Below are 232,785 nucleotides of genomic sequence, written 5' to 3'. Positions count from 1 at the left end.
ATTTTGATGTTGTACACATCTTTGTATTTCCATGGTTGAGCAGAATGCCTGACACCTAAGAGGTGAATGCATTATAATATTGAAAGTAACTTAGCTAGGGTATACAAGGAGCTTTCTAGAAACAAGTAAGAACATATGCAAAAGCCCGCCTCCCTGAAGTGGACAGCCTCTCACACCATCCCACTCTTACACCACTGGGATGATGTGCAAAGCAGACCATGGAGTGTGCTGTATATGCTGGAATTTTCGATTTCATGGTGTAGGCAAGGAGAGGGAGCTTTTGAAAGAAGTTACACAAATGAAACTGTGTTAACACAAAGACTGCTTGGGACTGTGGGGAGAATGAATGGGAGGAGACCGAGGTTTGAGATTGATGATTGCTCATGTGTGGTCTTTCCAAAATCTGACACTTTCCTGACCTCCCAAACCCTCCAGGGTTCTGAGTTCTGAGTAACCTAAAGTTGAACTTGCCATACCCTCGTCTACCTGCGTCTGTGCATTCTTTGGGACTCACCTCCAATTCAGTCAATCTCACCTTCTCAGAGCCTCTTAACACATCCTATTTTGGAAAACCCAGCTCAGGGCTCAACTCCAACCTTACTTCTTTATCCAAACACTTTCTGGCCACTTCAGCCTACTGCAGTCTCTCCAGAACTCCCTCTCTCCAGAATTCCTAACACTGCTGGGGGCTGTCAATCCTAAAATAAACTATGTAAAAGGGCTTAAGAATAAAGGTCATATAAATGTAAAAGTAGAGTATCACTTGAATTGCTATTTAAACATAAACATATCCCCTCATCCTCAGCTCTGTGGAAAATTCCTAAAGGGCCAAAATGCTTTTCAGGCTTCTCTGAATTCTAAAGAGCACAGTACTTACTAACACAGAGCACTTCATAATTCTCAACTGCACATAGCCTTCACATTCTTTCCAGCTTAGCTCAAGAGAGCTCTGCTGTGAAATCTAGGCCACTTTTATCTTTCTCCAAGGGTCTCCGGAGTCAACCCTCTTCTTTGGTCCTCCACTCTCTCACCTCACCCCATATCACACACCCTTCTCAGGGTTAGCTTTTTTTCTCCAAGTGCACCTCCTAAGGGGCCGTCCACTAACCCAAAACTTGAAAGTCCTTTCCCTGGTTCCTACACACAAAAAATGCAGGAGTTCTTTTTTTTCTTTTTAAGGGGTAAATTTTTTCTTTTGGCCACACCCTGGGGCATGTGGGATCTTCCCTGACCAGGGAACACACCCACGCCCCCTGCAGTGGAAACATGGAGTCTTAACCACTGGACCACCAGGGAAGTCCCTAAAGGGTAAATTTTTATATAACTCTAAAGACTACTAATAACCTACAGAAGTTATTAAAGGTAACGCATCTTTGCTATTCATAAACCAGCGTATTGACCCTTAACTCAAGCTTACACAGGAACTGATTCAGCATTGTACTGGGAAGTTGAGTTGTCAACAACTTTGCAAAGATCCCACAATGCAAACACCCAGATAGCTGGAATCCCTCTGTTTTCCAGCTAGAAGGCTTTGTTAAGTGTGTACTGTCAATGTTGACTCAGGTTCGTCTTTAGGTATTAGGTTGGCTTAGTCTTTCCTTTAAATGTCAATTATTGTTAGTTTAGCTTTATTATTGTCAATTTAGTGTTTTACTTTGTTCACTGTATGGTTTTTGTGATTCTCGTTTGCATCAGTAAGATTTTTGGACCATAATTTTCAAGGAACTAGACTTTAAGATGGGAATGGGTTGATATTCTAATAGAAGTCTTTTATACTCCTATTGCTAAATCAGATATTTTTATAATTCCCTAGAAATATCCTTGCACTGGCACTTCATTGGTTATGTGTTTCTCATGAATTTCTGCTATTTATATAGCTTATAACATGGAATCCAGGTTAAGTGTAATGAAACAATGGGTTATTTTTAAGTGTATAAGGCATTGTTTCATAAGATACTGTGGGCAAGCTCATATTCTTATGTTATCAAGTAAATACCAAGTGAGTTTATATTATGTATCCAGCAGTAAATCTATATCAATGTGTTTACGAGGAAAAACATATTAATGATATTCTTATTCTATATTGTGCTATCACATTGTGATATGATATCGACAACATATTTCTTGTTTTGTTTAAAATATATTACTATTTTAGACAAAAGTGCCAAGACCATTCAATGAGGAAAGAACAGTCTCTTCAAACAGTGGAGCTGGGAAAACTAGATATCCATAATATGCAAGAAAATGAAGGCAGACCCTTACCTTACACCACATAATAAAACTGACTCAAACAGATCAAAGACACAAAATAAGAGCTAAAACAATAAACCAGTTAGAAGAAATACAGAGAAAAGTTTTTACCATGTTGGATTTGGCAATAATTTCTTAGATATGACACCAAAGACATAGGCAACAAAAGAAAAAATAGATAAGGTTGGACTTCATCAAAATTGAAAACCTGGGCTTCCCTGGTGGCGCAGTGGTTGAAAATCCACCTGCCAATGCAGGGGACACGGGTTTGAGTCCTGGTCCGGGAAAATCCCACATGCTGCGAAGCAGCTAAGCCCATGTGCCACAACTACTGAGCCTGCGCTCTAGAGCCCGTGAACCACAACTACTGAGCCCACTGAAGACCACCCGCCTAGAGCCTGTGCTCCACAATAAGAGAAGCCACCGCAATGAGAAGCCTGTGCACCACAACAAAGAGTAGCCCCAGCTCGCCGCAACTAGAGAAAGCCCACATGCAGCAACAAAGACTCAACACAGCCAAAGGTAAAATTAATTAATTAACTTTAAAAAATTGAAAACCAGGGCTTCCCTGGTGGCGCAGTGGTTGAGAGTCCGCCTGCCGATGCAGGGGACACGGGTTCGTGCCCTGGTACGGGAAGATCCCACATGCCACGGAGCAGCTGGGCCCGTGAGCCATGGCCACTGAGCCTGCGCATCCGGAGCCTGTGCTCCGCAACGGGAGAGGCCACAACAGTGAGAGGCCCACATATCGCAAAAAAAAAAAAATTGAAAACCAGTGTGCATCAAAGGACACTATCAAAAGAGTGAAAAGGCAACCCAAGGAATGGGAGAAAATATTTGGAAATCATACATCTAATAAAAGATTGATACCTAGAATACATAAAGAATTCCTAAAACTCAACAACAAAAATACCAAACAACTGAATTAAAAACGGGCAAAGGACTTGAGTGGACATTTCCCCAAAGAAGATACATAAATGGTCAATAAGCACATAAAAAGATGCTCAATATCACTAATCATTAGGGAAATGCAAATCAAATCTACTGTGAGATACCTCCTCACACCCATTTAGTTTGACTACAATAAAAAAAAAAGAAAATAAAGATTGGCAAAGATGTGGAGAAACTGAACTGTTGTGCACTGTTGGTGGGAGTATAAAATGATGCAGCCACGGTGGAAAACTTAAACATAGAATTACCATATGACCCAGCTAGGGGAAGAAAATCTTTTCTTTTACCCTCCTAGGTTCTGTTATTTGGGCCTGTGAATTACACTGACAAAAGACAGATTAATAGGAGAAAAACATACAGATTTTTTTTTTTTTTTTGGTACGCGGGCCTCTCACTGTTGGTGGCCTCTCCCGTTGTGGAGCACAGGCTCCAGACGCGCAGGCCCAGCGGCCATGGCTCAGGGGCCCAGCCGCTCCGCGGCATGTGGGATCTTCCAAACCGGGGCACGAACCCGTGTCTCCTGCATCGGCAGGCAGACTCTCAACCACTGCGCCACCAGGGAAGCCCCATACAGATTTTTTTGATGTTAATATTTTTATGTGGCATTTGGAGCTTCATGGAAAAGAAGTGAAAAACCCAAAGAAGTGATTAGACTTGAGGGCTTATATACAATTTTAACAAAGGGCAAAAAAATGTGGAGAAATGACTAGGAAAAAAAGGAAAAGGGGTGGGGGACTTCCCTGGTGGTGCAGTGGTTAAGAATCCGCCTGCCAATGCAGGCGACACAGGTTTGACTGCTGGTCCAGGAATATCCCACATGCCAGGGGGCAACTAAGCCTGTGTGCCACGACTACTGAGTCTGCGCTCTAGAGAGTACAAGCCACAACTACTGAAGCCCGTATGCTTGAAGCCCATGCTCCACAACAAGAGAAGCCACCGCAATGAGAAGCCCGCGCACCTCAATGAAGAGTAGCCCCTGCTTGCTGCAAATAGAGAAAGCCCGCATGCAGCAACGAAGACAAAATGCAGCCAAAAATAAATAAATAAATTTATCACAAAAAAAACCAAAACAAAGGAAAGGGGGGTTGGGTTTTTAAGGGTAGTAAATTTTGGGAAAGTGGCTAGGAAATATACGGGGGGAAATAACAGAAGATAAGGATTACTTCAGTAAGGTTTGTTTGTGCAGACTCATCTTGGCATCAACTCCCCAGCTCCAGTAATAAAAATCTTCTCTCCTTCCTGGTACCAGGAGGACATCTTTCTCCTAGAAGTGAGAGTATTCCAAAGGATGTGTTCATTTAAAATTTTCACAGATATTGCCAAATTGCCCTCTATAGAGGATGCACCAATTTACACACCTACTGGTCATATATGTACATGACCGTTTCCTAAACTCTGGTCAACAGTGGGTTATCAAATCTTTGGCACTTTGATAGATGACCAAAAAATGGTATTTTGGTATAATTTTAATTTGCAATGAATGAGATGAGCAACTTTTCATATGTTTAAGAGCCATTTGTATTCCTTTCAGTGAACTGTCTTAATCCTGTGCCATTTTCTATTGGATTATTCATCTTTATCGATTTACAGGGACTTTTCATATATTAATGAAATTGGCCCTTTGCACTGTAAAATATTTTTTTTTTGCCAGTTCGTCGTCTTTTTGTTTGTTTTGGGGTGGGGGTGGTGGGGGACATGGGCATTGCTAAGAAGACATATGATGGAATACTGTACACTAAAATAAATTTCAGATGGATCACAGGATTATTCACCAATAATGAAATGATAAGCATCTATAAGAAACTATGGGAGATATTTTCAGTCTCAGAGTGGGGAAGGCCTTTCTAAGGATGACTTAAACCCTCACAAAAACTGATAAATTTGACCATATGAAAATTTAAAAAGGCTTCATGCAACTTATGAAATACTAACCCCCAGTACCTCAGAATGTGACCTTATTTGGCAATAGGGTCCTTGAAGATATAATTAGTTAAGTTAAAATGAAGTCTTACTGCAAAACTATAATCAGAAACATACATGCACCCTTGTGTTCTCAGCAGCACTATTTACAATAGCCAAGATATGGAAACAACATAAATGTCCATTGACAGAGGAATGGATAAAGAAGATGTGGCACATATATACAATGGAATATTACTCAGCCATAAAAAGAATGAAACAATGCCATTTAAAGCAACATGGATGGACCTAGAGATTACCATACTAATGAAGTAAGTCAGATAGAGAAAGACAAATATCATATAATATCACTCATATGTGGAATCGAAAATATGACACAAATGAACATCTCTGTGAAGCAGAAACAACTCACAGACATAGAGAACATCCGTGGTTGCCAAGGGGGAGGGGGGTGGGGGAGGGATGGAGTAGGAGGTTGGGATTAGCAGATGCAAACTATTACATAGAGACTGGATAAACAACAAGGTCCTACTGTATAGCACAGGGAACTATATTCAATATCCTGTGATAAACCATAATGAAAAAGAATATATATATGTATAAGTGACTTTGCTGTACAGGAGAAATTAACACAACATTGTAGACCAACTATACTTCAATAAAATTTAAAAAATATATATTTTTTAAATGAGGTCATACTGGAGAAGGATGGGCCCTTAATCCAACTTAACTGGTGTCCTTATAAGAAGAGGAAACAGAGAGACAGACTCAGGGCAAACGCCATGTAACAACGGAGGCAGAGATTGCAGCTGTAAGCTAAGGGCTGCCAAGGGTCACCGCAAGCCACCAGAAGCTAGGAGCGAGGAAGGAAAGGATTCTCCCCTGAGGTTTCAGAAGGAACATGGCCCTGCTGACAGCTTAATTTCAGACTTCTAGCCTCCAGAACCGTGAGACATACATTTCTGTTGTTTTAAGCCACCCAGTTTTGTGGTACTTTGTTACAGGAGCCCTAGGAAACAAAATATACCCAGCTTCCTCTCTTTGCTGTTCTAAAAACTAGTCTGACCCTCCTAAAGATTTTACTTTTTTACCACTCTGGGAAAATGGACAGAGGTATAAAATATAAAGTATATCTGTAGAGGTTACAGAGACTTAAAAAGTTGCCTTCCCAGGCTTCCCTGGTGGTGCAATGGTTAAGAATCCACCTGCCAACACAGGTGACACGGGTTCGAGCCCTGGTCCGGGAAGATCCCACATGTCACGAGGCAACTCAGCTCATGCGCCACAACGACTGAGCCTGCGCTCTAGAGCCCGCAAGCCACAACTACTGAGCCCATGAACCACCACTACTGAGCCCGCAAGCCACAACTACTGAGACCACGAGCCACAACTACTGAAGCCTGCGTGCCTAGAGCCCGCGCACCGCAACAAAGAGTAGCTCCCACTCACTGCAACTAGAAAAAGCCCGCGCGCAGCAACGAAGACCCGATGCAGCCAAAAAGAAAAAAAAAAGTTGCCTTCCCTGACCATCCAGAGCTAAGTAGCCATCCAGCTACTCTGACATAATTCCTGTTTTCTTATTTACTATTTGTCTCCTTCACTAGAATATAAACTGCATGACATCAGGGACCTATTCTCTTCTGTTCACCACTATATCCTGAGGACATGCCTGATACATGGTGAATGATCAATACTTTTTGGATGATGAAAGAATAAGATTCTTAGAGAATTCTAGCCGATTACCAAGTGTGACCTAGGGCATGTTAAGTAATGGTCCCAGCCCTCAGTGTTTTCATCTGTAAAGGGAGAAGTGTATGTGCCAAGAGTTAGGAGGGAAAAGTGACCAGTGCTATGGGGATCTGGTCTGGTTTTTTGGTTTGGTTTGGCTTAGCTGGGGAGCAATCAACCAGACTGTGAGCTCTACTGGGCTCTCCACTAGAGTTGTTTTACTCTTGTATCCCCAGTAGCTAGCAGAGCCTGACACACAGTAGATGGTCAATAAATTTGTTGAATAAATGAATGAAAGAAAAGGGTTTTGAGAGATATTTCTCATGTAAAACTTGGTAATGAATTGGATATTGGGGAGAGTAAGAACGTGCACAGGTTTCAGAGAGGAAAATGAATATTTCACACATGTGGGTGGGGCTCCTTTGGCCTGGCCTGCATACTTTAAAAGCTTTTCACTGGGAGGACAATTCTACAGTCTAGAGCAGGGACTTCCCTGGTGGTCCAGTGGGTAAGACTCCTTGCTCCCAATGCAGGGGACCCAGGTTTGATCCCTGGTCAGGGAACTAGATCCCACATGCATGCCGCAACAAAGATCCCGTATGCTGCAACAAAGATCCCGTGTGCCGCAACTAAGACCTGGAGCAGCCAAAACAAATAAATAAATATTAAAAAAAAAAAGTCTAGAGCAAGCTTCTAGAAGAAGAGCTTTAATTTAAGGGAGCAATTAGCTTCTCTGAGACTCTCCTCTTTCAGTATTCCTTTAGGATTAAGACCAAGTCATTTCCTGGTAAGGGGCATCTCAAGAGTGGGCAGGGAAGAGAGAAGGTGAAGTCAGTTACTGTAAGGCAGTCGAAAATAAAACAAAGACTTCATGAGGGAAGATAGAGGACGGTGGCGCGGTTGGTAGGTCATGTCCTTAGAAATTGAGAGTCACAAATCAGAGCCACAGATTCTTCACCTTCCTGCTCTCAGATTAAAAATGTTAATGAACTTAATCTAGGACTTCCAATGGATGTGGTCCCACTGCCAAAGCTACGAAGAGGAGTGACGCCACATCCTCTCCCCACCCTTGGGGACTGGTCTTGGGCGTCCACAGCTTTTAAACTTGTGAAGAAAAGGAAGTAACACCCCTCCGGGTCTTTTGAACTGGTGGGCCATACACTCCGATTTGCACCACGCCCCCCGTCCCTCAAAGAAAAGACAGACTTTCAAAGCTGGCAAAATAACAAAGTTTGGTTTTTTAAATGGAAACAAAAACAAACATTTACAACCCATTTTCCACTTCTCAGCCTCCTCCAGGCAAGGATTTAACATGAAAATATTTACCCTCTGTCCTCTCCCACTTTTTAACAAGAAAAAAACCCACACCACTTTTTTTCAATTAAATTGTGTTTAAATTAAATGTATACTTTATACATACACACAAATATATGATTTTTAAATACATGATATGATTTAGGTCCTTCTTTAAACAGATTAATAAAACCCAGAAATTTTATTTATTCATCCATATTATTTAAAGAGCTTTTTAACTGGCTTTGAGAACTTTAAAATAGTTTTCCTTCCTCTTGTTTGGAATATATGTTGAATAATTATAATGAAATAACAAGATAAAAATAGTTTTCCGTAAATTAGATACAACCAATTTTGTGTTGCTAATTTGAAAAGGTCAATTTTTGTTGGCATGGTGCTTCAATTATTTATAATATTCATGTAATTATCTCAAAACTTAAGTCCTTTTATCCTTTTGTCTTCAGTCTCAAGGCTTAAACTCAACTACAAACAAGGCAAAGGTTATAGCATGAAAGTAAATACCTAAATTGCCTCTTAAAATAACTCTTGTTGGCTGCCTCTTAAAATAACTTTAATTGCCATAAAATAGTGTTTCTGAAACCACTTATGGGGGTGAAAAGCATAATTAGGTGGTTTGTTGTGACTTTAAAATCTTGGTCCCAAACACTTACTTCTGAATAACTACTCTCATATTCTCTCATTCAACATTTCTATCTAAATGCCCATTCGCTCAATGTCTCTGAAACTGCTCCCCCTTAACGCACTCCTCATTTCATTCCTATGTCTCATACTATGTTCACCAAGTGTATACTCCATTTTCTTCAGAATCTTTTTTTTTTGCGGTACGCGGGCCTCTCACTGTTGTGGCCTCTCCCGTTGCGGAGCACAGGCTCCGGACGCGCAGGCTCAGCGGCCATGGCTCACGGGCCCAGCCGCTCCGCGGCATGTGGACCGGGGCACGAACACGTGTCCCTTGCATCGGCAGGCGGACTCTCAACCACTGCACCACCAGGGAAGCTCTCTTCAGAATCTTTTGACATAGAAGATCCCGAATGATTCACGGGAGCACTCCTTCCCCCACTACAAGCCAAAAACACCTCAGAAATGTGTCCCCTCCATCTCCCATCAGTTTATGGACACCCAGGCTGGAGTAGAAGGCTACAGCAGGCTCGGGTACCAAGGGACACAGCAAACACAGAACTGAAAGGAGTCTTGGCTTTTGTTGCGTGACATTCACTTTTTGGTGACCTATTGTCCTTAAGTAATCTGGCAAGCCCAGCCAACAGTCCAGAAGTAACGTTTGACCAATTTCTGTGTTGTTAAGTACCTTCCACCACCATTAAGCCCCATCAGATTATATTATTTTATATATTTTTGCTTCTAAAGATAAGCTAGGCTTCCCTGGTGGCACAGTGGTTAAGAATCCGCCTGCCAATGCAGGGGACACGGGTTTGATCCCTGGTCCAGGAAGATCTCACATGCCACAGAGCAACTAAGTCCATGAGCCACAACTACTGAGCCTGTGCTCTAGAGCCCACGAGCCACAACTACTGAAGCCCAGGCACCTAGAGCCCGTGCTCCGCAACAAGAGAAGCCACCGCAATGAGAAGCCTGTGCACCACAATGAAAAGTAGCCCCTGCTCACTGCAACTAGAGAAAGCCCGTGCACAGCAATGAAGACCCAACATAGCCAAAAAATAAATTAATTAAAAATTTAAATTAAATTAAATTAAAAATAATAAAAAATAAAGATAATCTAGTTGAGAATATTTTCTGGAGTCTATGTTTATAAGTCTTCTGAAGAACTGATGGATTTAGTCCAATTCAAAACTAAATCAAATCCAGAGTATATAAAGAACTCTTACAACTTAAGAACAACAAAAAACACCCAACTAAAACATGGTCAAAGGACTTGAACGGATATTTCTCTACAGAAGATACACACATCAAAAGATGATCAACATCACTAATCATTAGGAAAACAAATGAAAACCATAATGAGATATCACTTCACACCCATTCAGATGGCCATTCTAAAAAAAGAGAGAGAAAATAACAAGAGTTGGTGAGAAAGCGGAGAAATTGGAACCCTCGTGCATTGCTGGTAGGAATGTAAAATGGTGCAGTTGCTGTTGAAACTCGTTTACTGGTTCCTCAAGAAGTATAGAATTACCACATGATCCAGCAATTTCCATCCTAGGTATATATCCCAAACAACTGAAAGTGGGGATTCAAATAAACATCAATATTCATAGCAGCTTTATCCACAATCGCCAGAAGATGGAAACAACCCATGTCCATCAACAGATGAACAGATAAGAACAATGTAATATATACACACAGTAGACCATTATTCAGCCAGAAAAAAGGAATGACGTTCTGACACATGTTACAACATGGGTAAATCTTGAAACATTATGTTAAGTGAAATAAACCAGACACAAGAGGACAGATATTGTATGATTCCACTTATATTAGGTATCTAGAATAGGCAAATTCATATATTGGACACAGAGAGTAGAATAGAGGCTACCAGGGACTGTGGGGAGGCAGGAGTGAAGAGTTATAGTCTAACGGGCGCAGAGTTTCTGTTCTGGATGATGAAAAAATTCTGTAAATGGATAGTTGTGGCACTTGCACAACATCATGACTGTACTTAATGCCACTGAATTGCACACTTAAGAATTGTGCATTTTAAAATAAGAATCTAGGAGTAAAATCTCTGAGGGGGAAATGAAACAGGAGGGAAGGGGGCAGGGCACAACCTTTAAAAGAATGACATAGCCATAGGACATGACAAAAACTGGTTAGAACCAACTAGGTCCGAGATGGTGGAAGATTCGACTTCCAGTAGACCTTGAGCCTCATTATACGCTCATTGTAATACATCAGCATCTAAATGACACACCCACAGGTGCCATGACAGTTCTGAGGCTGACCATAAAAGGTCAAAAAGTGGGCAGTGGCCCAATTCCTGGAAATCTTCCCCCCCCTTCCCCAAAATAGTTGGAATAATTCTCCCACTCATTAGCCTATGAAATTACCCAGCCCATAAAAACTAACCACCCTACATTTCGGGGCCTCTTGCCTTCTGATGTGGCCTATACTCTGTGGAGTGTTTCTCCCAAGGCCATTCCCGCCTGTTGGGGTGGACCGCATTCTGTCTGTGGAATGTGTTTCTCTCTAAATAAATCCACTCTTTATCTTAAAAAAAAAAAAAAAAAAGGTTAAAATGGTAAATTTTATGTATATTTTACCACAATAAAAAAAGAACCATGGGGGCTTCCCTGGTGGGAAGTGGAAAAAATATATATATATAAGCAAAGTATAACTGTATATAGATCATACTATATCTATAACTATGTTTCCTTTTTTTTCACCCCAAATTACTTCAGGAGCATTTACCATTGACTTTTCTTCAAAAAACTTGATTTTTACTCACTGTATAATATTCTGCCATATAGATACACCATTTTCTATTGTCAGATGCTTTGGGTTGTTTCCAGTTGTGGAAATAAAGGAGGACCACCCAAATGAGAACGAGCAGGCTATTTATTCAGAGCTTGCTACAGCTAGGAAGTCAGCCACCATCGCATGCATTTGGCAGAGACTCAAAGGCAGGCAGGCAGAGGAGTTTACAGGCTTTATTGAAAGAAGTTGAGGGACTTCCCTTGTGGTCCAGTGGCTAAGAATCCACCTTCCAATACAGGGGATATGGGTTCGATCCCTGGTTGGGGAACTAAGATCCACATGCCGTGGGGCAACTAAGCCCACGCGCTACGGAGCCCACAGCCCACAACTAGAGTGCCCGTGTGCTGCAACTACTGAGCACGCATGCCCTGGAGCCCGCACACCACAACTAGAGAGAAACCCACACACCACAATGAAAGATCCCGCCTGCTGCAGCAAAAGATCCCGCCTGCTGCAACTAAGACCCGATGCAGAGAAAAATAAAGAAAGAGAGAGAAGAGAAGAGAGAAAGAGAGAAAGAAAGGGGACCTCCCTGGTAGCGCAGTGGTTAAGAATCTGCCTGCCAATGGAGGGGACGTGCGTTCAATCCCTGGTCCGGGAAGATCGCACATGCCATGGAGCAACTAAGCCCATGTGCCACAACTACTGAGCTTGTGCTCTAGAGTCCACGTGCCTAGAGCCCATGCTCCACAACAAGAGAAGCCACTGCAATGAGAAGCCCACGCACGGCAACGAATAGCCCCCGCTCGCTGCAACTAGAGAAAGCCTGCGCAAAGCAATGAAGACCCGATGCAGCCAAAAAATAAATTAATTAAAAAAAAATGTTTAAGAGAAAGAAAGAAAGGAAGAAAGAAAAAGAAAGTTGAAAGAAAAGAAAGGCTTCAGGCATGCCCTGATTGGACGTTGTTGCCAAGGGAAGCTAGAGGTGGGCTAGTGAGAAACAGGCATCATGTACTCGGTTAGGAGAGCATATTTGGCTTTTTCCGGTTGATCCCAAATTGGAAGGGGGGGAAGGGGGGCAAAAATTAGGGAAGTTGGCAATTATTGATCCAGTCCTTGCTGTTTGGTGCTGATTGATACAGAGGTTGTGGTTTATGTTCCTGGACTCCTTGCTGCCAGGTTGTGGGCCAGAGTTCTCTTTTTATATGTGGTTTGATCATTGCCTGTTATCAGTCTCTCACAATCTATGTGTGTTCGTATGTGTAGTTATACTCAACACCGAGATGAACGTATGTGTCCATAAATCTGCACGTATCTATGAATTTATCTTCGGGCTGAACTCCTAGAAGTGAGCTTGCCAAGTCAGAAGGTACAGCTGTTTTAAAGGATTGCATTATATTTGACATTTTGGCAATGGACATTGGATGGTTTAACAATTTCGACTCTCAGCAGCTGTGAATGAGGATGTTTGTTTCTCTCTCACCTTCAGGCTAAAATAGCTCATCTGCTATTTAACTAAAAATATTAGCCAACCAAACCAATCAAAATGAATTTGTTGAATATCAGCAATGCATTCGTTACACTCTGATAAGAGGGTGGAAGATAGAGATGATATAAAAGACTTGACTTCTGTCCTCCTGCAGCTTACAGTCTAGTCAGGGAATGGAAAATGAATACATGAACTGGATCTTGGGCTGCCAAATTATTGTATAAAATAAGAGAGTTGGGGACTTCCCTGGTGGTCCAGTGGTTAAGACTCCATGTTCCCAATGCAGGGGGCCCGGCTTTGATCCCTGGTCAGGGAACTAGATCCTGCATGCCTCAACTAAGCCCCTGTGCAGCCAGATAAATAAATACATATTAAATAAAGAAATGAGTTGGGGCTTCCCTGGTGGCGCACTGGTTGAGAGTCCGCCTGTCGATGCAGGGGACACGGGTTCGTGCCCCGGTCTGGGAAGACCCCACATGCCGCGGAGCGGCTGGGCCCGTGAGCCATGGCCACTGAGCCTGCGTGTCCGGAGCCTGTAGTCCGCAACGGGAAAGTCCGCAACAGTGAGAGGCCCGCGTACCGCAAAAAAAAAAAAAAAAAAAAAAAAAAAAGAACAGAAATGAGTTGGATGACACCTCCTTGAACTCCCTGATTCCAACAGTCTATATGTAAATGGAACCAGGACAGTAATGAATTGTGGCCTCTGCAGCTCTGACCACAAATGGTGCAGTAGAACAAAGGAGGATGAGAAAGGTGAGGCATTCAATAAGCTGGGTATTCAATGAGAGGTATCTAGGCCATATGAGCTTCAATACAAATCCTGTTAAGATTAATGCCTCGTAGGTAGAACCGAGCATTGCTTGTGTGGGCAACTTGAGTGTCTGCCTCTGGGCCCCAGTGACCTCAGTTGTAAAATAGTATAACGAGAGCATGCATATCATGGAGCTGACGATGGTTGGGATTTGGTGAGGTCACACGGATGCTGGATGTCTTCCTCCAGACCCACTTTCCACCCTTCTCCATGCTGACCCCAGGGGCTGACTGGGGTAGACATCATCAGACTCCTTGTCTCTGCCTTCTGGTTGGGTTATTGGGAGGTACCAGCAGGACATGGAAGGAGGAGGAGAAAAAGGTTGGAGTTTTTGTTCCCTGGGTCTCTTCCCTGGGTATCTCTCATAATACATAATAAACACAAATACATAACAAATACAAATCCTGGACCCCACTCCAAACAGGTCAGAAAATCCCAGGGAGGGAACTAGGAACCTAAACTAATAACAGCATCCCAGGTGATTCTGATAATCGGACCAACCACTTCAAGGGCCTAAGCAGAGGCATAAAAATGATGGAGTCATGGTCCCTACTCTCTGAGAGATGAAGTAACTTGCCCAAGGTTACACAGCTAATAAGTGGCATTGCCAGGATTTGGACCCAGGCAGTCTGGTCCCAGAGCCAGTACTCTTAACCACTCTACAGCTTCTAACATAGTTCATGGGCATATGGTACACCAATGACTTCTATGAAAGCAAAAACCATGGTTAAGTCTCATGAGAAGCACTATAAGCAAAGCATCTGCTCTGTATACGGGAGAAGCTCAATTCCTGTTCAACTAACATCACAAAACGGAGATGGGAAGAGCAGGTAGGTGGCTATTCCAGCCTCAATGTGAGCTGCTGAGGATCTGAATGTCACAAAGATAAAGAAGACTTTCTATAGTCCTATTGTTCGGTACCAATTTCTCATCACGAGAATAGGGGAAAATCAAGGAGCAGCCTGTAGGGAAACAGTGAAACTCTGAAAGTGACTCATGAAGTGACTCACTGACACATGGCATGCTGACATCAGACACCTACGATAACATTCTTGCAGTATGTCACCTCTCTATAGTCTCTGATTTCAAACGCTTAATCCTGAGGGTTTCTAAGAAAATCCTGGATATCACCGCTAATTATATGAAGAGCAACAGACCGTTTCCACCACCCTGTTGCGTCTGGGCAGCTGAATCACATGGCAGGCACCTCCAAATACTTGGATGGTAGTTGAGCATAACTTTGTCCCACGGTTTAACCTGAGTTTGCCCTTTGGCAACAACAATCCCCAGAGTACCCTTGAATATTAACAACGTTGGCAGCCTTCCTGATCACAAACAAGATTTAAATAGGGAAGGGCTGCTGTGTTTCACACGTTACTAACAAACAGTATTTTCCTCACCTGTCATATATCCGTCAGCCCCCTGCCCTATGAACAAAAAGAATCAAGAGCCCCGAATTCAACAGTGTGAGAATAAAAGCATTTAAACAGGTATAAATAATCTTCAGGGTCATTCATGTGTAGACCATCTGTTTTTGAACAGTTCATGGAGGAAAAGAGGAAGAAAATGGTTATAATCTGCCCTCTCTGATATGGGGGTCGGTTCCTAGTCACAAACACGTACAACTTTGGGTTTCAAATATAACTCACTGGATCAGCAGTTGTAAGACTGTTGCGCTGCTCCAGCTATAACTTTGCAGATGTTCTCCAAAGACCACCTGAACACTAGGCAGTCATCAATTTATGAAAGGATTGTGTTCCCAAATTCACACTGATTGTTTTAAATTGGGAATATACTTTTCTTCAAACATACATATGATTGTTAAAAATTGAGGCATTGAAATCTTACCTATCTATATACCCAGGTAACTAACCAGATCAAGGTATAGCACCCCAAAGGCTCCCACATGCCCCATCCCAGCCAATAACCACCTCTCAGAGGTAACCTCTCTTCTGAATTCTATCACCAGAGATTAGTTTATAATACAGTAGCTTTTTTATTGATATAGAACAGACATATGTTAAGTGTATACAATGAACCCAACAGCACAGTGAAATAAATATTTATATAGCCATGTAACTACCATCCAGAGCAATGTATGGAACATTTTCATACCCTAGAAGGCTCCCTCATACCCCTTCCCAGTTAATAACTGGCTTTCCGAAGTTAATCCCTATTCTTAGATCACCACTGTTTAATCTTGCCTGATTTGGGGCTTTGTACAGAATTGTGCAGTATGTGCTCTGGTCTGGCTTTTGTTCAACATTGTGTTGTGTTTTGCATGTAACAGCAATTCACTCTTCTTTAAAATTGCTCTGTAGTATTCTATGACTATACCACAATTTCTCATTTCTACCACTCTACTGTTGACAGACATCTGAGTTATTGCTAGCTTGGGGCTATTATGAATAAAGCTGCTATGAACATTCTTGTACACACCTTTTGGTAAACACCTGTACTCATTTCAATAAGAGGTACAAGTGTAGAAGAGCATATAGTAGGAGGATTTGACCTAATCTGAAAAGGCCAGGAAATTACTGCACTGCAATGCCTTCTGGGTGATGATGTTTTTCTGAATCTCAAACCTGGAGGCCAGGGATACATTCCTACATCTAGGACCTTAGTGGGGACCCTTCCTGTCTTTCTTCTCAGCTCTGGAAGCATTAAGGTTACAAGTGTTCTGGCACTGGCTGTCATGTGCATATCTGGCCTGTTCGTAAGTAAGATAAATCCCTGACTACACTCACAATTAGGACAACTACTAATCTGTAGGTGATATTTGTTTCCTCTTTGGCTGTCAGCATCCAAATCCCTTCATACTCTGGGGAATTCCCCAAGTGATGAATCTCAGTAGGAAGCCGGGTCTCCCTGCTGAAGCTCAAAAGGCCCTTCCCATCCCAGTCTCCTTCGCAATTAGAGCACGGCAAGGGACCTAGCTTCCACCAATCCATCCCTCAGTCTGAATCATCTGAGTCACGCTTCCAAGGATGGCAGGGCTGGTAGTGCATTTGGCACACAGAGGGCAGCAGGAGCAGGAGAGCTGTTTTCACCAGATTGGATTTTAGGTGTGATTTTGGGCATTTTTCCTGCTGCATAGCCTCCAACTCAGTTTTCCAGGTCTCCCAGCAATTCTGTAAGCTAGACAGTAGATAGTAATAAATCCCTCTTCTTAAATCAACCAGCTTTGGTTTTTGTGGCTTATGACTGAGAACACTGACTGCTAAATCCTCCTACTAAACTTCCCCCATAAATAATGATTACAAATATTGATTGTTTTAATTGGTAGCACAAAATGGTGTTTTGTGTAAAAAGAGCAACCTTGTACACTGCTTACAATTCAAATGGTCTTGATAAACGCCTATTATGGGTCTAATATCTTGCAATAACTTTAGTTTCTCCAAAGCAGTTAAGTGGTAGGGTTATTCATTAAACAAATTACGAGGCAAACAGAATTGTCATGAAATACATACCTGGGGCTTCCCTGGTGGCACAGTGGTTGAGAGTCCGCCTGCCGATGCAGGGGACACAGGTTCGCGCCCTGGTCCGGGAAGATCCCACATGCCGCGGAGCGGTCAGGCCCGTGAGCCATGGCCGCTGGGCCTGCGCGTCCGGAGCCTGTGCTCCGCAACGGGAGAGGCCACAACAGTGAGAGGCCCGCGTACCGAAGGAAAAAAAAAAAAAAAAACATACCTGGAAGTGGGGTGCGTGATGAAGTTCTTATATCTGGGGGCCTTTTTTCTACTTTATAAAGAAGAAAGGAAGGGGCCAAATCTGTACTCCATTAATTGGAAAATTCCTCCCGTTCCCCAGTGGCCTGCTCTTTGCTCCTTTCACACTGGCACATGCTGTGGCTTCCAAGTCAATCAGCTGAAATGGAAATATTCTTTGTATGTATCAAGGCCATTCTGGCTGTACCAGAATATACAGACCTCCGAAGAAGCCCTGATTATATAGTAAATATGCTATTTTTATTATATTTTATAAATATGCTGTTTTTTATTATTATCAAGTTATTAATAATGAACTAAAGAAAATTTCTTATTGATAACATTATCAGAACAAAAATATAAATAAATGTAAGGATTTTTCAGAGATTTATGGTTTATGAAATTATTTCAGGTAATTTTTGTTTGTTTTGCTGTGCCACATGCCTGTGGGATCTTAGTTCCCCCACCAGGGACTGAAGCACTGGAAGCTCGGAGTCTTAACCACTGGAGGGCCAGGGAAGTTCCCACCTTAGGTACTTTTACCTCATCTAATCCCATTGCTCAAAGGAGTTAAGTGACTTAGGCGCCTGAGGCCACACAGCTTGAATCTAGACCTAACTCCCATTCCTTGCTTTTTCCGCCATACAACATGAACATCAGTAACTAAAACAATGATAATATAACTGCATTAAAATGAAATAAATAGAAAACATAAAAACTATAAACTCAGAAAAATTAGTCTAGTTTTATTGAAACACAAAACACAACGTACTATATAATACTCATTTTGTAAATACCAAAACTTTCTGTATATAATATGCTTATACAAATACATACCTGTGTAAGATGAGAATGGAAGGATATGATCTCAAATGTTAACAGCGACTATCTCCAAGGGCAGAATTATGGGCAATTTTATTTGTGAGCTAGGAAGAGTTCATTTTCTAAATTTTTCTGCAATAAATGCATTACCTACACACTTTCAAAAACAGCCCTTTATTATTATCAAAGTCATTTTGATATTCTACCTTTAAAACAGCCAATTCATTATCTAACTTAGTGAAAAGTACAGTTTGAATTGAATATCTAGCCACCACTAATCGAGCAAGCATCTTCCGGATATTTTACAAACATTATTCCACTTAATTTTGATAACAGTTTCATCAGGTAGTAATATTATCCCGTCACAGATAAGGAGGCTGATGCTTAGGTTCAAGATCACACAGGAAATAAAGGAGTCTTTGTTGTGGTGAGTTTGAAGTCCACCTTGCCCTTCTGCTGGGCTCCTCCTACCTTCCTTCTAAGCCTGGCTTGTCTAATGTAGGAGAGCCGCTCTACCACATGCTGGTGCAGCCTCCCAGATACTCTTCTTTGAAAACACTTATGGTATTAAAGTAGACCATTTAAAACTGATTACATGTATTATAAAAAGACTGGAAGGGACTTCCCTGGTGGCGCAGTGGTTAAGAATCCGCCTGCCAATGCAGGGGACACAGGTTCGAGCCCTGTTCCAGGAAGATCCTACATGTAGCTGAGCAACTAAGCCCGTGAGCCACAACTACTGAGCCCGCGTGCCTAGAGCCCGTGCTCCGCAACAAGAGAAGCCGCCGCAATGAGAAGCCCGCACACCGCAACGAAGAGTAGCTCCTGCTCGCCGCAACTAGAGAAAGCCCGTGTGCTGCAATGAAGACCCAACGCAGTCAAAAATAAACAAATACATAAAATAAAATAAAATAAAAATAAAAAAATAAAAAGTCTGGAAGTATATGCTCCGAACAGTATATATCACCAGGGTGGCAGGACTTCCATTTTCTATGCTTTTGTACCTATTCAGTATTTTTCTTCAAAAAATTTTTGTTTTTTTAAAAAAATTGAGTCAGAAAAAATTATAGATTTTTCCTATATTGTCTATCTTTTGAACATTGGTGCATCTCAGTATCAGGGTCTCTACACAAACCATTCATAGAAAAGCACATAAGAAAAATGCATACTTCATCACCAATCCTTTATCTTCTCATTCAGATCCTCCTGTTAGACAGTAACCTCAGGATCTCTACCTGTTTTACTGACTACCATATCTTCAGTGCTAGAACATCTGGCCAATGAAAGCATTTGGCACATAACTGACAAATGAATGAGTGAAGGATATATACTTTTCTCTTTTCAAGTTTTAGATATGCTGATATCTTCTCATATTAAGTTTCAAAATAGAATACATGTTAAAAGTCAGGTGAGAAAAAAAATGTACAGGGAACTATCTTTTTCTGAATCTCACAACTTGCTAAAGGTGGCTGTTATGGGTTGAACTGTGTCCTCTCCAAAGAAGATGGGTTGAAGTCCTAACCTCTGGGACCTCAGAATGTGACATTATTTGGACATAGGGTCTTTGCAGGTGTAATTAGTTAAGGTGAGGTCATACTAGAGAGGGTGGGTCCCTGATCCAATATGACTGGTGTCCTTATAAGAACATAGCCTTGTTAAGACAGAGGCACAGGGAGAAGGCCACATGAAGACAGAGGATTGGGGCGATATGTATACAAGCTAAGGAATGTCAAAGACTGCCAGCCCAAACCACCAGAAGCTGGGAAGGATTCTCCTACAGGCTTCAAGGGAGGCTGGCCCTGCTGACACCTTGATTTCAGACTTCAAGCCTGCAGAACTGTGAGACAATACATTTCTGTTGTTTTAAGCTTGTGGTACTTGGTTAAGGCAGGCAGCCCGAGGAAACCAACAGTGGCCTTAACTTTGAATTCTTGCAAATAATGGGGGAGGAGGAAATAGTCACCTGAGCATCATGATCTACAAGTTTTCAATGACTTTCCGGTTTATTTTCTGATAATGGAGAATATGCCCAGTCAACTCAGGAACGCTAGAAAAGTAAACAATAAAGGATACACACAAAACAACAGGTGACTGAAATTTTAATATGCCTAGGTATTCACATAAAAACTGTAAAAATCAGCATTACAACATTGGTCTTCAAAGATTAACATTTATAACTGTAGTAAAATAAAGTTTCACAAAGTCAAATTTCCTTAACACTTCATTTCAATATTAATCTCTTTACAGTTCATCAAGTTGGTATTATTTCATCTTTCTTTCTTTCTTTCTTTTTTTTTTTTTTTTGCGGTATGCGGGCCTCTCCTGTTGTGGAGCACAGGCTCCGGACGCACAGGCTCAGCGGCCATGGCTCACGGGCCCAGCCGCACCGCGGCATGTGGGATCTTCCCAGACCGGGGCACGAACCCGTGTCCCCTGCATCGGCAGGTGGACTCTCAACCACTGCGCCACCAGGGAAGCCCCTCATCTTTCTTTTTTTATTAAAGCATGGGTGCTCTTCTTATGCAAAATGTTAACATGGGGTCCCAATATGTAAAACAGAATGTGCAGCTGTTCTAGTTTGGGGGGCGGTCCAGAGGGAGCCTAGCCTCACACTTTCCACAGTATCACCTCTTAAGACTCTCAGCACCCTAAGCATAGTCTGAGAACCATGGATTGAAAATAGTAACAATATACACTAAATAAGATATCATTGACAAAGAAGAAGTAGGAAGTTTATTCAGTATCCAATACTTGGTCCGCCTTTGCTTTTCCACATTCTTTTCTTTGGTTTCATCACTTCGAAAATTCCTCCAGTATTAATTGTTTGAATGGCAACTATATGAAGCAGAAATTGTATTTCTACACCTGGGAAATTATCTACAAGATAGATGCTGCTGAATAGGGAACCAATAACAATGATTTTTTTAAACATTTTTAAAGCAGTCTCTTGTTCTCATTAATAAAAATAAAACATTTCTCATGAATAAAGCCTCAAAGCCAAGATAATTCTTGGGACAATGAAGCATTCCAATAAATCAAAGGGAGATTCTAAGCAGATGCAACATCATGGGGCCTTAGGATGGACATCTAAACAGGACAGAAATGGCAACAATATTCACACAATCCTTGTATTCGAGGTTTACAGGAAGGGCTGGGCTGTGGGGACGTTGAGAGATGTGCACAGTGATGCTATTAAAGATAAGAAGGCTGCACTGGACCCCAGTAGGCACAGGGCCACAGGGAAGCATCTGCTTAAGGCGACGTGTGTAAGATTTATTTACAGCACACAAAAAAGAAAGTCATAAGGCCATGGCCTTGCGTTAGCTGGCTGGACTTGCTCTTTAAGGTCCTTTCCTTGAGACTTATTCTATGTAGTTTATTCATTCCACAAACACGTCTATATAGTTCACAAACACTAATGCAGTGCTTACAAATGTGCCAGGCTCTAAGTGCTTTACGAATATTGACTCATTTAATCCTCATAACAACCCTAGGAGGTAGGTCCTATGATGAGCCCCATTTTACAGATGAGGAAATAGGCACAGGCAGATTAAACAACTCGCCCAAGATCATAAGGCTTCAAATGGTGAATTCAAACCCCTTTCAAGGGCAGAAATGACATCTTTGGCTAGGAAGAGAAATTTGTCCTAAAAGAATCCCAGGAACTGGCCTAAGTAAGAAAGGAAAAAGCAGCACCAGAATTGACACTCCACTTGATCATCAACCACAAGGACACAATGCTTAAATCAATTTTAACAAGATAAATATAAATTGTACACAGATGAATCCAGAATTTCTTCCACTCTTAGTAAAGGCCCTTAGTAAATTTGAATTTGTTTTGAAATGTCTGAAATGCAATCACATACTGTTTTAACTTGACATACCAGCTAAACCAACTACAAGCTGATTCAGGAGGCATTTGCTTCTCTATCACAGAGACGAGCATAAAAAAAGACAGTAAATAAATATGAAGCTTGATATAAAAAAGTGGTTTCAAATAAGTTTTAAGAATAACCCTGTACATCCCAATTCATTACTTTATCATATTCTTGAATCCTTTGCTTTATGTGAGAAAGTTTATTCTTCAGATAATCACAGCGTTCTTTTTTTTCCAGAAATGTAGGATCCTAGAAAAGAAACATAGCTATTATCTCAGCCTCTGGCTTCCTGAGCAAAAAACACAGAAACACACATTATCACCCAGAAAATGACCTTTCATAGCAGATTTTCCTGCGGCAGATTTCAAAATCTGCCTAACAAGAATAACAGGTAAGCTCTCTACATTTTTTTCAGTGGATTTTATTTTTTAGAAGCTTTTGGTTCACGCGAAATTGAGTCGAAGTAGAGAGCTGAGGCGCTCTTGAGTATTAAAATACATTAAAAAGTAATTAATGGATTAATAAAAGCTCCCTCCATCCTCTACTAATTTGTGCAATTAAGTTAAGGATGGAATTAGAAACCTGTAAAAGAACTTAATCTTTGTGAATGAAATGTGGGTGAAGAGCTCTATATGGGTGCTCATTTCCCTGGGTTCCTAAATCAGGACACAGCAGAATGTATTCAGGACAGAGACGAGAAGAAAAGGCACCCAGGGGCTTCCCTGGTGGCTCAGTGTTTAAGAATCTGCCTGTCAGTGCAGAGGACATGGGTTCGGCCCTGGTCCGGGAAGATCCCACATGCCGCAGAGCAACTAAGCCTGTGCGCCACAACTACTGAGCCCACACGCTGTAACTACTGAAACCTGTGTGCTCTAGGGCCCACGTGTCATAACTACTGAGCCCGTGTGCTGCAACTACTGAAGCCTGCACTCTGCAATAAGAAAAGCCACCACAATGAGAAGCCCGTGCACTGCAACGAAGAGTAGACCCCACTCGCTGCAACTAGAGGAAGCCTGCGCGCAGAGCAACGAACACCCAACGCAGCCAAAAGGTAAATTAAAAAAAAAAAAAGGCACCCAGGGCTTCCCTGGTGGCGCAGTGGTTGAGAGTCCACCTGCCGATGCAGGGGACACGGGCTCGTGCCCCGGTCCGGGAAGATCCCACGTGCCGCGGAGCGGCTGGGCCCGTGAGCCATGGCCGCTGAGCCTGCGCGTCCGGAGCCTGTGCTCCGCAACGGGAGAGGCCACAACAGTGAGAGGCCCGCGTACCGCAAAAAAAAAAAAAAAAAAAGGCACCCAGCAGCCACCCATGGTCCCTAACAAGTAGCATCTTAAGAAATACAAAAAAAGAACTACTTTAGCTGCAAGAATCTAAAGTCACCACTGTACCTGGATAAGAATACACTTTAAAGAAGAAAATGGTTTTACTCACATTCCTTTTTTTCTTAAACTCTTCATGGACTCTTGAAATTCTCTCATGTTCCTAAAAATAATATACTGTATATGTGAACGAAAATACTTGCAGTTACTCACATCATATCTCAAGAATGTCTCAAGAGTACAGTGGGCATAAGAACAGAAAACAATTTTTACCTAAGACTATAATGAAAATATTCATACACGAACAAATTCAACTCACTGGATAAATATTTGAGGGCTTACTCTTTGCCAGGCCCTGAGATCCAGGGATGAACAGTAGGGCGAGGCCCCTGCTCGTGTAAAACCTGGACCGAGTTCCAGTGCCACTGCTTGCCGGCGGTGTGACTTGGGCAAGCTCTTTACCGTAAGGCTTGGTTTCCTTATCAGTAAAATGGGAATAATAACCATAACTGTCTCATAGTGTTGTGAGAAGGTTCATTTATTTGAAATGATCCTTCTAAAGTGCTTGGCACATAATAACCACATTAGCTATAATTAGGTAGCATTTTCATCCCCTTTGGCAAGTTGACACTATTCAACTTTTGAAAATAGCTAATATGAGGCTCCTTCCAACTTTATTCTAAGTTTAATAATAAATATGAAATTTGTTAAAGGGTTGAATAGTCTATCCAAAGGAAATAGGTTACTAGAGCAATGCCCTCATTTATCCAGGTAAACCTATGCTTTGGAGATTGCGAAGCACTGTACACCTAATAAATACAAAATAAAATGTAATAATTATGTTCTAAAAGCTTCCCCTGAGAACATTGTCCATCACAAATCCACATCCTTTTCCCAATATATTTTAACTCTTCAATGTTTTTCACATACTAAGATCATGAGTATTGTTTGTGTTTTGACTGCTTGCCATCAGTGAGATGAACCTGGTTATTCAGCTGTCATCTACATTAACAGGTCCTGGCCTGGGACTGAACTAGCTGCCTGGGGGCAGGGGTGCTGTGCTGGAGACGCAAGCAGAGATGAGAGCTGTAAAAATCTATCCTAGAGTCAGTCAGAGACTGAATTAGGAGGGTGAGGACCGGAGAGATTATTTTGAGCAAAACTCCTATTGGATGGGCTTAGAAAAGTCATGTGATGGTTTAATTTTTCACGGGTGCATGAGCAGGTGTGTGTGAGAACCCATGCCCCCAGCAGGCCCGCTGGGCACAGAGACACTTCCCTGGGGATGCGTTAGGGGACGAGTGAGCCTTGCCGGCAGACTCTTGCCCACCGCAAAGCTCAGCCTGTGAAGAAGTTCATTTTTGTAATACACTTGATATCTCCACTTTAGATAAGGCCTGGAGGAGACACCGAGACTCACTACATTTGGCTGTCATTTGGCTACTTACTTGCCAAGCCATGCTGAAAACCAAAGGAAATGACTATTGTGAGATTGTGTGGGAGGACTGTGGGAGGACTCAATTTCTCAGCACCTGCTGTAAGCAGGACCCTCCCACCCCCAATCGCACACCACAGCCTGAGCCCTTGCCCACGCATACACAGCCTACACACCCGACGCCTCTGGGTCTGGGCTCAAAGGCCACACGTCACGCTCAGGTTTCTCAGCGTTATGTCTGTTAACCAGCTTGCTCTTCCCAACCTGCGGTGATCCCGACGCTTGGTGCCTGCTCCTTCTTTCCTGCACTCCTTTGAGGGCATCTAAACTTGGTCACCCTTCTTGGACCTGTGGACCTTGCTTGTTCTCCAAATGGTACTAACTGACCTTGAACCTGCAGTATGTGCTGGATTTCTCCTGCTTCCTGGTACTGGCATGTCTTAGCCAACACCCTTCCATCACTCCAAGACTGGGAAAATGTCACTACTCTAGACATTTGGCTTAGAGGACTTGGAATTACAACTCATTTAAATGTACACTTAAAGGTCTGGTCGAAACAAAGATGCCCAACTAATGCAGGCCTCAGGAGAAGAATCTATCTATCTATATAAAAAACGTGTGTATATATTATATATACATACATTTGACATTTACTAAAAAATGCTGTATGTTTTTAAAATTTCAATTACACAAATAGATTAGATGAATACATTCTCTTTAAAAAGGATAGGATATTACACACAAATGTTCATAGCAGCATTATTTATAATAGCCAAAAAGTGGAAACAAACAAAAAAAAAAGTGGAAACAACCCACTGTCCATCATCTGATAAATGGATAAAAAAATGTGGTATATTCATACAATGGAATATTATTATTTCACCACAAAAAATAATGAAATATTGATTCTTGACACATAGATGAACCTTGAAAACATGATGCTAAGCAAAAGAAGCCAGACATGAGGCCACATATTATATCACTGCATTTACCCATACAGAGAGAAAGTACGTTAGTAGTTGTCAGTGGTTGGAGAGAGGGGAAATGGGGAAAAAGTGCTAATGGGTATGGGTTATTTCTTGGGGGGTGATGAAAATGTTCTGGAATTACAGTGGTAACGGTTATACCCCTTTGTGAAAATACTAAAACCCACTGAATTGTACACTTAAAAGCAGTGAATTTTATGGTATGCGAATCATTTCTCAATGAAAAAATATATGTCAGGTAAAAAATGCCATTGATTATGAGGGCATCCTGATTTCCCAGATATTAAAATGTGAAGAAAAAAAAAGACAGAACATTAGAGAAAACACTTCAGTCCCCTATGACTGCCATCTCCACCCTCGTTTTCCTCTCTGCCATAATCACGGTTATTGGTCTGAAGCATGAGCCCTGTAGCTCATGTATGCAGCCTCAGATCCACTCTCCGTCCCTACCCACTGTGCTCTCTGGGCTTGGGGTGCTAACTGCTTGGCTGTGACTTACCCTGGAGAATGCATGGCCACTAGCAGCTCCTCTACACCCCCGTCCACCATTTGTGAATAAACCTTCCTCAAATTACCTCAAATTACCTTAGAGTGTGCTATCTGTCTCCTTTGGGAGCCTGATTGACCCGGTATGTATGTTAGGCAAATTTACACTTTACTTAAGTAAGAAAATAAAATACTGTTTAATAATTGAAGGCAAAAGGCATTAAATTATATATTTTGAACTGTCACCCTGCCAGTGAGCTTCCTAGACAGCAGATGCAGATGGTTATGCCTTCTCTCCACTTCAGACGAAGTCAGAGTTCATCCTTCCGCCATCAGAACTCCTCCCCGGCAGCTGCAGGCACTCACCTGCTGGTTTTCTGAACGATGCGGCAATCTGCTCATCACTGCATCCAGCTCATCAAACTTCTTCAAGACGGCTTGAACTTCTGCAGAGAGCTCTTTGTACTCTGAAAACTGGTCCTGGAACACAGCTTTATAGCGTTCTCGTTCATCATCCGTCTGAATCATAGGGTATTTCCTGAGGAAAAAAAATAAACCAAAGTTGAGGTGTGGCCAAGATGGCAGAGGAGGAAGACCCTGAGCCCACCTCCTCCCACGGGCACGCCCAAGTTACAACTATCTACAGAGCAACTACTGACGAGAAAGACTGGACGACTAGCAGAAGATATCTTCTACAATTAAAGATACAAAGTAGGCACCACCAGATGGATAGGAGGGTAGAGACATGGTATAGTCAAGACCCATACCCTTGGGTGGGTGACCCACAAATGGGAGGATAATTGCAAGTGCAGAGGGTCTCCCCAATGAGTGAGGTGTCTAAGCCCCACATTGGGCTCCCTAGCACTGGGAAGACAAGCCCTGAGAATGTTTGGTTTTGAAGGTCATCAGGGCTGACTTTCGGGACCCTGAGGGCTGTGGGAAATAGAGACTCCATCCTTACAGGGCGCACACAAAATCTCACATGCTCCAGGACCCAAAGCAGAAGCAGTGATCTGAAAGGAGCCTGGGTCAGACCCACCTGCTGATCCTGGAGAGCCTCCTGCAGAGGCAGGAGGCCACTGGAGCTCACCCTGGGGACACAGACACTGACAGTAGCTATGTTGGGGAGCTCATTCTACCACGAGGACACTGGTGCTGGCAGGCGCCATTTGGTAATCCTCCCTCTAGCTTGCTGGCAAAGGGACTGGGCCCTGCCCACCAGCCTGTCAGCACCAGTACTGGGATGCCTCAGGCCAAGCAGCTTGCCAGGTGGGGACACAGTGCCACCCACCAAGAGGCCAGCTGTCTTAAGATCCCCTGAACCCCCTGGTGGATGGGGCCAGGATCCCATCCACCAAAGGACCAACACCAGCTCTGGGACGCCTGGGCCCTGCAGCCAGAGACCCCAGGACCCAGCTCTGCCCACCAGTGGGCCAGCACTAGCTCCAGGACCCCAGGACCTGGCCCCATCAACCAGCGGGCTGGTACTAGCCCCAGGATCCCCTGGGTCCCAGCCCTGTCTACCAGCAGGCTGAAGTCATGGGACCCCCCAGACGCCAGCACACCCACCAGAAGGCCAACGTCAGCACTGAGACACTCTGGGCCCCTAAGCCAGCTGCCCTGGGATCTGACACCAGCTTTGAGACACCTGGACCCCACACAGCCAGCCATGTCAGGAACCGGTCTCACTCAAGCAGGCTGACGCTAGATATGGGATCCCCAGGCCTGCAACCACCAACCCTGGAAACCAGCTCTGCCCATCCATGGACCAGCACTAGCCCTGGGACCCCTCAGGACTCCATAGACAGCAACCTTACGACCCAGCTCCACCCACCAGTGGCTGGTAGCCTCCACACAAGGCAGGGCCTGGCAACCAACAGGACTGGGGGCTGGCCATGCCTATCAGACCACCCACAGTAGTCAGCCTGCCACAACAGAAGGACCCATGCAGCCCACATAGGGGACACCCTTAGAGCATATAGCCCTGGTGACCAGAAGGGAGTGTGCTGCTGGGACACACAGGACGTCTTCTACAAAAGGCCACTTCTCCAAGGTCGAGAAACAAAACCAACCTACCAAACACACAGAAATAAAACAGCAAATTAGGCAAAATTAGGCTACAGGCAATTATGTTCCAAGTGAAGCAACACGATAAAACTCCAGAAAAACCAAGTAAAGTGGAAATAGGCAAACTACCCAATAATACTTGTAAAGATGTTCAAAGAACTTGGGAGAAAGAATGGATGAACAGAGTGAGAAGTTAAAAGTTTTAAACAAAGAGTGAAAAAATAAAAAGACATATTAAGCAGAGCTGAAGAATACCGTAACTAAAATGAAAAATATACTAAAAGGAATCAACAGTAGATTCGATGATACAGAGCAGTGGATCAGCTAACTGGAAGACAGAGCAGTGGAAATGACTCAAGCGGAACAGAAAAAAGAAAAGAAAAAAAAAATGAGAACAGTTTAAGAGAACTCTGGGACAACATCATGCATACTAACATTCACATTATAGCGGTCCCAGAAGGCGAATAGAGAGAGAAAGGGGCAGAGAACATATTTGGAGACATAATAGCTGAAAACTTCCTTAACCTGGGCAGCAAGGGAAAAGCAACAATTTACTACAAGGGAACTGGCATAAGGCTATCACATGACTTTTCAGTAGAAACTCTGCATGCCAGAAAGAAGTGACATAATATATTTAAAGTGATGATAAGGAAACACCTACAACCAAGAATACTCTACCTCAGGGGTCCCCACCCTTTTTGGCTCTAGGGACCAGTTTCATGGAAGACAGTTTTTCCATGGACGGGGTGGGGGTGTGGGATGGGTCAGGTGGATTGTGAGTGATGGGGAGCGATGCGGAGCCGCAGATGAAGCTTCGCTCGCTTGCCTACCCCTCACCTACTGCTGTGCGGCCCGGTTCCTAACAGGGACTGGTACCGGTCCGCGGCCCTGGGGTTGGGGACCCCTGCTCTACCTGACAAGGTTTTTGTTCAGATTTGTTGGAGAGATCAAAAGTTTTACAGACAAGCAAAAGATAAAAGAGTCAGTACCACCAAACCAGCTTTACAAGAAATGTTAAAGGAACTTCTCTAAGTAGAAAAGAAAAGGCCACAGCTAGAAATCTGAAAATTACAAAAGGAAAAATCTTATTGGCAAAGGCAAATATACAGTAAAGGTAGTAAATCAGCCCTGCTATAAAGCTAGTAGGAAGGTTAAAAGACACAAGTCATAAAGTCATCTATATCCCCAATAAGTAGTTAAGGGAGACACAAAACAAAAAGATGTAAAATTTGATGTCAAAAACAGTAAACGCTGGGGATGGAGAGCAAAAATATAGGGTTGTTAAAATGTGTTCAAACTTAAGAGATCAGCAACTTAAAATAATCACAGATAGATACATATATATATACAGTTTGCTATGTATAAACCTCATGGTAACCCAAACCAAAAATCTGTAATAGATGGGACTTCCCTGGTGGTCCAGTGGCTAAGACTCCACACTCCCAATGCAGGAGGCCCAGGTTCAATCTCTGGTCATGGAACTAGATCCCACATGCATACCGCAACTAAGAGTTCATGTGGCAACTAAAGATCCCGCATGCCACAATGAAGATACCACATGCCGCAACTAAGACCCCGTGTGGCCAAATAAATAAATATTTTAAAAAAAATCTATAATAGATACACACACAAAAAAGAGCGAGAAATCCAAACATAACACTAATGATAGTCATCAAATCATAAGGGAAGAGAGCAAAAGAAGAAGAAAGGAACAAAAAAGAACCATAAAAACAACTCCCAAACAATTAACAAAATGGCAATATGTACACACCTATGAATAATTATTTTAAATGTAAATGGACTAAATGCTCCAATCAAAAGACACAGAATGTTTGAAAGGAGTATTACTGAGCCATAAAAAAGAATGAATGTTATGTGGCAGGCTGGATGGGAGGGGAGTTTGGGGGAGAATGGATACATGCATATGTATGGCTGAGTCCCTTTGCTGTGCACCTGAAACTATCGCAACATTGTTAATCGGCTATACTCCAACACAAAATAAAAAGTTAAAAAAAAAAAAAAGGAATGAAATCTTGCCATTTGCAACAACATGGATGGACCTAGAGGGTATCATGCTTGCTGAAATAAGTCAAACAGAGAAAGACAAATACTGTATGATTTCACTTACATGTGGAATCTAGAAAACAAAATAACTGAACAAACATAACCAAACAGAAACAGACTCATAGGTACAGAGAACAAACAGGTGGTTGCCAGAGGGGTGGGGAGTGGGGGAAGTGAAGCAATAGGTGAGAGAGATTAAGAGGTAAAAACTTTCAGATGCAAAATAAATGAGTCACAGGTACAACATGTACAGTATGGGGAATACAGTCAATAACTATGTAATATCTTTGTACAGTGACAGATAATAACCAGAGTTATCCTGGGGATGATTTTGAAATGTATAGAAATATACATTTCACTATGTTGTGCACCAGGAACTAACAGTGCTGTAGGTCAATTATACTTCAAAAACAAACAGACAAACTCATAGAAAAAGAGATCAGATGTGTGGTTACCAGAGGCGGGGGGAGGAAGTAGGGAGAGAGGGAATTGGATGAAGGTAGTCAAAACCTATAAACTTCCAGTTATAAGATAAATAAGTATTAGCGATGTAATGTACAACATGATAAATATAATTAACACTGCTGTATGTTACATATGAAAGTTAAGAGAGTAAATCCTAAGAGTTCTCATCACAAAGAAAAAATTTTTTTTCTATTTCTTTAATTTTTTATCTATATGAGATGATGGATGGTCACTAAACCTACTGTGATAATCATTTCAGGATGCATGTAAGTCAAATCATTATGCTGTACATTTCAAACTTATACACTGCTATAGGTCAATTATATCTCAATAAAACTGGAAGAAAAAAAATAAACTGAAGTGATAACTTTTTCACTAAAACAAGAGGAATAGGAAATTAGCTTATTAGCTTATTCCTCAACGACCATACTGTACCTTCAATTCGATATACTACCTCCCAGGAAACAAACAACTGTTCAAATATAATTGACTTTAAGCAGAGTATTAACTTGTAGACAAACAGAAAAGAGAAAACCCAAATGGAACCTCTCTATTTTTACCTTGAAGAAGGACTTAGGTAGATACTCACGCCACATAGTCTGGCATCACGATTGGTTTCGGGATGTGGCCAGCGGGGATATGTCCACTCAGTAGCTCAGGTTTCATTTTTGTTGCTCTCAGTTCTTTAAAATTAACTTCTTGGTCTCTCTGTCTGTCACAACCGGTGGCCATGTCACACTACAGTTAGAGAGAAAAAGAGGATTTATTTATAAATGAAGGCAGAAGAACAAACAAAAATCCCAACTTTATTCTTAGAAGAAACCTGGGGGGTGGGAGCAGGAGGAAGAAGAGTAGAGACAGCAATCAACAATTTCCCTTCAGAATTACGTGTTTTATAGTCACAGAGTTGTTCAGAACACTTCTGTAACAGTTAAGGAAACAGTGAGCTACGAGAGTATATAATAGATTAAACACACTCTAATCCCAGTTGTGGGATCATCAAAGGTGGATAATGAAATGGTAAATGTGTCTTAAGTACATTTAAGATGTATACCCCAACTAATTGTAAAAGAACAGAAAATGTAGTTCAAAATAAGAAATTCAGCGATAAAAATGGAACAAGTCGGGCTTCCCTGGTGGCGCAGTGGTTGAGAGTCTGCCTGCCGATGCAGGGGACACGGGTTTATGCCCCGGTCCGGGAAGATCCCACATGCGGCTGGGCCTGTGAGCCATGGCCGCTGAGCCTGCACGTCCGGAGCCTGTGCTCCGCAGCGGGAGAGGCCACAACAGTGAGAGGCCCGCATACCGCAAAAAAAAAAAAAAAAGGAACAAGTCAACTTAAATGGAAAGAGAAAAAAATGACACCAGCAACTTGAGATGAATCAATTACAAGTAGCCACTAAGTAGGTCAGAATGGGGGACGAGTCACATTGTTTCATCATCTGAAAAAGACAGCAAGCAAAACCAAGGGAAGGGCGGTGGATGGCTTTACTTTCCCAGGTGTTCTTAACCTGCGGTTCCTTGAAGAGGTCTACGGGAATGCTGGAGACAGTGGTTTAAGTCACCTGGCTTCTACACTGGAGAGCTCCTAGAGGTCTCTGTAGGAAAAGGATCCATTCAAAGAGGGGGAAAGAACATGAGACAGAAATGCCCAAGGAGGAAGCATGGGGACAGACCTTAAGAGCTAAAATAGGGCTTCCCTGGTGGTGCAGTGGTTAATAAGCATCCACCTGTCAATGCAGGGGACACAGGTTTGAGCCCTGGTCCGGGAAGACCCCACATGTGCGGAGCAACTGGGCCTGTGTGCCACAACAACTGAGCCTGCGCTCTAGAGCCCACGAGCCACAACTACTGAGCCTGCGTGCTGCAACTACTGAAGCCCACGCTCTAGAGCCCACGTGCCACAACTACTGAGCCCACGTGCCACAACTACTGAGCCCGCATGCCACAACTACTGAAGCCCGCATGTCTAGAGCCTGTGCTCCGCAGCAAGAGAAGCCACCGCAATGAGAAGACTGCGCACCACAAAGAAGAACAGCCCCCGCTCGCTGCAACTAGAGAAAGCTGGCACGCAGCAATGAAGACCCAATGCAGCCAAATAAATAAATAAATAATTTTTTTTTTTTTAAAAGAGCTAAAATAGCCAACAGGAGGGACGCGGAAGTGTAAGACCCAGGGGAGCCCACTCCAGAACGGGCAGGGCGAGGTGGATGTGCAGCTTTGGGGTTGGGAAAAGAGTGCTTGGGGGCCCCACTAGGCAGCACCCAGAACACCAACCAAATTGGTGAGGCTGGTGGATGCCAGGAGAGGGGTTTCCGTGTTACACATAAAGGAGCAAGGTTCAGAGAGGTTCAGTAAATTCTCCAAGGTCTCAAGGCTCTGAGTGGAAAAGCCACAATGAAAACCCAGCACTTTTCCAGGAATTCCCTGGCAGTCCAGCAGTTACAGCTGCTCGCTCTTACGGCCGAGGGCCTGGGTCCTATAAGCTGCGTGGCACGGCCAAAAAAAACCACCTAAAAACCAAAACCCAACCAATCAACCAAACAAGCCAGCACTTTTTTGGCTCGTTGATTCTTTAAATGAGCAACACGAGGAAACAGTTTACTTAAATGTATACCGCTCAATCCTAAAGCTAGAAATGAGTTTGTGATGGGGAGGGGGCGGGCAAAGCCATCCTGCTAGAGCATGTTGATCCCATGACACAGAAGAAAGCCCCCTCCACTCACCCCTTGGGGCTTCAGTCCATGCTCGCTGAATTAAACTCACTGAGCTAATAACTGAGCTGCTCGGGAGGGACCTGACTCCATTGAAAACAAAATATAAAACAAGATTTTAAAAAACCTTGCTCTCTACCTTGTCAGGCAGCTTTTAAAATCCTTTGTTTCCTGATTTCTCTACCTCTGAGGCTGCCTTTGAGTTCTGGTTTAACATTAGCTCATTCCAGAAACTACCAGCTGTTAACTCACCAAATAGCGCAGCCCACAGATCAGTGGATTAGTCGGATTAGACGTGGAGGCTGCTGACCTGCCATGGGGTAGGGCTACCAAGAGGGGAAGGTTGCACCCGAGGCGCTGGGTGAAAGGGGAACCAGGTCCCCTCGGCCAGAAAGGACGCCCAGCCATCGGCCCCAAACAGCAAGAACATGAGTGGGGAGCAGAAAACCCAGAGGAAAGGAGATCAAACAAGAGTATTTTAGGAAACATATTCTGAGGTCAGTATCTATCCCACTTTGTTCCTCGCTGGTCGGGATGCCATTTCTTCATCCTAATGAATTCTTTTATGTTTAATCTTGAAAATCCATCATGGTATTAAAATTAGGGGAAACTTTTTTGGCTTAAATAAGTGGATTTCCATTTCATGGCATCCCTTTTTAGCTTCTAAGTATTTAACCATCCGTTTCTCCCGCGGCTGCCTGAGGAGTGGCCAGGGAGCACACTGACTCCCTAGTCAGCAGCCCCAGGTGTCAGGCTCGGTTTTCCTGGTCAAAATCACGAATTCTACCCAGGTAGTCACGTTGTGGAGGAGAGTCCATATGAGTTTTCTCCCCCCTCAGGTAAAGTTTTTTGAAGCATAAACTATTCATTTTCCTTACTTGCCCATCTCTAATTCCAAGATTCACCTTTTAATATAAAAGGAGAGTTCTAAGAAGTCAGAATATTTCCACACAGACTATTTCACCTGCTTTACTTTTTTTTTTTTTTCTGTTATTATGCTCTTAAAATTTTCTTTCACTCTTTTTGGGTGAACCTCACTGACCACCAGTGCAGAAAACCCTACTGGGGAAAAAATATCCAGAACTAGATATGACTCAAAAAATTAAAATCTCTTCGGTCCTTCATGGGAAGGAGGTAGTTGGGCTCCAGCCCTGGGACACACCACTTTCAAACAGTACTCCTGATTACAAACAAACGGCCCCAGATTTCATGACCTTTCTTTCACCTAGCAAAAACCAGCCTTGTCAGCACATATAAGAAAAGCTTTACTATGAAGCAAGAGAAAGTAATTAAGCCATGGGGTAAGTACTGCTATGGATATAATTACTAAGTTTTCAAATTAAAAATGGGCTGAATGGGACTTCCCTGATGGTGCAGTGGTTAAGAATCCCCGTCAATGCAAGGCACACGGGTTCAAGCTCTGGTCCAGGAAGATCCCACATGCCGCACAGCAACTAAGCCCGTGCGCCACAACTACTGAGCCTGCGCCCTAGAGCCTGTGTGCCACAACTATTGAGCTCATGTGCTACAACTACTGAAGCCCGTGCACCTAGAGCCCGTGCTCTGCAACAAGAGAAGCCACTGCAATGAGAAGCCCACGCACTGCAAGGAAGAGTAGCCCCTCGCTGCAACTAGAGAAAGCCCATGCGCAGCAACAAAGACCCTACGCAGCCAAAAATAAAATTAATTAATTTTTACAAAATGGGCTGAATGAATACGCTGTCAAGTTAGAAACAGGGAGAGCCAGACATGTGTTTCAGGGTGCTTTTGTCCAATTTCTGATTCTCCTTCCCTTTGAGCGTATAGATGTAATGATGCATAGACCCCAATCCCAAACCCACACTATTACTTTTGATACCCAGATTAGATTTTGACTTTTCTAGTTTAGAAAAGCAATCTACTCAACATGTAGGGACTTATTAGAATTTGTTTCTTTCTCTGTTTGATCTTACTTTATATATATTATTTATTTTTTAAATGACCTTATTTGCTTTTTAAAAATTGTGTTTGTGAAAATACAAAACAAGAAGGGACAGCCTAGCTGATAGTTCCAGACAAGGGACAGGAAACTAAGTTCAGGGAGGGTAAGTAATTTCCCCTGAATCACAGAGTTAGTAGTACTCAAATTCAAATTTGCCTGATTCCAAAGTTTATCTTCTCTTCACCACACTACACTGCCCCTCCTGTGGTCATCTGCAAATTCTTCCCTACCAAGAACTGGGAAGGAAGCAGGGGAAAATCATACCCAATGAGAAGCTGGAGATTCAACCTTTCCTATAAGGTTCCCATTGGTAAGTCCAACAGAGGTTCCTCAATTAAGTCATGAGATTGCCTCTGTCTCTGAATACATTTAAATACGTTGATCCACAGTGACCCATCTCCCAGGAAAAGAGGCCTTTGAAAGGATGCTCTTTGCATTCTGCTCCCATATCTTGAACGAGCAGACGTTAACTGGACTGATACGATTCTCAAAGAGTCTTAGGAATGGGGATTCTAACTCCGCTAAGGTTATTCCCGATTATTCCAGGACCTCTCAGGATCTGAGATGCTGCAACACACCCTGGACATACTAGGCACCAGCCTTCCAGGGCAGCTGAAAAGACCTACCTAGAACTCTCCAGCAGATCTTCCTAATCCCGTACCACCTGCAGAAGCCGCAGCAGACTACCCCATCATTTGGGGCAACTTCCTCCAGCTCAGCCAAGCCCCTCAGGTTGACTCTACCCTGCACTTAATCCCCTTGGTAAGTCCCAGCACCTCAGGGACTGCTCAGAAGGCCCATAAGATCCATCCTGACCAAGAATGACCACCACTGCTGTGTCACTGCCACGCTGCAGCTTAGTGAGACAGCCCCACCCAGCCTGGTGCTGTGCAGTCAACATCCGCAAAAGGCATACCACCTTTAACCCCCACCAAGCAAAGAGATTCTTCTCTTGTGCCCCTGGAGATGTTCCGAAACATACTTCCTGATGTGAACATTCTGACTTCAGATTTTGATATCATCTGTTAACAAGAGTGTCAACTTTTAGAAAGTGAGTCTCCTTATATATTTTTTCTTATATGTTTTTAGGCCTCTTTTCCATTCTGAGCAATACTTCTAATCCAGATCCATTTTCTAAACCAAAGTCTGATTAAGTTTGATCTTTTCCCTGCAGTGAATTTTATTTTAGAACTCTTACTGGGCTGTGATGTAGCAAAGGTTATCGTTCCAGGTCAGGCTAAAATTTGTAAGTTTCCTAGTCAGTCCCTCTGAGGGAGTAGGATTTACCAGTGGGTTATAGCAACATGGCAATCTTGAATGAGAGTATTGGCAATGATCTGCCAAAGCCATTCTTTTTTTTTTTTTTTTTTTTTTTTACACGGGCCTCTCACTATTGTGGCCTCTCCCGTTGTGGAGCACAGGCTCCGGACGCACAGGCTCAGCGGCCATGGCTCACAGGCCCAGCCGCTCCGCGGCATGTGGGATCTTCCCGGACCGGGGCACGAACCCGTGTCCCCTGCATCGGCAGGCGGACTCCCAACCACTGCGCCACCAGGGAAGCCCTGCCAAAGCCATTCTTAACGATGACTCCGAGTTTAGAAGACTGCCCTCTCCATTTGGTCAAACTCACTTACGTCTCTGTACTAACACTGGAAGTCAGCCACAGGTTAGGGAATTTGCACTTAGATTTCAAACAAAGGGCAGTGTTATTAGTTATTTAAATATCAGCCTTATATTGCTTATCTCAATATTTGAAATGAGCATTTACTAACTTAACTTTTTTAAACTTAAAAAAATTTGAATAGGTAATGTATAGACATAACGTATAATTCAAAAGGTCCAAAAGGATACATAATGGAAAGTAAGTCTCCCTCTTTACCTGTCCCCTCACAGTTAGCCAGTTACCCTCCTAAAGGCAACTACTATTTATCAGTTTCAAGTATATCTGATTTGTTTGTTTGTTTATTTACTTATTTATGGCTGCCTTGGGTCTTCGTTGCTACACACAGGCTTTCTGTAGTTGCGGCGAGTGGGGGCTACTCTTCGTTGTGGTGCGCAGGCTTCTCATTGTGCTGGCTTCTCTTGTTGCGGAGCACGGGCTCTAGGTGCGCGGGCTTCAGTAGTTGTGGCACGTGGGCTCTGGAACACGGGCTCAGTAGTTGTGGTGCTCGGGCTTAGTTGCTCTGTAGCATGTGGGATCTTCCCGGACCAGGGCTCGAACCCATGTCCCCTGCATTGGCAGGCAGATTCTTAACCACTGTGCCACCAGGGAAGTCCCCTGATATGTATATTTCAGACAGCTTAAAACTGATGATCTATTTAGCTTACTGATTGTTAGTGTCACTGAGTCTAATTGAAATGTGTATCTTGAAGCAAAAAATGTTGAATAAATAAATGAACATTTAAAACAAATTAAACACAAGGGAATCAGGAAGTTAAAACAAAGTACAATAAAAAAATAAACAAGGGCTTCCTTGGCAGTCCAGTGGTTAAGACTCCGTGGTTCCACTGCAGGGGCTCGGATTTGACCCCTGGTCAGGGAAGCTCCATATGACACAAGGTGCAGCCAAAAAACCCCACAAACAAACAAAATGCCCCCCCCACACACACAAAGCAGCATTGCTCTAATGCTATGAACAGTGTGTAAATTGTAGAGGTTTGTAACATTAGGTCCACACTGCACTGTGAGAGAGAAACTCTTCAGTATTCTGTAGACCAGCTAATCCCAGCCTCACTCATCCCACGCCTGGTCAGTCAGAACTGGTCAGATATCTCTTGATTTCTAACGATTTATGGATATCCAAGAAAACCACAGTAGAGCTGAACTGTAATTCAGATGACTTTACATACGTGTCAGAAATCATTTAAGGACTTCCCCGGTGGCGCAGTGGTTAAGAATCTGCTTGCCAATGCAGGAGACACGGGTTTGAGCCCTGGTCCAGGAAAATCCCACATGCCATGGAACAACTAAGCCTGTGTGTCACAACTACTGGGTCTGCGCTCTAGAGCCAGTGAGCCACAATTACTGAGCCTGTGTGCCACAACTACTGAAGCCTGTGTGCCTAGAGCCCATGCTCCGCAACAAGAGAAGCCACTGCAATGAGAAGCCCGTGCACCGCTAAACCCCTGCTCGCCGCAAGTGGAGAAAGCCCAAGCACAGCAATGAAGACCCAACACAGCCAAAAAAGAAAAAAAAAAAGGGCTTCCCTGGTGGTGCAGTGGTTGGGAGTCCGCCTGCCGGTGCAGGCGACACGGGTTCGTGCCCCGGTCCGGGAAGATCCCACATGCCATGGAGCGGCTGGGCCCGTGAGCCATGGCCGCTGAGCCTGCGCGTCCAGAGCCTGTGCTCCGCAACGGGAGAGGCCACAACAGTGAGAGGCCCGTGTACCGCAAAATAAAAAAATAAAAAATAAAAACCACTGTTAAATTCAGCATTTAATAATGCTGAATTTGAGACATTATCATTCATAAATTGATCTCCTGAGATGTCATAGAAACACAAATCTCTAAGCAAGTTACTTTAATTTTGTACTTCCTGCTGGCTTCCTCTCTCTCATACTCTACTAATCTTTCATCTGTGTTTTTCTTTTTCACCAGATTTGTAAGCCCCTGGAAAATGGAGATAATGCCATTGTTGTATCCATATCACTGGCCCACAGCCTGTGACATGTTTGTTCAATGAATGAATGAATGATGACAGCAATGTATTAATTATGATCGCTTGGATAGGCTGCCGTTCATCCACTTAATAAATTCCATATTTCAGCATGAACAAAACATTTTCAAGTAATATTTGTATGTTACAACATAGAGAATAAAGTTAAAAAGAACCTCATCAAACGTATTTTCAAAACGAATGCACTTAACCCAAAAGAACTTATACAAATCAGCAACCCAATAAAAAAACCTGGACAGGATATGAACAGACAGTTAATAGGAAGAAAATGCAAACATATATATATGAAAAATGCTCAACCTCACTCCTGATAAGAGACATGCAAATTATAACTACATTAGTACCGTTTTTCACCTATCAGGTTGATAGATGCTAACAAATTTCCTGACACTGTGTTGGTCAGGGTGTGAGGAAGCCTGTAGTGCTGTTGGGGGTGGGAATTGGTAGAATTTCTATTGGGCAATCTAGCAGTCAAAACAAAAATGTACACCGCTTTTCATCCAGAAATTCACTTCTCAGCAAAAAATTAAAAAAATAAATAAATAAATAAATTAGGGACTTCCCTGGTGGCGCAGTGGTTAAGAATCTGCCTGCCAATTCAGGGGACACGGGTTTGAACCCTGGTCTGGGAAGATCCCACATGCTGCGGAGCAACTAAGCCCATGCACCACAACTACTGAGCCTGTGCTCTAGACCCACGTGCCACAACTACTGAAGCCCGCGTGCCTAGAGCCTGTGCTTTGCAACAAGAGAAGCCACCGCAATGAGAAGCCCGTGCACCACAATGAAGAGTAGACCTGGCTCGCCGCAACTAGAGAAAGCCCGTGTGCAGCAACGAAGACCCAACGCAGCCAAAAATAAATAAATAAATAATAAAATTTTTTTAAAAATTAAATTTAAATATGTAAGGAGAACCAACTAGGTTCACTGTAGAAGCTTCATTTAACACAATTAAAAGATGCTTCAAATAGCCTTGTCTGATTTGGTCCTCTTAGTATTAGAAAAAAGCTGAGGAACTTCCCTGGCGGTGCAGTGATTAAGAATCCACCTACCAATGCAGGGGACATGGGTTCGATCCCTGGGCTGGGAGGATCCCACATGCTGCGGAGCAACTAAGCCTGTGCGCCACAACTACTGAGCCTGCGCTCTAGAGCCCACGAACCAGAACTACTGAGCCCGCGCACCACAACTATTGAAGCCAGCGTGCCTAGAGCCCGTGCTGCACAACAAGAGAAGCCACCGCAATGAGAAGCCTGCATACCGCCATGAAGAGTAGCCCCCACTCGCCGCAACTAGAGAAAGCCCACGCAAGCAACGAAGACCCAACACAGCCAAAATGTAAATAAATAAAATTTTAAAAAGAATAAAAAAAAAAAAGAAAAGAAAGCTGAAAGTCGTATTATGAACTTAATGCAACAGATACACTTTTACAGACAGATGGTCTACTCTATAGATAAACAGGTAAGAGAGAAAATTATTTAACAAATCTAGAGATAAAATATAACGTGAGCTTTACTCTTACCATTTTCCTTTTCGATGGCAATGACTGCTCATTTATCTGGAACAAAAAGAGTTAAAATGACTTTTCAGAGGTGTGTGAAGCTACTTTGCAAATATTTTTGTCCATTTGCATCTATAGCCCAATCTCAACTTTACAGATGTTGATTCTCTACCGTACACATGATCCTCCTACTCTTTTGGCCACGTTTTCATGGGCCAGTGGAGAACCAGAGGAGGCGGGATAACTGTGATTCCCTGTCAATCAGGAGCAGAAAGCAGAGTTGGAAATATGGAGATAGTGGTGACTCTTATGTGAGTTGTTCTGAATCACCTAGATTTTATTTATTCTTGGTTCCTATTACCTTGCACAATTAAAGAGTTTGGGATGGTTAAATTATAAAATTAATAGAAAAAAGCTATATGCCATTGTGTATTTTAACATTTAGGAAGTTACAGCAACACACAAACAGGAATCATAGGTGACTCAAGTTTAATTAACCATTATGTGAAGTCTTATAAAAACAAATTTTTGTTGAGAAAAGGAAAAGAAATAAAAGTACTGTTTATAACAGTCATATTCATGTAGAATTTGAAATGATATTAAGAACTCCATTGTTATTAAACTTACATAAAATTATAAGGAAGTGTGTGCTTCACTATCTGGATTTCACACTGATTAGAATTTAAAGTTCCTTACTTTGTATACACAGATGTAAATTAAAAAAATAGGTGGTGCAATGGTTAAGAATCCGCCTGCCAATGCAGGGGACACAGCTTTGAGCCCTGGTCCGGGAAGATCCCACATGCCGTGGAGCAACTAAGCCCATGCACCACAACTACTGAGCCTGCGCTCTAGAGCCCACGAGCCACAACTACTGAGCCCACACGCCACAACAAGAGAAGCCACCGCAATGAGAAGCCCACGCACGTACCGCAACGAAGGGTAGCCCCCGCTCAACTCAACTAGAGAAAGCCTGCACGCAGCAATGAAGACCCAATGCAGCCAAAAATAAATTAATTAAATAAATAAATTTTAAAAAAATGCTTACAGTGCTGAGATAAATTTTTAGAAACAACTTGAATCTATGTCAAATTCTAGTAAGATAAATATATTTTATGACACTAGAGTATGGGGTTCTGTACAGAACACATAAGGTACCTATTATAAAGTTAGTCAAGTTTTTTGCTGTTATGAATATGATTAAAAAAATACATAGGTCAGTGAGTAAATACGTAGGTTATTGAGTATATAAGGAAGGATTTTATTTTTAGCTATAGTTTTGCCCAATATACACCATCCGCCATTGTACCTAGGAAGTCTTTGGAAAAGTGGGGAAAAAAATGCACGGTATAGTTGACTTAAAATTAAGAAAATATTTAAGGTAATACTGCCATTTTCAGAGGCACAGGAAATTCTACTACACACTCCTCCTCCTTAGAAGAAAGCAAAACATCAACTTATTTCAGGGAATAATGATGTTAGCAGAACATACTCTAACATTTTTGCTACCATTCCAAAAAAAATATTTTTAATAGGGCTTTTACATAATCTTATGCAGGTATTATCATCATTTCTTCTTTGTAGAAATTCAGTAGTTGTTTTCCCCTTAAGTATCAGACAGACAATACTGCAACCGACAAACTATATATTGTATTACACATCTGGGGTCTACCTGCAACATTCTACAAATGACACACCAGAGTGGGTTATCCTGGTCAGAACATGTCAGATGCTGAGTGGGGCCTTTTGAACTTCAGACCCTTAAAAACAACAGCTTTGTTTTGAGAACTATACATATTTAAGGAGTAAACAGAAAGAAAGAACAAAGATCACGAAATCCCTTACCTCCTGTTGCTCCATGAATTCCCTACGTCTTCGAGCCGCCTCGTGCCTCCATAACTTTAGGCAAACCAAAGCTCCAATGAGATAAACAATCATGGTGACAAAGAGGAAGATCATTGCTGCTATCTGTCCTCCTTCCACCCGGCACAACGCTGCATTCACTGGCGTGTTAAATAATGGATAGTAGCAGAGTCCACCTCGGTTGGTATCATTCACATAGACTATGGCTGCGGCCATGTACAAGATAAACAAGGAGATGTTAATTCCAAATTCAGTTAGGGGCCACCAATTTGAGTCCAAAAGAATGGTCCGATAATACATGGACATGCCAAGCACCAGAATAATAATGGTGGTGACCCAAGCCAATCCAGCAACCACAAGCACAAAAGCGGTTTTGGGGCCACTATAGTAATAGCCCCCATACATGCTGCCCAGGCCACCAACGCCTCCCATGCCATAGGGCTGTGTATATCCGAACAGGTTATACCACTCGCTGTCCTTGTGAATGTACGCCGTGACACAAGCGAAGACGCCGGCCCCCAGAAGCAGCTCCACCACGCCCAGAATCCGCAGCAGGCCTGCCCAGGACTTCATGTAGGAATACCTCAGGTGATACTCCTCCACCTTCTCGCTGTAGGTTCGGGCTGTGTGTGTGCGTCGGCCTAGGGATCCGTAGGGATCGTGGGGAAACATTGCCTCGGCCTCTTTCCGGGAACGACAGCTGCCTTCTGACCCGCCCTGAGGATCTTCGCAGGAGTTGGGGGGTGAACAGTGGTTTGGTCTTGCAGGAGAGGCTGGAGGTGAACACTCCACTCCATCGGAGATGTATCTGATGTCTGACACCCGCTTATCCCACTCTGGGTCCTTTTTCTTCCCTCTGAAGAAGTTCTTCCAGGACTCAGGGACAAAGCGCCTTACAGGCTTGAGATCTGGTGCTACGGCCGGTTCCTCTGTGTCACCTGAGTAGAATTCTGGGCCGAATGGTGGCTGTAATGGGAGAGGGGGTGGTGGCAACGGATCAGCGCTCACAGCCAGCTCACTGTCGTGAAGAGTCTGGAAGGTTCTTACGGTGCCATCTTGATAGTCTGAGTCCCTTGGGACCTCATCGTAGTGCCTGTCCCGATTCCTGGATCTTCCGTCATTTGACAACATTTGTGATGTTCACACCTGGGGCCGAGATTAAAGTTATCACTTATGCTTAGTTATTTATCCTTTCAATGATGCTGGTTTTATTCACTTAGTAGCAAATGATCACATTCAGGAAACCAACATGATCATATCTAATTATTATGATATATAAAAATGACAACATAAATTATGTACACTTTAAACATGGGTAACAATTATGTTAGCCAGGGATCTACTAATCATTCTATGAGATTTTAAGGGCAATCAAACTTTTAAACCTTCGCTCTTGATTAAAACATAAGTTGAATTTACCTATGAGCCCTATAACAACAAAATGCAAAAAACCAAAAATGAGACTAAATTTTAACAATACAGGACGCTAACACACTCCAAGGAAGAGTCCTGTCCTCAAATATCTAAATCAACATATTTAAGGGTCGACATACCAAAATGTGATGGGTCAGCAAATACTCTTCACTTTCATTAACTCAAGTCTGCTTTGGAATGGCCCAGGAGAAGCAGTCTGATAAACACAGGGAGTGGAGAGTCCCTTTCTTTTCTAACTCGGGAAGTCACGTTACGGGAGTTGCTTCTTCCACTCTAATAGTATAACACTTGATACTAGATATAAAAAAATTGAAATCTCAGAAAAAAAAAAATCACCAAAGGCTAAGTAAGATTCCCTGAAAGTACAGCACAGAGCCACAGCAATGGCCATGGACATCACTCTTTCCAGACCAATTATTTAAAGGTGACTTGCTGTTGCCATGGAAAGACTCAAAAAGTATCTTACAGGGTATTCAATCCACCTGAAAAATAAAGCATAGAAAAAGCACTTTTTATCAAACCTGTTGATTTCTTTCATGAAATCAATAACCTGGACATGTATGTAAAAAGGAAACTATTTGCTAATATAACTACTATGTTTAAGGCACAATGATTTTCTCCCTCAAACTGCTCATGAGTATTTACTGAAGACTCGCTGGACACATGGCATTGTACTTGGCACTATAAAGGTCTCAAAATTAAAGCTGGTAATCCCACCTTTACGGTGTTGAACAATTTAGAAATTCCTAAGGCTTTGTTTTGTTTTACTTTGTAAAATGGAGATCTATCACTCAACAAGTATTTACCGAGTGCCTGCCATGCACCAGGCTTGCTGAAGATGTATCAGTGAACAAAGCCAATGGAAATCCTTGCCTTCATGGAGCTTAAATTCCAGTGGGGGAGTGGGGGTGACAAATGATAGATAAAGCAAGTGAAATATATCAGATGCCAAGGAACAAAGTTAAGAAAGAGGATAAGAAGTACAGTATGGACAGGGTGTTATAATTTTAAACAGAGTGACGAGGGAAGTCTTCAGAGAGAACATGACATCTGAATATAGAAATGAAGGAAATGAGGGAGGAAGCCAGGCAGGTATAAGGGGTAAGTGTTCCACACAGATGGAACAGCTTGTGTAAAAGCCTTAAAGTGGGAGTGCCTGGCATGTTCGAGAACTGTTAAGGAATGGAGGCAGCAGCAGGGTGAGTGAGAGGTTAAGTAGTAGAATTGAGGCCATCTGAAACATTAGGGCTTAAAAATCATTAGAGGGACTTACCTGGTGGTGCAGTGGTTAAGAATCCACCTGCCAATGCAGAGGACACGGGTTTGAGCCCTGGTCCGGGAAGATACCACATGCGCGGAGCAACTAAGCCCCTGCGCCACAACTACTGAGCCTGTGCTCTAGAGCCCTTGAGCCACAACTCCTGAGCCTACGTGCCACAACTACTGAAGCCCACACACCTAGAGCCCGTGGTCCGCAACAAGGGAAGACACCACAATAAGAAGCCTGCGCACTGCAATGAAGAGTAGCTTCTGCTCGCCACACCTAGAGAAAGCCCGCATGCAGCAATGAAGACCCAATGCAGCCAAAGATAAACAAATAAATAAAATAAATTTTAAAAATAAATAAAAATCATTAGAAAGATTTAGCCTTCTACTGGGAGTGAGAAGCCACTGGAAAATTTTCAATAAAGGTCTGACATGATATGACGTATTTTAACCAGATCACTCTGGGTGCTCTGTTAAGAGTACCTTCCAGGAGAAAAGGGTGAAAAGAGGCAGACTGGCTAGGAGGCCACTGAAATTCAGTTGACGCTTGACCAACACAGGGGTTAGGGGCACCAACTCTCTTCGCAGTCAAAAACCCAAGTGTAACTTTATAGTTGGTAATATGTAGCTGTGGTCCCGAATCCACGGATTCAACCAATTGCAGACCACACAGCACCGCAGTACATATTTATTGGGAAAAAAACCCCAAAACGCATATAAGCGGACCCCTGCAGTTCAAACCTGTGTTGTCCAACTGTAATCCAATGGACCATGGTGGTAGCAACGAAGATAGCAAGAAGAGGTTACACTCTATGTTCAGGGAATTAAACATTTTTATTTTAGAAATTTCCAAACACAGTAAAAAGTGGAAAGAACAGTATTATGGGCCCTTATGTGCCCATCAACCACTTTCAATTATCAATTTATGACCAATCTTGTTTCGTCTATACCCTCTACCGTATTCCTTTTGTCAATAGATTACTTTAAAGCAAATCCCAGACACCAGATCATTTCATCTGCAACATTTCTCCAACCCTCCAGCTTAGTCCTGGGAGAAGCAGCCTGAAGAGAGTCTGAGATACCTGTTAGAAGTCCAGGTAAAGATATCAAGTAGGCAGTCTACCCACAGAAGTGTATATACTACCACAGACTAAATACAATCACCTGGGGGTGGAGATGGAGAAGAGGTCTAAATTCTAGGGTCTTCTAATGGGCCACTCCAATTTTAGAGAATTAACTGTGAGTCTCAGCATGGTGCCCAATGCAAAGCAGGAGAAAAAAATTTAGTACAGAAAAAAATTTCTATAATGATAGCAATTAAAAGTTACTTTTTCATCTTTCATCGCTTTATCTGTTGTCTAAAAACATTTAAATTCTAGGAATGCATAGTACTACTATAATTCTTGAAATATATTTTCCTAAAAATAGTAGAGGCAAAAGCACAACAAATAACTTTAGCAAGTTTTACATATCCTTCAATATCTTTGCTATACAGGCATTTAAAGGACACCGGTTGCTTAATTCAACTCACTGGCAAAAGTATGCTTCACTATAATGGATTTAATTCATGCTCACCTGTGAAATGTGGCTTATTTGAATTAGATCACCTTATCAGTGTTTATATAAAAAGCCAAAATTACAAATTTGAAGAATTGTGGAATAGCAAATTATGTGATTTTGGAAGGGAATAATGGTCAGTTGTATTTTACCACAGTTCAATGTCTGGATACCCCTAGCATCTCTCAGGGTGTCACTGAGAGTCCACTTAGAATCAGCACGCTGAGGCAGAGCTGGTCTTTGTTTTGTTCCAGCCCCCGGGGCCCGACTCCATTCTGTTGACACACAAATCTCCGAAAGTCAAAGCTGTGGGAGGAGAAATGGTTCTCCCCAGCGAAGTGTTACAGGAATCCAGTTGGTCACCTTTACACCAACAGAATCACCACTAATCTGGCTTTAAAGTTTTGCTGGCCCCGAGAAAGGGGACGATTTCAGACGTTTCTGGGTTTCCAGGGGGATGGGAAATCCCCTGCGCTCTGAACTGAACCCTCGAGCGAGTGCCCGGGAATAGAGCATCCTCGTCCGGGGTCCCTCCCCAGGCCGCGGCTCGGCGCTACGTCCCCGACCCACCAACTTCACTCAGTACTCAGCTCTGCCCACCCAGGTGCGCGTCTCCACGTCAGAGGGAAAATACACTCTTCGTCTCCCGAAATTGTCCCCAAAGTGGCCGGAACTAAATCGGGCCGGACGTGCCCAGCTCGGGATAACCCCGCGCCCGGAAGGACCGGGGCTTCGCGGCCGGGGGTGGGCGCGTCTCGCGCGGCACCTGTGTCCGCCGAATGAAACCTGGCCGGCCGAGGGGCCCTCCAGCCTCCCAGGCGCCCCGCTCTCCCCGGGGCCCCGCACCCCTTACCGCGTCGGCCTCCGGCCTCGGGCGCAGGTAGTGGCCGGCAGCGCAGCGAGCGCGCCGTTCCTAGGGGCCGAGGGACGCCGAGGGCTACCCCAGACGCCGCGCGCGTGCCCGGGGTCCGCCGGTCCCTCCCCGCCCACGCCCCGGTCACGTGGGCCCCACCCCTGGCGCCCAGCTCACCTGCGCAGCCGCCGGGAAGTGCGCGCCCGCCGCCCGCGGCTCTGAAACTGGGATTGGGCGCCGGGGGCGGGGCCGGGCCGAACTGAACTTCGCCCCGCCTGGCTTTGTCAGGCCCGGACTGTCGCCTGGGGCTCGGGCGGGTCGGTGCCCTCACCCCCACCGCACCTCAAGGCAACAGCTAGGAGAGCTCTGGAAAGGTTGTTAAAGGTGAGAGCAAACCCTCCGGAAAGTTGGGTTTGCAACCCTCGCAAGGTTGCAATCCCCCTCCTTTCTATTTTTGAAAAAGTTTGGCACTGGATGAAGGAGACTTGCGTACTATGACCAGTGACACATGGCAGACCGTGCGTGTTAAGAATCATTGAAGGACAGGAGAAACAAAACAGAACAAATTCAACATTTTAATTTTGATATAAATTATGTAAATAGTTTCCAGAAAGTAGCTAAAATATTCCACTGTACAACATATAAAAATGGTATCGGAAGAAGCTAGAGACCAGAGAGAAATTGTGAATAAGGCACAAAGTTTATTTACACTCTTAATTGCATCCTAAACTGTTTTATAATTCTTATTTACAACCCACAGAGTTTCTGTATTCTGAATTATTCCTTCACATTTTCTGATATTTGGCATAATGTTCAAACACATTTCATACACACTGACCTCTCCCAACACCACTCACAAGGCTAAATAAATACTAGAGAAAAAGATTAAGAGATTATTTGAAGGTTTGATCTTCTATTTACTTCAACATGACAGAAATCAGTTCTCTGTGCTGAAATACTACAAGAGTGAAGAATTAACAAACTAATTCACCTGAAAAGTCTATTATCTCTGTTCAAGTACCACTGAATAAAACGAATATGAATCTGTCAAGTAACAATCTCATGGGCAGGCTGCTTTCTATGTCTCATCACTCTCATAGTCTTCTATTATCATGTCTTCCTCTTCCATGTCTCTCTGGGCTGAAAAGGGCTGAGGCTGGCTGGCAGGCAGTTCACTCCCACTATCCTGACTCAAAGGAAGAGACCAGGTTTCAGGTTCAGCTGTCTGAGTGCGTTCACCCAGCGCTTCCTCTGCAGGTTGCCCTCCACCAAGCTGGGCTTCATCTCCACTGTCCAGGTCTGTCATTCCATGCTCCCTGTCAGTCAGGGCTTCCATTTTCAATCTGCCAGATGCATAACACAGGCATTAATAATAATCAAAGGAGGGGATTCCTTTAAATTACACCATGAGTGTGGTGATTATGAAGCCCTCTCCTGTAGTCTCTCATTTACCTTCCTTGTGCTGTTTAGCCAGGTGGACCGGTTTATTTAACAATATAAACAAAACTAAAAAGTAAATGACAAACTGAATAAATCATTACAACTTATAACACAACCAAGTTAATTAATATCTTTAGTAAAGATTTCTTACAAAAAGAAAGAATTAAATGGAATAGGAAAACAGACATAAAACATGTACAGATAGCTTACAGAAGAATGGTTACTAAATAAATTGCTCAACCTAATTTGTAATTTTAAAATGGAAATTAATATTGTCATCTTTCAAACTGGTAAAGACCTTTTAAAATAATAAAACCCAGTGGTGGTACGAGGAGAAAAGAACATGCTGAAACACTGTTAAGTGGGCATAAGATTGGCAAAATATTCTTGGAAGCAATCTGGCAATATAGAGCAAAGGTGTATATCCATTGATCCAGCAATTTTATTTCTAGGAATTCATCCTACATAAATAGTATTTGATATGCATGATGATTTAGCTTCAAGGAAGGCTGTGACAACAAAAGCTGGAAACAAGCTAAATGTACAAAACCAAGGTGTAGGAGGACTTCCCTTGTGGTCCAGTGGTTAAGAATCAGCCTTCCAATACAGGGGATGCGGGTTTGAACCCTGGTCGGGGAACTAAGATCCCACATGCCACGGGGCAACTAAGCCTGTGCGCCACAACTAGAGAGAAGCCTATGTGCCACAACTAGAGAGAAGCCCTCGCGCTGTAACGAAAGATCCTATGTGCCACAACTAAGACCCAACGCAGCCAAAAATAATAAATAAAACAAAACAAGGTATAGGTTCAATTATAGGAAATTATGCAGCTATTAAATAGCAATATTAAATGTTAAGTTTAAGTATTAATATTCAATATTATCAATATAAATCAAAGATAATGTTAAAATGGTCACTAATGTTAAAATGGTCACTATAAATGAAAGACAACAGTACTACTAGTCATTGTAATAAGTAGCACTGACAAATCCTGCCTCCCAATTCAGATCAAGTAGCTGAACCAGTAATAAAACACTGACTCCCATTCTTTTAATTACATCTTAGGAGGAAAAAGACAATAGAAGACAATGGTCTTCCCTTGATTTTGATGTCATAATCTTGTGGGGAAAGGAGCCAGTGAAAACAGCTGGTCCTTCTTTGATTCAGAGGGAAGTGAGGAGAAAAGGGAAGTTTATAAAAGGTTTGAGCCCTGATCACATCCCAGTGGGATGATGCTGTAAGATCCATCCATCACTGTATTTCTGTAAAAGGAAAGATGGGCTCCCAATAGCTAAGTCATTATAAGGAAGAAACCATTAACACTACAAAGGCCTTTACTGAATCTATGAAGGCAGAGGGAAAAAAAGCCCAGATAAGCTAGTTTTCCATTTGGGACCAGGAATAGGAGAACTAGTAGAAGGGGTAATAGATGCCATTTCTATCATTTACTTTTATCCTTGCAACCAGGAAGCAAGCACTTTTTAACCTTTTTTAGAATACCTGAGTGCATAATTTAACCTTACAAATAAGCCAAGTAGAAATGAACTACAAGCACTGTGTTAATCACTGATATTAGGCCAGAAGCCATTTTGCAATGGAATGAACAGTATAGATGTAGATTTATCTCTCTCTCTATTTTTTTACTTGTCTGAATTTTCTGTGATAAAGAAATAAAAAAGACAGTGCTCTTTTGAGGTAGTTCCTGATTATTGCAGTCTCCAAATATAGGCTAAGAACACCTCTTGGCATGAAAGCTGAAAAGGGGTTTTCAGCTATGCAAAATTTGTTGAACTCAAGGATTTTAAAGATTTCTCTGCCTCTGTGATTCAATGATTCTATTTAGCCTAATAGTCCATTCTGAGATGGTGAAAATAGCTGTTACATGTAATATATATAATAGATGGGTCTACAATGCAATCATATGGTCTCTGATCACTAGTACAACATGTATTTCTTGGCCTTTACAGATAACATTTATTGACTGTATAATGAATAAATACATAAGGTATTTGGTGGTTATTTCAGTAACAGCTCTTTGAAAATTAAAATGATCAGCTTACCTTCCAAAGTGTCGCTTCAGAGGAAGTCTTCCAATATCCTGGATAAAAGAAATCTGAGCTAAAAGAGATTTTTAAAAAGCTTTAAATAGACATTTCTCCAAAGAAGAATGGCCAAAAAGCACATGAAAAGACGCTTAAAGTCACAAATTGTTAGGAAAATGCAAACCAAAACCATGAGATACTATTTCACACCCCTTAGGATGGGTATTATCAAAACACCCCATAAAACAACAAGGTTTGACAAGGACGTGGAGAAAGCTGTAGAAATACAAAATGGTGTAGCTGCTGTGGAAAATGGTAAGGTAGTTCCTCAAAAAACTGAAAACAGAATTACTATATAATCAATTCCACTTCTGGGTATACACCCAAAAGAATTGAAAGCAAAATCTCGAAGAAACATCTGTATATCCATACTTATAACAACATTATTCATAACAGTCAAAACGTGGAAGCATATATATATATGTATAGCTGATTCACTTTGTTATACAGCAGAAACTAACACACCATTGTAAAGCAATTATACTCCAATAATGGTGTTAAAAAAAAAAAGTGGAAGAAACTTGTGTCCAAAAACAGATGAATGGATAAACAAAATGTGGTAAATATATACAATGTAATATTATCCAGCCTTAAAAAGGAAGGAAGTTCTGACACATGCTATAACATGGATAAACCCTGATGACATGCTGAATGAAATAAGCCAGTCACAAAAAGATAAATATTGTATGGTTGCACTTAAGTGGGTACCTAGGGTGGTCAAATTCATAGATAGAAAGTAAGTAGTGTTGGACTTCCCTGGTGGCACAGTGGTTAAGAATCCATCTGCCAATGCAGAGGACACAGGTTCGAGCCCTGGTCTGGGAAGATCCCACATGCCACGGAGCAACTAAGCCTGTGTGCCACAACTACTGAGCCTGTGCTCTAGAGCCCGTGAGCCACAACTACTGAGCCCATGTGCCACAACTACTGAAGTCCATGTGCCTAGAGCCTGTGCTCCACAACAAGAGAAGCCACCACAATGAGAAGCCCACGCATCACAACAAAGAGTAGCCCCTGCTCGCCGCAACTAGAGAAATCCCGTGTGCAGCAACGAAGACCAAACACAGTCAAAAATAAATAAATGAAATAAATACATTTTAAAAATAAAATAAAATAAAAAGAAGTAAAGGGAGCTATAATGACAATGACTCATCAAATAGGGAATATCAGTAAAGAGAAGGAAATTGCAAAAAAGAACCAAATGGAAATTCTGGACTTGAAAAGTACAATAACCAAAATGAAAAGTCCACTGCAGGGGCTCAATAGTAGATTTGAACTGGGAGAAGAAATAATCAGTAACCTGGAACATAGACTGATAGAGATTATGCAATCAAAGAGAAAACAGAATGAAACGTGAGATACCTGTAAGTATTCTAACAAACACTAATGGAGGACTAGAAAAGAGGACAGAGAGAAATGAGCAGAAGAAACATAAAATGTCTGAAATGACATAGTAAAGTGAAAGAAATGGGATAAAAATTGATGAATAAAAAGAAAAGCCAAGGGCTTTCCTGGTGGCACAGTGGTTGAGAGTCCGCCTGCCAATGCAGGGGACACAGGTTCGAGCCCTGGTCAGGGAAGATCCCACATGCCTCGGAGCAACCAAGCCCATGTGCCACAACTACTGAGCCTGCGCTCTAGAGCCCGTGAGCCACAACTACTGAGCCCGCATGCCACAACTACTGAAGCCCGCGCGCCTAGAGCCCGTGTTCCACAACAAGAGAAGCCACCGCAATGAGAAGCCCGCACACCGCAAGGAAGAGTAGCCACTGCTCACCACAACTAGAGAAAGCCTGTGTGCACCAAAGACCCAACACAGCCAAAAATAAATTAAAAAAAAAAAAAAGTCAGACCACAAGACAAAAAAAAAAAAGCCAGAACATCCTATTTTTGACTAAATTTTATAAACCTTCAAAAGTCTGCAAATCAAACACTACCTTACCTTTTTAAAAATCCACTACACAATATGACTAGGATTTTTAAAAAACAGCTTTTTGATATGGAAAACTTAAGGGTTGTGATCCTGGAATCTGAACTTTCTAGTGGATATAATGATTCTCTAGGTGATTCCAATGTGAGTAATCCAAACCAATACTTCTCAAACTCCTCAAACATCTCCTGCATAAGAATCACCTGGAGGGCTTCCCTGGTGGCACAGTGGTTGAGAGTCGCCTGCCAATGCGGGGGACACGGGTTCGTGCCCCAGTCTGGGAAGATCCCACATGCCGCAGAGCGGCTAGGTCCGTGAGCCACGGCTGCTGAGCCTGCGCATCTGGAGCCTGTGCTCCACAACGGGAGAGGCCACAACAGTGAGCGGCCCGCGTACCGCCAAAAAAAAAAAAAGAATCACCTGGAGAATCTTGCTAATTGATCTTGCAGATCAATTCAGTAAGTCTTGGTTGAGGCCTGAGATTCTGCATTTTTCTCAAGCTTCCAGGTGATGCTGATGATTCTGGTCCAAGGAGACTCTTACTAATCAAACCGATTCATTGTCGCACGGCTAGGAGTGGGACAAAGAATGTGAATGGCTGTGCCAATGTAAGTTGGTGGCAGTAGTGCTGGGACTGAAGGAGCAGCCTGCATTGTCAGGAGATAGGTTATAGACATAGGAATTAAGTAAACAAGTAAATATATTTAGCAAAGTGGGAGATGGGTCCATATCCACTAAAAGGAACCAGGACTCATTGAGATTTCTAAGTCCATGTAGGGAGAGTATGAAATAATCCGGGAACACTTTGTATCGGAAAGAAAGTACACTAAGAGTAAAGGCACAGAGTTACCTTAAAGCAGCTTGCACTGGCCAAATCTGGACAATTTAAGTCCAAAATAAATAATGATAGAAACAACAGCTGAAAAAGCTCCAGAGTCTATACAAATATAAACAAACAAACAAACAAATGGGGAAGAAGGCGAAGCAATACCTTACAGCAGAATTTATTAACACAAATACAGAAGGAATAATGCCATTAGAAAATCACTTGCCAACCATGACGGATTCAGGAAATAATTATCAAAAGATGCTATAACTATTGGGTGAAATTTTAATGAGAAATAGGATATTTACATAGTCTCAAAGTGTCTCCCCACAAAACACTTAATAACTTTACATTGAAGAACCTGAGAGATGTTATCTTACCAAATAATAAAAGTTAACTTCACCAGCATGGTTTAAATAGACATCATATTCCCCTGATGTGATGCACTGAGAAGAACACAGCATCACTTCTGTGGTGTTCCTGCACAAAATATATATCCTAAATCCACTCATGAGGAATCCTCAGATAAACCCAAATTGAGGGGCAGTCCATGTTATAACAATCTGCTTCAGAAATGTAATGGATGAAGAAAGACCACAGTACTATTCTAAATCAAAGAAGACTAAAGAGATAGCAAGTAAGTAACTAAATGTATCATGTGATCTTGCATTGGATTTCTAGACAAGAGAGAACAAGTTTTTGTTGTTATTTTACAAAGGGCATTATTAGGACAATTGGCAAAATTTGAATGGAGTCTATAAACTACAAATGGAGTCTAATAATTAAACTATAAATTAGCAGCAATATAGCAATGTTAATTTCCTGATTTTGATGTATATACTGTGGTTATGTAGGAGAATGTCCTTGTTTTCAGGAAGTACATGCTGAAGTGTTTAAGAATAATGGGCATAATGTCTGCACTTTACTCACACATGGTTCAGAAAAAAATACATATATTTGTGTACATGTGTGTATAAAGAAAAAGAATAAAAGGCAAATATGGTAAAAAATGAAACACTGAGGAATCTTGGTGAAGGATATACAAGAACTTCTTTGTACCATTCTTCTAATTTCTAAGTTTGAAATTACTTCAAAATAAAGTTTAAAAACTAGTATAACTTGGGATTTCCCTGGTGGGCCAGTGGTTAGGACTCCATACTTTCACTGCTGAGGGCCCGGGTTCAATCCCTGGTCGGGGAACTAAGATCCCACAAGCCATGCAGCACAGCCAAAACGATAAATAAATAAAAACTAGTATAATCTAAAAATAATAGTCAAGGATAGGGAACTCTCTGGATTCTGACTCACAGATTAATCATTCCCATTGCTCAAAAGTCATCTCACTTCTGCCTGTAAATACAGAATATTTTAAATCTTTAGGTATCAATATTCTTAAAAGATGAGACTCTCATTGTATGAAGGCAGACATTTACTCTATAATCCTCTCTTCTGATAATTCATAAGGCAAACCCTATCTTTAAAATTTGAGAAGTTTTGGACTTTCCTGGTGGCGCAGTGGTTAAGAATCCACCTGCCAGTGCAGGGGACATGGGTTTGAGCCCTGGTCTGGGAAGATCCCACATGCCGCAAAGCAACTAAGCCCATGAGCCACAACTACTGAGCCAGCATGCCACAACTACTGAAGCCCGCGCACCTAGAGCATGTGCTCCGCAACAAGAGAAGCCACCACAATGAGAAGCCTGCCCACAGCAACGAAGAGTAGCCTCCACTCACCGCAACTAGAGAAAGCCCGCGTGCAGCAACGAAGACCCAACACAGCCAAAAATAATTAAAAAAAAAAAAATTGAAAGTTCAAAAAACACTTGAGAAGTTTGATGAGTTATGTAGTAGATTAGTAATACTTTCAATATTACACAAATTCTCTGTTCTACCTTGAAGATCAGCACCACAGACATGTGACCTAGGACTGTTAATGAAATGTGGCCCTTATGACACACATTAAAAAAGAGAAACAACTGATGGAAAAATTGGTAAAGTTCAAAAAAAGGCAAACCTCAGTAGACATAAACTGGGCAAGTGTGTATTGCCAAAGACATACTAATTTTTTTTAGCATTATTTATAATTTCAAAACTTGGAAAGACAATGTAAATATACTATTAATAGATACTGCTTGTAATATTGAAATCAACCAAAATACCTATCAATAAGGTTGAATAAAATTATAAATTTTGAAAAAATATGAGTTAGATTTGAATATACTTTTGCATTGCTGCTGTTATAGACTAAATGCTTCTGTCACCCCAAATTCATATTTTGAAATCCTAACCCCTGAAGTGATGTTATTAGGAGATGGAGCCTTGGGAGGTGCTTAGGTCATGAGGGTAGAGCCCTCATGAATGGGATTAGTGCCTTTATATAAGAGAACCCAGAGAGAGCTCTCTTTTACTCTGCTCTTTACCATGTGAGAATACAATGAGAAGATGGCCATCTGCAAACTAGGAAGCAGGCCATCACCAGACACTGGATCTGCTGGCACCTTGATTTTGGACTTCCCAGCCTCTAGAGCTCCTTTGCCCTAATTATAAAATATGGAGCACTATGCATGATAAGTGACAAAAAAAATTAAAGTTTACATCTAACATTTGTATACGCACAGGAAAAAGTCTAGAAGAATTTACACCAATCTGTCAAAAGGAATTGCGTGTGGTTATAGGGGACTTTCAATTTTTACTTTAGGTACTTCTTTATTATTTAATTTCTTTCTTTTTTAATCAAAAAGCATGTATTAATTCTGATTCAAAAAATAAAGGGGAAAGAAACTTACTGTCACTGGTACATAGGAATAAGTTGATCCACAAAAATATAATGTTATAAAACACTACTTCTTGGGGATAAGGAAAACCCATATTATTACCTTGATTTCTCATTGGAATGGTTAGCAAAGCAAGGTATGGCAACAGCTGAGTTTGGAGGCATAAAGCTGGTAAGCAGAAGTCAGAAAAAAGTGCTTTTGCTGCCAGGCAATTTTCCCGATACTGCAGAGAAGGAAAAACATGGTGAAATGAAAAATAAAAATTTAAATATGGATATTTGTCCCTAGACTAAGTTTATTATATCACAAAGTATGTGGGTTTATATGCTACAAATATACTCTAAGAGTTTACCTGATCAGTCCCTTTTTTTTTTTGGCCACGCTGGGCAGCTTGACTAGTCCTAGCATTATCTAACAAAGCATTTTATCTTTATAACTGTCCTAGCATTATCTAACAAAGCATTTTATCTACACAACTATTTCTCACTTGATATAACAGCAATAAGAACAAGACTTAAGGTAGAAGAAAAACAAACTTAAAAATCAAAGGGCTTCTGTTTATGAGCATACACATATCACAAATTATGTGAGGATATTGTTTCTCAATGAAAGAAGGTATTTTCTTCAGTTAAGAGAAGGCACTATGTTACAGTGATGATAAGAGAAGTATGATCTCTGCCTTTCAGGTGCTCACAGTCTTAGAACATTTATATGTAACAAATGCGAAATTAATATACATGCTATAAAGCGCAAAGCAAGTCAATAAGGGACATAAATTGCTTAAAAGTAATGAAATTCTCCAAGAAATCCACTGAAAATTTTCTTAGGTAATGAATGATAGGTTCATATGTAGCCATATGAATTTAAAACTGGAAGACATCTTAGAGATGACCTAGTCCAGGGGTCACAAATTCAGATGCTATAGGAGTCAGGCAGTTAATAGAAATCAGTGCAGTGGAACAGCTTGGGGAGGTGGTACTGACCACTCCCATCACCAAGGGGCAGATTATACTTGGCTTGAGTAGACTACTGCCATGTAATATATGGACCAGTATTGCCTTACTTCCAATTTTTTTTTTCAGGAGATTGCAGAAATTCTGAAGCCAGAAATCCTTATCTGAGTTTTAACTATTATACTAGTTTTCAAAGATTGGCAATTCATTTAAAAAAATCTGTGTGTAGGTTGTATTCAACTTGTGAGCCACCTGTTTTTGACCTCTAAATAACTCAATCCTCCATATTTATAGCTGTGGAAAATAATGGCATATTAAGTGAAATAACTTGTGCAGATGGTTAGAGGTAAAGCCAGGATTTATTTTCTACTGAAACGAAAATATAATTACAACTATAGGCATACCTCAGGGATATTGTGGGTTCAAGTTCCAGACCACTGCAATAAAGTGAGTATCACAATAAAGCAAGTCACACAAATTTTGTGGCTTCCCAGTGCATATAAAAGTTATGCTTGGGACTTCCCTGGTGGTCCAGTGGTTAAGACTGCGCTCCCACTGCAGGGGGGCACAGGTTCAATCCCTGGTCAGGGAACTAAGATCCTGCATGCCATTCGGCGTGGCCAAAAAAAAAAAAGTTATGCTCACACTAGACTATAGTCTCCTAAGTGTGCAATAGCATTATGTCTAAAAAACAATGTACATACTTTAATTAAAAAATACTTCATTGCTAAAAAATGCTAACCATCACCTGAGCCGTCATCCAGTCATACTCTTTTGCTGGTAGAGGGTTTGAAATATTGCTAGAATTATCAAAATGTGACACAGAGACACGAGGTGAGCAAATGCTGTTGGAAAAACGGTGCTGATAGACTTGCTTGATGCAGGATTAACACAAACCTTCAATTTGTAAAAAACGCATTATCTGTGAAACGCTTTAATAAAGTAAAGTACTATAAAACGAGGTAGGCCTGTATACTTTGATTCCAATAAAATAGGTATATGCTTTCAATTTTTGAGCGCTTTTTCCTTAAAAAAATGACTAAGCATTTAAGACGACTGTCCTTTTTATGTTTTATCATAGCTCTAAGAAAACTGTGGGCCTTAGCAACTATTTCTCATTAAGAATGAAAGACCATTTTTCTTTTTCAATTAAAAGAAAAAACCAACTTTACTGAGATATAATTCACATACCATAAATAGTTCACTCTTTGAAAATGTACAATTCTTTTTTTTACCTTTTTATTTATTAGAAACCATTGGGGTTTATGCAAGGGTCGAAAACTTGATCCTCCTCCTTGGCAATGAGCAAATCCTCGGGCTTTGTTGGAATGTATCACACCTCTCGTAGCTATAGATGTACTATATTCCCTGAGTAAAGAGCGCGTCTAGAAAAGGAGACAAGATGTGAAATAAAGAAAATAAGAGATTTATAAAACAGTACTTATTGGTACTACTGACCCCAAAAAAAGGCTAATCATATTTAGTTACTGTATGTTCATGTTTTTCAACCTCACCACACCCTAAAAATAATAGTGCTACAAAATTTTGAAGAAAATTCAACTGCGACATAATAATCAAACGCTATGAGTGAATATTAACCGGATGTTGGATGGAGGTGGTGGAAATAACTTTAAATACATTTTTGAGATAACTGGGGAAACAGGAATAAGGACAGTATATTATGGAATTTATGTTTATTTTCTTAGGTATGATAATGCTATTGTGGTTGTAATAGAGCAATGTCCTTATGCATGCTTAAGTGTTAAATGTTGTGATGCTACAATTACTTTCCAATTATTTAGCCAAAACAAGTGTGTCAATACAGATTAAGCAAATGTGGAAAAATGTGAAAAACTGGTGAACAAAAGCTAAAGGTATTCAGGTATTCATTGTGTATTCTTTCTATTTGTCAACAGGTTGGAAAATTTCAAAATAAAAAAGAAGCAATATAAAAAAATTAAGCAAATGCAACTGCTGAATAATGAAACTCTAAATATATAACAGAAACTGTATCATAACTGTTTAAATGATGGAAATATGGCTAGTGTGACCAGGGAACTGAATTTTTTTTAATTTTTGTTTTGGCTGTGCTGCGTTTTAGCTGTGGCATGTGGGATCTTTAGTTGCAGCATGCAGGCTTCTTAGTTGCGGCATGCATGTGGGCTTCTTAGTTGCGGCATGCCTGTGGGATCTAGTTCCCCAACCAGGGATCGAACCTGGGGCCCCCTGTATTGGGAGCACAGAGTCTTACCCACTGGACCACCAGGGAAATCCCTGAATTTTTAATTTAATTTAAATAGCTCCAAGTGTCTAGTAACTACTATACCAGTCAGAGCAGAGTTAAACTGTTAAGAAAAAATACAAACTTTATAGTGAATAATTTCAAATGTGCAAATAAATAAATTTAAAAACCATCAGAAAGTATAGCAAGAAACACAGGGGACTTCCCTGGAGGTTCAGTAATTAAGATTCCATGCTTCCACTGGAAGGAGCATGGGTTTGATCCCTGGTCAGGGAACTAAGAGCACATGCCACGCAGCGTGGCCAAAAAAAAGAAGAAGAAGAAAAGATAGAGGTACAGTTCCTTTCCTTCTGTCTACTTTTCAATGGTTGTCAAGTTTTCCGACTATGTATTAGTTTTATAATCAGAAAATAACTTTAGAAAAAATTAGTGTATGTTATCATAGAAAAATCAGATTCACTGCTGAAGTTTCACTGGGTTGGATGAATTAATTTTGTCATAGTTATTAAGAAGTTACTTAAAATAATGTCAAATCGGGCTTCCCTGGTGGCGCAGTGGTTGAGAGTCCACCTGCCGATGCAGGGGACACGGGTTCGTGCCCCAGTCCTGGAAGATCCCACATGCCGTGGAGCGGCTGGGCCCATGAGCCATGGCCGCTGAGCCTGCGCGTCCGGAGCCTGTGCTCCGCCATGGGAGAGGCCACAACAGTGAGAGGCCCGCGTACCGCAAAAAAAAAAAAAAAAAAAAAAAAAAGTCATATCAGTATGAATAAAAGTAAACTTTCTTTCTCAATTCTGAGGAAATAGTCATAAACAAAAACATTTAAGTCAAATGGTCTTACATTCCAGTCACCACTGAGGATATCTGCAAAACTCAGAAATTCACTGGCTCTCACAAGATCATCCACTTCTGTGAAGAAATCTATGTAGTTCTGATGAAGATATAAATTAAATAATTCTCCTGGCATGTGTGACATTTCTACTACTTCCTATAAAAAGAAGTATATATAATTTTGGTAAAAATTCAGTGGTCATATTTATATGGACACATATTTAATATTAATAGTATACAGCCTGTAAATAGTACTAAGTGTTACCTCAGGTTGAACAAGCAATGTATCCCGCTCATACTCTGATAAATGAGAAGGCAATCGAGGTGAGCCTAATTCTGTTACAGATGCTCCTATTAAAAAAAATGTCTGGAGTTATTAAAAATAACACCACCTTTATATAATTATATAGCACCTCTCATTTGAAGATTTTTCAACAGTTGGTTTTAATGTTTAATCCCACTCATAATCCAAAAATACTCTATCTAAATACATTTTTCTGCTATGTCTTTCTTAGGCCCTGCCAAAGAGTATCTGACCTAGTCCTAGCTCTTTCTTGTAACTGAACCAAATATATGACATTTAAAAAAATGTATTTTATTTCAATTATAAGATAATAACAGATTTTTTTTAAATGTATAAGGTTTTCTTACGTTTACAATATAGTATTTTCCCCAAAGCTCTGAAGAGAAAAAGAGAAACATCTTTGCCACCAATAGCTTGGACCTCTTGATTTTCAAATATCCTATCAGGTTTTTGTCTTCCTTTTGATTTTGACAGCACAGCATCTGATTTTAATGAAGACGTTCGTTTTTTCCTTGGCCATAAATTGTTCTTTCCTAAATAATATACACCCAAGAAACAATATTTAAAATAAAATTAAAATATAAAAATTAAAACTGAGAACATTTCAGATATAGTTACACTAGGTATTTTAATTTAAATATTTTTCTAATAAATAATTATGACGTATACAGAGTCAGAGTCCTCTTTCAGTTACTAAACTATTAAAACGAACTAAAATGTCATCTAAAAGTACGTCATGACACAGATTTCAAATTTTCACATACACAATGACATACTCTAACATAGTCATATCACCTTGGTTTCTCATGGTGTTAATGGCAAGGTACTATTCTTGCTGCATGGTATGTACTAACTAATTTAGTCCTCATAACAACCCTATCAGAGGAGAACTATTATTATACAGAGTAAAGAAATGAGACGTAAAGAGGTTAAATAACTGGCTAAAGGTCAGCAGCTAGTAAGTGATTTGAATCCAGACAGTCGGGTTCTGCAATCCATGCTTAACAATGATGCTATATTACTTCTTTACTGATTTGGACAGTCTCCAATTTATGAATATGCCCGTGTTCAAATTTCACTTGGAAATCTACTTTTTAAAACTCAGGGACTCCCTGGTGGTGCAGTGATTAAGAATCTGCCTGCCAATGTAGGGGTTCGATCCCTGGTCTGGGAAGACCTCATATGCTGTGGAGGAACTGAGCCCGTGTGCCACAACTACTGAAGCCCGGGTGCCTAGAGCCCATGCTCCGCAACAAGAGAAGCCACCACAATGAGAAGCCTACGCACCGCAACGAAGAGTAGCCCCTGCTCGCAGCAACTAGAGAAAGCCCGTGCACAGCAACAAAGACCCAACGCAACCAGAAATAAATAAATAAATAAATAAATTTATAACAAAACAAAAACAACTCAGAATGCATGACTTCAGAAAACCAGCCTGGAGTATTAGAAAAACACAGGATCTAGGTTTGAATCCTACTATTGTCTATCTCATTAGGCTGGTCTGAGAATTAAATGAAAAAAATATAATTGCTAATACAGTTCCTGACCCACTATTATTTTCTTCCCTCTGAAATTTCTAAGCTCAGAGCAATAACGTTATAAATGGTAGTTAGGATCCCAAACTGACCCATCCCTAATTCTAGTAGTGAACCTAAGCACAATTTACATTTATGTTTCTACAGCAAGAAGCAGAATTCTGGTTTCAGTTGTGTTAAGATGTCTATTTCTGTAGAGTTATTTTGAAAAACAAAGATGTAACTAAATGAACAGGTTACACTTGTGGGTAGAAACTAGGATTTCACGTGGATTTTGAGAGCTCCAAAGAGCTTTTAATTTTTTAAGGTCAATTCCTCAATGTTAAGCATCATGTAGGTCACTTGTTAAATGTTTTCTGATGAAAACTGTATGCAGTAAACTATGATCATTAAGAGCAAAAATTAACTCATTGCTATTAGTGGGGCTCTTTACTATAACATGGCTAGGGACCCCTTTTATATATTAACAAGTGGAAATGCATTTGTTAAACATATCATATATGAACTATTATTAAATTCATTAACAGCTGGCCATTTGAGCACTGAATGTGTGTCAAGCACTGGAATAAACACTCTACAAGGATTACCTCACTCTTCACACATCTCAATCAGACAGGTTCTCATATAAAAGGTGAAAAAATAAAGGCATGGAAAGATTAAGTAACTTGCAAGATTCAGTCACTGAAAAGTGGCAGAGCCAGGATTTTCTCTCAGGAAGCCTCATTCCAAATTAACTTTGAAAGGTAAAGTGGCAAACCACGTAAATAAATCAGCTTTTGTCTCAGATATATAAATATATATGGTGACACAGTCATAGTGGTGTGTGTATGCATGTGTACATACATAATTTTATTACACTGTCTCAATAAAAAAATCGTAAGTGGAGATAGGTATATACCAATTTTAAGTTAAAATGTTTAGTTTAATTTCATTTCATGAATAATTAAGAAAAAGTTAGTCACCTATATAATACCATAAGAGTGTATCTTTTCCAGTTACCTGTTGAAGAAGAAAACTGGAGGCTGTTTATTGCACTTCTGATATCACCAGAACATCCTTGACAGAGCAACTCTAGAGAAGTTTTATCAGGGACAACAATCTTTCCTCCATCCTAAAATGAAAAAATTAAAATTAAAAAAGCTATTTTCTAAGCAAAAAACAAACAAAACCACCTATTTTCTAAACTTAATGGAAGTATAATAGAATCTTTCCAATTTGAATGCTGAAAAGCCTACATGTTAAACAACAGTCTGCTTATGAAGGTACAAGTGTCAATGACATCACAGTTTAAGGTAAAATTTCAGGGTTATAAAATATCGTTTTACTTTTTTACTTGGACTAGGTTATATTTTGAAGTTCTCTCTCTTTCATTATATACATACATATATACAAATATAGATAGATAAACACACACACACACATATGCATAAATACGTGACTACGATATATCACCTATCACACCCTTGGTAGATCAAGTATAAGACAAGAAAAACTTATCCTCTCTTCCCCCTCAGAAACTCCTAATAGTTTACTGACAACATAACTTAAGCTGAATTCATGTGATTGTTCATAGATGATCCCATTTCAGCTCTTGACAGAAAAACAGTACTGTGCTATGATCTTCAATATATTTTTAACTTTATTAACCAAAGCTGTTTCAGAAGTTCTTTATGAAAGTTATCCTTTTGCTCTACAGATCCCAACTTTGTAACATGTGTTAACAGTTTAGGAGGAGCCTTTCCAGACCACTTTTTGTGCACACGTATCTGTAAGTAAATATAGTATCTGTAAGTATATTCAGAGTTAATTTTTAAAATATAAGTGGGATCATATCATATGTATTATTCTATGAATTAATACCATTCTTTGTGATCTTTCTATGTTAGTACCTTTAAGTCTATATAATTTAAAAAAAATGTTATGGGTAGACAGTAATTTAACTAATATTTCCCCCAATGAAGGGACATTTACATTGTTCCCACTTTTTTACTATTCCAGACCTATATATATACTATATATACAGCTGACCCTTGAATAATGTGGGGTTAGGGACCCCAGCCCTCCTCACAGTCAAAAATCCAAGTGTAACTTATAGTTTTCCCTCTGTAGCCGTGGTTCTGCATCCTCGGATTCAACCAATCATGGATCAGGTAGTACTGCAGTATTCACTACTGAAAGAAATGCACATATATGTGGCCCATGCAGCTCAAACCCATATTGCTCAAGGGTCAACTGTATACCTTTGCCAACATGCATGAACATTTCTGTAGAAGCAGAGGGCCCTTCAAAGTGTCTGTAACATTTACCAGTTTTATTTTTCCTAGCAATGGTAGGTGAGAGTGTTCATTTTTCCATATCTTTGGCAACCCTGTATATAAATCTTAAATTTTTTGTGCTCTGATATGTGAAAAATGTTACCTGGTTTAAATATGAATTTCTTTGATTACTATGTAGGGCTGAACACCTCTCATGTTTACTATCCATTTGTATTTCTTTGTGTACTGGCTTCTGTTCTTAGCCTTTTTTTTTCTTGTAGGCATATTTTTGTGTATTCAGGTACCAGTGGGGCTTCCCTGGTGGCGCATTGGTTAAGAATCCGTCTGCCAGTGCAGGGACACAGGTGCGAGCCCTGGTCTGGGAAGATCCCACATGCCGCGGAACAGCTAAGCCCGTGCGCCGCAGCTACTGAGCCTGAGCTCTAGAGCCTGCAAGCCACAACTACTGAAGCCTGTGCTCTAGAGCCTGTGCTCCGCAACAAGAGAAGCCACCGCAATAAGTCCGCGCACCGCAATGAAGAGTAGCTCCCACTTGCCGCACACGGCAACGAAGACCCAACACAGCCAAAAGTAAAATGAATAAAAAATAAAAATATATATTCAGGTATTAGTGCTTTGCTGTTAAAAAACTGCAAATATTTTCTTTCATTCTCATGCTTGTCTTTTATCTTTACCGTGCCTTCTGTCATTTACTAAGTTTTCCATTTTTTTTGAAGTAAATCCATGGCTTTTAGGTTTTGTTTCTTGGTTAGAAGACTTTCCCCCAACCCAAAGTATTTTTTCCTAATACTCTTCTAATTTTTGTATTTAAATCTTTAATCAAGGTTTAAATTATTTTTGTGCATAGTATGAACTAAAGAGGCAACCTTATGTTTTCCTTATGAATATCCAATTGTTCCAACACCAGTTGTTAACCATAATAGTCTACTCTCCTTCCCCAGTGATGGAAAATGCCATTTCCATTATATAAAAAATTCCCATTTACACATACTGATCTATTTCTGTGCTGTCTTCTCATTTTATTCTTCCATTTGTCTATTACTGTGCTAATACCACACTGCTGTACTTCCTAGAGTTTCATCATATTATGTTCCAATACCTAGACAGCAAGTCTCTCTTCATCACTCTTTTACAAAATTTTCTTGCTCATGCCTTCTCTTCCAGATTAACTTTATTTTTATTGGGAATACGTTTACCTTAAAAATTGTTTTGAGAGGAGTACTTGTTTTTGAAAAATTCTAGATATGGATTACTTGCCAGTAAGGAAATATAATTTGAAATTATAATCCTTGGCAGCTGAAGAAAATACTAGGGATGTTAATTACTGTGAACGTGGCGAATATGGCTAAGATGTATGATCAGCAGTTCCTTCCACACTTTACATACCTAATGATATCAGAAAAGACTAAAGATCTTTCTTCCTATGAAAACAGAGAAACATTTAGACTTAAAGAAAAACACTTAAGATATTCAACACTCTTTCTTATTATAACTCATTCACTTAAGACATCAACACTCTTCCCTAATATAATTAACTAAGCTACAGAATACCAGAGATTAAACTCTCCTTTAAATCTTCTTATACTGTCATTATCATCCTTGGAGACTCCAGACAGTATCATAATATTTGATTTTCTTTTTGATTTATATTTACATGTAAATATTGTGCTTGTTGCTGCTCCTTTTATGTAACATATCAATGATGATATCAAAAGTATACTAGTTCTAAAATTCTTGCTGGTCAACTATTTAAGGTAACGCACATTAACCACATAACAAAGAAGTTATGGTATCTCCTTTTACTAACTTGCTAGAGTAAATGCCATTTGCAATTTAATGACTTAGTCTAAAAAGAAGTTGTGAGTAATGTGATACAGTAGTATGATGCTGACTATTTTTATTTCTTCAATGTTTAATAAATATTTAAATATAGTTTATAATTATCATGCTTATAGTAGAAAACAGAGATTTTTTTTCAAAAAGACAATAAAAAAATCACAAGTCATCCTACCATCCAGAATAACACTCAGCATTTTTATGTATTTCTTTTAGTATGTATAGGTTTATGTATATGTGTGCATTGTGTTGTCATTGACAACTGTATGTTTTGTTCTAGCACAGTGAATTGGAGTCAGAACAAAACTTAAACTCATCTGATACTTAATAGTCATGGAATATTATTCGAGTTATTTCCCTCCAAAGTTCAGCTTCCTTATCTATAAAATGGGGATAATTCTATATGGTTGTGGTGAGGGTTTAATAAGATCAGGTATGTAAAATTACTTTGCATAGGGCTTGACAGATATATCAAGGGCTGGAAACATCATTTCTATTGTTAGAATTATCATATAACTTCACATCTTGTTATTTTTAACTTGACATTAAATTGTATTTCCCCATGTCACTGAATATTTTCAAAACGCTAATTAATGACATAATAGTTCACCACAGTAACTGCTCCCTCTATTCCTGGACTCAGGGTGTTTCTAATATTTCACTATTAATACTTGTACTTATTCAGCTAGGTGCTCTACATGCATACATTATTCTGTTTAATCCTCAAAAATAACCTCTCCCTTGGAGACTTCCCTCAGTTCCTGTGATCCAGCATTCCAAATATATTATGATGTAAGATCCAGTTGATTTATAGCAGTAGGGCCCCCTAGAACCATGCTACTTGGAGTAGAAGTTTCATCAATTTATTTTAACATCATCTTGATTTGAAAGATAGAAAAAAATGATGCGTTAAAAGTAACAGCTATGGGACTTCCCTGTGGCGCAGTGGTTAAGAATCTGTCTGCCAATGCAGGGGACACGGGTTCAAGCCCTGGTCTGGGAAGATCCCACATGCCGCAGAACAACTAAGCCCATGCACCACAACTACTGAGCCCGTGCTCTAGAGCCCGCAAGCCACAACTACTGAGCCCGCGTGCCACAACTATTGAAGCCCGCGCGCCTAGAGCCCGTGCTCTGCAACAGGAGAGGCCACCGCAACGAGAGGTCCATGCACCGCAACGAAGAGTAGCCCCTGCTGGCCGCAATTAGAGAAAGCCTCCATGCAGCAACGAAGACCCAAAGCAGCCAAATAAATAAATAAATAAATAAAATTTATGGGGGGAAAAAGTAACAGCTATTTCAGGGACTTTGCTGATGGCGCAGTGGATAAGACTCTGTGCTCCCAATGCAGGGGGCCTGGGTTCGATCCTTGGTCAGGGAACTAGATTCCACATGCATGCTGCAACTAAGAGTTCGCATGCCACAACTAAGGAGCGCAACTAAGACCCGGCACAACCAAATAAAACAAAAAAGTAACAACTATTTCAGAACAATGTTAGTATACTTAACACTATTGAACTGGATGGTTAAAAATGGTGAAGATATTTCTAATACATAATACAGCTAATAATACTGTATTACATATTTGAAAGTTGCTAAGAGAAAAAAATCTTAAATGTTCTCACCACAAAAAAGAAATGGTAATTACATGACATGATGGAAGTGTTAGATAACACTATGGTGGTAATCATTTTTCATTACATAAGTTTATCAAATCAATGTGTCATACCCCTGAAACTTACATGATGTTATATGTCAGTTATATCTCAGTAAAGCTGAAAAAAATGGTTAAGATGGTAAATTTTATGATGTTTTTTATCAAAATAAAAAAAATATTAAATCTTTAAAAAGTGACAACAGGACAAAAGAGTTGGAATGTTGCTGACTAATGGACCTAGATACCAGAAAACAGTTTCTTGATAACAGATACAATTTAGAATACTAAGCCAAGCAAAGGGAAATTTTCCTCAGTGTGAAAAAGAAAATTAAGTTTAAAAGTAGAAAAAGGTTAAGGATTTTTAAAATCAGTATTTCCTACATTTTCTAAAACGACATGCTTTATGAGTGTAATTAAATTTTTTTTAATTTTAAAAACAAATAGTTTGTGTCTCTAACTTCTCAAGTTTATATAATACTACTTAAGGTTGGCTTTCTATAATTACAATGTAAGATTCAAATTAATCAGTTCTTAAAAGTCTTACCTTATTAGCTTCTTCTGTCACTATTCGATTAAGAAACTTCATCATAATTGTTGGTGCCACAGGGTTGAAACTGTCAAAGTTTTATAAAGGAAGATAGTGGTTATGTGATTAATTAAAAAATACAGTATGGGGGCTTCCCTGGTGGCGCAGTGGTTGAGAGTCCGCCTGCCGATGCAGGGGATATGGGTTCGTGCCCCAGTCTGGGAGGATCCCACATGCCGCGGAGCAGCTGGGCCTGTGAGCCATGGCTGCTGAGCCTGTGTGTCCGGAGCCTGTGCTCCGCTACGGGAGAGGCCACAGTAGTGAGAGGCCCGTGTACTGCAAAAAAAAAAAAAAAAAAACAGTATGTATATAAAATTTTAAGCAGAAATTTCATTCTATTTCTATTCTATGTGATATAACACTCTCTTCCTGAATTTCTTTGGGAAACAGTAACCTTTGATTATTATCTCCACTGAGACTGTCAGAGATTATAAATATTAGAGGACATCGACCAATCTGCACATACTTCCTAAAATAACAAAAGATAGCAAGCAAGGTTGAAATTTAAAACACCTGCCATTTAATTTGGAGTTTTAGAAAACTTCACTGAAACTCACCTCAGAACTTCATGTAAAGTATGAGAATCTTGATGAAACTGGTTAGGTAAATCCTACCAAAAACAAAGGAAAAACATTAGCTCAGTTTCATTCCCATGTAAATTTATTTTCAGATTTATATCTACCAAAACAGGAGAAATGTTATCTATTCAATGTATTGTAACCAGAACTTTTGTAGAAATTAAGGGAGACATCAAATAGCTGATATCCTAAATAGTAATAACGTATCAATGGGATTTTGAGAGCAAACTTCTTAGGGATCACTACAAGATTATAATATTTTTTACTAAGATGTCACTTTTCCAAATATTTTTTGCCTTTCTATACTTAGGCCATTAAATATTTAAAGTTCATTAACCCTATAGCTACTTTATCCAAGTTTACTGCAAGAAACTTTAGGTTTCTTCTATTATACAAAGCCTTTATGTTATATTTTACCAGTACTAACACTATGGAGAGAGTTAATGTCATTACCACATGAAATATATCTTACAATTGTTTACTCAATAGTTACAGCAGAATTTCAAAAGCTGTCCTTACTTCAACTAGACTTATCAGTTCTCAGATCATCTCCAAGCATTTGTAGTTTGTTATATTTTGTCGCTCTTAGTAGAAACTCTTTAAAAACTGCTATCTGAGACTGATAAGGAAATACATGGAAGCTTGATTCTGAAAGGAAACATATTTAACACTTTTATTTTCAACCAATTATATACACATCAATATTATACATATGTACGTAATATAGATATACATTAATGAATACATTTACATATACATGAATGAGCACACAATATTGTAGACTTTTTCAATTAGGCAAAACAGTTCAAATTTAAAATATTCATTTCAAAAGACAAGTCACTATGAACAACAGTAACTTTTCTGTACCAATGAATGTAATATGGAGTTAACTGATTTCAGAACACAGCTGTTAGTATAAAAGTCATACAATTGGTAAAAATATTTATGACTCTGCCTACACACTGAAGATTCTCCCAATTAGTGCATGACTATAAATGAGCTGTTTTCAATAATAGTAAGTTTTGGGCTTCCCTGGTGGCAGTGGTTAAGAATCCGCCTGCCAATGCAGGGGACACGGGTTCGAGCCCTGGTCCGGGAAGAGATCCCACATGCCGCAGAGCAACTGAGCCCGTGAGCCGCACCTACTGAAGTCTGAGCGCCTGGAGCCTGTGCTCTGCAAGAGAAGCCACTGCAACGAGAAGCCCATGCACCACAACGAAGAGTAGCCCCCACTCTCCACAACTAGAGAAAGCCCATGCGCAGCAACAAAGACCCAATGCAGCCAAAAATAAAAAATAAATAAAATAAATAAATCTATTTAAAAAATAATCAGTTTTAATGACAAAAAGAGAATGACTGATTAGTGAATTTGGGAATAAGGGAAGAAATATTTTATACAGAAGACTGTAAATAAAGACTTCCTAACAGGATAGAGAGCCCATAGATAAACCCACGCACATATGGTCACCTTATCTTTGATAAAGGAGGCAGGAATGTACAGTGGAGAAAGGACAGCCTCTTCAATAAGTGGTGCTGGGAAAACTGGACAGGTACATGTAAAAGTATGAGATTAGATCACTCCCTAACACCATACACAAAAATAAGCTCAAAATGGATTAAAGACCTAAATGTAAGGCCAGAAACTATCAAACTCTTAGAGGAAAACATAGGCAGAACACTCTATGACATAAGTCACAGCAAGATCCTTTTTGACCCACCTCCTAGAGAAATGGAAATAAAAACAAAAATAAACAAATGGGACCTAATGAAACTTCAAAGCTTTTGCACAGCAAAGGAAACCATAAACAAGACCAAAAGACAACCCTTAGAATGGGAGAAAATATTTGCAAATGAAGCAACTGACAAAGGATTAATCTCCAAAATTTACAAGCAGCTCATGCAGCTCAATAACAAAAAAACAAACAACCCAATCCAAAAATGGGCAGAAGACCTAAATAGACATTTCTCCAAAGAAGATATACAGACTGCCAACAAACACATGAAAGATTGCTCAACTTCATTAATCATTAGAGAAATGCAAATCAAAACTACAATGAGATATCATCTCACTCACACCAGTCAGAATGGCCATCATCAAAAAATCTAGAAACAATAAATGCTGGAGAGGGTGTGGAGAAAAGGGAACACTCTTGCACTGCTGGTGGGAATGTGACTTGGTACAGCCACTATGGAGAACAGTATGGAGGTTCCTTAAAAAACTACAAATAGAACTACCATATGACCCAGCAATCCCACTACTGGGCATATACCCTGAGAAAACCATAATTCAAAAAGAGTCATGTACCAAAATGTTCATTGCAGCTCTACTTACAATAGCCCAGAGATGGAAACAACCTAAGTGTCCATCATCGGATGAATGGATAAAGAAGATGTGGCACATACATACAATGGAATATTACTCAGCCATAAAAAGAAACGAAATTGAGCTATTTGTAATGAGGTGGATAGACCTAGAGTCTGTCATACAGAGTGAAGTAAGTCAGAAAGAGAAAGACAAATACCATATGCTAACACATATATATGGAATTTAAGGAAAAAAAAATGTCATGAAGAACCTAGGGGTAAGACAGGAATAAAGACACAGACCTACTAGAGAACAATTTGAGGATATGGGGAGGGGGAAGGGTAAAACAAAAACAAAAACAAAAACAAGACTTCCTAGGGACTTCTCTGGTGGTCCAGTGGTTAAGAATCTGCCTTCCAATGCAGCAGACATGGGTTCAATCCCTGGTCGGGGAACTAAGATCCCACATGCCGTGGGACAACTAAGCCTGCACGCTGCAACTACTGAGCCCACGTGCCACAACTAGAGAAACCTGTGCACTGCAATAAAGACCCAACGCAGCCAAAAAAAAAAAAACCCCAACTTCCAAGATTGTCAAAAGTAATGTTACTGTTAGAAAGCAGTAAAATTTCCAAGAGTATGGGATACTATGAGCATAAGGGTATTGTAAGGCCAGCAGGTCCGGGGAAGGGCCCAGGGAGCCAGACGGAACCCCCGCCAAAGTGGCTGATGCAACCAACACCTGACATTGTCACAGCACCCGAGAGATTACCAAAAAAGGGCTGCTTCACACAGCAAGCACCTCCCCTGCGTCCACTCCTATAAATTTTGTTTGCGCCCACACCCGGGTGCGACTACTCTGGCCCCTTTCTCTCGGACTAGTGAACCTCGCCCGGGAGCATTCCCAAATAAAGCTTGTTTAAGCTCTCCTCTATTTTTGGTGCCGTTCCTTACAGGTATGCATACTAAAGATACAGTATGCACAGAGAATATTAAAGAAGAGCCTGAAGAAAGAATTTTGAGGAATACTGCACATTAAAATATAATCATCCTTCTACAGTACCCCTTGCACTTCAAAATGGCCTAGAAGATTTGGATACCCCTAGCTTAGTTACCTAAAGCAGCAGTAAGACAGATATGAAAGTTAAAAATGATCGTGCTGGAGTTTATGAGCATATATGTGAAGTTATATCATACTATGTCTTTAAATTGATACTATCATTATTTTTGGATGTTTGTCTTAACGCCCCTTTTCGAATTCCAAAGACCATCTTTGCCTTATACTTTGATTTGATTCTAAGAGGTCTGATCTAAACTCTTGTTTGGAGGCAAGTTACTTTAATATATTTTAAGGCTTGATTTACACTTAAACAAAGAGTTCATTTATACAGCCAGAGCCTGGGAAAAAAGTACATAAATAATGCAAACTGATTAGCTTGTTATCTAACAAAACAGTTAAAACATTTAATCCTTAAAAACATCCCACTCTCCTTTGCTAGAGGGACCCTTCCTTCTCCTAAAATTACTTCTCTCTGAACCTAGGAAGTATGTGAGAAAATGCACACATATAGTTTCATCTGATTGCTACTCTGACTTTGTGAAGCAGTTGGTAGTGGGCAAATGCCAGTCTAGTGTAGAGGTGGCAATATATACCTTCCTCTCAAAAACATATACCCTGGGACTTCCCTGGTGGCACAGTGGTTAACAATCCACCTGCCAATGCAGGGGACATGGGTTTGAGCCCTGGTCCAGGAAGATCCCACATGCCACGGAGCACCTAAGCCCGTGTGCCACAACTACTGAAGCCCGCATGCCACAACTACTGAAGCCCGCATGCCTAGAGCGCGTGCTCTGCAACAAGATAAGCCACCGCAGTGAGAAGCCCATGCATGGCAACGAAGAGTAGCCCCTGCTTGCTGCAACTAGAGAAAGCCCGCGCACAGCAACGAAGACCCAATGCAGCCAAAAATAAATAAATAAATTTAAAAAACAAACAAACAAACAAAAGAACCCATATACCCAATAGGATCTTAGAAATCTTAAAGATATAGATGGGGGGCTTGTTACAAACCTCCTGTAAACCAGACTGTCCCCAGTATTTCCACTACCTTCAGAGTAAACCTTACCAGGGTTAAATATCTCCTTGAAATCATCTTTTTGGAATTGTGGTAAAACTGGATTAATCCACTCTTGTACTTGAATACCATGCTCCTTTGATAGTATTTTTATAGTTGTTGTTTTTCCACATCCAGGGGGTCCTGTTATTAATAAAATAGATCCACCCTAAAACCAAATATAAACATGAATAAAAAATCAAAATCATTGGAATGCTAGAATATTATGTATGAATATTCTTTTTAAATATTTATTACCTCTACAGATATTTACTGAATGTCAGGTATAAGCAGACTAAATTTCACGATGCTAGCTGGAATAAACCAGCTTTAGATAAGAGAATCTTATTTCCTGAACTTCTAAGCATAGTTTCTGATAATTCCTCAATTCTTGCATTATGTTCCTCCCAAGGACTACTCAGTAGCCAAATTAAAACAATTTCAGCTAGATTAAAGAGGTAATGTCTAAAACAAGTATTTTTAGGGGTTACCTGAACTCATAAAATACAATCTTAATACAGACCTCTCTTTGGATTATATACTTCAATATTATATAAGTATAATATTCTTATGGAAAAACCTCAGTTTAGATATCAGATTCTTTAAGAAATGTATATTAAGGGCTTCCCTGGTGGCATAGTGGTTGAGAGTCCTCCTGCCGATGCAGGGGACACGGGTTCATGCCCCGGTCCAGGAAGATCCCACATGCCGCGGAGCGGCTAGGCCCATGAGCCATGGCCGCTGGGCCTGCGCGTCCAGAGCCTGTGCTCCGCAACGGGAGAGGCCACAACAGTGAGAGGACCGCGTACCGCAAAAATTAAAAAAAAAAGAAAGAAATGTATATTAAGAAACATATTACCAGGAACAGGACTCTAAAGACAGACTAGAGGATGCAGCTCCCAGTAACATTCCCTCATTCAGTAAATCTGATAAAAAAAAGTTAAAACTGAAAAATTATCAGGGGAAGATGCCCTACGTATAATGGTGGGCTGCAATCCTTGCTCATTTGTTTACTTTTATTAACTACAGTAAATAAGGGCCTGTATACTTGGACCTAGAGAAGAGCCAGTTACACTTTAATTTTATTATTTATTTATTTATTTTTTGGTCATGCTGTGCAGCGAAGGTGAAGGCAACTGTTCTAGATTTTAAAAGCCCTAAGAGATAGAACAATCATATGTAATGGGTGGTCCTTGATTAGATACTGGTTGTAACAAACCAGATATAAAAGACAACTGGAAAAATGTGACTATGAACAGAGCATTAGATAACATTAGAGAATTAAATGCCAAACATTTATAATTTACATTAAAATACTCATGGGTGAAAATGATGAGTATTTTTACAGGTACATGAATATTCACTTACTATTCTATTTTTTCTTTATGTTTCAAGAATCTCAAAATTAAAAAAATTTAAAAAGAGAGAGAGAGAATATTCTAGCTTGGGAGCCAAGGGTAATTATGGAATTAGGAAGTGAAAGAAAAAACATAAGCGTAGGATGAATGACTATTTTAGGTTATATTTAATACAAAAACTAATATGTAATTTGCCTGCTTGCTTTAGTGTGAGATAATCTGATATGCTAAATATATTAGCCCCCTAATGGTTTACTATGCTTTATATATAAGAGGGAAAAAGAGGTACAAGTCAAGGGGAAAATGCAAAGTCTCTTGAGTCTTTTAATGACGAAGAAGTAGTAAGGTCAGACAGCTTTCTACTGCAGGTGATCTGGACTTATGAGAAAGTCAACATGAAAGTTTTTAACTTCTTATAACCAACCAGAGAAACATTTGAGGCCGAATATTTTTAAACACATTTCTTATTTAGTTACCTGTTTGCGCTGCCTTTCTAAGACTTCAGCTTTTAACCAGGTTTCAACTTCTTCAATTTTCTTTTTATGCACAGCAAGTTCATGCTAAAATTTTCAAGTTTAAAGTAAAACATTTTAACTCAAAATTTTTTGATACATCAGCACAGGTTTAATCTACATATTTTTAATGAAAAAAACTAGAAACAAGTAACATGATATAGTAATAAAAAGGTCCTTTTGATTATACTTAATTCAATTCTTTATACTGATATGGAAAAATTCTATTCTTAAACTGACCCCAATATATGAAAATTTGAGGCACATATGCAATTATAAAATATTTTAAAATCCTGTTATACATTTTGGGAAGGGAATAAATAGGGAGGGGTATTACATTTAGCAAAAAATTAAATGGATCAAGTCTATGTTGGGGGTTAAATTAAATCGAAGACAAATAACCAATGGTATACCTTCTGAATAACTGTTGGGAAAATTTGAGACTTGGAATATAAAAAACCTAGAAATTATTTTTTTTTTCCTAATTCATTTAGGCAGAAAGATTTTTATGAATATCTGAAAATGCACATCCCTCTCCTTCCTGAAAGTAAATTACGTAGACTTGTTTGTATGTCATTTATTACCTGCGTTTCTGGTTTGTATTTATCCACCCATGGTTCATTTTCTGACAGATATTCTTTTGAATTTTCTAGACCATAAATCTGCTTTGAGGAAGATAGGTTTCCTCTTTTTCTAGCTGGAAATTTGCTACTTTCTACTGTGGAAGGCACCTTTTTTCTTCTAAGGCTTGAGTTATTCACACCTAATGATGTGGCAGTAATAGTAGAGATGCTTGTAGTCTCTGAAAAATCATCAAATGATGAGTCTACCCAGTTTGTTATCTGAAAAAAAGAAACCATGTAAACACTATTACATTTTTTTGCATCTATTCCCTATATAACTAAACGACTCTATTAAAAAAATTCTTATACTTGTAACATTTAAAATAAAAATCTCACAAATTAGCTCTTTAAATAAAATTGACTCTGTATTAGTCATTTTTCTACTTTACAATAAGCATAAATGTATACTTATCTACTTGACCATGGTAATGATGGATGTCATATAAATGAATATAGAATACAAACTTAATTCTTTTTATTAATTATAATCTTCCCAGAATAAAGATTAGACTGATACTTTAAAAACTCATTTGTAGCACACAAATATTAAACACAAATATTAAAATTACCTACCAAAAAAAGAAGTAAAACAGAATAAAGAAAAAAAGGCATTATTTTAACCATGTAGAGCAGTAAGAAAAGTAACACTTCTGCCTTGACCAGGTTAATACATTCACAAACTAAGAACCATTTTATACATTCAAATAATCCCTATCGGCTTTGAGATATGTGAAGATAGGTCTAAGAATACTGACACTATGAATAGTTTGTAATTATGACTTGATTATATTTTTCTTCAGCTCATGAAGCAACTAATATGTTTATGAAAGGGAGGCAGGCTTTCCAGGGAGGGTTATTTGTCAGATTTGTTTAGGAAAACGAGTACTAGTTTAATAGAGCAGGAAAATCAGTGAGTTCTATTTCATGGTCTTCTAGTCTATAGAAACTATTAACCCCTCTACGTTTCCCTCCAACACTTCCTTTTCTTTAAAATCCTTTGTAAGAATACACACAGAGAAATGTTAAATTAAGCAATTTTAACCTAAAAATATTTGAGCATTAAAAAGCGTTCTTTTTTTAATAATTAGAATTTTAAAAGTGGACTTTTTCTTAACATTCCAACAGTATAAATCTAAAAAAATCTAGCTTAGTACCTGACTTTTGTAATTCCCTGCCTGGCTAACAAGATTATATTTTCCTTGAAGAATACTCAGCCATAGTTGTGAACCATTTATTTGACAATGCTCCTTTCTGGGAGACAAACAAAACAAAAAACAGAGGTTGGAGCTGAAAGTAGGCTCAGGAGAAGCAATACTTTCAAGTATTTTATGAATGTGAAATCAAACTTCATTCCTCTTATAAACAGAATCTAGAATTATGATCAGCAGTGGGTAAAGAAATGAAGACTTTTTGGAAAAAAAATTTTAGTCATAGTTACCCAATTTATTTCCTCCTCTTTAAAAAGACTATTACTAGTACTACAATTTTGGCCCCTTTCCTCTATTTCTAAGAGTACATAAAAATATTAGTAGTAGTAAAACTCTTGATAGCAATTCTGATCTAGCGATTCCAATCTCCATGTTACTTATACATTTTACAGTTTTCTTATGTAAATATGGATTTCCATTTACTTTTAAAAAAAAGAGGAAGAGGAAGAGAAACAGCAAAGTTAAATAATTCACTTAGAGTAAGAGAAAAATCAGATCCACCACTAGGAAAACAGCTAACTTTCAGTATACTGTCTGATACCCATCCTACCCACCCGCTAGCCTTGTTGAGAACTGGCACATTGAACCACCTAATTTCTAAGAAGCAGGGCTTGTTGTTAAGCTATAACACCAACTACAGCTCATGTATTTCCTTTTCTTCTATTGCTCTTTCATTCAAGAGTTTTCAGCCTTTTCTTTGTGACCAGGATTGTAAATAAACATTTTTTCAAAATTAAGGTTGTGTTTTCAGTGTACAGTTGTTTCACAATTTATTTTTGAACTTTTTAGATCACTAGTTACAACAAATACTGGGCACCATTACTCTCATAGCAGTAATAAGTCATTGGGAACACATATAAAAATTTATAACTCCTTTTGGGCAGTTATCACATGGCCATTTTAGCGTATCATACCTTTGTGGAAGATGCCTTTGGTCTAAGAAAAGTTTTTGACATTATAAACTTTAATAGTTCCCATCCGTAGTATACAACCTGTAGTACATTAAAGTATAATTCACCTAGCGGAAAAAAAGAAAAAAAATCTCAAATTAAGAAAAACTGTAAAACAGAAATAATTAATATATATTGATAAAAATCAACGACATGATAAAGTTAAGGCTCAAGAACTAGTGAAAGAGAACACAGCAAACATACATGCAGCAAGAAATCAAAATACTAAAATAAATTTTACTTTTAATGACTATAACTGTCAAATTATCTGTGGTGATGTAACGTTTTTCCTACAAACTCAATAATGTATTAGAGAAAACAGAAAAACTACACATTTGTGAACCTATCTTTTGTCATTAAGAAAAATTAAACAATTTTATTTGTGTAGTTTTCATACTGAAAATTAAAATTCCCCACATTTCAAATTATAAAATTTCAAAAAATTTTCCAAAATTTCAAAAATAATAACAAAAAAAGCACCATACAATGAATGCAGACTTATCACTTACTTTGGACAAAGACTTTATATCTTACAGTAAACTTTTTCTATAACTGTTGTTATCTGAATACGTTATTATGAAATTTTTTGGCAACACTGCTTTCTGACTTTCATAGTTCTTCAATGTTTGTACAAAGTAGTGAACTCACCAATTTTAAGTTAGCCAGAAGGAAAGTTTTTTAAGGTCTACAAACCTGTAAGCTGAGCTTTATAGTTTGGAGTCACACATAATTTATGTGTAAATACTTCCACACCCTAGAAAACAAATCATACACACACACACACACAAATTGTTCACGGCTAGAGAAGTTTTTGCTTTGCGGTTTCAAAGAGATACATAGGTGGAAAACACAGAGTTGGCAGCTCGAAATAAAAGACGCAGACTGTTGTTATAGTCAGGACTCTAGTCGCTCTTTGAAAGCAAGACTGACAGTTACCTCCTTGAAAAAGCAGGCAATTGTCCTTGATGGTACCAGGTTTCTGAAATGAGACGTCAGAGATAGAAGAGAACCTGAAGAGTATGTCTAGCAAACCCACCACCATCCTACACACTGCACTGGGGATACTAAGCTCACATATTCGTCCAACGTAATACTGCTAGTCAAGGTAAAGCCGAGATGAGCTCGCGTGCCCCGGCTCCAGGCCAGAGCTCTGCACCCCGACCCGTCTCATCCCCAGATGGGATGGGCAGGTCGGGAGGAGGAGCCATCAGAGTCTGGGAAGGCGAGAAGGCAGAGATGGACTCGCGTCTCTACGACATATATACACCGCAGCCCCAGCCGCGGCAGCCTTACCTTCCGGTAGCTGCATCCCCTCGTGGGCCGAGAGGAGCGGTGGAGCCCAGGCTCAGCTCCAGGTGCAAGGGAAGCCACCCAGCCCTAACCGGGCTCAGCGCGGAACCCTCTTGGAGGTCCCGCCTCCCGGGGACCTTCCAGGTCGGTCGGCGCTTCCGCGACACAGCCCGAAAGGCGGGGCCTCCTAAGGAGCTACTGTCTTAGGCATCCAGCGCATTGCCTAACCGGAAGCGCCGACCCGACGTGTGCTCGTACTTCGTACACTGCGATGGAAGCGTGTCATAGAAAGCCAGGTAACCAATGGTGGGTGACGAGGCGGCGGAGGTGGGTCGCGAGCGACACTCCAGGCCTCGAGTACCCCGGCGCCACTGGCGCTTGCCGTTACCCTCCCCTTCCGGCCCCTCCCTGTAGCGTGTAGGGCTCTTGTGCGGAGGCGTCGGGAGCCAGTGCGGCGAGGACCATGTTGCTTCCGAACATCCTGCTCACCGGTCAGGGGGCGCACTAGGGGTTGTGGTGGGCGGCGGGGCTGGCGCGGGGCGCGGAGTGCCCTGGGGCCTGGAAAGCCCGAAGTGGGGTCGCTTAGCGTTCTATTGCGAGGCTCGGCGAGGGTCGCGTGGAGTTGTAGTTGTCAGGGCCTGTACCCCCCGCCCTCGCGACGGTTTTGCACGAGGCTGGGGGAAGGGGACGACGGACGTTAATTCTTTTGCTCAGAGGTTGGCTACTCGGTGAGGCGGAGAGAGGTAGATAATATACAGTTCCCTTTTTTGGCAAGCTGACTAATCTTTCGTAATCAGGTTTTTGTCTGTAAAATGTCTGTTGCTTCTTTACTTTGGCGGGGTGTCTGCGTGGTTAGCGAGATAAGGTAAGGCAATATTTGGCCCTTAGTAGATCCGTTAATGGTGGATGTTTTAGTCCTTAGGCCTCTAGGGCCGTCTCTTATTTTCCCTTTGTATCTGAGAGATTTCGATGAAGGGGTTCGGATGTTTGCGGTGTGGGGTGATAAATTTGCTGTATACGCTTGCGGAGTTAGCATCAGGGGCTTTTTCTTTGTGTTTTAAGAAGTAAAGGTATCTACTGAGCATCTCTGGTCGTTTCTCGTAGAGATGCTGTAAAATTCCCGGGCTGATCGTGGGTTTTTTTCTGGGTCTTTGGATCCATACTCAGGGCGCTTGTTACCTGTGAGGGGTAGTAAAATGCCGCATAACGACTTTAAAAAATATTTCTGGTCGTTTAACTCTGAAAATGTTTACTAAATTGTAGTATTTAATAGCAACATAGGGCATTCCTGGAAAAATCTAATGGGTGTAGATGCTGTTGCAGCACAATAAAATTTGAGGCGCTGTTTGTGGATCAAAGCCAACTTTTATCCTTTAACAAAACGTAAGCATATTGGCAGCGCACAAGTCCTGTCTGTGTCTGAGAGTAGCAGATTAACCTCAACAGGTTACTGTTTAGCCTTTAAGCGTCCTTAAGGGGAAGATTTTACAATATCTGATTTGTTTGGGTCAGACAGTGTCTTGGTTTTTTACTATTAAGCCATATCGTCAAAAGTCTAAATGTGAGCGTTTTATTGAAAACATGGTGAGTTGAGGATTCAGACTTGGTGTATTATAGTGGACTGGAGGTAAAAATGTTATTGCCCTTATAGGTAGACTTGACTTATTCCTTCCTTTTTTTTTTTTTTTTGCGTACGCGGGCCTCACTGTTGTGGCCTCTCCCGTTACGGAGCACAGGCTCCGGACGCGCAGGCTCAGCGGCCATGGCTCACGGGCCCAGCCGACTCTCAACCACTGCGCCACCAGGGAAGCCCAATTCCTTTTATCTTTAATTATAATGATCAGGTGTTGTAATTTCAGTGGCGTTAGTTCAAGTTGAAAATTAAGTGTTTGATTATTTATCTTGAAACAAATATAAAAAAGGGAAGGTGAAGAACAATGTATAGTATGGCCATTTATGTAGAAGGAAATATATGGTGTGTGTATGTATGTATGCACGCAATGTGTGTATATGTACACGTGTAGTATGCTGCCATATATTTGTATATATATGGATGTATACACAAACATATGTATATGACTTCTTTGGAGAGATACATAAGAAAGTGGTTTACACTGGTTGTCTCTAGGGAAGAGTATAGTGGATATTCTTTCATACTGCTTAACTTTTTTCCATGAACAATTTAATTTTTTTAAACTAAAGCAAATAAATGATGACAGTTTATTTGAGGTAGCTAGTTTTATTCTGGGAATTTCCATGGTGGTGGCAGACAGTCTGTAATTGTCATCAGATTCTCCCAAGCCCCACTCCTGGTGAAATCAGATACACTGGGTGAAATTCTGATATTCAGCAGGCTTTGGGTAGTTTTGATTAGATTATGGTGTGTGTAATTTTATATAGGATTGCTAATTAGGAAACTTTTCAGTTGTTAAGAAGGCAGATTAGAGGCTAAAGTCTAATAAGTATTCATGAACAGTATTTTTCTGTGGCTTGTCTTGCAGGTACACCAGGGGTTGGAAAAACCACGCTAGGCAAAGAACTTGCATCAAGATCAGGACTGAAATACGTTAATGTGGGTGATTTAGCACGAGAAGGTAAGGGGCACTTTGGTGTTAGATTTGTTTAAAAAAATGAAAGGAATAATGGAGTATTAGTACTGTACTTGTGAGAAGGTACAAAAAGCAGAGAAAAATTGCCATGAAGGAATTAATGCTCTGTTGGGGACCCATAGAAATAGAACATATTGTCTCATGCTTTGTCCTAGTTATTTTGACCACTACATCCCCTCTGCAGTTGGCTAGCAGTTCTTGTGGACAGTAATAAGTGGGATAGCTTCCAGGAAGATTAGACTTAGGACAGTTTGAATATGAGGAAGAGGGAGAGTATTTTTGAGTTGGGCAAACACGTAAAGGTTAGGGTGGTGCTAAGCATATATATCTATGGAGACAGTGAGTATATGAGCTCACTGGAAGGACATGATTTTGAACTCAGGCAGTAGGACATGGCTGTCCTATGGTCTTTTCCTAGATTAGTTTGTAGGTGCATGCCTGTAAGCAACTGCACGGTTTTTTTTTTGTTTTTTTTTTTGCGGTACGCGGGCCTCTCACTGGTGTGGCCTCTCCCGTTGCGGAGCACAGTGTGTGCAGGCTCAGCAGCCATGGCTCACGGGCCCAGCTGCTCCGCGGCATGTGGGATCTTCCCGGACCGGGACACAAACTTGTGTCGCCTGCATGAGCAGGCGGACTCTCAACCACTGCGCCACCAGGGAAGCCCCAACTGCACATATTTTAAAATGTTGTATGTTTTTGGTTATTTTACCCTGTTTTTCCCCAATCTTTTATCACTCCCTTATTTGTGTCTTCATCTTTTTATATTCTCTAATGGGTAGAAAATAAATTTAAGTGAAGGGAACTTTAAATGTGCCTCATTAAAATTAAAAAGATTTAGTGTATTTTTTAATTTATATTTTTAAAAATTTAACATGTATTTTAAAATTTTAAAGTTCCTGACAGTTGCTACTAAAGTAACTATTTCAGGTTTGATCTAATGTACATATTTTTTTCAAATGATCTAAAGTCTGATCACCGGATATCATGGAGTCTGGCAAGATGGCTTCTCCCAAGAGCATGCCGAAAGATGCACAGATGATGGCACAAATCCTGAAGGATATGGGGATTACAGAATATGAACCAAGAGTTATAAATCAGATGTTGGAGTTTGCCTTCCGATATGTGACCACAATTCTAGATGATGCAAAAATTTATTCAAGTCATGCTAAGAAGGCTACTGTTGATGCAGATGATGTGCGATTGGCCATCCAGTGTCGTGCTGACCAGTCTTTTACCTCTCCTCCCCCAAGAGATTTTTTATTAGATATTGCAAGGCAAAGGAATCAAACCCCTTTGCCATTAATCAAGCCATATTCAGGTCCTAGATTGCCACCTGATAGATATTGCTTGACTGCTCCAAATTATAGACTTAAATCCTTACAAAAAAAGGCATCTACTTCTGCGGGAAGAATAACAGTTCCACGGTTAAGTGTTGGTTCAGTTACTAGCAGACCAAGTACTCCCACGCTTGGCACACCAACCCCACAAACCATGTCTGTTTCAACTAAAGTAGGGACTCCAGTGTCCCTCACAGGGCAAAGGTTCACAGTACAGATGCCCACTTCACAATCCCCAGCTGTAAAAGCCTCAATTCCTGCAACATCAGCAGTTCAGAATGTTCTAATTAATCCATCACTAATTGGGTCCAAAAATATTCTTATTACCACTAACATGGTGTCATCACAGAATACTGCCAGTGAAGCATCAAATGCATTGAAAAGAAAACGTGAAGATGATGATGATGATGATGACGATGATGATGATGACTATGATAATTTGTAATTTAGCCTTGATGCATGTAACATGTATACTTGGTTTTGAATCCATTGTACTGAGATTAAACATGCACGCTAGATGTTTCCATGTTGTGTTTTAGAAAAATAGTATTGAATGAGTAAATATGGTTACCATACTTTTCAATTGAGATATTGTGTTGGATTTTCTTTAATAGGATTAGTAATGGTTTTTCATCAGCCTTTAAGTGTAAAAAATAAAGTTGTAATTCATCCATTTGATTGTTGGTACTTTGGCGATAATGTTTTTACATTTTTAGATGCAATTTTCTGCCTCATTATCACCAACAGAAATAACAGTTGCAAAAGCTTGAAGTTGTTGCAGTCTGTTCCTTACCAATAGTCACTTCTAGTGTCTTCACATGTTTAGGTTATAGTATGATCTCTGGTGTGTAAGTCACTCTTACGGGCCATTCTTTCAGATTGCTGAAGTATACCATGTCTGTTTTTTAGAGAGACCACTTGGTCAGGATTTTTATTTATAGCGAATCCTCATCCATTTAGATTTATCTTTCTCAATTGCCAGACTTCTTCCTAGGTCCCATTTTTCTATCCCTTTGGATATATTTAAGGACCCTTGCTGTGGCTCCCAGTATCTTACCACTTAAAAATTTTTGAAGTTTTAGGGCTTCCCTGGTGGCACAGTGGTTGAGAGTCTGCCTGCTAATGCAGGGGACACAGGTTCAAGCCCCGGTCTGGGAAGATCCCACATGCCGCGGAACAACTGGGCCTGTGAGCCACAACTACTGAACCTGCGCGTCTGGAGCCTGTGCTCCGCAACAAGAGAGGCCGCCCCCACTTGCCACAACTAGAGAAAGCCCTCGCACAGAAACGAAGACCCAACACAGCAAAAATCAATTAATTAATAAACTCCTACCCCAACATCTTTAAAAAAAAATTTTTTTTTGAAGTTTTTTCCCATTATTCCTTTTTGCAGGTCAATTTTTGTGCATCTTTGCTTGTCATATTCTTGATACTATAAGCTAGTATCATGCTTATATTTTTAATCCAGGTTTGGCATTCAAATTATAGTTAATAAAACTTAGGTCTTTATTTGCTACTGTGCATAGCTTGACATTCTCCATTTTATACCTATATGAAATCTGGTTTTGTTCCTTTGCCTGTTGAACTTTACTGTTTTTGACAAGTGATTTCAGAGTTACATACGTCAGTCAATTTCAGTCATGTCTTCCAGTTCTCATCTCACCCACTCAATATTTCTAAACTTAATGAAATTACTATATAATCTGTCGTGAATAGCACTGAGAGCAACAGTAACACCAGACCAGGGATATTCCACTGTGAGACACTCCTTTTCCTCTTCACTGAGTCTCCTTGTACTCAAAAGATGTGTGTACACTTGATGGTGCATGGTCCTGACCATCCTCTTTGTATTTTATTGAGATTATTTCATGAGAATCTGCCTTAAAGGAAAAATGGAGCTTTTTTTCCCTCCCATTATGCCAGATAAAGGATTTCTGATCTGATTTGACATGTGTTAGATGAGGTGCTTTATAGTGATTTCAAAATGTACCAGATTTTTTCCCTCCTATGCCATCTGAGTGTATCTGAAAATCTTACTAGGAAATAGTCTGAGGCATTCAGCCTCCTCATTTTTTCCAAATGGTAATATGTTGTAAGGGAAACCATGCAATCTTCTGTAAAGCAGTGTGGTTCTCAACAGGGGGTGATTTTTGCCCTCCAGGGGACATTTGGCACCTGAGATATTTTGGTAGTCATAACTGGAGTGGGGGGGGGTTGCTACTGACCTCTAATGGGTAGAGTCTAGGGATTCTGCTGAACATCCTACAACTCACAGGACAGCCCTCCACCCCCATAACAGAATTATCAAGCTCAAAAGGTCAGTAGTATTTCAGGTTTAGAAACCCTGCTATAAGTAAGGAGACAAAAAACAAAATGGTTTTAAACAAATGTGTCTAAATGGAGTTTATTGCCATCCTAGTAGTCATGTTGAATGGCTGTATTATTTGTAAGAGACCTTCTTTATGACATTTAGAACTAAAGGAGGAAAAATTAGGTGGGGAATTAAGCTTAATAAAACTATGGAGAGTCCTGAATGTGGAGTGACTAAGACTGCTTTTCTTACCCCTGTTCTTCCAGTCTCGCATTCCTCACTTGATGTCCTTTCCCATATGCAATCATTTAATTAAACTTCTACCAGCATCCTTAATTTTCCTGCCACCAGTTTTATCAGTCTTCAGCCTCTATGCCTAACCCCAGGATGCTCATATGTCTAGACATTGGATGCATTTCAAATATCTGGCCCTCAACAGTTAAAATCTTGATGTGTTTCTAAGGCAGGGGTTGGCAAGCTGCAGCTGTTTTTGTAGGAGCCACTAGCTAGGTTAGGCTGCAAATCCTGAAGTATGTATTGTCTGGCCCTTTACAGAAGAAGTTTGCCATTCCCGCTCTAACCTATGTGTATCGCATTTTTTTCCCTCACCTGAATCAACTACCACTGGAAGCCTTTGAAACTAACTTCTCCGTTGTCCTCTCTCCAACACTGCTCTCCCAATCTTTTCATCTGATTCTCTCCTTCCCACCATATATACCTATTTCCCCTGTGAACTCATTGCAGCCATCTTGTAATCCTGCCCCTCCCTCTGGTAATTTCATTGACTCAGGACTAGTTAGTCCTTTTTACTTATAACTCTTAAATTTATTATTAAACCCTAGCCCAACATCTAGACATCTACAAGATTTAACCATCTGGATAGTTCCCACATATTTCCAAATTAATGTTTAAAAAGCACATGTTCTGAAGTCATCCGTGACTGCTTGCCCATTCCTGATTCCTGTCACCCACACACTAAAAACGCATTTACACACTACACAGATGCACTTGTCTCCTAATCTTGATAGTTTAAAAAATCCCTTTGATACCCCTGTCCCATTCCTAAGACCATTAACGCTGTGTCCCTTTGGTACCGCTATACCATTCTCAAGACCATTCATGCTGAATCTCTTCTTCAGTATCTCTTCCCTCCCTCTTCTGTACACCATCATTATGTCCTTTAAAAAGGGGGCGGGCAGGGAGAGGGGATGAAATTACTTGAACTTTTTAATGATAAAGGCCACTCACCTTAATGAAGTAATGAACTGGCCACAGTTTACCTTCAGCCCTTCCCTGCAGCCACTATGCCCTATGTCCCCTTAAGTCTACCCACAGTGCACTATTTTTTTTTTTTTTTTTTTTTTTTTTTTTTTTTTTTTTTTTTGCGGTATGTGGGCCTCTCACCGCTGTGGCCTCTCCCGTTGCGGAGCACAGGCTCCGGACGCGCAGGCTCAGCGGCCATGGCTCACGGGCCCAGCCGCTCCGCGGCCCGTGGGATCCTCCCGGACCGGGGCACGAACCCGCGTCCCCTGCATCGGCAGGCGGACTCTCAACCACTGAGCCACCAGGGAAGCCCCCCACAGTGCACTATTGTTCTTCACACGCATGGGGAGTCTTCCATCTCCATGTCCTTATACATGCTATTCCCTTTACCTGTACATGCCCTTCCTCATCTGTCTTATAAACAGTTCCTTAAAAGGCCCTACTCGAATGCCGCATCTTTTGGTGCTAACTTCTCTTGGCAGAATTCATTGCTCTCTTTGCATAAAAGGCCAGGTATCAAAGCTCCCAATCCTTCTAAACCAATTAACTTCTTATACTAATTGCATTAGTATAGATGCAAAATAGATGACTAGCATCTCTATGTGGTTAGCTTTAAAGAACGGCTTTCACGTGAGTGTATAAATGATAGGATGGCAGTTAAAGGAAAGGTCATGTTTTTATAGCTTGACTAATGACAGCTTGGAAGGTCTTTTTAAGGTAAGAAGGTCATTTTAAGCCTTTTAACCGGCTCCACAATCAATTTTTTTCTGCAAGTAATTTATCTAAGTAAATCATAAAACTTTGTTTAGGAAACTGATTTAAGTTTCGATAATTTGATGAAATCAAGCTTTTTTTTCCTCTTTGCCGTATGAAGATCCACTGTATAGACAATTATAAATGTGACTACCAGTTGAAGTTTCTAAAGTAGCACAAATTTTTCCTCATTTTGGAAATTTGAAACAAAGTTTAGAATTCATCTCTCTCCATTCCTTGGAGTATAGGTTATAATTACCACCTAAAATTCTGCAGTAGCTTTTATATGGTATCCATGCTTCTTCTGGACTTGCTTCCTTCCAACTCCACACAGAAATCAAAATGATTTTTAAAAATTTGAAATTAATCATGTCATTTCATGCTTAAAATGCTTTAATGATTTTCCTTTGCTTTGGGATAAAGTCTAAACAACTCAGTGCAGCCTTCAAGGTCTTTCTTTTTTTATTTAATTAATTATTTTTTTGGCTGTGTTGGGTCTTCATTGCTGCGTGCCAGCTTTCTTTGCCTGCGGTGAGCGGGGGCTACTCTTCATTGTGGTGCGTGGGCTTCTCACTGCTGAGCCTTGTCTTTGTTGTGGAGCACGGGCTGTAGGCTCGCGGGCTTCAGTAGTTCTGGCACTCCGGCTCAGTAGTTGTGGCTCGCGGGCTGAAGAGCGCAGGCTCAGTAATTGTGGCGTACGGGCTTAGTTGCTCCACGGCATGTGGATCTTCCCAGACCAGGGCTCAAACCCGTGTTCCCTGCATTGGCAGGCGGACTCTTATCCACTGCGCCACCAGGGAAGTCCCTCAAGGCCCTTTTTAATCTGGCCTTAATCCCCCTGACCCCTTATCACTTATTTTCTAACTATTCTGAAAGACTTTTCCTCCCTTGAAAGGCTTGCCCTCCTTAGTCTCTCTGCCTTTGAATATCTTGTTTTCTCTGTTAAGAATCGTCTTACCTACCTTTTTTTTCCTGAGCTAACTGCTTCAAGTTTCCACTTAGAAGTTACCTGCTTCAGGAAGCCTCCTCTAATATCCCAAGTTTATGTTCCTAACCTAAAAGGTCCCCATGTTATTGCTCCCAGAGCACCATGATCCACAGCATTAAATATTACAATTTCCAGGTTACTTGTCTGTCATCTCCCATTTTATTGTCAACTCTTCGCGGGAAGGACTGAGTTGGTCTTCTTGTTCAATTTGTTCACTATTATATCTTCCTTATCTCTGTAATTACTGGTACATGGTGTTTGATAAATGTTTTTTGAAATGAATGTTGGAAAGCTTGGATTACACTATTTTATTAATATGTATTCACATGACTTAAGAAATCCTGCATTTCAGCATTGCAGTATATAAAGACTTTAATTCTAAAAGTTAATACTGCTATAGTTGTCTGTGTTTTAGACAGCATATATTTTTAAAGATTTAACTAGTCTGGATTTAAAATATGAAGGAACATTTATCTACTCCAGATTCCCACATAGTACAAAATCAGCTGTAGGTATTCTTAGATTTTGTGGCATTGTAAAAAAAAAAAATATATATATATATATATATACACACACACATATATAGTATTGTAAAAATAACAGAAATTTAACAACCTGATATTTTACTTACTTAAGTTTAATTACATAATATTTTAGCAAGTTAGTAAACAAGATTTAACTAATTCGCTATTGTTGAACATTTTACAGCATCTTTTTAAATTTTTTTCTGGTTTGAAATTCAATGGTCAAAAGAAATCTCTGAACGGGTATAACGTTTTACTTTTAAAAATTATTCGTTTCCAGAGTCAGTTTACTAAATGCATGTATAACTACTATAACAGGTATAAAAAGCCTCATTTAAATTTTCATCTCTTTAGTAGCTGGGAAAGTACAGTATTTTTTCATGTATTGTTTACTAATTATCTTTTCCATCCTGTGTGAATTTTTTTCTTATTCTTTCTTAAGCTACTTATTGTTATTTTGAATTTAAGGTATTTATATAATCTACATTTCAGTCCTTTGTCCTAGTATTTCTCCCTGCCATTTTTCATTTTTTTTTAATTATATTATTTTTCATCGAACAGAGATTTAACATTTTATATGTTTCAATCAATTATTTTTTTTTTCACAAACTCAAATGTATCATACCTTTGTAGGTTTAATTTTCCATTAGTTATCTTTGGAATTAAGAAATTAGCTCTTGGGGCTTCCTTGGTGGCACAGTGGTTGGGGGTCCGCCTGCCGATGCAGGGGACGCAGGTTCGTGCCCCGGCCCGGAAGGATCCCGCATGCCGTGGAGTGGCTGGGCCCGTGAGCCATGGCCGCTGGGCCTGCGCGTCCGGAGCCTGTGCTCCTCAATGGGAGAGGCCACAACAGTGAGAGCCCTGCGTACCGCAAAAAAAAAAAAAAAAGAAAAAGAAATTTAAAAAAAGAAATTAGCTCTTTAATTCAGCTAGGGTTTGTGGTGTAAAGTAAGGGTTTAGATTAGTTTCTATATTGTTAACCAGTTTTCCCCATACCAAGACAGTTTAACTTTTTAGCTGGTAAGAGTTTCTGGTAACTGAACTGTAACCCAAGAAGTCAGAGGCCACACTAGGATGCTAGAGAAATGGTTCATGTGCCCAGAATCAGCCCACAGACCCTCCAGGAAGACAGTTAAAACTGCCTTTGTGCCTTCCACAAACCCTCAGGACCACCCCTTCGTCACTTCAGAACTCACGCTCCTTTGAAGCTCATCTCAACCTGTGCCAAACTATTAAGGGGAAAGAGGTGGGAAGACTATAGCATGCTCTTCGAGATGGCTAGAAGAATGATCTAAGCCTGCCTTAGAGTATATACCTCCTAGGGATTCAGGGTGAGAGTGGGATTGGTATGTCTCACCTCCTTAAGACACACTTCCTTTGAAAGGAAGCTTTAATTTGTTGAAAAATTCTTATGTTAGATTTAAATCTGCCTTCTTTATGCCTGCCCCATCATTCTTGTTTTACCTTCTGAAATAAGATATTCAACCCTTGGCTTTTGGGGATGCTGGAATTCTAGAAGTGAAGGAGCATCTGGGTACTGACTCTCCTTCCCCAAACCCCATGAAGATGTGACCTTAGTGACAAAGGGTTCATTTCTGGAATCAAGAACCTGCTGTTCCTTTTAATAAGTTTCATATCCTTGGCCTAATAAATTTGGAACTTAATCTCCTGTTAATGTGTGTACGAGTGTTTGTATCCATGTGTCCCCTCTTCGCACCAATCTGTAGCTCACTGAAACTAGTTCTCTTCTACTAATAGCCCCACAAATTCTGAAGTTGGCTATTATTCATTCTTTTTCAGGTATTTTGTTATCCAAGTTTCCTTCTAGACAAAATTCTAATTTATCAATACTGCTCTTTATATATGCTGTCCATATGACATCTATTGTATTAGTGCCCTCCCTTGTCTCTAAGAGTAATTGAAAATTACTGAAAGTTACTTAGAAAATACTACTTTAATATGCCAATGTAAATCTCTTTTAGGGCAGTTATATGATGGCTATGATGAAGAGTATGATTGTCCCATTTTAGATGAAGACAGAGTAAGTACAATCTTTTTTATACAGTATACATTTAAAATTTATAGGAAAGTTGACCTCAGTTTTTTTTAAAGAGTATTCATCTTTTTTTTTTCTCCCCTTTCTTACAGGTAGTTGATGAGTTAGAAAACCAAATGAGTGAAGGTGGAGTTATTGTTGATTACCATGGTTGTGATTTCTTCCCTGAACGCTGGTTTCATATAGTATTTGTGCTGAAAACAGATAACAGTGTTTTGTACAACAGACTTGAAACTAGGTAAGGAAGGAAGAACACTGAATCCTTAAAGTATTATGTAAACTTTTACTCAGATTCCTGAAGTTGGCCAACATGAACATCATAAAAGGTTCTATTTGAAAACGTGACTACTTTATTTTGGTCTTATTATAAACCAAGTCTGTACGGTACCAACATTCTGAAACTAACGGAAAAAGGTGCATTCATAAAACGCAAGCAGTAGTTTCTGAGTAAATGAATACCTCAACTGACAGTCTGATTCAGTAGAATGTACTATATATCAACCCTACTTAGTCATGCTTTTTCCTTAATGTAAAACTTTTATAGGAAAACAGCCAAACCAATAACATACTCTTTGCTATGGAATGAACATTACCCACTCAAATCATCCTCACAACAGAAATGGGAAAGCTTATGAAAAGCTGAAGATAAATGAACATTTTACAACCTTTAACAAGATAAATTAACATTTCACAATATATTTGAGTTCATCCCTTCAGGAGAGCATCAGACTTAATCCAGAATAACCAGAAAAGCAAAATTTTATGGAAGACATTTTCCCACTGTCTTTTGATTCAAACTGTGGAAAAGAGGAGATTTTACAGGAATTTAGAAAGCAGTCTCCAGAAGGAAAACTCCAGAAGTTTGCCTAACTTCAGGTTCAGAATTTGTGGTTCTCACTGACTATAGTCAGCTCTGACTAAGCACCATTGGATGGGATACTCGCAGATTCTTGCACAAAAAAGTACAGTGGCAAATACATAGGGAAAGTTAGGTTGGGGCTATACCTAAAACTTCCATCATCTTTCTTTAGTCAGGGAAAAGCCATTAAAAATATTTGAACAGAGCAGTAATAGAGAAAATACGGTACATATGTGTTTTCTAAAAGACCATTTAACATTTTTATTAAAAATTACTATTTTATGTAAATAACTAAAGACTAAAGTATGAAAAAACTATGAGAAAGTAGTCTTGTTTTAACCGTTGAAAAAACTTACAAAGTTAATCACCTTAAAAAAAGCTTCATTGAGATAAATTCACATACCATGTGAATTGTACACCCATTTGAAGTGTACAATTAAGTGGTTTTGAGTATATTCACAGAGTTCTATATCCATTACTATAACTAATTTTTAAAAATGTTCATCACCCCTCCCCCACCAAAAAACCCATACCCATTGGCAGTCACTCCCCATTTCCCCTCAGTCCCTAGTCCTAAGCAACCAGTAATTTACCTTCTATCTCTGTGGATTTGCCTGTTTTGGACTTCTTATATAAATGAAATCATACAAAATGTGATCTTTTGTGTCTGGCTTCTTTTACTTAGCATAACGTTTTCAAGGTTCATCTGTGTTATGGCATGTACCAGTACTTCATTTCTTTTTATTGCCAAATATTCCACTATATGGATATACCATATTTTATTTATCCAGTTATCAGATTATAGACATTTGGATTGTTTGCAATTTTTGGCAATTACGAATAATGCTGCCATGAACATTCATACACGTGTTTTTGTGTGAACATTACATGTTCATTCATTTATCTTGGGTATTGAATTTCTTTAGGACTAGGATTGCTAGGTCATATGTTAACTATGTAACCTTTTGGGGAACTGTCAGACCATTTTCCAGAGTGGCTGCACCACTTTACATTCCCAAGAGTAGTGTATGAAGCCGCCAGTATTTTCACATCCTTGTTATCTTTTTGATTGTAGCCATCCTAGTGGATGTGAAGTAGTATTGCATCGTGGTTTTCATTTGCATTTCCTTGATGGCTAATGATGTTGAGCATCTTTTTATGTGCTTATTGGCCATTTGTATATCTTTTTTGGAGAAATATCTATTTGGATCTTTTGCCCAATTTTTAATTTGGTTATTTGTCCTTTATTTATTAAGTTACAAGAGTTCTTTATGTATTTTAGACGTAAGTCCCTTATCAGATATAAGATTTGCAGAAATTTTCTCCCATTCTGTGGGTTTTTTCATAAAGTTAATCATCTTTTAAGTACTTCAATTTAATTTTGATTGTTACAAAGTTTAACTAATTTGAGTTTGAATTTTCCTTATCTTTTTTCACTAGCTAATGAGTTGGCTAATTTACATCCGCATAAAGATTATATAATTTTTTCAATGTCTTTGGAATTGGTAAAGTACAGATACATCTGTGTGATCAAGTACCCAATCAGTATATGCTATTCCTTATCATATGCATTTTATTTTATTATATGCCATCTATTTGTTTTATGTGTCTATATCTTAACTCCTTAACTCTTTTGAAATTTAGGACCATAGCTAGAGACTATTTATCTCATAGCTTGGCATCTGGCTTGAGGTAGGTAGATGTTTGCTAATTGAGTGGCTGACAGATTGTAGGGAAAAAAGTCTCAGACAAAGCTAAACTTTGGTCCTTAGTTTAACCCTCTCTCTTGTCAAAGAAGTCTCTCATAGTCACAGAAGCCAATCTGTTTTCTCTAGGTAAAGAGCCTACAAGAAGTATTTTTGCGTGATTTTTCATGTGTTCAAAAGTGTCCAGTTTCTAGTCTGTTCCTAAAACTCCAGTTAATGCCGTTCAGTTTGTTTATCTTCTCTTTGCCTTCTAGGGGTTATAATCAGAAGAAACTAAAAGACAATATTCAGTGTGAAATTTTTCAAGTTCTTTATGAAGAAGCCTTGGGATCCTACAAGGAAGAAATAGTGCATCAGTTGCCGAGCAATAAACCAGAAGATCTAGAGGATAATATCAATCAGATATTGAAATGGATAGAGCAGTGGGTCAAAGATCATAGCTCTTGACTTAACAAGAATGCCACTTTACAATCACTCTTGATACCTCTCTGCTGACATCATATAAATTGTTCAATTATCAGTATCAGTACAACTTTCTTATTGAAATTGTGCTGTTGGACTCATAGGTGGATAGTATAAAGGTTTATGTTTAGTTTTTTTTCTCCATGAGAAAGCTAAACAATCTCAAGTATAATGAATAGTAGTATTAAGGATTGAGAGTTAAAACTGTAATTATTTAATGCTTCAGTTGCTAAAGAATAAATCTGATCAAATGGTTGGATATCTTTTATTACAGAAGAAACTGAAGATGATCTCTTAAAATAAAACTTAGACTAAAGATAAAGCATCAGTCTTCCATTTTTATTTCTTTCTTTAAATTAAAAAAATGGAAGTGGTAATACTTGTACTTTGTATAAAACTCAAAAGGTACGAAAGCGTATACAGATGGCGCCCAATTTTCAGTGGTTCAACTTAGGATTTTTCGACTTTACTATGGTGCAAAAGTGATACGTGTTCACTAGAAACCGTACTTTGAATTTTGATCTTTTCCTGGGCTAGCAACGTGCAGCACAATACCTGTGACGCTGCGCAGCCGCAGGGAGCCGCAGCTCCCAGTCAGCCAGGTGGTCGTGAGAGTAAACAACTGATACACACAACCATTCTGTTTTTCACTTTCAGTACAGTAGTCAAATTACAAGAGATAGTTAATCCTTTATTATAAAATAGGCTTTATGTTAAGATGATTTTGCCCAGTTGTAAGTTAATGAAAGTATTCTGAGCATGTTTAAGGTAGGCTAGGCTGGGGACCTCCCTGGTGGTCCAGTCGTTAGGACTCCACGCTTCTACTGCAGGAGGTGCGGGTTCCATCCCTGGTCTCGGAACTAAGATCCCACATGCTGCGCGGCGCAGCCAAAAAAAAAATTTTTAAAGTAGGCTGGGCTAAGCTGTGATGTTTGGCAGGTCAGGTGTATTGAACGCATTTTTGACTTAGGATATTTTCAACTTACAATGCGTTTATCGGGAAGTAACCCCGTTGTAAGTCAAGGAAGATGTGTACCGGAAAGGTAGGTTTCCCTTCCAGGACACCCTGTTCTTCAGTCACCACTAGATTCCCTCCCTTTAGGAAATATTGTTACTCATTTCCTGTGTATCTTTTCAGAGATTTTATGCCTGCAAAGCATGTGTGTGTGTGTACTTTTTTTTTAAGCATATGGTAGCATACCATGCAAACTTCTGTAATTTCTTTTTCATTTAATATATTTTGGATATTATACCATCTTAGAACATACAGACCTTCCAATTCTTCATTCACTTTATTAAGGTAGAACTCACATATCATAAAATTCAGCATTTTAAAGTGTACAATCCATTTTTAAAATCGTATTCACAAGACTGTGCAACTATCCCATGCTGTAACACTTTCATCACCCCACCCAAAAGACATCCCATACCTATTAGCAGTCACTTCCCATTCTTCCCTTCTAGCCCCTTGCTATCACTAATCTACTTTGTTGCTATAGATTTGCATATTCTGGACATTTTATATAAATGGAATCATATGATATGTCATCTTTTGTGTCTGGCTTCTTTCAATTAGCATAGTGTTTTCAAGATCATCCATGTTGAAGCTTTACGAATACCTCGTTCCTTTATATGGCTGAATAATATTCCACTGTATGGCTATTCCACATTTTGTTTATCCATTCCATCAGTGGCAGAGTTGGGTTGCCTCCACTTTGGCTATTATGAATTATGAACATTTGTGTTCAAGTTTTTGTGTGGACGTATGTTTTCAACTCTTGGATATAGCTAAGAAGCAAACTGCTGGGTCATATTGCAACTGAGTTTAACATTTTGAGGAAATGCCAAACTTTTCCAGAGCGGTTGCACTACTTTATATTCTTACCATCCATGTATTAGGGATCTAATTTCTCCATATCCTTGACAACACTTGCTACTGTTCATCTAATAGCCATCCTGTAGATGTACAGTCATATTTCATTTTGGTTTTGATTTACATTTCTCTAATGATTAATGATGTTGAGCATCTTTGCATTGTTTGAGTCCCTTATTGATGGACATTTAGGTTGTTTCCAGCTTTTTACTATTGCAAATGGTGCAAGAATAATAAGAAAGAATAGCATAGGGAACTATATTCAATATCTTGTGATGAACCATAATGGAAAAGAATACAAAAAACCATCTATATATATGTATAACTGAATCACTTTGCTGTACAGCAAAAATTAACATTGTAAATCAATTATACTTCAATAAAAAAATACAAAAAAGAGAATAGCACATATATTACTATGTGGCAGGCACTGTTTTAAGCACATTTCAAAAAGTGAACTCTTAATTCACATGACTACTGTCTGAGGTGTAGGTATTATTATTGTCATTACAGGTGATGGAACCAAGGCACAGAAGGATTAAGTGACTTAAGATCACAGCAAAGTTATCAGTTTGGATTCCATCTTAGGCTCTTACCCACTGAGCTGTGCTGCCTAATGCGTATGCAACTTTGCACATGAGCAGGTTTATCAAGTAAATTCCTGGAAGATAAATTGTATGCAAGTATAACATTTAAAAGGTTCATTTTAATAAACAGATTACCTATAATGTAGACTCCATGCAAATCACTGTGGTGCAGAAGTCCTCCTAACATAAATTCTTGACCTCCAGATGATCTTTTTTTTTTTTTTTTTTTTTTTACCGGTACGCAGGCCTCTCACTGTTGTGGCCTCTCCCATTGCGGAGCACAGGCTCCGAACGCGCAGGCTCAGCGGCCATGGCTCACGGGCTCAGCCGCTCCGCGGCACGTGGGATCTTCCCAGACCAGGGCACGAACCCGTGTCCCCTGCATCGGCAGGCGGACTCTCAACCACTGCACCACCAGGGAAGCCCCAGATGATCTTAATCTAGTACACAAAGAAGATAAACACTCAAATGGGCACTTTAAACAAATAGTAGATTGTGATACGTGCCCTTCTGGAGGTTCTAGCATAATGAGAGAATAAAAGAAAAAAATTAAGGATACATGACGTAGGATGCAGGTCCTTGAAGGATGGGTATGGAGAAGAAAGCTTACCCAGACTAGTAGGATACTATCACAAAGGTTTTACCAGTACTACGTGCGATCAAATCAAATATAGAATGAGGACAACTACTACTTCAGAGGACTACTATAAGGACGAAACAAACAGTGCTTTACACATACTAAGCACGATATATGTGTTTGTTGTTATTTTTAGTAGTATTAGGCTGCTTTTTTTTTTTTTTTTTTTTGGCCACGTGGCTTGTGGGATCTTAGTTTCCTGGCAATGGATCAAACCCACGCACCCTGCAGTGGAAGCATGGAGTCCTAACCAATGGACCGCCAGGGAATTCCCACTAATGGCTGTTTTGAAAAGACAATATTCTTTTCACTACAGGGATTCACTAAATTCTCTTGCTTGTCAACTGATTGCTAATAATTATCCATCCTAACACTAACATGGGCTCATAATAATAAAGATTTTCCTTCAACAGAAAGGAAATAATGGAATCTAATACATTATGAGAATCTTAAAAATATTAATATACTTATTAATTTCAGCCCTAGGTTTTCATGTGAAACTAGTGACAATGCTTTAACATCTTATAGTTGCTTGAAAAAGGTCTTAAAAATAATCCTATTTACTGTTTGTCTCTGGTTTTATCCAAACCTACTTGTTAACTTTTTGTTTAAATAGGCTGATTTAAACCAAACTGAAGGAGATAAAAGTGTGGCAAATTTTGAATCATTTTATATTTCTTTAAATGAGACTTCTTAACGTGATTTATTCAGTTTCTCAAGAGTGTCTTAAGATAATAAGCTTTGATATGTGGATAACTAGTCATTTTTTCCCCTCATGCCCTTCTTGTTATATTTTTATTTTTGCGGGCTTTGAAATAAGGTATTGGCCTTACTTGAGCTGTATTTCTTCTGCATTCTAAGCATGTCCTACCACCAATCCCTACCAACATTTAAATTCGTGTTTATCTTTAACACAAAAGTGATAGGGGTCAAAACTGCAGAGAAATATTTATTCTTTCCTATCAACGGGGGAGAGGGCAAAGTAAAAACAAAAACAAAAAACACTATTCTTAATAACTTTGGTTGCTGCATATGTGAAAAACAAGATCATGAAAATTATACCTGTGCTTTTACTTAAAATTTATTCCTTAATCCTTTTGATGACATAAATCCCTTTGGCAGTCCGATGTAAGCTATGAACCCACTTCCTCCAAGGAAATACAGATATACGTACTAACATAAAATGTTGCTTATATTTTTCAAAGATTCACAGGCCCCTGAAATCCATCTAGAGGTTTATTTTTTAAGGGGTTTATTTTTATGGAAGGGGAGATTAGAAAAATATAATTTGTTAAGCAAGACTAGCAAATAAAAAGCAAATTGGTCGTCCTGGAAGTCCTGTCCAGTGCATTAAGCAAGAAAATAAAAGAGCTGAAAGGAATAAATAAGCTATTCTCAATTAACATGATTATTTATGCAGAAATTCCAAAGAGAAACCACACAAAAGCTACATGAATAACTGACCTTAGCAAGGTCACAGGATACAAGACCAATACACAAAAATCAACTGCATTTCCATATAGTAGTGACAAACAACTGGAAATTAAAACAACAATACCATTTACAACAGAACCAAAAAACATTACATACTTAGGTATAAATCTAACAAAATATGTGCAAGATCTGCATGCAGAAAATCAAATGAGAGAAATCAAAGATCCAAATGGATGGATATACCATGTTCATGAATTTCAAGACTCATAAATATTATTAACATGTCAGTTTTCTCCAAATTGATCTATAAATTCAATCCCAAGCAAAATCACAGCATACTTTTTTTAAAAACATCTTTATTGGAGTATAATTGCTCTACAATGGTGTGTTAGTTTCTGCTTTATAACAAAGTGAATCAGCTATACATATACATATATCCCCATATCTCCTCCCTCTTGAGTCTCCCTCCCACTCTCCCTATCCCACCCCTCTAGGTGGTCACAAAGTACCAAGCTGATCTCCCTGTGCTATGCGGCTGCTTCCCACTAGCTATTTTCCATTTGGTAGTATTTATAAGTCCATGCCACTCTCTCACTTCGTCCCAGCTTACCCTTCCCCGTCCCGGTGTCCTCAAGTCCATTCTCTACATCTGCGTCTTTATTCCTATCCTGCCCCTAGGTTCTTCAAAACCATTTTTTTTTTTTTTTAGATTCCATATATATATATGTTAGCATACGGTATTTGTTTTTCTCTTTCTGACTTACTTCACTCTGTATGACAGACTCTAGGTCCATCCACCTCGCTACAAATAACTCAATTTCATTTCTTTTTATGGCTGAGTAATATTCTATCGTATATATGTGCCACATCTTCTTTATCCATTCATCTATCGATGGACACTTAGGTTCCAGCATACTCTTTTTTGTTGTTTTGTTTTTTGTTTTTTTTGCGGTACGCGGGCCTCTCACTGCTGTGGCCTCTCCCGTTGCGGAGCACAGGCTCCGGACGCGCAGGCTCAGCGACCATGGCTCACGGGCCCAGCCGCTCCGCTGCACGTGGGATCTTCACGGACCAGGGCACGAACTCGTGTCCCCTGCATTGGCAGGCGGATTCTCAACCACTGCGCCACCAGGGAAGCCCTCCGGCATACTCTTTTAAAGTAAAAATTGATAAGCTGATTCTAAAATTTATATGGAAATATATAGGAACCAGAATAACCAATGATGAAAAAGAACAAAGTTAAAAGACTTACAGTAACTGATTTAAAGAGTTGCTATAAAGAGTAAAGTCAGTCAGTGTGGTATTGGTGGAAGGATGAACACATATCAGTGGAACAGAATAGAGTCCAGAAATAAACCCACGCATATAGGGGCAATTTTTGATGGAGGTGCAAAGACAAATCAATGGGGGAAATAATAATCTTTCAACAAATGAGGTACCTCCATACACAAAAAAATAAACCACAAACTCAACTGCATACCACATTACTTCAAAATGTTTCATAATAAATTTTATATGCATGCAATCAAAGTTCTGCATTCTGGAGAAGTTCTGACAAAGAAAACAGTTATTTAAGTTTTTTTTTTAGGGAAGAGACTTGAAAAATTTTAAAGACTGCTATTTTAAATAGTTAAGTCACAGTCTTAAGTGAAGAAAAATTATTTGGGGTTTGTAAAGCTACTGAACATGCTCATCACACTAAATAAGACAGCAGGCAAACTGGCTTTAACGTTATAAACATATTGATATTTTATGGTAATCTAAATCCCTGAGCTTCTAGTATGCTCATAATCAGGAGAAATTAAAGCCTCAGTTCTAAGTCTCGTTTTCTTCATATCTAGGTATCTTTACTTTGGGGAAATGGATGGTTATGGATTTGCAGAAGAGGAAGATTAAGAAGCTTGTTACTGCGAGAAAAGGGTTTACTAGTGATGAAATAAAATGTATACTTTAAGGCAGAACAAGAAAAATTAAACATAAAATTCTCTGTGTGTCCCTTTGGGCCTCCTCCCTCCCTAATGTGCACGTGCATCTGCATTAAACATTAACCAGAGCTCCTCAAAGATAGAAGCGCATGCTCCACCGTAGAGGTCAATTTTTTCCCTTTCTTCTGATGCTAGCCATGTAACTTCCTAAAAGAAGCGCAGCTCTGTAGGGGGTCACGGTGCCTTGTTGCTCGCTTTCCACGTGCTTACCTGGGCTATGTATCTTTGGTGAACCTTATGTAAAATATCAGTATGTCATTTCCACGTAAGATCCTCCGTCTTGAAAACGGATATAACTGTGTCTTAGACTTCTAACAGGTGGAACAGTTCTCAGGGCTTTCTGAGGGTCTGTCTTCTGGGTTATAATCCTCAGTTTGGCCCTAATAAAATTCCCTTTTTTTCTTCTTAATGTCATTGTTAACTGAATTTTCTATGGCATTAGTTTATTTCTAATCCAGAGTAATCATTAAATCTGGTCAAGTTTTTGACCACTACAAAATTCCTTCAGTTATTTCAAGGATGTTGGGTATTAGGGAATAATACCAAAATCATTGCACCAGGTGAAGCTAATGACCCAGCACGTTTTGGGAGGGGTTAAAGGGAGGTAGGGCCCTTCGCCGTATATTCACAGGAATGGGTGGCCCGTATAGCAGCTTTCCAGGCCCACCAGGCCCTGCCCTCTGGCTCCTTCCCACTGCCTGGCCTTTGCCCCAGCAGCTCCTCTGGCCTACAAGGCCCCTTCATTCCTTAGCTCTGAAAGCCTGCTTTTCAAGAGCCGCCGCTCCAGCTCAGCTCCATCTTTCTCTTACTCGATTCCTAGACGCTTAATATTTGAACCAGCTAATTTTACCTTCACTGACGCACGCACTGCCTCGCCCTGTTTTTCTAGGTCTCGAGCTATTATTTAAAACTCGGTTACGCACAGCTGGTCACGTTACCGGGGTCTAAGTCGGACAGAGCTACCTGCGTCGTCCCCTAACCGTGTGAACTCCGGCTCTGGCGCAGAGCCAGGGGGCGGTGTCGGGCCCCCGGCCGCCACGCCCGCTTTTCCGGTGGGGGCCGCGCAGCGCGGTCACGTGGCTGGAGGGACGGCGGCCAGCGCAGCGTGGAGTCTCGGCCTCAGGTGAGCGCGCTCAGGGGGCGGAGGGACGGGGGCGGCGCGAGGCGGCCGGGGTCCAGCTCACTTAGACCTGCTCTCGGTTCCTCACCCGCCAAGGACAGTGGAGAGGGTCCGGGGCCAGACCCCCGGGCGGGGCTGCGCAAATTCGAGAAGCTCCGCAGGTTATGTACAAGCTGGTAAACTGGCTCCTTCTAACGCTCTTGCTAGTTGAATGTCCTCATCTTATATTGTAGAAATAAGGAATAGATTTTGAAAGACTCTTTCTACCTCTCTCATCTCCTCCTTTATTATTATTTTTTCTATATTTTTCTGCTAATTATGAGCCTTAAAACTACAGCGCAGTAAATGCAATGTGGTATCCTGGATTGGATCCTAGAACAGAAAAAGGACATCAGTAGAGAAACTGGGGAAATCCTGATAAAGTATTTGGTAAGTGCGTGTATCAATATTAATTTCTGATTTTTGATAAATGTACTCTAATATTGCATTAGAGGAATTTGGGTAGAGAGCATACAGGAGCTCACTGTACTATCTTTGCAACTTACTGTAAATCTAAAATTATTTTAACATTAAAATTTAAACAAAATCCTACAGCGGTATGCTGCAGATCACTGTTTACAGAAAGGGCTGAAGTCAGTTCCTTTTTTGCCAAGCCTGACAGGAATTACGTGTCTGTTTGATCAACTTGTTTGCTAAGGAAGTAGTTGTCTGGCTAGTGGGTGTGGATGCTTCTAGTTCAAGTTTTCCGGGCAGGAATCTGTTTTCTTTTTCAATTCCATCCATTAAGTGTCTCTGGAACACCTGTTATGCGCAAGTAAATGAGAGACACTCATTCCCTACAGTAGTAGGGCTGTGTGTGATAAAAAAGCAAGTCAGGTAGGAAATACGGACTATTAGAAGGATACAACGCAGAGCTAGGAGGGCTCAGAGGTAGAAGAAAGCACATCTGGCCCAGGGGAGTCAGGAGGGCTACGGGAGGGAGTGGCTGTCATGAACTGAGGAGGGCCTGAGAGGAGAAAGCATTCTGGGTGGACAATGGCTCCGGCAGAGGCTTTAACGAGACCAGGCTGAGGGGGCCTGGGAGCAGGTACAATCCCTTTTCCACGGAAGCACAGAGCATGCCCAGGGAATACTGGCAGATGGCACAGGAAGTGAAAACTGGTTACGTTGTGGAAAACAAGGTGACACCTACTTTAATCATATATACCATGGGAGCTATGCAATGTTTTTGGGCAGGAGAGGGGCATCATTGGATCTGTGCTTGCAGATGACTGAGTTGGCAGCAATGGCTTGGAGTAGATCAGTTAGGGAAGTATTGGTTTAGCCCAGGAGAAGTAAAAGAAGTTCATCCGGGGCTGTGAAGTTGATATGCAAAGAAGGACATGGTTTGGGGAGATTTTGTGGACCTAGAGGACTTGGCAACTGAAGGCACTGAAAAGAAGAAAAAGGAAAAAACTCCAAATCCCAAAGTTTTGGCCCTGGATGTTTTGGAGCGTGATTGATGGGTTTGCAGAAACAGAGGGCTCAGCAGGAGACCTGGGGTGGCAGTGGGGAGGGTAATGCATTTGTTTTTGAACAAGCTGTGTTTGAAATCCTGGCAGGATATCGAGCTGGGGATGTGTATTTTAAGAGTTTTCAGGAGTGGAAGCCAAACATATACAGAAGGGACAGGAAGAGGCAAAGGAGTCTGAGTGGGCAGGTAGGAGCCAGTCAGGGATCCCTGTGGGGTTGAGGAATGAAGGTGGGCGGGGGGACTTGGACATGGTGAGTCAGTAGCATCACAGCTTCTGCAGAAGCGCAGGAGCCTGAGGAATGAGGCTAGATCTTAGATTTAGCAATTAGGAAGATACACGTCACTTTCAGAGTTGTTTTAATGGAAGAGTAGAAGATTGTGTGCTCACGGTCTGTAGTCTGTTCATTCAGTCGCCATTCCCAAGTGGGCCAGGAGCCAGGGATATGGATTCTAGTTCTGGCCCTGCCACTGCCTGTGTAATTTTGGGCAAGTCATGTATGCTTGGGCTGGCATAAGAAGACACCCATAATAAGACCAAAAGGACCTTTTTATTTCTAGCAACACCTAATAGTCCATAGAGCCAGGGTTCCTTGGGGCACACTTTGGAAAATGCTGCTATAGAGCCAGAATTTTAGAGGTCTAAAGAACAGAAGAATCTTATCCAGTCCCCTGACTTGACAAATGAAGAAACTAATACTCAAATTCATATTAATGAACATTGATTTCAAATATATTGATAGTGTCCAAAATACCCCTATAAAGTAGTTATGCTTAAAGCCATTTTGGAAATCCTAAAATAGGCTCTGAGAGATTAAATGACTTGTCCAGGATCACAGAGCAGCACGTGGTGGTGTGAGATTTGAACCCAGGCCTTCTGGGTCAGGGCCCTTCTCTGTCACACATCCTGCTGCCTCCTTGGTTGTCAGCCTTGAATGCATTTAAAGCTGGTTGAATGGGGCTTCCGTGGTGGCGCAGTGGTTGAGAGTCTGCCTGCCGATGCAGGGGGCACGGGTTCGCGCCCCGGTCCAGGAAGATCCCATATGCTGCGGAGCGGCTGGGCCTGTGAGCCATGGCCGCTGAGCCTGCGGGTCCGGAGCCTGTGCTCCGCAACAGGAGAGGCCACAACAGTGAGGGACCCGTGTACCGCAAAAAAACCCAAAACTGGTTGAATGGAATGTTAGTAACTTCAACTTTTTTCCCCTTTCTTAGAAGAAATGTGTTCCAAAAGTCACGTCTTAACCACTGGACCACCAGGGAAGTCCCGACTGCATTACATATTAATATTACTATATAATTAGTATATAACAGTGGGAGAGTACACAGCCAACAATTCCCAAAGTTACATTTTAAAAAACACTAGAGCATTAGACCATGTGAAAGCTCATTTTGTTCAACTCTGAACAGTAGGAAGGTGTACCTGTGACACCTGAATATATGTGGCACATTGAAAAATATTCTTAGCTGATCCTGTGATTGCTTACTCTTTCCTCTTATTGCTTTTTTCCTTTGCGTTGACCAATTCTGTTTTCTTCACTGTTGGCTACCAGACCCTGACCACGCCCTTCTTAACAGAGGCAGGAGGCTGCACTAGAGGTAAAATACAGCCTCTTAGGGATTAGTCTTTGATTCAGTAAGTAATATCCTATCTACCTTGACAAATAAAAATAGACAAACATTTTTTAAAAATTAATTAATTATTTATTTATTTATTTTGGCTGCGCCGGGTCTTAGTTGCAACATGTGGGATCTTCTTGTGGCATGAGGGCTTCTTAGTTGCGGCACGCAGACTTCTTAGTTGCAGCATGCGAACTCTTAGTTGCAGCATATGTGCGGGATCTAGTTCCCCGACCAGGGATCGAACCCAGGCCCCCTGTATTGCGAGCACAGAGTCCTACCCACTGGACCACCAGGGAAGTCCCTAGACAAACTTATTTAGGAAATAAACTTGTAGAGGAACCAAGATGATTTCATAAAAATTTTGGGAAAAAATGAGTCCAATATACTTTGTTGAGTGTTGCCAAACTAGCTATTTTAGACTTTTACTCTCAGTTTTACTTGATATCATAAATAATAGAAACTTGGTTTACTCTGATGTTAATCTCATTGAAGTTCTCTGAAAGATAGAAAGCAGTGGCTAAGAGTCTAACAGTATCTCTGACGTGAGGGGTCTAGATTCAGAATCTGGCTCTCTCTCTTTTTAGCTATGTTATTTAACCTCTCTGTACTTCAGTGTAATTGTCTAGACTTAAACAACAATAGTATTGTCTTGTAAAGTGTTTGTGAAGATTAAATAGAATAATCTAAGTAGAGCACTTAGAATAGTGCCTCGCACACAGAAAGCAAGCAACAAGTGCTAGCTGTTATTAGATCATGGCTTAAAGGTTGTTGCCAATTTTTTAAATTAATTAATTAATCTATTATTTATTTTTGGCCATGTTGGGTCTTCCTTATTGCACTTGGGCTTTCTCTAGTTGTGGTGAGCGGGGCTGCTCTTCGTTGCAGTGCACGGGCTTCTCATTGCGGTGGCTTCTCTTGTTGCGGAGCACGGGCTCCAGGCGTGTGGGCTCAGTAGTTGTGGCTCGCGGGCTCTAGAACACAGGCTCGGTAGTTGTGGCATATGGGCTTAGTTGCTCCGCATCACGTGGGATCTTCCCGGACCAGGACTTGAACCTGTGTCCCCTGCATTGGCAAGCGCATTCCCAACCACTGCGCCGCCAGGGAAGCCCAAGTTGTTGCCAATTTAAGGCATCCAGTTTAATCATTTTCTTTTCTAGGAGGACACAGCTGATTAACACACTTCTCGTCTTTTCGCCTAATCCAGTTAAAAGGTCTTATTTTTTTTCTGTTTTTAAAAATACATTTTAATATATTATTGAGGTATAATTTACATATAATAAAATGTACCATTGTAAGTATATGGTTTAATGAGTTTTGACAGACCATCATTCCAGTCAACATACAAGACTTTTTCATCACCCCAGAAAAGTTCCCTCATGCCCTTTGAAGCCAACCTTCCCACCCCAGGTAACCATTGATCTGTTGTTTTGCCTGGATTTCATACAATACATGGTTCTTCTGTTAGCATAATGTAAGATTCATCCACATTATTGCATATATCAGAAATGTATTATTTATTACTGAATATATTCTGTGTGTGGACTGCCACAATTTGTCCATTTTCTTGTTGATGGACATTTGGATTGTTTTCAGTTTTTTGGCTAATTTGAATAATACTCTGAACATTCATGCACACATCTTTGTATGAACACATGTTTTCATTTCTCATGGGTAAAGCTTAAGAATGCAGTTGTTGGGTCACTTGTTTGAAAGAAACTGTCAGACTTTTTCACAGTGTTTGTACCATCTTATACTCCTGCCATCCGTGTATTTGGGTGTCCACATCCTTGGCAACACCTGGAATTGACAGTGGTACGTGGTGGAATCTCATTGTAGTTTTTTGTAATTGTAATCTATAATTCCTTGATGAATGATATCGAGCCTCTTTCCATCTATGTATCTTCTTCTTCCTTTTTTTTTGGCTGCGCTTTATGGCTGGATCTCAGTTCCCCGACCAGGGATTGAACCCGGGCACCGGCAGTGAAAGTCTGGAATCCTAACCACTAGGCCACTGGGGAACTCTCCAAGTATCTTCTTTTATAATGTATCTCTCTAAAATTTTTAAGGGCCTTTGTTTGTTTTGTTTTGTTTTTTAATTTTTTTTTTTTTTTGGTATATATATATATTTTTTTTTACTGGTACGCGGGCCTCTCACTGCTGTGGCCTCTCCCATTGCGGAGCACAGGCTCCGGACGCGCAGGCTCAGTGGCCATGGCTCACGGGCCCAGCCGCTCTGCGGCATGTGGGATCCTCCCGGACCGGGGCACGAACGCGTGTCCCCTGCATCGGCAGGCGGACTCTCAACCACTGCGCCACCAGGGAAGCCCCTGTTTTTTAATTTTTTAAGGGCCTTTGTTTTTAAACATTGAAAGTGTATGGTACCTTGACCCTAAAAATAACAGAAACCCCTTCAAACATGATAGATTTATTTGGCATCTTTGTGTGGTTTTAAAAGTGGGAGACTAAGAGAGAGACTTAAGCAAAAATACAAGACTGAGATTTAATTATTTTTGAATGTCCTGGTAAGCAATTACTTAAACAGCAGGATATTTAGAAAGGATTTCAGATGTGTTTATTTTCCTTTTTTTTTTAAAAAAAAAATGAATCTTGAGAAAAGGATGAAATATTTCTAAATACCTTCAGCAAAGCAGCTGTTTTGAAATGGCTAGTGGTGAAAGTCCCTCTTCACTGCCCTTGTACCGGAGGGACAAGGCTGAGCATTTCCGGTGCTCTGCAGCCAACAGGTGGACACTGTCACCAGGTAGGTGCCCACAGTGGGCTCCACACGGGGTGGGGGGGTTGCTCAGTGATGGGCATTTCTCTGTAGGGCTTTTTTTTTTTTTTTTTTTGCGGTACGTGGGCCTCTCACTGTTGTGGCCTCTCCCGTTGCGGAGCACAGCCTCCAGACGCGCAGGCTCAGCGGCCATGGCTCACGGGTCCAGCCGCTCCGCGGCATGTGGGATCTTCCCGGACTGGGGCACGAACCTGTGTCCCCTGCATCGGCAGGGGGACTCTCAACCACTGCGCCACCAGGGAAGCCCTCTGTAGGGCATTTTTATCTGGAGTTAGCCCCAGGTTATCCGGTGTGGAGCCTTACAGAGGTGGCTGTTTTGTTTTTCACCCCAGGCAAGTATTTCAGTTTATTGGTTTTATTTATTTAATTAATTGATTTATCTACCTATCTATCTATTTATTTTGGCTGCACTTTGAGGCATGCAGGATCTTAGTTCCCCTACCAGGAATCAAACCTGCGCCCTTTGCAGTGGAAGCACAGTCTTAACCACTGGACCGCCAGGGAAGTCCCTCAGTTTGTTTGTTTATTCCTTTCTCCCTTTATCCACTTATTTAAAAGTACTGTTGCGCACTGATCACGTCTTAGATAACTGTGTAGGCACTGGGCATGCATTGTGATCCAAACAGACCAAAATCTCTACCCTGTGGAGCTTGCATTCCACATCGGGCCCTCGGGAGCGGGTTTGGGCTCTGGTAGAGGAAATGTCCAGGTCGCACTACCTTTTGAGAAGCGTAACAGGCAGGCCAGAGCCACCTTCTGCTTCCCTAGGCTCCCAAGTGTACTGCTTTCCCCCTTTAAATGGTGTGCTTTGAAAAATGAGTAAAATATAGAGGGGTATGTTAGAAGGTCATAAATGCCAAGAAAAAAAGTCAAGCAGAGAAGTGGGATAGTGAAGAGGAGTTGGCAGTTTTAGGTGGGGTGTCAGGAAAGGCCACGCTGAGAAGGTGACGCTGCAGGAAAGACCCGAGGAGGTGAGGAACCAGCTGTGCATCTGGCTGGGGGAAGAATGTTCCAGGCAGAGGGAACTCGAAGCTCTGGGGCAGGAATGCCTGGCTCGGTCAGTAATACCAGGGAGGCTGGGGAGGCCAGGGTGAGGGTACAGGGCAGAGGTGAGCTTGGGGCCCCTCGCCATTGGAAGGGCTTTGACTTTTACTCTGTGCTGAGAAACACTGGAGGATTTTGAACACAGGTGTGGCATGGTTAGAGAAAGAGAGGGACGATGGGGGGGACCTTCTTCCCTCCATCTGTCACTGTCCCGACAAAACCTCTCCTAATCGTATCTGCACAGAAATAGAAAATGAACCAAGTAGAGCCGTAGGAGAGAGCGTAAGGGCCCTGAGCACCTGAAGTAGAAAAAGCGTTGTGAGGAACAGAGGCAAGATGGTCTTAGTCATTGGAAGCTGGGTTTTCAGGGACTCTTCTGAATTTTATACAGCTCTTCGGCTTGTGAAAACTGATCCCTTTCCTTTGGAAGCTTGTTTGTCAGGGGCGTTCTTTTTCCTTGGCAAAGCCTGATCTGCTTTATCCTGATCAGTAGATTATTGGATTCAGTAAAAGTCTTTCCTATTTCCTTGGAAATAAGGAGTCAGATCTTTTCTTACCCGAAAAGTCCTGAAATGTCAAACCGCTTCAGTTGGATTGCAAGGGGCATCTGTGTGCTTGTGCATTGCTGGCTGTGCCTGCAAAATACAGGAAGGAACTTTTCTTCCCTGGCAAACCCAACCTGGATTATACTGACGGCTTTTTAACTCCTGCTTTCTCTTAACTGCAGATAACGTGTTTATCCCTACGGTAAAGGCGGCACGTGGCTGATGAGCATGGAGGCGAGGCCGCCGAGTGAGGCAGAGGGGCAGGCCTGGGAAGCAGAGGACGATGACATGGCAGAAGGCGATTTAGGGTATGGCCTCAGAAGAAGGCCCGGCGGCATTTATGAAGTGCAAGTTTCACATGTATTTACATCTAGAAAAAGATCAGATGGAAAGGCCTTCAGTCCTCCCCCGTTTTCAAGAAATGGGGAAGAAAGAAACAGTGCCGTTTTTCAGTATTCCAAGCATAAGAGCTTGCATGACACATACCCGGAAGGACCCCAGATTCCCTGTCACGGCCGACAAAGTAGCACTGGTAAGAATGCCCAGCATCCTCTTTCTCCTTCTCTTTTCTGCCCTGTGGATTTTACCAATGCTCTCCGCCTCCCAACACATGAAGATGGGTCACCATCGTGGATTTTAGAAATTTATCTTCATTCACCTCTAGAGGTTGATTGGTGATGGTAAAAGTGATGTTTCTGTCTGCACGTATTATACAAATTGTGAAGTACAGTAATTATTCTGCATCAATACATATATGTTAGTTATATCAATAAGTAATTACTTACCTTGCTTTTCTTGTGAAGTAGTGGTATACTTCATTTGTTCTTTTTTTGTCTTATTCAACAAACATTTATTGGGTACCTGTTAGGTGCCCAGCACAGTACCAAACTCTGGGAATAACATCAGTAAATAAAATAGTCAAAGGCCCTAATGTCATGGAGTTCACATTCTGGTAGAGCAGACAGAAAATAAACCTGCAAATCAACAGCTATGTAACATCAGGCAGTGGTACATGAAAAGACAGTGAGTGAGTGGAGGGTCTAGGGCGCTGCTGTTTGAGGCACAGGTCAAGAGAGGTGACATTGGGCTTCCCTGGTGGCGCGGTGGTTGAGAGTCCCCCTGCCGATGCAGGGGACGCGGATTCGTGCTCCGGTCCGGGAAGATTCCCACATGCCGCGGAGCGGCTGGGCCCGTGAGCCATGGCCGCTGAGCCTGCGCGCCTGGAGCCTGTGTTCCTCAATGGGAGAGGCCACAACAGTGAGAGGCCCGCATACCACAAAAAGAGAGGTCACATTGGAGCACTGCAAGCCTGATGCTCATCTGGGGAAGGAGTGTTACAGGCAGAACACACAGGCTTCAGGTTGTTTTAGGGATGTCATAAAATTCTCAAAACAAAATTAATTTATCATAAGTAAAAATAAATTGTGCTGTACACTAAGGAGAGAATAAAATTCAGAATCATATTGTGATAGAATGTTACAACTGCGAAGTGACCCGGAACTGGTGGATGAGTCCCAGCCTGCACTGAGGTACAGCTCTGGTGTGGCTGAATCTTTTGTAATCCACATTGTAAAACTTCCCCACCAAAGTGGAACAAACACAATTAGAACAACATGAAAATAATTTAAGAAACATTTCAGATTTACGAAAACATGGTGCAGCTGGGGATCCATCTCTGTCCTTCAAAATCCTTCTTGAAATTAGGATGGGATTATTTATATATTCTTCTTCCAAGTCCTTATCATGCATAGAGGATGGGTACTGTTTTGCAAGCAAGATGTTGAAAATTGAACATTATGCTAAGATGCCTTTACAAAAATGTGAGGAAACTACTGGGATATAAACAAGAAGTAATAGTAATGGTATGAGCTCCTATATTTTTTGAGTTATCAACTTTTGTCTTTTTATCAAAGTTGACTTGATCCTAGGTGAGAATATTGTGTTAGTTTCCTCTTGCAAATAGGCAGTTTCCGAATTACCAGAAATTTAATGGTTTAAAACAACATAAATTTTATTCTCTTACAGTTCTGTAGGTCAAAAATCCAAAACAGGTTTCACTGGACTAAAATCACGGTGTTGGCATGGCTGCCTCCCTTCTGGAGGCTCTAGGGGAGAACCCGCCCCCTTGTCTTTTCCACCTTCTAGAGGCTGCCTTCCCTGGCCGTGGTACCCTTCCTCCGTCTTCACAGCCACTTCTCCCGCTGCCTCATGCTGATACTGACTCCCCTGCCTCCTTCTTTCATTTATAAGGACCTGGGTAATCCAGAATAATCTTCTATCTCCAAGTATTTAATCACACCTGCAAAATCCTTTTTGCTAGGTATTCACAGGTTCTGGGATTAAGATGTGGACATCTTTGGGGGCCATTATTCTGCCTACCACAGGTGTTAATAGAATAGAACTTGTCATTGTCAACCCAGTGTTACTTTTTAAAAAATTTAATTTATTTTTTTATTTTTGGCCACACCATGCTGCATGCAGGATCTTAGTTCCCCAACCAGGGATTGAACCCATGCCCCCTGCACTGGACCGCCAGGGAAGTTCCACAATGTCACTTTTGTCCCTCATTGGAACCCTGAATTATCAGAGTAAAAACATGACTTAGGTTTTCCCTTGGTTACTGTCATGTTGATGAAAGTTCAGAATAGCAAAGAAAAGAATTGTTTTGAGAAATTTTTAATGTCCTTCAAAATATTCTTTCTAAATTTTTTTGCTTCTTTTTACTTCCTGTTCTCTTGCTATAATTTATCACTTCAATGTTTTTCTATTGCCAGTGAAACTGCAATGTAAATGAAGTTCCTGGGAAGCCCAGATTAATGTCTCAGTTGATCGATCCCATTAAGGAGAGAATAATTGAAGTTACTGGAGACTTCTAGTGATTCTCCTTGGAAAGAAATTAAATTCAGGTTATTTCTTAGATATTCATATCACGATATTGATCAGGCTTAAGCCAAACACCAAGATTTATTTACTTTACTCACCAACATTCATTAATACTGTGTTTGGATATAGTAAGTCACCAATTCATTAACAACAGTGTTATTTTAGAGTCCTTTTTTTTAAGAGTCTTTCGATTCAAAAGTATGTGTCTTCTCATTTGTGGAATGTTCTAAGCTGTCTGTTTTTATCGTCATTTGGTTTATTACAGTTATTTTCTCGTTTCAATTTAGGGAAAGGCTGTATTTGATATTTTGTAAACAAATGTCCCGTATTTAACTAGCTAAAGAAAATATTTAATTTTTTTTTCCCTCTAGTAGATTCTGATTCAGAGTTGTCAAATGTGGAATTAAGGCAACGTCTTCAGGAAACTTTAGAGGTAGGTCCTCTGGCTAACATACAAATTCTCATGTGAATAAAGTCCACTGATAGATATTTTGTGTAAGTATTACTAACATGGTATGGAAGTCAACTGTTGGCTTTCCAGAGATTCTCGGTCCACACTGTCAAGCTCATAGCTTCCAACTGGCCTCCGCATCTCAGTGGCTTCGTCGCCTCATCTCTCCGAAAGGCTGTTCGTATAAACATGCCCTCCTGTTCTCCTTTCCAACTTATTTCGCTAATCTCCTCCTGGAGAAAATAATCACTCCCTTCCATCTGTCTTCCCAGTATGTGTGACTTGAAATAACCTGACTTAATTGAACTTCTTTGAAGTCAGAGGACTAGAAAGTACCCCAGGGGGTCTGAGGAGACCATCCATCTTGCTGGGAGTTGGAGTTTCTGTGAGGGTGCTTGTCCTTTCAGGAACAGAAAGCCCGTCTTAGTGTCCATTTGGTTTTTTTGTTTGTTTTTTTGGGTTTTGTTTTGGCCGTAGCATGTGGGATGTTAGTTTCCCGACCAGAGGTCGAACCTCAGGCCCCCTGCAGTGGACACATGGGGTCATAACTGCTGGACCGCCAGGGAACTCCCTTACTGTGCCTTTGTATCTCTTCTGGTGACCGCTACTCTACTGGTTTCCTAGGGCTGCCCTGACAAACTGGTGTCTTAAAAGAGCAGATCGCGGCTTCCCTGGTGGCGCAGTGGTTGAGAGTCTGCCTGCCGATGCAGGGGACACGGGTTCATGCCCCGGTCTGGGAAGATCCCACATGCCGCGGAGCGGCTGGGCCTGTGAGCCATGGCCACTGAGCCTGCGCGACCGGAGCCTCTGCTCTGCAACGGGAGAGGCCACACCAGTGAGAGGCCCGCGTACTGCAAAAAAAAAAAAAAAGAGCAGATCGATTCTCTCTCAGCTATGGCGGCTAGAGGTCTGAAATCAAGATGTGGGCCACGTTCCCTCTGAAGGGTCTAGAGGAGAATCCTTTACCACCTCCTAGCTTCTGGCGGTTGCCGCCAACAACCTTTGGCTTGTGTCACACCAGTCATTGGATTGAGGCCTACTGTAATCTAGTATGACATTAATTACATCTGCAAAGACCCTATTTCCAAATAAGGTCGAATTTATGGTACCAGGGGTTAGGACTTGAGCATATCTTTTGGGATGGGGGGCACGGTTCTACCTATAATAGCTACTGTAGCCTGTGTAGCTGATCATGTTCTTATTTTATGTGGTCTAAAGCTTTTCCTCCAAATTATTAACTGTGTGTGTGGCCTAGATGGGTAAAAGCAAAAGATTTGGGCTTTTAGTCATAACTGGCACCTGACAGCAAGCATCTCAGTTTCAGCATGTCTGGTCCACTTATAAAGCCTGGAGGAATTTCCAAACTTATTTTGTAAGGTCAGAGCACTTTGAGTCAAAGTGAATGTTGAACTTAAATGTAGACTGTCTAAATTGATCATTTGGGGTTGCATATCTCACAGATAGGAAGACTAATTGTATTTTTCTCCTCAGGAGGTAGAAGTTTTGAAAACTGAACTTGAGGCATCTCAAAGACATCTTGAAGGTAAAGAGGAAGCATTGAGAATTCTTCAAAGCAATGTAAGAAGTTACTTTTACACTTTCATCAGGTACACATTCCAATGATAGGTAGTATGGTTTTATCTTTTATTTTTTAATTTAATTTTATTTTTATATTTTTGGCCATGCTGCACAGCTTGCCGGATCTCAGTTCCCCAACCAGGGATTGAACCCGGGCCATGGCAGTAAAAGTGCCGAATCCTGAACACTAGACCACCAGGGAACTCCCTGGTTATAGCTTTTAAAATAAAAGCATCAGTGTTTAATATAGTTTTTTTTTTTTGAGCTATAGATTTTTAAAACAGCTTTATTAAGATATAACTTAACGTCATGAATTTCACTTGTTTTAAGCAATTTATTTTTACTAAACTTAGAATTGTGTAACTATCATCACAACTTAATTTAGAACATTTCCATCACCCCAAAAAAGGAACCTCTTACCCATTAGCAGTTATTCCCATTCCCATCCCCAGCCACCACTAATCTACTTTCTGCTTTATAGCTTTGCCTTTTCTATTTCATAAATAGAACCATACAGTATATGTCTAGATTCTTTTGCCTCTTGATTCTTATAGTTAGCGCATTTTGAAGGTTCATGCATGTTGTAGCATGTGTCAGTGCTTTCTTCCTTTTTTATTGCCAGATAATATTCCATTATATAGATATGCCACATTTTGTTTATCCATTTACCAGTTGATAGGTATTTTGGGCTATTATGAATAATGCTGCTATGAATGTTCATGTACATGTCCTTGTGTGCGAAATCCATTCATTCATTCTCACGTTCATTGGGAAAGAACCAAACCAAGATCTTCTGACTTTTGAACTATCAAACTCTATACAAAAGGTCTCTGTGGGAATCTCATCTCAAGGTACTTTTCTACTGTCTTAAAATAAAAATGTGAACTTCACCTTGCATATAAGGGTGATTGGAAATTTAATTTATACTGTTACAATCTTTATTTTTCTTAGGCAATATTTGGCAAAGCCACAAGTCATACCCAGGCAGTGCTTCAAAAAACTGTGGAACAAAAGAGATCCTTGGAGAAGGTATTTGACCACATATAGCGTATAGTGTAGACTTGTTCAATTCAATAAGCTTTCAAATAGAATTCCCTTAAAAATCACCGTACCAGTGGATATGTCATTTGTGCATACCCTCTGCTAGGTGTACTTCAACTTCATACAGTCGCTTCCCTTTTGGAGCTTATAATCCAAAACAGATTGTCACATGGGCTAAGCCTGCCAAATCGACACTTCCTGTTTTTCTTCTTTTCCTATTTTTCTTCTCCTGCTTGCCCTGCAGAGCCTGCCTCTTTCTGATCATCTCATCTTCACTAAAAAGGTAGTTAAGAATCACCCTAGATGGTCATCTTCCTATTCCTGTTTTACTCTCCCTTGGTGGGAGTGTCCTGGGCTCAGACTTCCAGGAGTATATGTTGGGGTCTGCATGGGTTGGGGACAATGAGAAATCTAGGTTCAGGGCAACAAATTTGAAATGTTCCCTATAATAAGTAAGCTTCAGCAAAGCTTTTTGAGTGCTAAAGAGGCATGTCATATGTGTTTATAAACATCATAGACTCTTTTTGAGCAGTAATTAGTTTTTTGTCTTTAACCTATTTCTGTGAAGTGACTAAATGATTTATTTCAGATATTCAAAAGTCATGAAATGATTTATTTGTAGTAATTTCCTTGAAAGTGCTATTTTTTTCTATAGGAAATAAATGCCTTGCAGTGGGAAATAGAATTTGATCGCAATAGATTTAAAAATATAGAGGAATCTTGGATCCAAAGATATGACAGGTTTGTATATTATTATTCCATAATTTTTCTTTGGAAATTTTTAAACTGTGTATAATTCAAATGTAGCTTAGGCTTTCTTCTTTTTTGAGCACACTAAGTATAAAATTCAGGGAATTCCCTGGTTGTCCAGTGGTTAGGACTTGGTGCTTTCATTGCCATGGCCTGGGTTTAATCCCTGGTCGGGGAACTAAGATACTGCAAGCCACGTGGCACAGCCAAAAAAAAATAAAATAAAATAAGATTCATATTGCTTACCCACTTGCCAGTTCCATATTTTACTGTTACTGTTAATTTTCTTTCTTTAAAAACTAGTATAAACTGTATATTAAAATACAGTTTAAGAGCCATGTTTCCCAAGTTATTTTAGCCTTGCACTGTTTTTTCAGTCTTTTGAGCAACTCTTGTATTAGTGTGAATTTATTTAATAGCTTTGACCTTATGAATATGCTATAATTTAATCACTGAGAAATTGATTTGGTATCTGGGGTTATAGATGGCTTTAGTACCTAATTTTAAAATTTATTACTTCTTAACTCTTAATTTGAGATAATTGAAGACTTACAGAACAGTTGTAAGAATAGAACAACTCCTATATATCTTTCACCGAGATTCTCCAAATTTTAACTCTTTATCACGTTTACTTTATCATTCTTTTTTCCTTTCTTTCGCTCTCTTTGTAGTTAAATACATAAATATAGAGGTAATATTTTCTGAACCATTGTGCATATATAGGGTCCCGTTACTCTAAATACTTCAGTTTGTATTTTTTTTTAAAAGGGACGTTCTCGTTTATAACATAATATAGTTATAAAAATCAAGACCTTAACCCAATACTATTATTTAATGTGCCAGCTATATTACCAATTATCTTAATAATGTTATATTATTCTTTATATTACCAACTATCTTAATAATGTTCTTAGAGCAAAAGAGAAAAAACAATTTCCCCTGTTCAGGACCAGTCCAGAACCACATGTTGCATTTGGTTGTCATGTCTAAATTTTAGTCTCCTTTAATCTGAAACAGTTCTTCAGTGTTTATCTTTTATAACCTTTACATTATTTTGAGGCGGACAGGCCCATTATTTTATAGAATATCCTACAATGAGGGTATCTGATGCTTCTGGCTTGAATTGGGTTGTGCATTTTGGGCAGTATTACCACTGAAGCAATGTATTCTTAGTCCATCACATCAGGAGGCATGTGGTGCTGATTTGTCCTATTCCTAGGATGTGAATCTTGATCACTTGGTTAAGGTATGGTGTCTGCCCTCATTCTCCACTATTAAGTCACTGTTTTTCCCCTTGTAATTAATAAGCATCTTGTGGAGAGATACTTGAAAGTTATGTAACTATACTGTGACTCAGCAGACTTTTCACCCACTCATTTTTGTATCCACTGATATTCTACCTGAAGCAATTATTACTACAATGTTGCCAAATGGTAATTTTCTAATTCCCTTCTTCCTTCTACATTTGTATGTTGGCATTTTACTGCAAAAAAGAGTTTTTCCTTCTCGTTTGTTTATACCAATACGGATTCAAGGATTCTTGCATTATTCAGTGGGTTAAAAGCTATTACTACCATAATTTCTTTTGATGCTTAAAATTTTCCAACTTCGGTCAGTGGGAGCCCCATCAGGCACAGGTGTTCCTGTGACTTTTTGACGTTTATTTTTCTTTGAGCACTTTCTTGCTTCCTGGTACAAGATATTCTAGGCCAGTATGCCTACAATATTAGGTATCTCTTCAAGGAGCAGCAGTTCCTTTTAATGGGGAATGGTGTTTAGAAATCAAGATCTGAGTGTGCTAGGTGTGCTCATTACTACTGAGGATTCACTGCGTGAAGTTCCTCTCAGAGGACAGAGCTGGAAAATACACAGATGCAGACACACATATATATACATCTATCTATCTGTCTTTCTGTGTCATCGATTTATCATCTATCTACCTGTCTCTTTATCATTTATGTATGTATGTATCTGTCACATATCAATGAGATCATACTCATATCTCCAATTGCAGACCACCACCACAGGGTTCATCTTAGCCTTGCCCCTCTCTGCATTTGTAAGTCCCACAAGGAGACACCTGGCTCCAGTTACCCTGTATGTTTACTTATTTGTTCCATCATAGACTGTACAGAAAGTAACTTTAGAATTGCTAATACATACCATTGTAAAATCAAACCCATTAACTAGAGTTCCATATTTGTTTACAGTTTTGTTTTTAGCCTGAATTAAATTTAGCCTGAATTGTAATTAAAAACGGTCACCAGATCATCTGGTCTAATTTATAACTTTAAATAAAATACCTATCAAGACGTGATATTCCTAGGGAATATTACATGCTGTGCTTGGGACAGGCCTCGTATCATTAAAACGGTGGTCACGAAGTTAAAGTTTCTCAATTAAAAGTGAAATATGGTTCACATCATAAAAAAAAAATTCTGTATCCATGTATGTGACGCATGTTGACTGTATTGTGGTGAACATTTTGTGATATGTACAGGTGTTGAGTCATTGTGTTGTACACCTGAACTAATGTAATATGTCAGTTATATCTAAAAAACAAAAAATGTAAATCTAAGACATTCCCTTTCCATGAATTACCTACAAATTAATAAAACCTGAAATCAGTTTCTCAAGCAATGTCTATAGCCCTTGAGGAATAAAGCACCTTTTTTTTTCCCTTTATAAATTTATTTATTTACTTATTTTTGGCTGTGTTGGGTCTTCATTGCTGCGTGCAGGCCTTCTCTAGTTGCTGAGAGTGGGGACTATTCATTGTGGTGCATGGGCTTCTCACTGCAGTGGCTTTTCTTGTTGCGGAGCATGGGCTCTAGGTGTGTGGGCTTCAGTAGTTGTGGCACGTGGGCTCACTAGTTGTGGCACGTGGACTCAGCAGCTGTGGCTTGTGGGCTTAGTTGCTCTGCGGCATGTGAGATCTTCCCGGACCAGGGCTCGAACCCATGTCCCCTGCATTGGCAGGCGGATTCTTAACCACTGCACCACCAGGGAAGTCCCGATGGTGGGCAATTTAGGAACTCTTGTAAGTAATTCCAATTTTCATTCAATAGATAAAGCTCCCTATGTATCTTTTTCTTAAATTGAGGTATGATTGACATATAACAGTGTATTAGTTTCAGATGTACAATATAATGATTTGATATTTGTATATGTTGCAAAATGATCATCACAATAAATCTAGTTAATATTCATTGACGTACATCATTACAGTTTCTTCCTTATGTTGAGAACTTTTAAGGTCTACTCTCTTAGGAGCTTTCAAATACTGTACAATAATTGTTAGCTACAGGCTTCATGCTGTACATTGCATCCCCAGGACTTACTTATTTTACAACTGGAAGTTTGTACCTCCCTATGTATCTTTTTATGCAAATTTTGGAAGGTGACCTAAGCATGTAGTTGGTGTTCAAATGGTTATTAACTTGATTGAAACTTTAGTAAAGAGAATGAATGTTCAAAATAGATGACTTAGAGGTATTTCTGGTTCTCATACTTTCTCAGCTAAGTATACAGAAGGGTTAAGAGTAAGTTCAAAGTCTAACCACACTCCTTTAAATTTTTATTTTATTACATATATAAATTCTAGACTGTTTTGATGTAAGAAAAATTATATTAGAGTTTTCGTGTTCTAATTATGGGATTAAATATTCTCATTCACCTACAAAGTATTAATGTTTTAGTTACTTGGAGGGTACTTTTTTCCAGGCTAAATTGTGAAAATGCAGTCCTCAAAGAAACTTTGAAACTGAAAACAGAAGAAATTAAAATGCTCAAGTCTGAAAATACAAGTAAGTAGAGTGGTATTTTGATAATTCTTTAAAAATACTATGTTAAAAGATCAGTTTTATATAGAATGTCCTATGTTAAGAACAAAATATCAATAGACAAAGTGCTAATATTTTGAAGTAACATATTTTAAGGATAAAAGAGAAGAAATGCATCAGTTAGGTTTTTTTTTTAACATCTTTATTGGAGTATAATTGCTTTACAATGTTGTGTTCGTTTCTGCTGTATAACAAAGTGAATCAGCTATATGTATACATATATCCCCATATCCTCTCCCTCTTGCATCTCCCTCCCACCCTCCTTATCCCACCTCTCTAGGTGGTTGCAAAGCACCGAGCTGATCTCCCTGTGCTATGCAGCTGCTTCCCACTAGCTATCTGTTTTACATTTGGTAGTGTATATATGTCAGTGTTACTCTCTACTTCGTCCCAGCTTACCATTCCTACTCCCCGTGTCCTCTAGTCCCTTCTTTACGTCTGTGTCCTGTCCTGCCCCTAGGTTCATCAGAACTATTTTTTTTTTTTTTTTAGATTCCATATATATGTGTTAGCATACGGTATATGTTTTTCTCTTTCTGACTTACTTCACTCTGTATGACAGACCCTAGGTCCATCCACCTCACTACAAATAACTCAGTTTCATTTCTTTTTATGGCTGAGTAATATTCCATTGTATATATGTGCCATATCTTTATCCATTCAACTGTCGATGGACACTTAGGTTGCTTCCATGTCCTGGCTGTTGTAAATAGAGCTGCAATGTGGTACTGCAAAGTCATGTGGTACATGACTCTTTTTGAATTATGGTTTTCTCAGGGTATATGCCCAGTAGTGGGATTGCTGGGTCATCTGGTAGTTCTACTTTTAGTTTTTTAAGGAACCTCCATACTGTTCTCCATAGTGGCTGTATCAATTTACATTCTCACCAACAGTGCAAAACGGTTCCCTTTTCTCTACACCCTCTTCAGCATTTATTGTTTGTAGATTTTTTGATGATTCTGACTGGTGTGAGGTGATACCTCATTGTAGTTTTGACTTGCATTTCTCTAATGATTAGTGATGTTGAGCATCCTTTCATGTGTTTGTTGGCAATCTGTATATCTTCTTTGGAGAAACGTCTATCTAGGTCTTCTGCCCATTTTTGGATTCTTTTTTTTTTAATTTAATTAATTAATTTGGCTGCATTGCGTCTTCGTTGCAGTGCGCGGGCTTCTCACTTGCAGTGGCTTCTCCTGTTGCGGAGCACGGGCTCTAGGCGCCTGGGCTTCAGTAGTTGTGGCTCATGGGCTCTAGAGCACAGGCTCAGTAGTTGTGGTGCACGGGCTTAGTTGCTCCATGGCACGTGGGTCTTCCCGGCCCAGGGATCAAACCCGTGTCCTCTGCCTTGGCAGGCGGATTCTTAACCACTGTGTTACCAGGGAAGTCCAGGTTGTTTGTTTTTTTGATATTGAGCTGCATGAGCTGCTTGTATATTTTTTTGGAGATTAATCCTTTGTCAGTTGCTTTGTTTTTACATATTTTCTCCCATTCTGAGGGTTGCCTTTTTGTCTTCTTTGTGGTTTCCTTTGCTGTGCAAAAGCTTTTAAGTTTCATTAGGTCCCATTTGTTTATTTTGTTTTTGTTTTTGTGGTACGTGGGCCTCTCACTGTTGTGGCCTCTCCCGTTGCAGAGCACAGGCTCCGGACGCGCAGGCCCAGCGGCCATGGCTCACGGGCCCAGCCGCTCTGTGGCATGTGGGATCTTCCCGGACCGGGGCGCGAACCCGTGTCCCCTGCATCGGCAGGCAGACTCTCAACCACTGCACCACCAGGGAAGCCCCCATTTGTTTATTTTTATTTCCATTTCTCTAGGAGGTGGGTCAAAAAGGATCTTGCTGTGATTTATGTCAGAGCGTTCTGCCTGTTTTCCTCTAAGAGTTTTATAGTGTCTGGCCTTACATTTAGGTCTTTAATCCATTTTGAGTTTATTTTTGTGTATGGTTTTAGGAAGTGTTCTAATTTCATCCTTTTACATGTACTTGTCCAGTTTTCCCAGCACCACTTTGAAGAGGCTGTCTTTTCTCCATTGTATACTCTTGCCTCCTTATCAAAGATAAGGTGACCATAGGTGCATGGGTTTATCTCTGGGCTTTCTCTCTTGTTCCATTGATCTATATTTCTGTTTTTGTGCTAATACCATACTGTCTTGATTACTGTAGCTTTGTAGTATAGTCTGAAGTCAGGGAGCCTCATTCCCCCAGCTCTGTTTTTGTTTCTCAAGATTGCTTTGGCTATTTGGGGTCTTTTGTGTTTCCATACAAATTCTGCAATTTTTTGTTCTAGTTCTGTGAAAAATGCCATTGTTAGTTTGTTAGGGACTGCACTGAATCTGTAGAGTGCTTTGGGTAGTATAGTCATTTTCACAATGTTGATTCTTCCAATCCAAGAACATGGTATATCTCTGCATCTGTTTGTATCATCTTTAATTTCTTTCATCAGTGTCTTATAGTTTTCTGCATACACGTCTTTTGTCTCCTTAGGTAGGTTTATTCCTGGGTATTTTATTCTTTTTGTTGCAGTGGTAAATGGGAGTTATTCCTTAATTTCTCTTTCAGATTTTTCATCATTAGTGTATAGGAATGCAAGAGATTTCTGTGCATTAATTTTGTATCCTGCTACTTTACCAAATTCATTGATTAGCTCTAGTAGTTTTCTGGTAGCACCTTTAGGATTCTCTATGTATAGTATCATGTCATCTGCAAACAGTGACAGTTTTACTTTTCTGACTTGGATTCCTTTTATTTCTTTTTCTTCTCTGATTGCTGTGGCTAAAACTTCCAAAACTATGTTGAATGATAGTGGTGAGAGTGGTCAACCTTGTCTTGTTCCTGATCTTAGAGGAAATGGTGTCAGTTTTTCACCATTGAGAACGATGTTGGCTGTGGGTTTGATCAGTTAGGTTTTCGAATTAAAAAAAAATTTGAGGTGAAATTCACCTAACTTAAACCATTTAAAAGTGAACAATTCATAACGCTTATAAACATCTAGTTCTAAAACGTTTCCATGACTACAAAATAAAACCTTATACCCATTAAGCAATTTCTCCTGATTCTCCCTTTATCCGTTAGTTTTTATACTCAGTGTAAACAAAATGGTAGAGTACCTGATGTTTGAGGAACCTGAGTAGGTGTATGTTTATTGGGAATCTAGTAGGAAAAGTATAAAATTGTATAGTTATTCATAATTTTTTCTCATAAAAGTGTCTTCTGTGACTTTGTCACAAATACAAATATTTTTCAAAATATTATTTGACTCATTAAGGACTTGAAATTATATAGATGTATGTGTATATACACACACACACAGAGCATATCTTTTATATAATGAGTCACTATATGACAAAAGTTAATGAAAGAGTATTAATGTGGTACCAACTTTTTAGAAATCTTTTTTTTGGCCACACCATGTGGCATGTGGGATCTTAGTTCCCTGACCAGGAATCAAACCTGGGCCCCTGGCAGTGAGAGCCCGGAGCCCTAACCACTGGACCGCCAGGGAATTCCCAGCAGAAACTCTTTTGAAGTGGTGGCTTGAAAGGCATAAAGTGAGTGCTCAGTCAGGTCATGGGCCCGAGAGCGGCACTTTACATAGTGTAGTAAGTGAACTGTGGCAATCCCCTGGGTGAGAACTGCACACACAGATATGCTTCTCCACACCAGTGATTTGAGCAGATAGTGATTTCCCCCATGTTAGGTTGGTGCCAGGACAGAAGTTGCTCATAACCACTACTCCTGTCCCTTCCTCCCTATCCTTCCACCCTATAAGAAGAGAGGGAAAGTTACTGTTATTCTGCTTTCCAGTAAGTAACAGGACCCCTCTTGTTCTAAATATTTGCGTTGAGAGCCTCTTGTGAAAACTAACTAAAAGAAAAGTCTGATAGAGTTTGGAGAGCTGGTAGAGTTGACTTTAATACAATATATGAGATTTCATCATCTGATCGTCTCACAGTGTGGATAATTAGCCTTTGTATGTTCTCCTTTTGAAAATCCTACAAAGTTTCTTTGAGCAAATGAAGACCAGACTTCGGTTGCAAAATTATTTCCGCATTAAAAATAACATTTTATCTAGTTTTAACTCACTTGATACCCACTATTCTATCAAATTTTCTGGTTGGAGACAGATTTTGTGGGTAGTTGTATATCCCTTGCTTAGAAGAAGTATTCGGTGTTGGTTTAACTGGATTAGGTGAGGCTGGGGTTAGACCTCCTAACACTTTCTTACATGGCCCTTCCTAGTTTTGAATCAACAGTATTTGGAGGCCCTCGCCATGCTTGATATCAAACAGCAGAAGATGGCTCAGGAAAACACATGCCAGGACACGAGTGGCTTTACAGAGGTTTCAGGTCTTGAGGTAGGTAAGCAGGTATGAAAGTTTAGTAGGAGGGAAATTTTCCACTTCCATTTTCTTTCTGCTGTCGCCATCAGCTCCACTTCTAGGATAGAACCATACTTAGCAATTTGAGACCGAGGGTGAGAGAGGCCCAGGTCCACTCTTCAGCCGTGCTGGTACCATACCTTTCAGGCACAGCATTCTTGGACATTAGGGGATGTGCTAGCCACTTCCTGTGCCTTTTATTTCCTTTTTCTACAGCTTTAGCAGAAAGTATGTTAGTAGTATCTTCCCTGGGTAGACGCTTACAGCATCAGAGTACTTTGCCACACATTTTTTAATCTGATCTTCGTAATGGTCTTTTGAGGGCTGCAAAGCAGGTATTATCCCCATTTTACAAAGGAGGAAACTCAGGCTCAGTTTTGGTTACTTTCCCAAAGTGATGCAGTCACTCTGGGGTTGAACCAGGTCCAGGACAAAGATCTGCTGATGCATTGCTAATTGCTTGCTGAGGTGTGAAATGTCTTACAAATGTTCTGGGGACTCATGAGAAATAAGTGTACCAGTGGAGTGAGAAGGGGTAGCCATTCACTTATTATAGAATTTCAAATAAAGCAACTAGTACTAATAATAGCAAATATATAGTCCTTAGTAAGTGCCAGACACTAAGTGATTCACATAGATTAACACATTTAATTCTCACAACTACCAAATAAGGTGAGTACAATTAAATCCCTGTTTTACAAATGAGGTAATTTTGGCACAGAAGGTTAAAGTGATTTGCCCAAAGTCAGAAAGCTACTAAGTGGTGGAGCTGGGATTTACACCCAGGTAGAGTTTTGAGTCTGTGCTTTTGATCACCATGCTCTACTGCCTGGGTGGAAAACTAGTGTAATAGCAAAAAAAAGAAAAAGAAACTGAGCGGAGAGAAAGTTCAGAAAAAGTGTGCTTTATTATAATCTTGAGTAGGCTCTAAGTAACTTTATGGCAGGCAAGAACATGGGCCCTGAGCCAGTTGATGAAGGAGCACTGAGGTAAGGACATAGAATTAGGATGCAGAGGTCCTTGCAGAAACCTTGCATTTTTATATTGGCCCTACCAGGTCTTAAGTTGCTTTTGGCAACTTTCGCAGGGACAATTATCAGGAGCGGGAAGTTGAAAAGGGAAGATACCAATCTGCCACATAGCCGCCATTTGTACACTTGAGTCAACTGAAAGCTCACTGTGTACTTCACAGTTATCATTAATGCAAGAAGGAATTTTCTGAAATAGCCTTTACACTAAGAGAGACCGTGGAATCTTCCTCTCTAAACAGTCTCTAAAATAAGATTCTGTTTTAAGCCAGTCCATGTGAAATTTATAGCAGCAGGAAGCTTAGACAATAATTTTGTAGTATGTTCCACATGAAACTTTAAAAGATATGGCACAATATGTTACATAGACCGCCTCCATTAAATTGGAAGCTGTTGGAATATTTTGGGAAAGCAACTTGTGGTTAGTTGCCAAAATGGGTTTTTTAAAAAAAGTACAACAGGGCTTCCCTGGTGGCGCAGTGGTTGAGAGTCCGCCTGCCGATGCAGGGGACAGGGGTTCGTGCCCTGGTCCGGGAAAATCCCACATTGCCGCGGAGCGGCTGGGCCCGTGAGCCATGGCTGCTGAGCCTGCGCGTCCAGAGCGTGTTCTCCGCAACGGGAGAGGCCACGACAGTGAGAGGCCCGCGTACCGCAAAAAAAAAAAAAAAAAAAGTACAACAGTTCTTACTTTTCTTCTGGCTACAGTGATCAACCAGGAGTGACCCACATGGATTAGTTTCTTCATTGTGATCCAAAGACAGGTTTTGAAGGATGAGGGCCATATGCAATTCCAGAACAGTGGATGAGCCAAGAAATATATTAAGAATTTATTACATGATCATAGACCATTTTTTTAGGAGTGGCAGGATGATTGTTTTCCTTAGAATTCACTCATCATTTCTGAGCATGCATCTCTCCTGGCAGGACCTGACAGTAATGAATGCTGGATAGCAAGGCCAAACCCAGTCACAGGAAATCCATATTGTGGATGTTTAGATTTACTTCGTTAGGTCAAGTTCCTGCCAAGAACTCAGAAGTACAGGAAACTGGTACCAAGTGAAAGGTTTTGGAGCGTGAGCAGAAGGAATGCAGAATTCCTGTGTATTTTTGTTCCAAGTAATAACAGTCTCTCATTTGTAAATTTCCCCTTGGGTCCTGAAATCATGGTCTCAGCTTCCTATTTTTGTTTTCCTTTGCAGTTTCTTTGAATTAGGTGCTTGAATAAAATGTGCATGGGTTTGTGTGTGAGCCCCGTGTTTGTGTACGGCTGAGCAACGTGGCACTTAGTAACGGATAATTCTTTTGGATTTAAAGCTTGCAGTCCTGGGAGCCTGCCTTTGTCACGGTCCCAGAGGGAGCCCCTGTACCTGTGCCAGACTGGCAGCATCTACTCGGAAAATGCTCCTTCAGGTCAAACAGGAGGTATTGTGTTATCAAAACAGTAAAAGCAAAAAAAAAAAAAAAAAAAACAGTAAAAGCTTTGGTTTTGCTTCTCCATTAACACAAAGTAGAATAAATGGAAGTATATGTAATAATTAGCTTAATTTGATAGTCTTTGGCTGTGGAACTTATTCTTAGTTTTAAATGATAACATTAACATATAAACTGGATTTTATTTACATTACTTGGCACGATATTGCAGCCATGAAAAGTTGTTTGCCTGTGTTTTAGTTAATATTTCCTAAGTTCATATTTCTTTTGTCTATACATGGCCCTAAAATTACTAGATATTAGAGGAAAAGGCACACATGCTTAAAATCACCAGGATGTGCAACACCGATTAGCCGAGAGATAAACATGAAGCTTATTAGAAAAGCTGCAAGGTACAGTTGAAGGAACCTTTGTGCCAGCCAGACCTAGGTTTGAATCTCAGCTCCATCATTTTCCAGCTTTGTGGCTTTGGACACGTATGTTAAATGGAGGCATTTAATAACTAGTTTGGAGGGTTGTTGTCAGAAATAAACACGGTAGACATATAATGTTTAGCACCGGGCCATGCCTGGCATTTAATCAAATGATAGCTGCCATTATAATTAGGCTTTCACAACAAATACAGTATGGACCATAATTTTTAAAACGTTTTTATTGAAGGTTTGGAATTTAGTCTTCAGAGTATATATGAAAGCAAACAGCTAAACATTAGCAATTCATCAGGAAAAGCATAAGATTACAAAGATCAGAGTCAGCTGTGGGAGGTATCTGAAAGATGGTATTCATAATTGTTTTCAGTGGTATTTTCTGGCATGGCCCAAGGCAGAACTGAAATGCAGCCGTTGGCATCCTCCCTTCTTCCTCGTTGGGCAGGACATACACGAGGCCCGTCTAGAATAATGAGGTCTAAGAGTAGGATTACCAGGGAACTGATAGGCACAAGAGAAACTCCTGGTAATCTAGTTCAGAGTGGGCAGCTACTGCAGAAGAGAATGGCATGTAGTAATTAGATTAAGCGGATGCAATAGATCAAGGGCAGGCAGAAAACTCCTACTGCATTTGCTAATCTGACTCAGCATTCAGGAAAGAATTGTTCTGGTTTTGCCTCTAACACCTCTCAAACTTTCTTTCAAAACCAGTTGGAACTTCTGCAGAAGAGTAAAGAAGAAGCCTACATAATGGCAGATGCATTCAGAATTGCATTTGAGCAACAATTAATGAGGAAAAATGACCAGGCACTAAGATTGACACAAATGGATAAAATGTGTAAGAAAGCAACAAAAGGGACAAATTGGAAGCACCTTAAAGATGATGGTAAATATGAATTATAATGGTAATAATCAGGTATAAGGTAATTTCAGTTGTTTTTGGTTATAATCATAGTTGATTAAGCAGTTAATATGGTGAATATAATTGAAATTTCACATATAGTTATGATTTATCTAAAAATATAACAACCATGGGAAAAAAGGAGTCACTGGATGTTACTTACGCAGATGAAACCATAAAGTAACAGGAGAATCTCTTTCTTGGTAGAGATTTTTAGTGGAAAAAATTTATAAGAGCACTAGAACCCAACAGTGGAACCCAACATTAAATCTATCTATCTAATTAAACTTTATTGAAATGTGTGACTTTGGAAGGAGACATTGAGCAGTAGAGAAATAATCTTAAATTGGACAAATTAATAAAATATTCTTATAAAAAGTGAAACAGAAGTTAAGGTTTAGGTTTTGGTTCACAAGCCTATCAAAAGTTCATGGCCATTTTGGAGTCATTATGGTATTAGAGTAAACAAAATATACAAAAATGGCACGAGAGAATAAACTGCCACTGAAGTATGTAGACTGTCCAATATAAACAAAGTAGCTGTTATTTTTCAGAAATTTTAGTTTCTCTAAATGGTCGATCTCAATTTTCATTTGTAAGTATTATTCAGTAGGCTTCATATTGCTTCAATTTAAAATTCCAATTTGAAACCATTTATCAGTCAAGAAAGATTAAAGTGAAGTTTATTAAGAAGTGTAAATTTTTAGTATTCAAATTCTGACATGACTCTGTTTCTAAATCTTTTTTGACAAAATCCATACTCCTAGTTCCAGTATCTCTCATTTTCAGATGAATTTAGGACCAATAAGAATCTTATAGTATTAAAAATGAAACTTTTAATAGTAGATACCTAATTTTGTTTGAAATATCTCTTTTCAAACAGTGCATATTAGCATTAGTATAGGGGTCAAGTGTTGTGAATTTTAGCTTCATTAACTAAACTTTACCCACCTCTGCTGAAGTGTTAAGAAACAGCTTATAGGGATAATAAAAACAGAAGTAGTAAACAAGAACGGTGAAAGCAGATTATAAAAGCTATGTATTTAGTCAAGTGGAAGTCAGGGCAAAAGGGGGGAAATAATGTTCCTCCACTCTTGTTCGTTCTTAATCAGGCATTCCACATTGTACTGAAATTAACTTCTAAAGGTGTTTTCTGATATGAGACTGACAGAGGCCAGTGTGCAAATATAATGGCTAAGTCCTCAACAGTCACTTATAATAAAAAAATAAGTAGTATTTATATGGCTGTTTTCTATAATAATCCCTTGATAAAAGGTAAAGGTATAACCTTAATGTCAAGGTAAGTGATTTGCCAGGGAAATAAGCTAACATAGTCCAATGTACTTAGCCTTTGAGGAATTGGTGGAAAACATTAAGAATATCTAGTTCTACCGTGAACAACAAATGTGTGGGTGATCTTCCTCAAGTACCTCTTCTTTCAGTGAGGCCCTTGATAGGAGCTGGATCGCAAAATTTTCAAAGGTATACTCTCAGAGGGCAGCCTAGGTGTTTTTTGTGTTAACTGAAGTCAAATCCCTTTGAAAATCTGATTTTGTTTTGATGGAAGGTAGAGAGAAGAGTAGGGAGAAAGAATAGAAGCGGTAGATTCATATTCAGTTCAGCACTTGTACTCATTTTATATTCCAGAATTCCTGCCTTTCTTAGCTTTTTACAGAATTCAGGAACTTCTCCATAGAAAATACGATTTGAGAGGTACAGCTCCCAATCTTTGCTTTCTGTTAAGGTACTGCGAGAGACTGGAAGCAGAATTTAAAATAATTAGTTTATCTCTGAAAAGCCTTTACAAGTCCATAAAAGGTTTAGTAGCTCTCTGTTTCTTAGTGACAAGACTTTGATTCATTTTAATATACTTCAGTAATCTGGTACAAGATGACTGTTCCAGGTCATTTTCTTATTTGTGGTTAACACTGTGTTAACTTTTCTTCTTGATAAGGCTGCTTAGACAAGTTCTGAGAGATAGCTTATAAGCATGTTTCCTTTTTTTTAGATTGAAAATAGAGACAGATCCATCCACTCTCAGAACTGGTGAGCTGGTCAACTTGTCTGGCTTTTCCCCCTTGCCACAGCTGCTATTGAAAAAGGTCAGGTGTGAGGCCCAGTCACTGTGGTTCATCAGGATTGGGTGGAAAGGGAATTGTCCCTTTAGACTTTATCTGATCATTAGACCATTTGCACAGCATTCTAAAAACATTCTTGAAACTTTCTTTGTATAAATCTATAAATTTTGGGCTTCCCTGGTGGCGCAGTGGTTGAGAGTCCGCCTGCCAATGCAGGGGACACGAGTTCGTGCCCCGGTCCGGGAAGATCCTACATGCCGTGGAGCGGCTGGGCCCGTGAGCCATGGCCGCTGAGCCTGCGCGTCCGGATCCTGTGCTCCGCAGCGGGAGAGGCCACAACAGTGAGAGGCCCGCGTACCGCAAAAAAAAAAAAAAAAAAAAAAAAAAAATCTATAAATTTTGTATTTTCTGCTACAAATTGCATCCTTTCTATGGATGAAGAAGAATATCAGTGTACATATTCCAGGATGTGGACTTTTAAGCATTATGTCAGTAGCTGGGCTAGGTGCTTTCACAATTGTTTTTTTTTAATTGTGATAAAATATGCATAAAACTTACCGTTCTTTTTTAAGTAGGTACATTTTTTTTAACATCTTTATTGGGGTATAATTGCTTTACAATGGTGTGTTAGTTTCTGCTTTATAACAAAGTGAATCAGTTATACATATACATATGTCCCCATATCTCCTCCCTCTTGCGTCTCCCTCCCTCCCACCCTCCCTATCCCACCCCTCCAGGCGGTCACAAAGCACCAAGCTGATCTCCCTGTGCTATGCGGCTGCTTCCCACTAGCTATCTATTCTCCGTTTGGTAGTGTTATGTATGTCCATGCTTCTCTTTCACTTTGTCCCATCTTACCCTTCCCCCTCCCCATATCCTCAGGTCCCTTCTCTACATCTGCGTCTTTATTCCTGTCCTGCTCCTAGGTTCTTTAGAACCATTTTTTTTAAAACTTACCATTTTAACCATTTTTAAGTGACAAGAAGTCCATTCTCATTGTTGTATAATCATCACCACCATCCATCTCCAGAACTTTTTCATCTTCCCAAACAAACTCTGTATCCCCATTCAATACTAACTGCCCACTCCCTTCCCCCAGCCCGTGCTCTATTATTCAATGGCACAGCAACCCAACAATAGAGCATAGGTACTATTATTCTCATTCTGGAAGTGAGGATATGTAGCTCAGAGAACTTGTCCAACATGATACCATTAGGAAGTGGTTAAATGGGGATTCAAGTCCAGGTCTTTCTGGCTCTAAAGCAGAGTTTGCATGGTTCAGAGGCCACCTGTCTGCAGACATGTTTTGTTGGGAGTGAATAGTGTTCTCAAATATTGTGGGCAGGTGGCTAACCTTTACACTGGGAGATTTCACATGCAAATGTGCATTGCTGGCTCCTTTGGAAGACTGAGATTATCAGGTAACACAGGCTGCATTCTCCCATGGGCAGCTGCTGAGCAATGAGAATGGGAGGGCGCTGCTCTGGGTTCTCACACTGTGGCCTCTCACCTGCGTTTGCAATCCTGGCTCTAAAGTCTGCTTTTCCCACTGCACTGTGCTGCCTGACTCACTTGTGCTAGAGGTCACCTGAAGAGGACAAGGTCCTGGCTGATTTAGTAATGAATTAGCCTTGGTTCACGCTTACCTCTTTGTCTGGAAGTACTTCAGTGAGTGTCTTTTTGTGTCTCAGCTGGATTTTCATGTTCCATTTTAGGGTTACCATCACAAAGGAGTAAGAAGACCTTAGGGCAGAAACTGTTGGGTATGCTCCCTTTGGAAAACAGTTCTAAGAGTACTGGTGACCAGCATGATCCTCAGGAAGTCTTTAAGACGCTAACAGATTTGGTTAGTATCTTTGCTTTTTGTTAGAGGCTGTGGATGAGCTTATCTTTTTCCTTCCTATTAATTCAACTCTTTATCGCTCTATACTTGACTTTTATGCTCTGTTCCCATTTCAGGTACCATTTTCCAGAATTATGATCTTCATCTCCTTAAACACCCCACACATGCTTCCCACTTCTCCCATCCATGTTCTTCCTGTGCAGCTTTAAAGCTCCACCTCTGAAAAGAGGAGGCTCCCTGTAATTAAGTCCAGGCATCTCCATCATCTGCAGTTACATATACAGTTCATGACAAGACTTATATATTCAGGAATTTTTAGTGTTCAACGAACTTCCTCATGCATTATATCCTTTAATCATTACCACAACCCTGAAATCGGTCCTGTTATCCTCAATTTCATAGATGACTATACAAAGAAACTCATGTTATATGAACATACTTATCTATAGAAGAGTATTAAAGTTTATTTGCATATAAAAATATAAAAACAATTTTTATATAAATAACTTCAACATTCTTTCAGAGGTAAGTACATGTTGGTATTATATATACATATATACACATATACACACATACCATGTAAATATATACTTCTTTCTCCTTTCTCTTCAGATGACTTAAAAAATTTTTCGATAGAACGCTGTTTTCTATTTTTCCTTTTAAAAAAAAAAATCCTCAATACCATGTAGCATAATGCTTAGGAATCAGTGGATACCTAATTGATTTATTCATACTGACTGGCTTAGACTGGAGGTTGAACATTTTCATGAAATACTTCTGACTATAGCTCTGTACTCTGTGATATACTAACTGGTATGTTTTTAATTTCTGTGCATGCAGTTAAATGATAAAGAAGAAGCTTTGGCTCATCAAAGAAAAGTTAGTTACATGCTTGCTCGGGCTTTGGAAGACAGAGGCACCACCTCAAAAGAGAATAAAGAAAAAAATCCTATGAAAGACAATTCTCCATTAAAAAACCCCTGGCAGAAAACTTCAGAATTCCCTGTTTTACGTGATCCTGTACATTCAAGTGTTCAAATTTTTAATTCTGTGGGCTGCATTTGTTCAATTCAGCACTTTCAAACAGATCAATACTACACAAGAACTCTTAAAAGATCCTGTTCTTTGCCATCAAATATCATGTACTGAAGACAAACCAGTTGAAATTAGAACTGAGAGCTGTTTATATCGAGACTTTGAAAACGGACCATGTAAATGTTGCTACATCTTCAGAAGTTGTGTTTTCTGGGTATTCTAAATTTGGGGAAGCAGCTTTATAAATGTTCTCTACAAGACATTTATTAGTATTCTGTGTTGACATATTTATAAATTATATTACTATATTTTTGAAATTTTCAGTATTTGCCAACATCTTAAAAACAAAGAAGTAGTGATTTTTGAGAAGAAAATTAACTATTTAGATTGACTTATAGGGATCTTTGGCTCAAGCAACAAGAGTGACTGTTACTTTTTGGAATACATTTATCTGGTTTTGTGTTTTTCTGGATTTTTCATTTGCCATATTAAAGTTTAAAAATAATTTCCTTCACTTCAATAAAAAAGTTATTATGGTGGGACTTTGGCAGCAGTATATTCAAAGTCATTGCTAGTTACCTATTTCATAGCTTCCTTTTTGTCAGAGTGGTGACATTCTGTAGCCAGATCTATGCAGAATTCTGGCATTTAGGCCACTCTGAATTAACTTCTTGGTTTTGATGCTGAATTTTAGGCCATTTAAAATTATTTTCTCTTTCTAGAAATATTACATAGTAATAATCTTTAATATCTTTTGGGAATATTACTATATTAATAGCATCACAATGATATCAAAGGAAGTGCATTGTCAGCAGTTATAAAACTTATCTAATCTCTAGTGAAAAGAAAAGATATTACTACTTAATTAGACAGCTAACAGTAGGATAATAAGGTAACAATATAAACCATTTATAGTTGTGTTATAGGAACAGCACTGGTTGGCATTAATAATAATAAAAGTTGAAAAATTGGCAAATACATTTTGAAAAAAGGAATAATGAGGATCTACTGTTGCCAGATATTAAAATGTATTATCCTATCAACTATATTCCAATATAAAACAAAAATTAAATTTAAAAAAATGTATTGTCCTGATGGTAATACAAAGCTACGTTATTTAAAACAGTGTAACAGCAGGTCAATGAGAATCGGATAAAGACCATACACAGACCTAGTATATATAATAATTTAACATAAAAGGCAGGGAAAGGAAGGATCTGGGATTATTTAATAATACCAAAGTGGGAAGTGTAAAAAAAAAATCACATTACAAAAACTAGAAAGAAGTATGTGTGTATATAAAACAAACTCAAATAAATTGATAAAATTTATATTCCAATTGATAAATGGACAGAGAATCTGAATCAGTCTCCTCAAGTAAAGGAAACAAAAGCAAAAATAAACAAATGGGACCTAATTAAACTTAAAAGCTTTTGCACAGCAAAGGAAACCAACAAAATGAAAAGACAACCTACTGACCAGGAGAAAATATTTGCAAATGATACGATAAAGGATTAATGTCCAACATACATAAACAGCTCATACAACTCAACATCAAAAGAACAAACAACCCAATTAAAAAATGGGCAGAAGACTTGAAAAGATATTTTTCCAAAGAGGAAATGCAGATGGCCAACAGGCACATGTAAAGATGCTCAACATTGCTAATCATCAGGGAAATGCCAATCAAAACCACAATGAGACATCACCTCACACCTGTCAGAATGGTTGTCATCTTGGTGGGAATGTAAACTGGTGCAGCCAATGTGGAAAACAGTATGAAGGTTTCTCAGAAAACTAAAAATAGAACTACCACATGATCCAACAATTCCACTCCTGGGTATATATCCAAAAAAACCCCAAATCATTGATTCATAAAGATACATGCACCTCAATGTTCACAGCAGCATTATTCACAATTGCCAAGGTATGGAAGCAACCTAAGTGTCCATAAACAGATGATGGATAAAGAAGATGTTGTATCTATACATACAGTGGAATACTACTCAGTCATAAAAAAGAACGAAATTTTGCCATTTGCAGCAACATGGATGGACTCGGAGGGCATTATGCTAAGTGAAATAAATCACAGAGACAAATACTGCATGATATCACTTATATGTAGAACCTAAAAAAATACAACAAACTAGTGAATTTAACAACAAAGCAGCAGACTCACAAATACAGAGAACAAACTAGTGGTTGCAGGGGAGGGTTCATATAGGGGTGAGGAATGGGGGTACAAACTATAGGGTGTGAGACAGGCTCAAAGATGTATCCTACAACATGGAGAATACAGCTGATATGTTGTAATAGCTGAATGGAAAATACCTTTAAAAATTGTATTAAAAAAAAAAACTGAACCAACAGTTCACAGAGGAGGGATTAGCAACACAGTAGAAATCAAAGAAAAGTAAATTAGAATGAGGTATCAAATTAGCAAAGACCCCAAACAGTATGAATGCTAGAGATGATGAAGTGAAATAGATTCTTACATAAAGGTTAACGAATGCATTCATTTGGGATACCGCATTCAATTTTTTCGCGTATATACTCAGAAGTGAAGCTGCTGGATCATATGGTAATTCCATTTTAAATTTTTTGAGGAAACACCACAGTTTCCCACAGCTGCTGGCACTGTTTTTATACATTCCCACCAATAGTTTACAAGGGTCCCAATTTCTCCACATGCTCACTGACACTTGCTATTTTCTGGGTTTTTTTGGTAGTAGTCATCCTAATAGGTACAAGGTGATAATCTCACTGTGGTTTTGACTTGCATTTCCCTAATGATTAGTGATGTTGGGCATCTTTTCATGGGTTTTTTTGGCCATTACTATATCATCTTTGGTGAAATGTCTATTTCAAGTCCTTTGCCCATTTTTTATTTGGATTTTGTTGTTGAACTATAACAACAACATATATTCTTCACAGATTCTGGATATGAACCCCTTATCAGATACATGATTTGCAAATATCTTCTCTCATTCCATAGGTTGCCTTTCCATTCTATTGATTACGTTCCTTTGATGCACACAAGCTTTTAATTTTGGTATAGTCCAAATGGTCTATTTTTTACTTTTGCTGCCTGTGTTTTGGGGTCATATCCAGGAAGTCCCTGCCAAATCTGATGTCATGAAGCTTTCCCTCTATGATATTTTCTAAGAATTTTTATAGCTTTAGGCCTGGTGTTCAGGTCTTTGATATATTTTGAGTTAGTTTCTGTATACAGTGTAAGGTAAGGGGCTTCTTCAGTTTTAAGAACTACCGAACAGCTACTGGGGGTGTAAACTGATACAACTACTTTGGAGAAATGTGGCAATATCAACACTAATTGAAAATGCACACTATGACCTCACGATTACAATTCTAAGTATGTACATTAGAGAAACGCTTGCATGTGCATATAGACAATCCTTTTTAAATAACCTAAATGTCCATGTGACAGAATTCTCAAGACGGCCCTCTCATGATTCCTGTCCTGATTATTCAAGCACTAATCTAGTAACTGCTATGAAGGGATTTTTAAGATGTATAATTAAGCCCTTAGTGAGCTGACATCATTTATCAGGTGAGTCCTTTAAAAAAAAAAAAAAGGCAGAATTTTCTCTCTTGGCAGCGATGAGGAAGCCAGACAGATTTGACACTGTTGCCGGTTTGCAGATGGAGAGTGACATGCAACAAGGCAAGTGGACTGCCTTAAGAAGCTAAGAGAGGCCCCTGGCTGACAACCAGCAAGGATAAGGAGGCATGAGCATTAAAATGGCATGAACTGTATGAACTCAGAAGCAGATTCTTCCCTAGAGCTTCAGAGAAGAGCCCAGCGTCCAACTGACACCTTGATATTGGCCTATGCAAAAAAAACAGTTGAGCCATGAGAGGTAACTGACCTACAGAACTGGGAACTAAGTTTTAAAGTTTTGAGTAAGAATAAAAATGCTGTATGAGATGTACTGTCTACCACTCAAATTGTGAGACCCAAAACAGTACTGTATACTACTACATGCATTCTTATAGCAGTATAAAATCATGGAAGGACACACTCATTTCCTGAGAGTCATTCTCTTTTGGGGAGGGTAAAAAGGAAAAAATAAAATGGAATGATGTATTAAAGGGTTAAAGGAAGCTCAATTTTATCTGTAATGTTATTTTTTTTTCCTATTTAGTATATTAACATATGTTAAGTCAGGGTAGCAGGTATTTGGTATATTACTACTATCTTTCTATTTTAAAATAATACCCCCTTTACTACAAATCTGTAATGCTATATGGGCCAGATCATTAAAATAACTGATAGTTATTTTTATTAAGAATTCCTTAATGCATTTTCAACTCTACATTTCAGAGAATTAAACTTATCTTACTGTTGCACTCTAATCAGAAAAATCAGAATTAAGTTTGTTTTAAAATACATTTAATAAAATAACCCAGTTTTACATATTTTACATGAATAGAATATTTACAGATTTCTTTTAAAGCATTTAATTAATGTTTACTATTGTGCCTTTTTCACTATATCCTTCAGTAGTACAATATTGTCCAGTGTTCTCTGTAACTAAAAAATTAGCTTCTTGGGTAATCCGCCTGGGGGGAAAAATGAGGTTGTTTACATTTAATCTTATAGCAATTTTAACCAGTCATTGCATTCCAACTACCTCTATTTTTACTCGCTTTGATTTTCCAATAGCACTAGTTAAACATTAAGCATACAGTGTACCAGAAGGAATTTATGAAAAGAGCAGGATGCACATGGACAGTACTTGTAACTCTGAGGTATACTCAAAAGTGCCCATGTCCTTTTAAAAAGCATGATGTAAGTATTCTCAATGGAAGTAAACATAGCTAAAATACCACACTCAACTTTATCCAATTTAAATTTATACAAGTAAACAGGTCACAGTCTACATTTCTTAGCTGCCCTTCAGTCACTAGCTCTATATTAGCTATCTGGAGTTTTCTGAATTCATTTCATTTCTTGTGAAAATGAGCGTTTTACCTTGTTCCAAGGCCTCTGTTCTCTTCCGTTTTGTTGCCGCGGCTGGGTTGGACTGCTCCTTTAAAGCGTCCACTGGACAGTTTGGTCTTGGCAGCTGACATCCAGGCGTTGGCCCTGGCCGATTACTGAAATACTTAGTTTTCAATGCCTTTCAGAAGAAAAGATACCACAGAAAGTAAGGTTTTAAGTGAATATATGAACTGTGTTTAAGAAAAGCTAACTGCCAAAATTGTAAGGAGCATTAAATATACTATGTGAATACACCCCCTCCCCAAGCAAACTTAATTTCAAGTATTTCGACATGCAGATTACTACAGATAAACATCTAGCAGCCTAAGACTGATTGATAATTCCATTACTATAAGAAAAAGACACTACCTTCAAATTTTTCCACAATAGCCTATACTAAGTACAAAATATCCGTAGTAAGATATTGTAAAATTCATCTCCCTACACATTATAGGCTCTGTAGTTCAAAACACAGAGACAGACTTGTTTAAAAAGAACTTCCAAGTTTATTTGTCACATCTATATGTATTCAAATTCCAAATCACATAAATTCTTAAAAATAAAGCTTTTAAAAAGATGTGATAGGTTGGAAACAATGGATTAAAATCCAACAATCCACTACAGATTAATAGAAATTTTACTTGGAAGGACTTACCCAAGGTTACTTCTATTTACTACCAGTCCAATGTTCTATAATATGATATTTTTACTTAGTTCCAAAATTCCAATAAAAACAGTTTTATTCTAGATGACAAAAGTTCATACTTTATCTGCATCATAGTACTGTTCAATAGCCACAAAAATTTAAGGTATTTCCTTTTGGATAATTCTTTTATGAACAAAAAGAAGCCATATAAATTTGTCAAGCATACCTCCCCCTACTTGCCAACGTAATATCATATGCAGTAATAATTTAGAGATTTCTTACTTCAGAAGAGTTGCATTTATAAAATATTACTTGCAAATCATAGCAGTTCCATAAGTAAATTAAACTAATTTTGAGCTACATAGAGATCTAAGAAGAGTAACTCATTCCAACTTTTAGATATCTACAAGCCAAAACCCATTAAAAAAATTCATTCTATCAAAATACAACCCAAGTAAGTCATCACAACTAGTATTTTTCTATATATTTTGAGTTTTACTATTAATGAAAACAACTTTCTAGATAATCTGACCTGGTCTCAAGTTTCTTATGATGGAGATAATATGCATATATGCATGAGTGAAAGGGTAAAAATGAGTTACTTGTTTGAAATTAGAAGAGTAATTCCAATGGTAAAATATCTAGTATATATATATTAATGTGGCATGTACTGCTACAAAGAAAAGGCTTGTACAAGTAAATGCATTAAACAATGATTTGGTAGTCTGTAATAAACTTAAGTGAAAAAAAATCCACTTTGTATTCCTCATATATTGTACATTAATATGTTTTGTGAGATATGAAGATTTGTGACATTTCAATTGGTCTCTTCCTTTATGAAGGCAAATCATTGTACCGTGTTGCGTTTTTGCACTGCCTGTCCCTGCCCCAGTTTTCTGTGCTTGTTTTTAAAACAAAGAAAAAAACCTTTTCAAATCTATAGGTCTTATATTTTTGTATTGGATAACATTTCTCTCTTCTTTTATAAGAGCAGGTATTCTTGGTCTTCCACATTTTTCTTGAGTTTCATTCTTATTTCCTTTAAAAAACTCAGTTTCAGTGTTTTTCTGTTTAGAATACCTTTCAATTTCTTGTAAGTATACAGTTGTATCAGACTATACCATTTTCTCCCTATTATCACTTTCTGACTGTGACAATGACCAGAATGCATATTTGAACTGCATTTTATGGGGAAAAAACAAAGCACTTTTGGCACTGATTTTAGCACAAAATTTTACTTAATACATAAGAGTTTAATTGAAATATACCAATGCCTTAACAAATACAATAACCTTTTTTCCCTCTCTAGTGAACTATTTGAAAGCAAATTAATTATGAAATAGAAATGTATTTATATGTGTTTAAGCAAGAATAAACTCTCCTGTACTTGTGTGCATCATATACTTTAATACCAGTCTGAATAGTGCTTGTAGCTTAGGGAAAAAATAAAATTTGTTACTCCTTAAAACAAAATAGAAACACATCTTTTCGGTATTTAAAGAATGTTAGAAAATCTTAAGAAATTCTAAAGATATGCTAAAATACCTGTGTGGCTGTAATTCGAGTACACGGATTAAATAAGAATAAGCCTTGTATAAGATCTAGCAAGTCATCTCCTGCTGCAATGAAGATATGCTGTAACGGGATTCCAGGGAAACTCTTAAATGTCACGAAATCTGGAAGACTACACATGTCCTGTAAAAATATTTTTATAATTCAAACGTAAGTAAAGGATTGAAAGGCATGTAGATCTCGAATAAATAGAACTGTCATACGGATGATATGATGATCTATGTAGAAAACCTCAAGAAATCTATTAAAAAACTCCTACAACTAGTGAGCAGACAAGGTTACAGGAAGGTAAACATAAAAAAATCAACAGTAGTTCTCCATACTAGCAAAGAACATGTGGACACTGAAATGAAAAACAATACCATTTAGAATCACTCAAAAAGAATGATGGAATGCTCTGGTGAAAACCTAACAAAACATGTGTAGGACTCATATACTGAAAGCTATACAACACTGATGAAATAAATCAAAGCTCTAAATAAATGGTGAGACCTATCATGTTCGTGTATTGGAAGATTCAACACCATAAGGATGTCTATTCTCCTCAAATTGGTATACGGGTTTAATGCAATTCTTGCCAAAATTCTGGCAAAATTATTATAGATATAGACAGGTTATTCTAAAATTTATATGGAAAGGAAAAAGAACTAAAATAGCTAAAAACAACTTTGAAAAAGAATAGAAGTGGGAGGAATCAGTCTACCTGATATCAAGACTTAATATATAGCTACTTAATTAAGACTGTGGTATTGACAGAGGGAAAGGTATCATAAACAACACTGTCCCCTCCAAAGACATTTTTAATCTCATACCTCATATAAAAATTAACTCAAAAAGGATCACAGACTTAAATGTTAAATGTAAAACTATGAAACTTACAAGAAAAAGAAAATCATCAGGAATATCTTTTTGTTAGGACAAGAGTTCTTTGACTTGACATCAAAAGCATTATTCATAAAAAGAAAAATGATAAAAACAGACTTGATCAAAATTAAAAACTTTTACTCTGGAAAGACTGTGAAGAGGATGAAAAGACAAACTACAGTGTAAGAGAAAATTTGCAAACCACATATACAATCAAAGGATGAGTATCTCAAATATATAAAGTGCTCAATACTCAGCCAAAGTACAAACAATCCAATTAAAAAACAAGGAAAAGACAAGAAGAGACATTTCATTAAAGCTATACAAATGACAAATAAGTACATGAAAAGATATTCAACACTATTCATTAGTCATTAGGGAAGAGAAAATCCCTCAGAATGCTTAAAGTAAAAAAGTGACAACACCAAATGCTAGAGAGGATGCAGAGGAAATGGATTACTCATATATTGCTGGTGAGAATAAAAAATGGTACAGCCCCTTTGGAAAGCAGTTTGCAGTTTCTTAAGCTAAATATGCAACCCATGACTCAACAACTGCACTCCTGGTCATCTGTCCCATAGAAATAAATGCTTATGCTTACACAAAAGCCTGTATGTGAATTTTTTTGGCCGTGCAGCTTGTGGGATGTTAGTTCCCCGACCAGGGATGGAACCTGGGCCCTTGGCAGTGAGAGTGCAGAGTTCTAACCACTGGACCGTCAGGGAATTCCCTTGTACATGCATGTTTATAATAGTTTTATTTGTAATAGCCCCAAACTGGAAACAATGCAGATGTTCTTCAACGAGTGAACGGTTAAGACAAACTGTGGTACATTCATACCACTCATCAATAAAAAGGAACGAATTATTGATACACACAACAATCTGGATAAATCGCCAGAGAATTATGTTGAATGTGAAAAAAAATTCAAGCGGAGCGGCTGGGCCCGTGAGCCATGGCCGCTGAGCCTGCGCGTCCGGAGTCTGTACTCCACTATCCACTACGGAAGAGGCCCCAGCAGTGAGAGGCCCGCGTACCGCAAAAAAAAAAAAAAAAATCAATCCCTAAAGCTTACATATTATATGACTCCATTTATAACATTCTTGAAATGACAAAGTTATAAAAATGGAGAACATATTAGTGACTGCCAGAGGTTAAGGAAGGAGTAGGAGTGGAATGAAAGTGGGTATGACTGTAAAAGGGCTCTTTGTGGTGATGTCCTATATATTAACTGTATCAATGTCAGCATGCTGGTTGTGATTTTTATCCTAACTCTGCAAGATGTTACCACTGTGGGAAGCTGGGTAAAGGGTGCAAGGGGTATCTCTGTATTTCCTTCTGCATGTAAATCAAAATAAGAATTTTTAAAAATCCACGGAAAACATCAGTAAGCAACTACTATTTAGAAAATCATGTCAAATAGTACAGAATAAATATTATGAACATGGCTCTGGAGTCACTAAGACCCAGACTGCAGCCCTAGCTCTGACACTGGGTAGCTTCAGGCAAGTTACTTAACCTCACTAAACCTCAGTTGTCTCATCTGTAAAATGGGAACAACAGTACCTACCTTAATAGGATTGTTGGGAGAATTAAATATAATTTATGAAACCCTACCATTAATGGCATACAATAAGTGTTCAATAAATGAAAGCTGTAAGAGCGTATTTCACAATTAGAACATACAGCCAACTTTCAATTAGAAAGTTGAGGAAGTAACAGCACAAAAGAAACTCAATTTCAGTTTCAGATAATTTCATTATCGTTTTAACCAGAAGATAAAGAGACTGATCAAAATTTCTCTTTTCTAGTAATTATTTTTTCCCCAGAATATGAGGCTATAATAGAAAGGAAAATAAAAAGGTCTTCAATTATAATTTTTATTTTTTATTTATTTATTTATTTTTTTGCGTTACGCGGGCCTGTCACTGTTGTGGCCTCTCCCGTTGCAGAGCACAGGCTCCGGACGCGCAGGCTCAGCGGCCATGGCTCACGGGCCCAGCCACTGTGCGGCATGTGGGATCTTCCCAGACCGGGGCATGAACCCGTGTCCCCTGCATCGGCAGGCGGACTCTCACTACTGCGCCACCAGGGAAGCCCCTTCAATTATAATTTAAGAATGAACAAATGGGACTTCCCTGGTGGTGCAGTGGTTAAGAATCCGCCTGCCAATGCAGGGGACATGGGTTCAACCCCTGGTCCAGGAAGATCTCACATACCGCGGAGGAACTAAGCCTGCGAGCCACAACTACTGAGCCCGCATGCCTAGAGCCCGTGCTCCACAAGAGAAGCCACCGCAATGAGAAGCCCGCGCACCACAACGAAGAGTAGCCCCCACTCGCCACAACTAGAGAAAGCCCGCGCACAGCAATGAAGACCCAACGCAGCCATACATACATACATACATACATAAATAAGAAAGAAAGAAAAAAAAGAATGAACAAGTGAGAATTTCACTGAACTGTAATATATAAAATTTAGCAATTTATATTGTTTTAAATTTTATCACAGATTTAGTATTTCTTTTTTATAGACACGTAATGGTTTAAAAATAAATAACAGGGAGTTCCTAGTGGTGGTGGCCTAGTGGTTAGGATTCTGGGCTTTCACTGCTGTGGCCCAGGTTCAATCCCTGCTTGGGGAATTGAGATCCTGCAAGCCATGCAGCGTGGCCAACAACAACAAAAAAATTATAATACTAAAAAATCTTGATTGTGTTAGTGAAAATTCAATAAATACACCCAAATCCATCAAGATATTGATAAACTAACATGGAACATCCATAAAATTAAATATTATATGGCTTAAAAAGAAAAAGGTCAATAATATTAAGTGAAGAGCAAGTTAGTTGCAAAAAAAATGTGTATGGTGTGATCCCTATTTTGCTAAAGAACAAAAGAAAAAGCAACTCTATATGTCTATATGTGCATTTGTGTTTGTGTGTGCATCCTCATAGCAAGGCTTTACAACAAAATAAGAGTGATTAACCCTGGAATGGGAATTACTGGGATGGGGGAGGGCTATAAGTATATAGAAGGCTGGATGGTATATCATAATTTTAACTTTCACTTTGTATAACGTTTGCAATGAGTATATATTATTAATAAATTAAGACAATTAGTACATTTCTTTAAGTAATATTCACGTTATACACTATACAGAATTCTAACTAAATTTCAAAGAACATGTATGAAGGCTTACAGGCCACTGTTCTTCCGTTGGTGTGCCCAAAGTTTCAAATATTCTTGTTAGTTGATCAAGGTCTGAATCTCCTGGCAAAAAAGGAACCTGAAAGAAAGTGAGAGGCAGCCACTTCAAGATAGTTTTTGATAGCTGTTACATAAATAATACTATAAATTTAATTTAATAAGAAACACTAAACTATAACAAAAATTTAGTCTGAGGCATACTGGATACGGCATTAGATCCTGCCATTGCTATCCAAGTAAAGAGTACCATACTGTCCATTTTATTCACGCCTCTCATCTTTAATAAACACTTACCATGTAAGAGGCACTGTGCTAAGCCCTAGGCATTTAAACAAGGGAACAAGACAGTCCCTGCTCTCCCCTGGGGTGGACATGGTGAACAACGATGATACCAGTAAAGCAGTATTTACAAGATGATGTGTTCAGTGAGAGCACAGGATAGGATCCTAGCCCATATGGGAACAGCACCTAACCCACTCTGGACAGGTGAGGGAAGGCTTCCTACAGGAAGTGGCCATGAAAGTTGACAGATGAAGATGAGAGTTGCCGAAAGAAAAGTCTAAGATGGAAGAAGAAAACTATCCTAGCAAAAGGGCAGGTGCAAAGGCTGGGAGGCAAGAGAACACATCCCTATTCCAATATTATTTAAACAATCTCTTGGCAAATTCTCTCTTTGAAGAGGTATACTGGCCAACTTTAAGAGGATAAATAATTATAAGTTACATATATACAGTGGAATTTACTCAGCCATAAAAATAAACGAAATTGAGCTATTTGTAATGAGGTGGATAGACCTAGAGTCTGTCATACAGAGTGAAGTCAGAAAGAGAAAGACAAATACCGTGTGCTAACACATATATATGGAATTTAAGAAAAAAAAATGTCATGAAGAACCTAGGGGTAAGACAGGAATAAAGACACAGACCTACTAGAGAATGGACTTGAGGATATGGGGAGGGGGAAGGGTAAGCTGTGACAAAGCGAGAGAGAGGCATAGACATATATACACTACCAAATGTAAGGTAGATAGCTAGTGGGAAGCAGCCGCATAGCACAGGGTGATCAGCTCGGTGCTTTCAGTGCCTGGAGGCGTGGGATAGGGAGGGTGGGAGGGAGGGAGATGCAAGAGGGAAGAGATATGGGAACATATGTATATGTATAACTGATTCACTTTGTTATAAAGCAGAAACTAACACAGCATTATAAAGCAATTATACTCTAATAAAGATGTAAAAAAATAATTATAAGTTAAACGTCAGTAAGCTGGTAAGAAATGATCAAAATCTTTGCTACACAAAGACATTATTTTCCAATTCATTTCTCAGACATGTAAGTATACAGGAAAGAAAAAAAAGGAGTATTCTCTACTCTGTGAGTTAAGAGGCCTTTGGCACTGTTAAAGGCAATGAAAAAGTTTATAGAATCACTGGGAAGACATGAAATTAAGTACCAAGTTTCCAACATTTTTATTACTGTGGACCTCTACCAGCAACAAAACATAACAAAAACACCTCTGCCAGTTATCAATATACTCCAAATTCACCCTTTTTGACTCTCCATAAAAATGGATCTGGGCCCTTTAAATATTTTTCCTTTGCCAAGTGAAGCTTTGTCAGTAGAGAATGCTGGAGAGACATCACAGGAAGAAAAGTTTTGCTTCCTGGTTCCAGTCGGCTTGCCTGGCAGGCTCCTGCACCACTCTCAGCTTCTAGAATTGGTACCAGGTTCCTGCAGTGTGACCAGTTTCTCCAGTGTTCAGCTCCAACAGTGCATGGAGGCCAGCAGCTTCCCTCTAGAATGCCCTGCAGATGGTTTTGTAGCAGTGCCTCTAGAGAAATGCTTTCCTCAGCACCTGAAATACCCTGAACAGCTTTCCTCAGCATCTAAGAAGACAGATTTCAGCAAGTTCAGCACAGCTCTACAGCAGCTTCTCGGTCAACCAGTGAGCCACACTGTGTCCTCTTCAAGAGGTCTAGATCTCAGCCCTGGGTGTCCTCTCATTGGGTGCTCTGTCCTTAGTCCTAGCGTCACCCCTAGGTATAAGGGTGACTGCTCTTTATATCTGCTATTCCTACATTCTTTAGAGTTCTCTTTACTTTTTGTTAGTCAATCCCTCATTACTACAACCTCTTGTCATAGTTAATAATTCTTTATATTAAGCTTCCCTTTTCAAATTAATGTGTGGTTTCTATATTCTGATTGGACCCAGACTTAACATAACCCCTATTTAAAATATGTATTTATAATAGCGTGCTATCATGTATATTAAATGTGAATAAAATAGAAACTAGAAGGGATATTAAATAACATTTCATAAATCTTTTTTTTTAATATTTATTTATTTTTGGCTGTCGGGTCTTAGTTGCGGCCCATGGGCTCTGTAGTTGCGGCATGCGGGCTTAGTTGCCCCGCAGCATGTGGGATCTTAGTTCCTCTGACCAGGGATTGAACCCATGTCCCCTGCACTGGAAAGCAGATTCTTAACCACTGGACCACCAGGGAAGTCCCCATAAATCTTTTTAGACATGCTCACATTTTCTTCTTATACCTTCTTCTTCTACCTTCTTATACCTTCTTATACCTCTGCTACTTTGCAAACCACCAACGTAAATTGTATTACGAGATCTGAAGACAGGGACACTCATCATCATAGCCTTAGTTTTGTGAGCAAGCTTGCAATTTAACCAGATTTTAAGGATGGCTGTTTTTGTCTGATGTAAGAAATTTAAATGAGCTGCCTAATGCGTGGACTTTGGATCCCTCACAATGTGTTCTGTTGTCTTCAATGTTGCTTTTGAGAAGTCTGATGCCATCTTTTCCCTAATCCTTTACTTTGGTTTCTGTGTAAGCTTTTCATGTTTTTTCTCTCTGTGGAAATAAAGGCTTTTTCCTAAGAACCCCCGGTATTCTGAAATTTCACCATGTGTCTGGGCATGGGGGCTTCTTTCATTCATTGTGCAGAATCTTTATGGCACTTCCAACCTATTCACATCCATCAATGCTGGGCTATTTTCTTATGAATTTCCTACCCTCGATTTTCTTTCTTCTCCTTTGCTATATTCTAAGATCACTCCTGGATCAATCTCCTAATTTTCTTATCTTTTCCCTACTATAGTCCATCTCTTTTATCTTTTGGTTCTATTTAATGAAAGAGTTCTTTAGCTACTTTTCTACTATTTTTGTTTGCTTTTAGTTATCCTTTTTGAAAAATTTCAAGTATACTTTATTCTTTGATTGTTCCTTTAGTAAAAGAGCATCATATTCTTGTTTTATGTATGCAGTATATTCTCTCAGTTCTCTGAAGATTTGGTGCAGGTGGGGAGGTGAGGATGAATTTTCTTCTGCTACCTGATAGTTTCTATTTTTTCCAAGTTTCTTTTTTAGTTTGTTTCAGTCTGTCATTCATGTTGGACGCTTTCATCAAATACCTGATGATCCTTGCCAATTATCTGGTTATCCTTACATGTTGGAAGTAGTCATTAAATACCTGAAAATCCTTGATAACTATCTGGTGATCACTGGCTAACCATTCATATTTAAAGGTAAGGTACTAAAAAAGCTGATTCAAAGCATTCTATCTATGAAAAGAGCTTGTTAACTCATGGCCTTTATCTAGAAAGATTGGACAGGTAGCTTAATGCCAGTTACCTACGGGTCTATTCTCTGGGACCATTCAGTTCTTCCAGTGAAGGATCCTCTAATCTTTTACCTGAGTTAAAATGAGTTTTACACTGGCTGCCAGGGTTCTAGGAGCTGAACAGGGAAATAAGTTGGAGGTTTTACTGTTTAGTTTGCAGACTTCCATGTAATCTGCATGTTTTCACCCTGGCATCTCACTCCCATCCTTCACTGTGTCTAAGGATGCCCATGTCTAGAGATTCCTGCTTCAGTTTCTTTGGAGAATAAACCTTTCCCTGGTGGAGGAATAAGTCAGGGGGAAGTATATAGCTGGGGGAAGGAAAGTAACCTGGTCGTGTCGGGGACCTTGTTATTAAGTGGTCAATATACAGGTTTTTCAACCAACCCTTCTGTTTTCAGTCCTGCACCTCATTATTGCCATCAATGATAACTCTCATTGCTAAGCAACTCCAGGATTCTGTATGCCAAACAAATTTTGCGTTCAGTTGGTATCCGTTTCTGAAGACTTTTAGCCTTCTTCATTTCTGGCTTCATATCCTCTGGCATAGTGTTACAGGCACCTCCTAATTTCAAACATTTATGTTTGTTTCTTTTTAGAGATAATTTCTGAGGGGGGGAGATTTTTGCCTTGCCATCTTAAAAATCCTCAAGATATAATTATCACTTTATTTTAAAATGTCTTCATTGTATTAAGCATCAATGCAACGTTGACTAAAAAAATCCACTGTCTGGGACTTCCCTGGTGGTCCAGTGGTAAAGAATCTGCCTTACAATGCAGGGGACGCTGGTTCGATGCCTGGTCAGGGAACTAAGATCCCACATGCTGCAGGGAAACTAAGCCCATGTGCCGCAACTACTGAGCTTGCATGCCTCAAGTAAAGAGCCCGCATGCAGCAATACAGAGTCCATGTACTCTGGAACCCGTGTGCCACAACAACAGAGCCCACGCACCCTGAAGCCTGTGTGCTACAACTAGAGAAGAGAAAACCCTCATGCCACAACTAGAGAGAAGCCTGCACGCCACAATGAGAGATCCCACACGCCTCAACGAAGATCCTGCATGCTGCAACTAAGACCCAACACAGCCAAAAATAAATAAATAATAAATAAATCTTTTTTTTAATGATTTGGCCTCCCAAGTCCTAGTCAGTATTTTTATATTTATTTGTTTGTTTATTTATTTATTTTTGACTGCATTGGGTCTTTGTTGCTGCGCACAGGCTTTCTCTAGTTGCGGTGAGCAGGGGCTACTCTTCCTTGCGGTGTGCGGGCCGCTCATTGCAGCAGCTTCTCTTGCTGTGGAGCATGGGCTCTAGGCGCGCGGGCTCAGTAGTTGTGGTTCGCAGGCTCTAGAGCGCAGGCTCGGTAGTTGTGGTGCACTGGCTTAGCTGCTCTGCAGTACGTAGGATCTTCCCAGACCATGGCTCGAACCCGTGTCCCCTGCATTGGCAGGCGGATTCTCAACCACTGCGCCACCAAGGAAGCCCTTTATTGTTCTTTTATCCTGTTCTATAACAGCTTCTTAGAGGACACCAGAATTTAACCAATACAATTGTGACTAAGCATATGAATGAGAACTTTTCAGTTTTAGGAAAAAGAGTCCAATTAACCCTAAAAGGAAGAGAAGTACTGAGTTCAACAGTACAGGAACCCAAGAGGGACTTCCCTCTGGTTCTTTTCAGTATGACTCCACTCATGACTTCTCTTTTAAAACTGTGTTGAGATTCATCTTTTTAAGAACAATGACATTGTAGAAATTTATTTTTTCTTTCTCAGGTCTTTACAGAGAGGCAGGGATCACAAACCAAATACCAGAAAATCATCAAGTTTTTTTATGCAATAGGCATGAACAATAACGTTCTTGAACATCTGATATCCTATAGCCTCTAACACCCATGTGCATCCAGAAGCCTATGCAAAAACTGATGGAAGCTCTGTTCTGAGCTGATACAGCCAAACTGAAGTATTGGAATGTCAGAGGGCTGAAGATCAACCACAGGCCAAGCCATTAGCTCTGGATCCTCACCATCTGGATGAAGTAAGAGTATGGCAGGCAGCTGCTGGTTGATCAAATTTTTGTATCACCACATCATCTCTAGGAAATGCTCTAATGCAGGCCAGTAGGATGCCCAGTGACCTTCCTATAAAGCATAAAATGTCTCCCCCAAACTACTTCTTATTTACAAACTAAAATGGTTATCTTTGAAACTATCTAGACCAGATAGTGGCATTTGCTCAGTAGGTAATATCCAAGTTTAGATTTTCTATTAATCACTATGTCTCATAACATGATTAAGAAAAAAACATAAACAGATCATAAATTAAAAAGTAGATTTGTGTTATTTAGTGACATAATACTCCACTAGTATAAATATTTCTCAATTCCTTTTCAGAGGTCAGAATGCAGACCAATTTGCTTCTAAAATGTTTTAAACTATATAGACTACTTTGTTGGATATAGGCTTACTTATTATTGCTCCTGTTTTCTAGTTATTAAACCTTCTATAAAATTTACATAGAAAAAAAACACTTTAAAGAAGTTAAACGCTTATATTAGCAAATCTTCTGAATTATCCTGGCTTTCAACTATTATCTATTTGGACTGCAGAATCTCACCACAGATTTAGAACTGCGTGGACAGCATTTCCAAGGATATTTTCAAATGAGTACAGAGACAGTTTAAAATAGGAAACATTTTTCTTTAATTGTGCTGGAAAAATATATGGCAAAATGGTACAGTTCTTCACCAAATAGGGCTGCCTGTCAACTCCTTCATAACCTTAATAATAATTCCAACAACGATGCCAATGGTTAGCAAGACTCCAACTATGACTTCAACCAGGTCCACAATTTCTAACCCATTTATTCTCAACTGCTATCTCTCTCTCCTTACTTTCTACATGGAATGATCAGTCATAACACTAGGGGCTATGGAATTCCGTTTCTGTCTTGGTCATGAATGAACTGGGCTGTTGAGAGTTAACAGATTCTCAAATGTACCCTTCCAGTAAACTCTGTTTTTGTGAGTAGCATAGTTGTCACACCAGGTGATTCAGAGGACCCATTACTACAGGGATTACTTATGTCATCTTCAAGCCTAAATGTGAGGGTTTCTTCTACAAGCATTCAGAAGGGTGAGCATCTCAAAATGATGCATAGAACTCACACTAAATTAAAAAAGACATTTAAGAAGGTATCTTCTCTCTGGCGTACAGAAGCTATTTTCTCTGTTCAAGGAAATAAATAGCTGTATTTTTGTGTTTTGGGTTCACATTTCTTTAAATACACATGGCTTGAGGAGAGGGGGAGTAGAGGCTGGAATCTGGAATGTAAGAAGGAAAAACACTCAGCCTCAGTGTGATTTCCCAATATTCCTCTGCCTTCATCATTGAGAAGGGCTAAACTAAACTTCATAGCTAAAGAAAACTTACCAAGTTGGCATCTTTCTGTACAGTGAGGGAAGGGAGAGGATGTTTCATTGTAAGATGGTCTCGGTTTGAGAAATGCTATAGGACCACCATGTCTGCTCTGCTTGAACAGAACTAAAATGCTCCTCTCATACAATATTTAAAGTTATGCAGAGTTGCATCTGCAGTGGCTGGTATTACGTATCTCTTAAAGTGTACTTTTAAACAGCCCAAACAAAAAAGTACCAGAAGTACATAAGTTTATCCTAACACTTTTAGTTACTGTAGAGACAGTACCATATTACAACCCAATGAGTTTTATTATATATAGTTACATTTCAGAACACAGAATGATCTGTAATAAAACCTTTATTGTCCTAAGTGGGAGATCTCATCTCGCATTAGCATTAATAAAAAGGTTGTACTTGGCAGAGTTTTTTTTTTTATAAACCTGTTTGTTGGCTTTTTGTTTCAAGGATGGTACTCCTCTCTGGGAATTACCTCTGGGAAGATAATTATTACACAAATTATAAAAACAAATTCCTATAACAATACTGAAGTGTGTACATCAATTCCAGACTTACCCTTAGGAGCAACTCTGCTAATATACAGCCAACAGCCCACATGTCCACACCTACACCATACATTCTAGCTCCAAATAGTAGCTCAGGGGCCCGATACCACCTGAAGAACAAAAAGAAATACTGTCATTTTAGGATGGAATTAAAGTATTTCTTAGAGAAAATTCCTCAGCAAAACATCATCTACTGATGAAATGCACTTTTATGGATATATTAACTCAAGAAAAATTGGCTATAAAATCAACAAGTTCCATATTACTGCCAGGAAATTACATACACCCTTAGTCCATTCACTCTCCCACTTTGAGATGAGTAACACTTTCTTTCTCCAGGAACCCTCAACACCATCCTTCCTCTCAGCTCATGACCTTATTTCCTACTTCACTGAAATAATGCAAGTAATGAAAAAAAATTTCTACAGACTCACCTTCAGTCATTTGTATTCTCACAATCCGCCTTCCCATCCATAACTACAGATGAACTAGCCATGATTGTTTTTAAAGTCAATCCCTCAACTTGGGCACTGACACCCCACTCTCCTGCCTATTTTCAAGGATATTGCTCCTGCAATTCTCTCCTCTTTCTCCTACATCAACTTTTTGTTCTTACTAGATTTTTAACATCAATGTCAAACATACCATTATTTTTTCTAGCCTTAAAAAATAAACTAAAATATAAAGAAACAAAAAACAAAAACTTCTTTGGACCCCACTTCCCCTAACAGTTACCCCTCATTCTCTGGTTGTCTGTTCTTACTGTCTCCATTTCCTCTTCTCTCATCCTCTTAAACCCGTTGCAGTCAGGCTTTCATCCCACCACTCCACCAAAATTGCTCTTGTCGAGGTTATCTAAATTGTTAATTCTCAGTCCTCACGTTAATTTGACCTATTAGTAGCACTTGATTTGCAAGAAGAGAAAGTATGAGAAACGAGTAGATGAAAACCAGTGGCACACAATACTCATGTATGTGGGTCCCTGTTTTCCTGAGTCCCCAGTGTTCCTGAACGATGGGCTTAATCTTCCCAGAAATTACATGAACAACTACTTATATATCCCTTACTTTTTACTCAGGGCTCAGGTGACTGACACTCAGTGAGATCTGGAGAAAGGTGACAAAGTAATTTAAAAGGATAGAGAATCTGATGACTTCTCAGATCCTTACAAGAGTCAGAGAAATTAACAAATGTCATCCTGACAAGATAAAATCTACCATCCCTATCTATTTAATGTGATTTTTAGTTTTTATACATAAGAAGTATAAACAGAAAATGGAAGCAACTAATAATATGCAAAACCCAAATATAAATGCACTGCTTTGTTTAGAGAATTTTCATTCACACTGAATGATATAAAATGTGGAACCAAGACTGACCAATAAAATAAACACAGGCCCCCCAAATCACATGCTTATGTACAAGAATAGGCACTAGAGTTCCAACCTACCTAACTAAACTGTATAAGAAGTATAAATTAGTCCCCAAAATAACTTGGTAAATCTCTGAGGACTGAGTTAAATTCAACTCCGTTTGAAAGAAGGGCTGTATATTTTTTTTTCACTGTGGTAAGATATACACAATATAAAAAAGGGCTATATTTTTAATAAAGTACCAATAGTAATCCCTGAACTCTGCCAAAAGTTCAGAGAAGACAAATGATGCTCATCTGTGTAATCACAATCACTTGTGTATATCCTACACAATATAAGGTTTCAGTTAGTTAAGGAATCCTTACCTGGTTACAACCTGATGTGTATAAGCTCTATTGGGGCTCCCAAATGATTTGGCCAGGCCAAAATCTGCCAGTTTTAGAACTCCATTTTCATCTAGCAACAAGTTGTTTGGTTTTAGGTCCTATATAATAGAGGTTTTAAACAAACAAGTAAGCAGGGTGGAGAAGAATATCACAATGATACATTTAGTTGGCTTAAATTTAAACTTAGCAGAAATGGGGTAACACCCCAAATCTAAACAACCACCAATATTATTTTTATTGACATAAAATCCTACAAAGCAAAATAAGATTGGCCATATTACTTAGTGAGACACTGGGTCAAGGTACTTAATTTCACAAACCTATTTCACAGGTTTGCTGTGAGGATTAAATTTAATATTTCCTGTAAAAGCCCTAGTGTAGTGACTGGCTCATAGTAAGCACTCAATAAATAGCTGCTGCTATTTAATTTAGTAACAATATATATGGGGAATTCCCTGGCGGTTCAGAGGTTAGGGACTCTGCACTCTCACTGCTGAGGGCCCGAGTTCAATCCCTGGTCGGGGAACTAAGATCCCACAAGCCACGAGGCCAAAAACAAAACAAAAACAAACAAACAAAAAAACCCCCACTACGTATGAACTTCAGTAAATAAAAATATTAGGCACTTACAAGGATGAGGAATACAGTCTTCACAATCTATGCTAAAAATATATTAGCAATAACCTAAAAGGGATTCCAAGTGTTAAGTATGAGAATTACTAACTATAACTTACTTATTTTTAGCTATTTCATCTAAATAGGGTGCCTAAGAACATCTACCTATCTAAATTATCAGCCTTGTTCTAGTAGCTGAATGCTCCTAACAATGACTCAGTCATTTCAGAAATTTTATTTCATTATTTCCTAGAATTTTAGAGCTACTAGAAATATTTTTCCAAAGGTATTTTTGCATTGCATAATTTAATCCAGACTCCCACTGTTTTTGGTTTTGTTTATTTTTTTCCCATTACAACAGTATAGCACAAAGAACACTGGACTTCAAGCCAAAATGTCTAGGTTCTAATACTATTGTCAGTTTTCAGCTGCTGACCTTGAAAAAAAATACGTAACTTTGGTCAGCAACTTAGCTCTTCAACTATGAAAAACATGAAGGCCTAGGTCTCTTCCATTTCTAAGTTTCATATAGTAATTCAGAGTCCTCACAGCACCACGTAGTGGAACTGAAGGGAGCACACAGAGGAAGAAGGTTGGATAAAATGGCCCAGCTCTATTTTGTAACAATTTACATACTCAGACCTTTTGTGTAATAAATTGGCTACAACATGAAGTCTGACTACAACATGAAGAATCAATAATACTTGGTTAAAAACCTTACCCTATGTAGAATCCAATGTTGATGTAAATATTCTAATCCTTGAAGAGTCATCAACATGTAGGCTTTGATGTGTGATGGTGTCAGCACAAGACTGTTATCTTTTATTATAACCTGTAAAGCAGGCATACAATATACAGGTAAGCTTTATTATTCCAAATGGACTCTACTATATAAAATCATTTACAGACATAAAATGGATTTATTCATAGAGGAGAATCTCAAGAGAGCTTGCCTAACTCTCCTTAGGAAGTACTGTCAGAATCTCCAATTACATGGTTAGGGAAAGTATCTTTGGTTTGGAAAGAAAGCAGTGCTTTATGTCCTACTGCTTTGTTTTTAGGCATCCATGTAGCAAACATCTGTTGTTTTCACTTGTCCCCAGATACATAGCCCCTTCTGACAACAGCATTCAACACTCCATCTGTTCCCAGCTTAGTCCACGTGGTTAAAACAGGACTGTGCGCTACCTGTAGACTTCAGAGGTAGACACACGACCCAGGCATGGTCAGTCACCACACTGCAGCCTGCTTTCCAGACTAGCTCAGGGATGGATAAGTGAGCCAAGCCAAGGCAAATATTGGTGCTAGAATCAAAGGGAACAAAGCACTTTCTTTCCTCAGGGATTATTAAACTCTAAGGACAGAAGCCTGCAAGTGCCTGAGCCACTATATTAAGAAATTCTACCCATGAACAAGGCAACAGAGAGAAAACACTGAGTTAAAGTGAAAGACTGTGTTACATTAGCATTATTTGTGAACTATGCCTCAAGTCAGTCAGTTTTTTCCTAGACTTTTCGTTATATGAGATAAAAATTCACATTTTCTTTTTTTTTAAATAGGTAAAATATACCCTTTTAATCTCACAGTTCTATGAATTTCAACAAACACATCCAGTTGTGTAACCACTACCATAATCAAGACATAGTTTCATAATCCCCTAAACTCTCCCCAGGCCATTCTCTACTCAATCCTCCCCTCGATTCCCTACCCAGGCAACCACTGATCATTTTTGTTCCTTTAATTTTGCCTTTTCCAAAAAACCATACATGGAATCATATAATATCAATAGCTTTTTTTTTTTTCGTGGTACGCGGGCCTCTCACTGTTGGGGCCTCTCCCATTGCGGAGCACAGGCTCTGGACACACAGGCTCAGCGGCCATGGCTCACAGGCCCAGCCGCTCCACGGCATGTGGGATCTTCCCGGACCGGGGCACAAACCTGTGTCCCCTGCATCGGCAGGCGGACTCTCAACCACTGAGCCACCAGGGAAGCCCAATATCAATAGCTTTTTGAGCCTGGCTTCTTTTGTTTAGTATAATGTATTTGAGATTCACCTATACTGTTGCATATGTTAGTAGTTTGTTTCTTTTTATTCTCAAATAGTATTCCACTTTATGATTACACATTCACTTAATGAAAGCTATTTGGGTTGTTTCCAGTTTGGGTAGTGACAAATAAAGCTAAACATCTGTGTAGTCATATGTTTTTGTTTCTCTTGGATAAATAAATACGTAGAGGTAGTATTTACTAGATTGTACCTTAAGTGTATATTTAATTGTATAAGAAACTGCCTAACTGTTTTCCAAAGTGGCTGCATCACTTTGCATTCTCATCAGCAGTGTATGAGAATTCCACTTGTTCCACATCCTTGGAATGTCCATTACTGAGATTCAATTAATATTAATGAGAAGTATAAAATCTTATTTTTCTCAAAAAGAAACCTGGCTTTCAAAAGGATATTCTGTGATAATATCACAAAGAAGTTCCAAATCCTCCGAAGCCAAACACTCATTTTTCGAAAAAGGAATGTTAATAAGGTATTGGGAACTTGGTAGACACAATGCTATTGAAATCCAACTCTTGTATTTAACCCTGGGAATATGGCTAAATGATTCAGAAGATCTTTGACTTGAGAACACATCTAGATTTCAACAAAATTAAGCATTCTTTTGACTGCCAGTATCTTCAAAGGTAGAAAATAAACATTTAGATTCTCTTTGGATAAATAGAGAAAAAAAATTCCTCCAGGAATTTTAATCTTACCTCTAGGTCAGTTTCCATAAAATCAAAGACAAGGCTAATATTAGATTTATGTCCAAAAGCATCAAGGAGCTGCAAAGCAAAATTTTAAAAAAATCAACATGTGATTCTCTATTAAACACTTGACAGTATTAAAGTAATTTTTAAAAAGTTAAACAAATATTTGGATTGTTGATAATTCTCTGTAAAGTTTAAATAATTTTATTAAATTTAATATTTATCCTTTTTTTGGGCTAGGAATTAGTACTTTGAAGCACAGGATACTAAACCTTACTATTAAAAACAAACTCACTAAATACTTAACCTCTCCCTCCAAATTTTGGAGTTATAATAAAGATATGAATTAATGAAAACCTCATTTAAGTCTCCAATTTAGAAAAATTCCCAAACTTGGTACTTAAGAACATCCTACAAATAGCATCAGCAGCTATCATTCATTGAATGAGCGTGTTCTCTATGCCAGGCACTATCCCAGGTACTTTACGTGTATTCAGTCTCATAACAACGCTATGAGGTAGGGACTATGGCACAGAGTTCAAGGGAACTTGCTAAAGGTCTTACACATGCTAGAGCTCTCTAGGCTTCAAAATGATCTCTGACAAAATCAGCCTGTATGCCAATATTTAATTTATTTCATCAGTTGTATAGTTTTTAAGACACTGCCTACAAGAACAATTAGGATAGAAAATAAATTTCAGCCTTTTTGCAAGGCTCGTCTAGAACAACTTATCTTGCTGAGCCTTCAATCAACATCTACCACATTCAGGAAAGGCAGGGTCCCAAATCCCAGAAACAACTTAGATCATACTCACACCAATTATATTTGGATGACTTAGCTCCTGTAATAATTTTATCTCTCTTAAAGCTGTTCTATTTATACCTACATAAAAAGGCAAAGAAAAAAGTGAAAAATAATTCTGAAATCTCAAACCTTCTTGTAAACGTATTTTTTGGGAAAGGTCAGTCTGATGAAATAGCGATGACTATTCCTCAGGAAAAAAATAACAATTTTTATGACATATCTGTTTCCATTTTATATTGCTTTATTTTTAAAATAGCTTAGCACAGACTATGATAAATGGTGAAAAAAGTATTCACGTTATCTGTGAGATATCAGATCTGAAGACTGCTGGAACAACATGTACACAAGTGTGTAGCATATAGGTGAGAAGTTAATGGCTCCCTTCTCTTGCCTTATGAATATCAGTGGCAGATTCTTTAAGCTAACAGCAAACTAGTGATTAGATACCATCTTGCCCAATGTGAAGGATGGAACTCAACATTTAAAATAAAATCTGGTACTAGTTATTACAGAGATGATGGATCCTTTATATAGGAACTATTTCTTGATGACTAAATAGGACTTAGCACTCTAGCAAATAAGGCTTTGGAAGAAGGGGTAAAAAAAAATCTTTCCCCTCCATACATTTATTCTATAGTAAGCTTTGTATACTTCCATGAATCCGGAATTTTCAAAGTAATCAGAAGCTCAGAAGAAGAAGAAACAATGGCTTGTAACAACACCTAAAGCAGTAATGAAGACAGCAAGACAAGTCACTAATAACCTTGCTGTCTTCCATCTACTTAGGTGACTTGAATATTCTTCTGAACACCCAAATGGTGAAAATCACAAATATCCTATCTCTATCCTGAGTCTATCTTTACTCTTCTGGGACCCTGCAATAACTCTATCCAGAACCACTGTTAACTTTAATTAATACTTTGTTCTCTTCCTCACTGAGAATAAGAACCTTTCCTGTTCTGTCAGATTACATGAAATAAGTTACTCACCATCTTTAGCTTCTGATCTATGTCCAAGTTTGATCTGGCAGAGGAAAAAACAAACACATTAGAAATATGTTAAATTATTTAGACCAATACATATATATAAACACTTCAAGGACTTCACTGGTGGCACAGTGCTTAAGAATCCACCTGCCAATGCAGGGTACACGGGTTTGAGCCCTGTTTCAGGAAGATCCCACAGGCCGTGGAGCAACTAAGCCCGTGTGCCACAACTATTGAGCCTGCGCTCTAGAGCCTGCGAGCCACAACTACTGAGCCCGAGTGCCACAACTACTGAAGCTCGCACACCTAGAGCCCGTGCTCCGCGACAAGAGAAGCCACTGCAATGAGAAGCCCACGTACCACAACAAAGAGTAGCCCCCGCTTGCCACAACTAGAGAAAGCCCCCCGCGCAGCAACAAAGACCCAAAGCAGCCAAAAATAAATAAATTAATTAAAAATTTAAAAATTTCTTAAAAAAAAAACATAGCAAAAATATGTAGCAACTCATATGTAGCTAGTATTAGTCGGCAAGAAGGGAGTGGGAATCATGAATCAGAAAGGCAAAATTAACAATATAAGAAAGGATCAAGTACCTATCATTCCTTTCCCCTTAAGTTTTGAATTACACATCTTTGTTAGATTAAATGAGGAACAAATAATTAAACGCATAGAGGCTAATAAACAAAAGGAGCACTTCAAGTTAGACTACTTCGGAGGAAATGCATAACGCATAAAATAAGATGCTTAATGTGTCCAACAATATGCTCCCAGGGACCACATTTTCCAAAAAGAAAAATTACAAATTGCGACGGATATAGAAAATGGTTAAACTGTTGTTACTGTGAATAAGCACATCAAACTGCATTAACAGGTTCAGTCTTACACAAAACCAAGTACCAGGTTAAAGAACAAGAGCTAACTACTTTATACAATGACAATGTAACCAAGAATACAAAAATAAAAATCCTACTCCAGAAAATCAACTATTCTACTTTAAAAGATATCCCCCACCTATATACTAAAAATAGAACTTTTAATTTAAAGGTAGGCTATTTATTATAGCACCAAAAAATATAAGGCACTTAGGAATAAAGCCAACAAGAGATGTATGAAGCTTTCCATGAACACTATAAAGCACTCTTAAAATATGCTTAAGAAATGAGATCAAAATAAACATAGATAGCATGTTCATGGATAGGAAGACTCAATATCATAAATACATCAAATATGTCAATTCTCTTTAATGGAACTAAATGTAAAGTACAAGAGCATTTTTTCAAGGACATTGACAAATGGATTCTAAACTTTATATGGAAAAGTAAAGAGCTAAGAACAGATAATTTAAAACATTATTACATTTTCTAAACATAATAAAAAATAGACTAGTTTCATGAAGCCATCTACTTCATCACCCAGATGCAATAATTACCAATATTTTGCCATACTTACTTCATTCATTCATCCTCCCCTTTTTGCTGGCTACAATATATACTTTTTCAAGTCCCAGACTTCATGTTATTTCATCCCTATATACTTTAAGTAGGCACCTCTAAAATGTGGACATTTTCTTACATAACTATAATGCCATTCTCATACCTAACAAAATTAATAATAATGCCAGAGTAGCATATAATAACTAGTTCATATTCAAATTCTCCTGATCTGTTTCAAATTTCTCAACTGACCCATAGAGTAAGCCAAGATAATTTTGAAGAAAAGTAGCTATGTGGGACTTACCAGACTTCAAGACTTTATAAGGCAATAGTAATTATAGGCTTATTGTATTGGAGCAGGGATGGGGGAAAAAAAGTCAACCAGTGAAAAAGAATAGTGTGCCCAGAAACAGATCCAAGTAGAAACTGGAACTTGGCATTACAACTCACCAGGAAAGGGACATACTATCAATAGTGTTGAGAGAGCTGGGGAAAAAATACTGGATCCCCATACTACACAACAAAGAAAATTTAATTCCAAATGGAATGAAGACCTAAATGTGAAAAGCAATACTTTAAAATTTTTAGACGAAAATATAGTAGAATTCTTTATAACCTGGAGGTAGGGAAGCACACAAAAAAGGGAACCAATAAAGGAAAAACATGGACAAATTTAACCAGATTAAAATTTTAAATATCTGTGCCTCAAAACATATCATAAATCAACTAAAAGTCCAGCCAAAGACTGGGAGATGATGATGGAAAAAATTTTTACATACTGAAGTATGGAGAAGTCATTCTGGCTTATACATGATTTAACAAACTTTTTGCTAACTAGAACAGCCTGTTTTGTGGTCTATCAAACACACATTGTACATCTGCTTTTAACCATTGAAAAAAAAAGGGTGCATTGTCCCGGAAGTAAAGAATGTCCATTTTGAAGATAGGGATAAATGCCTCCCTTCCAGGGACTTCAGTAGTAGTACTCCTTTGATGATAAGGCTCCCTTCCCGGGAGCCATGGCCATACTGACTCACTGTGTACTCGGTGACCTGTCTTCGGCTGATCTTTTTTTTTTCTTTTTTTGAAACTTTGAAGGAATGTACCCCTGTCATGCTTGATGTTTTCTGTTCTGACAAGATATAAATTATGCTGAAAACCATACTTCTTCAGAACAGTTCCTCAGAGCTATCTGACAGACTGTCTTCTGGACTATAATCCTCAGTTTGGCTTGAATAAATACTCTTCTATTCTTATCACAGATCAGTAATTTATTGTTTACAGCAACGAGGGTATCTCCAGTGCAAATTTCTGATAAAGGATCGGTATCCAGAATATATAAGAAATTCCCCACCAAATCAACAGGAAAGAAAAAAATGTAAGCAACCTAACAGAAAAAGTCTAAAAAGCCAATAAATCTAGGAAAAGATGATCAACCTCACTGGTAATCAGAGAAGTATTAATTGAAAAAACAACCATATACCATTTTCGATCCACCTAATTGACAACTGTTGTAAAGTCTGACAATACAAAGATGGTGAGAACGTGGTGGGAGGTTAAACTGATCCCACCATTTTGGAGAGCAATTTGACAATATATGGTGACATTGCTGCGTAGTCTCTATGCAGCAACAATTCATAATTGGTTTCAACTAAAGATACATTCTCTAGAGAAACTCACATATGTATAAGAATGTCTGTAGAAGGACTGTATAAAAGTAAAACATTTTAAAAAAACCAGCTTAAATGTTTATCAACAAGAGTTTGAACAGACCAATTTTAGTGTAGCCACATAATAGAATCTAATCACTGATGAGCATGAATAAACCAGATCTACATGTATCCATCTGGAAGATTTCAGAAATAATACTGATTCAGAAAAACAAGTTGCAGAAGAATATTGCGTGCGCGCGTGCCTGTGTGTGTGTGTGTGTGTGTGTGTGTGTGTGTAGGGAGAGAAAGAGTTTAGAAGTATGCAACACTATATATTGTTGAGATACATAAAACAAATACTGAAAAATGAGAAAGGCTCCAAAAGGCTACCATAGGGGACTGGTTAAATAAATTGGGAAACATAAATTCAATACAATTGTTTAAAAAGGATAAGGTAGATTAATGATGTCTTAAAAGTCCAAAATACAATAGGCAAAAGAATACAGAATACATAGCTTATTATCCCTTTTTTTGTAAAATTAAACATGTCAGTAAATGAGTGGGAGTAGAAATTGAGTGTTGGGAGAGGAAGGTGCACAAGCACCACATCTCCAATGTTTACAGTAGGAAGTATAGAAAATGTCTAAAACTAGGGAAAGAGACCACTCAAGAAATAATGATAAGCATACTATCTAAAGAAATGGATGTAAATAGCAGAGAAAACAGTTTTGGAGTTGAAAGTGATTGCTCCAAGGAGTGAAAACCAGGGGTAGAGGAGACAGGCATGCTTGGCCTAGTAACTGACTTTTTTTAAAAAAATATTTTGAGAAATAACTGGTTTAGTAGAAGGAGAAATATTTCTGCTTTTTTTTTTTTTTGCTGTACGCGGGCCTCTCACTGCTGTGGCCTCTCCCGCTGCGGAGCACAGGCTCCGGACGCGCAGGCTCAGCGACCATGGCTCACGGGCCCAGCCGCTCCGCGGCATGTGGGATCTTCCCGGACCGGGGCACGAACCCGCATCCCCTGCATTGGCAGGCGGACTCTCAACCACTGCGCCACCAGGGAAGCCCTCTGCTTTTTTTTTGAGGTACAGTTTATGTATACTATTATATAAGTTTCATATGTATAACATAACGATTCACAATTTTTAAAGGTTATATATTCATTTATATAAAGGTTATATTCCATAAAACCACAAAGATGTACTATTTGAAATAAAAATTAAATGTAAAAGAATATTCCATTATGAGTCACTTTCAAGGGGTACAAGTCTATCACCGAGAAATAGGATGAATTCCAAATCCTAGTTTATGATAAAAGTAAGCAAACAAGAAAACCCACTAGGATTTTCAGAAAACCACAGAATTCAATGAGATTATACCAATTTGAAGAGACTATACCAGTCAAGTCAATACATTTTTAATGAGTGTCTGCAAATGTACCAGACCCAGTCCTAAATATAATTCAAGTGGTAGTAAACAGAAAATAAACTCATAGGTAAAAGACTTTAGATTTTGATAAACGCTATGAAATAATAATAGAGAAATATGCAAAGAACACCAGGTAAGAAGGGAGGCACACCTGTTTTAGCTAGAATGACCAGCAAAGGCATGTATATACAGGAGATATTTGACTGAGATCTAAATGATAAGGAATCAGTCATGATTCCTGATTACATGATTACTCAAGTTTTAGAGTAAAAATATACTAACCAGAAGGCAGAGCAGCAAATGCAATGATACCGGGACTGGGATGAATTTAATGTATTCAAGGGACAGAAAGGTCAGTATGGCTAGAATAAAGTGAACCAGGGGTAGAATCAGAAAAATAACTTTAGAAAGAATTAACAAAGTTAAGGGTTTCACAAGGGAGTAGCTATGGCATTGGTTTATAGAACACAAACTGGAAAAGGAGATGAGACACGTCAGAAAAGTAAAAAAGATAACAATGGCAGGAATGATTGTGGAAAGGAAGAGTGGGAAGCAGGTGTTAAGAGTATGAGAGGGATACGCTTCAAAGGAATTAGGGATTTTCAAGGAGAAAGATTCAAAGCAGCAACAGGAATAATAAGGAAGGTGGTCACCTAAGCCACCAACAGGCCTGAGGTGTGAAGAAACCAGCTTCTCTTGAGAAGGTTATTGATTTCCGTAGTATGGGAAAAGGCAATCAACCTGGGAGCACGACACCTGGATCTAAAACCTGGCTCTAGCAATTACTATCTGTGACATCTTGATGAGTCACCTAATCTCTCTTAGTTTCAGCCACCTCAAGTGTAAAATAGAGATACTTTACCTACTTCATGGGCTCTTATGAGGATTAAATGAAAAACCGAGGGTGAAAGTGCTTGGTATATAGAGAGTTAACTAAATATGACCGAAGTTTCTTGAATGAATGCGAGTAAAAAAGCTACTGAAACCATTAAAAAAAACCCCGCACCACAGCAATGTCATTAATGCTGGCGAAAGCCTTTCATGGTAAACCTGTACTCAGGAAATACAGATATACAAAGTGGATTCAGGTGAGGCAGAAATAGGGCCCTGGAAAGGTCAGGTGTTCTGAGGACCCAAGAGACGAGCAGTATTTGTCCCCTTTTCCAAGGTCTGCGTTTATAGAACAAACATAACGCACAGCTTCCTCTTCATTTCAATTTCAATGAATGCAACAAAACACAAGTTCAACCCGAGTTCCACGTTGGAACACAAGACACTAAGAAATTCTATTTTCTTTGAAAATCACCTAAGTAACTCCTCACTAGCAGAAAACGGTCAAGAGAAGTAAAACGGCCAGACACCGGCTCCCAGATACACACATCTTCAAGGAGACTCAAGGAAAAACAAATTGCAACTCACTTTCTTAATGGCGACAATTTGGTTGGTGTTCTTGTCTCTGGCCTTGTAAACCGTGGCAAACTAGAGAGAAGAAGAGGAATAAAGTTAAGTTGGTGAGAGTTTTTTTGGTTTGTGTTTGCCTTTTTACTTTATTAGATTCGGGGAAGCAAGGAACCCAGGGTTCTTGGAAAAAACTCGCGGCGGCTTGAAACGTGGTGGGGCCGTCCACGTCTCGTTCCAGTCTATTCTTCGGAGAAGGCCGCTCAAGGTCTCATGTCCAGGGTGGACAGAGGGGCCGCAGGAGGGGTCTGGGCAGCCTCCCGCAAGCAGAACGAGCAGCGTGGCCCGTCCGCTGGCTTCCACGAGAAAACCCGCGACGGTGTGAGGCGGCCCGGCGTTCCCCGCTCAGGGCCCTCCGAGCCCCACCCGAGAATCTCACCTGTCCCTCGCCGAGGAAGTCCAGTTTTTCATAACGCTTTGCTCGCGACTTCACGTCCACAGCCATCTGTCACGCGAAGCTCGACTCCAACTGAAACGGGAGAGCTCCCAAGACAGCGAGAATTTAAAGCACCTTAAAGCCTCCCACAGCCACTTCCGCCCACTGAGCGCCGATGCTTCATTAGCTCCGCCCCCACTTCCGGGGTGGGCGGGGATGCTGTTAAGTAGGTCCGGCCAGAGCCCGCCCTAAGGGAGCGGCAAGAGGCAGGGCTGGAGGGCTCTTCTGCGCCGCACCCCGTCCTACCACGTGACCGCAGATTGTACCGGAAGCGGGGTGCTCTCGGTGGTGGCTGTGTCACCCTGTTACCGTTTTAACTTAGATACTTTCTTCACTACCGAAGACGGATCAGCGCTCTGATACGATGCTCTGTGTTCAGGATTTAATAGGTGTGTATGAGTGCGGAAGGCTCGGCCTTGTCTCTGATCTCGCTCTCTAGTTTTTGCTCAAGGGTGTCCTGTCACCATGGTTACTGTGGACGCCTAAGCCGACAATTTCAGGTTACTCAAGCGAGTGCCCAGTTCTTAAGGGCTGATCAAGAGGAATTCTTAGTCCTTTATGAAGAAGCACGTCTAGGCAAAGAAGTTCCAAGTCAACTGAACAATTTTGTGCTGTGGAACAGACTTCCGGCCATCAGTTTTCTACCCTGTAAGGTGGAACTTGTAGACTACATCATAGGTGGTTGCGAGGATTAAATGAAACTTGCACAAAGTTTAGACGTAGCGCTCAATGGTTAACTGTGATCAGTACCCAACTTTGATTCTCATAAGTTTTCATACAAATCAATTAATTCATTTATTCAACGAATATATATTGAATGCTTACAATATGCCAGGCTCTGTTGCAGACTCTGAGAAATCAGCAGGGGAAAAACAAATATCAGTGCCTTCCAATGGGAGGAGATAATTAAAATACGCTATGATACATAGTGATAAGTGCTACAGAGATAATAAAGCTGGGAAAGGGGATAGATAGTAGGGTTTGTGATTTTAAATAGGGTGTTACCAGAAAGACATTACTGAAAAGCCACTGCAGAGTTTTGAGCAGACAAGTGATATCGGACTTAATGTTTTAAAACTCGCCCTTTGACTGTTGTGAGAGATTACACTGTAAACTTAGAGGGGCAAGGAAAACCAAGAAGGCCAGTTAAAGAATTATTGCAGGAATCCAGATGGTTGTATTGAGGGTACCAGTTTGGCTTCTAGCCAATACAACTTGCTGACAGACTGGACATGGGTTGTGGGGGAAGAAAAGGATAATTCTAAGGTTTTGAGCTGGAGCATTTGATGCTTCTAAGAGTGGAGAATCCTGATTTTCAGAGTTAGGTTGAAGAAGGCAGCAGAATACAAAAACTCATAACTTACTCAAGGTAATACAGTGTAAAGGCTGAGTCCTTACTCTGGATCTAGGCTACCTGCATATGAATACTGGCCCCACAACTATTCATTTACTAGGTTTATGATTTGGGCAAATTATTTAACCTTTCTGTTGCTAGTTTCTTCTGTTAATAGGACCTACTCACTGGGTTGCTGTAAGGCTTAAATGACTGCACACGTCAGAAACCCTTAGGATACTGACAGTGTGCAGTTTATGTTAGCCATCACATAACTATTAACTGGTCACGTTCCAGCTCTTTGTCACTACTTGGGTCTTTATTGAGCACTGATATATTCATTAAGCAAAATTCTCCTATGTTGCAGAAAACATACCATCTCTACCACTTATACCTCTTAATTGTGGCAAGTCATACCTAGTGATATATGATGTCACGTGACTTAGGTAATCGTTCCTTCTAAAAGACATCACTGTTAACAGTAATCTAACCTCACTTGTAGTAGAAATAAGCTAAATAGTGAGCTAAATTTGAGGCTTGAGGTTCCCAAGTGTGCCATGGCATATGAATTGATAATCACATTATATCATGCTGCTGACAAGTAAATTCCTATATTGGGACATTTTAAATAGGGTAACAAAGGCAATGTTTAAGTGATATTCTGGGTTCATTAGGGCACTGTATAAATATAAAATACCATTCAGCATCTGTATAGCATTTTACAGTTAAGAAAGCGCTTTCACACACCAGTAGGAGCCAGCTTCCAAGATGGCCCTAATGATTCTTGCCTTCTGGTATTAATGCACTTGTGTAGTTTACTCACACAATGAAACAGGCTGTTCTGTGTGACTAATAGAGTATTGCAGAAATGAATGTATATAATTTGAGTCTAGATCATAAAGAGGTATTGCTGCTTCTGCCTGTACACTTGGATCATTTGCTCTGGAGGAATTCAGCCATCATGTCATGAATTCATTCAGGCAGCCCTGTGGAGAAGCCTAGGTGGAGGGGAACTGAGGCCTCCTGCCAACAGCCAGCATCAACCTGCCAGCTATGTGAGTGAGCTATCTTCGAGATGGATGGTCCAGCCCCAGTGAAACCTTCAGATAACTGCAGCCCCAGGTGGCATTGATTGCAACCTCATGAAAAACACTGAGCAGACCTGCCCTGCCAAGCTGCCCCAGAATTCCTGACCCAGAGAAACCATGAGCTATTAAGTGAGTGTCGTTTTCAGCCACTAAATTTGGGGGTGATTTGTTACAACGTAGTAGACAATACACTAATTTGATCCTGCCTATCACATTGTATAGTACTGGAGAAAAAACTGCAAGTTGGACAAACTGAGCGATTTGCTAACGGTTACAGATACTTAACTGTTTAACTCCTAAATGAAAACACAAGCTATTTACTCTAAGTCAAGCCCAAATTCTTTCTATGACACCATCCTCCTTGGGAGCTCATCCTATGGCAGCAATTCCCACGAACATCCTTTTGCCATACCTCTAGTCATAAATTCTGTAAAAGTGATATATTTTTTCATTGGAACTTTCATGGCAGCAGCTGTAGTAAAGGTGGTCCTCAGACGGTACCAGTATTGGGGTTTCTAACTGCTGGCCCACGACATTACTCAAGCCACTCTTCATTTCCTGCACCTACCCTGAGAGCAAAAAAATTGCCTTGGGCTTCCTTTTACTGAAATGAGAAAGCTAAGGAGAAAAAAGAGAATAGTGCTAGTTTTTAAGAAATTTTTCCAAGTATATTTTTGAAATAATAAAAAAGAAATCATGAGTCATGTATTTCTCATGAGTTACCAGAATAGCTCATTGCTAGCACCAAACTCCTGTTTCACATTCAAGTTGGGCAACATTTATACTAAGCCACAATACAGAATTTACACGAAAAGCAGATCAACTCTGAAATAGTAAAAAAGAAAAAAAATATAAAGATTAATCCATACGCAACTGGGCAAATACAAAAACGTACTCAACAATTCTACTGTGTCTATTACTCATGAGTTACCCTTACTATTAGGGATGACTTCTTTAACGCATATTCTAGAAATCATTAAAGGTATAGAAGAGAATTTATTTCACTTTGTGAGGCTTTACTTTCACAATCATACATACCCTTGGCACAGGAAGAGCCTATTAAAATTCTGTAAATTGCCTTAATAAGGTGAATAGGTTGATTTTATGAGGCTTTTGGACAATGAAGTTTGAGAAAGTTTATGCTTGTCAGGATTTGTACACATGATCACAATCAAAACAGTAAAATAAACCAAAGAACAAGACTTTCTTAACACCCCTAAAAACATAGTAACTTAAAATTTCTGGTCAAATGTTATTCCTATGCTATATTCATTTTGATCTCTTATTCTCCATTTGATACTGACATTTTTTTCTGAACACAGGTTACATAATCTTTTGTGTTAACTCCCTAGTCTTAATACCACAAAGGCATCTGTTTTACCATGGCTGTATTTTTATTATTTAGAGTAAGATATGCTTATTGAGCCAGTTATTCTCCAGTAACGTTGTGAATGCAAAAACACTGAGAGAATTAAGAACAAATAATGGAGTCATTATTTCACTGATCCTTATCCAATTCCAGGAAAATTACTTCCAGAAAGCTGCAATTCTGCCGGATATATTCTTTCCATGTTTAAACAGAAACTGAAAGAGAAGTGAAATTATGGTAAACCTATGATTGTTCACTAGACATTGTGTACTTTTAATAGTTCAACACTGTAATGCTTGATAATTTGATTATCTGAGTAAATTAATAGGCTAACATTTAAAAATGTATACTTTAATAAGTATAAAGTATATAAACAATCAGGTAAGCTTGTGGAGAAGCTGACCAAGATACATAAATTAGGAGATACAAGTGTCCTAAATTTTCTATACTTTTTTTTTTTTACAGAAATTTTATTAAAGTTGTTTAATGTACAATTTCTCATTTGTCATTCTGGAAGTCCTTCATTGTAAAGACTCTTCTTTGTCTGATTAAACAAACAGCAGCCACATTGTCAGTGATTATTCTGGACCTCCACGCTGAAAAGGAAGTAATAAAGCAATAAGATTAGGTGTTTCATTTACAAAGAAATGTTTTCATGGCCACTATACAAATTTGAAACATTTTAATCAAATGATCTTTAGGTTTTAAAAACAATTTCAGATTTTTCATAGCTTTGGGGCACTCCTATCAATGTTATAAAGAACTTCAGATCTGAAGAGGACTCAAGGTTGACGTAGATCAATGGTCCTCAAATTTCTTGGTCCTTTACACTCTAAAAAATCAATGAGGGGGCTTCCCTGGAGGCGCAGTGGTTAAGAATCTGCCTGCCGATGCAGGGGACACAGGTTCGAGCCCTGGTCCGGGAAGATCACACATGCCGCAAAGCAACTAAGCCCATGCACCACGACTGCCCAGCCTGTGCTCTAGAGCCCGCAAGCCACAACTACAGAGTCCATGTGCCACAACTACTGAAGCCTGCGCGACTATAGCCCGTGCTCCGCAACAAGAGAAGCCACCACAATGAGAAGCCCATGCACCGCAACAAAGAGTAGCCCCCGCTTGCCGCAACTAGAGAAAGCCCACGCACAGCAACGAAGACCCAACGCAGAGAAAAGTAAATTAATTAAAAAAAAATTAATGAGGACCCTAAAGAGCTTTTTTCCATGGGGTATATATATTTTGCTATTTACCATACTATACTTCTACACATATATTCCTTCATGCACATTTACTGAGGGCTCGAACATCATTTATTTCTCATAGTCCAGGCCTACATGACCATCCCTGTCTTAGCTATGGACACACCTTGACAAGACAATGGGAAGAACATGGAAATCAGCAATATGAAACTCCAAAGCCAATAACGTTGAGGTGTTTTCCACAGTATTGGGATAAAGAGCAACAACGTACTTGGATAAATTCAATTTCTTCTTGAGATACAAGTTTCCTTCTGTACTTCTGAGGTAAAGTTTTTATTAACTCTGCAGTGTCTGGTGGACCCGGATGCATCAGCCAGTCTGGCGATTTACTTCCCTTAGAATGCTGTGAAATTGAAGAAGAGTGAGACGGTAGTCCTGCTGATCTCAGAACTTCTGACACTGAAATTAAAAAAAACAAAAAAATAGAGGAATTGTTCAGTGTCTTAAAATACTATTTTGAATTATCTATCATTAAATAATCAAGTTATTCTTTTTTTTTTTTGCGGTACGCGGGCCTCTCACTGTTGTGGTCTCTCCTGTTGCGGAGCACAGGCTCTGGATGCACAGGCCCAGCGGCCATGGCTCACGGGCCCAGCCGCTCCGCGGCACGTGGGATCTCCCCGGACCGGGGCAGGAACCCGTGTCCCCCCAATCCGCAGGCAGACCCCCAACCACTGCGCCACCAGGGAAGCCCTCAAGTTATTCTTAAAATGATAAGTATTACAATCCAAGAGATAAGTATTATAGAGTAACTTCGTTGGGTAGCTCTATATAGTTTCATAAAGTTCTTTTTAAAGCAAATGAGGTAGTTTTAAGTGAATGAATTACTAAATTGAAGAGTAAGTTCATAAAATAATGAAATTTCTAGGTAGTGGAGTTCAACCCGTATGGATAACTTACATTACTTAAATTTTGTCATATGGTAGAGATTACAGGTAATACCATACAATGGAGAATAAGAAAGTTGGTAAATGCAGATGAGATTTGTTTTCTCCATACTTGTTTGTCACCTATATCTTAATTTTTCAAGAGTTACAATAAGTTAAAAATATCCATACAAAATTTGTTAAAATTCTCCCTAAATTAAAGGTCAAGTATCTTATAATTAAAGACAGCTGACAGAGCAGTAAGAGAAAAACAGAACTTGTTCAGAATCTTCAGTTACTGTAATAGGCAATGATTGTTAAGTTCTAAGGCAATCCAAGAAATATTTACTGCCTCAATGAACAGATAAATCAGTGAATGAAAGAAAAGGTTAGCTGGGAGAGAAATATAGGAATGGTGGTTATTCATCATAATCTCTGCAAATATAAGCATGGGACATTCTTCTGAAGGACAGAAGGTGGAACAAAAATTCCCATATATAAACACAGTATCATTAAAAATTCAGAAATACCTATTGTCAAGTTACTACTTTTTTACAAGGAGGTAATAGAAAGTTAGTTAATGCAACCTAACATACCATTGTGATCTAAGCTACCATTGCCTACCGGATTCTAAAATGAGAAATATTGTGTATAATAGAATATTCATGTATAAATCTGCATGTACATATCCTTTTAGTATAAATAAACTACAGCTTACCATTGGGTTTAGGATTGTCTCTTCTGTCAGGGAACCTTATTAATGGAGTATGTGGCTTGACTACCTAAAGGAAAAATAAAATGCATGAAAAAGAAATGAAGCACTAAAATAACCTCATTTACTACATAAGAAATAATCTAATGAACCTCACAAGCAGATGCCTTTGTTAAAATAAAATAACTTAGTACCTGACAGCGACTTTAAATTTTACTATTTTCAATTTTACTCTTTCCCAACAAGGATAGCTAGTCTATGAACTATTATCTGATATTCATAAGAACTTTGTACTTTATACATCACAAGATATTTTACTGTACTGCCTACTGACCTCAAAACAACCCTATAAGGTGACAAGGATTTTATGTTGCATGACTTCTAAATCACCCTGCTGATTGGTAAGAATTGCAAGTTTCCTGACTTGTAGTGAGTGTTGTTTCTCTACTATGTTAATACCTAGTGGTTTAGATAGAATAGGATAAAAAGCATATTGAAAATTAGGTAATCAAAAGAATACTTTTTCTGACTATAAAAGTAACCCATGTTCTGTGTAAAAAATTTGGAAAAAACACAGAAAAGCACAAAGAAGAAAACACCATCTATAAGCCAAAACCCACATAAAATAGACTTAAACATTTGATAGCCCTTGACTTCAGCCTTTTTCCTATACCCATAGAAATACATGTATTTAGAACACTGTTTTTAATAAGATATTTGAAGAGTATTAATGTTTTATCCCTAAAATTCCAGTTAATGCTACAGAGGAGCTTAAGCAGAACTTTCAGTATGAAATCTTCTGAATATATATAAAATGCTGAGACTCTAATAAACAGAGTACTATTTTTTACTAACGTAATCTGTAAGTTGCTGTGTAACTAGTGAGACAGGTGTGTGTTTATCTGCAATATATTTGTATATATGTACTACACATTACACATTTTATATGAGTACAGAAACAAATAGGCTTGTAGGGATGGGTCTGAAAACTAACCACCATAATTCTGCTGCTGTGAGAAAATGCTGGAAGATAGTTGTCTCCCTAAGCATTAAAGCATGTTCACATCTTTCATGTTAAAAAACAAGCCTTCTCACTCCATGTAGTACCTGTTTCTTTTCATAGCCAGGCTTCTTGAAAGAGTGTTCTTTCCTTCCTATAGTCCTAAGCTTTTCAGGATAAACTTCAAACTCGCATTTGGCACACACAGGTCCATCATGATCAGGTCTCTCCCTACCTCTCTAGCCTCATTCCCCACCACTGTACCTTTCACTCCAGGTATTCTGAAGTACTTTTCACTTCCCTAACTCCTCATACCATTTCCATCCCCATTCAATCTACAGCTTGTGTGCTCTGCCACGAATCTCTCCCAGGTCCCACCCCGCTTCCATGCCTCCATTTTCATCTGACTGCTTATCTTTGAAAACAGCTCAACTGTCACTCCTCTCTAAGAAGATTCCCGATTCCTAAATCTGATTTAAAAACTCCTCCTGTGTTTCCACAGCAACCTGAACATCCTAAGAATATTGTGTAGAGGACAGTAAATGAGCCAATGATTACAGGAGAGCAAAGCTCCTGGAAAGGCAGAGATGGAAAATTAAGTACTTCTGCAGAAGTAGCCAGTACATAGTAAATGCTCAGCAAACATCTGACAAATGAGTGAATAGACCATTTGTAGGTAAGGGCTAACTGTATAGGTATGTAAGTATGTATACACACACTTAAACAAATGTACATACACCAGAGAGAAAGAATCCATTTCAACATTGCTTTTGTACACTTAAAAATATGGTTGGGCTTCCCTGGTGGCGCAGTGGTTGGGAGTCTGCCTGCCGATGCAGGGGACGCGGGTTCGTGCCCTAGTCCAGGAGGATCCCACATGCCGCGGAGCGGCTGGTCCTGTGGGCCATGGCCGCTGGGCCTGCGCGTCCGGAGCCTGTGCTCCGCAGCGGGAGGGGCCACAACAGTGAGAGGCCCGCGTGCCGGGGGAAAAAAAAAAAAAAAAAAAAAGGTAATATGCCCATATACATTAAATTCCCACAGCTTGGTATCCCCCCTTTTTAAGAGAAAATTTTAAAAATACATAAAAGTAGACAGAGTAGTATAATAAACCCTGATAAACACATCACACAATTTCAACAGTAATCAATCTTATTTCATCAACCCTTCCCCCATTAAACAAATCCCAGTCATCTCATCTCATCTGTTAATACCATCTACATGTATCACTAACAGAAAAGGATTTGGTTAAACCATAGTCCCAATACTTTTCCCACACTTAACAAAAATAATTCTTTAATATCATCTATTATTTAGCTATGCTCAAATTTTCCTGTCTCAAAATTGTCTTTTTTAAACTCTAAATGTAAATACAAAGAGAAACAAATAAGTCTGTCAATTAGTTGACCAGCTTATAACTAAGGAAAAAAAAGGAGCTAATCCAAATAACTCTCACAGTGCTTGGACTATATACCTTCAGTCTAAAGACAAAAAGAAATACAAAGAAATCTTGAACTTTTTACTTAGTAGGTTGGTTGTATAGATATAGCTATACATTTTGTATATATTGTAGGACTAAGCAAATGAGTATATACATATATTGATGTTTGTGGAAGGCAGGGATTTCCCTGTGAGAGAAAGAACATATAAATATGGGATGAGGGAAGGCAAGGAAGAATACTGTAGTGTTAAGACTGGAATCTGAGGGAATCAGCAGGAAGTCAGGATAAATGCCATGAGTTTATTCAACCAGCCCCCTGTTATTTTGGGTTGTTAATTTGAGTCATTTCCAATCTTCTTCCAGTTCTCCTATACCACTGGGCACAGCCCCACTCACCCCAGCCCCTAGCCTTCCTCACTGTGGACATCTCCCACCAGAGTATTCTATTTGTTACAAATGATGAAACTATATTAACACGTCATTATCACCCAAAGTTTTACATTAGAGTTCATTCTTGGTGTTGTATGTTCTATGGGTTTTGACAAATGTACAATGACATATTCACTATTATAGCATCTTCTGTGTTCTGCCTACTCACCCCTTCATTCCCCAATCTCTGGCAACCACTGTTTACTGTCTCCACAGTTTTGCCTTTTCCAGAATGTCATGCAGATGGAATCATACAGCATGTAGCCTTTTCAGATTGGCTTCTTTCATTTAGTAACATGCATGTATGTTTCTTCCATGATTTTTCCTGGCTTGGTAGCTTGTTTCTTTTTGAAATAACATTATAAATTATATTTGTATAATATACAAATATATAATTATATAATAATATAATATTACAATAATATAATTTGGGTTGAGTAATATTACATTATCTGGATGTACCACAGTTTATTTATCCATTCACCTACTGAAAGACATCTTGGTTGTTTCCAAGTTTTGGCAGTTATAAATGAAGCTGCTATAAACATCCATGTGCAGGTTTTTGTTCGGACGTAAGTTTTCAATTCATTTGGGTAAAAGTGCGATTGTTCAACCATATGGTAAAAGTATGTTCAGTTGTGTAAGAAACTGCCAAACTGCCTCCCGAAGTGGCTGTGGCACTTTGCATTCTCCACAGCAGTGAATGAGAGTTCCCATTGCTCCACCTCCTTGTCAGCATTTGGTGGTGTCAGTATTCTGGGTTTCAGCCATTCTAATAGGTATATAGAGGTGTCTTACTGTTGTTTTAATTTGCAATTAATTCCCTAATGACTATGATGTTGAACATCTTTTCATATCATTGTCATCTGTATATCTTCTTTGATGAGGTGTTTGTTCAGCTCTTTTGCCCATTTTTTAGTCAGGCTGTTTTCATTGTTGACTTTCTTTTTTTTTTCTTTTTTTTTTTTTTTTCTGGTACGCGGGCCTCTCACTATTGAGGCCTCTCCCATTGCAGAGCACAGGCTCTGGACGCACAGGCTCAGCAGCCGTGGCTCACGGGCCCAGCTGCTCCGTGGCATGTGGGATCTTCCCGGACCGGGGCACGAACCCATGTCCCCTGCATCAGCAGGCGGACTCTCAACCACTGCGCCACCAGGGAATCCCCATTTTTTTAAATATAAATTTATTTATTATTTTTGGCTGTGTTGGGCCTTCGTTGCTGTGCGCGGGCTTCCTCTAGTTGCAGGTGAGCGTGGACTCCTCATTGCGGTGGCTTCTCTTGTTGCGGAGCACGTGCTCTAGGGCGTATGAGCTTCAGTAGTTGTGGATCGTGGGCTCTAGGGCACAGGCTCAGTAGCTGTGGTGCATGGGCTTAGCTCCTCCATGGCATGTGGGATCTTCCCAGATCTGGGCTCGAACCTGTGTCCCCTGCATTGGCAGGCAGATTCTTAACCACTGTGCCACCAGGGAACTTTTAAGAGTTCTTTATATATCTTGAATAACATCCTTTATTAGATATTCTTTTTGCAAATATTTTCTCCCAATCTGTGGCTTGTCTTCTCATTCTCTTCACAGTGTCTTTTGCAGACCAGAAATTTTTAATTTTAATGACATCCAGTTTATCAATTATTTCTTTCATGGATTGTGCATTTGGTGTTGTATTTAAAAAGTCACTGCCAAATCCAAGATCATCTAAATTTTCTTCTCTGTTATCTTCTAGAAGTTTTATAGTTTTCCACTTTACATATAGGCCTATGATCCATTCTGAGTTAATTTTTGTGAAAGGTATAACGTCTGTGTCTAGATTCATGTTTTGCAAGTGGATGTCTAGTTGTTCCAGCAACATTTATTGAAAAGACTATCTTTTCTCTATTGCATTGCCTTTGCTTCTTTGTCAAAGATCAGTTGACTATCCTGTTATTTCTACCTTTCTAAGTCTCTTAGTTTTAGCTGTGCCTCATATATAGCATAGCATTGATTATTCATTTGTTGGCCAATATGAAAATACTTTTAAAAGGGCAGTTACACCATTTGAATTTATAGATATAACTCACAAGTTTGGTGTATTTTCTGTCATATCATTATATGATTATTTAAATATAAAGTCCTTTGTCATATGATCTTTTTCTTTGCTTTCATTTGTGGGGTTTGTTGTTTTGTTTTTTGGTATTTGGAAAGATTTGTACTTTTGTATGTTTATGTTATGTTGCTACCTTTAGATAATACTCTTAGTTGCCCGTTTCTGAGATACTATCTATTGGTTCACTATTATGAGAAAGAATGGTAGTTGATGGTAATCTCTTCTCTGCCTTCCCTCCCCATCTTTTACTACCATTTAATAACCAGAGGCAATTAGCAAGTTTATTCTACCTTCTGTATACTCTTCCCCTTATTCCCTCCATTTTAAAGTTTTATTAGATCTATACTGTCAAAAAAAATAATATTACCAACAAGTCTTTCTCCCTTATCTGCATTATTTAGTCTTAGTTCTATAGTTAAATACATTCAGTGCTTACATCCAGTTCCTATATTAAAACAGCCACAAGTACAAATAAGTATTTCTTAGTTGTCTGAAGCTCATTCTCTGTGAGAGCTGTAAGAAGAGCTTCAGGGAACAATATTCCCTGAGTTATTAAAGGTTAAGAAGAGTTTGTGGCCTTTACACTTGAAGGTCAGTGTAGCTAGATAAAGCTTTGGTTCACATTTTCTTTAACTACCTTAAATATGTTATCCACATGTTTTCCTTAATGAAGTATTATTGTTGAAAACTCTGATAACTTCCATTCTCTTTTAAGTGCTTGGTCTTGTCGCTTGGATCACCAAATAATTTTTTCTTTAAAATTTAATGATTTTACTAGAATATACTCATTAATCAAACATACTGGATCAAATCTACAAGGTATAACTTTAAGTTTTCTTTTGTATCAGGAAAGTTTTATTAAATTATAGGTTTTGAGACTTGGTCAACTCTATCTACTGTCACTTTTTCATAGACTACTTATTACACAAAAGTTGCATCGTCTCGTCTTTATCGTCTCTATGATTTTCTCTGAAACCCTTTCACCTTTTTTCATTATCAGTGATTTCTTTTGGAAACTATTATTCTATTAAGGAATCCACTTCTATGATTCACGAAGCCCAGGCAGAGTTAACAGTGACGAGTTCTGGAGGTAACACTCCACCCTGGACTTTCTGGTTATAACCACCATCTCCTCTCTCTACCTCAACTGAAAACCGAGCCTCATGAGGCCTCAATCCCTGCCCTCCTGTTCGTGGAAGATGCCAAAGCCAACTATGTAAGAGGCTTTTTTAGAGGAGAAGACAACTCTTGTCTTCTCAGAAGACAAACCCTCTACTTTGCTTTATAAGGCAGATAGCAACCCCAAACCACAGACAGGCTGGGACCTGCCTAGGCCTCAATCATTATCTGTGACTTTTAAAAAAAATCATTGTTCTCCTTTCCTCCACTATTTCCTTTAGCAAAACTTCCAAGTTGCCTATTGACCTTTATATTCTTTCCAGTTTAGCATCTATTCCTGAAAGGTTCTTTTCTTTTACTCTTAATTCTTTACTGAGTTCAGAACTGTACCATCCCTAAAATCTTAATCTAAAATCTAAACTCAACTACAACCTTTTAACTTACAACTCTCTTCTCTGTTATTTCCCACCATCAGTTCCAGCAAGCCCTTCATTTCCTTTATCGTTCCCTTTTCTCCCAGTCAATTGGTTCCATCCTGACTTTACTTCCTTTCTCATCTAGCCTAGAACCTACAGTCCATTCAAAAACCTCTTAGCACTCTCAACTGCCTTGCTGGAGGTTTATTTTCACCTCACCTGTAAAGCTCAAACCCTGAATTAATCCAACCACTTACCTTCTTCCCCTGTGTCTCATGCAGCCAAACGATTTCCTGAATGATGAACTATCTCCTTTCTACTATCGCATCATCCCAAACATATCAAATATATACTGCTTGGCATTTATTTTATTATTATTATTTTTAAATAAATGTATTTATGTATTTATTTTTGGCTGCATTGGGTCTTCGTTGTTGCACGCGGGCTTTCTCTAGTTGTGTTGAGTGGAGCTACTCTTCGTTGTGGTGCGTGGGCTCCTCATTGCGGTGGCTTCTCTTGTTGCGGAGCACGGGCTCTAGGCGCACGGGCTTCAGTCGTTGTGGCACACGGGCTCAGTAGTTGTGGCTCAGGGGCTGTAGAGAGCAGGCTCAGTAGTTGTGGCGCACAGGCTTAGCTTCTCCGCAGCATGTGGGATCTCCCTGGACCAGGGCTTGAACCTGTGTCCCCTGCACTGGCAGGCGGATTCTTAGCCACTGCACCGCCAGGGAAGCCCCTGCTTGGCATTTAGCAGGCATTTAATGAACACTTATAAATTACTCTTCTGAAATTACTTTTGAATACCCTGTGGTCCAGCCAAATCCCTCTACTTAATGGTGACATTATGCTTTGTGAAATCCTATCAGTTTGTGCCAGGCTGTTGAAATACTACTCTTTCTTAAAGACACCAATCAACAGCCAAGTTCTAAGCTCTGTGGAGGCACCATGTATTGTCTTGTTGGCACTGCAGTCTCAGCACTGAGTATAGGCCTGGCACAGAAGTACTCAATACATTTTGCTAATGTTAACATGTAATTATTACATAATGTCAGCACATACTGCTTTGTATTATGAACCTGAATACAAGTCTTTGCAGCTTTGTTAAAAGGAGACAGACCATTTCTTACTGTATACCTCACAGCATCTTTTTTATTGTTGTTGCATATATCAATAGTAAGTTCTTTATTATTGCTGTGTACTGTTCCATTTTAACAAATCTACCACACCTTATCTTGCTAATGGACATTTGGATAATTTCTGGTTTAGGGGTTATTATTAATAAAGCAACTATGAACATTTTTATATAGTTTTTTAAATAGGTATATGCACTCATTTCTCTGGGATATAAACCTATGAGAAAAACTGCTTGGACATAGGGTAGGTATGTTTAACTAGTATTAGAGGCCCACAAAAGTTTTTCAAAGTGACTGTACCATTTTATATTCCCACTAGCATTGTATGAGTTTCAGGTGCATCATGTTCTCATCACCACTTGGTATTGTCAGTCTTTTAAATAATTTTGGTGGGTGTGGTAGTACTTCCTGGTTTTAATTTGCATTTTCCTGGCAAATAATGATGTTGAGTATCTTTTCACTGGCTTAGTGCTCATTTGAATATCTTGCTTTGTGCAATATCAAGTTTTTCTTACCCATTTTAAAAACTGGGCTATATATTATGGATATATATAATTATCTATTATGGATACCAGTCCTTTGTCGGATGTTCTCCTGTCCTCACGGCACCTTTAACGCTCAATAACTACCCGCTGAATGAGTAAGTGAGGATCATTCGTTGCAATGGGAGCAAAGACTGGGATCTAGGATTCTCTTTCAGAGCGAAATAACTTTAAGAAAAGGTCTTTTAAGAGATGTGCAAAGGGAAATGCACTTCTCGTGTCAAAGTTAAAAGGTAATTGTACAATAATATACTTTAAGAGTTGAAAAAAACTCGTGTAAAGCAACCACAAAAGTGGAGATTGTCGCCCATTATATACCAATTTTACCTCTCCTATTTAAGCTAGAGGTCACAGCTGGAGAAGCAAAAACAAAAGCTGTCAGGAGTTAGTAACTGATGTGTGGATTAACAATAAAGTTCCTCTAGCGCCAATCTAAATTCAGGGGAAAAAAGCTTAGGAAACCAACACTAAGACATATATTACAGATAAACTTAAATATGTATTTTTTCCATTCTGCCCCATCCAGCCTGTAACCAGACGCTGGTTGGTGGGGGAGAACCCGCCTCCGGCGAAGACGCAGCCCGCGGGGCCAGTTCTCTGGCCATTCCCAAGACCTTGAAGGGACACCAGGTCAGAAGCAGGGTTCGCTTCCTTTCACTCACCGCTACCGCCTTCCTTCCGATTGGCTGATCCGCGACAACACAGACAATACTGGTCGCTGATTGGCCAGGATATTGCCAGGACAGCCAAACTGCAGACTCCTAACAGGCTAACGAGGTCCCGGTGGAGGGCAGTCCAGGGACTTCGGAACAGCTATGTGCCTACCTGCTGAGATGCACTCCCGCGGCCTGGCTCGAACCCTCAGCTGCGGTCCCCGGCTCACTGCCCGACCCAACGAGCTCAAGGTCCAATTCTCACATACACCCCGGGAAGCCGCTGCTGGCCCTATGCAGGGCCGTGGTCACCGCGCAGTCTCCACCACCGCCTTTCCTCCCCAGCGCCGGTGCTACAGTCAGCACCATCCCTACTGCCTACGGCGCGGAAAGGCAACCGAGTCTCCTTACCTGAACGACCCTGCTGGCAGACGCCATCTTGCTGCCCATCATGACCCCCGAGAGGGGCAGCTTCCGGGGCCCTGGCGAGCAGCGGCTATAACAGGAGTCCTGGGCGGCTGGGGGCGGGCTCTACCTGTGACGTCACGGAGGAGGAGCGGGCGCTCGGGAGAGACCCTCCTCCACTGCGGAGCTAGCCCCACCCACTTGTGCCTGACACCGCCCCTCCTCTCTTCCTGCCTGGGAACTGACCCAGGTGTTTCCCATTGCTTCGTTTTGCAGACGAAGGTTTGTGGTATTGTATTTATTTTGTTCACCGGCCTATGAGTGATCTGGGACCATTTCTTCTCCAGATAGGCAGTTTCCAGTTTCAGTGTAGTCCAAAATTTAATCTGAAACCAAATAAGTAATATAAATTCTTGTGGCTTCCTAAAACGAACAATCTCGTTAAAGTTTAGGAGTAAGAAGCAAGCTCAGAAAGAGTGGTCAGTTCCGGGTCTACACAAGGCCACCTCATACTCCGTTGCTTATTATTTTTTTTTTATTGTAGTTGTTTTACAATGTTGTATTAATTCCCGTTGCTTATTAACATTTCTCGATTTGGTATTCTGATTCCTTTCTCTACCATTAGTCCTGATATTAAACTACTGCCTACTTGGAGTCTGAGAAAACTCAGAAGTTCAAGTTTTTCTTTTTGAAACATGAGCCATCCATGTCATTCCACCACGTTATATTAAATTCTATGGTAAATATTAATGTTTACAATGTTAAAAATTTTTTAATACACAACATGTTGCAGCCATTTAACTTTGTAGGTAATGCAGCCTTACACTATTGTAAATATTTAGAGTGACAAATTTGTTTTGATGATCTAGGTCAATGGTTTCTAAATCTAGAGGGTTATTGAGCCTAAATATGGGCCCTTCTGATTCAGTATGTGTGTGGAGGACACCAGGAATCTTTTTTTTTTTAAAGCTTTCAAAGCTTGTTTTAGCAGCACATATTCTAAAATCAGATTGATAAAGTGGTTAAATGGGCAAAGCACATGAACCAGTAAATTACAGAAAAGAAACACAAATTGCCCTTAAAAACGTTAAAAGACATTCAACCTCCCTTATTCTAAGAAAAATTTAAACTACACTGAAATGCTATTTTCAATCCGTCAAATTGGCCAACAGACAGAATTTGGAGAATATGATTTGGGGAGGCTGTAGGGAAAGAGGCACTAATGTATATCGTTGGTAGTGATGAAATGAAACTTGTATTTTAAGACAGGACAAGAAAGATTAAACATAAAATTCTCTGTGTGTCCCTTTGGGCCTCCTCCCTCCCTAATGTGCACGTGCATCTGCATTACACGTTAACCAGAGCTCATCAAACATGGGAGCACTTGCTCAACTGCAAAGATCTTTTTGTTTTTTTCTTTCTTCTGACGCTAGCAATGTAACTTCTTAAAACAATAGCCTTCTTTCCCAGATCTGTAGGGGGTCACGGTGACTTGCTGCTCACATGGTTTATGTATGCTTGGTGAACTTTATGTAAAATATCGGTTTGTCATTTTGATGTACAATCCTTTGTCTCAAAAATATATGACTGTGCCTTAGACTTCTAACAGGTGGAAAAGTTCTCAGAGCTTTCTGAGAATCGGCTACCTGGATTATAATAGTGTTTGGCTTGAATAAAATTCCTCCTCCCCACTCTTATCTTGATAGTTAATTGAATATCAACTGAATAGTTAATTGAATTTTCATCGACAGTGGGAGTAAAAGATGGTACTCGAAAAAACTACATACTGAATGACTCCAAATATATGACACTCTGGAAAAGGCAAAACTATGGAGACACTTAAAATATCAGTGGTTGCCAGAGGCTGGGGAGAGGGAGGGACAAATAGGCAGAGCACAAGGGATTTTTAGGACGGTGAAACTATTCTGTACGATACTATAATGGTGGGTACATGTCATTATACATTTTTCAAAACTCATAAAATATACAACCCTTGGGTGATAATGACATGTTAATGTTAGGGTTCAGTTGTAACAAATGTACCGCTCTAGTCGGGGATGGTGACAGCGGGGTGAAGCTGTGCCTGTGTGCGGGAAGTAGGTATACGGGAACTCTGGATTTTCTGCACCATTTTGCTGTGAACCTAAAACTGCTTTAAAAAATAAAGTGGGTCTTCCCTGGTGGCGCAGTGGTTGAGAGTCCGCCTGCCGATGCAAGGGACACGGGTTTGTGCCCCGGTCCAGGAAGATCCCACATGCTGCGGAGCGGCTGGGCCCGTGAGCCATGGCCGCTGAGCCTGCGCGTCCGGAGCCTGTGCTCCGCAAAGGGAGAGGGACAACAGTGAGAGGCCCGCGTACCGCACACAAAATAAAAAAAATAATAATAAAAGTGTATTAAAAAAATTTTTTTAAAGTCACCATTGCCGAAACCAGATAAACTAATGTGTTCTTAAAGTTCAAAAACGGTGACTATACTTGATGACATTGTATTGTACAACTGAAATTTACTGAGAGTAGAACTTAAATGTTCTCACCAAAAAAAAGAAAAGAAAGAAAAAGTAAATTTGTGAGGTGATGGATGTGTTAACTGGATTGTGGGAATCCTTTCACAATGTATACATATATCAAATCAACACACTGAAAGCTTTAAATATTTCACAATTTTGTCAATGACCTCAATAAAGCTGGTGGGGAAAAGCTCAAAAGCAACAGCAGCTTAGATGCCTAGTACACAGACTTTTCATTTACATTCAGAGAAACAGCAAGTTTCTATGTGAAAATCTACAATATTAGATTCTCATTCTGGTCATTTAAGAGAGAATTTATTGGCTACTTTTCTAAATAAAATAAATATTTGTCATTTTCCTTTATGATTATACTTAAGAGATGAAGAAAATGGGCAAAGAATTCCCATGATTTTTTTTTTTTTTGCGGTACGTGGGCCTACTCACTGTTGTGGCCTCTCCCATTGCGGAGCACAGGCTCCGGACGCGCAGGCTCAGCGGCCATGGTTCACGGGCCCAGCCGCTCCGCGGCATGTGGGATCTTCCCAGACTGGGACATGAACCCGTGTCCCCTGCATCGGCAGGCGGACTCTCAACCACTGCGCCACCAGGGAAGCCCACAGGTGGATTCTTAACCACTGTGCCACCAGGGAAGCCTGAGATTTTTTTTTTTTAATTTTATTTTTTTATACAGCAGGTTCTTATTAGTTATCTATTTTATACATATTAGTGTATATATGTCTAGAGATTTTATTAAAAGATAAACTTCCCAAGTCCTGTAATACCAAGAAGTTTCCTGGGAATACCTGATGATAAATTCAGAAAATGTCAAATGCAATACAAATTACTGGTCATATTGGTATGAATTTTGTTTGGGAAGACTGCCAGGAAAATGCTCTGACTTTTCTCTACTTGTGGATTTATTTGTAAGTGTTGGCATTCATACTCCACAGAATTCTCATCCAGGCCCCTTCTTGATTAGTTCTTTCTAGGATGAAGATGATAAAAGTAGCTGAAGCTGAGGCAGCAAACCAAATCCTATCTTATCTTCCTGCTGCTCAGTTTCAATCACCCTCCTGTCATCACATCATTTGATTACTCATCCCATGCAAGTCTCGTGATTTTCGTCTTGTAAAACAAAGGATGTTGTCCACCCTCCAGTTCTACAAGGATCAAGTCATTAGCCACTGCAATACCTGACCTACAGTATACCCTGAAAGGAATTCAGAACAGAGGAGGCACTCTGTGCTTTAGGAGAACAGGCAAAACAGGCCCTTAGTTAGATATATTTCAGGAAATTCTGTGATTCTGGTTTCTTGCATCCTCCCATACTTAGAAAAGCACTAAAATCCTTAACTGGTGTATCTGTTCCTCTTGACTAGCAGTAACCTTCTACTGAGATGTATACTGGATTGCACATACTTATTAGCCAAAGTCACATATATAATTGGCCTGTCCCCCTACCTCTTCGGAGCAGTTCCTCAGAGCTCTCTGAGAGGCTGTCTCCTAGTCCTCAGTAGGACACAATAAAACTCAACTCACAGCTCTTACATTGTGCATTTTTCTTTCAGTCAACAGTCTATATCCTGAATGCTATTACTTGACTATTTTCATGGACCTGTGGAGCACACCATCTGATTCTACCTTATATTGTGTCTTAACGTCCCTATCTTATCTGGCCTTTGACTTTCTTGTTCCATGTACCTCGTTCCTGACATTTGCTGTACGTCTGTTAGGTAGAACTCATTGTGTATGACAACTTCCTGATGTGATGCAATACAAAGTACCCAGAACAACTTGTGAATTTTCTTGATAAAAAAAAATTGAAACTACTTTAATAAAGCACTTAGATCTGACTTCTGATTTACAGGAATAAAGAGGTGAAACAAGCTACCTACACTACTAGGAAGCAATCAGACTAATCAGAATAGAGAACTTTCTACAGGGCAACTGGTTCCTTCAAGTCAATGACTGTAAGAAGAGGTTGGGGGGTGCATATAATCTGTTGCAGCTACTCAATTCAGTTCAACTAGAGATCTTATGATGGGGTTACGTCCCAATAAACCTATCCTAAGTTGAAAAGATCCTAAGTCAAAATGAATTTAATACACCTAACCCTTTTTTAATGTATTTTTTTAAGTCTTTATTGAATTTGTTACAATATTGCTTCTGTTTTATGTTTTGGCTTTTTGGCTGCGAGGCATGTGGAATCTTAGTTCCCTGACCAGGGATTGAACCAGCACTCCCTTCATTGGAAGGTGAAGCCTTAACCACCAGACCGCCAGGGAAGTCCCAATACACCTAACCTTAAATGTGCTCAGGACACTTAACATTAACCTACAGTTGGGTAAAATCATCTAACACAGCCTATTTTATAATAAAGTGTTGAAAATGTCATGTAACTTATTGACTACTGTACTGAAAGTGAAAAACAGAATGGTTTAAGTATACTGGTTGTTTGCCTCTGTGACTGTGTGGCTGACAGATGTGGCTCGCTGCTGCGGCCCAGCATCATGAGAGTAGTGTTAGCCCAGGAAAAGATCAAAGTTCAAAATTCAAAGTATGGTCTCTACTAAATGCACATAGCTTTTGCACCATCAGAGTTGAAATATCCTAAGCTGAACCATCATAAGCAGGAGACCAGCGTATGCTATTGTAGAGGGAAAGCAGCCATAGATAATATGTAAACCTATGGGTGTGGCTTTGTTCCAATAAAACTTTATTTATAAAACCAGTCAGCTGGTAAATCATAGTTTGACATGACGAAACAACCAACCAAACAACCATCACCACCACCACCATTTTTAAGAAAAATGTATTAGCAAAAGCACCACTAGCCTGGATTTTAAAAGACTGTGACTGTTTGAGATGTAAAAAGATATTTGGGTCCCCAACTAAAAAAGCTGTTCAGATGGGCATAATCTCTAATGCCCTCTTCAGATATGGCCAAAGTTAGTAATGGATAGGGAGAACCTCCCAAAGGGTAGAATGAACCACAGATAAAGAACTGCTTCCAGAGAGCCAAATCCAAAGGTGTCCCCTGTCCCCTAGGAAAGGGCACCTCCTATCACTTGCCAAGCAATATTTCAGAATTGCTACAGTCCTCCTCCACTATTGTTTGCTGGCTGTATGAAGCAGTATAGCTTGTCTTTTCAGTTCATAGGTCTCCAGATCAGGAAGAGCTACATCTGAAATAATGTGAAGACTCTTCGAACTGGTATGACTAGATGACATTGTTAGCTTACCTTCTTTGGGGAGAGGTGCATCTTTTACATGCAAAAGGGAAGTTAATATTTAAGACCAAGGTAGCAGGCTGTGGTACACTATATTCTTTTCAGCAAATATCCATTTGGTTTCCCCAGCACTTCCCTGCTGTGAGAGTATACTTTCGTGCCCCAGTGATGTTGAGCTTGAGTGGAACCTGGGTGGAAATAATGTATACCTGTTCCAAGTAGAAACGAAATGTGCTTGTATAATTTGACTTGGCCTCATAAGCCATGAGCATGTGTTTCAGATAGTGGCTGCACGCTCAGCCTGGGTCCTAGAATGATCATCCAAACCATGGATCCAACAGAGAATATGTTTCTTATAAGCCACTGAGATTTGAGGTTTTTCAGCAGGATTTCCAAGAAAGCTAACTAGTACAATTTCTCCCTCAGAGCTGGGCTGTAAGAGGGAGCACACAACAGGACAATAAAATCTTAGGAAAATGCAGAAAGTTTTTCTGAGGATGGTGGTAACCCTTTGAGTTGGGATTCACTAATAAAGCGTGCATCTATGATTTATTTAATGCTGTATCTTTGGATCAGGAAGGTATTTTCCAGAATGTTTTTCTATGAGAAAAATATAACTTCTTTTATAATTCATGTGGACCATTTCCAAGAATACACTGTGGCAAAAAGAGTAACTACACATAAGATTTAAAAAACTAGGGCTTCCCTGGTGGCGCAGTGGTTTAGAGTCCACCTGCCGATGCAGGGGACACAGGTTCGTGCCCCGGTCCTGGAAGATCCCACATGCCGCGGAGCGGCTAGGCCCGTGAGCCATGGCCGCTGAGCCTGCGCGTCTGGAGCCTGTGCTCCGCAACGGGACAGGCCACAACGGTGAGAGGCCCGCGTACCACAAAAAAAAAGAAAAAAAAGAAAAAATTTAAGAAACTACACATAAATTATGATTTATCAAAACAAATGAAGCAAAACTATAAATATTCCAAAGAAAAGTTTCTAGAATTCAAATCTCTTTATTTTTGTTACAGATCTAAAGAACAGATTTCAAATGCTATTACCACTGCAGTGCATCTTTTCCAGTTTAAATTCCTTCTTTTTCTTTTTAAACGTCATTATGTCTTTTTCAACTAGAGCAATTTTTAAAAAATATTTATTTATTTATTTATTTGGTTGTGCCAGGTCTTAGTTGAGGCAGGTGGGCTCCTTAGTTGCAGCGCACCGGCTCCTTAGTTCTGGCTTGCCGGCTCCTTAGTTGCAGCATGCAAACTGTTAGTTGAGGCATGCATGTGGGATCTAGTTCCCTGAGCAGGGATCCCTTAAAGTCCATCTTAAAAGAATGTTGAAAACACTACATTGTCTATAAAAATTATCAACAGCTCCAAATTAATAAAGAGCTCAAATTAGTTTTCCAAAACTGGAATTGGATTCTATAAAAGGTGGCAAGTTCTATTTTTTAATAAGATAGAATAATATTTATTCTTTTTATTTTTTAACTTATAAAAGTAATGCACAATAAACATAAAAATACAAAAGAAAAAAGTCACAAATTTTCTATAATAACCACAACTGTTAACATTGTGAATATGTTTTTCTTTTTCTTTCTTTTTCATGATTGAGGTGCTTTATTTGGGTGTCTGTTTAAAAATGCATAAGGGGGAGTGAGAGAACTGGGGAAATGGTGGTCAAAGGGTACAAACTTGCAGTTAGAAGATGAATAAATTTTGGAGATCTAATGTACAGCACTGTGATTCTAGTTAACAATACTATATTACATACTTCAAAGTTACTAAGAGGGTAATCTTAAATGTTCTCACCATGATAAAGAAATGATAATTATGTAACATGATGGAGGTGTTAGCTAATGCCATGGTGGTCAAATCAACATGTTGTACATCTTAAACTTACACAATGTTATATATCAATTATATCGCAAATTTTTTTTAAAAAGGCAAAAGAAAATCTCTAGTGAGACAGAACTAAAATGAGATGTGAATAAAATACAATTGACAGTTGAAAAAAATAAAGATGTGGATATGCTTTTCTAAATTTCCAATATTTTGGTTGACAAACAAATACAGAGAAGTATTCCAAATGAGAGTTGGGACTTACAGGAATGTTGTAAAAAAAAAAGTCCACATTCAGTGGAAAGCTGGACTAGATATCTTTTGGGACACTTCCAAGGCTAACATTTTCAGATTCTTTTAGATTATGCCAGTCACTTTATCATATTTAAAGCAGTAAATTCCATGTACCACTGTTAAGCTAAAAAAAAATTGCAGTATTAGAACAGTTCCAAAAACACTGAAAAGCATTTCACTTGAAATTTGCAATTTAAATGACATTAAAGACAGAAACAAAAATACGTCAAAACAGAATTCTTATTGGATCATGGTGAGATTCTTCTCAAGCTGCAGAACAGTTTCCTTAAGGGCAGAATCCTCTGCCCAGTTGGCTTTACTCCCCAAAATGAGGTTCTGTAATTAAGAAAAAAAATTTTTAAATTAATGTTCTAAGTACTCTTAAAAATTTATCAAGATTTTTAAAAAATCCTCAGAACTTCCCTGGTGGCGCAGTGGTTAAGAATCCACCTGCCAATGCAGGGGACACGGGTTTGAGCCCTGGTCCGGGAAGATCCCACATGCCATGGAGCAACTAAGCCTGTGCACCTTAACTACTGAGCCTGCGCTCTAGAGCCCGCGAGCCACAACTACTGAGCCTGCAAGCCACAGCCACTGAGCCCGTGTGCTGCAACTACTGAGCCTGCGCGCCTAGAGCCCATGCTCCGCAACAAGAGAAACCCCTGCAATGAGAACCCTGCGCACCACAATGAAGAGCAGCCCCCGCGCACCACAACTAGAGAAAAGCCCGCGCACAGCAACGAAGACCCAATGTAGCCAAAAATAATAAATTAAATAAAGTAAAGAGGGACTTCCCTGGTGGTCCAGTGGCTAAGACTCCATGCTCCCAATACCGGGGGCCCGGGATTGATCCCTGGTCAGGGAACTAGATCCCACATGCCGCAACTGAGAGTTCGCATGCCACAACTAAAGATCCTGCACGCAGCAATGAAGATCCCAGTACAGCCAAATAAATAAATATTAAAAAAAAAAAAAAAAAGTAAAGAAAAACCTCCAGGCTAAATGAACACATAAAATTTAAAAACTGACATAATGGGGACTTCCCTGGTGGCGCAGTGGTTAAGAATCTGTCTGCCAATGCAGGGGACAAGGGTTCGATCCCTGGTCCGGGAAGATCCCACATGCCGTGGAGGAACTAAGCCCCTGCACACCAGCTACTGAGCCTGTGTGCCACAACTACTGAAGCTCCTGCGCCTAGAGCCCGTGCTCTGCAACAAGAGAAGACATTGCAATGAGAAGCCCAAGCACCACAACAAAGAGTAGCCCCTGCTCGCCAGAACTAGAGAAAGCCCGTGTGCAGCAAAGAAGACCCAACACAGCCAAAAAATAAATAAATAAACTTAAAAAATAAAAAAAACCCTGACATGACAATAACTACCAATATTCATTGAGAATTTGCTTCAAGCAGACACTATGCTAAACAGATTAACATGAATTATCACCTTTAGTTCTAATAACCACTCTTCCTACACAAGGAAACTAATGCTTAGAAAAGTTATATAATTTCCTCAAGGTCAGCAATTTTTTTTAAAAAATTTATTTATTTTCATTTATTTATTTGTGTGCAGGCTTTTTCTAGTTGCAGTGAGCGGGGGCCACTCTTTGTTGCGGTGCGTGGGCTTCTCATTGCGGTGGCTTCTCTTTTTGCAGAGCATGGGCTCTAGGCACGTGGGCTTCAGTAGTTGTGGCATGCAGGCTCAGTAGTTGTAGCGCAAGGGCTTATTTGCTCCATGGCATGTGGGATCTTCCCAGACTGGGGATCGAACCGTGTCCCCTGCATTGGCAGGCGGATTCTTAACCACTGTGCAACCAGGGAAGTCCCTCAGCAACTATTAAGTAGCTGGTAGGATCTTAACTCTAGATTCCCATCACCTGCATCCATGTTTTCCCCACTTCCCAACTTGAAGTCTAATGTTCTCCGTCGTTATACCATTCTGCCTCCACAGAGCTGCTGACATCATTTCCATTTATAAATGCCTAAGGTCTAACTATAACAAAAAACCAAAGCCTTAAATGCTAAACACATAAATTCAAGATATATGTAAACAGCTTGATATTCAGTACTGAATTATTTAGTAAGACCAAAAACTAAATGAAAAAAAAAAAGGAAAAGAAAACTAAATGAAAATAAGCCTGAAAGTAATAGAACCATTCACTTTTGAAAAGTTCTTTACCCCGCTTCCTATTTTATAAAAATATTACCTGGAACACATGTTGAATAACTGTAGTAATCTGTATCTCCATCTCCAGGTTTTGTTGTACGGTCTTTATCTTCCCCGAATTTTCCATACTACCCAAATCATCTTTCTGTTTGTTCTTTTCAGTCTGTATTTCGAAAAGCTTCCTTTCTGAAGCTTGTTTTAACTCTATTGGGTTAAAAATAAAACCATATACTATATATGATAACTCCTATAAACAAGAATCTTGAAAACTTATGAAGCAGAACAGTTACTGATTATTTCAGTCAAGAGAAAATTTTTAATAAGCAGCATTTTAGGCTGCAGTTCCATTTTGATCTGAAAATGATTTCTCTGGTGCAAAACACCAATATTTTAATTTCATACTTAGTATGTCCTCTGTGAGATGTTCAAGGTATGTATGTATGACAATGATACTGTCTACAAATGTTTGCTGTGGCATGTCAAAGAGGACTTACTCCGGGTTGCCAAAAAAATAGCAGGAGATATATGTAAGGAAATACTTTCCCCCCCTTTATTTACAAAAATTACAACATCAACAAGATGAATTTTCAAGGAAAGGTAAGATTCCCTTCTCCAGGGATAAATACCATCAACCATTTTTTTTTTGTTGTTCCTGAAATGTTCTGAGAACTAAACTAGAAATCTTCCTGGTAAACCCATCTTAAGTTGAAAATATTCTAAGTCAAAAATGCACTTAGTACACCTAATCTACCAAACATCACAGCTTAACTTAGCCTACCTTAAACATGCTCAGAACACTTACATTAGCCTGCAAATGGGCAAAATCATCTAACACAAAGCCTGTTTTATAACAATGTGTTAAATATCTCATGTAATTTATTGAATACTGTACTGAAGGTGAAAAACATAATAGTTGTAAGTGTATTGGTTGTTTACCCTTATGATCACGTGGCTGATAGGAGCTGGGGCTCGATGTTGCTGCCCAGCATCACAATGGAGTATGTTACTAGCCCAGGAAAAGAGCAAAATTCAAAATCTGAATTCAGTTTCTACTAAATGCATATCATCATAAAGTCAAAAAATCATTAAGTCGAAACATCATAAGCTGGGGACAGATAGTATTTGAAAACATAAATGGGTGTATCTCAGGAGCTTGGTTCCTTGACAGGAATGCAATGGAAAAAAAGCCAAAGGGTGATTAGATCAGATGACCAGGACTACTTCTAATCCTGAGATTACTTACAAAAAGGCAAATCTACATAATATTTTAAAATAATAAATCATGCTTATACTGTTAAATGAAAAAAGCAGTTTACAACACAGAATAAAATTATGCCAATTTTATTTTATAAATAAGAAGCATTGAAGATCGATTATTTCTTGATAAAATTAAAAATTTAACTTCCTATGTATGTTTTTCTGTTTCTAAATTCTTTATAGAGAATATGTGTTACTTCTGAAATACATTTCAATAAAACATTTCAATGCAAAAAGCCATCTCATGTTCATTAAGTTAAAAAGCTGTAGAACCATATGCATCAAGTGATCATTTAAAAATTATGTTTAGGGGGCTTACTTGGTGGCACAGTGGTTAAGAATCCGCCTGCCACTGCAGGGGACACGGGTTCGAGCCCTGTTCTGGGAAGATCCCACATGCCGCGGAGCAGCTAAGCCCGTGCACCACAACTATTGAGGCTGCGCTCTAGAGCCCAAGAGCCACAACTACTGAGCCCACATGCTGCAACCACTGAAGCCTGTGCGCCTAGAGCCCGTGCTTCACAACAAGAGAAGCCACCGCAATGAGAAGCCGGCGCCCCGCAACTAGAGAAAGCCCGCGCGCAGCAACAAAGACTCAACGCAGCCAAAAATAAAATAAAATAAATAAATTTGAAAAAAATTACGTTTATTTAAATACATTTATATGGGTGTGGAAAAAGGCCTGGAATGATGTACTCCTAACTGTGGTCACACAGGATGGAGGTATGGCTTTCACATTATACTTTTTTGTATTATTTGATATTCCTTCCCCCACTGAGAATATCTTAATTTTTGTGACTTAAAGTTCTAAAACAACAAATCAAGCAAAATCCATTTTATATACTACTTTTTAAATTGCTATGTCCAAAATTTTAAGGAAATTAAAAAATTTTTCAGTGATTGAGAGATCTGGCCTTATCAATCTTCATATTAAGTGAAAATGTGTTCTCCAAAAAAAAAAAAAAAAGTGTTCTACATACGCAACCTCTTCTTTCTAACATCAAGCAATTTGTCTTCCAAGTCCCGGGTTTCCTGTTATTAGAAATACAAAGATTAAGGCACATAACCTAAGAACACACCTATAATATTTAAATCACTGAATTTATCTATTCATATTTTCTAGAGCTCCAGTTTTCAATTCCTCTGTTTCCACACAACAAAAGGGAAAGGAAAAGTAGCTTAAATGATAAGTAGATAATTAGTCAGAAATAATGGAATTATGGAAAAGAGAGAAAATTTAAGGACAGTGAATTCCAACCCTATCAGTCTCTTTGGGCAATCCTATTTAGTCACATACAGTTACCAGCAAGAACGTTACTGAAATCATGAGAATGCATAAGCAGCTTTATATTCAGAGTTACCTGCTGTGATTTCATTACTGATTTATTTAGACTTAGTATTTGTTTCATGTTATCCATGAGCACACTGAAAAGGAATCAAAAATATGATTAACAGTTAAAAAAACTCAATTAAGAAATCAGTTAGTATATATTTACTTTCATTATATTCACTGTACACTTCAACAGAAAATCATTGTTTAACAAAATAAGTCTGGAAAAATTTGATGTAAACTAAATTTCTGTTTAGAATTAGAGATGCATTTCCCTAGAAAAATTTTTGCTCACGGACAACAAAGAATATCAAATAACATTTCTTTTCTTTTTTCTCTTGGCTGCACTGCACGGCATGTGGGATCTTAGCTCCCCGACCAGGGATCAAACCGGTGCCCCCTGCAGTGGAAGCTCGGAGTCTTAACCACTGGACCGCCAGGGAATTCCCCAGGAACATTTCTAAAAATCTCATATTTAGGGGGAAAAAACCCTAACAGCTTGCTAATACATAGCTTTTTTTTTGGAAACAGACTTTAGTTTTTAGACAAGTTTTAGGTTCAAAGCAGAACCGAGTGGAAGGGAAGCCCATGTACACGCTGCCCCCACGCTTGCACAGCCTCCCCCGCAGCAGAGCGATCCATTTGTTACAAATGATGAACCTACACTGACGCATCATTATCATCCAGAGGCCATGGTTTACATTAGGGTTAGGGTTCACTCTTGGTGTTGTACATGCTATGAGTTGACAAATGTATAATGACATGTATCTACCATTATCATATCATACAGAATAGTTTCAGTGAATAAAGTGCTTTTATCCCCATTTCTCCAACAAGTATTTCTTTTTTTTTTTTTTAATTAGTTTATTTATTTATTTTTGGTTGTGCTGGGTCTTTGTTGCTGCGCACGGGCTTTTTCTCTAGTTGCGGGGAGCAAGGGCTCTAGGTGTGTGGGCTCAGTAGTTGTGGTGTATGGGCTTAGTTGCTCTATGGCATGTGGCATCTTCCTGGACCAGGGCTCGAACCCGTGTCCCCTGCATTGGCAGGCGGATTCTCAACCACTGCGCCACCAGGGAAGCCCCTCCAACAAGTATTTCTGAGTGACTACTACATGGCAAGACTATGCCAGGCACCAGGAATATACAACAGAGTAAAACATAGTACGTGTTTTCAAAGAGGAAAGAATCTTATGGGGGAAAAAATAAATCCACAACCATCATATGGTTTCATTACAACCAGTAATGGATATGAACCCTTCTAGGAGTTGTGCAAAGGGTGGAACGAGGGAAATCCTTGAGTCTTAAAAGATGTAAAGTATAGTTGAACCTTGAACAATGCAGGTGGGGTGAGTGGTTAGGGACACCAACCATCCCACACAGTCAAGAGCACTGCTATCTCTGCCTCAAAAACAAAGGAATTAAATGACTCACCCAAGGGAAGAAAGCTGAAACAGTTTGGATCAAACCCTAGTTCTTCTGATTCCACATACTGTGACCTCTAACTAAACACAAATCTTCCCCCATACTTAGTTAACTTAAAGATCTGTAAAATGAAAATACAGGTGCCATATTTATTGAAAAAAACCCCAAACAACCTGCATATAAGTGGACTTGGGCAGTTGAAACCCAGGTTGTTCAATGCTCAAGTGTAATTATGAAGATTACCTAGATCAAGCAGTTTAGTACGGCTGGAGTAAAAGGGTGGAAATAAGACTGGATGAGAATAGTGGTTCTCATATTTCAGAGTGCCACATCCCCTTGGGAGGCTCGTTAAATGTGGATTGCCAGCTCCCCATCTTCAGAGATTCTGAGTCAGCAGGTTTGGGATGGGACCAGCAATGTGACCATTGTGAAAATACTAATTATCCCGATAATCAGCCAGGCGTGAGAAACACTGTAGAAGTTTACCTGGGAGGCTGAAAAAGGGGACTATTTGCACAGACCTGAGAGCTGAACTCATTTTCTGCTAGTTACAGCTATACGTGGTTGTAAACTTTAAGACAGGCTAAAGGCGCTGCCTCAGCCTACCTGGCCTTTGTGCTGTCTTTGGTGTCAATGCGATGAATCTATCCTGCACTCCTTTACAAGAATGTTTTAAGCTCTCCTTTCGTGGGGGAGCAATATTTAGAGAGTTCAAATTCAGATTTTAGGATTTATGTAGTCCTGGAGTTAAATGGAATATGGGAGGAATGGGTATCAGTCAGGGCTAAGACGTCCAGATAGAGAAAGTGCCAGATCCATCTCGGTACTTTTCCTGTGCCAACAGTGGGGGGGTGGTGGTGGTGGTATTTTATCACAAGATTAGAGCTTTGGGAGATAAAATCACAGGTAAGGCCCCGGTGGCCAGGCACTTAGGATCAGATTAGAGATGACCTTGATTGCCCGGCCAATTATTGAACCTGCACAAGATCATTTCTGCCAATACAAAAATGAGGAGTATATTTCCTATCTCATTGAGTTGTTGTTGGCTTAAATGCGATAGCATTGCTCCTGCTTTACAGTAAATCCCAAATGAAAGCTAACTTTCAAAACCTTCCTTCCAGGGCTTCCCTGATGGCACAGTGGTTGAGAATCCGCCTGCCAATGCAAGGAACACGGTTTCGAGCCCTGGTCCAGGAAGATCCCACATGTCGTGGAGCAACTAAGCCCGTGCGCCACAACTACTGAGCTTGCGCTCTAGAGACTGCGTGTCACAACTACCGAAGCCCATGCGCCTAGAGCAGGTGCTCCGCAACGAGAAGCCACTGCAATGAGAAGCCCGCATACCGCAACAAAGAGTAGCCCCCGCTCACCGCAACTAGAGAAAGCCCGCGCACAGCAACAAAGACCCAACGTAGCCAAAAATAAATAAATTTATTAAAAACAAAAACAATCTTCCTTCAGAATTCTCAGATTGGGGACTTCCCTGGTGGTCCAGTGGTTAAGACTCCACATTCCCAAATGCAGGGGGCCTGGGTTTGATCCCTGGTCAGGGAACTAAATCCCGCATGCCGCAACTAAGACCTGGTGCGGCCAAATAAATAAATATTAAAAAAAAAAAAATCCCATATTGTATAGGTAAAACCTCCATTGCTTCTTAGGGTCCCGATCCATATGAAACAAAATGTCAACAGGACTATAAAAGTTGTAGTGATGAGAAGAGCCCACAGAAATTCTGTCATGTTTCTTTTTTTTTTTTTTTGTCATGTTTCTTATTCCCCAGATAAAGGTGGTCGGCAGTGACAGGTAATTAAAAAAAAAAAAAAATTCACAGAACTAGTCATTATGCGGATCTCCCTTATTCCCATCCTTGCCAAATCCAGAAAAAATAAAATCAAACAAACAAACAAAAAAACATACCTAGTCTTGGTGTTAATTTTCTCCATGTGTTTTTTAAGTGCACTTGAAAGCTGCATCCTATAGAGGAAAAAAGCTTCCATTATAAAACATGGTTAACATTTAGGGTACACTGAAAAAGAAAATTTAAAAATACGACAAGGTAAAGATTGATGTCTCTTTAAATATAACATAAAACAAAAGTAGGTTTTTAAACAGTATCATATGGGAAATACTTTGATAAGTAAGTTATAGAAATATGAAGGAACACCAATATGGATGCGGCTGTTGCATGCACTTGTGCATATAGCCAGAGAGGGGGGCTGAGCAGACCTGACACCCAGCCTGAACTTGCTCTCCAAGCCATCCACCTTGGTGCGGGGCTGCGAGGAAGCATTAAGGCACTACAAAATGTAATGTACAACACAATAAACATGTTTAACACTGCTGTAAGTTATATGTGCAAGCTGTTAAGAGAATAAATCCTAAGAGTTCTCACCACAAGAAAATAATTTTTTTTGCTATTTCTTTAATTTTGTATCTATATGAGATGATGTTCATTAAACTGAATGTGATAATCATTTCAGGAGGCATGTAAGTCAAAACATTATGCTGCACACCTTAAACTTATACAGTGCTGTATATCAATTATGTCTCAATAAAACTGGAAGAAAAAAAAAGGTACTACAGAGATCAACAGGGGCCCAAAATGTGTAGAGTTAGGGAATACAAAACCATACTTGACTGTGAACTTTACAATGTGTCTATGTAAAAGCAAGCACTGTAATTTATTTTTAAATTCAAATAGCTAATAAATAATAATAAAAAGGCAATCAGGGGCTTCCCTGGTGACGCAGTGGTTAAGAATCCACCTGCCAATGCAGGGGACACGGGTTCGAGCCCTGGTCCGGGAAGACCCCACATGCCATGGAGCAACTAAGCCCGTGCACCACAACTACTGACCCTGCACTCTAAAGCCCGAGAGCCACAACCACTGAGACTGTGTGCCACAACTACTGAAGCCCACACACCTGGAGCCTGTGCTCCACAACAAGAGAAGCTACTGCAATGAGAAACCCATGCACTGCAAAGAAAAGTAGCCCCTGCTCGCCGCAGCTAGAGAAAGCCTGTGCACAGCAATGAAGACCCAAAGCAGCCAAAAATAAATTAAAAAAAAAAAAAAGGCAATCAGCTCAGCAATATTAGTCATTTCATTAAAGGGGGATATCTTAATAGCTCTGAAGCCACCTTAGTTAAAAAGTATGATCTATATAATGAGCCAGCATATGAAATGAGGGAAAAAAGTTCACTGCTAGAAGCAATTAAAAGGGATTTAACTACTTTTCAATTAAATGTAAATAAATTCATCTGGGACGGCCAGAAATACAAGGAAAAAACTGTTAAGAGTCATTCACTTAATTGAGATTATTAATTCAGATCATAAGTCTATAATAGAGACCACTGTTTGTCTTATTAACAACTGTATGCCAGCTCCAGCGCAAAGCTTACGACACAGGAAGCACTCAAATATTTGTTGAATGAATTTTAAAATATATATGCAAAGCCTAAAATTAAAAATATATTTAAACTCACTGACAATTCTTTTACTCAATTACTGGAATAGGGGACTTCCCTGGTGGTCCAGTGGTTAAGAATCCACCTTCCAATGCAGAGGACACAGGTTCGATCCCTGGTCGGGGAACTAAGATCCCATATGCCGCGGGACAACTAAGCCCTTGAGCCACAACTACTGAGCACACAAGCCACAACTAGAGAGCCTGCATGCCGCAACAGTTGAGCCTGAGCACCAAAACTAGACAGAAGCCCAGGCACCGCATGAAGATCACGCGTCCCCCAACTAAGACCCGATGCAGCCAAAAAGTAAAATAAATAAACAAATATTAAAAGAAAAAGTTACTGGAGTAAATGAATCCATATAACCATTTCAAACACAGAATGAGATTTAACCTCACACTTTAATTGTCTTGACTGACATTTCCTTATTACCCTATCTTATGTAACTTCTTCAAATGAAGACATTAATGAATGACGTAACTTTTCTCTCAGGGCTCAAAATTTGTGGGACCATTATCTAAACATCATTTTGATTGATTACTTCAGACTAGTTAAAATATCCCCTGCACCTTGAGTCATACCCATTTTGCATACTTAAAAGGTAATAATTGGGCTTCCCTGGTGGCACAGTGGTTGAGAGTCCGCCTGCTGATGCAGGGCACGCGGGTTCGTGCCCCGGTCCGGGAAGATCCCACATGCTGCGGAGCAGCTGGGCCCATAAGCCATGGCCGCTGAGCCTGCACGTATGGAGCCTGTGCTCCACAACAGGAGAGGCCACAACAGTGAGACGCCCGCATACCGCAAAAAAAAAAAAAAAAGGTAATAATTACCTGTCTAATGCAAGTTTTTTCATTTCAAAAGCAATTTTTGCCTCTTCAATTTCTTTTTCCAGTTCTTCAATTTTACTGCCAAAGAAGCATGAACAAAAGAATTTCAGCAATATCAGAAAAAGTAACTACTTGAAGAAAGGTATAAAGTAAATCTTTGAAGAAAGTAAAATGCCTGTTCTCTAAAGAAAAGTATTCTACAGGCTCCCAACATCTATGCATTTACAGATTTGGTAAACTGATTCCTGCTATGATACTTCGCTAAGTATCTTGTTAAGATGTGGAGGATGCCAAAAGTGTTAATATGATCACTCATGTGCATGTAAGTCTACATCCCACATCAACAACTTCTCAATACGTGCATGACAAATTAGTTGGAAAAAAAAAGGAAAGGAAAAAGAAAGACAATATTATAAGGTGGATAATATTATTAAATCTGTAAAAACCACAACTAAAATTTTAAAATATAACCTACGCTTCAATTTGCTTTTCCTGCATGATTTGTTCTGGAGTTTTTTCTTCATCTACAAATAAATAAATTTTTGACGTTAGTAGTATTTTATTAAAGCATTGTCCAAAAGAAATATAATGTAAGCCACAAATGCAAACCAAATATGTAATTTTTAATTTCATTTCCACACTACAAAAGAAACAAATGAAATTAATTTTAATATAGCTTATTAAACCTAACAGATCCAAAATATTATCATTTCAACACATAATCAATTTCTAATTACTACTGAAATATTTCACATTCTTTTCTTCTGTGCATATTTTACATTTACAGTCCTCCTCAATGAGGACTAACCACATTTCAAGTGTTCAACAGTCACATGGAGCTAATGTCTACCACGTCGGACAGCAGTTATGGAATGATAGAAAAAGAGTAAAAAATGAACAAGATCACAGGGCTTCCCTGGTGGCGTAGTGGTTGAGAGTCCGCCTGCCGATGCAGGGGACACGGGTTCGTGCCCTGGTCCAGGAAGATCCCACATGCCACGGAGCGGCTAGGCCTGTGAGCCATGGCCGCTGAGCCTGCGCATCTGGAGCCTGTGCTCCGCAACGGGAGACGCCACAATGGGAGAGGCCCGCGTACCGCAAAAACAAAAAACAAAAAACAAGATCAATGTAAAAAAAAAACTGTATGTCTATATATTAGCAACAAACAATAGAAAATTAAACTTTAAAAATACATGTAAAATTGCACGCAAACACACAAAATACTTAAGGATAAATTTAACAAAATATATGTATGACCTCTACACTGAAAACACTACCAAATACTATAAGTTTATTTAATTTAAATAAAATTAAATTATTTTAGACCCAACTGTGTTGGGTCTTCATTGCTGCGTGGGCTTTCTCTAGCTGCGGCAAGCAGGGGCTATTCTTCGTTGTGGTGTGCGGGCTTCTCACTGCGGTGGCTTCTCTTGCTGTGGATCATGGGCTTTAGGCACACAGGCTTTAGTAGTTGTGGCTCGCGGGCTCTAGAGCACAGGCTCAGTGGTTGTGGTGCATGGGCTTAGTTGCTCCGTGGCCTGTGGGATCTTCCCAGATCAGGGCTTGAACCCGTGTCCCCTGCACTGGCAGGCGCATTCTTAACCACTGCGCCACCAGGGAAGACCCCATTACAAAATACTGAAATGGAAAGATAAACTATCTATATGTATTGGGAGAATCATTATTGCTAATATAACAATTTCACCCATACTGATCTATAGATCCCACTCAAATACCAGTCAAATCTGTAGAAATTGACAAACTGATTTTAAATGCATATAGAAAAACAAAGGACCAAGAATAATCAAAGCAATTTTGACAAAGAATGTTGAAGGACTTACAAGAGCTGATAATCAAGACTTACTATAAAGCTACAGTCATCCAAACAGCATGGTACCACTGTAAGGATAGACAAATACCTCAAAGGAACAGAAGAAAAAGTCCAGAAATAGACCTACACATATACAATGGATAAAGAAAAGTCTTTTCAACAGTGCTAGAAAAACTGGATTTCTATATGGAAAACAAATGAACCTTTATCCTTACTTAGCACACACCATACACAAAAGTTACTCCAAAAGTAGCAGGATACAAAATTAATGCACAGAAATCTCTTGCATTCCTGCACACTAATGATGAAAAATCTGAAAGAGAAATTAAGCAAACATTCCCATTTACCATTGCAACAAAAAGAGTAAAATACTTAGGAATAAACCTACCTAAGGAGACAAAAGACCTGTATGCAGAAAACTATAAGACACTGATGAAAGAAATTAAAGATGATACAAACAGATGGAGAGATATACCATGTTCTTGGATTGGAAGAATCAACATTGTGAAAATGACTCTACTACCCAAAGCAATCTATAAATTCAATGCAATCTCTATCAAACTACCAATGGTATTTTTCACAGAACTAGAACAAAAAAATTCACAATTTGTATGGAAATATAAAAGACCCCAAATAGCCAAAGCAATCTTGAGAAAGAAAAATGGAGCTGGAGGAATCAGGCTCCCTGACTTCAGACTATATGACAAAGCTACAGTAATCAAGACAGTATGGTACTGGCACAAAAACAGAAATATAGATCAATGGAACAGGATAGAAAGCCCAGAGATAAATCCACACACATACGGTCACCTTATTTTTGATAAAGGAGGCAAGAATATACAATGGAGAAAAGACAGCCTCTTCAATAAGTGGTGCTGGGAAAACTGGACAGCTACATGTAAAAGTGAAATTAGACCACTCCCTAACACCATATACAAAAATAAACTCAAAATGGATTAAAGACCTAAATGTAAGGCCAGACACTACAAAACTCTTAGAGGAAAACATAGGCAGAACACGCTGACATAAGTCACAGCAAGATCATTTTTGACCCACCTCTTAGAGAAATGGAAATAAAACCAAAAATAAACAAACGGGACCTAATGAAACTTAAAACCTTTTGCACAGCAAAGGAAACCATAAACAAGACGAAAAAACAACCCTCAGAATGGGAGAAAATATTTGCAAACGAAGCAACTGACAAAGGATTAATCTCCAAAATATACAAGCAGCTCATGCAATTCAATATCAAAAAACCAAACAACCCAATCCAAAAATGGGCAGAAGACCTAAAGAGACATTTCTCCAAAGAAGATATACAGATTGCCAACAAACACATGAATGGATTCTCAACATCCTTTCATTAGAGAAATGCACTAATCATTAGAGAAATGCAAATCAAAACTATAATGAGGTATCACCTCAAACCATTAAGAATGGCCATCATCAGAAAATCTACAAACAATAAGTGCTGGAGAGGGTGTGGAGAAAAGGAAATCCTCTTGCACTGTTGGTGGGAATGTAAACTGATACAGCCACTATGGAGAACAGTATGGAGGTTCCTCAAAAAACTAAAAACAGAGCTACCATAGGACCCAGCAATCACACTACTGGGCATATACCCTGAGAAAACCATAATTCAAAAAGAGTCATGTACCACAATGTTCACTGTAGCTCTATTTACAATAACCAGGACGTGGAAGCAACCTAAGTGTCCATCGACAGACGAATGGATAAAGATGTGGCACATATACACAATGGAATATTACTCAGCCATAAAAATAAACGAAACTGAGTTATTTGTAGTGGGGTGGATGGACCTAGAGTCTGTCATACAGAGTGAAGTAAGTCAGAAAGAGAAAAACAAATACCATATGCTAACAGATATATATGGAATCTAAAAAAAAAAAAAAATGGTTTTGAAGAACCGAGGGGCAGGACAGGAATAAAGACACAGACATAGAGAATGGACTTGAGGACACAGGGAGGGGGAAGGGCAAGCTGGGACAAAGTGAGAGAGTGGCATGGTCATATACACACTACCAAATGTAAAACAGATAGCTAGTGGGAAGCAGCCACAGAGCACAGGGAGATCAGCTCAGTGCTTTGTGTCCACCTAGAAGGGTGGGATAGGGAGGGTGGGAGGGAGACACAAGAGGGAGGAGATATGGGTATATATGTATATGTATAGCTGATTCACTTTGTTATACAGCAGAAACTAACACACCATTGTAAAGCAATTATACTCCAATAACGATGTTTAAAAAAAAAAAGAATCTCAGTCCTGTATGTTAAACCTAACACCTTAAGACTTCGAGAACAAAACACAGGAGAAAACTTTGCAACCTTGGGGTAGTCACAGTTTCTTAGATAGAACTCAAAAACCACAAAGTACAAAAGAAAAGAGTGAAAAATAGGGCTTCATCAAAATTAATGCCTTCTGCTCCTCAAAAGACAATGTTAAGGAAGTAAAAAGCAAGCAACAAACTAGGAGAAAATTTCTGCCATATATGTATACATATGTATATACACACACACGTATTTATTTATTTACCTAAAAAAGGACTGTATTCTTGTTTTTAAAGGAGTGAATATTTTATTCTTTAGTGTTTAATAGAATACATCATGTATTCAGTTATAATTAAAGAACTCAAACTCAATGAGACTAACAATCCAATTAAAACATGGGTAAGCACCTCCTAGAGTAATGGAAATAAAAACAAAAATAAGCAAATGGGACCTAATGAAACTTAAAAGCTTTTGCACAGCAAAGGAAACCATAAACAAGACCAAAGGACAACCCTCAGAATGGGAGAAAAAATTTGCAAATGAAGCAACTCACAAAGGATTTTACAAGCAGCTCATGCAGCTCAATAACAAAAAACAAACAACCAAATCCAAAAATGGGCAGAAGACCTAAATAGACATTTCTCCAAAGAAGATATACAGACTGCCAACAAACACATGAAAGAATGCTCAACATCATTAATCATTAGAGAAATGCAAATCAAAACTACAATGAGATATCATCTCACACCAGTCAGAATGGCCATCATCAAAAACTCTAGAAACAATAAATGCTGGAGAGGGTGTGGAGAAAAGGGAACACTCTTGCACTGCTGGTGGGAATGTAAATTGGTTCAGCCACTATGGAGAACAGTATGGAGGTTCCTTAAAAAACTACAAATAGAACTACCATATGACCCAGCAATCCCACTACTGGGCATATACCCTGAGAAAACCAAAATTCAAAAAGAGTCATGTACCAAAATGTTCATTGCAGCTCTATTTACAATAGCCCGGAGATGGAAACAACCTAAGTGCCCATCATCGGATGAATGGTTAAAGAAGATGTGGCACATATATACAATGGAATATTACTCAGCCATAAAAAGAAACGAAATTGAGCTATTTGTAATGAGGTGGATAGACCTAGAGTCTGTCATACAGAGTGAAATAAGTCAGAAAGAAAAAGACAAATATCGTATGCTAACACATATATATGGAATTTAAGAAGAGAAAAAAATGTCATGAAGAACCTAGGGGTAAGATAGGAATAAAGACACAGACCTACTGGAGAACGGACTTGAGGATATGGGGAGGGGGAAGGGCGAGCTGTGAAGGGCGAGAGAGAGTCATGGACGTATACACACTAACAAACGTAAGGTAGATAGCTAGTGGGAAGCAGCTGCATGGCACAGGGACATCGGCCGGTGCTTTGTGACCGCCTGAAGGGGTGGGATGGGGAGGGTGGGAGGGAGGGAGAAACAAGAGGGAAGAGATATGGGAACATATGTATAACTGATTCACTTTGTTGTAAAGCAGAAACTAACACACCATTGTAAAGCAATTATACCCCAATAAAGATGTTAAAAAAAAATGGGTAAGGATTTGAATGGATATTTCATAAAAGTAGATTTATACATCTACTTCATAAAAGTAGATGTATAAATTGCCAATAAGACATGAAAAGATAATCAACATTAGTTATTAGGGAAATGTAAATTAAAACCACATGAGATACTACTATATACTTACTAGAAGGGCTAAAATTTAAAAAGACTGACAGGGGACTTCCCTGGTGGTGCAGTGGTTAAGAATCCACCTGCCAATGCAGGGGACACGGGTTCGATCCCTGGTCTGGGAAGATCCCACATGCCACGGGGCAACTAGCCCGTGCACCACAACTACTGAGCCCGCATGCGACATCTACTGAAGCCCACACCCTAGAGCCTGTGCACTGCAACTACTGAGCCCGTGCTCCACAATAAGAGAAGCCACTGCAATGAGAAGCCCACACAGTGCAGTGAAGAGTAGCCCCTGCTCGCTGCAACTAGAGTAACCCGTGCACAGCAACGAAGACCCAACGCAGCCAAAAAATAAATAAATTAACTAAAAAAAAATGGTGAGGGCTTCCCTGGTGGCGCAGTGGTTGAGAGTCCGCCTGCCGATGCAGGGGACACGGGTTCGTGCCCCGGTCTGGGAAGATCCCACATGCCGCGGAGCGGCTGGGCCCGTGAGCCATGGCTGCTGAGCCTGCACATCCGGAGCCTGTTCTCCGCAACGGGAGAGGCCACAACAGTGAGAGGCCCATGTACGGCAAAAAAAAAAAAAAAAAAAAAATGGTGAATTTTGTTACACAAATTAAGTCACAAAAGGAAGATGTCAGAAACAAAAAAATACATACCATATAAATCTATTTACATCAAATTCTAGAACAGTGCTGTCCAAACCACTGTTCTGTTCTGTGATGAATGAAATGCTTAATATCTGCACTGTCCAATACGGTAGCCACCAGCCACATTGTGGCTTCAGCATTTGATATGTGATTAGTGCAACAAAGAATTTTAAATTTTATTTGATTTTAATTAACTTAACTTTAAAAGGCCACCTGTAGCTAGTGCCTACTGTATTGGACAGCACTACTCTAGAAGACAAATCTATAGTAACAGAAATCAAATTGATGGTTGCTGGGGTCAGGGTGGGGACTGAGTGTGAAGTGGCACGGGCAGGTGTGACAGAAATGTTCTACGTCTTGATTGTGGTGGTAGTTACAGAGATGTATACATTTGTTAGAACTCATCAAATTGTACCCTTAAAATAGATGTACTTATTGTAAAAAAAATTTCTTCATGCAATAAAGTCTCAGTAATATATATATATATATATATGTATGTATGTACGTATAGAGAGAGAGAGTGTGTGTGTGTGTGTGTGTGTGTGTGTGTGTGTGTGTTACACGGGTCTCTCGCTGCTGTGGCCTCTCCCGTTGTGGAGCACAGGCTCCGGACGCGCAGGCTCAGCGGCCATGGCTCATGGTCCCAGCCGCTCTGCGGCATGTAGGATCTACCCAGACCAGGACACGAACCCATGTCCCCTGCATCGGCAGGCGGACTCTCAACCACTGCACCATCAGGCAAGCCCTCAGTAATATATTTTTTAATGGTAAAACACTAATCAATTTTAGACAAATATCTTCTCTCAAAGACTACAACCTAACTACTTATGGTTTGCTTCAAATCTGTCCTCTCCTTTAGTTGTAGAAATTCTAGAGTGTGGACTATTAAATCTACTCAAGTTTTCAGATGTCACAAGCCCTTAAAAATAAAATTATCTATACAGGGAAAACAAGAACTGCAGGAGGAGGCAGACTCTTTTATCACTTGGATTTTAGCTTTAAGGTCATCTTCTCGAAGAAACCATCTCTGATTCCTCTAAAGTAGACACTCCCTCTTATCACACCAATATTTCCTTCATCACATTTACCTCACCTCATAATTATCTCACATGTTTCTTTGCTTACCTGTTTTGCTACATAGAATTTAAGCTCCATGAGGGTAAAGTCTGCCTTGTTCAACACCATATCTCCATCCCTAGCATCAATTCATTCAACTATGAGTGCAGGAATACTCATAGAGATAATTCTTCAGTGGTCCAAATTTTGAATAGCTTTTCCCTTATACCTCGACATCTAAGATCAAATATACATTTTTTTTTCTTTTCTTTTCTTTTTTTTTGCAGTACGCGGGCCTCTCACTGTTGTGGCCTCTCCCGCTGCGGAGCACAGGCTCCAGACGCGCAGGCTCAGTGGCCATGGCTCACGGGCCCAGCCGCTCCGCGGTATGTGGGATCTTCCCGTACCGGGGCACGAACCCGTGTCCCCTGCATCGGCAGGCGGACTCTCAACCACTGCGCCACCAGGGAAGCCCTAAATATACTTTTTTATTATGTGGGCTCTCATGCCAGAAAAAGCATTAGGTATGTCGTACTTCTCATCTCTAAGGTAAACATAATTGGTTTAATACAAGGAACATGGGCTTTGGAAACAAGAACACCATTAATTCCTCCAGGGGAAGGGCAGGGACCTACTAACCATCTTTGAGTTAAGCATTTTTTAAATTGAAGTATAGTTGATTTACAATGTTGTATCAGTTTCAGGTATACAGCAAAGTGATTGAGTTTTACATATATATATATATATATATATATATATATATATATATATACACACATTTATATATATTTTATATATGTAATAGATATTCTTTTTCAGGAGGTAAGTATTATCGATGTAACAAAAGGGATATGGCTTTGGAGGCAAGAAGGCCTGGTTCATATCCTAGTTCCTATAGTTACTAGTTACAGTAAGCAGAAAAGAGGCTGGGGGGCCCATTTTTTTAGGGTTTGGTTTGGTTTGGTTTTTTGCAAAATATGACTTTAGAAACCCTGGAATGGAGATGGAAAACACACCAGAAATGCCTTCAGATCTATGGCCTTAAAGAGAGCTTGAGCAGAGCTCAAAAATTACCTAAGTTCAAACACGGATTCAGGGAAGTGATTAAGACATCTATGAGGTCCCTCGGCTTTTCCACAAATTTTTTTTTTAAAGATTTATTTATTTATTTATTTTGGAGGTGCCAGGCCTTAGTTGCGGCACATGAGATCTTCGTTGTGGCACGTGGGTTCTTTTAGTTGCGGCATGCGTGTGGGATCTAGTTCCCTGACCAGGGATTGAACCTGGGCCCCCTGAGCTGGGAGCGTAGAGTCTCATCCACTGGACCACCAGGGAAGTTCGTCCACAATTCCTGATTCCACCTAGTGTACTATTTGATTTTACTCTTTAAGCTTATTTCATAGGGAAAGAAAGAGTAACCAAAATCTATCTTTGTGACCCAAGGGCTTACAATAAATCAGGTGGCTATTAGGTGGTCATTACTTCAGGATGACTAAACCATCATTTTACTACTCTCTTGGTCCCTGAGATTTCTGGATTAATAATTTTAAAAGATAAATTTAAAATTTTTCTGTGTTTAGAATTGAAAATTTTTACTTACGCCTTTATGCCTCTTCTGCTCTCATGCCAATAATCCAGTGTTTCTCAAAGTATAGGTCTCAGATCACTTGCTTTACAATCATCTAATCTGCTAATTTAATGTTCAGGTTGTTGATGGTAGCAAGTTTTGTGATACCCTAAGCCCACAGGGATTTCCCAATTCTCTGATCAACAGAACTTAATTGTCCTGTATTGTTATTTACTTGTTTTATATACATTTCTTGAATTCCTAACTAGTTCCTTAGGGCCAGGGCAAGCCTGCTTTTTGCATTCTTACAGGGTATAGTACTGCATTATGCTGGCCCTCCCATTCCCTAAATAAATATATTTTTGTAAAATTGGTGTTTTCCCTGGAGTACTGTTCATCAGTACTCACAAAACCTTATTTGAAAATGAAAATACTTACTTGCATCAACCATTGATTTATATTCCAAGAGTTGTTGTTTGGTCTGTGCTCTTACCCTGAAAACAGATAAAGAGAAGAAAGTTATATACTTATTGAGGTTTTACTCATTACTATATTATAAATCAACTCATCTTTTTGGCAAGTTGATGCAACAAAATGAGCATAAATAAATAGCATTAAGGTCTTCCATTTTGGCCTATTTAAAACAGGTATAAAGAATTTAAGGCCTCAGAAAAATACTCAAAATGAAATACAGTAGGAAAACAGCATCTGTGAGGAAAAGTTTAAAATTTGATTTTTAAATTTATTCTTAATGGGCCACACTGAAATGAGGCTTAAAGAGAAGGGCTACACAAAGAAATAGATCAAAACGAGTCAGGTGGACCTTTGTGAGAATAGTGTTTGGTAGCCAGGACCTCTTTTGGGCATTTCTTCCTAAGAGGAAAACACAACAAATAAGGGAATAGGGGAAGGTAATACGGGGAAGCTATTCTTTCCAGGAGTTGATGAAGCCCATATATGCATTCAAGAAGGCCATGGGATACTCTAGCTGTGGACAGTGGCTAATACGGACATCCAGAATTGACAATGGACTGCAGTAGCATTTTCCTATGTGGCTCCAAGAACTCTGGATAGGGAATGACCAGATCCAAAGACTCACAGATAATATGAATGGGAATAGTTAAAGGCAAGAGCTCCGACCCGGTGTCTTCTAAACTTCTTCCTCTGATGTATATATTATAAAAGACTGTCCCATCTCCCATCACTGTTGCCTATCCCTGTCCACAGGTCCCACAACTCACTGTCAGAGGGTCGGGTATATGGCCCAAAGACTGGGGTGAGACCTTGAGAGAATACAAAGAAGTTCATGAATCATGTGAGAATGGGTGAAAGCATGCCTCCATCTTTGAGAAGCCTTTGAAGGAGAGGATGGTGAGTCTTGGGAAATACAACTCTGTTTGACAGAGACTCTTCATAGTAAGCCGACCAGATCAAATCAGCTTGAACCTGCAGAGCAGCTCCTGGGCAAAGACATCTACATAATCACGAGAAAAAAGTTGGTCCTGAGGTTGTGTTCCAATAAAACTTTACTTAAGGGGACTGAAATTTAATTTCACATAATTTTCACCTGTTATTAAATATTCTTGTGACTTCCCCCACACACACACCATTTAAACACATGAAAACTATCCTTAGCTTGAGGGGGTCACACAAAAACAGAGTAGGATGGATAAGGCCAGGGCCACAGTTGCCCACTGGTGTAAAAGACTGATGTCCTTTCTCATCAAATCTTGCCCTAGCAACGTAGAGACGTTGCTTCCTGGTAGAAAATATAACAAATGAAGCTTCTGCATTGAAAAGGGCCATACCTACAACAGAAAAGGGCGGAGCCTCCTCCCTCCGAAGTTATCAGGGCTTCGATGCAGCCCACATAAGGGCTTGAAAATCGGGGTCCCAGGGCATGAGTGGGTAAGAAAGGAGGCGTTAATTACAGCTCAGTAGGCTCTAAGGGCCCTTTGCTAAACGCTGACTCCAGAATATCTCGTTTAATGCCCACAGCAACTCTGCTAGGAAGCTGTCATTTTTCTCTGCTTTGCCAAGATGAAGAAAGGGGCTTAAAGAGCTTAAGTGAATGATGCAGTCACGCAGCCAATTAAGCGACCGACGCTGAATTCGAACCCTGGACATTTCTAAGCAAAGCGGGGAGCTCCTGGCCACGACGCCCACTTGGTTCCCACCCAGCAGGCCAGCGGGAACAACCTGAGCAGCAGGGCCATGCGGTCCTCGGGACGCGGCGCCTGGGCGCCGGCGACCTGCGGCGGCTCGCCTTCCCCTCTGGAGTCCGCGGCCTCGGCAGCGGCTTCCTCCTCGGACTGCGTCTCCATCCGCTGCGCGAAGTGCTACCACTCAGGACCGGAACACTCTGCCCTAGAAGGGACCGCTTTTCCCGCCACTAAATTGACACCGGAAGGGACCTCAGGGTCATCGCGCCGCCCCGCCCCTTCCGCCGCAGGGCACGCCCTTTCCGCCCCGGTCTCTGCTGGTTGCTGTCCCTTCTTTTACCATGCCTGGACCAGGTACTAGCCAAAAGCGTTACAAACCACTAGTGAAAGTTGGAAGCACTCTGATTTAGCGTCAGCTCTGTCGAGTGCTGGGCTAAGGGCTATATGCAGCAGCCGTTCAGGGGCACTCCCCGGCTCCTGGCACCGCGGCCTAGAGGGGAGAACCCCGACATCACAGGTCTTTCAGCCTTGGAGCTGGGATAGCCGTTACTGACCCACCTTAGCACTCCCCTTCTATCCGCGGCCTTGGAAGATGGCTGTGCCCGGCAGGCTGGCAGAGATAAACATTGGAGGGTTAGGTAGACTTTTGCTCTGAGCTCATTAAGTCCAGGCCCCTCATTTGGCGGAGAAGAGTGGCCCAAGTTCAGAGATACCCACTTCCTCCCCACGAGGCAATGCAGACTTACAGTTTGAAATTCAGCTGTCAGTAAGATTCGAACTCGTAACAGAGTTGGGTGCCCCCAAGTGTCAGTTTGATGATCCGGCAGATTACAGTTGAGCTTTCTTGGCTGAGCAGTGACCGGACAACGCAGGACATAAATGCCTGACTGGTTTGTAGTTTTTCACAATGGTCAGTCGTGTAAGAGGGACAGTCTTTGCTGCACAAGCACAAGCAGCTCGGGCCTCTGAACAACAGAGCCGAGCATTCCCTTCTATAGCGAGTTGCCCCTGAGTTATACTTGTTCACACAATTCTCCCCTTTCTTCCTATTATCAAAGTAATTCAGCTCCTGGTAAAAGATTCAAAGGCACGGTCGGATGTAAAATGTCCGGTTCACCACTCCTACTGCCAAATTCCTGGAAGAACATTTTGCTTCCTTTTTTCTTTACAAAAAAGTGACCCTATTCTTTTTGCACTTAACTGCTTTTATCGGGATGTTTTCCAATATCTCACATCAATCTCATCCTTTTAAGCAGTTGCCTATCAGATGTCCACAGGCCAGATTTGGGATGAAGACTATGCAGTGGTTCTCCAATCTGAGCATGCATCGGAATCAATGTCCAATAATACAGAATGGATGATAAATTAGATAATTACCATCATCCCACCCCCAGTGAGATAAGACTACTCAAAGCAAGTATCGTTAATCAACGTTAAAACTAAAAAGAGAACAGCACCTTTACATCAAAACTCATCTGGTGGTTACCACCTTACCCAGATGATCAAATGTGGTATCACCAGTAGTGTTTAACAATATGATACGTGACTCCAGTGATGCATAAGTTGTGCAAATCACCGATATTCTTGCCAAAATGCATAACCTGAACTTAACTATGAAGAAACAATCAGACAACAAATCTGGAATGAAGGACATTCTACAAGAAAAATGGCCTAGACAATTCATGTTAAAAAGCAGGGCAATTGGGACTTCCCTGGTGGCACAGTGGTTAAGAATCTTCCTGCCTGCCAGTGCAGGGGACACGGGTTTGAGCCCTGGTCTGGAAGATCCCACATGCCGCGGAGCAACTAAACCCGTGTGCCACAACTACTGAGCCTGTGCTCTAGAGCCTGTGAACCACAACAACTGAGTCCATGTGCCACAACTACCGAAGCCTGCATGCCTACAGCCCATGCTCTGCAACAAGAGAAGCCACTGCAAGGAGAAGCCCACGCTCAGCAACAAAGACCCAATGCAGCCAAAAATAAATAAATAAATAAAGCAGGGCAATTGTTCTGTATGGAAAAAGAAATGAAACTTGGAGCTCTGGATTCGAAAAATGTAAGACATTTTTGGAATGATTGTGGAAATTTGATTATGTACTGTATATTACATATGGAGTTGTTAACTTTCTTAGTGTGATAAAAAGATTGTGGGGACTTCCCTGGTGGTCCAGTGGTTAAGACTTCGCCTTCCAATGCAGTGGGTGCAGGTTTGATCCCTGGTCAGGGAGCTAAGATACGACATGCCTCATGGCCAAAAAAACCAAAACATAAAACAGAAGCAATATTGTAACAAATTCAATAAAGATTTTAAAAATGGTCGAAATCAAAATTAAGGGTCTTAATTCTTAGGACATAGATGCATGATGGAAGTATTTAAGGGGACATTATATTGACACCTGAGATTTACTTTCAAATGGCTCTTAAAAATAGGAATTTATGTACACAGTTGCATACACGTGTGTATATGACCGCCATACAGTTTTTTTTTCTTTGAGCCTTAATATTTGCCTACGTAAATCACTAAAACTTTGTTTCCTATTAGGAAATAAAATCCATGGAATATTTACATAAGTCAATGAAGTACTTATCCACATAGAAAAGTTCTGAAAGGCTTTTTACAGACCTTATTTCCAATGAAATAAAAAATTACCAACATATAGATGTCTGACAAAAAAAATAAACTGGGACTTCCCTGGTGGCGCAGTGGTTAAGAATCTGCCTGCCAATGCAGGGGACACGGGTTCAATCCCTGGTCTGGGAAGATCCCACATGCCGTGGAGAAACTGAGCCCGTGTGCCACAACTATTGAGCCCACGTGCCGCAACTACTGAAGCCCGTGCAACTAGAGCCCGTGCTCTGCAACGAGAAGCCACCGCAATGAGAAGCCCCCGCTGGCCACAACTAGAGAAAGCCCGCGCTCAGCAACGAAGACCCAATGCAGCAAAAATAAATAAACTACTTAGAAAATAAGCAGTAAAATAATCTCCAGATCAAAAAGGATCACAAACTAACCAGATATTGATGAAAGAGAACTTTAGAAACCAGCTATCACAGAGGAAAATGTATATACAAAGGCTTTTATTACTAAAATTATATTAAATATTTAACCTAAACTAGAAAATAACCAAAAGAAAAGCAGATGGTGAGAATTAACATAAAAGCTAAAACTACAAAATAAAGGTAGTAGAAATGATACCTTTGTATCATTGTTTCAAAACACCAGTAAAAGACCCCCTAGCCAAGCCTGATTAGAAAACACAAGTATTCAACATCAGGAATGAGAAGTTATAATACAAAAGAGATTGAATAATATCATATACCTCTACAGCTATAATTTAGAAAATCCAGAATGGATGATTTTCTAAGGTGGTGGTGGTGGTGAATTCCTAAAAAACACCAAAAAACCATGGAAAGCTACCATCATAAGCAGCAACAGGCCAGGTGACTTTACAGATTAATTTAGCTAGCTTTCAATAAATGAATAGATTTTAAATTTCTCTTCCTGCTGTGAGTTTTTAATAGTCAAGGCTGGGGAATTTTATTTACTCTTTCAGCTTATGATATCATTGGAGTTTTTCTGTTTTTTTTTTTAAAAAAGATTAACAGATAAATATTAGATGGTAAAAATATTGAAGAGATGTCTAATCCAGGAATAAAATGGGGATCTACCGATTATCAATGTTGTTTTGGAGACTCTAAAACAATAACTTAAAAATCATATTGTTGGGGCTTCCCTGGTGGTGCAGTAGTTGAGAATCTGCCTAATGCAGGGGACACGGGTTCGAGCCCTGGTCTGGGAAGATCCCACATGCCACGGAGCAACTAGGCCCATGAGCCACAACTACTGAGCCGGCACATGTGGAGCCTGTGCTCCGCAACAAGAGAGGCTGCGATAGTGAGTGGCCCCCGCTTGCCACAACTAGAGAAAGCCCTCACACAGAAATGAAGACCCAACACAGCAAAAATAAATAAATAAATTAAAAGGCAGCCTCTCTGCATTAAAAAAATATATATATATCATACAGTTGAAAAAATAAAATTTGGGGATTTAAGGCCTAGAAAAGCCTAAGGCCTAAAATCAAGTAAGAACATCGATGTCAACTGGGTAACAAAATTACAACTAGCAATAAAAAATAGAAGTGGGGGCTTCCCTGGTGGCGCAGTGGTTGGGGGTCCGCCTGCCGATGCGGGGGACGTGGGTTTGTGCCCTGGTCCAGCAGGATCCCGCATGCCGCAGAGCAGCTGGACCCGTGGGCCATGGCCGCTGGGCCTGCGCGTCCGCAGCCTGTGCTCCGCGATGAGAGAGGCCACAGCGGTGAGAGGCCCGCGTACCGCAAAATGAAAAAAAAAAAAAAAAAAAAAGTGGGAAATCGGGCCTATTCACAATAGTGACAAAAAAAAGCATAAACCCAAAAATAAATTTGACAAGAAAAGTACAGCCAATTACATAATTAAATTCTAACATTGCAATGAAAGGCATGCAACAAGTCTTTGATGGAGAAAAATGCTTCTGGATGGGAAGACAACATCAGTCTATCCAGAGCTAGTACATAACATTCTGTATATACGTATGTAATATACAGTCAAAATCTCAAAGGAGCTTTTCAATAACTGGACATAATTTTAAGGTTCATGTGTTTGAAATTGCCCCCACATATTTGGGAAACAGTGGTAGCCTCATCATACCAGATAAACTTAATGTAAAACTATATTAATCACAGGAAGAAACAAGTAGATCAGGGAACAATAAAAACTGATGTTTCAATTGTACAAGGAAGATTTTAAACATATAGTACTGGCTGGCACAAATAGAATCCATCTGGAAGTTAAGAATCCTATCTCATACAACATACAAAAAGTTTACTGGGCTTCCCTGGTGGCGCAGTGGTTGGGAGTTCGCCTGCCGATGCAGGGTACACGGGTTCGTGCCCCGGTCCGGGAAGATCCCACATGCCGCAGAGCAGCTGGGCCCGTGAGCCATGGCCGCTGAGCCTGCGCGTCCGGAGCCTGTGCTCCGCAACGGGAGAGGCCACAACAGTGAGAGGCCTGCGTACCGCAAAAAAAAAAAAAAAAAAAAAAGTTTACTGAGGGTTTGTAGACCTAAGCAGGAAAAATTTAGAAATTTAAGAGATGGTAATGGTTTGGGGGCGATGTTGACCTTAACACCAAAAATCCAAAAGCAACTACAGAAAAAATAGTTTTGATAATATAAAAATTTAAAGTGTCTGCATGGCAAAAGATACAGCATAAACAGATTTAGGGCAAACGACAAACTGAGAAAGCCTTACAAATTGATAAATAAGCGGACAACAAAAATTGATTCAACTACTCATAAGAAGTATAAATTAAAACAGCAAACAAAATAGGATATTTTTTGCCAAACTCACAGAAATTAAAGAGAATGATTACCTTCAGTTCTGGCAAGGATGCAGAGAAAACCAGAACTTTTGTACATTTATTGCTGATGACACTGAGAAAGTCAGCTGGCTGTACCTGCCAGAACTTAGAACACACTCTTTGGAGAACCCAGGGTACATAAAGAAAGGCATGGGATATAATGACATTTAAACAGCATTGTCTGTAGGAGCAAAGACAAAAAACAATCTGAAAAGGGGAATAGTTAATTACATTATAGTATATCCATACTATGGACTATAATGCCCAAATACAGGTAAGGCTTGTCCATGTTGAAAGAATTGCTAAGTATATAGAATGATCTCATTTTTTTAATACCCCCACTATAATAATTTACATGCAGGTCTATACTCATAGAAGGCATGACTGGCTACATCCCAAACTCCTGATATCCTTCAGGTGGATGGGATTGAGACGTAGGAGAGTAAGAGGGGGTGGGTAAATAAACGTTTTTAGATACTTATTTGTTTTGAGGATTGTTTTATTTTCTTAACCAATAAAGAAAAGGCAAACTAGGTTTTGAATATAAATTAAACTTCTTATTTTTCCAAGTGAAAAAGCTGATACTAGTTTAAGTTGATAATATAAGAAAGTGGTATGAGTAGATTACTTAGAATTATAGCAGCAACCACCAGAGGAAATAGAAATCGGGGGAATTGGGAATGAGGTGGTACTTTTCCTTACATAGAACTAGGCAGCCAATTCTCTTAAGATGACTGGGCTTACATACAGTATGACATAAAGTAAGTAAGGATTGTAAATGCCCTCAAGAGCTTAGTAATTTATTTGAAGTAAAGCCAGGTACATAAAACAAGAACCAAGAAGAATCAATTGTGTATATTAATTGGGTCCCCAGGTAATTGAAAGCAGTTTTTTTACTATTCCCCCACTGAACCTTTAAAACAACCTGTGGGAAGCAGCCACATTCAAATGAGTTAAGGTTTAAGTAAAAAGGACTACAACTTTATTAAAAGTAAATAAATGTAACATATAATATGTACAGATGGCACATGGTGCCAATTTTATTTGCAGATTTTATAGTATTCCAAAGTTCACAAATTACACCTTTGCCACAGCCTTGGCTAAATCTTGAACTAGTGCAGAATTCAGCTGTGCTAGAATGCTGATCTTAGCATGCTTAGACGTAGCATACTTGTTCTTGATAGTCTGGAAGAGAAAAGCATAGTAATTAATGAAGGAAAAGAGGAAAACATCATAAGAACCAACGATACACATATACACTTAAAAATCAACTCCTTAAAAGCAAGCTATGAATTTACAGGCATAAAATCTTAATGACTGGACTTCCCTGGTGACACAGTGGTTAGGAGTCAGCCTGCCAATGCAGGGGACAAGGGTTTGAGCCCTGGTCGGAGAAGATCCCACAGGCCGCGGAGCAACTAAGCCCGTGCGCTGTAACTACTGAGCCTGAGCTCTCGACCCCGAGAGCCACAACTACTGAGCATGAGTGCCACAACTACTAAAGCCCGTGCACCTAAAGCCTGTGTTCTGTGACGAAAGAAGCCACCGCAATAAGAAGCCTGCGCACCGCAACGAAGAGTGTCCCCCACTCAGCACAACAAGAGAAAGCCTGAGCGCAGCAACGAAGACCCAACGCAGCCATAAATAAACAAATTTACTAAAAAAAAAAATCTTAAATGATTTTCCACTTTTCCCAACACCATACAGTACCACTGACTCACCATATGCTTTGTAAGCCCACGATTCACTATGATTATATTCTTAGCCAGGTGTTGCATAACAAGAAGAAGGGATTCTTCAGTGTATGACAGGTAATGCTGCAGAGTTGGTGTCTAAGGCAACAAAAGTTAATGTTGAAAATGCTCATCACCAATGATTTTCATAAAATTTCTAGATGTTATTCAAAACTAGGGTAGGGAAGTAGATACTGAAGACAAGCTTAAGACCCCTTCTTCCCCAAATACCCTTCTTTCATGGCTTCTCTAGGATCCTGTGCTCCAACCTAATTACACTTTTGTAATTGCTGACTTTGCCCACCCCAAAGCTAGACTCCCAGTTCTTTGGAGCTGACTTTCTCATTCATAATTCTATTTCTAGGGCCTAGAGTATCACACGGCATATAGGAGAAATACTTGTTGAATCAACGAATACGAACGAACTTCTAGTATGTCATTTGACCTGCTTGAGCTTCTCCATCTGTAAGGAGTAGCAGCTGCTCTGCCTTTCTCAAAGGGGTATTAGATGGATGAGATTAGGCAATGAAACGGAAGCATTCTATGGAGATATCACAAACAAGATATTTTAAATCATTCCCTCAGTAGATGCCATATTTAAGAACCATTTGAACTGTCCTTTAATGACAACAGTTCTGTATGCTGTAGATATTATAATTTAAAAGCTCAGGGTAACCTCAGTTTGTGGGACAGAGCTTACCCATTCACCATTATCAAGAATTTTCAGTGCTAAGCAAAAAGCTCCCGCTGCAATCTGAGAAGGAGGAAAGTGCACCATATCGTAGTCCAACATAGTTAGTTCCATCAGATATTTGGCCAAAGTATGTAGCTCAACATCAACCTGGAATAAAACCCACAGGTTCTGTCAAGAGAATTCTGCATTGGCAGTAACTGGTATGCCCATAACTAACTACAAATGTTTACCTACAAACTCTCAAATGCAATTGCCCGTGAAAGGCTTTAATAATAATATTAACATACAGCCTGATTGGAAATAAATACCATCTTTATCCCTTCCTCATGTAGTTAGGTATAAATACAAGGCACTTGAATTAGATCTCATTGGCCAGCAGTATTCCCTAATGTACCATACCAAAGGTTTCAAGAAATCTGTACCTCTCCAATCTTAGATGCTCTCCGAAGGAAATGCAGGGGTAGAGGGCGACCCAGACTAAAATTTAAAGCTCTTAGAATCTTCATTTCCATCTGTCTGATTTGGTACTTAGTGTAGGTGTTGTCAGTCACAAAGGCAAAGTCACCAATTTCTGGAGGGTACATTTCCTCGTATTTGCTGGCAATAAACATGGCAGTGACACCAACCAGCTGCAGCATCTTCTTGGGCACACAATTATCCTGCAATGGGAATTTCAACTGGATCAATAAGTAATACATATTTGAAAAAGGAGGCACAGAATTGTGAAGGAGTGGTGGGAAAGACACACTCTCACAACGGAATCTCAATTAATGACACCCCACGCCTCAAGACAGATTTTAGCTGAGAAAGTCTGTTTCTTACGACTCAGCTAGGACCCTGGAAGGGAGAACCCTCAGTTGGTGAATTATGCTCACCTGCATGAACCGATCAATAATGGAAACAGTCATGTACATGGTCTCCTGGAGTAACCTGAATTTCATTTGAACCTGCACTAGCCAGTCAATTAGGATGGCTCTCATGTTTCCAGTGACTTCACGACCCAGTAGGTATTTGGGTCTGACTGCTTGCTCTTCCTGCAAAAGAAATGCTGATTATCCTAAGAAGCAAGACTCCACATGACATTTCTGACCAGAAATAGTCACCTCAAAATAGCTCTGGAACATTTAGAATCTCTAAAATGTTCTTAACTCAGTTATTCATTTGGTCACTGCAAACAGCTCTACCACTGAGAAACAAAGAAAGCAAACATTAAACAGGACAGTCTGACAGGTTTTCATATTGGCAAATCTTACTATGTCCAATTCACCATCACTACTACTGGCCCACACCCTTTCCCCGCTTCTTCCCAAATAAGGATACCATACTACCTATCACCTCAGATCCTTTCACTTAAGACTCTAAAACCCACAGCCTGAGCTTTATGAAGTAGAAAATATAGCAGCACCTTCCAGATTAGCTGGAACCAATATGCTACCACTCCTACTCCAGGGTTTAAACCCCCCAAACACCATAGGTAACAAAAGTCAACCATCAAAATCTAGCACACACATCTGCTAAACCCATTCCTCCAAAGTTAGAACACAAACTTTAAAGACAAGGGAGAAAAGAAATCCACAGCAGAAGGCTGGTCCTGGCAAGGAACCAGGACAATCCTGTAGAAAATGGAGATGCCCAAAAGAACCAGGCAAGAGCCTGAAGATGTTAATGATGCCACTAGAACACAACGCGTTATAAACAAGCAACTGGGTAAATTTGGTAACTGTATAGCTTATGTTGTTAACATACAGAATGCCTCCTTGTTTGGGGGGGAAAAGGGCAAATAGAAAGTTTCAGAAATAGGATGAAATGGAAGAAAACCAAAACCTTTAGCTTTTGAGTATACTCCTCTTGTACACAAAGAACAATTTCCCTGATATCACATGCTCATAAGCGACACTGACCCAAAATGCTTTTTTTTGGCTATAGTTTTTCAGCATCTTCTCCATTACCATGTACCTCCTGCCTGTTACGCTCCTTAAACCCAGAATTTGGGACTCACTCACTCCTAACTGTGATAGATATAAAATACCTTTCAATCTGTGGACTTTCCTTTAGGAAGAGCCACGGTAGTATCCACTCTCACTTTGAATTTTCCCTGTTCAAAATGGCAAATAGAGACTTCATTGGGAATTTCCTGGCCGTCCAGTGGTTAGGACTTTCACTGACAGGCCCGGGGTTCAATCCCTGGTCAGGGAACTAAGATCCCACAAGCCATGCATGCAACCCCCGCCCCCACCAAAAAAAAAAGAATTACATTGGCTTACTTTGGGACTTTCTATTTTTCCACGAAGAATTTCAAAGTGGAACCTACTGTTAAGAAATGCTGCTCATATCTTGCTTAAATTGTTGTGAACTGTTAATGGAAAATCTCTTTAATAAAGCTAGATGCAGTTTAGAAAAAACAAAGGTTTCATATTACTGACCTCAAGTTGTCTCAGATAAGCATAGATATCTTTTACATATTCACTACAAAGGTTTGGATCCGCTCCGTCTTCTGCATCCACATCATTCACTGCAAGAATTACATCAGAGAAAGCCTGGCACAGATACTCTTCCGCAGGGGCACAGCCAGATGTTTCCATGGGGCTTGGAGAGGGAGTATCAACCTGGAAACAGAATGGACTTTTTGAAATAATAGCAAAGAGGAGCATACAATCTGGGAATGAAGGTCAGATTATTGGCACCAATTCAAGAGACTATCTGCTGAACAGAAATACAATTCATTTACCTTTACAAATTTATTCAATTTGTCTTCAGGAAGTGAGTAATATGAAAGATGAAATGCCAACTTAGACTGAATCAGTTTAGAGTCAGAATGCTAACAGGTAAAACAGAGAGGAAGCAAGTTCACATCTAGACTTTCCTCCAAAGGAAACTGATAAGTAACGCATTTGCTTAGCAATGTCATGTAAAGTTAATCCAAGTGAATGACAAGTTAGTCTTTAGTAACATGGCCTGCTTCCCACTGCACAGGAGAACACAAGTCCTGTCGCAACTACTAAGGATTTTATTTATTTATTTTTGGCTGTGTTGGGTCTTTGTTGCTGCAAGCAGGCTTTCTCTAGTTGCGGGAGTGGGGTCTCCTCTTCATTGAGTTGCGCAGGCTTCTCATTGCGGTGGCTTCTCTTGTGGCAGAGCATGGGCTCTAGGCACACGGGCTTCAGTAGTGTGGCACGCAGGTTCAATAGTTGTGGCTCGCGGGTTCTAGAGTGCAGGCTCAGTAGTTGTGGCACACGGGCCTAGTTGCTCTGTGGCATGTGGGATCTTCCCAGACCAGGGCTCGAACCCGGGTCCCCTGCATTGGCAGGCGGATTCTTAACCACTGCGCCAAAAGGGAAGCCCCCAAACTACTAAGGATTAACTGACTTTGTTATCATGAACCATTTTCTTCAAGCTCCAGTCACCCCGTTGTCCAAATATTTATTGAGCACTTCCTTTTTTTTTTTTTTTTTTTGCAGTACGCGGGCCTCTCACTGTTGTGGCCTCTCCCGTTGGGGAGCACAGGTTCTGGACACACAGCCTCAGCGGCCATTGCTCACGGGCCCAGCCGCTCCGCGGCATGTGGGATCTTCCCAGACTGGGGCACGAACCCATGTCCCCTGCATCGGCAGGCGGACTCTGAACCACTGTGCCACCACGTAAGCCCTATTGAGCACTTTCTTAAGCTCTATGATAGGCACTAGCTTTAGTTGAGAGTCCGCCTGCCGATGCAGGGGACACGGGGATGCAGGGGACACGGGTTCGTGCCCCGGTCCGGGAGAATCCCACGTGCCGCGGAGCGGCTGGGCCCGTGAGCCATGGCCGCTGAGCCTGCGCACCGCAAAAACAAAACAAAACAAAACAAAACAAACAAAAAGAGGGTGGGAAAGTGAAGGCAAGAATCAGTATGGGACTTTGACGGAAAGCTCAGGTCTTTTGGTATGGCCAGTTAAAGACTGCGCATGCTACAGGTTTCTGTGATATGTCCAGAAGGACAATACTAAAGCCATAGCCTCACATCCCTTTCCCTTAGATATAGACAGCTAGGCTGAATAACTTTAACCGATCATTTTCCCAACCAGCTTTAATGAAGTTTTAAAAATTAGAACTTAGGAATGCAGTGCATTGCTGGTCAGGGAACTAGATCCCACATGCATGCTGCAACTAAGAGTTCGCATGCCACAACTGAGGAGCCTAAGTACCGCAACTAAGGAGCCAGCAAGCCACAACTAAGACCTGGCACAACCAAATAAATATTGAAGAAAAAAAAATGCAGTTCATTGAAGTGTCAGGAAAGCAGCCTCTTCTAGATGGTGTATATTTTCTTCACAGGAGTAGATACATTTACATGCCTGATATTTAATAAAATGTTCTTGGTTTTTGAGGCTGTTAACTCATCTTCTTACTTTCTCTGAATAGCTCCATTTTCTGCTTTACATCCTTATATAAATTCCAATGTTACAGATTTATTATTAATTATTTGGTGACCACATTATGGAGTAAAAAAAAAAAAAAAAAGGGGGCTTCCCTGGTGGCGCAGTGGTTGAGAGTCCGCCTGCCGATGCGATGCAGGGGACACGGGTTCGTGCCCCGGTCCGGGAAGATCCCACATGCCGCGGAGCGGCTGGGCACGTGAGCCATGGACGCTGAGCCTGCGCGTCCAGAGCCTGTTGCTCCGCAACGGGAGGGAAAGGCCACAACAGTGAGAGGCCCGCGTACCGCCAAAAAAAAAAAAAAAAAAAAAAAAAAAAAAAAAAAAAGGACTCAAGAGAACAATCTGTGTTTCAGTCAATAAATTCTGGCCAGAGATGGCTTGTACCCAAAGACAGCAAAATCTTTATTCCAGGCAGCTACTACTCAGTACGGTAAACAAAGGAGGGGTAGTATAACAAAGCAATTAAAAGCATAGATTCTGAAACCAGATAGCCTGGGTTTGAATCCTATTATGTGCCACTGATGAGATATGACCCTAGAAAAGATACTTAATACTTCTCTATGCCGTTATCTAAAAGTAGAGGTAATAATACCAGCGCACTAAGAGAGTGTAAGATGATGTGAGCTAATGCATGTAAAGTGCTTAGCAGAGCCTACCTCCTGCTAAGCACTCTATACATGTTACTATTTTTTCCTATTTAGTCAAATGCTATGCCATGCATTAATAAAACGAAGGGAAAAGAAACAATCAACAGGCTCTAAAATATTACAGTTAAGTTTACCAAAATAGGCTCAGGGGCAAGTTTCTCTTCTTTAACAGGCTCGGTTTCCGGCTCTGGCTCTGGCTCCAGATCCAGCTCCGGCTGGGGCTCCGGCACAGGTACAGGAGCCTTTTCCAGAGGTTTTGGTAGTTTTTTAGCAATAACTTTTCCAGCAGCTAAAGTTTTTGCTTCCTGTGGATGAAAAGGAGAGAATGGAATGTTTCTCCATCACAGGTTACAGTTGGAAGGCAGACTCTTACAGAGTAGTTGAATCAGCAAGAGTTACCTTTTTCAGGGGCAATTTGGCCTGTGGCTGTTCACTGACTTTGTTACCGATGTCTCCAAGGGCTGTCCTTGGCCTCAGCCCGGGCTTAGAGGCTGCAACAGTGGCCACAGGCACGCGCTTTGCGCCTGCCATACTGACCTTCGCCTTATTTTCAGCATTAATTTTCGTGTTCTGTAAGAAGCAAGACCACTTTGAGAGCTGGCTCGGCCAAGTTAGAGTAAATCAACGGTTAAAGCGGGGGCAAACAGGCTCTCAGGAGGAATGCCGACTGTAAATGGGTTCCCAGGGGAAACCTGCGTTCCAGGGTCTACGCTAAAGCTGTTAACAAGCCAGATTCCTCCCCGAACCTGTTCTTTCACCTATTGAGGGATTGCCTGCTCAGTCCCCGCCGGACCTAAAATACCATGAATTTACATTTGAAAGGAAATCGAAAAAGCCTTAATTGCAGGAAGCTTTCCTGTGGGGAGGGGGTTATGCAGTTGGTGGGAGCTCGCTCAGGGGTCCTCCGTCACCATTTACAAAAGGTTTCGCGTCTACCCTCCATCTGTCCCCTCCCCCCCCACTTTATCCAAGCCCCATCCACTTCTTTCTCACCTTCCTCTCTCCGTCTGTCCGCGCCCCAAAGTCTCCCACCATTTTAGGGGCCCACCGACCGCCATCCTCCCCCCAAATCTGTCCCGGTCCACTCCTGCCAGGGGAACTCCAGCAGGCGAGATAGGGAGAGGAGACGCAGCGAGCCAGGAGAGCCGCGTTTGTTCACCGTCCCTAGCAGCTCACCCTGGTGATCCGGAGCGCCATGGCTTCCTCTGCACCAGGCAGCAGCTCAGTGGGGAGAAGCAGAGCACGGGAGCCCCAGACCAGCCGGGGACCTTGAACCCACCGCAGGCAAGCAGCCGTTCCTCCGCAGCACACCGGGAGGAATCTGGCCCCGCTTGAGGTTTAAACCCCGCACCGCTCCCTCCCTATTGGCTTGTTCGTGGCACTCGCTCGCTTCCCATTGGCGGCGGCCGGTTCCTCCTAGAATGCGTTTCCAGGGCGATCCCGCGAAAAAGTTCGGGCGGGGGTGGGGCCATACCATCACGTGGTCTGGCTCGGCGCCTGCGCCCTCAAGCAGCTACTGTTGTCACCTGGAGAGGGGTGATCACCGCCCACCTGGAGAGGGGTGATCACCGCCCACCTGGAGAGGTGAAACTGTGCGCCGCCACGGTTAGCAGCGGTGCCTTGGAAAAGAGAATGGAGCCGCTGGTTTGACGTGAGAGGAAGTTATGGCTTTAGTCCTACTTATTGTTAAACACACTTTCCTCTTCTGCAGTGGCATGTAGCAGGAAAAGCTTTTGTATATACATTCTTTCATTTGATCATTCTGGCAGCACTCTGGGTTGGAGAAACTGAAGCTCAGAGAGGCTTTGGGTGACTTTCTCAGGATCACAAATTAGTAACAGGGGACTAAACTTAGATTTCTTTAGATCCATGACGTTTCCACAACGGTAATTGTCTCTTAAGAATATTGCCAGCCTCTTAAACGTGCCAGATTACTTCAATCAAATTTTTTCCCAAAGCCAATCTTTTTGTTTTACTTTTAATTTGAAAATAATTTCAAACTTAGAAAAGTTGCAAACAAAAATATTACAAGGAACACACGTATACCCTTTACCCAGATTCAAATATCCTTAACCTTTTACCCCATTTGCTTTATCATTTACTTAATCTCTTTCTCATATATAGATCTATCCGTGTATAACTGTATATAAACATTTTCTTCCTGAAAAATTTGAGGGTAAGTTATGTTATCATGGCCCCTTATCCCTCAATTCTTCAGTGTGTATTTCCTAAGTAAAAGGGATGTTCTTTTAACATAATCACACCACAGGTATCAACTTCATAAATTTACTTTATCACAACATTGTATTCAACCTAGTTTGTATTCCAGTTTTGTCAGTTGACCTAATAATGTCCTTCTTAGCATTTTCTTTTCTCCAGTACAGGATCCAGCTAGGGTCAATGTCGCATGTAGCCTCCTTTAGTCTGGAACAGATCCTGCAGCTTTTCTTTGTCTTTTATAACACTGATGGTTTTGAAGAATACAGTACTCCATGCCACTTTTTAGAAAATAGAACTTTCTTATTTCTGCGTTTGTCTAATTGTTCCTTGTGATTTACATCAGGTTATGTACTCTTGGCTGTTATGCCACGTAGGTGACATCATATTCTTCTTAGGAGATCAACTCTGCAGACACATTGTGTTCACCTGTTTCCCATAAGTGAGATTAATTTTGATCACTTGGCCAAGCTGCTACCTGCTTTCTCCAGTGAACATTTAGTTGTTTGTTTCTGACAACGAATAAAGTGTCCGTGGGGAGACACTTTAAGACTGTGCTTCTCATCAGATTTCCCCCTAGATTTCACCCCCCCTCACAGCAGCACTTGCTTAGGAACTGTTGACACTGTTGTCCCAATGCCATGGGCTCTCTCGAACTAGCTGAAGCTGATAAAAAGCCATACACGTTGAATGACCCTAAGATGCCAGGCCTTTAGCAGACCTAAGTGAACACCACTTCCTGACCATTGCTCAGTGGAACTTCTTTTAACATAGTAGTTCTCAACTGGGGAACATTTTGTCCCAAGGGTGGAGAGGCATTTGGCATTTCTGGTTGTCACGACTGGGAAGGTGCTACTGGCATCTAGTGGGTAGAAACCAGAGATGTTTCTAAACATCCTACAGTGCACAAGACAGCCCCTACACCCTCTAAACACACACACACACACACACACACACACACACACATAATTATCCAGCCCCGAATGTCAGTAGTCTGGTAGTGCTAAGCTTGAGAAATCTTGCCAACTATGTACATACCCATAACTCATTTCTTCTTCTTTTTTTAAAATATTTATTTATTTGGCTGTGCCAGGTCTTAGTTGTGGCGTGTGGGATTTAGTTTCCTGACCAGGGATTGAACCTGCGCCCCCTGTATTGGGAGCATGGAGTCTTAGCCACTGGACCACCAGAGAAGTCCACCTATGACTTTCCCCCTATGATTTCTATTCAGAATGTTAACTTTTGATGCATAATTAACACAAGTTTCATGGATCATCTCCTTTCTTTATAACACTTAGAAACTTGACTTTTCTTCTCGGTGAACTACTCAGTGTTCTCAACCATGGCCCAGTTAGTAGTGCCAACTGCATACCAGGTGATGTTCTAGGTGCTAGGAATACAGCTCTGAACAAAACAGATGAGATCCCTGCTCTCATTAAGCATATATTCCAATAGGACAGAGACTAAATAAGTAAGTAAAGTAGGAAAAATATCAGATAGTACTAAGTGCTAGGCAGAGAATAAAAAGAAAGTGATGCAAATAGAGTGATTTGGTAGCTGACTTAGACTTGGTGGTCAGGGATGGTCTGAGAAGTTGACATTTAAGCTGAGGTTTAAATGACAAGAAGGAAAACATTCCAGATAAAGGAAATAGTCTGTGACAAGCCAATGATAGTGTTGACCTAAAATAAATAGACTTCCAGTTATTTCTCCAGCAAAAATGGGTTTATTCAGGATCAACAAAGAATTGCAGTTTGGGATCTGTACCCTTGGCAAGCCATGCAAGTCCCATGCCACAAGGAGAGGACTCTTATAGAGAGAGGAAAAGCAGTTGGGAGGACTATAGTAAACAGAGTCCTTTGGAGGAATTGAGAATTTGAAATATAGTGGCTTTTTATTGGCTGAGCTCTTGCTAGGTAAGAAGAGGAAGTCTCTCTTTTTCTTGTTGGGCTCTGCCAAAGTCACAGGGCATGAAAGCTCCCCTTTCTGACCTCCCATTCTATTTTAATTGAGCTTTCTGTTTATTAATTTTTGTAATAGGCATGAGCTTGTCATGTTCAGAAAAGCTGGTGTGGCTAGAGTATGGGGGGAGGAGGGGAGTAGAGATGAGATTAAAGAAATTGGAAAGGGTAAAATTACACAAGACCTTGTAAACCAAGCTATGATAAGTGCAGTGGAAGGCTTTGGAGGGTTTTAAGTCAAGGTGTGGCATAATCTATCTTTCTGAAAGATTACTGTAGTCACTGTGGAGAGAATACACATAGGTGGGGAGGAGACAGAGGGGGAAGCAGGAGGAGAAGAGAAGCAGGGGAGCCATTAAGAGGCTACTGTAGCAGGCCACGCAAAAGATGATGGCTTTGATGGTACTAGTAGTGGTAGACAGAATGGGATAGATTCTGGATATATTTTGGAGGTAGACTTGCTGGGTCTTAATGGTTTACATGTTTGGAGTGAGATAAAAGGGGTCAAGGATGACTCAGGTTTTGACTTGAGTAAATGAAACAGAACACTAACAGATGAACAGCTTTTAGGGAGTAGCAGGACATTTGGAAATGCCTAGAGATATACAAGGGGAGAGGTCTACTAGGCTGAGGCCAGGGTGGGAGCTAAAGCCTCCTTTGCTGAGATAGTATTTAAACTCTGATGCAGATGAGGTCATCTAAAGAAGGAATGTAAAGAAGAGCAGATGCCCAGGAGCAAGCCCCAGGGCCCTCCATTTTAAAGAGTGAACAGAGAGGGAGAGGCCCTCTCTGTTAGGAAGTTAGGAAAATTGGACAAGAACACCAGAGAGGTAGGAGACCAAATAGAGGTGTCTCAGAAAAGAGAAGGCAGTGTTTCTCAGAGAGAGTAGTGGTTTAACATGGCAGATTAAATATACATATTTATCTTTGTTTCTTCCTGAAGGCAGTAAAGGGATTTTTTTTTAATGCATAAACTCCCAAAGATGGGTGAGGAGACAATAATGACACCATTTTAGAAGTAGGAAACACATTGAAGAGTATTAATGGAAATACCAGACCAAGAAAGTTGGAAGCTAAGCTGGCAATGGAAAGTAAAGAAGCAAACTGATTCATGCTGTAGACACCAGCAGTCTTGGGTATTGGAGGCACCAGGAGTCTGTGAAACTGGTGGTGTAGGTAGAGCTGAAAACAGGATTGCTTGATTTCCTCCTGCACTTAGAAGTGCAGTGAGAGTGCAGCATCTTCTTGGTCCTGGCAGATGATTAGAGGTTTATGTTCGGGAGATGCTGAACTAATGGAACTCTGGATTTCAGACTCCAGGCAAGCTGAGCGGGGATGAAGTGAAATTCTTCATCCCAATGGTGAGACCCAGTTCCCTCTTCCACTCAGTCCCCTAAAATGCAGGCAGCTGGACTTATAACCTCCTAAGTGAGATAAAAGCATGCCTCTCTGAGAAATGGACCAGCCCAAGAGAAAAGTCTTAAAAATACAGACGGTTAGGAAGGGTTACCAATGAAATGGATGGATCATGTTTAAAGTGACACTCACCGCCAAAACAATCTTGAGGGAAAAAAACGGAACTGGAAGAATCAGACTCGCTGACTTCAGACAATACGACAAAGCTACAGTAATCAAGACAATATGGTACTGGCACAAAAACAGAAATATAGATCAATGGTACAGGATAGAAATCACAGAGATAAACCCATGCACCTATGGTCAACTAATCTATGACAAAGGAGGCAAGGATATACAATGGAGAAGACTGTCTCTTCAATAAGTGGTGCTGGGGAAACTGGGCAGCTACATGTAAAAGAATGAAATTAGAACACTCCCTAACACCATACACAAACATAAACTCAAAATGGATTAAAGACCTAAATGTAAGACTGGACACTATAAAACTCTTAGAGGAAAACATAGGAAGAACACTCTTTGACAAAAATCACAAGATCTTTTTTGACCCACCTCCTAGAGTAATGGAAATAAAAACAAAAATAAACAAACAGGACCTAATGAAACTTAAAAGCTTTTGCACAGCAAAGGAAATCATAAACAAGATGAAAAGACAACCCTCAGAATGGGAGAAAATATTTGCAAGGAAGCAACGGACAAAGGATTAATCTCCAAAATATATAAAGAGCTCATGCAGCTCAATATTAAAAAAACAAACAACCCAATCAAAAAATGGGCAGAAGACCTAAATAGATATTTCTCCAAAGAAGACATACAGATGGCCAAGAGGCACATGAAAAGCTGCTCAACATCACTAATTATTAGAGAAATGCAAATCAAAACTACAATGAGGTATCACCTCACATCAGTCAGAATGGCCATCATCAGAAAATCTACAAACAACAAATGCTGGAGAGGGTGTGGAGAAAAGGGAAACCTCTTGCACTGTTGGTGGGAATGTACATTGACATAGCCACCATGGAGAACAGTAAGGAGGTTCCTTAAAAAATTAAAAATAGAATTACCATATGACCCAGCAATCCCACTACTGGGCATATACCCTGAGAAAACCAAAATTCAAAGAGTCATGTACCAAAATGTTCATTGCAGCTCTATTTACAATAGCCCGGAGATGGAAACAACCTAAGTGCCCATCATCAGATGAATGGATAAAGAATATGTGGCACATATATACAATGGAATATTACTCAGCCATAAAAAGAAACGAAATTGAGCTATTTGTAACGAGGTGGATAGACCTAGAGTCTGTCATACAGAGTGAAATAAGTCAGAAAGAAAAAGACAAATATCGTATGATAACACATATATATGGAATTTAAGAAGAGAAAAAAATGTCATGAAGAACCTAGGGGTAAGACAGGAATAAAGACACAGACCTACTGGAGAACGGACTTGAGGATATGGGGAGGGGGAAGGGCGAGCTGTGAAGGGCGAGAGAGAGTCATGGACCTATACACACTAACAAACGTAAGGTAGATAGCTAGTGGGAAGCAGCTGCATGGCACAGGGACATCGGCCGGTGCTTTGTGACCGCCTGGAGGGGTGGGATGGGGAGGGTGGGAGGGAGGGAGGTGCAAGGGGGAAGAGATATGGGAGCATATGTGTATGTATAACTGATTCGCTTTGTTATAAAGCAGAAACTAACACACCATTGTGAAGCAATTATACCCCAATAAAGATGTTAAAAAAAAAACATAATGGAAAAGAATATGAAAAAGAATGTATATATATAGATAGATAGATATGAATACATGTGAGCATAAATATATATATATATATACCTGAATCACTTTGCTGTACAGCAGAAATTAACATAACATTGTAAATTAACTCTACTTCAATAAAATAAATAAAAAATAAATAAAATTAAAAAAAAGAGGAAGATGTACATATCTGAGTAATGGAATATTAGTCAGCCATAAAAAAGGGACGAAATTGGGTCATTTGTAGAGATGTGGACCTAGATACTGTCATACAGACTGAAGTAAGTCAGAAAGAGAAAAACAAATATCGTATACAAGCACATATATGTGGAATCTAGAAAAATGGTACAGATGAACTGACTTGCAAGGCAGAAATAGAGACACAGATGTAGAGAACAAACGTATGGACATTTGAACTGATTTGGTACAGATGAACTGATTTGCAAGGCAGAAATAGAGACACAGATGTAGAGAACAAATGTATGGACACCAAGGGGGGAAAGGGGGGGTGGGATGAATTGGAGATTGGGATTGACATATATACACTAATATGTATAAGACAGGTAACTGATAAAAAAAATAAAGTGACACTCACCATTTGACATACTTGTACACTGACAAAGAGCTTCTTATCAATGTTTTTAATTTCTTACTCTTAAGTGTTAACAGCCAGCCAAGGAGCACTGGACATTTGAGGAAATCCTCCAACTTAAAAGAAAGAGACCTAACAAACAAATATAAAAAGAAACTCCAGGGGACTTCCTTGGTGGCACAGTGGTTAAGAGTCTGCCTGCCAATGCAGGGGACACAGTTTTGAGCCCTGGTCCGGGAAGATCCCACATGGTTTGGAGCAACTAAGCCCATGCTCCTCAACAAGGGAAGACACCGCAATGAGAAGCCTGTGTACCACAACGAAGATTAGCCCCTGCTCGCTGCAGGTAGAGAAAGCCCTCACGCAGCAACAAAGAACAGACAATTCAAGGAGAAGA

General features: G+C 39.9%; 9 protein-coding genes, 2 long non-coding RNA genes, 1 other non-coding gene and 1 pseudogene across 28 annotated transcripts; 5 read left to right on the top strand and 8 right to left on the bottom strand.

Annotated features, from left to right (window-relative positions):
* Positions 1–20,464: 20,464 nt before the first annotated feature.
* Positions 20,465–48,142, bottom strand: MARVELD2 (MARVEL domain containing 2). Of its 7 annotated transcripts, XM_073802181.1 has the most exons (8): positions 47,928–48,050; positions 44,371–44,545; positions 42,800–43,963; positions 40,976–41,011; positions 31,672–31,820; positions 26,853–27,024; positions 23,692–23,742; positions 20,465–22,509 (listed from the first exon to the last, which is right to left on the bottom strand). In XM_073802181.1, the coding sequence occupies exons 3-8, from the start codon at positions 43,946–43,948 to the stop codon at positions 22,387–22,389; spliced, it is 1,680 nt and encodes a 559-aa protein (XP_073658282.1). In that variant the 5' UTR covers positions 43,949–43,963; positions 44,371–44,545; positions 47,928–48,050; the 3' UTR covers positions 20,465–22,386. The 7 variants fall into 7 exon arrangements, with proteins under 7 accessions (XP_073658282.1, XP_073658284.1, XP_019785472.1 ...); XM_073802183.1 differs by lacking the exons at positions 44,371–44,545; positions 47,928–48,050 and adding an exon at positions 48,105–48,142; XM_019929913.3 differs by lacking the exon at positions 44,371–44,545 and having other exon boundaries at positions 23,692–23,756; positions 47,928–48,057.
* A 342-nt stretch (positions 48,143–48,484) lies between these two features.
* RAD17 (RAD17 checkpoint clamp loader component) lies at positions 48,485–80,312 on the bottom strand. The gene is made up of 18 exons (XM_033852918.2): positions 80,161–80,312; positions 78,832–78,935; positions 76,671–76,928; positions 76,051–76,134; positions 74,229–74,385; positions 70,323–70,445; positions 70,146–70,159; positions 69,777–69,829; positions 69,565–69,688; positions 69,178–69,249; positions 63,864–63,975; positions 61,677–61,862; positions 61,291–61,376; positions 61,036–61,182; positions 59,188–59,337; positions 57,102–57,222; positions 51,428–51,485; positions 48,485–49,270 (listed from the first exon to the last, which is right to left on the bottom strand). The coding sequence occupies exons 1-18, from the start codon at positions 80,174–80,176 to the stop codon at positions 49,006–49,008; spliced, it is 2,130 nt and encodes a 709-aa protein (XP_033708809.1). The 5' UTR covers positions 80,177–80,312; the 3' UTR covers positions 48,485–49,005.
* A 99-nt stretch (positions 80,313–80,411) lies between these two features.
* Positions 80,412–95,350, top strand: AK6 (adenylate kinase 6). The gene is made up of 5 exons (NM_001286160.2): positions 80,412–80,648; positions 82,659–82,751; positions 91,925–91,983; positions 92,091–92,236; positions 94,818–95,350. The coding sequence occupies exons 1-5, from the start codon at positions 80,621–80,623 to the stop codon at positions 95,008–95,010; spliced, it is 519 nt and encodes a 172-aa protein (NP_001273089.1). The 5' UTR covers positions 80,412–80,620; the 3' UTR covers positions 95,011–95,350.
* Positions 82,653–84,776, top strand: TAF9 (TATA-box binding protein associated factor 9). Its single transcript, XM_073802180.1, has 2 exons — positions 82,653–82,751; positions 83,734–84,776. The coding sequence occupies exon 2, from the start codon at positions 83,751–83,753 to the stop codon at positions 84,546–84,548; it is 798 nt and encodes a 265-aa protein (XP_073658281.1). The 5' UTR covers positions 82,653–82,751; positions 83,734–83,750; the 3' UTR covers positions 84,549–84,776.
* A 6,641-nt stretch (positions 95,351–101,991) lies between the features above and the next one.
* On the top strand, positions 101,992–134,379 carry CCDC125 (coiled-coil domain containing 125). 8 transcript variants are annotated; one of them, XM_019929914.3, is made up of 12 exons: positions 101,992–102,664; positions 110,357–110,706; positions 113,429–113,490; positions 115,000–115,086; positions 116,038–116,115; positions 116,783–116,868; positions 120,601–120,683; positions 124,954–125,069; positions 127,436–127,543; positions 128,692–128,866; positions 132,675–132,805; positions 133,643–134,379. In XM_019929914.3, the coding sequence occupies exons 2-12, from the start codon at positions 110,397–110,399 to the stop codon at positions 133,949–133,951; spliced, it is 1,545 nt and encodes a 514-aa protein (XP_019785473.1). In that variant the 5' UTR covers positions 101,992–102,664; positions 110,357–110,396; the 3' UTR covers positions 133,952–134,379. The 8 variants fall into 8 exon arrangements, with proteins under 8 accessions (XP_019785473.1, XP_019785477.1, XP_073658279.1 ...); XM_019929916.3 differs by lacking the exon at positions 101,992–102,664 and adding an exon at positions 102,716–103,090 and having other exon boundaries at positions 113,432–113,490; XM_004319997.4 differs by lacking the exon at positions 101,992–102,664 and adding an exon at positions 102,716–103,090.
* On the bottom strand, positions 106,015–106,087 carry TRNAA-CGC (transfer RNA alanine (anticodon CGC)). The gene has a single exon. It is a non-coding gene; the product is annotated as a tRNA-Ala (tRNA).
* Positions 134,380–138,234: 3,855 nt separating the features above from the next.
* CDK7 (cyclin dependent kinase 7) lies at positions 138,235–166,210 on the bottom strand. 2 transcript variants are annotated; one of them, XM_019929920.3, is made up of 12 exons: positions 166,029–166,210; positions 165,611–165,670; positions 159,680–159,713; positions 158,701–158,768; positions 157,892–157,960; positions 155,849–155,959; positions 154,492–154,610; positions 152,764–152,863; positions 145,126–145,212; positions 141,034–141,183; positions 138,834–138,981; positions 138,235–138,421 (listed from the first exon to the last, which is right to left on the bottom strand). In XM_019929920.3, exons 1-12 carry the CDS (start codon positions 166,092–166,094, stop codon positions 138,393–138,395), a joined length of 1,041 nt encoding a protein of 346 aa, XP_019785479.1. In that variant the 5' UTR covers positions 166,095–166,210; the 3' UTR covers positions 138,235–138,392. The 2 variants fall into 2 exon arrangements, with proteins under 2 accessions (XP_019785479.1, XP_019785480.1); XM_019929921.3 differs by lacking the exon at positions 158,701–158,768 and having other exon boundaries at positions 166,029–166,201.
* LOC117311584 (uncharacterized) lies at positions 166,077–189,193 on the top strand. The gene is made up of 4 exons (XR_004525800.2): positions 166,077–166,474; positions 168,399–168,635; positions 181,393–182,206; positions 185,410–189,193. It is a non-coding gene; the product is annotated as an uncharacterized lncRNA (long non-coding RNA).
* KGD4 (alpha-ketoglutarate dehydrogenase subunit 4) lies at positions 169,880–182,062 on the bottom strand. The gene is made up of 4 exons (XM_019929922.3): positions 181,931–182,062; positions 172,719–172,782; positions 171,346–171,533; positions 169,880–170,471 (listed from the first exon to the last, which is right to left on the bottom strand). The coding sequence occupies exons 1-4, from the start codon at positions 181,970–181,972 to the stop codon at positions 170,454–170,456; spliced, it is 312 nt and encodes a 103-aa protein (XP_019785481.1). The 5' UTR covers positions 181,973–182,062; the 3' UTR covers positions 169,880–170,453.
* On the bottom strand, positions 188,635–211,797 carry CENPH (centromere protein H). Of its 2 annotated transcripts, XM_019929923.3 has the most exons (9): positions 211,589–211,795; positions 209,828–209,883; positions 200,733–200,781; positions 200,261–200,335; positions 197,880–197,936; positions 194,573–194,636; positions 194,192–194,243; positions 191,995–192,158; positions 188,635–190,128 (listed from the first exon to the last, which is right to left on the bottom strand). In XM_019929923.3, exons 1-9 carry the CDS (start codon positions 211,711–211,713, stop codon positions 190,033–190,035), a joined length of 738 nt encoding a protein of 245 aa, XP_019785482.2. In that variant the 5' UTR covers positions 211,714–211,795; the 3' UTR covers positions 188,635–190,032. The 2 variants fall into 2 exon arrangements, with proteins under 2 accessions (XP_019785482.2, XP_019785483.2); XM_019929924.3 differs by lacking the exon at positions 197,880–197,936 and having other exon boundaries at positions 211,589–211,797.
* LOC101319311 (mesoderm-specific transcript homolog protein pseudogene) lies at positions 209,828–211,195 on the bottom strand (annotated as a pseudogene).
* A 43-nt stretch (positions 211,798–211,840) lies between the features above and the next one.
* Positions 211,841–213,870, top strand: LOC141278284 (uncharacterized). The gene is made up of 2 exons (XR_012330714.1): positions 211,841–211,905; positions 212,808–213,870. It is a non-coding gene; the product is annotated as an uncharacterized lncRNA (long non-coding RNA).
* A 3,851-nt stretch (positions 213,871–217,721) lies between these two features.
* Positions 217,722–225,775, bottom strand: CCNB1 (cyclin B1). 2 transcript variants are annotated; one of them, XM_004321083.4, is made up of 9 exons: positions 225,616–225,774; positions 224,839–225,009; positions 224,574–224,744; positions 221,802–221,984; positions 220,254–220,412; positions 219,801–220,037; positions 219,385–219,525; positions 218,673–218,783; positions 217,722–218,136 (listed from the first exon to the last, which is right to left on the bottom strand). In XM_004321083.4, exons 1-9 carry the CDS (start codon positions 225,634–225,636, stop codon positions 218,029–218,031), a joined length of 1,302 nt encoding a protein of 433 aa, XP_004321131.1. In that variant the 5' UTR covers positions 225,637–225,774; the 3' UTR covers positions 217,722–218,028. The 2 variants fall into 2 exon arrangements, with proteins under 2 accessions (XP_004321131.1, XP_033708807.1); XM_033852916.2 differs by lacking the exon at positions 220,254–220,412 and having other exon boundaries at positions 225,616–225,775.
* Between the last annotated feature and the right edge of the window lie 7,010 nt (positions 225,776–232,785).

Source organism: Tursiops truncatus, chromosome 3, assembly GCF_011762595.2.
Source record: "Tursiops truncatus isolate mTurTru1 chromosome 3, mTurTru1.mat.Y, whole genome shotgun sequence".
In the NCBI taxonomy this organism is placed as follows: Eukaryota; Metazoa; Chordata; class Mammalia; order Artiodactyla; family Delphinidae; genus Tursiops; species Tursiops truncatus.
The sequence above is the reverse complement of the archived record's forward strand: the minus strand, read 5'-3'. Positions and strand labels throughout refer to the sequence as shown.

Excerpts from the sequence above, each read along its gene's own strand:
- MARVELD2 (XM_073802183.1), bottom strand. The coding sequence starts at position 43,948 with ATGTTGTCAAATGACGGAAGATCCAGGAATCGGGACAGGCACTACGAT. Across the intron at positions 41,012-42,799 it reads AATTCATGGAGCAACAGGAG|ATAAATGAGCAGTCATTGCC; the intron begins GTAAGGGATTTC and ends TTTTTGTTCCAG. Across the intron at positions 27,025-31,671 it reads GTGATGCCAGACTATGTGGC|GAAATACCCTATGATTCAGA; the intron begins GTGAGTATCTAC and ends TTTTTTCCTCAG.
- CENPH (XM_019929923.3), bottom strand. The coding sequence starts at position 211,713 with ATGGAGACGCAGTCCGAGGAGGAAGCCGCTGCCGAGGCCGCGGACTCC. Across the intron at positions 200,782-209,827 it reads TAAATCAATGGTTGATGCAA|ATGAAGAAAAAACTCCAGAA; the intron begins GTAAGTATTTTC and ends ATTTATTTGTAG. Across the intron at positions 200,336-200,732 it reads CAGGAAAAGCAAATTGAAGC|TAAAATTGAAGAACTGGAAA; the intron begins GTAGGTTATATT and ends CTTCTTTGGCAG.
- RAD17 (XM_033852918.2), bottom strand. Across the intron at positions 61,183-61,290 it reads CATTGCTTGTTCAACCTGAG|GAAGTAGTAGAAATGTCACA; the intron begins GTAACACTTAGT and ends TTCTTTTTATAG. Across the intron at positions 57,223-59,187 it reads GGTTTCTAATAAATAAAAAG|TATCGGGAAAATTGCCTGGC; the intron begins GTAAAAAAAAGA and ends CCTTCTCTGCAG.
- TAF9 (XM_073802180.1), top strand. The coding sequence starts at position 83,751 with ATGGAGTCTGGCAAGATGGCTTCTCCCAAGAGCATGCCGAAAGATGCA.
- CCNB1 (XM_004321083.4), bottom strand. The coding sequence starts at position 225,636 with ATGGCGCTCCGGATCACCAGG. Across the intron at positions 224,745-224,838 it reads CCAAATTGCCCCTGAAAAAG|GAAGCAAAAACTTTAGCTGC; the intron begins GTAACTCTTGCT and ends TTTCATCCACAG. Across the intron at positions 221,985-224,573 it reads TTGCCCCTGAGCCTATTTTG|GTTGATACTCCCTCTCCAAG; the intron begins GTAAACTTAACT and ends TTCTGTTTCCAG.
- AK6 (NM_001286160.2), top strand. The coding sequence starts at position 80,621 with ATGTTGCTTCCGAACATCCTGCTCACCG. Across the intron at positions 80,649-82,658 it reads TCCGAACATCCTGCTCACCG|GTACACCAGGGGTTGGAAAA; the intron begins GTCAGGGGGCGC and ends CTTGTCTTGCAG. Across the intron at positions 92,237-94,817 it reads TACAACAGACTTGAAACTAG|GGGTTATAATCAGAAGAAAC; the intron begins GTAAGGAAGGAA and ends TTTGCCTTCTAG.
- CDK7 (XM_019929920.3), bottom strand. The coding sequence starts at position 166,094 with ATGGCTGTGGACGTGAAGTCGCGAGCAAAGCGTTATGAAAAACTGGAC. Across the intron at positions 159,714-165,610 it reads AAATTGTCGCCATTAAGAAA|ATCAAACTTGGACATAGATC; the intron begins GTGAGTTGCAAT and ends TTCCTCTGCCAG. Across the intron at positions 138,422-138,833 it reads AACAGAGGCCTTGGAACAAG|GCGGATTACCCAAGAAGCTA; the intron begins GTAAAACGCTCA and ends TTTTCCCCCCAG.
- CCDC125 (XM_019929914.3), top strand. The coding sequence starts at position 110,397 with ATGAGCATGGAGGCGAGGCCGCCGAGTGAGGCAGAGGGGCAGGCCTGG. Across the intron at positions 116,116-116,782 it reads AAAAGAGATCCTTGGAGAAG|GAAATAAATGCCTTGCAGTG; the intron begins GTATTTGACCAC and ends TTTTTTCTATAG. Across the intron at positions 116,869-120,600 it reads TGGATCCAAAGATATGACAG|GCTAAATTGTGAAAATGCAG; the intron begins GTTTGTATATTA and ends ACTTTTTTCCAG.
- KGD4 (XM_019929922.3), bottom strand. The coding sequence starts at position 181,972 with ATGATGGGCAGCAAGATGGCGTCTGCCAGCAGGGTCGTTCAG. Across the intron at positions 172,783-181,930 it reads CTGCCAGCAGGGTCGTTCAG|GTAGTCAAGCCACATACTCC; the intron begins GTAAGGAGACTC and ends TTTTTCCTTTAG. Across the intron at positions 171,534-172,718 it reads AGACAATCCTAAACCCAATG|TGTCAGAAGTTCTGAGATCA; the intron begins GTAAGCTGTAGT and ends TTTTAATTTCAG.